Below are 246,796 nucleotides of genomic sequence, written 5' to 3' on the forward strand. Positions count from 1 at the left end.
AGAGTGTCCTGTGAGAGGTCTCCTGTGAGTTCAAGTTGCATTCCTTCATATGTCAATTGATTTTTCTTTTTCCCGTGCACATTTAAGCATGTTTACCTTATGTTCGATTAGGAGAGCTTGATTATCATGTATTGTGGTGAAGATCGCCTTCGGTCAACCCTGTTGCGAGTTCTATGTCCCTCCTGGATGTTGTTTCCCAGTTCTTTCTCTAGATTAGTGCTATTTTCCCATATTATTTCAATGAATACACCTTTAACCCCAGCTTCCCTTTCTGCACCTTCTGGGACTCCCATAACTCTTATATATGGCCTTTTAATAGTGTCTTTCCATTCTTGAATACCTTTTTTTTAGCTTGACCCAGCTCTGCTTCCAGCTTCTTTGTTTCCTCCTGATGACAGGAATATCTTCCAATTCTGAGATTCTTTCTTCCGCTTCATTCACTTTTTTAATGATTTTTTAATTTTTTAAAAGATTTATTTCTTTTTATTGGAAAGTCAGATATACAGAGAGAAGGGGAGACAGAGAGGAAGACCTTCTGTCCAATGGTTCATTTCCCAAGCAGCTGCACAGCTGGAGATAAGCCAATCCAAAGCCAGGAATCAGGAGCTTCTTCTGAGTCTCCCACATGGGTGCAGGATCCCAAGGCTTTGGGCCGTCCTCGACTGCTTTCCTAGGCCACAAGCAGGGAGCTGGATGGTAAGCGGGGTGGCTGGGATTAGAACTAGTGCCCATATGGGACCCTGGTGTGTTCAAGGTCAGGACGTTAGCCGCTAGGCCACCGTGCCTGGCCCCTGCTTCCTTCATTCTATTTTGGAGACTCTCCACTGTACTTTTAATTTGGTGCACTGTATTCTTTTTTTTTTTTTTTTTTTTTTAGATTTATTTATTTTTATTGGAAAGGCAGATATACATAGAGGAGGAGAGAGAGGAAGATCTTCCATCCATTGATTCACTCCCCAAGTAAGCGCAACGGCCAGTGCTGCGCCAATGCGAAGCAGGAGTGTGGAACCTTCTCCAGGTCTCCCATGTGGGTACAGGGTCCCAAGGCTTTGGGCCACCCTTGACTGCTTTCCCAGGCCACAGGCAGGGAGCTGGATGGGAAGTGGAGCTGCTGGGATTATAACCAGCACCCATATGGGATCCCTGTGAATTCAAGGCTAGGCCATCGTGCCAGGTCCTGCTCCACTGTATTCTTTTTTTTTTTTTTTTTTAAAGATTTATTTATTTTTATTACAAAGTCAGATATACAGAGAGGAGGAGAGACAGAGAGGAAGATCTTCTGTCCAATGATTCACTCCCCAAGTGAGCACAACGGCCAGAGCTGCGCCGATCCAAAGCCAGGATCCAGGAACTTCATTCCAGGTCTCCCACATGGGTGCAGGGTCCCAATGCTTTGGGCCGTCCTCGACTGCTTTCCCAGGCCACAGGCAGGGAGCTGGATGGGAAGTGGAGTTGCCAGGATTAGAACCGGCGCCCATATGGGAACCCGGTGCTTCAAGGTGAGGACCTTAACCACTAGACCATGCCGCCGGGCCCTCCACTGTATTCTTAATTTCTGATATATCAGTTTTCATTTGTTTCATTTCCTGTGTGACATATTCCTTTACTTGAACTCCTCTAGTATTATGCTTCTCATTGTTGATAAGAAGCTTTATAACAAGTGTTTTGAATTCTGTATCCCCCATTTTTTTGATGTCTTCCTCAGTAAACTCTGAGGTTGGCAAAGGCTTTTGCTGCTTTGCAGGGAAGTCCTCAGGAATATTCATTGTGCCTTTGTCTCTGTCTCTTCTTTCGCTCTTAGTCATTGTACTTCTGGTTAGCAGATTCTTCTCCTTGGGGCGCGTTTCTGTTGTCACCCACAGATCTACAATTCGATTTTACTTATTGTGGTTGGCATATGGCTCTTTGTTTGCTGTCCTTTGTGCCACTCCCTCCAGTGAGTTCTAGGTCTGGGTTCTTATGTTAGACTTCTACCACGGTCTCTGTAGCCCCAGCTCCTGGCTCACCACCCTCCACCTCCTGTGATTCTGTGCTGAGGTTGTACCGTTTTCTTTTCAACCTTTCTCCCACTTTCAGTTGGAGCAGTTTCCAGGATTAGGGTCCTTTATAGCTAGATTGTTCTTGGTGCTGACCTTGCCAGAACCTTTTAGCTGTTAGGCCTGAGGACCACACAGACCTATTTTGACCCACGTGATGCCAAAGTTGGTATTATTTTCCCTGTGGGACCAGTGTAATGCACAGTGCTCTGTGAATTTGCTCCTAGCTCAGCGCATGTGCAGTTCACTGTTACCCCTGCAGGAAGCCTTTGCCACACTCTACAAAATGGTGCCTGATGTACCACTACTAGAGTTCTTGATATGCTGGCCAACAGGCGAGGGCTACCTTATCTTGGGTGGAACCTGTAGGATGCCATGTTGTTGCAGTTCACTGCGCCACAAATGAGTTCACTCCCAACCCAATGCATTAGCAGCCCTGTCCCATAGCCTTTGAATCTCTATACAAAAGGGCACTTGATTTGGCTCCAGGGGGGCAGACTGGACTAAGAAATCTAACCTGTTCCTGCACTGCCCATATGGGACCTGTTGTTCTGTCTCTGCTCCTGGTCAAATCAAAGAGACCAGCAGGATGGGCAGTTCTTTGTCTGGGTTCACCTCCTGAGCTCCCGGTGAATGCCCCTTCCCACCTGGTTGCTGGAGGATTTCCAGCCTCCGGTGCAGTTCAGATCGCCACTTGCTGAATGCTGCTGGGGTATCTGTCCCTGCAACACCTCACCATTATGTCTGCTGCTTTCCTGTGTCTGTCAGGCACCAGGTGCCCCTCTGCTGTTGTTCTGTCCTCTCCTATTTCCTGGAATGTGCCCTCTGCTTCACACTGGGCAGTTTTTCTGTTAAAACGTGTCCTTACTCTATTCCACCATCTTGATTCCCCCGAAAGCTGCCTTCTTTATACAGAAATCATCACAACCTTTTACACAATTGCCTTACTTCAGGGTCAAGTAGGTGTTTTTAAAGACAATTCTGCAAATCATTCCACCCCCTGTGCCCCTGCAGCCAGGACCTGCTCAGCTGGCAGAGTACCTGAGGCAGCCGTACATTCCTACTATATTTCTTTCACAACTTGTCGTTTGAAAATATCAAAAAGGAAAAATCATAAGATCAGAAATAAAAAAGTTTAAACATAAATTCCCATTACAACCATGTTCACAACCCCTTAATCAGTTTGAAAGCATGTTTCCATGCTGGAGTCCGGGTCTAGCCGAGTTCGGAACTCGAGAAGGGTGTGTGGAGTAGCCGCTGAAAAGAAATGGACCACCTTGATTTCATGGTCATAATGGACAATGCAAGAAAGCTGCCCCTTTATTTACACAGAAGCAGTCACAAGCGCTGGCATAGACTTTTAAAGTCATGGTCAAGTGGGTGTTTCCAGGGATAATTCTGCCCTTTGTTCCACCTTAAAGTGCTCAACACATGGTGCACATCAATCAGTAACACATTCCTGCTACAATCCTCATTCTACAACTTAATCTTGAATCAGTTAAGGGAGGAAATGCATCGCAAAAAAAGGGGGTACCTAAAGACCAAGGATGGTCAAATGGGGGCAGCAGAGACAGCATGAGTCATAAAAGGCCCTTTTGCAATCATCAGGACATTCACCTCCAAGCTCACATTGATAGTAAAATAAAAACCAGTAAACAATCCTGAATGGCTTACAGAATTCTTCCGCAGGTGGTCATGTAGAGAGGTGGAACTGCCTTCAGGTGGTTTGCAGAGACATCCGTGGGGCCCTGCCAGGCAGTGGGAAATTCCTTGCGGACTGCGGACGGAACAGCTTCCCACACGCCGTCCTGTCCTCCAGACCACTGCACGGACCACAGGATTTCTGTTAGTGCAGACATGCTGAGCCCCTCCGGCTGAAGGCCAAGGCAGACGCCCTCTCCACGCTCAAACACGTTAACCCTTCAGGTTACAGCGACCTCGTTCGTCACCATAGCTTCAAGCGCACTCAGGCGCTAAGTGGATTTCTCAACTCCCATCGTAACTTATCAAGCCATTTCTCAGAAGGCACGTTACATCCCTGGGCCAGGTCACACAATAAGGTGTTCAGGAACAATTAAGTTCAGGACTTAGCTGTACTCCTGTGTGCACTGATTCTCATACATTGTAAAGGCTCACTCACCTGTTATTATTGAGATAAGCGCCTAAGCTCACATCAGTTACAGAAACCATCTCATGTCCACGCGAAAGGGTGAGGCTGTGTTGAAGTGGTTGCAGAGACATCCTCCAGGTCTTGCTGCACAGCTGGAAGCCCCTCCCGCCTTGCTGGCAGAGAAGCTGTTCCCTTTACACCCCCAATGCAGGGCTCCTAGTGACTTGCAGTGGCAGCAGCCCATGCTGGAGTGCTGGCTGGAGTCCTGGCTGCTGTTTCCATTTTCCTGCTCAGGCAACTGGAAGGCAGCAGTCAGTCAGAATAGCTGGGCCCCTGCCACCCACAGGGGAGAGCTGGATGGATGGCCTTAGCTTCACCCTGGTCAAGTCTCAGCCACTGTGGCCACTGAGGAAGCGAATCGGTACATGGAAGATCTCTCTGTATCTCTGCCCCTCTGAATTTCAAATAAACACATCTTTCAAGAAAACAAAATTCAAAAAGACCCCAAAATTAACAAAATATTCCCAAAATTGAAAACAGACTTCTGGGCCCAGTGCAGTAGCCTAGTGGTTTAAGTCCTTGCCTTGCACATGCCGGGATCCCATTTGGGTGCCAGTTTGTGTCCAGGCAGCCCCGCTCCCATCCACCCCCCTGCCTGTGGCCTGGGAAGGCAATTGATTACGACCCAAGCCTTGGGACCCTGCACCCACATGGGAGACCCGGAGGAGGCTCCTGGCGTCAGACTGGCATAGCTCCAGCCGTTTAGCTCACTTGGGAAGTGAATCAATGGATGGAAGATCTTCCTCTCTGTCTCTCTTCCTCTGTGTATCTGACTTTCCAATAAAAATAAATCTTAAAAAAAAAAAAAAGGCTGCACAGAGCAGCAATACAGGAGTCTGAGGGAACAGGAAAACACTGCCATCTCCCGGCCATGGGGTCTGGGACACTTCAGGGGACAAAAGGAAGGGTGTGCCTTCAGGTGCTTCTGCTATCTGATGGATGCAGACGGAAACCTGTCTCCAGGACTCTGGTCATGCACTCCCTGTGCCAGCTGACCTTGGGTTCTGGCAGGGCCCAGGCCTCTTCCACGCTGACCTCAGTGCCTGCCAGGGGCTGCTGCAGCTGTCTACATTTAGTCACCAATACCTGAGCGATGCCTCTTGCATTGCTGACTGGTTCCTAGGGAGCTGGGTAACAGCAGATTCCCAGGCCCCTTGTGGCCCTGAACTAGATGCTGTGGGGTGTGGTGCTTGGAGTCTGGCCTTTGGTTTCCTGAGAAATCAATCCACTTTCCCAAAGACAGAGGAGGGCAGCACCCCAGGCCTTAGCCTACTAACTGGCTCCCTGAGTCCCTTTGTTACTAACTCCCCAGTCCCCACCTGGTCCTTTCATGAAAGCGAGACAGGGAGTGACTGGTCTGGACATGGTTCCAAGGGGACTGGGGGCGGGGAGCCCTTGGGGATGCCCGTGTGTCCCTTTAAGAGGCTCATTCCTGGCAACTGATGCTCAGGTGGGGCCCTGGGGAGGCCCTGAGGGAGGGAGGAGGCGAGGACTGGCCAGGATGGCTTGGAGGATTGTTGGACAAAGCCGGGGTCACTGGCAGAAGTTCCAGGCCCCCAGCTGCAGGGATTCTGCCGAGGAAGACCAGATGAGAGGCTGAGTTCGAAGGTCAGTGGCTCCCGCGTCTACTTGCTTCTCCCCCGGGCTGTGTACTTGGCTTGTGAGGTAGACACTGACAGTAGACGGCAGTCATTTCCCTAGGACGGCGCTCAGGTCTTGCTTGCAGTTCTGCTTCCACATGGCCCCTGAAAGCTTCCTGGCTGTCAGGGAGGGTCGCGCAGCAACACATCTCCCTGGAATCTGGGGGCTGTTGATTCACTTTCTTCTACACCTGGGGAGTGTGACCTTTCACAGGTGGGCCGTTCTGGTCCAAGAGTAGCCTCTGTGCAATGGGGTCAACAGTCACATGGACACTCTGGGACTGCCCCATGCCCGGGTAATTTGGGGCAGGTCGCCCTCACCCCGAGTTTATTCCTCATCTATATATGGGACCAGCCTTGCTGGGCTTCTGTGGCTGCAGCAAGGTTAGAGGCGCTGCAGACATCAGGTGTCATGCCGGCTTTTTTTTCCCCTTTCACAAGGATTATTACAAGAGCCTGTTGCATTGTTTGAATAATAAACAAGTCAGGCTACAGGGCGCATGTTCAGAGAGTACATTGGTATGGGGAGTGGAGGTTGTGTTGACTCAGGCCCCTTGGGGACATTTCCTTGGGCAAAGTGGGGATAGGGATGGCCTTCGCCACAGCACTGCCCATCTGGCAGCGTCGGTGGTTCAGCCCTAGGTGTGTGAAAACATGAATTAGTCAGTCCCCTGCCCTGTCAAACTGGGGTGGGGGAGCAGTCACACTCATAGGGGCCTTAAGAGACTACCTGACCCCAACCCAGGAGTGTGGAGAGCAGGATGGGCTTAGCAAGGGCATCTCAGTACTCAATCCCCTCCCCAGTTGGCAGTGTGCTGGGCCAGGCGGGTGGGTCCACTGCATCACCTGGTGTCCACCTTTTTCACTGAGCTTGCCTCTGGCATCAATTGTCATCTCTGGCTTCTTGCTAATGAAGATCCTGGGAGGCAAATGTGATGGCTCAAGCAATGTTGGATGCAATTACTGAATTCCTGCCTGTGGACTTAGGTCCCAAAAGCTGGCACATGTGGGAACATGAGGGTGCACTCAGAGAACTGTCCACCAACCCCGACACTTGTTCAGTGAGGCCATTAGCAAGGTTGGGGAGAGATCCCAGAGCCGGTGTATAGTCAAGCTGGAAGTAGAAGTGAACGTTTCCTGGTGAGATCAGGCAGCCCTTCATGGCCCAGTCCTCCAAGGGACGACCTTAGAATTTGAAGGCACCTGGCCAGGTTGAGTCTTACTTCCATCAGGAACAAGGTGGCACTAGGCAAGTAGCATTCTTTCTGGGCCCTCTCCCTATCTCCACCAACCTATGGTCATCCCTCCTTCCCTGTGGTTGTCACTTCCTAACCAGAGGCTCGGTCTAGCAGAGGTGCAGGTGCAGGTTCGGCGGCAGGCAGGCGGCAAAGCCTGCGTTCATTTGCTTTGATTCAGCAGCACATGGATGCAGCAGGCAGAAATGAGTTTATTGCATTAGAAAAAACATCAAAGAACACCAGCCCACACCTCCATCCCAGACAGTTACTAGTTTGACTTCGAGGGCATCAATGCATTCCAGGTACAAGCTTTGTTTCTGGGAAGGGGTGACGGTCTCATCCCTCCTCCTTCCCTGTCCCTTTTAACCCACGGACCTCTATGGAAGTGTCCACTCTGACACAGAACAGGACTCAGTATCCACTCTGCTCGCCCACGCATGTCCACGTGGAGTTAGCTGGTCACAATGGGCATGCTCCTGAGGTTCTGGGCAAGACAGAGCAGGGTGAAGGCTGGCTGGGAGAGGTCCTAGCCTGAGCCTGGGCTTCTATAGTGACAGGGGGACCTGCCTGCTGGGGTGGGCGGGAGAGCTTGCCTTCCTGCAAAGGTGCCTCCAGCTCCCATAAATCCCAGGGCACAGCACATTGGCACGGACACTGTGGGTGTGAACAGGTGCTGTTCAAGAAAGTGAGTGACTCAAGATTGTCCTGGGGAGTCACTGGAGCTAACTGTTCGGAATGGCACTGTGTCCAAGAGTGAGTGGCTGAGCCTGTGTGTGGGAGAGGAGAACAAAGCCCAGTGTCCTCTGGGGACAGAGAGCCCTGGATGGAGCAGGGTGGGACAGGAGGCTGGGAGAGACGGGCCAGACAAGGCTGGGCATGGTGGGCAGCAGAATGATGGCCTAGATCAACTTTCCTGCCCTCCCAGGAGAAACTCAACCCTGCTACCAGGACCAGCATTAAACAATGACTCCTGCCAGTTCTGCTCTGCTGTCACTGTGTGCACACTGCGAACGAGTGCATCTTGAGAAGAATTAAAACTGCTCATTTGTTTGGCCTCTAGTCTTACAGTTCCAAAACGTCACTGGGGCTCCCGGCTGGACAGGCCCCATCGGGGACAGTGACGCCAAGGCAGAGGGACCTCTCTCCCTTCAGCTGAAGCTCTGATAAGGCCAGCTGATGGCAGGGGAGGGGTCAGAGATGGGCGGCAACTTTTCTGGAAGGAGAAACACAACCCAAGCCTGCAGTGATAGTCACGGCAGGAGGGGCCCGAGGTGGCTGTGGGTGCCTCAGGCTGCCTCAGCCCCTTCCTCACGCTGCCTTCCTCAAGGTCCGAGTTACGGGAGCCTCTTCAGACCAAAGACTGTAAATTGTCAGCAGCAAGTCATCAGGAAAATGCCCAGTCATGCTTCCTTAGAGCCTGGATGATAACAGTGACGGTGTGTGCCTTCAGAACACACTTAGGGCAGGGTCAAAGTGTCTAGTGGAAACAACACTACATTTTCTTGCTACCTTGATTCTGCGTCATTAATTTTTTCTACATCAGAGATTTTTTTAGAGCAGGGCATCACACCCTCCTGGTCCCTAGCTGAGACTGCATACTGGTCTAGATGGGAGGTTTTAGGGACTGCAAATGACTCGCACCATGATTTGCAGGGTAAGGACCGGGTTCTGCCGCTGCAGCCCAGACCTTCATCAGGCGTGCCAGGCATGCCATGCTGAGGAAGTGTGGCCTGAGGGCAGCCATCAGATCCAGTGCAAGGAGAAATGGCTTTATCCTGTATTCTCTGGTCTGATCCTTGCTGTCACTCTTCCAGCCGCTCCAGCTCTGGACCCATAGCCTAATGGGGCCAGGGGAGCGGAGGCAAGATAGGTTGTAGCTAAGAGTTCACTGAGTCGGACTAGTCATTCTGTACCAAATCCTTTGGTTCGTCTACCTGCAGAAGGAAGCTGCTCTTGGGTCATGGATGTGCTTAAACTCCCCTGGGTCCCACAGGGTGACAACCTGGGTCAAAAATGGGTATTCTCTAGAAATAACTTCTAGGCTGGGGCTCCCCCAAATTGTGCCTCTTGCTTTCTACTTAACCAACCTCCCTCCCTTTCTCCAGGGTGGAGGACGCTTAGGAAACAGCGTCAAAAGTGAACTCACAGACAAGACAGCCTTAATAAATTAGTGTAATACTATTGGAAGGGTGGCATTTTGTTCTGTTTCTTAGCAGCATTGTCCTATGTGCAGCCTGGTGATCTCCTTCCCTGGGATATTTAAAAAGCCGTCCCCTGGTTGTTAGCTCTGATGTAAAATTATAAAATAGAAATCTGGTAGGGTTTGTTTTGTTTAAAAAGGAAAAGCCCTGGTGAGGCAGGGCGGTCCCATGTGGTCCTGTTAGCTCTGGCCGTTGGGTCTGCCCACGGAGTTACCCCCAGGAGGCTGGATCTGGATGGAGTCCAGGAGAGGCCGAAGCGCCTGTCCGAAGGGCCTGCGGGGAAACGGAGTCGTGAGCTGGCGTGGCTCTGGAAGGCAGCCTGCCCATGGCTGAGGGAGGTGGCCCCTGGTACTTCATTTTACATCCTCAACTGGCTCCCGCACCATTTTCTCTGGGAACTTGGCGGCCGACTCTGCCTTCTACTCCCAGTGCCTGGCTGCAGTGAGCCCCTCCACCTCCCAACCCAGGAAGCTCTGCTTGGAGCAGGCTGGCTAGACGGGCTAGGCTTTCTGTACTTGAGGCTTGTGTATTTCTAATTCTTATAACCAAGAAGATTAAAAGCAAAATTTAAGTGAGGAATCTGGGACAAAAGGAAAAGGCTCTGGCACACTTCGGGCTTCTGGTTTCCTTCAAGGACTACGTGGTCTATTCAGGAGGAATGACAAATGCCAGGCTGCTGGAGGGTGTTGTGCCACTTTTCCAAAGGGCTCCCAGTTTGCTCTCTTGCTGACTGGACTGGAAAAACCAAAGACACCTTGAATAAGGTTGTCACACAGCTCTTGGGCCCCTGTATTCTCTTTGGTGGATATTTCTGTCTTTGAGGATGAAGGGAATAAAGTGCACCAAAGTGTAAACAGAACCCAAATCACTAACCCAGCTCAAGTCCAGAAGTTCCACCCAGCAGACAACAGCAAGAACATTCCAGCTTCTTGGGTTTGCTCTACGGCCTATAACCTAGATCCTTCAGTGGGGATCTGGGGTTCAACACCCCCCAAGGACCAGGAGGGCAGGGCCAGGGTTAGGAGACTTGGGGCTCCTCAGCAGCTTTAAGTCCTACGTAAATATTTTGTGAGGTGTGGAAAACACCTCACCTCGCCGAGCCTGCTTGACCTGTGGGGATCCCTGTCAGACAGGACTCCAGAAAAAACCAAGTCAGTTAGTCTAAGCAAATGGACACAGTCCTGGAGTAGGCAGAGGCTGCCGGAATGCAGTACATAGCAGCAAAGACAGCTTATAGAGGCAAAGGTGTGTGTCATTGCGGGGAAACTGCCTGCTGCCCTGGCCTACAAGGCCCCTCCAAGACTAAGGCCAAGCTAGGGCAGAAGGGCTGCCAGGAGTCCTTGAGGTAAACACCAGCTGGGGGCTGACCGCGTGCCAGGCGTGAGGTCAGGGAAGGACATGGCCGTAGAGGGACTTGAAAGTGCTCACGGTGCAGTGGGAGAAAGTGAGTCCCAGAGCAGCCACTGCCCGTTGCGCCTCTAACGCTGCGTGGGACATGCGCATCTGAGGAGGGCCACGCTCTGGGCACCATGGGGAAACGAGCCAGGGCTGTGTATAAACAATGAAACTGCTGTCACGTTTGTGGTTCTTGGCCAGGGCAGAGCTGGCCTAACCCTGAGGAGGTGGCAGTCACGTACGTGTGCAGATGGCTGGGGAAGTCTGTCCTAACCAGGACAGGGCCAACACGGACCAGAGATCATGACTGGGGGTTTTCAAAGCTGGCAAAGATGGGCACTGAGATGCAGCTTGACTTACGTAGACAGGACTTCAGAGGGCAGGTCAGTGATGTAAGAAGGAATCTTCCGCCCTGTCAGGAACTGTGCCACTTCGTTGCTGAAGGTGTTACAGTTGTGTTCAAAGAGGTTGTAGGCCTCACCTCTGTGCATCAGGAGAAAGGTTTGGAGAACAGATATGAGAAAGTTGGCAAGCACCCTGTGGAGTGATACCTCAAGCTGCTCCGGTGGGGTAAGCATGCCTGGGTGAGGGCCGTGACCTCCCCTAATATCACAATACCCAGGGCTGGGCCAGCCTGAAGCAGGGAGCCCACAACTCCATATGGGCCTCCTATGTGGACAGCCAGAACCCCGGCACTGAGCCACGGTCTGCTGCCTCCCCAGGCAGTCACAGGGAGCTGCATTGGGACCTGAGTTGAACTCAAACCAGCCAACCACTGTGGGATGCGGGTGTCCCAAGCAGCAGCTTAACCAGTTCTGTCACAGTGCTCATCCCAAAAAGGGATTTCTGAGAGAGGGAGAGATGAAAATAGGTGACTCCTATAGTTTCAGGGGCCTCCTAGTCACAAAAGCAGCACTTTGCGGTTAGGGGGTTAAGCCTCACGGAAATCAACCAAAGCTGTTTAAGAGAAATCACGCTCAAGTCCGTGTTTTCCCCCAGCTCCCTGGGAAGCCTGCCCTCTTCTGACGCTTAGGACCACAGAAGGCCAACAACAGCATCTGCTGTTTCAATCGAAAGGAAGGAGCAGCCTCTTTCTTCTGAAATCTCAGCAGAAAGCATGTGGGGATGGGATGTCCGCCTCGGAACCAGACAAGCTCCCGGTCACTTCCCTCCCTTTACACACACACTCTGCAAAAACTGGGCCAGGTCTGAGCTGAGAATTCTAGGGCATCAGACACAGCGGCTGCCCTCCAGAGACCGAACAGGGGAGGCAGACCCAAGTAACCTGACCCCTGTCCCCACTCACCGGAACAGAGACTCCCCCAGGGAGGACAGGTACTCCAGGAAGATTTCTTCTGTGACTTCAGTGCTCCCCACATCAACCACAGAGTCTGGAGGCCCAAGCAACGTCCCTCCCTAAAAGAGCCAACCCCCAGAAAGTTATTAAGTAGCTGTCTCTATTTTTGACGTGGCTTCCTAGTATAGCCCAGTGTTCTGTTCCAATAGCTTCACGTTTCCCTTGCAGGGCACCCTGGGTGCGTGAAGAGCATGTGGAGTCCTCTGGCTCAGGGCCTCCCAGAGCTGCCCTCCTGCCTGAGCTAAGCAGTCAGCCTCTTGGTTGCCAGCAGGGCCTGGGAGGCTGTTTCTCTTGTAGATCTGACTGCACTTGCCATGGCCACTCTTTCAGTTGGCCAGGAGCCCTTTTGTCCCCAGTGTGCCTGGTCATGGGCACAGACCTGAGGGGTCGCCTCCCAGGGCCCATGTTTGGAAAGACCCAGCCAGGTTTCTTGGGACACATTTGATGTCCCTTGTAGCAATGGGAAAACTGAAGCACCATGGGCTGCCTGGCACCATTTCCAAAAGGGGGTGACAGAAAAGCCTGGACTCTGGAGGAAACCTTTGGCCATGGGACTGACAGACTGCACAGAGTCAGAGGCTGGAGGTGAGGGGCGATGAGCCACAGGGGAAGAGATGGGGACACCGCAGATGACAGACCTGGGAACACGGTGCACTTAGAGCATGGCTCCCTGCAAGACGGCTGACACCTCCCCAGTGGCTGACACTTCAGGTGGCTTCTTGGGGGAAGGTGTGGCGAGCAGCTAGGTAAGCATGGTAGTTGGGTAATCATCTGAGTCGTAAGAGACTCAGTGATCAATGCCTGACCCCTGACCCTTGGCTGTGTCACAGATGTGTGCTGAGGACCCTCTCTATGCTGTGCCTCCCGTGGACAAAACAGCGCAGGTTCTTGCCACAGGGCCTGTCTTCAGCCTATAACCCAGTGTATAATAAAGGGGCTGTGCTGGAGAAAAAGCCCTTGGTGCACACAGCAGCAGACCTTCCCAGGGTGACGGGGAAGAAGTGACACTGAGACAGAGCCTCAAGGATGGGGCGGCACACCCGGGTGAAGGGGCAGGGAGCCAGACTAAGGCTGCACTACAGATGTGCTGTCCAAGGCGTGCTGAGCAACGGGGAGAAAACAGGGCTAGAGATGTGAGCTCAGACGGGCCCTGAGAGGCCTTGGAGGCCAGGCTGAGTGTTCTGGGGAATCGGAGTCCACATAAGGAATGCCACAGTCAGGCATTTGCTCTGAAAAGGAACTGCTTGGTCTCTGCTTGAACACCTGTGACAACCTTGGGCAAGTTCTGACGGGGCTTTCGGACCAGGGCCACTGACCGCCTCCGTGCCCAGGGCACTCACCGTGTGTTCCCCACTGAGAGCCCAGCCTTGGGCAGCCTCAGCTCACGAAGAGCTTACAGACACCTCCCCAATAGTATCCTCAGTGGGACAGGAGAATGCACAGGTGCCAGAGTGGAGGCATCTGGGAGAAGATTTTCTTAAGCCAGTCTTAGAGCAGTCATGAGGAGATGCACCAAGGCCAAAAACCACAGGTACTGGGCCAAGAAAGCTCCTAGTCTGTGGGAAGCCCAGAAATCCGAGACAAAAGGATAGGGGGACACTCACCGGGGGGCAGCTGGAGATCCCACCGCTGCCAAAGAAGAACTCGTCCTTGTGCACGACTATGGAGGTATGCCTGCCAGAGAGACACGTGAGCCAGACCCCGAGCACTTGTAGGCGTCGCCCTGCGCTGAGAATTGTCCCGCCGCAGAGGACGGTGGGCACCAGGGTCATGAAGTCAGCCAGTGGAGTTAGAGGGAGTCAGCCCTTCGTAGCTGGGGAGTGGCTCTAGGACCACCTTCCTCCTAAACTACCAGATCCCTGCCATAAAATGGTCTGGAGTTTGCAAAAAACACACACACGTCCCTCCATGTGCTTTGTCCCTCCAAGGTGACTTGTAACATCCAGGGCAACAGAAATGCCATGTTACGAGAGTTCCAGCATTCCGTCCAGGGAATAATGACAAGAAAAACAAGTCTGTAGAGGCTCGAGGCAGACAACATTTCCCCCAAATATATCTGTGGATGTGGAATTTGCCAGGGGGCAGGGGGAGCTGGCCGTGTCCCAAGCCAGGGTTTCTCAGCCTTGGCATTATGGGCATTTCGGCCGATCACTCTATGTGGTGGGGGCTGCCCTATGTTTCCAAGGATGCGAGCCACCTCCCTGGCCGCCCCCAGATGCTAACAGCAACCACCCCCAAGTTGTGGCAACTAAAAATGGGTGGGGACATGTGAAATCACCCTGCTAGGGAGCGTCTGCTGTGGGGCCTGGACTTAGGGCACTGAGATCTATGATACTTGCAGCCAGAAGGCACACCCGGAACCTGGCATGCAGAGGGTGTGGCTGTGTCAGAAACCCATCCACGTAAGGAGTCCCGCCCTCCCTCCTGACTTACCAGATGCCTTCCAGCTGTTTCCCTGTGGAAAAAAAGATGAGATTTAGCTACTTGGGATCACGCTGAACTGCCCCATCTGTCTGATTCAGTGTATCACGCAAACCTGGAGGAACCAGGTGTTAACTTCCTGGGGAAGCCCGAGCTGGGGACAAGGATGTGTTGCACCAGGGAAGCTGAGAAGTTAGCAGAGCCCTTCATCGGCAGGCAGATGAACACACCACACGCACATACGCCTGGTGGCGTGGCACCTGCTCTTCTCTCAATTTTCCAAGTTCTGTTTCCTCTGCATTGAGACTGTGAGAAAGCAAGAGAAGCGGCTGCTCACTGCCTCACTGAGGTGACACCTGTCAGCAAACAATACACTAAGAACTTTGTAAATGGTGCCCCTTTAGACAGTGGATGTACATCCATTCCATACGCCCACGTGTCAACAACACGTCAAGTGGAGAAACGCAAACAAGAGTAGACCACCACCCGGCACCGGAGGACTACAAAGTGGAAAGGCACACACAGGAGTAGATAATTAACTAAAAAGACACATGGCTGATGCCCTCTATTATAGTGGTAAAAGATGCATTATACAAAAAAGGGAAAACCAAAGAAAACCACCTCCAGGAGTGCCAGTTTGAGCAATAAATGACAAACATGGCAGGGTGGACACCTGGTAACCTCTGTGCAGGTGTACAGCGGGAAGGGAGGAGACTGAGGTCCTGCAGGGGGTGAGAGGCACAGGGGCAGTGATGAGGCAAGATGGGCGGCAGAGCTGCAGCGAGGAAGGCCAGGCCTGGTCGAGGCCGCAGGGTCTGGATCTGCCCCAGGCTCTTCTTTTTTTCAAATTCTCACTTAATATGAAAGGCAAGGACAACTGCTGCCATTCCCGCACCCAGCCGGCCAGTGAGTGTTGGCTTGTGGGGGCCTAAGGATGTGGGCAGGGTGGCACAGGGCATGTGGTGCTCTGGGAGCTCATGTCTAGGCAGGTGCAGCAAAATCAAGGACTTCCTCATGTGCTTGGTGCTGGAAGGGGAGGGGAGGAGAACCCCAGGTCAGCACGCTCCCTGGTGAGCTGGGGGACCAGGTCTGGAGAACTTCAATGGGCCTGATCTTGAGACTCTGGTGAGTGGGCAGAGCTCCGGACCTGCACACCACCCACTGCGCTTCTGAAGGTTGGGCTGGAGAACTCATGCGCTCCTGGGCACAAGGATTGTGGCTTGATTAGGGAAAGGGGCAAGGGGCCACATGGCGGAGGGAGTGTGTTGTAGGTGAAGAGTGACATCTGAGGGACTCCCAAGGACAATGCCACTAAACTTGTAGGTGAGCGAGGGGACTGAGACCTGGTGGTTACGAGGGGAGAAGACAGAGGACCTTTATGGGTCAGACGATGCACCAGCCCACATGGGAGACCTGAGTTGGGCTGATCACCACACAACAGCCTACACGGAAGCTAGGGCTGAGTGTTGGAATATGGAACAGGTTAGGTTAGACCACAACACTAACCAGCACACAAGAGAATCAGGTCCAGTGGCAGATTCTGTGGGAGATATGTGGGCCTAATCCTGTGGAATTACAAGTCCCGTTGGTTAGTTTAAGAGTTGGGGTAGTGGGCCCGGCGCAGAGGCCTAGTGGCTAAAGTCCTCGCCTTGAGCGAGCCAGGGATCGATCCCCTATGGGCGCCAGTACTAATCCTGGCAGCCCCGCTTCCCATCCAGCTCCCTGCTTGTGGCCTGGGAAAGCAGTTGAGGACGGCCCAAAGCCTTGGGACCTGCATCTGCATGGGAGACCCAGAAAAGGCTCCTGGCTCCGGACTGGCTCAGCTCCAGCCATTGCAGTCACTTGGGGAATGAATCATTGGACAGAAGATCCGTTCCTCCTCCTCTCTGAATATCCGACTTTGCAATAAAAAAAAAACAAAAACAAAAAAACCTTATATATTAAAAAAAAAAGAAAAAAAGAGTTGGGGTAGTGATGGGCTGAGCTAGGCCATGACCATGGGACCTGCCAATACTTATGGGTAATGGGGCTAGAGATAGGCTGGGCAGGTCCAGGCTCAGCACCCACATGTGCACCCTAAAACAGGGTGTAGGGTGGGTTGGGGCACTTCACCCACCAGCTCATATAAAGGATGGGATGGAGGGGACAGGCTATGCCGGGCAAGGGCCTAGTATCCGCTGGCATGTGTGAAGATCTAGTTTGGGAGTGGGCCTGGTGGGAGAACTTGGGAAACTCCCGTGGTGGGCCACAGTTCCTGCTGGAGAGCACGTGGTTCAGGCCTGGGCGTTAGGCAGGTCGGGCAGGGTAGCTCCGCCTGTCGGCAAGTGTGTGGGTTGGTTTTGGAAGCGGGCAGACGGGTCAGGATTGAACAAACCTTAGCCAGCTCAATGATAAATACAAGAGCTAGGCTGGAGTGTGGGTCATGCTGGGCTAGGCTATCACATCTATCGGGCTGCATGAGCCAGGGAGGGGAGCAGACTGAGCAGGGCCATGTTGCAGCATCCACCAGCAAGAGCTGGGACTGAAAGCAAAAGACAGGTTAGAGCTGGGTCAGAGCAACCACTGGCATGTGTGAGGTCTGAGGCTGGGATCAGGCCTGGTTGGCGAGCTAAGGGAATGCCCTGGCTGGGTGGTAGATCTCACTGGTGAGTGTGGGGGCAGCAGAGGGAGCTGCGATCTGATCTGGACGAGACTGTAGTGTCCCTTGGCACAGCTGTGGACTGGATCTGGGGTGTGCCAGACTGGGCTAGACCTCTGTTCCTGCTGAGCCATGTGTGAGCTGTGTCTGGGTGTAGATCAGGTTTGGCTGGGCTGTTGTACCCAACAATGAGCCAGAATTGGTGCAGGCTGGTTAGGAAAGGCCACTGTTTCTGCTAGGACAGGAGGTGGTCTAAATTGGGCTGGGCCGTAGACGCAATGGTATGCGTGAAATTTGGCACTGGGAAGGTTGTGATGGAGGAGCTTGGGGAACCCCTCTGTCAGGACGCAATCCCTGCAGGTGGGCGCAAGAACCAAGTCTGGGAGCAGCTTAGACCAGACCAGTTCATATCGCTGGCTGATCTGAGAACCAGAATGGAGCACAGGATAAGCAGGGTTGGGCCACAACACCAGCCAGTTTACAAGAGGGCTGGAACTGGGGGCTCGCTGGGCTGGGCCAGGCTACAGCAGCCAATGGCAAATGCTGAGGTGAGGCAAGCCATGCCAGTTGGGCCATAGTGCACAACCACAAAGCAGTGGACAGCATACGCCAGAGTGGGCGCTGACACTGGGGGCTAAACTGCAGAACCACCTGGAGAGTGCAAGAATCCAGAGTAGGAGTGGGCCCATTAAGGAAACAGTGGGCACCTTCCTCTTGGGTTGCTACTCCCACTGGTGAACATGAGAACTACGACTGGGGGACTGGCATGGCTAGACAGAGTGGCACCCGCCTGCACTAGTGTGGGCTAGATAGTGGGGCTGGTTGGGTTCAACTAGACTTCAATGCCCATTGACATATATAAGAGCTGAAAGGGATGTGGGACAGATGGTCGGCCAGTCTGTTGTACCTACTGGCAAGCACGGGAACCAGGGCAGGGGGCAGGCCTGGTGGGTGTTATTGGGGGGTCACCCAGTCTACGCTGTAACACCCACTGGTTTGCAGACATGGGGCTGGAGACAGAACTGACCAGGCATTTGCTTGACAGAATTCTGTCACCAGTGTGTGTGTAGGCTAATTTGGGCGAAAGATTGCGCCAGGTCCTGTATTGGCAAGCACATACAAGAATCAGGTCTGGGATCACCTCAGATGAAGTTTCTTGGGGGATTTCCCCCCAACTGAATTGCTGGACTCGGAACTCCAACCATGGGGAGGAACTGCAGGTAACATGGTCTGCCCGCGGAGAGCATGAGTCAGAGCTGGGCTTCCTCAGCGGCTTCCACTTGGCTTAGTCAGCCACTGTGGCCAGCTGGGAGTGATCGGCGGGAAGTGCCATCTGTAACTCTACCTTTCAAATCAATCTTTTTTTTTTCTTGGTAAGATTTACTTATTGTTTGAAAGACTTCCCCTTGCGTGTGCCAGGATCCCAAGAGTACTGGTTCCTGTCCAAGCTGCTCCATGATTTGGGGAGTGAACCAGCAAATGGGAAATCTTTCTGTGCCTCCTCTCTGTAAATCTGCCTTTCCAATAACAATAAATAAATCCTAAAAAGAATAGAAAAGAAAAAAGTGAGTTGGATGGGATGCTCATATGTGATGCTAGCGTCACAGGTAGCAGGTTTATCCAATACAGCGCCAACACTGGCCCTTCTCTATTATTTTTTAAAGAATTCTTTCTTTCTTTTTTTTTTTTTTCAAAGTCAGATATACAGGGAGGAGGAGAGTCAGAGAAGATCTTCTATCTGTTGACAACCCCCAAGTGGCCACAATGGCCAACGCTGTGCCGATCCAAAGCCAGGAGCCAGGAACTTCCTCCAGGTCTCCCACACAGGTGCAGGATCCCAAGGCTTTGGGCCGTCCTCCACTGCTTTCCCAGGCCACAAGCAGGGAGCTGGATGGGAAATGGGATGGTTCGGATTAGAACCAGGGCCCATATGAGATCCCGGCATGTTCAAGGTTAAAACTTTAGCTACTAGGCCACCACGCTGGGCCCTTGGCCCACATTCTTGGGCCCATGCACCCTTGCAGAAGACCTGGAAGTTCCCGGCTCACACTGGCTCAACTCTGGGTGTTGCAGCCCATTTGGGAAAGTGAACCAGTAGATAGAAGACTCTCTTTCCTCTCTGTAAAATCTGCATTTCAATATTTTTAAAATGTACTTTTACTTTGATAACCTGCTCGTTCACTCCTGAAATGGCTGTAACAACTGAAGCTGGGTTGATCCAAAGCCAGGAGCTTCTTCCAGGTCTCCCACATGGGTACAGGAGTCCAAGGTTTTGGGCCGTCCCTTACCTCTTTCCTAGGCCACAAGCAGTGAGCTGGATGGGAAGTGGAGTAGCTGGGACTTGATCCAGCATCTATACTGATGCCAGTGCTGCAGGCAGAGGAACTCAATCCAGGTCTCCCGTGTGGGTGGCAGAAACAGTTCTTGGAAGCTGGCTTTAGGAATCAGAGCTGGGTACTGAATCTATGTATTCCCATACATGCTGGGAGCATATTTACCACGCCAAATGCTCCTCTCAAAGATGACATTTCAATCTACGGCCATACCACCCTGAGCGCGCCCGATCTCGTCTGATCTCAGAAAGATGACATTTCAGCAAGAACCTGAGTGGAGCAAGGCAGGACATGCCCAGCTATCTTCTGGACTGAGACACCAGTGTGGCTGGAATGAAGGTGTGAGGAAAGGAACAGGAGATGAGCAGTGGCAGTTGACAGCCAGACCACACAGAGCCTGTGGAGGCTCGGAACGCTGAGCCTGGGCAGCCCAACGCAGTGGCCACTGACCACAGGCGCTCAGTCCTCTGGTTGCACCAATCACATCTGGAGTACTCAATGGTCGCATGTGGCTAGTGACCATTGTCAACTGGACAGTGCTGGGCTAGAACATTCCATCAGTGCACAAAGTTCAACTGGATAACACTGTCTAAGACTTCGATAGTGTTAAGACATTGTCCTGTAACATTTCCAAAACTAACAGAAATGACACAGTGCCTGGCACATGAAACACACCCAGTAAAGACTAAGTCTTATTTCTTCTAGGCTTTATAATGGAAAATTTTACAGTTGCATCCAGTACTGAGATGTTACATCTACTCATGTCTTTCTCCCCACTGGAGCACACCCATGCCAGACTAGGGTGGTACCCCAGCACCCAGACCTGAGAAGCAACAGAAGCATTTGTTGAGATGAACTGCTTTGTTTCATTACTGTTGTTGGCTGACACAGTGCTGCAGGGGCCAAAGTCTTTACCTCCCATTTTGCTACCTTGGCCGGTGCTGTGCTGATCCAAAGCCAGGAGTCAGGAGCTTCCTCCAGGTCTCCCATGTGGGTGCAGGTCCCAAAGCTATGGGGTGTCCTCGACTGCTTTCCCAGGCCACAAGCAGGGAGCTGGATGGGAAACGGGGCTGCCGGGATTAGAACCGGTGCCCAAAGGGGATCCCGGCGCAGACAAGGTGAGGACTTCGGCTGCTAGGCTACCATGCCATGCCCCCTACTTAACTTTCAAGTGTTCAGTCAAGTCTCAGTCACTCCTCTGATCAACTGGTACACACCTGTCCTTGCAGGCCACTGGAGACACAGAGGAACGTCTCCCAGAGCTCGAGCTCCATGCGGAGCCTATCAAGGCCTCTTTCATTCACTCACCAGAGCATCTAATTATCACCCCTTTCATACTGATACCTAAATGCTGTACACACCCATGTGTTATTTTTAGGGAAATAAACTGCTGCTCTATAGAATTAAAAAAGGAACTGGGTATAGAAGAAAATCTCAAATATTTACTGGATTATTTTCTACAAAGAAATATCTACATCCTGCCTATCTTTTTTTGAATAAAAATGTGACACAGGTAAAGCTTCAGGTAAGAAAATAATAAACAATCTGAAGCATCTCCTACACACATTCGCACCAAACTCCCACACCTCTGTGCTTATCTCTGTAGCTGGGCGTGAAAGGAGGTCAGGAATTTTGAAGAGCAGCCGAAATTATTAGGGGGAAGAACAGAAAGACAATTATAATAGCTAATTATCTGCGACAAACAGGGACTACGGGGAAAAAAAGTGCAATCAGGTTGCTGCCCAATTAAAATGGTCAGGATAATTGTGGGACCATTTTTTCTGCCAACGAAGAATTGTGCAACAGGAGAAGGCCTTGGTGGGTGGTGAGCCTAGGGGACGGGAAACAGGACAAGGAAAACTGGAGCCCATGTGGTTCTGAAGGGAGGAGACGTGCTCATCCCGTGCAATCACAGACCATAGCGGAACTGGACGCGGTTCTCTCATAGAGAGCCGGTCCCACTGAGCGGCAGGAGGCCACAGAACTGAGTTTCCCAAATCTAATTCAGGAAATGAAGGGTAAGAATGTAGACTGTTGGCAAAGGGACAGACACACTGAGCTGATTTCTTCTTCATCCCGATCTGAAACACTTGGCTAAGGACAGAATGTTTACAAATGTCACCGAGGCACCTGCTTTACATGTCACTCAAGAGTGACTGCGAACATGAACTCTGCAAGTCACACTGCCTGTGTTTACAACCCCATAACCCAGGCTCGCACCAACTAGGTGTGTGACTTGGGGCAAAGTCCTCAGCTCCTTGGGTCTCAGTTACTTCCAGTGAAAAATGTCATTCATGGACCGCTTTCTTTACAGAACAACAATAACAGCAACAAGATTTATTTGAAAGAGAGGGAGACAGACATCTTTCATCTTCTGGTTCATTCCCCAAATGGCTACAAGTTGGGAGGGTGAGGCAAGGGTGGATGGCGGGAGCCTAAACACTGGGTCCTCTCCTGTCTTTCCAGGGACTCTGGATTAGCAGGAAGCTGAAGCAGCAGCAAAACTGGCACCCTGATGTGGGCAGTCATGCCACAAGGCCAGATGTGGGATCTACCTTACAAGGTGGTGGTGAAGGTTACACAGCATGCACGGACTCAGGAAACAGGGGTCTGGCACCTGGTAAGTTCTCAGTAATCGATGGCTATTAACATACTTCTAGAACTCATGATAATCAGGAAACAAATATTTTTTAAAGATTTAAATACATTTAGCATTGGGAAATCAATGAATGAGACCTAACACAACTGGGGCATACTCAGTCTTAGTAGCATCTAAGCCATGGGCCATGTGCAGGATGGCAATGCCCACTTTCTGGAAGCTTTTTTTCCTAGAAAGTGATGACCATTAGCTTTGCCAACGTTCCCCTTCCCCCCACTCCCTCTTTTAAGGACTATTCATTCTGGCTGGCACTGAGGTGTAGCAGGCTAAGCCTCCACCTGTGGGGCCGATATACCACAAGGATGCTGGCTGAGTCCCACCTGCTCCATTTCTGATCCAGCTTCCTGCGTATGGCCTGGGAAAGCAGCAAAAGAAGGCCTGCACCCTTGGGCCCCTGTACTACACAGGAGACCAGGAAGAAGTCCCAGGTGCTTGGCTCTGGGCCAGCCCAGTTTTGGCTGTTGCAACTATTTGGGGAGTGAACCAGCAGATGGAAAGTCTCTCTCCGTAAACTCTGACTTTCACATAAAAATAAACAAATTAAAAATACTAAAAAGTTTGATGAAAATACTTTAAAAATTACAGAGAGGGATTTTCCATCTGTTGAGTTCATTCCTCAGATAGCCGCCATGCTGAAGCCAGGTGCTGACCTGGGGGTGGCAGGGGCCCAACGATCTCAGCCAGTTTGCCAACCCCTTCTTTACCACTTCTGAAAGGCATCTATCTATACAACATGGGAGACAGAGAATTCAATTTACAGACAAGCTGTCCTCACAGCTGCCACTGCTAACTTAGGTGCCAAACTGGTGAAGTTCTCTTGTTTAGCCAAAGGTTTCTAGACTCCGTAGCTCCTTAAAAGTGCAAGGACGCACCTTCTGGTTCACCTACTCTCTACGAAGGCCTTCCTTCAGGTCAGGCCAGCCCGAGGGCCTGGCAGGTAGATTCCTCTCCTCTCCGGAAGCACTGAAGTCCCTCCCCACCCTCGAGCGCCCTCTTGTATCTCATCTGAAAGCACCAGTTTGAACAGCCCTACCCTGAGCCCTGGTGTGTGGTGTGGCAGGTCTCAGTTCCCTTTCTGCAGGGTAGGGCACACATCTGTGACTGCTTCACTGCCTGAATTATGTTGAAGGCCTCCAGCACTACAGCTCCTTGATGGCGAAGACCACCTGTGTCCATGGCCTCACCTTCCAGTAAGCTCAGCACACTGACAAGCACCTAGGACACACTACCTTTTCAACGAGTGAAACAGGGCTGCCTGCCGTCCCTTTTAGCTGGAAACAATAATCATTAGACCGCAGAAAACTCCGCGACTTGGACTTTGGGAGCCTAGGAAGGCAGTTAAGAACCACATCACTAGAATCAATTAAACAGATGGCTCCATTCCAAGTGCAGCTGGAGTGATGTAACCTGCTCATGACCAGCACCTTCACCAAAAGATTTAAAGCAAAATACCAATTTTGGGAACAAAAGTTCACGAGATTCTGAGTTGGAACTTACAAAACAAGGTTCTCATACATTCAAAACTCCCCTTAGGTGGGACAGCTGGTGAGTATACACAGCACACAATTCAAGGATAAGAAAATGTTTACAACACAGTGACCCTCCATCCTCCCCCACCCCTCCCCTAAGGGGAGCTAGTTCCCCTTTCCAGAAGGTACCACTGCTGTCAAAGGCTTGTGCCTTCTTCCAGATGCCTAGCGAGCACATTTATCCCTCTGGTGTAAAGCGCACTTGTATTTGGAGAACTGTTCCAACCTTGTTTCGTTCTTTTTTCAACCTGCCATATCCTCAGACAACTCCCCCCACCCCTTCTTACTTAGCAATATATGCTGCAAACGAAGGCTCGGGCGTCTGTATTTTTAACAAACACCCTAGACGATTCTAAGGTAACACCAAACAGAAACCCCTCACTGGCCGGGGCTGAGCTGCGGTACATCGGAAACGCGGAGGCTGAAGAGTCGCCCTCAAAATGAGCCTTGCTGTACTTTGCCTTCCTCCCCCACCAAGAGAAAGCAAAATCGTTTCCCGGTGTCTCCACAGACGCCATTCGAACGCATATTGCCAAAAAATTATCTCGATCTTCAATGGTTGGCTCTACCGCCTGCGCACTCTCACCCAAAGTCCCAAACTCCTGGTTACCCCAGGTACTCTGGGACAAGAACGGGGTGTGCTCCCCCCGGCACTCGGGCTGCTCCCTGCTTTAGTAGGTTCACGGCGGGCCCTCAGACCCAGAGCCCAGTCCGCGCCCCCCGACCTCCCCGAGCCCATGCATGGGCGGGCCGTGGCGGAGAGGTGGGCCAGGAGTTTGCTCCAGGCTCCCGCCGGCCTGACCTGACCTCTGCCGGGGGCCACAGAGCGGGTCTGCCCGGCCTCTCCGCAGTGTCCCCTGCACGAGGGCCACCGCGCCGCGGGCATCTCCGCGTGTCCTGCAGCATGGAAGGGCAGCGCGGGGGGCTCCGGCGCCTGCGCGCCCCTCGCCCGGTCCGAGGGGCTCCGCCCGAGCCCCCCGCCCCATCCCAAGCCGTCCATCAACTTCCTCCCCCCTCCCCGCCGACCGGCTGGCCCTCCCGCTCAGGCCCGACTCCCGCCCTCCTTCCTCCCCTCACCCAGCATGATGGGGCTGAGTCGTCGGGCCAGGCCCTTGGACAGGTCGTACACGTAGAGCTTCACCGGATAGAGATTCGGCGGCTCCATCGGGGCCCGTGGCGGCGGCCACCACGGCCCTCGGGCACCCGGCAGCGGCTTGGACCTTCCCGTACCCGACCCGGGCGGGGAGAGGTGGGAGCGGGACCGGGGGGAGGGGGGAACCGAGCCCGGGCCCGGCCTGAGGGGCGGGGGAGAGGCCACCCTACGCTGCTCGCGCCCCCGCGCCCGCTACCGGCAACGACTACTGTGAGGTGACAGAGAGGGGACGGGAAGGGTCTCGGACGGAAGAGGGGGCGGGGGCGGGGACTCCCTTGCGCGCATGTGCGCGCACCGTCTGACGGACGGCGGGGGCGGGGCTTTGCCGAAGGGGGCGGGGCTCTCGAGGCCGCGCTTGGCTTTGGGCCGGAGACGAGTGTGAGAGGAGCCGGCGGCTGGAGTGGGTGTGTCCGCCTACCGCGCAGAGTCGCGCACTGTGCGTGATGACGCACGCGCGACGCTGCGTGCTTCCCAACTCGGGGCGAGTGGCGCTTCCCTGCCCTGGAGAAGGCAGGCTGCTGCCCCTAGTGTGGCTCCTTCCTGCCCCTCTGCTCGTTCGGCGTCAGCCGGAAGTGGGCAGACCTGAGCGGGAAGAGAGACAACCCAGACAACCCCGGGACCCCGCCCCAGTCCGGGAGCCGGCCCGCGCTCGCGCAGCACTTGCTGGGGGCCTGAGGGAGCTTGCTTTTTGAGGGTGGGAGAGCGGGCTCTCCCGGAGCAGGACCCCCTTCCAGGAAAAGGGGTGGCTGCTGCTGCTGCTAGGCCGAGTCCTCTCGACAGACCCCAGAAGTAGGACTTTTCAGTTTAAATTTGCTTATTTCATTTAGTAGTGCAGCAGCACCCACCATGTCTGACTGGGGATCTTACTACAAAACCGAGGGGGATGGCGACGTGGAGGAAGAGGAGGAGAGCCCCGAAGCAGGTGGTGAGTGGCCGGGAGGGACTCCCGTGCCCGTTTCTCTCCCCGGATAATCGGAAGTGCTTTTCTCCTTTGGAACTTCTACAGGGCCACCCGTCTCTGGTTCAGGTCCCTGGGACATTTTCCCACCCATGATTTTTTTTTTTTTTTTTTTTTTTTGCGCACTGGTAGGTTGGCAGCTGTTGAGCCCCCCCACTAAATGACCCTGACCAGAGATCATTTAAAAAGTTTCCGGGGAGATTCTTGCTTTGCCGGAATATGTGGTTTTACGCATCGCGGGACCTCAGTGTTTAAACTCCTTCATGCTGTAGTTGCTGTGACGGCAGCACGTTCCAGGAGAGAGATTCCGTCCCTGTCCCAGGCTTGTGATTGCAGGGGCTGGCAAGGGAGAGGGGAAAAAGCACGTGTGTGATTGGACAGCTCGTGAATCTAACTCCTGGGTAGACATTTGTTTCTTTAAAGATTTATTTACTTGTTTGAAAGGCAGAGTTACAGAGAGGGAGGGAAAGAGAGAAATGGCTAGAAATTCTGGAGTTTTTTTTTCTATATTAAAAGCAGGAAGCATGCTGCAATATATATGCTTGTGAAAAGTACAAGAGAAAATGGGACTGCGGTCTGCATACATGCGTGATGTACCACTGCCAGCATTTTGGCATTTTTCGTATTTTCCTCCTGTATTAGTGACATTTCCTAAGTATGCATAGCTGTTTTTCTTGTATGCGACTTTGTATTGTAATTATGGTGTGTTACATGTTTTCTTTCACTTTAATATATGCAAGTCTTCAAAAAGGGATTTATAAGGTGGGAGACTTGGAAGAGGCTCTGGGCTGTTGACTTCAGATCAGCTCAGCTCAGCACCAGCTGTTGCAACCACCTGGGGAATGAATCAACAGATGGAAGATCTTCCTTTCTGTCTCTCCTCCTCTCTATGTATCTGATTTTCCAATAAAAATAAATCTTTTAAAAAATTGGAAAAATTATTGTTTAAAAGACTTACACAGAAAAAGGAAAAAAAGAACAAAATATTTATTTCTATTGGAAAGACAGAGGAGAGGCTGAGAGATCTGTCAGCTAGCTGCAACAGCTTAAGCTGCGATGAACAGGAGCCAGGAGCTTCTGGGTCTCCCACGTGGGTGCACGGCCCAAGCACTTGACTCGTCTTTCACTGTTTTCCCAAACCATCAGCAGGGAGCTGGGTCTGAAGTGCAGCAGCCAGGACATGAATTGGCACCTGCCTTGGCTGCAGGTGCCACAGGGCAGAGGGTTAGCTTGCTGCTGTCACCATGCTGGGTCTTCAGTTGCTTACTTTAATAAGGATTAGGAAGTAACAGTATCAGAAGGGGAGACAGTCAGGTGTTACATATCTTTTTAAGAAAGACATAAGATATTCACATCAGAAAGAAGAAAGAAAAGCTGAATGTGATTAGGCTGGCTGGGTTCTCAGAAGAGCAGGGGACTACATACACCGAAGGATCTGGCTAGTGAAATCCTGATGGTGGACAGGGTACTTGACAGGGCACCCCGGATTTTCAGTAAGTCACAAGGAAAACGGGGAGGGGTAGCTGTGGATTAAGAAGCTTCAATGACTTATTTTTTTGAAAAGTCAAAACTCATGTTTAAGGATGTACTCATGAGTGAGCAAACTGCTAGACCTGAAGGCAGGAGGCAGCTCTTACAGGCAGGCTAGAAGTTCCTGCTGGCTGAAAGTAGGTGCTGTAACTGGGGAATCTGGGAAGGATTTCAGGGTGGCCGACGAGGCCTCATTTCAGGATTTGGGTGGTGGTTTCAAAGCACGTTATGGTGATTCGTTTGATGACATTTTGACCTTATGGGATATTCTCTGTTTTCTGTGGATGGTAAACGTGGTAAAAATGAATACAAAGGCGAGTGTTTGCTCCCGTCTTTTCCCCTCATAGGAGAATACACGTATTCAGGAAGAGATAGCTTGATTTTTTTGGTTGATGGCTCCAGGGCTATGTTTGAATCGCAGAGTGAAGATGAACTAACTCCTTTTGATATGAGTATCCAGGTAAGACCACCTTTATTTATTACATTTTTTCCTAAAGAAAGTATTTAACACCACTTAAGGATGTCTGGACTCTGGGGTGGGTGTCTGGCCTAGCGGTTAGGATGCTGACATCTGTCGGTGTTGTGTTTGATGCCGGCTCCAGCTTCCTATTGATGGGGACCCTGGGAGGCAGTGATGCTGGCGCAGGTCGTTAACTTCCTGCCAACCCTTTGGATTGAATCCCTGCTTCTGCCTTTGGCCTGGAGAGAGGGAGATAGCACATGGGAGCACTCACTTTCTCTCCCAAAAGAAAGAAAAAATAAAGACTGAGAAGTTGCTTGGTTAGCCTATACTTGTATACAGTGTGCAAAAGTAACAGTAGTTTAGAAGCAACCATGTTGAGTGTCCTTTATTCTTGGTTTGACCTTCAGAGTCTAGGAGAGCAAGGCCCCTACCTGACAGGCTAGCTCTGATAGACAAGTGGGCTCCTCCTGTAGAGACAGGAGCACAGTCTGGCAGTTACAGCGTGAAGCTTCCTGTTGTAACTGACCTGTGGGAGGTCAGTCCTATGTGTGACTGTAAAAGATAACAAAGACACAAACCACTCCAATTGGAACAAGGACCAGAGTAGACATTTCTCCAGAGATGTACGCATGACAAACAAGCACGCGAGGAGATGCTTCAGTCATTAGAAAAATGCAAATGAAAGCCACAGCAAAATAGCACTTCACACCCACCTGCTAACTGTAACATAAAAGCAAGCAAAAAATAGGTGTGGGCTGTGAAACAGTTGGAATCTTCAGGCATCGCAGTTGCTGTGTAAAACAGACAAGTTAAAAACAGAATTACCATAGGATTCTGTAATTCCACTCGTGTGTGCAATAATACAAAATGATTCTGCCACTTACAAACAGCACATGTTAGAACAGTTGTTGAACTGCTTGGAATCTTGTTATGTCATCTGTAAGATGGGGAAGCTAATGCTACGGTCTTTTAAACTTGTTGTGACCGTTAAATATGTTTTGCTCCTTAAAATGAGGTATAGGGACTGGTGTTACGGCATACACGGCTAAGCTGCTGCTTATCTGGGTTCGAATCCCTCCTCCACTGTTTTAAGATTTATTTATTTCATTAAAAGCGGGTCCCAAGGCTTTGGGCTGTCCTTTACTGCTTCCCCAGTCTACAAGCAGGGAGCTGGATGGGAAGTGGAGCAGCCAGGACATGAACCTGTGCCCATATGGGATTCCAGTGCATGTAAGGTGAGGGGGGACTGAAACAGGACAGCTAGGTAGCAAAGGTTAGGGTCACAGGTTGGAAGCCCCCCTGCCCTGCTCTTCATAAATTTCACCAGCCTATGTATCAAACAGATGACCCCTTCCCAGGATGCACTTCCCCTCACCAGAGACCTGGGAGAGAGCATGAAACCACTCCTCTCCCCAAGATCACCTGAACACTGGCAATGCAGAGGGGCCATCTCTTCCCACACACAACAGAAGGCAGAGAGCCCAGAGAGACGGCTCAGTTGACTAATCCTCCACCTTGCAAGTGCCAGGATCCCCTGTGGGCATCGGTTTGTGTCAAGGTTGCTTTACTTCCCATCCAGCCCCCTGCTTATGGCCTCAGAAGACAGCAGAGGACGGCCCAAAGCCTTGGGACTCTGCACCCATGTGGGAGACCAGAAGAAGCTCCTGGCTCTGGATCAGCTCAGCTCTGGCCATTGCGGCCACTTGGGGAGTGAACTAGCAGACAGAGATCTTTCTCTCTGTCTCTCCTTCTCTCTATAAATCTGACTTTCCAATAAAAATAAATAAATAAATTTAAAACAAAAAGAAAGGAAGTGGAACAGGTAGGTCTTGAAATAGCTGCCTTATGGGATGCTGGCATGTGAGAGAGCAGCTTAACTCACCACACTACAGTGTTAGCTTCAGTTGTCTAATTTATTAACATTAGGGACTGCGTATGTTTCTGTTGTATACATATTTCAGTCTATATTTTATTCTAACTTGACATATATATTCTTTTTCTCATTGGTTCGTATCTTAGTGCCGTGCATAAATTCAGCAGGTGCATGTTGAGTGCCTTTTCTGTGCTGGGCACTGAGACCCGAAGCTAAGTGGTAAGTGATCCTAATTGCATTTCTGTGTTTTTCAGTGCATCCGGAGTGTTTACACCAGTAAGATCATAAGCAGTGCTCATGATCTCTTGGCGGTGGTCTTCTATGGTACCGAGAAAGACAAAAATTCAGTGAATTTCAAAAATATTTATGTCTTACAAGATTTGGACACCCCAGGTCAGTGATGCTGTAAGATGATCTTTTCCGTGACGTAGGAATGTCACTGCCCTCTTGTAGGAGCGTGCTTACCTGCCCAGTGGGTCCTCTCGAGGTGCAGGTCTCTCCTTTAAGGGGTCAGCAGCCCTGTGCTGAGAAAGGGATCCTGTGGTGAGGGTAGCCACTCGTGGCCTTCTGGCCTTTCTGTCCATTTAACTCCCTGCCTCTGATCAGGTGCTAAACGCGTGTTGGAGCTTGACCGGCTGAAGGGGCCGGAGGGGAAACAGCATTTCCGAGACTTAATTGGCCACGGATCCGACTACTCGCTAAGCGAAGTGCTGTGGGTCTGTGCCAACCTCTTCAGTGACGTCCAGGTCAAGATGAGCCACAAGAGGATCATGCTCTTCACCAACGAAGACGACCCCCACGGCGATGACAGCGCCAAAGCCAGCCGGGCCCGGACCAAAGCCAGTGATCTCCGAGACACAGGTGCACATCGCCCCTGGCTTTCTAGAGCTGTTGGAAGTTCCTGGTTTATTTTGATTTATTGAAAGGCAGGGAGACACAGAATCTTCCATTCACTGGTTCCCTTCCCAAATGCCTCTTTACAGCCAGGGCTGCGCCGTCTCCGAGTCCTTCTCAATTGGCCTTTCAATCTCTTGCTTGGTTTTTAGCTGATGTCAAGCATTTGCTTCTCACTACTCATAGAGGAAAGAATAAGGTGAAGCCGGGAGAGAAACTGTGTAGCAGTAACACGGAAATGACCATGTTGCTAGCTGTCTCCAGGATCACCTGAGCAAGCTTATTTTCCCCCATGAGATTTCTTTGTTTATTTTAAATTCGGAATTAAAGAGTTGGGGGTGGGTCAGAGGAAAGGGAGAGAGCTTTCGTCTTCCGGTTCACTCCCTACGTGGCTACCATGGTTGGACCTGGGCCATCCGAAGCCAGGAGCTTCTTGATCTCCATGTGGATAAAGGAACTGCAGTACTTGGGCCATCTGCTGCTCTTTCTGCTGCATTAGCAGAGAGATGGTTCAGAAGTGGAGTAGTTGGGATTTGAACCATGGGATGCCGGCCTTACAGGCAGCAGCTTTACGTGCTGTGACACAGTTCCAGCTCCCCCTTCTTTTTGCTTTGATGCTCCCTGGAGTGCTGCTGATTTTTTAGAGTGTCTGGCTTCCTTAGCCACTTTCTCTGAACCCTGCAAATATTAACCATCTAATTTGGGGGGTGGGGAGTATTTAAAAAACATATTTGAGTTTTCCTGAAAAAAAAAAACAGTCATTTGCTCAACATCGCCCTCTCTGCCCTGCAGGTATCTACGTCGACTTGATGCACCTGAGGAAGCCTGGGGGCTTCGACATATCTTTGTTCTACAGAGACATCATCAGTGTCGCGGAGGATGAGGAGCTGGGGGTTCACTTTGAGGAATCGAGCAAGCTACAAGACTTGCTGAGGAAGGTCCGCGCCAAGGAGACCAGGAAGCGTGCGCTCTGCAGGTGTGCACCCAGCCTGAGTGGGCCCTGGGCCTGGAAGGTGGTCCTCCCGAACACTGGCCCTGTTCTGCCGTGGTCCTCCCGAACACTGGCCCTGTCCTGCCGTGGTCCTCCCGAACACTCGCGTTGTGTCAGCTCTTTCTGCAATTTCCTTGTGTCCAAGAAGAGCCTCACCCGTGCTCATGGAGTGCGTTGTTTGTTTTCTACTCTGTAAATTGGCTAAGTGTAACTTATATAAGTTAAAAAAAAAAAAATATATATATATATATATATATACACGCACACACATACACTTTGGAGAGAAAAACAGCAAAGAAACAGCAGCAGCAACGACAACAAAACCCAAAAGTGAGAGCCTGAGATGGGGCAGAGGCGCAGTAAATGTTGTCACTCATCTCCGGGGTTGTTCAGCGGTGTTGGAATAGCGCAAGGTGCAGCCCGGGTGCCATGGGTTAGTTTTTAGGTCTTGTAGTACAGGCTGAGTCCGTGCTTGTCTTTTTCTCTCTCAGGTTAAAGTTTAAGCTCAATCAAGATGTAGCCCTTTCTGTGGGCATTTATAATATGGTCCAAAAGGCAAGCAAGCCTCCACCAGTGAGGCTGTATCGGGAGACAAATGAACCAGTGCGAACCAAGACCCGCACGTTCAGTGTGAACACAGGCAGTTTGCTTCTGCCCAGTGACACCAAGAGATCCCAGGTAGGTGACTTGACCCTTTTCTGTTTCTAAGTAAAGGGTTTTATTAATCAGGACAGAGTGAGTCTGATGGTCTGCTCCCAGGTGGGAAACTGCCCGGGACCACCTGCACGTGGCAGGGTGACCATGTGAGGGAGGTGGCCTGGACCCATGGAAGAGTTAGCAGGGCGAGGAGAGCTTTGGTGCGTCTCATCAGGCTGTCAGGTCACAGTCGTTCCTCGGACTGTGGCATGTGGGCCAGTGCTGTCCTGAGAACGTGATTCAGCAGGGCCAGCGTTCATATGGGCATTTCAGTCCTTGATCACTGAACATATGCTGCCCTGCTCTACATTCTTGCTCAGTTTATATGACAGAAAATGCTTTATAATAACTACGAGACGAGGAGCTAAGATGGTCAGCGCTGTGGTGCACTGCACTAAGCTGCTGTCCGCAATGCTGGCATCGCCTGTGGGCACTGGATTGTGTCCTGACTGCTTCACTTCCAACCCAGCTACGTGCTAATGCCTGGGAAAGCAGTGAAAGATGGCCCAAATTCTTTGGTCCTATACTCATGTAGGAGAGCCCTGGATGGAATCACCGGACCCTGACAGTAGCCCGAGCCATTGTGGACGTTTGGAGAATCATCCAGCAAATGAAATCTCTCTCTGTAACTTCATCTTTCAGATAAATAAATCTTTTTTTTTTTTAAGATTTATTTTATTTTTATTGGAAAGGCGGATATACAGAGAGGAGAGACAGAGAGGAAGATCTTCCTTCCGATGATTCACTCCCCAAGTGAGCGCAACGGCCAGAGCTGTGCTGCTCCAAAGCCAGGATCCAGGAACTTCTTCCAGGTATCCCACGCGGATGCAGGGTCCCAAGGCTTTGGGCCGTCCTCAACTGCTTTCCCAGGCCACAAGCAGGGAGCTGGATGGGAGGTGGAGCTGCTAGGACTAGAACCGGTGTCCATATGGGATCCCAGCGCGTTCAAGTCGAGGACTTTTAGCTGCTAGGCCACGGCGCTGGGCCCTCAGATAAATAAATCATAAAAAGGAAAGAAAAGCAAGCAAGAAAGGTGGTATTAGGTGTAATTTTGTAGGGAATTTTTATTTATTTATTTTTGCTAAGCTGATCAAAACTTGTCTGTGCATTAGATTGTGCAGATCTCCCCTTCTGAAGATGAAAATGCAGAATATCTTCTCACCCTCTCGCCTGTTTATAGGAACATTTGACATAAAAAATGAAAATTGAATGAGTCATCTCTCTTTTTTTTAAAGACTTGAGTTTTCTTTGTTTTAAGATTTATTTTTTAATTTTTATTGGAAAGTCAGATATACAGATAGGAGAGACAGAGAGGAAGATCTTCTGTCCTTTGATTTACTCCCATGGGCTGCAAAGGCTAGAGCTGTGCTGATCTGGAGCCAGGAGCCAGGAACTTCCTCCAGGTCTCCCACACGGGTGCAGGGTCCCAAGGCTTTGGGCTGTCCTTGACTGCTTTCCCAGGCTACAAGCAGGGAGCTGGATGGGAAGCGGCGCCCATCTGGGATCCCAGTGCATGCAAGGTGAAGACTGTAGGGCCCAGCATGGTGGCCTATTGGCTAAAGTCCTTGCCTTGAACACCCCAGGATCCCATATGGACTCCGGTTCTAATCCCGGTGGCTCCACTTCCTTTCCAGCTCCCTGCTCATGGCCTGGGAAAGCAGTCAAGGATGGCCCAAAGCCTTGGGACCCTGCACTCGTGTGGGAGACATGGAGGAAGTTCCTGACTTCTGGCTCCTGGCTTCGGATCAGCACAGCTCTGGCTGTTATGGTCACTTGGGGAGTGAACCTTCGGAAGGAAGATCTTCCTCTCTGTCTCCTCCTTTCTGTGTATCTGACTTTGTAAGAAAAAAAAAAAAACAAGGTGAGGACTTTGGCCACTATGCTACTGTGTCAGGCCCCATGTTTCTTTTTTACTTATGGAAAACATAGGAGAGAATCTGAGATTTTGCATAAGTTTAAGCAGCTATAAAAATGACTTAAATTTAAATATTATTTCATGCAAACCATGAGTTGCAATGCAGTACAGAATGATTTGCCCTACTTTTTGAATTTTTTTATTTGACAAGGAGAGACAGAGAGACAGATCTTATATGTGGTGTTTCCCTCTCAGTGCTGCGGCAGCCAGGCCCGAGCCCGCTGAAGCCAAGGGCCTGCAGCTCAGTTCCCTGCTCCCTCCTGGGCGCCAGGGACCCAGGTCCAGCTCTGCTGCTGCCCAGGGCGCCCCTTAGCAGCCGGCTGGACTGCAAACAGCTGGTGCTGCGTGCTGCATTGGTACGCAGGCGCCCAAGGAGAGCCAGCTACTGGGCCAAATCCTTCCCCTTGTCCTACTTTTTGAACAGGAGATTAAACATTTTTCTCTTTCATTTTAGAACTAGTTTTTCTTGCTCTCTTGTTCATTGAGAGTAGCTTTCTTGGTAACTGGGTTTCTTCTTTCTTGATCAGATAGGATGTCAAACTTTTTTTTTTCTAGTTCATGAATTCAGATTTGACTCTGCTACTAAATTCTGTTATTTTTAAGATCTTAACTTTATTTGAGGGACAGAAAGAGGAAGATTTTCTATCTGCTATTTTATTCCCCGGTATCCAGGACTGGGCCAGGGCAGAGCCAGAGCCAGGAACTTCCACATGGCTGTCAGTCCTTCTCTACTGCCTCGCAGGTCTGTGTTACCAGGAAGCTGGAATTGGAAACAGCCAGGACTCGAACCCAGGCATTCCAGTGTGGGAGAGGTGTTGGCAAAGTGGCACCTTAACCGTAATGACTGGACTAAAGGCCCACTCCTAAGTTGTGTAGTTAATCACCATGTAGGATCAAAGTGCAGCTCCGACATTGGAGGTAGCACTCAGGTGTTTGTGTCTGCCTCTGCACTAACAGCCCTGGCACGGTACTTGCCCGAGGTCTTCTCTCTCAGTTAGTGGACATGGTTCGGGTATGCCAGGAAGGGCTCTGGAAACTTAGGACATGGTAAACAAAAAAGAAAAAAGAAGGAATACCCAAAGGCCGTGAAACTGGGTTCCAGGAAGGAAGGGTTTAAAGCCCACACCAGGAACAAACAACTCAATTTTCAAGACTCATCTGTTAAAATATTAAAAAACAGATTATTAGTAGTCTGGAAAGATGGCTCAATTGTCTAAATCCTCACCAAGTGCCAGGATCCCAGGAGCAGCAGTCCCAGCTGCTCCACTTCCCATCCAGCTCCCTGCCTGTGGCCTGGGAAAGTAGTCAAGGACGGCCCAAAGCCTTGGGACCCTGCACCTGCGTGAGAGACCTGGAAGAGGCTCTGGGCTCCTGTCTTCAGATTGGCTCAGCTCCAGCCACTGCAGTGATTTGGGAGTGATTCAGTGGATGGGGATTTTGTTTTTAAAAGATTTATTTTATTTTTATGGGAAAGTCAGATATGCAGAGAGGAGGAGAGACAGAGAGGAAGATCTTCCATGTGTTGATTCATTTCCCATGTGGCTGCAATGGCTGGAGCTGTGTAGAGATGAAGCCAGGAGCCCAGAGCCTCTTCCAGCTCTCCCACGTGGGTGCAGGATCCCAAGGCTTTAGGGCATCCTCGACTGCTTTCCTAGGTCACAAGCAGGGAGCTGGAAGGGAAGCAGGGCCACTGGGATTAGAACCGGTGCCCATGTGGGATCATTGGGCGTGAGAGGTGAGGACTTTAGCCACTAGGCTACTGCACCAGGCCCAGATGAATTTTTCTGTCTCTCCTTCTGACTATGGATCTGCCTTTCCAATAAAAATAAATAAATATTTAAAAAAAAAAAGTTAAAGGTTTTTAGGGGTTGACATTGTGGCATAGTAGGTGAAGCTGCTGTCTGCAAAGGTAGCCGCCCATATGGGCTCTAGTCGAGTCCTGGCTGCTGCACTTCTGATCCAGCTCCCTGCTTACAGGCTGGGAAAGCAGGTAAAGATGACCCAAATGCTTAGGTTGCTGCCATCCCCATGGGAGACCGGGAAGAAGCTCCTGGCTTTGGTCTGGCCCAGCCCTACCTCACTTAGCTATCTGGGGACTGAACCATCAGATGGAAGGTCTCTGTCTCCATCTATGGCTGTTCAAATAAATACATGTTTTAAGGCCAAACATTTTCCCATCTTTTTCCTACCTAGGGTTGTTCTGGAAGGTACGCTAGATGACAGGTGGAAAGGACCTGGCAGTTACTCAGTGCTTGTTAAGCCTATCCTGTAGGAGGAGCCCTCTTCCTGCCCGTTAGCGGAAAGCCCACTCTGCTAGGTTTATGTCTCTGTGTCGTTTCTGTTTTCGCTCTTTTTGTCCTCCTGTAGATCTATGGGAGTCGTCAGATTGTGTTAGAGAAAGAGGAAACGGAGGAACTGAAACGGTTTGATGAGCCAGGTTTGATTCTCATTGGCTTCAAGCCCTTGGCCATGCTGAAGAAGCACCATTTCTTGAGGCCCTCCCTGTTTGTGTACCCCGAGGAGTCCATGGTGAGCGGTACGTGCCGGGGCAGGGTAGCTGAAAGACTGGCACAAGAGCCAGCTTGTTGGACAGCGCTCTAAAGGGGCGCTGCTTGGGCACTGGACAGACCTGAATGGAGCAGTTTGCAAGTGCCGTACGTTCAAATTCTGGAAGTGTGAAACTAGGCAAAGTTAAAAAGATTTCTCCAGCAGCACGTTGAATATGCTGAGGAGCGTGGTAAGTTTGCAGGAGGAGGTACGGAGGTAGTGTGGCTGGGAGTATTTCCCAGGCATCTGATAGTAACCAAAACACCTCACGGCTTTTCTCTAGTTTTGGAAACTAAAGATGATGTGCTTGTTTTTAGTTATTTACCTTCCTAGATGTATCTTGTTTAAATGAATGCAGAGAGGAGAGAGAGGATGCTGTACCATAGTGCTGGCCCCATGAATCGTGTTTATTCTGTCCAAACCTGTATTCCTCTCTGGCATTGCTCAATAACCGCAGCTCTGATGGTTCTTGTTCTTCCTTAAAAAAAAAAAATTATTTATATTTATTGGAAAGGAAGAGCCACAAAGAGAAGGAAGAGTTATAGAGAAAGATCTTCCCACCTCTGGTTCACTCCCCAGAGGGCTGCAGTGGCCGGAGCTGAGCTGAGCTGAAGGCAGGAGCCAGGCCTCCTGCAGGTCTCCCACGTGGGTGCGGGGGCCTAAGGCTTTAGGTTGTGTTTGCTTGCCCAGGCCATAAGCTGGGAAGTGCAGCAGCTGGGACACAGATGGTGCCTGTGTGGAATCCTGGCGATTGCAAGGCGAGGATTTAGTCAACTGAGCTATTGCGCTAGCCCCTTATTGCTTTTCAGCCATGCCTCGGCTCATGTCCTTCGCCTGCTGTCAGTGCGACTGAACTGGCATTAATAATTCCTCCTCCTAAGGGAGTAGCTGAGGCTTCCGAGCCTTGCATGCCTCTGCTTTTCCTGACAGGATCTGCTGCTCCACCTCCCCTCGGCGCTGGGTCCCTTTTGCTCCCCTGTTGAAGTATTGTAACAAAAAGTGGGAGGGGAATTGTAGGATCACATTAGGGGCTAAGGAGGAGAGCTCTTTGGGCTGGAGGCTACCCGGCCGTCTGCTTTCCAGGCAGCTCGACCCTCTTCAGCGCTCTGCTCACCAAGTGTCTGGCCAAGGAGGTCTTCGCAGTGTGCAGATACACGCCTCGCAAGAACATTCCCCCTTACTTCGTGGCTTTGGTACCACAAGAAGAGGAATTGGATGACCAGAAAGTCCAGCTGACTCCTCCAGGTATGTGGCACAGAGATTTCTACAGCTTCTCAGCCTTGCCCATGCTTTGGATCCTGACTTGAACCTACTGAAGCGTGGTCTCCAGACGCAGGCCCTGGGGATGTGCAGTGTGCAGCGGCATGAGGCAGGTCGCAGCCAGCGCTGAGCTGTGTGCGCAGGGACACCCTGCGGGTCTGAGGGTTCTGGAGGGATCCTCGTCTGCTGGGCCCCGTCGTGAGTGACGGTGACTGTTTGGCACCCGTGTAACATTTAATGTTGGATTTTCCATTTGTAAAGTGCAAAGACTGAAGTTTGAAGTCAAACTTGACTTACTTCACTTTGTTTTAGACCCGGCACTGCCCTTTGTTAGCTGATCAACTTGGGCAAATACTTTAACCTCTGTATTTGTTGTCCATGTCGGTGGGGAATCTGGAACACCTTTCCCTGAAGGAGGTTCTGCATTTGAGTTGCCTGAGTAAACGCACAGGTGCTTAGAACAAAGAGGCTGGCAGTCGGTACTCTTCCTTCTTCTCAAAAATTAACTTTCTAGTCACTCTAGGTGTGCTGTAGTTTTGAACGTTCCGTTGTTGAGCTGTGGTCTCTCAGCTCCTGGTTTTTCCTAGGTGCTCCGTGTTGCCCACTGCCAGGCTGCCAGGCACTGGCACAGCTGGGGTACAGAGACCAGAGGTGCGCTGGGATCTGCTCCCCAAGGGGCGTCTCCTGGCAGCAGCAGCTGGTTACTGAGTCTCAATCTTTCAGTTCTTCTCAAACTTGCCAATCACTGGCCCAAAATCAGCTTTGGGCCTCTGAGCTTTTTCCTTTGGATATGTGGTAGAGGATGGGGGAAGAGGGACGGTGGGAGCCCAGCGGGGGTTTCATGGAGTGGAGCCTTGGCTCCCCAGGGACCCCACCGCACAGGCCACAGGATGCATTTGGAGCCGAGCCACGGCACCTATAACCGCAAGTCCAATCCAGCACAGCCCTGTGCTTCCTCAGGCTTCCAGCTGGTCTTCCTGCCCTACGCTGACGATAAACGCAAGGTGCCCTTTACTGACAGAGTCCTGGCCAACCCGGAGCAGGTGGACAAGATGAAGGCCATTGTTCAGAAGCTCCGCTTCAGATACAGGTGAGACGGCGCCAGCTGCCGGCTGCCCAGAGCGGCTCCGGAGCCGGATGTCAGAGGAGAAGCTGAGATCAGGTGTAGATCAGACAGTACGGCTTTACTTTTCCTCGGTTAACTGACGGGTTATGATGCATTACTGAGTTTTAAAACGCTGTATAGAGTGAGAGCTCTTGTTGTACGGAAGGTGCTAGGATGTGCTGTAGTTGAACAAGTCCAGCAGAGTCCCAGCCCGGAGAAGCTTCTCATTGGTGTTGTCACAGATTGCTAGAGGTTTAAATGAACAATTCTCTAATTCAAGTGATTCCTCTCACAGTAAACCATCTCCCGGAGTCTGCATAATGTGATAAATGATAACAGTTTTTACACACCATTCCATCTTTTTAAATATTTATTGTATGTATTTGCAAGGCAGAGAGTATCGATGTATCCTTTGGTTCACTCCTCCAATGGCTGCCGTGGCTAAGGCTGAGCAAGGGTGACCCAGCTTTATCTGGTCTCCCATATGCGTGGCAGGGCCTGGATATTTGGGACACTTTCTCCTGCTTTCCCCAGGGTTTTAGCAGGAAGCCTGGACTCCGACTCACGCTCATACAGGATGCTGGGGTTCTAGGCAGTGGCTTAACTCGCTGTACAACTCCAGTTCTGACTTTTTACTCTTTATTTTATTGTTATATTGTTATAAGGGTAGTTAACATAAAGCCTGCCCTCTTAACAGATTTTTAAAAGACCTATTTGTTGAGATTTGTTTTTATTGGATGTTATAGAGAAACAGAGAAAGAATTTCCATCTGCTGGTTCATTCCCCAAATGGCTGTAACAGCGAGAGCCAGGATGACCTGAAGCCAGGAGCCAGGAGCTTCTTCTGAGTCTCCCAAGCGGGTGCAGGGTCCCAGGGCTTTGGGCCGTCCTTTACTGCTTTCCCAGGCCACAAGCAGGGAGCTGGATGGGAAGTGACATGAATTGATGGCAATATGGGATCCTAGTGTTTGCAAGGTCTCATTTAGTCACTTAAGACCATCATGCTGGGCCCAGATTTATTTATTTTTAAAGGCTGTTTTTGTTTGTTTGTTTTTGTTTTATAGCGATAGAAGGGCAGACAGAAAGGTCTTTATCCACTGGTTCATTTCTTAAGTGGCTGCGATGGCCAGAGCTGAGTTGATCCAAAGCCAGGAACCTGGCATTTCTTCCCAGTCTTCCTTGTGGGTCCAGGGTCTTAAGGACCTGGGCCATCCTGTGTTGCTTTGGCTATAAGCAGGGAAGTGGGCTGGAGTGAAGCAGCTGGGACGTGAACCGGCACTCGTATAGGATGCTGGCCACATAGGGTGGAGGATTAGCCTGTTGACACTGGCTGAGATTCATACTCAGTTTACTTCTGTGCTGCTGCAACAGTGCATGGGAGGAAAGCTTACTCACGGTTCAGTGTCTTCTCTGAACTTACAGGACCTGACCTCCTGCTTTTGTCTTTATTCTCTTACAGTGAGGTCAGTGGGTAAGTTTGAATTTTAAGCATCAGATAATACATTGAAAATTAGAGAGGCTGGCATTGTGGCATAGCAGACAGGGCTGCTGCTTGCAACACCGTGTCCTGTATGTGCACTGATTCATGTCCAGGCTGCTCTGCTCCTAATCCGGGTCCCTGCCAACGTACCTGGGAGAGCAGCAAGGACAGCTCAGGAACTTGGGCCCCTGCACCCAGGTGGGAGACTCAGATAAAGCTCTTGGCTCGGATCTGGCCGTTGCGGTCACTTGAGGAATGAGGCAGTAGATGCCTGACCTGTTTCTCCTTCTCTGGAGAAAAGAAAGAAGAAGCATTTGAGACCAGACCCTGAGCTGTTCTCTTGGGGTGTTTTCCTCTGCTGACCTTGCACCTGAGCCGTCTTTGCTGGGTTTATTTGTTTCCTTGTCATGCTTTGATATAGTTGTTGTTATCACTGTTTTAACAGAAGTGACAGTTTTGAGAACCCGGTGCTGCAGCAGCATTTCCGGAACCTGGAGGCCTTGGCTTTGGACTTGATGGAGCCTGAACAAGCCGTGGACCTGACCTGTAAGAGGGTGCACACTTGGAGACCTTGCTAGGGCTTCCTGCTGAGCCATCAGGGGCTCCCTGGCACTTGCTGCCGGGCCTTCCCTCTGGGAGAGATTTTCTGGAGCAGCTGAGGCTGCAGGGGAACAGCTGGTTCTGCAGTGATAGGACAAGTGAGCGAGCACCAGCCTCCTGAGCCCTGTCTGAATTAGGTCACCTTGTGCCGCATGCTGCTGAACATTACTGAGTGCTTGCTGTATGCCTGGCACTGTCATTCTGTGTGTCGCCTGATGTAATCCCTGTCACTGTGTGGCAGGGGCTGCAAGTGTCCCTGTTTTATTGGGGTGGGGGAGTGACTTGGTCATGGGCCTGAGTACCTGGTAGGTGGCAGGTGTGGGCGTAGCTCACGGTGAATCCCGCCCCGAGCCTTGGCTCCGCTCTCTGTGCCTGTCGCCTCCCCGGTCTGTTGTGTCCAGAATGCTGCCACTGGACTGCTGTCCCCTTCTTGGCTGTGACAATCACAGGAGGCTGGGTGGTGGATGGAAACACTGGGAAATAGATTGGATTTTGTGAGCATTCTCACAGAGATAAAAAGGTCCAGATAAGAAGTCTGGCCTGTGTAGCTTCCAAGTTATTAATGACCTCTGGCATATGAGACAAAATAGGCCCAGCATTGAAACCAGGGGTCGCTGGATAGTGTCATGGTGACCGACAGAGCAGGGTCTGGCAGACAGCCCTCGAGGCAAGGGAGGTGGTGCGTGGCCTTGTGCCCAGCAAGCTGTCAAGGATACGTGCTGTAGATTCCTCCCTGTTTTCATCTCGCTCTGCTGTAAATCATGACGTCAGGTGGCACTTAGTTGATGAGCTGAGTGCCAGGGAGAGCCAGATTTCTGTCACCCATTGGTTCACTTCCAGGGGCAACTGTGGGACTACCTGGAATTGCATCTGAGTCTCCCACGGGGATGGCAGGGCCCCATGTTTGGACCATCCTCCACCGCTTTCCCAGGTGTTCTCGTGTGGCATGCTAGTGTTGCCAGCTGCAGCCCAGCCCACCATGCCACCCAGCCCACCATGCCACAGCACTGGCCCTCTCTCTTGCCATGGTGACTCCGTGCTTGGGGTCCTCTTGTGCCGATGGCAACCCCAGAACTCCTCACACTCCCCCAGCATGCCACGCGTTACCAGCTGCTTCTCACCTGGTGTCTTCCCCGTGTCTTGCCTTTCCACACTGCCATGCGGTCTTTCCTGGTTCTCCTGCGTCCCAGGGTGCCCTCGACAGGCCCCTTTTGGTGGCTTGGTCAGCACCTCCTGACTCAACACTGCGAGTCTCCTGAGGTTGCACACTCTGGGCTGCATCTCCACAGCCTCAGCTCAGGCGCTGCCCACAAGTCATTTAACTTGTCTGCCTTCCTCCTCTGCGAAGCTGGGAGACATTTACCCTGTAGGCTGTCAGATTCAATAGAAGTGGTTTTAAGTTGAAAAAACTCCTAACAGTGCCTGGCTGAAGTAGGCATTCAGTCAGCATGATCACGGTGAAGGCGCTTGGCGAATGCTCGAAGTTATTGGATGTTTTCATGGCCAAGTCAACTGCCTCTTAGCAGATTCTTCACCTCATCTCCTTTCTAAAACAGAGCCAAGTGTCTCTTTATTTTAAATTCTACTTATTTCTTTGAGATAGAGATTGTCCACCTACTGGTTCACTCCCCAAATGCCTGCAACAACCTCTGGTCCTTGTAGAGTCAGCACCGGATACAACACTGGACTTGAACTCAGGCCACTCTTCTGTGTGTTGATGTTTTAGTGCCGAAGGTTGAAGCGATGAATCAGAGACTGGGCTCCCTGATGGATGAGTTTAAGGAGCTTGTTTACCCGCCGGATTATAATCCTGAAGCTAAAGCTGCTGGGAGGAGATCAGGTGAGGAGCTGGCCTGTACGAAAGCGGGTTTCCTTTCCGGGCTGCCTGCGTGCGTCTATCAGAGGACAGCGTCTCCAGCAGTTCTCGCACAGATCCGCGTGAGGTGCAAGCGGGGTGCCACTTGCCCGCTTTCCAGCCTGCTCTTCTCTAGATGCTGGACCCTCACTGATACCCAGACTCACAGGTCTGCCTCACTTTAAGACAACAGAACCAGGGCCATGAGGTGCTCCTCACGGGAGCTGGGCCTCGCTTGCTCTAAGTAGACCCTGCGGTCGGCCAGGCCGTCCTGAGAGGGGCACACTGCCGGTGTCTGTGTGGGTAGTCGTAGGAGACGCTCTCAGCAGACACTGCTGGGCTAAGTGCTAAGAACTGACTGAATTTAAAGTGAAATACTGACATCCTACCCAAGATGGACTCAGATTTTTCCCAATATTCTCACCAATCCTGGATCTTTAGACTCTTGTCTACATTTTTCAGAAAGATAATAGAAGGGGAAGTCTGTGTGACTTGTACGTCTGCAGCCTTGAGCCGGATGTGTGTGGGGGGCTTTCCCCGCTTCTCGCCCGGGTCGGGACCACCGTGGCACACACAGTTCTCACTGGGACACTCAGGTTTTCCAGGCCACCAGCCTGAGAGCTGTGACCACTGCGAGGGCTCTGGCTTAGACGGTAACCGAGTGGGGCCCTTCTTGCTTGAAACAACCGTGAGGAAGCAGTGCCGTGGGGAGTCAGACTGAGGGCTCTGCAGCTTCTCCCTGTGGCCGAAGGACCCTGGAAGACGGGGCCTGGACCTGCACGTGCTGCCGGTGTCGCTTGGGCTCCACGTTCCCTCACGGAGCAGGGCGCCTGGTTCTTACAGGGTGGCTGCAGGAAGGATGGGCTAGGTGTGACATATTTAACATTGTCTGATGAACCTGCTTTGTCAGGATGCCTGCCTTCCCCATGCTGGCCTCAGTGAACACTGCCACTGCAGCCCAGAGCCTGGGAGGGCCGAGCGCTGCTGCTGGGATGGCGCTGGTAACATTTCCTACCTCTCTCCTGACCCGTTCCGCCAGCTGAGGAAGGTGCTGGAAGCAAAAGGCCCAGGGTGGAGCTGTGTGAAGACGAGCTCAAGGCGCACGTCAGCAAGGGCACGCTGGGCAAGCTGACGGTGCCCGTGCTGAAGGAGGCCTGCAGAGTGCACGGGCTGAAGGCAGGGCCCAAGAAGCAGGAGCTGCTGGACGCACTCACCAGGCACTTCCGGGGCTGACCGGGACCCGAGAGAGTCCGCCTGGGAAACCAGGGGCTTCGGTGTTCCTGAGACAACCCCTGGTCGTGGAGACTGAAACCTTCCAGCTTCCCTGTGCCTTACTCTGCCCCCTGAATAAACAGCCCTGACTCCATACTGGTCGTCGTTCTTGAGTGAGGGGTAACGGTGTAGAGGTCACAGCCGTTGCCATCCCCACCACCATCAAGCACCATCCGTGTTAGCAACGTGTGCGTCTGAGGACACGTGACACACAGGTACTTCAGCCATGACAAGCCTTGTCGGGAGTATGTTCTCCTAGCCTCTGCTCTCACCTGTTTAAAACCTGAAAATCGATTTCAGAAGAAAGCTGGGCTTCTTGAACAGCAAGCTGCTCATGCCGAGTTCCCCTGAACGTCCGTGTTTGTGAACATGTGTCAGCCTTGTGTCACCTGGAGGCTGTGGCTCCAGGACAGCTGAAATGGAGAATGCTCCTCGCTGGGGAGCTGCAGGTCCATGGAGACAGGGGTCCCAGTGTCAGAGGGGAGGGCAGTGCTTTGCTTCTGGGACCTCCCCCATCCCTCTCCTGTCTTCCTTGGCTTTCCTCAGCTTCTGCTTCTGGGTCTAAGGACAACTTGAGGGTCTTTGAGGGCACAACTGAGCAGGGAGCGCACTGCCAGAGGGTGACGCCTGCCCGCTGTGTCCCCAAGCTTGGCCAGCATTGACCAGCTTTGGGAGGTGTACAGACGTAATGTTGCATCGTGCCTCCATTGCCCTTGGACAGCATAGCTGGCACTGCTCACCATTATAAGTTTGAGCAGTTTCCTCACCATTACAACAATGAACAGTTTTGGAAATAAAATGAAAGTATAAACTAATGCTGTGAACATGGCATTCCACCTAGTGTAAGACACAAGTGCTTCCTGGGGACCTGGCACCTGCACAGGCCCAGGCTGGGGAGGCCCTGCTGTGCCACGTCGGACGTGGTGGAATGCCTTGGGTCCAATCCGGCAAACACATAGGTTCCCGTGCTGTGTGCTTCACCTCCCAGCCAGATGCCTGGGGAGTGCCAGGGTGGTACCCAACTGGAGTGACTTCTCGTGAGGATGACAGGTGTCATTAAGAACTTCCTCCCACTCCTCGTTCAGAGCTCCCCAGCCCCACCCTCCTACCACAGCACGACTTTATCCCGTTGCTGTGAAGTGCATGATGGCCAGTGTCCTCCTGTGGTCTCCATCTATCTACTCTGATACCGTGGACCACAGGAGCTATTCGGAGAAGACATCGCCACCCCTTAGTTGCCTGCTGTTACGTAACATGTGCCCCAAAAATTATTTGCTAAAACCTCACATCTGTTCGGGATGGGAAATTGGGGAGCCAATAGGTTCAAGTCAACTGCCAGGTGTGGTCAAGATGTTGGCCGACGTGGCCACTAGCAGGGATGCTGTCTTGGCTGCTTGTGTCCACATCTTATGTTTGCACTTGGACTTTCAGCCCGGCGACCCAGAGCCTGCTGGAGCTCTGCTAAGTCTTGGTCTACTCTGGTGTTCCTTGGCGCTGGCTTCTCCTGCAGTGCTAGGGCGCCCCCACGTGGCTCTGTGTAATATGGCAGGACCACTGGACTGTCCCTGTCGCTCCCTCCGCAATCCCCTCTTAACTGCAATCCCACAAGGACAAAGGAGACCGGCTGGCACCCTGCTGCTTCAGCTGGAGGTCTTGGGACGGCTCCCCAGGCTGTGTTCCCTTAGAGCCGAAGCAGCAGGGCTGAAGGGACCCAGGCATCAGACCACAAGGTCTCAGCAGTCTCGGACCAGCTCTGTGGCCCGAGTCCCTGCCCTTTCCTCACCCCTTCCTCCTACCAGCCTATCCCCAAGCAAATACACTTGGTAATGCCTCTGGCACACACAATAGAACCCAGGTGAGGGAGACTGGCTGAGAAGGCCCTCCCTCCTCCAGCCATCAGTTTGTTCTCCCAACAGGGGTGGTGGGGAAGGACAGGGACAAACACTAGCCAAACATCTGGCTTCTGTGTCCCCAGCAGACATTTGTTACAGCTCCACCACCTGGCGACCACCTTCACTGGAAACAGACACCCAACCGTGCTCCTCCCCACTCGTGTGCCAGGGCAAGGGCAGGGATTACAAAACATCAGACATTATCAAGTTCAAAAACAGGATATGACAGCTTGGGTAAAACAAATGGGTGGTTTTGGATATCTGAAGGAAACCAAGATAAGGAAAAGTCATGCAGTAGAAGGCATCAAGAGACAGCAGTTGCGAGGTTCAGGAACACAGAACCAGATGGAGCCTGTGGGAAGGCAAACCCAGGGCAGTCAGTGGAGGCCCCTGGCAGCCTTGCTGAGGGCCCAGTGGCTAAATCCTCACTTTGCATGTGCTGGTTTGTGTCCTAGCAGTTCCACCTCGGGTCTAACTCCCTGCTTGTGGCCTGGGAAAGCCCAAGGCCTTGGGGCCTTGCACCTGTGTGGCAGACCTGGCGGAAGCTCCTGGTTCTGGATGGCTCAGACCTAGTCATTGTGGCCATTTGGGGAGTGAACCAGTGGATCCTTCTCTCCATAAATCTGCCTTTCCAAGAAAAATTTTTTGATGTTTTAAAAATTTTTCTTGGGAAGTCAGATACACAGAGGAGAGACAGAAGATCCTCCATCTGCTGGTTCACTCCCCAAGTGGCTACAATGGTTGGAGCTGAGCTGACCTGAAGTCAGGAGTCTGGAGTGCTCGCCAAACCCCTGCCCCGTGATCTCCCCTGCGGGTACAGGGTCTCAAAGCCTTGGGCCGACCCTGACCTCTCCCCCAGGCCACAGGCAGGGAGCTGGACGGGAAGTGGAGCCTCTGGGACCAGAACCAGCGCCCATATGGAATCCTGGTGTGTGCAAGTGAGGACTTGCACTAGGCTAGCCACTAGGCTTAGTGTGCTGGACTCTCAAGGAAAATCTTAAAAAACCCTCTTAAGTTTCTCCAAACCCATAATCTTGCCTTTGAGGGGCCTCAAAGCAGCAGTGGAAAGTGAGTGAACACTCCAGGGTTGACTAGCTACCAGGGCTGCAGATTCCACGGAAATCTGTGGTCTGGGAGAGCAGTAGAGGATGGCTAGGCCGTTGGGCCCCTGCACCCACACAGGAGACCCAGAAAAAGCTCCTGTCAGCCCGCCTCTGGCTGTTGGGACCATTTGGTGAATAAACCAGCAGATGGAAGATCTCTCTGTAATTCAAATTCTCAAGTAAAATAAGTGTTTAATAAAACAAAATGGAAAATACTCCAGAATGATAACACTGCAGTGATTTCTCTGTGAATTGGCCTTTTCAATTAAAACAAGTGAGGAGGAGTTTCACATGATGGCCCCACTGGCTGATCCTCCACCTTGCAAGCCCTGAGATCTCCTACGGTAACCAGTTCATGTCCCAGCAGCTCCACTTCCCATCCAGCTCCCTGCCTGTGGCCTGGGAAAGCAATCGAGGACGGCCCAAAGCTTTGCAACCCTGCACCCGTGTAGAGACCCAGAAGAAGCTCCTGGCTTTGGATGAGCTCAGCTTCAGCTGATGTGTCCATCTGAGAAATGAAGCAGTGGATAGATCTTTCTCTGTCCTCTGAAATCTAATAACTCTTTAGGGGAAATAAACAAAAAAACAACCGATGGAGTTTCTTGACTGATTCTGGGCAATTTCTACAGTATTCATGGAGCTGATAGTGGAATTCCGAATGTTATTGTAACCAACTGCAGGCCTAAGGCTTTCAATGTGAATGCTTGGTGTGGCACCGTCCAGTGACAGGGGTCGTCTTGTCATTACAGCGTTTGATATCTATTAGCTCTAAACTGTTCTTTGTAAATCTGCCTTCCCAGTAAAACTAGATAAGGCACTGACAGAGTCCGAATGAGAGGACATTTTGGTTTTTACCTTTTTAAAGATTTAATTTTTTAAATTGGAAAGTCAGATATACAGAGGAGAGACAGAAACAAAGATGATTCACTCCCCAAGTGACTGCAATGGCCGGTGCTGTGCCGATCCAAAACCAGGAGCCAGGAGCTCTTCCAGGTCTCCCACACAGGTGCAGGGTCCCAGGGCTTTGGGCCGTCCTCAGCTGCTTTCCCAGACCACAAGCAGGGAGCTGGATGGGAAGTAGGGCCACTGGGACTAGAACCAGTGCCTATATGGTATCCTGGAGCATTCAAGGTGAGTACTTTAGCTACTAGGCCACAGCAATGGGCCCATGAGGACATTTTAGACTGCCCAATAACCACCTGGGGCTTTTGCAGTCTCTCAGAACATTTTAATAAGCTGTTAGTTATATTGTAGTAATGCTAAACCCTTTTTAATTCAAATATTAGATACCCACTAAGAACCAGGAACTACCACACGTTCTTTAAATCAGAAATATGAATGTTTTTATTAGGATGCTCACAAGAATGAACGAAGCATTAGCACTTTCATGACCCACTGAGGGCCCTCGGAGCCTGCACCAAGTGTCCCCTGCAGACTGCCCCGGGCACCAGGCAGGAAGCTTCCTCGGATTCCCCGGGCTGCACTGTGGCTTCCAGCCAGGGTTCCAAGACAGTCCCAGAATCCTTCATTCTAGTGCCAGCTGACCACCCGTGCCACTTTGAGTCCTTCATGACCCAGGTCAGCTGCCTAGTGTCACTCACCACGCCAGCTGTTGGAACCCCATGTCCGGGTTGGGAATACATCACAGCAAAGCCAGCAGCAGGGGTGCGTCAGTGCACAGTGCTTGGAGGTAAGCCTGCGCTGGCGCCCACTGTACGGGAGGATAAAGGGATGCCAGGGCGGAAGGGTGAAGGGGAGAAACCACCCTGTGAGCAAGACCAAAATACAAAACCCAGAGACCAGATGTAACACTACAATACTTTATAACAAAAAGCAACTGGAAATGCTATACACCAACACGGACACTACGACACAACCTGGGGCGTCGGGGTGGGGGGAGCCTGGGGCTCACACCAGGAGCCTCTCAATGGACTGCTGGATGGACTGGATCTGCTGCTTCAGCTGGGAGCCCTCTTTGATGGTGACGGAACAGGCGATGACGGGTCTGGAGACCCCGCAGGCCCGGCCCAGGGCCTGCTTGGAGCGCACGAACACGTAGGGCACGTTCTTGTCTTCACACAGCAGTGGAAGGTGCAGGATGATCTCCAGGGGCTCGGCGTCCGCTGCCATCACAATGAACTCCGAGATGCCCCTGTTGAGGGTCTTGGTGGCTGCAGGGACAGGGACGGGGTGACCTGGGGCTTGGCACGGCAGTCACAACAGAGCAGTCTCCAGAGAAACAGTAACAGGTTCAAGAAAATCAGGCAAAACACTTAGGCACGAGCAAGCTCTGGAGCAGCTGGGGCTGGCATGAGGGTGCCCTTCCTCACACCTCACCCTCAAGTGCCAGCTGTCTCGGAAACACAACTGGAATCCGCCCACACTTCCTTTCTGTCCTCTGCGACCACGCTGCTCCATGTCTCCAGCCCCTCAGCACCCCACACGGATCCCAGGCAGCACAGCGCACCCCAAGCTCCTGAGACCCAGGACTCACTTCTCTGCTCAGACTCCGCTCTTCCATGGTTCCCCACTCCCCTGGCTCTCTTACATCTGTCCTAGCACTCCTGGGGTGTGAGCCCCGAGCATCCAGGGCCTTGGACCCGAACTCAGAAGGCAGCGATCCGGGCAGCAGAGCTTCTGGAACTGAGCAGGGGACACAGCTTCTCCACTCTGGGATCTGAGGCACCTCGCGGCTGGTGCCCACAGGCCTGCCTGGACAGGCTGACCCAAGCATGGCACGGGAGAGGCCACCCAGGAGAGCGCAGGACCCTTCCCTCTGCCAGGCCCGCAGCTGCTGCAGGGTGAGGGCACATGACAACAGTGGTATAGGGCCTGTCCACATCCCCTGTGGGCAGACGAACTACAACAGGGCAAAACGCCCAAGAGCTCAACGATCGCCTCCAAAGACAACGATGTGTCCACTGCCAATTACTTCGCACCTGTTAAACAAGACTACCCCATGTCTCTTCTGCCATATATGATCATTCTACTGAAAACGTAGCAGGTGCAAAGAACTGTCTCCCCCTCTTTAATTCTTTACTTAAAAAGAAAAAAAAAAAAAAAAAAAAGCACATTCACACAAAAGTAACGCCCCGAGAAGCTCATGAATGCTACTCACAATGGCGGAGGAAGCCACCAAGTTAACACGCGATCTCAACACAGCGCCATTCAAGGGATTCCACAAAAACAAACAAAATGCATTCCTATACAGAGAAAAGACTGAGCCCACTAATCTTCAGCATGAATGCCCAGTGCTGCCCCGAGGTCCCTAACACTGCCCTGTGCTGCCGGGGACTTACCCTCGTTGGCTCCTTTCCGAAGCTGCTTGTAGTTACACGACTGCTGGACCAGGTCCAGGAGCTTCTTGGTGAGGTGGGCATCCGCAAGGGGGTAGGCTTTCGGATTTACATCAGCCTCAGTCTACGGGAGGAAAAAGGAGCCTTAACACTGAACCCGACGTCGCTCAGTTACCAAGCACTAGACCCAGACCCAGCAGCCTGCTGCCCTGTGCACTCCACCCCCCACACACACCAACTTGGAAAAACTGACACATGCTTTGACGGCTAAAATGAAATAACAATATTTACCAATACCATACACCATCCCTCGTGTACTTTCACTTGCTCCCCTTCAGCCTAATGTCTGGATCATAAATAGCCTTTTTTGATTCAATATCCACTGGAGAGACTCATCCGAATTCCCATACCCCCACCCCAAATCCACCTGATCCAAGTTAAGGAATAATCTAACCCAGCACTAACTCCTTTCCTTAGGCACGTCTGTCGTCAGTGGGTGATGAGCTATGTCACCCGCCTGCCCGGGGCCCAGTGCTGGATCCACTGCTGACTCCAGCTCCCTGCTCACGGGCACGCACAGACAGCAGTGACAGCTATGGGGGCTCCCGAGTCGGCTACCTGTCACCCACAGGGAGGACCCTGACTGAGTTCCCAGCTTGCATCCCTGGCCTGGCCTGTCCTGGCTGTTATGGGAATCTGCGAACCTGAACCAGAGAAGGGAAAGCTTTTCTCTGTCTCTCAAAAATAACCATTCTGCCCTCATTTCTTCTACCTCACAGTATTTGGAAATGTTTTCAGAATTGCTATGTCTAACCTTGCTTCTACCAACAAACTCACCAAGGTTCACATTTCTTTTTGCTTTTAGGATGTATTCCATTGTTCTATGCTGAAGTTATTCAAGCAGCCAGCAGTGCAGCACGGTGAGCCCAACTGCCTACTACCCCCAAGGCTGGCACCTTGTACCATAGCAGCATGCCACGGGGTGGGGGAAGGACAGGGAAGTGGCACTCAAATAAATAAACACATTAAATATTATTCACATTAATTTTCTCCTTTTGGCTATCAATGATACATGAGAGTGCTTCTAAAGTTCATGAAAAATAGAATTAAAAAGATAAGCATATTTGGGTGCAAAGAATTTCTGAGATCCATGCGTCTCATAATATGCTTTTTCTTTTTAAAATTATTTTTCAGGAATATACACTCTAATTTTCATTTTCACATTACAAAGGCAGATAGAAGGGAAAAAGAGATGTTTGCTTTGTTATTCTTTCACCAACTGCCTACAACAGCTGGGGCTGGGCTACTAAAGCCAGCAGCCAGAACCCAATCCATGTTGGCGACAGTGGCAGGTGGAGCCAGGACTTGAACCTGGGCATCTGGATGCGACTCAGCCTTAACTGCTGCGTTATCTCCCATTCTACTGCTTTAAGATCTGGGCGGCCCCAAAGCCGGGGGCCAGGAACTCCATTCTGGTCTCCTGCTGGAACAGCAGGAGCTCAAGCCCCGGGCCGCGGCCTCCTCAGGTGCACCCACAGGAGCTGGTCCCAAGTGGAGCTGCTGTGGGGTGGATGCCAGCGCCACACCTAACCTGCTGCGACACAGCCATCCCTCCACGAGCAGCAGGACCCGTGCCCAATTATATAACCAAGAGCATACAAAAGCAACAGACCGCTACACTAAACTGTTAATAACTGCTTCCTTTTATATAAACAGGGCCCTATTAAAACTGAGAAAATGGCATCTTCGTAATTTTATATTGCTTTCTATTTAATTCACTTTTATAACTGGCCAATGTATCAAAAAACTATCTAATTAAAAATCACAAAAACAACAAAAAACCCAAGTGGATCACCCATCCTTTAGCTTCATGTTATACAGAACCTGGAGTTCAAACTGCCCTTTCGTGCTTTCCATGTGTGTCACCGTTCTGTACTTGTGGACGTATTAATTCTGTTATAAGGGGCCAGTGTTCTAGTATAGTGAGTTAAGCCACCAGTGGTGACGCCGGCATTCCCACACAGGCACCGGGTCGAGTCCTGGCTTCTCCACTTCGGATCCAGTTCCCCACTTGCTGTACCAGGAAAAGCTCCAGGAGACGGCCCAGATGCCTGGGCCCTTGCCGCCCACAGGGAGACTTGGACAGAGTTCCTGGCTCCTGGCTGAGGCCTGGCCCAGCCCAGGTAGTTTTAACTACGTTGGAAGTGAACCTGCAGATGGACGACCATTCTCTCTCTCTTCCTAACTCTACCCACTGATAAGTAAAGCTTTGTTTAACCAACTTAACGCCTGAGGGTGAAGACCTGGTGCCGGAGACCACGGAGACCTTGCCCTTCCAGCATCCGTCAACAAAAACCATCCCTCGTTTACAAACATCAACCGCCACTGGCCAGTGTGTACTTAGCCATTTTCCAACATTCTCTACTTAAAATGAATGAAATCACCCTACGGCCAATTCAAACCCCTAGCTTGAGCTGGCCTCCCTGCGAACCACAGAAAAAGCTACCCTTTTTTTTTTCTTTTTTAAAAAAACAACACAGGCATGCCCCATAAACACAGTGGGTCAACGGCCACGGTCCTAAGGCCCCAGGAGCTGCCCAGGCATCCCTGGCCTCTCGCCAGGACTGTCCCCCAAGGCGAGGCACGAGGGCCCAGCAAGGCCCAAAGCGCCCCTCCACCTCGCAGACCTTCCGGAAGAAGGTTCGAGATCACCCTACCTTTCCCACAAACAGGTTTCTAAGCCCTCTTCCTGGGGATCAAAATAAAATAATAAAATAGGATGAGGGAGCCGGACCCCCGTCCCCGTCCAACTCTCCGCCCTCTCCCACGTGGGTCGGCCTTGCCCGTCTCCGGCTCCCGGGAGGCCTCGGGCCGCGCGAGTTCGAGCCCAGGTCTCGGCGCACCCCGGCTGGGACCCTGAGGGTCCTCTGCTTCAGGACCAACGTGGGGCCGGCGCCCGTCTTCGGCTCCCGGGAGGCCTCCTGGGCCGCGCGAGTTCGAGCCCAGGGGCCGGCGCACCCCAGGTGTTGCTCCGCCAGGACGGCGAGCGCCCGGCCCGGCGCCCCTCGACCCCACGCCCGGCTGCCCGGTCTCCGGGTCCCCCGGCCCCGCGCCCTCACTCACCATGGCTGCGTCCCGCCGGCTTCACCACTCACCACCCGCCACCAGCAGCGACTCCGAACTGTGGCGGAGACGCCGGAAGCGGAAGTGGCGTCACAGAGGGGCGGGACTCGCGCTTCCGCCAGGGACTCACTCGGCGAGTGGCCGCGCTTTGGTGCAGGGGAGCTGATCTTGCTGCGTTGACTGGCACCTGCGCATGTGCGTTTTCGGCACTTTGGAGCACGTCGTTGCCCTTCCGCAGTGGTCTTTCTGACCTAGAGGCCAGCGTTTCTGATGGAGAGTGGGTTCAACAGGGAATTAGGAGGAGTTGAGTGTCTGTCGGGCTCGGTTTGGAGTCATTCCTCTACACCTGCCTTCTCCCAGCCCCAGTTGTGGCTCTTTTTTCAGCTCTTTCCCAAATCGACTCCTGCCTCTCCCCGAGGGGGCCTCTGGGATGCTCAGGACCCTCCCAGTCACGATGGGACCATCGGTCTAAGCCAGATGAGGCTATCTGCAGCCAATCCCATTAAATGCCTTGAGAAACTCGAAGTGAACCTTGGCAGGACCCGGAAGTTTTTGATTTCACAGGTGGGGAAAGGGTTTGGAGAAGGGCAGCAGCTCAGGATCCAAATGCTGAGAGAGGTGCGGCTGGAGCCTGAGGAGCTATGGCTGCTGGCTGGACTTACCCTGTCACAGCTGGCTGCTCTTCCTGAAGCCTTATTATTCCAACCTGCATTTACGCACTTATATAAATATATACTTTTTAATGTTATTTACGCAGTTGAATGTACGCCCATGAGATTAGGGTGGTAAAGCTCTGATTAGGGTGGAGAGGATCAGGTATGAAGCAAAGTGGGAAGAAGAAACATTTCAGTCTTTTATTCTATGCCTGCAGGGAAGGATGGGGAGAGGGTCGTTACTTGCAGTCAAACACATCAGCCGAAGATGGAGGAGGTCCTTTCGTGACGCCCTAGGGACCACGACGCGCAGAAGAGTGTTCCAGGGGTGGTTTCCCTATCAGGTCCATTGCCAGACCTGGGTCTTGTGCATGCTGGCAAGTGCTTGGACCCAGCCTGGCATGGCCCACTGGCAGTCTCAGCTCTCGATGGTGGGTGTTATAGCTCAGCTCAGCCTGGCCTGTCCACAAACCCAGCCCACACAAACTGCTGTGTTAGATAACTCCTGCTCAACACCTCTTCAGTAACACCTCTCTCATCCCGGTACATGCCCTGCTGGACACAGCCGCAGACCCCACACCTGCTCTTTGTAGCCCTGTTTTCCCACATACACTGACAGTTCCTGCAGCTGCTTTGGACCTCTTGGTATTGTTGTGGTTTGCCTAGCTATCCCTGCAAACTAAAGACTTCAGGCCCCAGACACTTAGGTTAATGGTGTTGCCAATTACCCGTATTTAAAGATGGGCCCTGTGGGATGTGTTGAGATTGAAATCATGCCACTTGAATAGAATTCCCATGCTTGAATCCGGATGGCCTATAAAGAAAGGGGGAAAAACGCGCAGACATAGAAACAGACACCCACACTCCGTTTCTGGACCCATGATGCTCTGTGTTGCTGTGGGACGATGCCAGGAAGAATGCTAAAGGCTGAACTATTGAACCTTTAGCACATGTGCCAAATGAACCTCTTTTTTTTTTATAAAGTAGGCTGCCTCATGTATTTTGTTAAAATCATGGAAAGCTAGCAGCACAATAGTTATATTCTAGTGCTACACCTGGCCTTAAGGAGATACTTTTGTGTTTAAGCATCTTTTAAAGGTGGCAAAAAAAAAAAAAAAAAAACCCAGAAAGGAATTAGGAGGAAGGCTTTCTGGTGTGACTCAGAGGTTCAAGAGGTTGAGACTAGCCCCATGGTCCGTCTCTCACTCCATTTTCAGTATCCTTTAGCCAAAGCAAGCAGGAACATGCTCAGAGTGCTGTGCCGGGCAACAAGCGGGAACACACACCATAGGACACTACGGGCTTTTCATTAAGATAGTGGGCTTGGCAGAATCAAGATGGCGGCAAAGGGTGTAGACGTGTTTGAGATGACAGAGAATTATTAGGATAAAGAACAGAGAGCAGATTACAGAAAAGGGGGTCAAGAAGTCAACAGGGAGGTTCCTGGAGAACTCCTGGACACAGGGAAGAGGCGACGATGGTGGAGCGGTGTCACAGGGAACAGAAAACCCACCAGCCACTGGCGAGCTGTGATCCGGACTCTAGCGACAACCAGGGATCCAGAGGTAGCCACAGATCAGCCCTTGCGGCAGCCAAGTGGGCGCTCAGGAGGTGAAGCCAGGCTGGGTCTGGTCAACCCTGGCAAATACTTTGGCCCAGCAACAAATGGAAACGGAGCTGCAGACTCCACAGGGCAGACTGGTGGCAGGTTGGAGCTACCAGCACAGGGATCAATCACAGGAGTGGGCACGTTTCCAGCTAGTCATGCCCGGCTGATCCCACAGGGAGGCAGCACCAGCTTCGCATCCTGCAGGATCTGTGTGGTCCCCGGATCTGAAAGCCAACAGCCCGGCTCTCCAGCAGTGCTCCAGTGGGCACCATTTTGTGTGTTTAGACAAGATCAGTGCTGCCAATAAACTAGTTATCTGGGACAGTCGGCATCTTCCTGACCCAGGACACTGATTGAATGTAAAAATTAACTTGTAGACCTGTGGGTAATACATCTTCCTAACTGAGGAAGACACTAAAAAAATGAGGGACACAGAATTCAGAAAACTTATTATAAAGCTTCTGACCAACAATGAGAAGCACATAATACAAGAGTTCAAAGAATTTAAAGAATTTGTTACACAGGAAATGAATCAAATGAAAGCTGACATTTCAGAAGTGAAGAATACAGTGGAGCAAACAAAAAGTACAGTGGGGAGTCTCAAAATAGAATGAATGAAGCAGAAGAAAGAATAGCAGAACTGGAAGATATTTCCTGTCACCAGGGGGAAACAAACAAAAAGCTGGAAGCAGAGCTGGATCAGGTTAAAAAAAGTATCCAGGAATTAAGATACAATTAAAAGGTCCAACCTAAGAATTATGGGAATTCCAGAAAGGCACTGAAAGAGCAACACCGAATAAAGATGTATTCAATGAAATAATAAGGGAAAATAGCCCTAATCTAGAGAAAGAGTTGGGAAACAACATCCAGGGGGGCGTACAGGACTCCCAACATGGTTGACAAAAAGCGACCTTCACCAAGACATATGATAATCAAGCTCTCAGTTGAACACAAGGAAAAAATCCATAAATGTGTATATGAGAAAAATCAAGTGACCTACAGAGGAATCCCAATCAAATTCACAGCTGACCTCTCAGAGGAAACACTGCAGGCCAGGAGAGAATGAGTGACATAGTCCAGACTCTAAAAGGGAAAAATTTTCAGCCCAGAATAACGTATCTGCAAATCTCTCCTTTGTCTTTCAAAATGAAATAAAATAATTCCACAATAAAGAAAAACTCCAAGAATTCGTGTCTTCCCAACCAGCCCTACAGCTAATACTCAAAGATGTTCTAGTGAAAGAAAAGGAATAGCAGCTACCAAAGCCACAGGCAAATGTGGAGAACATCCCACTAAAAGGCCAACGGAAGACTCAACCAAAGAACAACACATTACTAAGATGACAGAACCAAATCACCACCTATTCATATTACCATTGAGTGTAAATGTTTAAATTCATCAGTCAAATGCCATAGATTAGAGGACTGGATCAAAAAACAAAACCCATCTATCTGTTGCTTACACGAGACACATCTCACTAACAAAGATTAGAGGAAACTGAAAGTGAAAGGATGGAAAAAGATATTCCAAGCAAATGGTGTAGCCATTCTTACATCAGATGATATAGACATCGATGTGAAAAACATTAAAAGAGATGAAGAAGGGTACCACATAATGATCAAAAGATCCATTCAGCAAGAAGAGATCACCATAATCAATTATATGTGCCAAATGCCAAGGCACCTAGATACATGAAACAAACATTAATGGACTTAAAGGGAGAAATAAACTCCAATACAATCATAGTGGGTGACCTTAATACCCCTTTAACATCAATGGACAGATCAAAAAACAGAAACTCAGCAAAGAAACAACAGAACTCAGCCAAACTTTGGAGTAAATGGACTTAGTTGATATCTATTGAACCTTTCATCCTACAGATAGAGAATATACTTTTTTTTCATCAGTGCATGGAACCTTCTCCAGAATTGACTATATTATAAGCCACAAAACAAGCCTCAGCAAATTAAAAAAAAATTGAAATTATACCATGCATATTCTCAGACCATTATGGAGTGAAGTTAGAGACCAAGAAGTCAAAATACCCAAGAAGACTTGCAAACACATGGAGACTGAATAAAATGTTACTAAATGAGCAATGGATTAGAGAGGAAATCAAAGGGGAAATTAAAATGTTGCTTAAAATGAATGAAGACATCAACACATCATAGTAAAACTTATGGGACACAATCAAGGCAGTGTTAAGAGGAAAGTTCATCTCAATCAATGCTTACATTAAGAAATTAGAAAGGCATCATGTAAATCAGCTAACCGTACAGTTGAATGAACTAGTAAAACAACAGAAAAGCAATCCCAAGATTAGTAGGAAAAAAGAAATAATCAAAATAACAGAGGAAATAAGCCAAATAGAGACCAAGAGAATGGTACAGGAGATCAATATATCAAAGAGCTCTTTTTTGAGAAAATCAGCAAAATAGACTAATAATAACTAATAATAATTAAAAATAAATAATAATAACTAATAATAATTAAAAAAAATACACATCAATAGCATCAGAGACAAGAAAGGAGATATAACAACAGATACCTCAGAAATACAAAGAATCGTCAGGAGCGATTACAACCAACTATATGCAAACAAATCAGAAGACCTGGAAGAGATGGATAGGTTTTTGGACATATATAATCCACCAAAATTGAATCATGGAGTAATTAACAATCTAAATAGACCAATAACATGCACTGAGATCGAATCAGTAATTAAAGCCCTCTCAACCAAGAAAAGTTCTGGACCAGATGACTTCACTGCTGAATTCTACCAAAATTTCAAGAGGAACTTACCCCAATCCTCTAAAAGCTTTTAAAACAATAGAAAGTGAGGCAATTCTTCCAAACTCTTTCTATGAAGCTAATACCACCTTAATACCAAAGCCAGCTAGAGAAACAACAGAAAAAGAGAACTATAGAATATATCCAATAGAAATGAAATCTGCATATGAGAAGGGAATACATAATCCTATATTTGCAGCAGCACAATCTATAGTAGCAAATACATGGAAACAATCCAGAAGTGCGTCCAAAGAAGAGTGGTTAAAGAAACTGTGGTACATCTACTCCACGGAATATTATTCAGCTATTAAGAAGAATGAAATTATACTATTTACAATTAGGTGGTCCCAACTATAGACCATCATGCTCAGTGAAATGAGCCAATCACAAAAGGACAAATGCCATATGTTCTCTCTCATATAAGTAAACCAGCATGGAAAGTGTAACTTCAATAATCCGATCCATACTGTTTTTTGTTTGTTTAGCTGCATCCCATGTGAGTTGATGTTTTTTATTTCAGTTTTATTTATTCTAAATACTTCCTTTTCTCTTGTTGAATTCTTTGCTGGCTCATGGATTACATGGTGGCATCATTTTCCCCAAGAGACTTTTGTGTTTCCTTTTTGTCACCCATGTGTTGGTTACTCAGAGGCGCGTTTTTTTAATGGAGCTGTAATTTGTTGTGGTTGTCGTTGTTGTTGAGGCTGTTGTTCTAACTCATACCAGTTGTTGACTTTGTCTCATGGCTTCTCAATTATGGAAATGTATAATGATGGAGTATTGGGGTCTACCATATCCAGATGTGGGAGTATAATGCAACTTGCATCCCTGCTTCCAGATGAAAGATGGATTCCCAATGAAACTTTTGGACATGTGTAGACAATGGGATGCTGGACTGTCTGACTTTGTCTATACCAGCAATGTTGGGGTATGCTTAAATAAGAGATTGATGGAATTATGACTCCTTATGAAGGATTATACCACTATAGTAAAGTGGGGAAAATCTGCCAGCTGGGGGTGGGGTGGGGGGAAATCCCAGTCTATATGAAATTGTACCACATAATAATAATAAAAAAAAGATAGTGGGCTTGTGTGAGCAGCTGTGAGTGTGTGTTCAAGAAAGTGGGGTTTGTTCTGCCAAGCTTGAGCACTTCTCTCTTATCTCTTTCTTGAAAAATTTGAGAGAGAAAGATCTTCCGTCTTTGGTTCACTCCCAAAATAATCATAATGGCCAGAGCTGAGCCAATCTGAAGCCAGGAACCAGGAGCTTCCTAAAAGCCTCCCATGCGGGTTCAGGGGCCAGAGCACTTGAGCCATCTTCCACTGCTTTCCCAGGCTCAAAAGCAGGGAGCTGGGTGGCAGGTGGAGTGGCTGGGGTTTGAACTACTGTCCATATGGGATGCTTGCACTGCAGGTGTAAGCTTTCTTCAGTATTGCACAGTGCTGGATCCACACTTGAGTATTTCTATGATTGGATATATTAATAACTTTGTCTGTAAGATAGGAAGAATTGGGGCCAGTGCAATGGCTCACTGGCTAATTCTCCCAACAAAAAGTGGAGAATTTCCATATGGGCACTGGTTTATGTCCCGGTTGTTTCACTTCCCATCCAGCTCTCTGCTTGTGGCCTGGGATGAGCAGAAGATGGCCCAAAGCCTTGGGACCCAGCACCCACATGAGAGACCTGGAAGAAGCTCCTGGCTCCTGGCTTCAAATTGACTCAGCTCTAGCCACTGCAACCATTTGGGAAGTCAACCAGCTGATAAATGATCTTTCTCTCCCTTTCCTTCACTCTGTAAATCTGCTTTTCCAATAAAAATAAACCTTGGGCCTGGCATGATAGCTCAGTGGCTAAATCCTCACCTTGCACATGGTAGGATCTCATGTTGGCACTGGTTCATGTTCCAGCTACCCCATTTCCCATCCAGCTCCCTGCTCATGGCCTGGGAAAGCAGCCAAGGACAGTTCAAAGCCTTGGGACCCAATCTCCTGGCTTCAGATTGGCTCAGCTCCAGTTGTTGCAGCCACTTGGGGAGTGGACCAGCAGACAGATTCATCTCTTGTCTCCCTCTCTGTAAATTTGTTTATCCAATAAAAAATAAAAAATAAAAAATAAATCTTTAAAAAAGATGAGAAGAATTGAGGCCAGTGTTGTGATATGTAGCTGATGAGGCCACTGCCCATAATGTTGGTCTCCCATATAGACATTGGGTTGAATCTTCTGCCTGTCCCAGCTCTGTCTGTTGTGGCCATCTGGGGACTGAATCATAAGATAAGAGATTTCCTCCTTTCTCTTTCTGCTCCTCCTCTCTCTGTAACTCTATCAAACAAATCTTAAAAAACAATGGGTGGAATGAAACAAATTTTATGAAGTTGTAAGGTAATGGAGTCACTCCTGATAGCCAGGCTCAGGGCATGTTTGTTCATTTTTGGGGTTTGGGCAGTGCTCAGACATGCTTAAGGAAAGGCCTTATTTCTGTCTTTGTTATCAGAGTAGCCTTGCTCGATACTGACGTTTTATGAAACTTCTGACGTTTGATTGGTCTCCAAAGCCCAGCTGTGTGGGCAGCGCTTATCAATGCCAAGGTCCTGTTGACGAAGCCTCACCAGTTCCTAGATGCCATCAGGCCACTTTTCCTCACCAGCTTTCAATGATAGTATCTAATAGGAAGAAAGCAAGAAAGCAAACTCCAGGTTATACCACCCCATCCTCTAATCTCTTCACTCCAGAAGTCAAGAAAATTTAAAATAAACTCTTTGGACCTGGCACAGTAGCTAGTGGCTAAAGTCCTTGCCTTGCCTGTGCTGGGATCCCATATGGGCGCTGGTTCATTTCTGGCAGCCCCACTTCCCATCCAGCTAGCCACTTGTGGTCTGGGAAAACAGTGGAGGAGGATGGCCCAAAGCTTGGGTCCCTGCACCTGCTTGGGAGACTTGGAATAAGCTCCCAGCTCCTGGCTTTGGATTGGCCACGTTGGGAGTGAACTAGTGGATGGAAGATCTTTCTTTCCATCTCTGCTTCTCTCTGTAAATCTTACTTTCCAATAAAAAACCAAAAAACCAAACCAAAACAAATTCTTCTTCCTCTTAACTTTTCTGAGCAGTGTTCTGTTGTCTGCCTTGCCATGAGGGTAGGTTGGCCAGCTCTACAGTCAGAGCTGAGGCTGGGACACCAGGCCCCTTTGTGAGGTCTGCTCAATGACAAGGGGGGCTATGCAGTACCCCACCTTGAACTGGCTCAGTCAGTCATGCCAGCCTGTCCTCCAGCACTCTAACACCATCTGCCTGACCCAAGCTTTCCATGTTGCTGCCACTGCTGGGCGCCTGTGCTGTGGTGGGGCCATTTTATGGTCCTGAGTGGGAGCCAGTGCAGGACCTGCTTGCCCACAATCGCAATTGCAAGGACCCTCGGTGCCGTGGCAACCTGCTCATCCTCTGCCTCTTTCTAGTTTGGCAAGTCCAGCGCTGTTGGCACAAGGTCATCAGGACTCGCTCCTGTATGAGAAAGGTCAATAAGGTGAGAGGGTCTGTTTTTTTGCCTAGCATGCCAGAGCTAAATAGAATGCAGCTCAGATGGGTGAGAGAGACCCTTGTCCAGGCGCCAAACCCACATTGAGCAATGGGCCATCACCAGCAACCTTCAAGTGTGCAGTCACAACTGCTTGTTTCTTTGTTTTGTTCTTAAGATTATTTATTTGGTAAGCGGAAAACAGAAGAAAGGAAGGAAGAAGAAAGGGAGAGAGGGAAAGGAAAAGAGAGAGAGAAAAGAGAAAGAATCTTCCATCTTTTAGTTTGTTCACGTCTGGAATGGCCACAGAGACTCGGGCAGGGCCAGTCCAAAGCCAAGAGCCCAGAACTGCACTGGTGCTTCCTACATAGGTAGAAGAGGTCCATTTGCTTAAACTATCTTCTGTTGCTTTCCTGATCAGAAGTAGAGCAACTGTGACTTGACCAAGTTCACTGATATGGAATGCTGGTATTATAATAGCAGCTTACTCTGGTATGCCACAACCACAGCTCCACAATTCTAATTTCTAATATACAATAATTTTGATTGTGGACATCATTTGGTAAGGATTCTTTTGTACCTGGCTTACACTTAACACTATGCTGTTGATGGGAGCTTAATGCTGTGGGTGGTGGGAGCTGTTATCCACTAGTTCAGGCCCTGAATGCTGACAGTGGCTTGGGATGGGGTGGGAGGGAATGATCTGAAGCAAGAAGCTGAGAATTTGATTCAGGTCTCCCATGTAGGTATCAGGAATCCAATGATTTGAGCCATTGTCCTTGCATCCCAGGGTCTATATTGTTAGAAAGCTGAAATTAGAAGCTGGAGGCACGGCCCAGTGTGGTAGCCAGGCAGCTAGGAAGTTCTTGCCTTGAATGTGCTGGGATCCCATATGGGCACCAGTTCTTGGGACTCTGCACCCAGGAAGAGGATCTGGGCTCCTGGCTTCGGATCAGCACAGCTCTGGCTGTTGTGGTCACTTGGGGAGTGAATCATCAGACGGAAGATCTTCCTCTCTCTATATCTGACTTTGCAATAAAAGGAAATAAATCTTAAAACAAAGAAGAAGAAGAAGCTGGAGTTAGATATTGAGCCCTGGGCATCCCAACCATTGGCCCAACCACCAGGCTATATGCCCATCACCATAACCAACTTCCAGAAATAGAGCAGAGCTGGGGCCAGCATTATGGTGCAATGAGTTAACCTACTGCCTGCAACACAAACATCCCATGTGGGCAGAGGTTGAAGTCCTGGCTGCTCTACTTCTGATCTTGTTCCCTGTTACTATGCATGAAAAAGAAGCAAGAGAGGGCTCAAGTCTTAGGCCCTGCCACTCACATAGGAGACCGTTGGGAGGGCGAATCAGCAAACTGAAGAGCTCTCTCTTTCCCTTTCTCTGTAATTCTGCCTTTCAAATAAATGATAGTACTTGGCTTCTCAAAACCTGCAGTGGCTCCTGTGGATACCGTCTATGAAATTCAGAACAACAACCCAAACCCACCCCATAGCTTCAACGCCCACCATGATCAAGGCTCTCCTCTGACCCTATTCCCCACACTCCCCATTCCAGTCTGGACACACGGGCTCCCTGTTGCTCCTGCACACACCACCCACCTAGTTCTTAGGGCCTTTGTATTAATGTCCCCTCTGCCTACAGAAAATATTCCTTCTTCAGATATCATTGTTTTGCCCCTCATGTCATTCAGATCTCCAGCCAAATGTCACCTCCTCCATGGGGCCTTTGCTGGCCAGTCTGTCTAAAGGAGCTAACTCTACCTCTAGTCTGCTTTCATCTCCTTAGGACTTCTTTGAAAGATTCATTTATTTGAAAGATAGAAGTATAGAGGAGGTGGGAAAGAAATAGGGACCTTCTAACTACTTGTTTACTCCCTAAATGATGGTAGCAGCTGAGGGTAGGCCAGGCTGAACTCCATCTGGGTCCCCCACATGGGTACAGAGGCCCAAGTGCTTGAGCCATCTTCCATTGCTTTCCCAGGCATATTAGCAGGGAACTTGATCAGAAGTGGAGCAGCTGAGATTTGAACTATTGTCCATGTGGGAGGCTGGCATGGCAGGTTGCAGCTGCTATCAGCCCCTTCAGTAGAATACTTTTTTTTTTTAATTGGAAAGGCAGATATACAGAGAGGAGAGACAGAGAGGAAGATCTTCCGTCCAATGATTCACTCCCCAAGTGAGCGCAACGGTAGATGCTATGCCGACCCAAAACCAGGAGCCTCTTCCGGGTCTCCCACACCGGTGCAGGGTCCCAAAGCTTTGGGCCATCCTCAACTGCTTTCCTGGGCCACAGACAGGGAGCTGGAAGGGAAGCGGGGCTGCCGGGATAGAACCGGCGCCCATATGGGATCCCGGGCGTGCAAGGCGAGGACCTTAACCACTTGCGCCACCACGCCGGGCCCTAGAATACTTTTAATACGTAACATTTTTGATATTTGGTTATTGTCTTTCTCCTATGTAGGGTTTAGCTCCCATTAAAGACTTTGTCTTATGCATGCTGATATCGCCAGCACCTACAACAGTGCCTGGCTCAACGTAATCCTAATCGTTCTTGAATGGATGAATGCTGATTGCCTAAGGAAAGTGACTCCATTTTGTCTGATCCGTCAGGATCCTGGAGATGGTAATTTCAATCTGTGAGGATTTCAATGGTTTTACTTTTCGGTTCTCATCTCCAGGGGCCACCACAGAAAGGGGGCGTGTCCTCGACAAGATGTGACGCTTTCTTCAGACTGAATCCTGAAACCTTCAGTTTGGGCAACTCCAGGGGCCTGAATGTTCATGTCCAACAGTGGGCACACAAGCAGAGAAGGGGCTCCCGGAGAAGCTTCCAGAAACCAAGGCCCCAGTACCTGCTCTCTCAGCAGGACTCATGTCAGGGTCCACCTTGGGGCGTCCGCTCCCTTTCTGAGCCCACCTTTTGTACCACCTCTTTCTCAAGCACCTGTTTGGTCTCTCAGGCCAGTTCCTGTGATGTATCCTGGCCTTTCAGTGAAGGCGAAACGCATCCTACCTTCGACACTTGCCAAAGGAGGGAGCGGCTATGGGCTCACTCCCAGGAAGGGGTGTTGCCCATGGAGTCTGTCCTCAGCATAACGTCCCATCCACCCTCCATGACCTTAGCCATTTCTCTTCCAAACCTTCCTTCGGCCCAGAGGCTCCAGCTCTACCCCGGAGAATTCCTGCCTGGTCTTTCCCACCGACAACTGGGACTGTCCATTTGGGAGTCCTGGGACTGCTTGCAAGATGCCTGGGCACCAAGGACTAAAATCCAGACAGCGAGCAGAGAGGATGGCAGGGAGGCACAGGCCGCAGGCTGGGCTGACCCGAGAGAGCCCAGGGCGGAGGATGCCGGGGAGCCTCAGGCTCCTGAGGACCAACTCCCAGTAGACTTGGAAATGGAGCGTGTGGAAGAAACAAGGATCCTGGAGTGTGGGAACCAAGGACTGATAACAAATGAAGCGGATGGAGAGAGCCTGACACCAGAGCAGGAAAAGCAGGAGCAGATGAGAGCTGGGAATCAAGGACTGATAACAAATGAAGCGGATGGAGAGAGCCTGACACCAGAGCAGGAAAAGCAGGAGCAGATGAGAGCTGGGAACCAAGGACTGATAACAAATGAAGCGGATGGAGAGAGCCTGACACCAGAGCAGGAAAAGCAGGAGCAGATGAGAGCTGGGAATGGAGCCAAGACTCAGGAGCCAAAGGAAAGAATTCATGTGGATGTTATAGGTAAGAATCTTCGTGCTTCCCAGGCGCATAGTGGAGAGAACCAAGAACAGTTCACATGCCAAGTTGATGCAGAGACCCAAACATCAGAGTGGGATCGGAGTGAAGTAGAGGATGCAATGGAGACCCACGTATTCAAGAGGAATAACAAGAAAGAAGCCAGAAAAGAAGATGGTGAGAGCCAGGTCCAAGGATTGGAGCAGCAGGGCCAAGGTAGAGGTGAGAATGGTGAGGATGCCCCGAAGCCAGAACAGGAGAAGCTAGAGCAGAACAGCCACCCTGGTGCTGAAGTACAGGCAGAAGATAAGAGAAACAGGGACCAGGCTGGAGGTGAGGGTGCCGCACAGACCCAAGCACCCAGGAGGGAGAGCCTGGGAGGAGTCAGACAAACAGATGCTGTGGAGAGCCAGGCCCTGAGGTGGGAGAAGCAGGAATACCACAGATGTGAGAGTCTGACAGAGAGCCAGATGTCAAGTGGGGAGAAGCAGGGACAGGCCGGAAGTGATGAGGCTGGGGAGATTCAAGCCTCTTGGGGAGAGGATTACACCATGTCCAAACCTGAGAGTCGAGTGAGGTGGGGAAACCAACACCTGGGAGGAGGTGAGGATGCAGGGGAGACCCCGATGTCCAACAGGCCGAAGCTCCGGGAGATCAGAGTGGAGGACTGGGTGGTAATCCAGGCTCCGTGGTGGGGCAACCAGAGACTAGTGGCGACCAAAATTGACACAAAATCCAAGGACCTGTGCTGTGGGGCTCAGAAGCAGATCGGAGACGAGCACAGAACAGAAATCCAGGCACCGAGAGAGCAGAAAGTGTGTGCATATGAAAATGGTACAAAGACTCAGACACCCAAAGCTGAGAACCAGGGCCAAATAAGAAGCAAAGCTGCCATGGAGGTCCACGCGGCTGGGCAGAGGAGCCAGGAGCGGTCTGGAGATGAGAACAGGACGGACACTCAGGCACTAGGGAAGAGAAACCCGAAAGGAGTTAAAGGCAAGGATGACCCAGACACCTGGGAATCTGGTGAAGAAAACCAGGGTCTGTTAGGAAATGAATTTAATGCAAACATTGATATACCAGAGTGGAAGATTCAAGAACATGCTGGAAGGAAGGATGGTGCTAATCCCCGTACAAATGAGGTAGACAACTGTGAGGAAGTGACACATAAGATTGATGGAGAAGCCCATGTGGCAGCATGGCATCAAGAGGAGCAGGTGAGAGGTGCGAGTGGCACAGACAGTCAGATCTACGTGAAGAGAGACCCGCACGAAGCTGGAGGAGAGGATGGCGCACAGAGCTGGGCCCCTGCAGTCGGAAACCCGAATCAATTAAGGAGTGACATTGCTAGGAAGACCCACTGGCCAGAGCAGGAGAACCAGGAACAGATGGGAGGTGAGGCTGGGACAGAAATTCAGGTTCCAGAGAAGAGGAAGGGCAGAGAACCTGGAGGCGAGCATGATGGAGAGACTCAGAGGCCTGAGAGAGAGAACCAGCGAGTGCCGGATGGTGGCACTGGAGGGAGCCGTCCAGCAGGGAGGAGGTGGGGGCAGACTGCAGAAGATCAGGCTCCAGAGAGGAGAAAACAGCGAGTGCCTGGAAGAAACACGCAGAGGCCTCGGGGGAAGAACCAGACACTGCTAAGGAGGGAAGTTAAAGGGAAGTCCTGCTTACTAGTGTGCAAGAACCAGGGGTGTGCCGGAGGAGGGAACGGTGCAAAAACTCAAACGCAAGGGAGAAGAAACCTGAAAGAGACAATTGTTCGTGATGGCACCGTGACCCAGGTCCCCGAAGGTGGCGGCCAGGAGCCCTTCAGAAGTGGAACTGATGGGAAGAATCAGACAGAAGGAATCCAGAACCAAAATGGAGATGAGGACATGGCAGACATCCAAGATGCAGGGAGCCAAAGCAAGTACAGAGCTGAGGATGCCGGACAACCTCGAGCCCCCGGGACAGGAAACAGCGACCAAGTCGGAAGAGAGAATCCTACTAGGGCCCATCTCGAGTCTTCTGGGGGAGAGGGGCCCCCACGGGGGAGGCCCAGGCTGGCACGGCCCCTGGACTTCCCTGGCTTTGCATATGCAGCTGTGGAGAAAAAGTGGGCAGAGGCTGTGAACGCTTCGGCTTCTGCTCCCCGAGCTGAAGTGCAGCCTCGCCCCTGGTGGGGTGAGGCCTTCCGGCTGGCTGGTGGGGTAGGGCATCTGGCCAGCCTGGGCCTGGCCCCTGTCGGTGAGCTCAGAGTCGGGGCCAGTCCAACTTCTAGGCACGTCCAGCCTGAACTGCAGAGAAGGAAACAAGGAGACCAAGGGGTGCGTCTGGAGAAGGCCTCCAGCCTGGCAGCTCTCTTGGGTGCCCCCTCTGTCTGCCCGTCTCTCTTGGGTGACTGGTGCTCCCCGGCTACCACAGTTCTGACAGATCTTCCCATGGCCCTCACCGTGCCAACCAAGTGGCCAGTGCTGAAGAAGAGCCAGCGACAGCTCCTGGAGTCGCTCATGCGGCGGAGGATCGCGCACCTGCAGTGGGGCCTCCCCAGGCGGATCCTCGAGTCCTATCTGCTCTTTAGTTTCTTTGGGCCTGCCTCATTGCCTCTGGCTGGGGTGAGGCTCTCCGGATTAGGGACACTTCCGGAACCCCACGGACAGCAAGAAAGACAGCCTGAGGCCCAGAGCTCCAGGATAGCCATTCAGTCCCCAGGGACATCCCAGAGGCTTCAGCCCCTAGAAAGGAAAAGTCCTAAACTTCTTGGCCAGGCCACAGCTTATGAGAAAGAAAGACCAAAGCCAATGTGCGCGCCCATCCCACCCCAAAAGCCAAAAAGATCCAAGCCACCAGGGGGCACCAGAGAACCACAAGCGATCCCGGAAGCGCCTCCTCGGCCTCCACCACCAGCTTCCCGCAACCTCAAACCTGCAGCCGAGGCCAGGAGCTGGTGTGGCCCAGAAAGGATCCCAGAGCCTTGCCGTGAGGATGACAGGGCCAGGAAAACGGTCAGGCTAGAGCTGTCCCAGATGGCAGCAAGGGCTCCCAGGACACGGAGCCCCTCGTCTTTCTGGGCAGGCCATGAGCAGGGCAGCAAGGAGCACACGCCCTGGGGCGCCTCTAAGCTCACACTCTGGAGAAGAGGAAGCCCAGTTCCCGCTGAGGGCAGAGGAGCTGGGCACAAAGCTGCTCTCTCTTCCACAAACGGCTTCAGGGGTGGGTTGCACGCTGTTGCAGCCAGGCTGGGCACCACCCTCCTAGGCAAGATGGCCTGGTCCCCGCGACTGGCTAAGCCCCAGCGCTCGGCTCCCAACCTCAGCCTGAGGGATCCCGACACCACGTCCCCCCTGCTTCCCACAGCTGATGACCCTCCTGCGGGGGACAGCAGCCTCAGAGCTCCCGCTGTTCCAGCTCACTGCTGTGCTGATGATGCACTTTCTAAGCCAAAAGGCCCCTGGGATCAGGGGGCACCCCAGAACCCAAATGGGACCCCATGGAATCCACTGGTCCCCCAGAAGTTAGGCATTACAAAGCATTGGAGAGATTTTCTCTTCCAAAACAGCTTGAAAAAGGAGGCTTGAGGCCCCGAGTCCACAGGACACATCAGAGAAGCAGGAGTGGCCTGTGTATCCCCAGAACCTCGAATAAAGTAGGTTATTTGGGTCCTGTGGAGTTCTCATTTCTTTGGCACCTCTTCTTTTTTGGGGGGGCTGGTTTTGAGGTTTGGGATACTTTGTGTAGAAGCCACTACTGCCCTGAGGGTTCGAAGGTTGAGAGCCAGGATCACCAGCCAAACACTTGCTCTCCCCGGCTGCTGCCACAAGCTTGCTAAGGTTGCCACCGGTGCTGCCTTGCCCCAGTGCCAGGCTAGAGTTGGCAAGATGCTCACGCGGTCCCCGCTGCCTGGAGCAGGGGCAGTGCTCTGCTGGGACAGACTCGGGCTCAATGGGTGTTTTTTGGAGGCAAGCACTCCTTGCCGACTTTCGAATCCTCTAGCTCCCAGCAGGTTCTGGCATGCATATATACATACATATATCTATATGGATAGATAGATATATGTTTTTTTAAGCCAGAATATTACTTGGCTGACATTTAAAAAGAAAATAGAACAATATTTAATAATATGGAAGACACGTCATTTTTTTTCTCTGAAAAAAAGCAGTTCACAAATCTTTGCATATAATTGTTGTGAAAATGTGTAGACTATCAGAACCCCAAATTTTTCCTTCACTGACGGAATGACTACTGTCATGTAAGGAAGGGGTGTTGAATATGTATTTATTTATTTATTGTATTTATACACATCCATGTATATAATTGTGACTTTGGTATACTTAAATTTTTTGTTTTTCAAAATTTTATTTATTTTTATTGGAAAGACAGATATACAGAGAAAAGGAGCGGGAGAAAGATCCTCTGTTTGCTGGTTCACTCTCCAAGTGGCTGCAACGGCCAGAGTTGAACCATCCAAAGGCAGCCAGGAGCCAGGAGCCTCTTCCAGGTCTCCCACACGGGTGCAGGGTCCCAAGGCTTTGGGCCATCCTTGGCTGCTTTCCCAGGCCACAAGCAAGGAGCTGGATGGGAAGTGCAACAGCTGGGATACAGGTGCCCATATGGGATTATGGAGCATGCAAGGCGAGGACTTTAGCTACTAGGCTACCGTGCTGGGCCCTGGAACACTTAATATTTTAAACATGCATTTTTCATGTTCATACCTTCTTTTCTCAAACATTATTTCATAATCTTCCATTGAATACGGGACTTGTTTTCCAAGCTGCTCTACTGTGGAGAGCAGGTCCCACTGACCCGCGGCGTCTGCAGCAGACAGCTCTCGCACTAATCCCCTGCACCACTGCTCTGTTGTGTTGGTGCTGAATAAACCCCTGTGCACTGACGGGCTGCTATTAATATAGATTATGATTTTTTTTGTTCTTCAATATTCCCCGTGTATTCACTATTCCCTCCCGCCAAGATGATCTTAAGCGGTGTGTCTTAGATTCTGAGAAGGGTGTTACATGAATTGAGAATCAGAAAGCGCGTTAGACGAAAATCTCCGAGGCTGATTATGGTTAAGAACTGGCAGAGGGGCCTGCGTTGTGGTGTGGTACATAAAGCCGCCACTTGCACCATCAGCATCGCATATGGGCACTGGTTCAAGTCCTGGTGGTTCCACTTCCCATCCCGCTTCCTGAGACCTGGGAAAGCAGTGGAGGACGGCCCAGTGTTCGGCCCCTGCACCTGTGTGCAAGCCCAGGATCATGCTCCCGGCTCTGGCCATTGCAGCCATCTGAGGAGTGATTTCTTCTTTCAAATCAATCTTAAAAACACCCACAAGCTAATAGAAATTGCTTACTTTCTCATGGCTGTAAGTGCTACTTGACACACGGCTGCAGCCCTTCGCTGTGGCGAGGCGCGAGGCTCCGGCTTCGGGCCCTGGTGGACGCTCTCCACCGAGCGCGCAGGCGCACTGCGCGAACTCTCAAGTGCGCCTGCGCAGTACGTGCGCGGGAAAAGGTGCGGCGGCGGAGAGCGAGCATGGCTGACGGAGCCGCGTTCCGGAAGGACGAAGAGGCGGTGCTGCTCCTCGAGAAGGCCCACTACCGGCACGACCCGCGCTGGTTGCTGCCCGTGTCGCCGCGCCTCTGCCTGGCCTGTGCGCTGGAGCTGCTGCCCGAGCCCGGAGTGGCGGTGCGGACGGAGGCCTTCCCCGGGCGCGTGGACGGAAGCCTTCCCCGGGCGCGTGGGCGCGTGGACGGAGGCCTTCCCCGGGCGCGTGGGCGGAGGCCTTCCCCGGGCGCGTGGGTGGAACCCTTCCCCGGGCGCGTGGACGGCGGCCTTCCCCAGGCGCGTGGGCGCGTGGACGGAGGCCTTCCCCGGGCGCGTGGGCGCGTGGACGGAGGCCTTCCCCGGGCGCGTGGGCGCGTGGACGGAGGCCTTCCCCGGGCGCGTGGACGGCGGCCTTCCCCAGGCCGGCCGGTCCCCCCCACGCAGGACCTCCGTCCCTCGGCTTTCGCGGGCCCGGCGAGGTGGCTGGCCTCTTCCCCGGCCCAGGGTGGCACAGGCGCGGGCAGCCGGCAGCCCCTCTCCGGCCTGGGCCTTCCCGGTGGCTCATCCCCTTGGCCCGCACTCAGCCCGCCCCGGGGACACTGCGGGCGGCAAGGGGCGCACCCGCCTCTGCGGGGTTTGTTGTCTGGGGGGTGTCCAGGAACATTTGGGGAGCTAGTTTTCTCAGAACTGCCTTGGGAGGGCGTTCCTGTCTTGGTTGATGGGGTGGGTTCAGTTCTTTTCATTAGCAGGACGTCTTTACACGTTTACACGCTGTTGAAGATCCCACAGGGCTTTCCTGTGTGTGGGTTACGTCCACCACTATTTACTGGATTAGGGATAAAGGCAGACTTTAAGAACATTCATTCATTTAAAAGTAGTGGTATATGCATTGCACATTGGCTTTTTTTTTTCTATAAAATACAGCGAGTGTACAATGTACTATTCATTTGTTAAAGATTTTTAATGATTTTTACCTAGTTGATTAGGGTGATGAGGGTCAACGGGGAAGAGGGGAACGAGGAGAGAAGCCACACCCAGCCTCCCAGATGCTTCTGCACCCCGGGGTGCAGGGCAGCCACCGATACCACCCCAGGGTTCCCGATGTGGGCATGCTGTGAGTCCTGCTCATGGGTTTTCAGTAGTTCAGCAATTCCGAGTAACTGCCAATCTTGCCACTCCAGCCACAATGAAATCTCTCCAGAATCCACTGATTGACAGAGTCCATCTATAATTTTAAAAAAAAGATTTATCTATTTTCATTGCAAAGTCAGACTTACAGAGAGAAGGAGAGTGAGAGGGAGAGCTTCCGTCCGATGATTGACTCCCCAAGTGACCACAATGGCTGATACTGTGCCAATCCGAAGCCAGGAGCCAGGAACCTCCTCCAGGTCTCACATGGGTGCAGAATCCCAAGGCTTTGGGCCGTCCTGGACTGCTTTCTCAAGGCGCAGGCAGGGACCTGGATGGAAAGTGGGGCTGCTGGGCTCAGAACCGGTGCCCACATGGGATCTGGGAGCACTCAAGGCGAGGACCTTAGCTGCTAGGCCACCACACTGGGCCCGACATAGTCCATTTTGTAAAGATTTGTTTTTATTGGAAAGGCAGATTTACAGAGAGGAAGGGAGACAGGAAGATCTTCTGTCCTTTAATTCAATCCCCAAGCAGCCACAACTGATCGGAGCTTTGCTGATCTGAAGCCAGGAGCCAGGAGCTTCTGGGTGTTTCATGCTGGTGCAGGGTCCCAAGGCTTTGGGCTGTCCTCGACTGCTTTCCCAGGCCACGAGCAGGGAACTGGGTGGGAAGTGGAGCTGCTGAAACATGAACTGGTGTATGGAATCCTAGCTCTTGCAAGGGGGAAGATTAGCAAATTAAGTCATTGCTCCGGCCCATACTATTAATTAAAAAAAAAATTATTGGGGGGTCAGTGCAGTAGCCTAATGGCTAAAGTCCTTGCCTTGTATGCACTGGGATTTCATATAGGTGGCGGTTTGACTCGAACTAATTCCCATATGGAATTCCTGTGTCACAGGCAGATGTTAAGTGTACATGGGCTCCACAATGTACCTTTCAAACTCTTTAAAAACATTTACTTATTTATTGGGGCCCGGCGGTATGGCCTAGCAGCTAAAATCCTTGCCTTGAACGCGCTGAGATCCCATGTGGGTACCAGTTCTAATCCTGGCAGCTCCACTTCCCATCCAGCTCCCTGCTTGTGGCCTGGGAAAGCAGTCAAGGACGGAACAAAGCCTTGGGACCCTGCACCCGTGTGGGAGACCTGGAAGAAGCTCCTGGATCCTGGCTTCGGATCGGCATAGCACTGGCCGTTGTGGTCACTTGGAGAGTGAATCATTGGATGGAAGATCTTTGTCTCTTCTCGCTGTATATCTGACTTTGCAATAAAAATCTTTAAAAAACGAAATTAAAAAAGAAACATTTACTTATTTATTTGAAAGTCAGATAGCGAGAGAGGACTCTTCAATTTCTGTTTCATTTACTAAATGGTTGCAAGCCTTCACTGGGCCGGATCGAAGCCAGGAGCCCAGAGCTCCATCCTGGTTTCCCACATGATGGTTAGGTGCCGAGCACTTGGACCAGGTTTACTGCCTTCCCAGGCACGTTAGCAGGGAGCTGTGTTTGAAGTAGAGTAGCTGGGATTTGAACTGGTGCTCTGAAGTGGGATTCAGAAGCTTAACATGCTGCACCACTATGCTGGTCCCTATTTTAATCCTTTTTAAGTGAACAGATTTGTGGCGTAACAGCAGAAATAACTACTTTCCAAAAACAAAAGATAATAAAAGTTGTTTTGTTTTATGAAATTGCAAGCTGTTTGCTTCAATGTCTGGCTAAAAAAGTAGACAACCAATTTCTCATCTGTTTCTGTATTCAGTCTGTTGTTTGTCACATGTCATGTAATCTGCAGTCCTTCACGGTGCACTGTGAGAGACTAAGAGAAAAGACCATAAAGAGAGTCTAATACTGTATGAAAACATAGTTTACTTTGTGGGCCCTCAGAAAAGAAGCCGGGTGTCTTTGGATCCCCAGACCACATGATGACAATCTCAGAGCTAGTACACACCCTGAGGTTTCACTGATGCTGAAAGTTCTGTGGCTGCTGGTCTCACAGTGAGTCATATAATACGCACAAGTGGGAAGAAGATAGCGCGTATTTGTGGGAATTAGCTAATCCTCCCCTTGCAATTGCTGGGATCCCATTTGGGTGCTGGTTTGTGTCCCATGTTGCTGCGCCTCTCCGCTTCCCATCCTGCTCTCTGTGGCCTGGGAAAGCAATGGAGGACGGCCCGAAACTTTGGGACCCTGCACCCATGTGGGAAGCCTGGAGGAAGCGCCTGGCTTCTAGCTTTGGATCTGCTCAGCTCCGGCTGTTGCAGCACTTGGGGAGTGAACCAGTGAATGAAAGATCTTCCTTTCTGTCTTTCCTTCTCTCTGTAAATCTGCCTTTTCAATAAAAATAAATCAATCTTAAGAAAAAAATGAGAGAGGGAGACTTGCTTATAGCAGCTGCTGTGCAGGATCAGAAGGAAGGGAGGCGTCCAGAGGAGCGAGCATTTGACGGGACCTAAGGCGAACTTAGACGATCCCGAGAGGTGTCAGAGGGATGCTGCAGTCAGTGTTTGAGGAGGAATGGGAAGAAGTGAGATTGGAGAACCAGATTGTGGTCAGTTTCTTGACGAATTTGAATCCACACTAGGGAGCTTCGATTTATCCTGCCAGCTGAAGGAGAGTTACTGAGCCTTTCTGAGTAGGCCATTTCAATGATTAGCTTATCTATTGTTGTAAGACAGCTTGGTGAAGTGATTAGCAGGAAGCTTAAACTGGCACATGTTAGAGACGATAGGAAACATGGCTCCCGCTTTTATTGAATGTGATTTTCTTAACTTCGGCTCGTGGATTGAAGGGTTGGTGTCAGGTGTACCTGTGTTCTGCTGTCCTTGGACTCGGTTCTTTGACCTTTCACCGTGTTGAGTACTTTGTAGGGACACAGGTCCCTGTTCAGGGGCGTGCCTGGAGTATTTGGATTGTGCTGCGTTGAATGGAAAGGTGACAAGTGTCTCCTCTTTGGCCATGGGAATGGGAAGAAGACCTGGTTGAAGACTTAGACATGTGTCAGCACACGGTTCCTTTGTGTAAATGGTGTTCCTTCTCGTATTCCCTTAAGTGGGATGGCCCTCACCTAGTTTGGAAGCTCTTTCTAGTACCATCCTATGGTGTACATTTAGTTCTGTATTGTATATAGTATACAGACATGGTAGTAACAATCGGGAATTACAGTTGTTTGGGTTTGGAATACCTGGGACTTGGTGGGTATTGAATATTTGTCTTTCTTTGCTCCAAGTTGGTACGCAAGAAGCATCTGCTGTCCTGCTTCGGGGATGCCCTGCTGAGACACACCTCCCTGGTCACACAGCTGGTGGCTCAGGACCAGAGAGTCTGCCTCCACTTCATACGCATGCTTTTTGGTGAGATTGAAAAGAAATGTGGCGTGGGTTTTGCATGGGTAGCATGTGCGTGTTTACCTGGGACGAGGGGAGTCTTGGGAAATGGTGTTGGCAAGGTGATTTCAACTTGGTGTATTATAATGGTTTATTAGCAAATTATTTTGTCATAATGTTGCAGAAATGACTCCCCTTCTAAGATGTAGGATGTATTTTATGGTAATAGGCTTTGCTACATCTGAGGTGTGAGTAAAGTTGGGAGGGTGAGTGGGCAGTGCATGGTCCTGCAGAGTCTTCTAAGTGGCTCAGAGTCCTGGAATGGAATTTGCTGACTTTGTTGTGACCTTGATCAAATTACCTCTTCTCTCTCTGCCTTAGTAGCTGGGATATGGTGTAAAATTAGGTGGATTACATATTACCTGAAATTTCTTCTTGTAATATGATTATAATATCTAATGGAATAAGCTCTTTTAAGGAAGAGGGCAGTTGGTGACTGGCATGGTGCCTCAACAGGCTAATCCTTCCCCTACAAGTGCCAGCATACCATATGGGCATCAATTTGTACCCCGGCTGCTCCACTTCCCGTCTACTCCCTACCAAAGGCCTGGGAAGGCAGTGGAGGATGGCCCAAGTCCTTGTGCCTGTGTGGGAGATCTGGAAGCATCTCCTGTCTCCTGGGTTTGGATTGGCTCAGCTCCAGCTATGGTAGCCATTTGGGGAGTGAACCAATGGAATGGAAGATCTTTCTCTGTCTCTTCTCTGGAAATCTGCCTTTTAAGTAAAAATAAAAACAGATCTTGAAAAGAAGGAAGAGGGCAGTTAATTTATACGAGGTGATTTTCTGTGCCTGAAACATTTCAGGCTTTTAGGTGCTGAGACTTCCCTTGGTTCAGGAAAGCCAGAGGTTACAAGTACAGAATGCATCAGACTGCAGAGCACGGGGTTTTCCTGCTGTGCCATGCTGACAGTGCTCTTAATTTATTTGAAAAGCGGAGAGGAAGAGAGAGATGGGGGTCAGCATTGTGGTATAACAGGCTTAGCCACTGCTGTGACACTAGCATCCCATATAGGTGTTGGTCCAAGTCCTGGTTGCTTTACTTATGATCCAGCTCCCTTCTACAGTGCCTGGGGAAGAGAGGCAGAGGACCCGAGTATTTGGGCTTCTGCATTCACAGGAGACCTGGATGAAACCTCTGCCTCCTGCTTTTAGCCTGGCCCAGCCTGGCCTCTTTGACCATTTGGGAAATGAGCAAGTGGATGTAAGATCTCCCTGTGTTTCCTCTTCTTTATAACTCCACCATTCAAATCAATAACTAACTTTTAAAATAATTAAAATGCCTTTAAAAAGACAGATACCTTCCATCTTCTGGTTCATTCTTCAAGGCCAGATCTAAGTTTGGGGCCAGGGGCTCTGTCTGGGTCTCCCACAGGTGTAGCAAGGATCCAAGTCTTAGGGCCATTATTTGCTGGCACGATAACAGGGAGTGGGACTGAGACCCATCTCCAGGCACGTTGGTATAGGCTGTAGTTAAGGCAAGCAGTGTTGTTAACCATGACGCCAAAGGCTTAGCCTGGTGTTGATCTTCTTAAAGGCAAGGTGGGTCATTGAAACTCTAGTTGTTTGGTGCTTGGGGTATGTGTCACTAAGACATTGCTTAAAGCTGCTTTTACTCTTGAGATTTATATGCCTTTATGGATTTGTTTTTCTTAGAAGAGAGCCGTTAACTATCCTTACCTGCCTCTCTTCCAAGGACTGTTATGCAGTGTGGAAGATGGGAGTGCAACAAACCTCTGCATTGAAGGTAAGGTGAAAACAAATGTGTACTTGGCATTTGAAGCTGGGACTATTGGCTTGACTTGAACATTGTTGAATTTGTCCAGTTGGAGACCAACCAGGAGAACTCAGTTGTCAGTGAAGAATTCTGCATTTCTTGCTTGGGTATCTGCTGTGTGCTAGGTGATGTATCAGGAGCTGGAGAGACATAAATAATAGCTGGGTGGGATGTGGTATCTGCCCTCCAAGAGCTAGAGAACAGACTGCAACTGATGAGTATCCCATGGACAGGCACAGAGCTTTAAAGCTGCATTTCCTATTGGCTCATTGAAAGTCTTCTGCATACAGGTGATAGTTAGAGCTATGGAAGTGTGTGAGTTTACCTGTACGGGCTTGTAGAGACGTCCAGAGCACTGGGCTGGGACATCGTCCAGTAGTAACAGTCATCGTTCTTCTGCGCAGTCCTTGTCCAGCTCATGATGCAGCTGAAGTTGGAGCAGACCATCCATTGCCTGCTGACTGAGTGCCACAAAGAGGTCAGTGAGCAACTAGGGTTTCTTGAGGTGCCTCAGAACCAGAGGACACTGTCAGAGGTGGGCTGGCTCTCCTGAAATCCATGGAGAAGAAAGGACTTGTCTGGGGTCACTGATGGTGACCAAGCCGAGCAAGGGACTGAACTCTGACCCTGCTGACTCTTGGCAGTGTCCTCCCTCCACCTTTCAGTTTCCCAAAGGTGACCTCTGGGACAGCACAGCTGTCTCCTGGCTTGCTCTCTGCACCTTCCTAAAGACTATGCAGACGGCCTTGACACGTGTGGAGCGGCTGTGTTCACGAGGGTCTTGGCTTGGTGTGTCTGACTTGGGTTTGAGCTGCATGTGTTGTTTTGTACTGCAGGCATTTGCTATCATCAGCCTCGCCGGCGAGCCTTGAGTGGGTATGCTGAGCCTGCTCTGCTCATTGTAGTCAGAGACTGAAGCAGTAGTGTTTGTATTATGTTTAACATGGAGTAATAATATCAGATTCACTTTTTACTTATTTTGCAGAAGAAAGACAAAAGTCCATCTCAATACCCTTAAGAACAAGACTCAGTTATGAACTGTATTTAAATGATCAGAGCATTATAATTGTTTTGCATGTGATTTGCATATCAGGTTGAATTCACAGCTAGGTAACAGTATTTATCATAATGATGCTACTTAGCACATATTGAACACTTTCTGCATACTATATACGGTGCCAGGCGCTTTATGTGAGGTGTCTCATTCAGTCCCACCAACGGTCCTATGAGGTTGGTCTCTTAGGATTCCCTACCAGAGGAATCAGCAGTGTTGGTAGAGAAGGTAGAGCATCAGGCATGGTGCACAGCAGGAGCTGATGTGCTGATAATGTGCACAGTCCCACAGCAAGAGCTGTGATATCAGGCACGGTGCCTGGCATAGCCAGAGTTCCACTGCAGGAGCTGTGGGGACAGTAGCAGAGTTTCTGGTGCCGGGCCAGTGTTCTGGCTTTATGATGTTCCAGCTTTTACCTTCTGATTTTTGGTTCTATGAGAGGCAAAATCTGCTGATTTCAGTTCAGTTTAGCTGACACTTGTGGGTTATTGGCTCTGACTTTCCCCTGCTGAAGCATCCCCAATAGTGGGGATGTTGGACACGTGGCTGAAGGAGCTGGTTGCTGGGTGGGCGTTTGGTGCTGCAGTGAAGACACAGCTTGGGGTGCCGCATCCCATTTTACAGAGCCTGGGTTTGAGTCCTAGCTCTGCTCTTTCTTTTTAAAGATTTATTTATTTTTTAGTGGAAAGTCAGATATACCGAGAGGAAGAGGGACAAAGAAGATCTTCCATCTGCTGATCCACTCCCCAAGTGGGTACAATGGCTGGAACTGAGCTGATCCAAAGCCAGGAGCCTGGAGCCTCTTCCAGGTCTCCCATGTGGTTGCAGGGTCCCAAGGCTTTGGGCTGTTCTGCACTGCTTTCCCACAAAGCAGGGAGCTGGATGGGAAGTGGGAAGGTCAGCAGCCAGGTTTAGAACCGGCGCCCATATGGGATTACCAGCACATGCAAGGCAAGGACTTTAGACACTAGGCTAAAGTGCCGGGCCTCCAGCTCTGCTCTTGAATCCAGTGTTTTACCAAAGTGCCCCTGAGAGGAAGCAGGCGATAGCTTGAGTGCCCCGGTGCCTGCTTCTCACATGGGACGCTCGGGTTGAGTTCATGGTTGTCGAGTACAAGCTGACTCAGCCCTGATGTGGGCCAGTAGGTGGGGGATCTCTCTCTGTGCTTTTTTAAGTAAATAAATTGAGACTGAGAGCCACGCGTGGTACCAGCATCGCGGTGAGTATGGCACCGTTAGTTTCGATGGGAACTCTGCTCCTGATGGATGTGCTCACTCTTTGTAGCTGTGTAACATGCCCTCCATGCGAGGCAGCCTGGCCACTCTCACCCTTCTTGGCAAGTTGGTGGATGCCATCCCTGCCCTGGCTGACCAGCTGGTAACCGAGCATGGTAAGTGACCCCGGAGGAAGAACTGTCTCTACCCTCAGTCTGCTTTAGTGCTTGAGTCATCCTGCGTGTGGGCGGCCCGTTCACCGCATACCCCTGTAAAGCCACCACCTTCCTGCTTTAGCTTTCTGCGTCCCATCTTTGTCAAAGATGAGAGCTTGTTATGTTGCTCAACTGAAAACAAGGTCAGTTTCTTTACTTTGGCCCTGAACTATTTCCATTCTTTTTTTCCCATCACAGAAGATTTACCCAAAGGCCAATCATCTCCTCTAAGCCTTTGTTTTGCCTTGACTAAGCATCCAGAAAGCATTTGCTATGAGGGAATTTTAAGAATTGTTCTTACTACCTTACCAGGGATGACAGTTTGGCGTTTCCTAGAGTCCTTGGTACTGTGAGATTCCCCTGGCTCCTTGGTCTTTTCCTGGACAGGCAAACTGATGGAGCATCTGTTGAGAGGCCTGGTGTACCCCAACGAGGGAGTGCAGGCTTCCGTGTGCTACCTCTATGGGAAACTCTACTCCTCCCCGCTGGCAGCCGAGCTGCTCTCAGGCCACTTCCGAGAGAAGCTGTGTCCCCTCTTCCTTTCCACCCTGGACGTTGCCCAGACAAAGGAGCTACAGATCAACTGCTTAGGTAAGATGTGGAGCTGGGGACAAGAGGGCAGTGGTGGAGGATCATGCTGCTTTGCAAAGGAGAGGTCCAGGTGTTTCAATGTGGAATGTAGATTTCCACCCCAAGTGGCATCTTAAATGCTGTGTGTGTGTGTGTGTTTAAGATTTATTTTATTTATTTGAAGGCAATGTTACATAGGGAGAGTTCTTTTTTCATCTGCTGACTCACTCCCCAGATGGCCTCAATGGCTAGGGTTGGGTCAGGCCAAAGCCAGGTTTGTCTGGGTGTCCCACGTGGGTGCAGGGGCCCAGACACCTGAGCCATTCTCTGCTGCTCTCCCAGACGTATTAACAGGGAGCTGGACTGGAGTGGAGCAGTGGAGGCTGGAACTGGCATCCATATGGGATGCTGGCTCACAGTTGGTGGTTTGACCTGGCTGTACCACAGTGCTGCCCCATCCCTGGACTTCTTTTTTAAGAGCTCTGACTTTTCCTTTGGTTCCTGGAATGCTCCTTCCTCCATCTGCAATGCTTCCCTCTACTTCCAATTTCTCCTACTTTTCCTTCTAGAGGACACTTGCTTGTGGAAGCTTTTCCTGATCCCTGCATTGGAATAGATCCTCTGTATACATTCCCTCATGTCTAGATGTTTCTTATTTGTAACATTTATTACAGTGATAAGTAAGTATTTTGCATGATTTTTTGGGAGGAGTCTGTTTTCCCTGAATGAGTGGGTGTTCTATTTGCCCATCAAGGGCTCTTTATTGAGAGGTGGGCATTTAGCCTGGTGGTAAGATGTCCAAGGCCCCTGTTATAGTACTGGATTTCCTTTCTTAGCTCCTGACTCCTGCTTCCTGCAAGGCAGAGGCGAAGGCTCAGGTGAGCGGGTTCCTGCCTCTGCTGTGGAAGACCTGAAGTGAGTCTCCACATCCGGGCCTCAGCCCCAGCCTGGCCTGGCCCTGGTTGTTGAGGGTGCTTACGGAGTGAACCAGAGGACTAGTTCTCTCTGCCTGCTTTTCTGTTTCTCTCCCTCTTTCAAATTTATATATATATATATATTGAATTTCTGTCGCATATCAGGAAGTATGTGGGGGAGTAGGTGATGTTGAGATGAAGCTGACATTTTTCTGACCCTCATTTAGGGACCCTGCTGGAAGGGAGCCGGGTTGCAGATTGTGAACTGGTGCTGAAGGAGACGTGAGGAAGTCTCCCTCGAGATGTCTGAGGGGCTGTCATGGGTGTGCTCTGGAGTCTGTGCCCTGCTTACCTCTCTTCCCGACCTTTGGTGTCCTAGGTTTGCTGAGACAGCTGCTGAAGTATGATCTTTTTGTCTCAATTATCATGAACAAGTCTGCATTGGCCGAAAGTGCTGGAAATGAGGGAGGACCACCTGGAGAGACCTCACTGCCCTTGGTGCTCAAGAAGGTACATGCTGTGTGATCTTGGCCGCTAGGTTCAAAGACGGGATGAGGTGCTTCTCGAGCCAGGTCATCATCCACTACTTTCCTAGCTAGGGTTTCCAGAAGTGTTCGCCTACTGGCTTAAACACCATGTCATAAATTCTTGTCCCTGTTTGTCCCCCTTCATATCTGGGCTACCTGAATAGGAAAATACATACACTAAGAGAAACAAAACCACCTCTGCTGCTTTGGGGTGAGCCTATCAATGCTGTGTGTGTGTGTTTAAGATTTATTTTATTTATTTGAAGGCAATGTTACATAGGGAGAGTTTGCTTTGGGGTGAGCCTCTCAACTTGATATAAAACGCTGCCTTTACCTGGCCTGCTCATGCCTTCAGCCTCACTTGCCTTTCAGCCACAGCTTCTCCAGGGTCCCAGTTGTGCTGGGTCATCCTGCCTCTGCCTGAGCAGGTACTCTCTGCCCATGGAACCTCTTTTTCCTGTCTGATTCAGGTTTCAGGTCTGTAGGGCTGCCCTGTCCCCTCCTTCAGGCACACTATGCCCTCTGTCCTAGTGCTTGCCTCCCTCTGTTGTGTTTGACCCACTGGAAGCCTCGTTAGGGAAAGACCTGAGTTAAGCATCTCCTCCTCCCCCTCTGTGTTCAGCACAGGGCTTGGCAGATCTCTACAGCCCTGTGTGCTAGCAGGGGTTGCTGCAAAGAGGAGTGATAGCCTAAGGAAGGAGCTGGCAGGTCGGGGTGGGTGAAAAGCAAAGGCCTTCTTCTGTCCTCTGTTTCACTGATGGCTGTGATGGCCAGGACTAGGCCAAACAGAAGCCAGGAGCCAGATACTTATTCTAGGTCTCCCATGAATAGAAGTCTCCCAGGCACTTGGGTAACACGCTGCTTCATTTTCATGTGCATTAGTAGGGAGCTGAATCGAAAATGGAGCAGACACCCTTATGGGATGCTGGCATTACAGGGGGTGACTTAACCCGAGTACCCCACAACGCTGATCCAAGTTCCCAAACCCGGCTGATTCTTGCAGTGCCGATTCCTGTGTGAGGTGGAACCTTCCCTTGTCGTGTCCCATCAGAACCACGTGAGGGCTTTGAAAGCGGTTTTGTCAGTGAATGAGCACTGCTTGGTAATGTTTTAGTGTTCTTTGGGTGCATTTGCCACTGCTGTTTGCAGACCCATTCCCATAGCACGTATCAGCTTCCCTTGGCACCGTCCCTGTGCCTGAGTCGTGAGCTCAGAAGGGAGCTGAGATGGATTGCCCCTGCCTGGGGGTGCTCAGGCCAGTTCCTCAGTGCTGTGAGTGGTGTTCTTGGGACACTGTGTTCTGTCTGTTTCTCCAGCTGCTCCTGTCTAGAGATGAGACCTTGCAGATAGCCAGTGCCCACTGCATAACCGCTGTGCTGGTCCACTGCCCGGCAAAGTACGCCCTGGCCTTCATCCACGCTGACATCCCAGGTAAAGGAATGCCTTCTCACCTTCTCTCCAGGGTTCTGTTCTGGCTGGAGCCTGGGGTTGTGGGGGCAGTCACAGCAACTGGCAACAACCCTGGAAGAGAACCCTTGATAACATCCTGGGGACATGGGGTGGGGACAGTTCACACCAGACTCTTAAGAAGTAGGTCTTATAAGATGTGAAAGCTGTTGTTACAAACTTCTCCTATGACTGAGCAGTTTGTGGCTGATCTCTGCCTATTATGTAACCATCCCGAAATGAAGACCTAGTGTGGAAGGCCAAGGGGAGCCTTGTGTCTCAGGGAGCTGTGAGGAGCCAGCAGTGTGCCCCAAGCTGCACGTCACCGCTTTGAAATGCCCAGCTTTGTTTGGTTATTGATGAGGAAATTGAGGTTCTAAGAAGTTGAATAACTGGTTGAGACGTACAAGGCGAAGTGGGCTATAAAATCAGTCCTCCCTGGCGTGAACAGTTTTGTTTTCTCCTTTTTGCATCACACTGCTAGAACCAGATCAGGAGAATCAGGAGCTCTAGGTTCCAGGCCCACCTGTACCAGTGGGAGTGCCTACCTCTTGGCCTCAGTTCCCTCTCTGTTAGAAGGAAGAGGTTACTGTCTAACCCTAGGGACACGCTGCAGGATTGCTGGTGACCTGATGATCACATCTCTTGGAGACAGAATGGGCAAGTGAGATGCTGAGTAAGTGGAGGTGGTGTCAGTCCAAAGGCCCAGAGCTCGTGGCTGGCCTTCATTCTTTCTCCTTTCCTTGGCCAGAGTTCCTCTTTGAACATCTTTCCTCTTCCAATGAAGCACTTGTCTGGTCCAGCTGCAGCTGCTTGATCCTCCTGGCTGAAGAACCGCTCTTCTTTTCCAAATGCCACACGGTGTATGGTTGGTACTGTGGGTCCTGTATTTTTGGGGGTTGGGGGCAGGTAGAAACCAAACCAGACTCTGCTTCCCTGCTTGGTAAGCTGCGTGGCCGTCGCTGGCTTCTCAACGGAGGAAGGAGGGGCCAGCCCCATGACCACCTCTTCTGTGGGGCAGTAGAGGAACCACAGAGCCCTGATCCCTGGCCTACATCCTTCCGCGTGAGGTAGGGATTGAGGCAGTGGTGAGAAGCCTGCAGGAAAGCCTGAAGATGAACAACACAGAGTTGCACAAGCAAAGCCTGCTGCTCTTCGCCGAGATCCTGACTCGGTGAGCCTCCGGGGGCCTGGCAGGAGGACAGGGAGCTGGAGGAGTTCACTCACTCACTTCTCATCCACCGCTTTCCAGGCAGCCGGAGGAGATCAAGTTGTTCACAAGCTCAGCCCTCTGCAGAGACGCTGGCCGTGTCCTCCGCGAGGCCGTGAGCAGCCCTGTGCTGGAGGTGGCCGCCGAGGCGGTGAGGGCCACTTGTGCTTTTCTGAGGTGAGGGGCCCAGGCAAGCTGGACTGTCCACCCTTCCATGTGCCAAGAGGCCTGTCCAGGCCAAGACAACTTCCAAGCGACATTTGTTCCTTAGATTGGAGCCGTTTTCTTGAGTTATTCTGCCATTCCGTGTGACCTGTTCTGCCTGGAACTATCATTTACATGTGCAACACCCTAGAATAGTCTTTGAATTTATTTTGTTTCCTGACTCTTTTTCATCTGTTTGTCTTTGTGTACTAACTTAAGGGAAAATTGTTGACTTTTTTTTTGTCCTGGCCCGATTTTATTTCTCAATATTTTAAAAATGTATTAGTTTGAGAAGTAGAGAGACACAGGGTGTGCGGAGAGGCAGGCTGAGCTCTCATCCAGTAGCTCAGTGTCTAGTTGTTTGCGGAGGCTGGGCGGGGCTGAAGCTGGGAGCAGGAACTCAGTCTAGGTCACGTGTAGTTGGCAGGATCTGGTTAGCTGAGTCGTCACCACTGCCTCCTGGGGAGCAGGAATCAGGAGCCATGGCCGGGTCTGCTGAAGGCAGACTTCGTCAGCACTCACTACCTGTTTTTCAACTCTTTTAATGACTACTCTGTTTTTACTTTTACATATTTTAATAAGATTTATATATGCATATACATAGAAGCACTTGGGTCATCCTGTGTTGCTCTCCTAGGCACATAAACAGGGAGCTGGATTGGAAGTGGCACAGCCAGGACTGGAATCAGTGCCTATCCTGGATGCTGGTACTGCAGGTGGAGGCCTGACCTGTTACACCACAAAGCCAGCTCCTCTTTTAAAACAAAGTTGTGAATGTTTTTTGCTGCTCTAGTCTAGACTGTGCTCTGATTCCCAAATGTATTTTGTGCCCCTAACCCCTAATTTCTCTGCCATTCTGGAGGGGAATTCCTGGAGCAAATGAGGTCCCTTCATTGTTGGCTTATGACTCTGTTTTCACAAATCTGTTTTCATAGGGGGCTTGTGCTCTGGTGAACTGTGAGACCAGACCCTGTGTTCTGGTACATGCAGGCCCTCAGAGCCTGCTGTGTGCATGCGGGGGAGAGGCAGTGGTCCTCAGAGTCCCCTCACCTAGCTCTGAACCTGCTCTTGTCTCTGAATACAGGAAGGATCACCAAAGCGCTCCACCCGTGCAGTATAGGGAGCTGCAGGCCCTGCTGCAAGCCATGCTGAGCCGGTGTGTGGAATTCTCCCAGGTCTCACTCAACAGAAAGCCCCTGGTCAGTGCACTGCTGTCTGCTTCTTGTGCAGTTCCTGCCATGATGTATTTTGAGAAAGAAAAATTAGGGCATCACTTTGCTTCTGTATGTCATTTTTAGCTTTTTCTTCATATGTACATGCCTACATTGAGGTGTTTTATTTTGGCTTTTTTAGGCATAAGGTTAAGGATTACTTTCCCTGATTTTATAGATGAGAAAACGGAAACCACAGAGGTTAAGTAGTTTATCCCCAAGATCCAAAATGAGCAGGTACTTGGGCCTGGCTAGTCCATTCCAAGGTGTTTGTTACTTATTTTGTCTGTTTATGTCATTCAAGCAGGCATGATCAATGTGCTCACACACTTAATGAGGCTGATTCAATGTAACCAGTGTGCCATGGTGTGCTGTGGTTGGCTTGGAGTGTTCTTGGGTTTAGGATACCAGGAAAGATGCTGTCAGTGGGAACACTGTGTCTTCAGGGCTCCACACGCCTGAGGAAGTGGGGGATTTCCTCATGTGGCACAGTGTCTAATACAGACATTACAACCTGCCAGCTGCTGTGACAACTTCCTGCGTGCTAGCCCATGAGCCAGTTCTGTGGTTCATAAGGACACAGGTAGTCAAGCTTCCCCCCTTTACCATTTTATATTTTTTTTTTCAAAAACATTTATTTATTTTTATTGGAAATTCAAGTTTACAGAATGGAGGAGAGACAGAGAGCAAGGTTTTGTATCTGCTGATCCACTCCCCAAGTAGACACAACGGCTGGAGCTGAGCTGATCCAAAGCCACAAGCCAGCAGCTTCTTCTGTGTCTCCCATGCGGGTGCAAGATCCCAAGGCTTTGGGCTGTCCTTGACTGCCCTCCCAGGCCACAAGCAGGGAGCTGGGATGGAAAACGGGGCTGCCCATATGGGATCCTGGTGTGTACAAGAGGCTATTGTGCCAGGCCCTTTATATTTCATTCTTAAAGGATTTGTTCATTTATTTGAAAGAGTTACAGAGAAAGAAGGCAAGACAGAAAGATCTTCCATCTGCTGGTTCACCCACCCAGGGCTGGGCCAGGGTAATGAAGCAGTCACTACATCAGGGCCTCCCACTGAGTGGCAGGAGTCCAGGTACTTCTGCCATCTTCCACTGCTTTTCCAGGCACAATAGCAAAGAGCTGGAGCAGAAGTGGAGCAGCCAGTTTTCACACTGTTGCTCATATAGGATGCCAGTGTTATAGATGGCAACTTAACATGCTGTGCCACCTCAATGCTGTGCCAACACTGAGCTTAGAAGGTGTTACTACATTTGCAAGTGTGGACGCAAGAGCTCGTGGAAAGTTGGGTATCTGGGCACATCAGGAGCAGTGTAAGTGGAGGAGGCCTGCACTTTGAGCACAGAGCAGGCTAATGGGTTCTTCACTCTTCTTCCTGCCTCAGGGCCACGCTTACAGTCGCGATTCTGAGAAGGCCATTTTCCGAAGGGGGACATTCATCCTGAGCACTCTGGAGGGCTTTAGAAGTGCCTGCAGGTAAGGGCCCTCCCTGTGCTCAGTCACTGCACAGGGCGGGGCTGCTGCGGGAGATTCATAGTGAGGACGGCCTTCGGGAAGCACTGCTTCATTTCTGATGCTCTGCTCCATAGAGGCTTGCGGCTGGGTGGGGACTGAGTGTGTGAAGGAAGCTTAAGGACAGGCCACTGGGGTAGGATATTTTTTTGTTGTTGTTTTGTAAGAGAATTTTTGTTTGATTTGAAAGAGTTACAGAGGGAAAAGGAGAGACAGAGAGAGCTCTTCCATCTGCTGGTTCGCTCATCCAATGGCCAGAGTGGCCAGTATTGGATCAGGAGCCAGGAGCTTCTTCTAGATCTCCTATTTGTATGCAGGAGAGCCAACATTTGGACCCACTTCTGGTTTTCCCAGGCCCTTAGCAGGGTGCTAAGTCAAAAGTGGAAGAGCAGAACATGAGCCAGCACTCATATGGGATGCCGGCATCACAGGCGTCCATGCCTCACTTGCTGTGCCACAGGAACGCAACCCCCACCTCCAGCCAGGCTGTCTACAGATTCCTCCTGGTGGGGTCTGCCACTGTGTGGAAGTCACCCCAAAACCTAGCACTGTAGCTATTCACTGGGCAGCATTACAGCTTTGTTATCGTGTCTTCTGTGCTCGACAGAAGCAGTAGGAGATGAAGAGGGAGCCTCTCCTCATAGCCTCATGGAAGAGGCAGCTGTGCATGTGTGTGGAGTTTGCATTCTGGGGAAGGAGCTCCAGGTGAAGAGCAGCATGTGGAAGGGGATGTGAAACAGCAGCTAGCATGGAGTGCTCAGGGAGGCCCATGGGCAAGGGGAGGGCTTGCAGGAGACTGGAGAGGTAGCCAGGGACCTCTGTGCTCCTCAGGCAGGCCCATGGGCATGGGGAGGGCTTGCAGGAGAGAAGGTAGCCAGAGACCACTCTGCTCCTCAGGGAGGCCCTTGAATTCTCTGTGGATCTGACAGCGAAGATGATTCCCCCTGGATCTTCAACTCAGGGATCTCACTAAGAGGTTGAGTCATCCTTCTGTCTCCCTCTTTTCTTCTCTTTCTCTACTCTCTTCCCCACCCTCTCTTTGTTAAAGTTTTTGTTTGAAAGGCAGAGAGTGAATGCTCGCATCTGCTGGCCACTCTCCAGATGCCTGCAGTGGCTGAGACTGAGCCAGGATAAAGCTGAGAATCGAGAACTCAACCGAGTCTCCCTGTGGGTGATAGGAGCCCGGTCGGTGGAGCCATCACGTCTGCCTCCCAAGGTCTGTGTTGGCAGCAAGCTGGAGTCAGGAGCCCAGGTGGACGTGGCTCTGAGGTCTTTTTTTTTTTTTTTTTTTTAAAGATTTATTTTTATTATTTTTTCATTGGAAAGGCGGATATACAGAGAGGAGAGACAGAGAGGAAGATCTTCCGTCCGATGATTCACTCCCCAAGTGAGCGCAACGGGCCGATACTATGCCGATCCGAAGCCAGGAGCCTCTTCCGGGTCTCCCACGCGGGTGCAGGGTCCCAAAGCTTTGGGCCGTCCTCGACTGCTTTCCCAGGCCACAGGCAGGGAGCTGGAAGGGAAGCGGGGCTGCCGGGATTAGAACCGGCGCCCATATGGGATCCCGAGCGTGCTAGGCGAGGACTTAGCCACTTGCGCCACCGCGCCGGGCCCAGGCTCTGAGGTCTTCCAGCGTGGGATGCAGGCACCCTAACTGGCATCTTAATTGTGAGGCCAGACACTGTGCCTAGAAGGTTGCTTCTAGCCTGTGTTGTCTGGCTGGTAGTGGACATGCTCATGTGTTGGTCTTCTAGGTTGGCTGTGGAATTTCAGAGTGAGCCTTTGGCCCAGGAGAATCCATTCACAGCCCCAAGCGCCGAGAAAGAAGACACCCTGGCGGCCTTCTCAGAATTTCTTCTCAGCTCCTGTGACTCTCTCTGTATCCCCATGGTGCTGGTGGGTCCCCCTGAGTCGTGGTCAGCTGCAGCTTTGGGGAGAGAAGAATGCGAGGGTGATCTGGGCTCAGAGGCATAGGCAGTGACTGACTGCTCAGCTGGCCTGGCTGAAGCCTTCCCGATGTCATTCTTGCAGCGACTTCTTTGGTTTTGAAACTAAAGTATAAAGTTTCACTAAAGTATATAGTTTCACTATACTAAGCATATACGTATATATGCTTCTGAAGAAAAAGTAGAAAGCAGGAATAATAAAAGAATATGTGGGTGATGTTTGTGGAGTGCAAGCACCTTATCTTTGTTGCTTTGTGAAATCCTGCCAGCGACCCTGGGAGATGGGTGCTGTGAGTTTCCCTGATTTATGGATGAGCTTGTCATAGTGCAGTGGTTCTGAAACAAGGAGGTCAATGAGCAGTGGTGGATATCTCTGTGACTTAAACTACAATAAGGAACACATATGTGCGTTCCCTCAAATGAGTAGGCAGCTCTGAATAAAGACCTCGCCCTGCAGAGCTGTTTCAAGCTGAGGGTGAGATGGGAGGAAGAGTGGGGTGCAGAGCTGTTGACCATCCGGGTAACCGTGGGTGAGTCCTCTCCTGCGAGTCCTGAGGGTCAGGGAAGGGTACGGGGAGGGTCCCCTGCTCTGTGAGAGATGGCCTCTTTCCCTCCAAGAAGTTGGTGAGTCAGCCTTGCACCAGCTGGTTGTGGACAGGAGCTCAGCACAGGCTCCCCTGACTGAGGCTCAGGCATCTCACATTGGTTTCCTCATCTGCTCTGCCTTCCTTAGAGCTCAGTCTAGAAGTAAATAATAGCATCAGTGTGTTATTCCTGCTTTCCACTTTTCTGTATTTTATACATTTTCTTTAGTGAACCTATCTTAATTTATAGTTAAAAACAACAACCTTGATTTATAAGCCAAAGGGGTGGTATCTTACAAGCACACTGCCTCTGAGGCCCCAGCTGTTGAGAGGTGACTGACCCCGGGGTCTGCGGTGGTGGCTGGGTGTAGACCTGGAACCGGAACCCACATTTTCTTCCCCATAACCAGGAGCTGTGCTATCCTACATTGGGCTGTAGGATCACCAATATCCGTGAACTCACCTTGTAAACTGTATTGTTTTTGCTGCTACTGCTGTGGCGCGTACGTGACCTCATGGGTTTTTTGGTGTTGTTCTCAGGGAGGTGAGAGATTTGCACACTCTGAAGTGGCAGACCTAAGGCTCAGATGTAGCCTTGTGGCATTTGGCTCCTCTTCCAGGGGGAGAGACTAGCTCACCGTGGCCGGCTTGACGCTGGCCTTTACTGATGCTCGTCGTGCTTCTGAGGCTCAGGCCTACTGGCCGTGTTTCCTCCTGTTTTTATAGAGACACCTGGAGCAGGCCGCTCAGCCGGCCCTGGTGGAAGTCTTCTTCTCCATTCTGCACAGCCTGTTTGTCATCGTTCCCCACATGAAGGAGAAGTTTTCTGAGAAACTCGGTAAGCAGCAGGCACGTGGGAGTGGGGAAGGAGGGCAGGCATCACGCGGCTGCTTGGAGGACTCAAAGAGAGCGTCGCGGTAGGGTGGACCTTTGTGTCCTCGTGAGTCTGTATCCTCTCTGTGTCCAGTGTTGGGTGGAAGAAGCTGAAACACACTCCCTTCCCCGTTCCTTCCATGCTCCACGGCCCCCGGGCTTCACAGGACGGGAAGCTTCTCCGGCTGCTGAGCACGAAATGCTGCTGTGACAACTGAACAATGTCCCCATGTACCTCCCAGTCCCTTCCAGTAGAAGTGTCCCACTGTACTCTGAGGGCCGTTTCTAAAGCCAGGCCCACATGGCTTCCGGGTCCTTCTCCAGTGCCTCTGGGATCTCGCTCTTCCCTTGCCATCTGTTCTCTCTTCAGTGTAAACTTTCCTTTCTCAGTCAGCAGAATAATTCCAGCAGCAGAATCAGCCTCCTTTGTCTTCCTAAGACAGGAGCAGCAGTGGAGAGACGGGAAGGGGGACAATGCTGGCAGTAAGCACTACCTGGTTAGTGACAGCAGATAGCGTCACGTCCTTGTGTGCAAGCAGGTGTTTACATGCACTGGTTGCAGTATTCTTCAAAGAAATCTCTACATTCTTTAAAGGGTTATTTATTGGAAAGTCAGATATACAGAGAGAAGGAGAGACAGAGAGAAAGATCTTCCATCTGATGATTCACTGCCCAAGTGACCGCAGTGGCTAGAGCTGAGCCGATCTGAAGCCAGGAGCCAGGAACCTCTCCCAGTTCTCCCACATGGGTGCAGGGTCCCAAGGCTTTGGTCCGTCCTCGACTCCTTTCCCAGGTCACAAGCAGGGAGCTGGATGGGAAGCACAGCAGCCAGGATACAAAGAGGTGCCCGCGTGGGATCCATGCAAGGCCAGGACTTTACCCACTAGGCTGCTACACTGGCCCCCAACCTCCGATTTTTGTGTTATGATTGTCCTCATTTTCCTGATGAGCAAACTGAATATCAGAGTCACCCAGGATTCAAACCTAGAGATCTGGTTTAAAATCTTTTAAAATCTTTCTTTGCTGCTTCTTCTTCTTTTTAAAAGATTTGTTTACTGGGGCCAGTGCTGTGACGTAGCGTGTTAAGCCACTGCCTATAATGTTGGCGTCTCCTATGAGCACTGGGTTGAGCTCCAACTGCTCCATTTCCAGTTCGGCAACTTGCTAATGCGCCTGGCGAAGCAGCCAAGGATGACCCAAGCTTGGGATTTCATACCATCATGGAGACCTGGAAGAAGCTCCTGGCTGCTGTCTGCTGATCTGCCAGCTCAGGCATTGCAGCCATTTGGAGAATGAACCAGTGGATGGGAGATCTGTCTCTGTCTCTCCCACAGAGACAGGTCTTCCACCCACTCTTTCACTTCCAGGTAGCCATGGTGGCCAAGGGCTGACCCATACTAAAGCTAGCAGTCTGGAGTTTCTTCCAGATTGCCCACATGGGTGCAAGGACCCAAGGAGCTGGGCCATCCTCCACTACTTTCCCGGGTCATCAACAGGGAGCAATCTTCCTGAAATCACAAGTGGTAGCCTTACCCTCTATGTTACTGTGCAGCCCCTAGGAGTCACTTTCTTTTAAAAAAAGATTTATTTTATCAGAAAGGCAGATTTACAGAGAAGGAGAGACAGAAAGATCTTCCATCTGCTGATTCACTCCCCAAGTGGCAGCAACAGCAGGAGCTGAGACAGTTCGTTTCCAGGAATCAGGAGCCTCCTCCTGGTCTCCCACGCGGGTGCAGGGTCCCAAGGCTTTGGGCTGTCCTCACCTGCTTTCCCAGGTCACAGGCAGGGAGCTGGATGGGAAGCAGGGCTGCTGGAATTAGAACCTGTGACCATACGGGATTCCGGTGCGTGCAAGGCGAGGACTTTAGCCACTATGGGGGGAGGGTTAGACCCCCTTCAAGGGTGAGGTGTGTACAATGAGATGATGAAAGGGGCCAGATAAAACCATGGGCAACATCCAATGTCAGGAGGAGCAGCTTGGGAAGAAGAAAGAAACCCAGAAAAGTATAGCAAGTGAAGTGTGGAGGCTTGTGGATTCTGGACCGGCCAGTGGTGTCCAGTGCTTCCCAGAAGTCCTGAGGTTACAGATGACCGTTGGCCTTCCAGGAGCTGCTGGCTCCCTTGGCCTGAACTGTTTCTGTCAGGTGCTTGGGAGGGAGGCAGACTGCAGTTGAGGTGAGGTACTGAGACAGGTTAGAAAGCTCTGGTGATTCTGTGTGGGGGGAAGAGGGGAGGATTGGAAGTCAGCAAGGAGCCAGAAGGAATGTTTCTAACCCTCAGGCTGGAAAACCCTGATGCTCTAGAGCAGCAACAACAGTAGGGATTTTTTGCTTGTTTGTTGTTGTTGTTTGCCCATATGAGTTGGATTCTTGCCTTATTCCTTGAGTTTTATTTATTTTATTGTTTTGGGGTTTTTTTTGTTTATTTTAAAATTTTAAAATTTGTTTCTCCCAGGTGTTCTGACAGCTTCAGTTTTAAATGAGATTATGTATGTGGATTTTCCCGATGACTGCACTTCCAAGCTGTTGTGACAGTTGGCTGACATATCTTCCCTACTCCTATCCTTCTTCCTGCCTTCATATTTCAGGCAACACCCGGGGTCCTGAAGATGGCTCAGATTTGGGGTGCTGGATAGAATGTAGAAGTGTGGATCTCTGGGGAGCTGGAAAGTAGAAAAAGGCTGTGAGCTCCGCAGAGAGACTTGTGCAGTGTGGAGCCAGGAAAAACAAGATCAGAGGCCCAACCTGCAAGGCGCGGGAGGGCAGCAGGCACCCCTGGGAGGGGCACAGAGACCAGAGTAGGAACTCTGCATCCCTGAGCTATCAGCCAGGAAGAACCCTTTCCAGAAGTCAGGGAGGAGGGTTGTGGGTTAAATGTGGCCCCAGGGGGGTGCTGTGAAATCCTGAGGGGTCCGTTAGCTTCCCTGGAGCAGTGTTGGGGCTGGCCAGTGTCGCTAGCTAATGCAGAAACTGATGCCCTACCCCTGAGAAAAACCAGTCACTCCTGGAGCAGTGCAGAGACAAGGAGGAGCAGACGACCTGTGCTGGACCTGGAACTGGATTCTCTTGTCCAAAACGGGAGAAGGAATCGAAGCAATGTGTGTGTCCTTCTGTCCTTCCCAGGGCCTTAGTAGACATTGCACATTCGGAAGACGAATACTCATCCCACACTTATCTGACCCGAGGACCCGTTAGATGATTCACTTACATTTATTAATCTGACCTGATACTTTGACAAAAGCCCGTGAGGTGCAGATGTCAAAACCGAGTCTCAGGAGTGTAAGGCGTTTTCCCCTGTCGTGTTACTTGATGGTGACACAGCATACCCCGAGCCAGGATTATGAGGCTAAGCTCTTTGATACCACTCAGGCTTGGGAATCTCTGTGACATTACTGGTTTAAACTGCTCTGTGCTTTCCTCCCACTTCTCTGAAGCCGCCTCCTCTTTCATACAACTGACCCTGGAGCTGAAAGCCATGTTCTGCAGCGGCCCGAGGTATGTATGGCCCGTGCAGAACTGAGTGGCCAGAGGGCTGGCTAGCATCTTTGTTGACTGGACAAACAGAAATTTCTGGCTGGGTGTGTTTTGGGTATGGGACCATGGTGGGGCTGACATAATGTCAGCATTATTCACAGACAGTGGTATGAACCAGACTTCCAGATGATAATTAATCTGTTCTGATAGATTTTTCTCATTCCAGGTAAGGGGTGGGTACCTACACATGAAGATTAGCAGGGCTCTCAGAAATCATCTGTCTAACCTCTCATTAACATGAGGAAACGAGGCCCTCAGAGGGCAAGGGAGTGCCTGGAGGACAGTGTCCGTGAGGTTTTAGTTGGTGAAGTTTAGCAGTTCCAGAGGTCTCCACAGTGGCCTTCTCTACCTCCTCACTCATGATTTGGGTTGGCTTTTCATCCCTGTTCCAATACCTGAGAGAAGCTGCTTAGGGAGGAAGAGGGCTCCTCTGAGCTCAGGTGGTCTGATCAGGGCAGTAGAAGGGTGAGTAGCATCCAGAGGAAGACACACGGCGTGCCAGGAGGCAGTGAGACAGGACACACGCTCCCATTGTATGGCCATGCATCTCTTGTAAGGCCACCGCGATTGAATCCTGCCACTTTAATTCAGTATAATCACCTTCACACACCACAACACCACAACTGGATGCTGTCTCCATTGTTAACCCCTGGACCACTGTAGAAGACTTCAGGGACCAGATCCCTAGCACGTGGGGCTGCTGTGCGGATCCTGCACCAGCTGTCTCATGTTTACTAGGTAGCTCATTAGTTACAGTCTCTGAGCCTACAAGGTGGCTATGAGGTGGGCTCCAGCTCTTTTGCATGTCTCTCAGTAGAAAACTCAGCATTCAGGACATAACAGGGAATCTCTGGACTCAAAGTCCAAATTTGGGAAGCTGGGGATTTGTGGCGCCCTGTTAGTGTCCACATCATGGGTTCCACAGCATCCTCTTGTGTCTGAATTTCTAGAATGGTCAGGGGCATTTTTGGTTCGTACGTTTTCTTTAATTGCAGCTCATTAGCCCTCTTTGACTTATTTTTAATACATTTTCAGTAGTTCTCTACACAGCCCAAGTGTCTGTGGGCACTTGTCATCCCCAGCCTGGGGCCTCTCTACCATGGCCATGGGTGAGAGTTTACCAGGCCCTGACAAAGCACTTGTGTCCAGACCATGACCAGGGTCACACCCCCTGAGTGGGGATATCATCTCTTTTATTCTCTTTGTCTTCTCCCTCTAAGCTACTCAGCCCTGAACCAGGTGTGTTCCAGCTTCCTCTACTACATGTGCCTCAACCTTCTGTCGGCTCCAAAGAAGACAGAACCGCCTTCCCGGGAAGGTAAGACACTGTGGCTGGACCACTAATGAGGTCTGCCGTGGTCTTCGGAGCCTGCATGTCTAATGGATTTGATGGAGAGTGGGGTTGGTACAGGACTCTCTTTGCTTAAAATGTTGTGGGCTAAGGAGTTGATTAGTGCTCATTGGGCTGGGCAGGAACAGGAACCGGGCTTGTGGCTAAAAACACCTAGACTAATTGGACTCATCTGTACCCAATATCCTGGCTAAATTAGGATTTAGAGGGAAGAGTATATAAGGAGAGGTGAAGGAGCAATAAAGGGAGACTTCCAGAGACTTCCACCATCGCTGGTCTCCTGTCGGTGCTTCATCCCCAGACCCTCCCTCTGTCCACGCTACTGGCTCTGCTGCTCGGAGCACTTAAAAAGGTGTAGGTTGGTGGAACTGCTGGTTTATTTTTAGGGACATGAAATATAATCAGAAAGTACTGGAATTTAAGACTCCAAGAGCTGGGAAGGACCTAGAGGCCTACCCAGTCTCATTCTTTCCTCCAGGCATTTCCTCGGCAATACTCCCATCGCAGGAACCTCGCTGTTTGACGTTCCCTGGAAAATCCAGTGCTCACCATAGCCTGAATAGCCTGTTCTGTTTCTTCATTCAGACGTTTATTCTTTGAATACCAGATGTAATTCCAGGCACTGTGAAAAGCCTGTGGAGACAAGTCTTGCTCTCCTGGAGTAAGAGAGAGGCAGGCAGAACAGAAATAGAATATCAGGGATGGCCAGGTGGCATGAAGGAAGGATGATGGAGGAAGCAGGTGCCTCCCTGAGGACGTGGTATCTGAGCAGGTGTGTGAACCAAGTACGGCAGAGTTGGACAGAACACAGGCAGGAGGACCAGCAGGGCTGAGGGCTGCCCAATTTCCCCTTCATGAGATGTCCATGGATCCTCTGCCATATGCCAGCGGAGGCCTGGGAACTGCCGTGGACACAGGGATGAGTGCAGTTATGTTCTCTGCCCCGGGGAGTTCCTCTGTTGGAGAATCCATGTCTGGTATAAACTGACATAATCATTGTCTTATTCATTCAATAAATATTACACCTTCTTTATGGTAAGACCTAGTGCTAGCTGTAATTCCTCTTCTCACATTTGTAAGCACACTGTTGTCTTCCCCTGGCTCCCCTACCTCCCCGTTTCTCATTGGCTGGTCTCAGACACTGCTGAAAAGCAGAAGCCCAGGCGAGCATTTCCGTAATCAGGACTCAGCTCGACTGCTGCTCGGTGTGGCAGGCACTCCTCCACATGCGGTCTGTAATCTGCCTGTTGAGGCGTGGTCTCTCCTGCAGAGAAAAGAGCCCGAGACAGTTGGCAGCCTCAGCGTGGAGGCCTCTTGGGATCACAGATGCCAGCGTGAGTGCTGCCAGCAGCTCCTGTGCCCGTCAGAATAGGCAGGATTTCACACAGCTGCCTCTGTGAAGGTGCTGGGACCTGCTGCTCAGGAAAAGCTACACTTCGTTCACATGTGCACGACCCTCTTTTATACATCAGAACAAAGGGCACATGAAGGTCTTAGGACTAAGGGTACCTTTCTTCCTTTCTTCCTTTTTCTTTTTGTTATTATTGTATTGAACCAAGTGTGTCTTCAGTGGAATTGCAATCCGGAGACTTGCTCTGGCTCTGATAGCAATTGCTCTGGGATGTCTCGCACCCTCAGGCCTTGCTGGTCTACTGCCTTTGCAGGGCAGACTTTTCCAGTTAACCTCCCTCCTGGGTCCCTACTTTCAGTCTCTCATCCTGCAGCAAGTCTCACCCCCTGCTAGAAGGGTCTGTCTGAAAACGAATCTTCACATGCCATGCCCTCCAACCTTCAACACCAGGCCGTTAAGCAGAGTCAGACAGTGGGGAGATGTGGCAAACCGGGTGAGTTGGCTTGATTCAAGTGTTGAGCTCTGAGGGTCTTTTTTCTCCCTATTTTGGTATGAAAGCACCCCTTTTATGGAGTAGAGGTTTCATAAGAAACCTAGGAATCTCTGCCCTCAGGATAAAAACCACATTTCCTAAGCCACATTCAAGGTCTGTAGCAACCTACGAATTATATCCTACGGTTCTGCGGCTCCTGACACCCACATCTCTTCACTGACTGCTCATGCTGAACTGAAACATGATGGCGTGTCCTCTCATGACTCTGCGCCTGGAACGCTCTGATTACCTGTCCCTCAGTGAGAGTCCCCTCCTCTTCCCCGCCTCAGACGCTCCCTCCACACCCTCCGGCACTGGCTGCATGTCCTGCAGATTGCCTGTCTGTCCACCAGCACCAGGAGGCAGAATCTGGGCATCGTACAGCCTGGCCTAGGGCAGCCACACATCAACAGAGGTCACCTGGAAGTGTTTTTTGAGACATGTCCCCGTCCTTCTTGACAGTGAAAGCTGCCCCAAGGAAGAAAGGCATCTGCTGCCCTGCCTGGCTGCCCCAAGCAGGTGTCCCCTTGTCGTCGGTACTGGTGAGCTGGCTGTGTGTGTGACTTCTCCCCTGCCTGCTCCTTTCCAGAACTCTCTGCGGTATCTGAGCTCCTGCAGCACAGGCTGCCCCAGATAAGCAGCAGGAGCCTGGAGAGCCTGGCCTTCCTGTCCGAGCGCCAGTACGTGGAGGGAGCTGCTCGCCAGAAACAGTACTGCATCCTGCTCCTCTTCTACCTGGCCCATGTCCATGAGGACAGGTCAGTGCTCGGAGCCAGCGGCTGCGGGTGGGGCCTGCAGTTCTCACCTGTAGCCTGGGTGGTTCAGTTACAATGCACACTGAGGCATCGTCCAAGCTGGTGTGTGGACACTGGGGACCGGAGCTCAGTGAGAAATGGGTTGCATTCTGGAGGCCTAGCTGTATCTCCCAGGGAGTTCAGATGATTGGTAAGCACAGTGCTGAGATACAGAGGCCTGGAGTAGTGGTCAGTGTTTGATATGCTGGACGGTGTTATTTGTATACAGAAAAAAAAGCTTCAGGGAACGAGCATTAGATGTGCCACTTGGGACTTCCACATGCCATGTTGGAGTGCCTTCATTTGAGTCCTGGTTTCCCCAAGTTCTGATCCAGCTCCCTGCTCATGTGCACCCTGAGAGATAGCAGGTGAAGGCTTAGGCACTTGGATCCCTGTTACCCACCGTGAAGGCCCCAGTGGAGCTGCTGGCTCCAGACTTTGACCTGGCCCAGCCCTGGCTGTTAAGGGCATTAGGGAAGCAGACCAGCAGATAGAAGATCTCTCTTTGCGTTTGTCACCGTCGTTTAGTCTATCAAATAAAAGCATCTTTTTTTTTTTTTTTAAAGATTTATGTGTTTTGCTTGAAAGTCAAGAGAGAGGGCCCGGCTCGGTGGCCTGGCGTCTGTGCACCGGGATCCCATATGGTTGCCAGAAACTTCTTCTGGGTCTCCCATGTACATGCAGGGGCCCAAGGACTTGGACCATCCTGCACTGCTTCCTTCCCTGACTCATTTTTAAGGAGCTGGATTGGAAGTGGAGCAGCCGGGACTTGAACTGGTGCCCATGTGAGCTGCCAGCACCACAGGCAGAGGATTAGCCAGTTATATCACCATGCTGGCTCCAATAAAACATTTTAATTCTGTGTTTTGCTTTAGTTTTAAGAATTAACAGCATAAATTATTAATTTTTAAAAATCAACTTTGTTTACTTAAGCTTAAAAATAACTTACTGCAGTAAGATTCACGCCACAGAGAGTTAAGTATTTCAAAGTGAATTATTTAATAGCATTTAGTACATTTGCAGTGTTCAGCAACCCCCACCTCCATCTAAATTTTCTTTACACCAAAATAAAACCCCTTCCTCATTAAAGAGTCATCCCGTTATCCCTCCCTTGCCCTTCCAGTTCCTGGCCACCGTGTCTGCTCTGTTTCTGAGATTAGTCTCTTCTGAATGTCCCATGTAGATGGCATCACGACTTTTATGCTTGCTTTCTTCTGCTTAGCCTGCTTTCAAGATTCTTCTGGTTAGCTTCATGTTTACAAGATATGTTAGTGTTTCATTGCTTTTTCTGGCTAAGTGATAAATCATTGCACGTGTATACCACAGGCGATCCATTGCCGGACATCTTTGGACATTGGTCCTTTTGTGAATAGGATTGCTGTGAACGTGTGTGTATATGTTTGTTTATTGTTTTCTATTTGTTTCTCATGTGTACCCGTGAGTAGCCTGCAGGGATCATGGCTCTGGGCCGTCCCCCTTTGCTCCCCAGATAAGCAGATACAGACCATGTGGGATACTGGTTTCATAGGCAGAGACTTACTTAATTTGATATGCCACAACACAGGCCCAAAATAATTTTTTTAAATCAACATTGTTAAGTTATTGTTAAACAAACTTTATTTAGATTTTGCCATTTTCCTCTCCTGTCCCTTTTCTGTTCCGAGTCACAGTCCAGGATATCACACTGCATTTAATATTATCCATATTGAAATGCACATTTCATTTTTTTTCCTATTCTGATCTGTATTGGTCAGACACATCCATGACCAAAAAAATTCAAAGGTATGGAAGTGCATACAGTGAGAAACAATCCTGCCCCCATTTCCCTTGGGTTTACAAGCACAGACTACACACTGTCACCACCACAGAAAACAGCCAGTTGAACGGTCACTGTTAGGTAACAGACCGCGGGTGGCGGACTGGGAGCCAGAGCAGGGCCTCAGAGCCCCCAGAGCAGCTCTCTTCTGTGTGGTGCTGGGCAGCTGGCCGGTGCCCCGTGTCCTAGGTGCATGGAGAGTGCTGTAACAGCACAGGACGTAACAGCATGTGATGTGGATGTGTTACGGTTCTTTGAGAGTATATACAGCACACTGTACCTGGTCCTGTTAGGCTGAGGGCATGCCAAGGCAGGACAGCAGGCTGAGGGAGGGTGTGGCTAGGCTGGACTGCAGAGGCCACTGGCCTACCAGTCCCTCATGCTCACTCTGGCCCTCCTTGGTCCACAGGTTTGTCTCAGAGGCGGAGCTGTCTGCGGCCGTGCAGAGCTTCCTCCTGTCCCTGCAGGACCAGGGGGAGTGCCCTCCGCTGACTGTCCTCAAAGCCTCCATCTACCTGCTTGCGGTCTGCCAGGTCCAGGACAGCATGCTGGATGAGGTATGGACGGCAGTGACCGGGGCTCCTGAACTCCTGTGACTCTGTGAATGCTCCCTGGGAGTCCGTGATGATATATGTGATAATGTAATGGACAAGACAGGGGAAGGTGAAAGACAGGAGGAGGTGTCAGAACAGCAGAGAGGAGTTGGATGGGGGCGTACGGAGCCTGTGCAATCAGCAGTTCTGGGAGGCAGAGATTATTTCAGTGTTCTAGATAAGCAAGTGGAACCTGAAGTTGAAGTAACTTTTTTGTAGGTCACACAGTGCATTAGTGGGGGGTCAGGATTCCAGCTCAGGCTTGACTGATGCCTGGGGTCCTTTCCTTGGCACCTCCTGTGATCTGTTCAGCGGGAGAGTCATGACCATCTCCTTCTGGTAGCGGTTTAGCAAAAGTGGATTTCTGGGGCCCAGATCATTATTAATTAGGTTGTTTTTGGCTATTTAAAGAAAATGTTTTAGTAGATTTATTTTCATTTAGTTGGAAATGGAGAGAAAGATCTGCTATCCTCTGGTTCACTCCCACACTGAAGCCAGGGACCCAGAATTCAATCCAGAATCCAAGGTTCGAGTCCTGGCTGCTCTGCTTCTGATCCAGCTCCCTTCTGTGTATCTGGGAAAGTAGTAGAAGATGGCTCAAATCTTTGGGCTTCTGCTTTCATGTGGGAGACCTGGAGGAAGCCCCTGGCTCCCAGTTTTTGACTGGAACAGTTGTGGCCACTGTGGCCATTTGTGAAGTGAACCAGCAAATGGAAGATATCTCTCTCTCTCTCTCTCTCTCTCTCTCTGTTTCTCTCTGTCTCTACCTCTCTCTGTAACGCGTTCAAAAAAAAAATAAGTCTTTAGGAAATGAAATCAAGAAAGCCATCCATTTGCAGTGGCATCAAGAAAATAGTTGGAATGAATTTAACAACAAAAAAAAGGATAGTGTTTTAGAAAGTAAATCTCAAAAACAACTCTTACTTTCCTTAGTTCTTAAAAAAAAATTAAAGAAGACCTAGATACACCTTTATGTTCATGAATTATAAGATAATGGTGTTTGAGATGACAGTAATTTCCAAATTGTTTTATACATCCACTGCCGTCCCTGTCTGAATGCAGGCTGTCACCTTTTGATAGAAATGGATAAACTGGTCCTAAAATTCATATCGCAATGAAGGTGACCTAAGTATCCAGAATAACCGTGAAAAGAACAGAGTTGGATAACCCACTCTGTTTTATTTCAAAGCTTGTCAGAAAGCTACAACACACAAGATAGTTTGGTCGGAGCCAGCATAGTGGCATAGCACATTAAGCCTCTGCCTGCAAAGCTGGCATCCATCCCATAAGGGTGCTGATTCAAATCCCAGCTGTCGGGCCCGGCGCGGTGGCGCAAGTGGTTAAGTCCTCGCCTTGCACGCCCGGGATCCCATATGGGCGCCGGTTCTAATCCCGGCAGCCCCTCTTCCCTTCCAGCTCCCTGCCTGTGGCCCGGGAAAGCAGTCGAGGACAGCCCAAGGCTTTGGGACCCTGCACCCGCGTGGGAGACCCGGAAGAGGCTCCTGGCTTCGGATCGGCATAGTATCGGCCCGTTGCGCTCACTTGGGGAGTGAATCATCGGACGGAAGATCTTCCTCTCTGTCTCTCCTCTCTGTATATCCGCCTTTCCAATAAAAAATAATAAAAATAAATCTTTAAAAAAAAAAACAAATCCCAGCTGTCTCTGCCTCTGATCCAGCTCACTGGAATGCATCTGGGAAGTCAGCAGAAGATGGCCTAAGAGCTCAGACACTTGCACCCACATGGGAGACTTGGAGGAAGCTCCAGGCTCTTAGTTCTAGCCAGCACCAACCATTACAGCCATTAGGGGAGCAGATCAGCAGATAGAGCAGTCTCCGTCTCTCCTCCCTCCCACCCTCTTTTTGTCTTCCCCTTCCTCCTCTCTATAATTCTACTTTTCAAATAAATAAAAACAAATCTTTATAAAGGGGAGCTTGGTCAGTTGGATTTTACCTTTTCTGTGTGTATTTCTTTAACATCAGAGAGAGAGAGAGAGAATATATTTTATCCAATATTTCACCCCCCAAGTGCCTGCGACAGCCGGGAGCCCGGGTGCTTGAGTCACTACCTGCTGCCTCCCAGGGTATGCGTAAACAGGAAACTGGAATCAGAGCACAGCCAAAACTCAAACCCAGGCAGTCCGATGTGCCAAGACAATGCCAAGACAAAGCAACAGAGAAGAATAATCTTTTGGGTAATTTTGTAAGGACAACTAGATATCCAGATGAAAAAAATAAAGTTGGTCTCCTAAAAATATTCTTTGTTTGAAAGGAAGAGAAATACAGAGGGAGAGATGGAAAGAATTTCCATCCAGTGCTTCACTTTCCAAATGGCCACAACAACCAGTGCAGGGGCAGAGTGACGCCAGGAGCCAGAAACTCCATCCTCGTCTTCCCCGTGGACGGCCAGCATCCAGGTGCTTGGACTGTCCTCTGCTGCTTTCCCATGCATGTTAGCAAGGAGTTGGATCTGGGGCTTGGCAAGGTAGCCTAGTAGCTAATGTTTTTGCCTTGCATGTGCTGGGATCCCATATGGGCGCCAGTTCTAATCCCAGCAGCCTTACTTCCTGTCCAGCTCCCTGCTTGTGGCCTGGGAAGGCATTCGAGGACGGCCCAAAGCCTTGGGACCCTGCAGCCGAGTGGGAGACCTGGAAGAGGCTTCTGGCTCCTGCCTTTGGATCAGCTCAGCTCCAGCCATTGCAGCCACTTGGGGAGTGAATCAGCAGATGGAAGATCTTCCTCTCTATCTCTCCTCTCCCTATATATCTGACTTTACAATAAATCTTTAATGAAATAAATCTTTAAAAAAAGAGAGAGATGGATCTAAAGTGGTATAGCTGGGACTCAACCCAGCACCCCTGTATATGATGTGAGTCACAGTATGTGGCTCGCTTGCTGTGTCACAGCTCTGGCCTCTGAGTTGGGCTCTTACATAGTAATTTATTTATTTATTTATTTATTTATTTTTTTAAAGATTTTTTTTTTTATTACTTTTTTCATTGGAAAGGCGGAAATACAGAGAGGAGAGACAGAGAGGAAGATCTTCCGTCTGATGATTCACTCCCCAAGTGAGCGCAACGGCCCGATACTATGCCGATCCGAAGCCAGGAGCCTCTTCCAGGTCTCCCACGCGGGTGCAGGGTCCCAAAGCTTGGGGCCATCCTCGACTGCCTTCCCGGGCCACAAGCAGGGAGCTGGAAGGGAAGCGGGGCTGCCGGGATTAGAACCGGCGCCCATATGGGATCCCGGGTGTACAAGGCGAGGACCTTTAACCACTTGCGCCACCACGCCGGGCCCTTACATAGTAATTTAAATTAGATAAAAAGTCTAACCGAAGCTGTAAAGTCTGTGAAACTTCTTGGAAGAGCATACTAAGGAATTTGAACATTGCTCTATCTATGTGCAATGGAAAAGGTACGTTTTTCTGAGTTAATACATGATTCAGCACATTTCCACTTCACACCCTTCTGTGTCAGGCCCAATGTCAGACACACAGAAAAATCGGGTGGCTTTCAGTCTCATGCATAGGTGGACACACTACTACCACCACCACCACCACCTCCACGACTTCTACCACCACCACCACCACCACCACCACCTCTACCACCTCCACTACTACCACCTCCACCTCCACTACCATCATATCCACCTCCACCACCACACGGTTAAGTATCCTGGCAGAGCTGGGTTTCTCGACTCTGGCACCATCGACATTTTCTTTCCTGAGGAAAAAAACAAACACCTTGTGCATTGTGAGATAGTTAGCAGTGGTCCCTGCTGACTGCCGTCCGATGCCAGCAGCATTCCTGCAAGAAGATCACATATGTCTCTGTTCTTTGGAAACTACCCCCCAGCTGAGGCTTATCTCATCAGTGTGCCACACAAGGAGCCTGTGAGGATGTCCTGGGGCACCTGGCATGAAAGCACATCCCCCCCACTCACACCTCAGCTGCGTCAGGGTCTCTTGAGCCCTCTCTCCTCTCTTGTGCTTCCAGGTGGTGGTCAGCGCAATCCGGAAGTTCCTGGAAGGCCTTTCAGACCTGCGCCTAGTATACACCCACCACCTGCTCTCGCTCAGCTTCTTCCTGTCCTATCCGGAGCTGATGAGCAGGTTTGGGCAGCGTGTCCTGGAACTTTGGTTCTCCTGGGAGGAGAGCTGCTGTGAGGAACTGGATGAACTCCCAACGGGGCCAGAGCCCACCCTGCCTGCCAGCTTAGTCGCTCTGTTCCAGATACTCCGAAGTAGCCCCAGCATCCTGCTCATTCTGCTTGTAGGTGGGATCCACCTGTTCATTTTCACACGCAGAGGCAGTGAGCCTCTCTCTGCCAGTCCCTTTGTCTTTCCCCTTCCTTGTCCTCCACCTCTCCCCCGGTAGCCAGCTGCTTCTGCCCTGGACCTATCCCTGTCTCCGTGTGACTGAGAGGTCCTTCCTGCTTATAGGTGTCTCAGTTGCTACAATCCCTTGCCTTTCCTAAGTCGATGGATGTCTTCCCACTCACTGAGAGGCTGGCACCTCTCACTCTCCAGGGCACGTAACTATAATGTGTGGAACTCAAATCGTAGCATTCCTGCTCACCTCCTTGTCCTCTTCACGTGGATTCTGCTAATAAGGTTGGAATGTTCAAGGATACCCCTGGGGTGCAGGTGGAGATCTGACTTTGGAGGGACTAGGTCTTTCTTCCATGAATAACACATGCAGCATACTCCCTGTGGCGCACCTGGAACTGCCAGGAACCCCAGGACTTTTTTTCCCTTTTACTAAGTAAGCATTGCTGTAATTCCGATAAGGTGCGTCTGTTAGATAAAGTAGACTGCTTGTTGTCTGCAGTTTCCAACATGTTGAGTTTCATGCCACTGTTCTTTCCCCTTCCACTCAGAAAAGCACGTTAAAAAACGGATTAGTGAGAGTGACGTTTTTTATAGAGGTAACTGCTGTAACTCATACGTATTTTCAGAAGGAAAATATGTGCACATTTGACATTTTATATTTAGTGGGAGATCACTGGCTACACTTCCCAAACTTATTAACACACCTCAGTGAGGAGATCCTTGCTTTAGATCAGAGCCGGTTACCTCCTGAGCACCCCCAGGGCAGGGAGAATGGCCATTCAAGGAGAGTCCAGATCCTTTGATGCCCTTAATATCAACAAACACTGGCTTTATTGGATGACTGTGGTGGCTGTAACACCTGCATGTTATTGTTCCATGTTTTAGATATCTATATCTAGCCACATTCACACACACACACACACCCACACACACACACACACACACACCACCCACTCAGACTTGAATCTTCTTTTTCCCCTGGCTTCTGGTGTCCTGTGAAGTCACATATGCTGGTTTGAGATGGACCATGTCTGTTTCAGCTCAGATTCTTTCTTGGAGGAGGAATAAAGCGAAAGGAATGGGTTGGGAGGAGGGGAGGAAGGCAAGGGTGGCAGGGGTCAAGAATTAAGATAATCGGGCTTCTTTCTTTTTTTTTAAGATTTATTTTTATTATTTTTTCATTGGAAAGGCGGATATACAGAGAGGAGAGACAGAGAGGAAGATCTTCCATCCGATGATTCACTCCCCAAGTGAGCGCAACGGGCCGATACCATGCCGATCCGAAGCCAGGAGCCTCTTCCGGGTCTCCCACGCGGGTGCAGGTTCCCAAAGCCTTGGGCTGTCCTCGACTGCTTTCCCAGGCCACAGGCAGGGAGCTGGAAGGGAAGCGGGGCTGCCGGGATTAGAACCGGCGAATCGGGCTTCTTTCTACAGTTGAAGGATTCAGGGCCAGTTCCCCACACATAGTAGTTACTTTGAAATAGTTTTATTGACATTGGGTTCTAGGGTTGGTGCCACGTCCTTTATCCTGGCTAATTGAATTCCTCAAGGTCATACAGCCAGTAAGAGTCATGGCCGTGACTGGAGTTCCAAGTTGATGAGTTTTTCACTCAGTGGGATCCTAGAAACACCAGTAGTTAAAAAAAGAAAGAAAAACAAAAAAACAAGGAACATGTTTGTTGTCTGTTCGAATATATAATTCCTGCCATTTTCTTATCAGCTTCCAGCCCCAGGAGGACAGAGGAGTCTAAAAATATGTGGTGGCACCAATTTTTGGTTTTGATGTGGGTAATTAACAGCAGAAAACAAAGCAGCTTATTGTCGCTCCTGTCCACGGGCGGTCTGGTAGGCTGTGCAGATGTGAAAAGCAGTGATGTTCCACGGGCTCTGTTGATTCCCTGTGTGGTCCAGTCCCTGAGAATTCGAGGTTGCTCTGGGCGGCAGACTGCAGAGCCTTCACGCTATTCTGCGTGGTGGAGTGCACACTTCCCCAGGCCGCCAGAAGCTGAGTAGCCCCTTCCTTTCCTTTTGGACTTTTTTTTTTTAAGATTTATTTATTTTTATTGGAAAGGAAGATTACAGAGAGGAGGAGATACAGAGAGGAAGATCTTCTGTCTGCTGATTACTTCCCAAGGGACTGCAACAGCCAGAATGGAGCCTGTCTGAAGCCAGGAGCCTCTTCCAGGTCTCCCACATGGATGCAGGGTCCGAAGGCTTTGGGTTGTCCTCGACTGCTTTCCCAGGCCACAAACAGGGAACTGGGTGGGAAGCAGGACCGCCAGGATTAGAACTGGTGCCCATATGGGATCCTGGCATGTAGAAAGCAAGGACTTTTTAGCCACTAGGCTACCATACCAGGCCCCCTTTTGGACCTTTAAAAGTCATGACTTTGTTGGTGCCTGACACAATGGCTCATTAGGCTAAATATCAGCCTGCAGTATCAGCATCGGGTATGGTTGCCAGTTTGAGTCCTAGTTGTTCCACTTCAAATCTAGCTCCCTGCGCACAGCCTGGGAAAGCGGTAGGGAAGACCCAAGGCCTTGAACCCCTGTACCCACATGGGAGACCCAGAGGAAGCTCCTGGCTTTGGTCTGGCCCAGTCCTAGCCATTGTGGCAATTTAAGCAGTGAACCAATGGATGGGAGATTCTCTCTTCTCTCTGTAATTCAAATAAACAACAACAAAAGCATTTTTTAAAAGTTAATGAGCTGGGCCCGGCGCGGTGGCGCAAGTGGTTAAAGGTCCTCGCCTTGCACGCCCGGGATCCCATATGGGCGCCGGTTCTAATCCCGGCAGCCCCGCTTCCCTTCCAGCTCCCTGCCTGTGGCCTGGGAAAGCAGTCGAGGACGGCCCAAAGCTTTGGGACCCTGCACCCGCGTGGGAGACCCAGAAGAGGCTCCTGGCTTCGGATCGGCATAGTATCGGCCCGTTGCGCTCACTTGGGGAGTGAATCATCGGACGGAAGATCTTCCTCTCTGTCTCTCCTCTCTGTATATCCGCCTTTCCAATGAAAAAATAATAAAAATAAATCTTTAAAAAAAAAAAGATATGGGTTTACCAATCTTTAGAAAAAAAAAAAAAAAAAAAAAAGTTAATGAGCTTAGGGATGGGTGTTGGACAGGTGCGTTGCTTGAGCTCTGGCTCCTGACTCTACCTTCCTGGAAATGCAGACCCTGAAGAGCCCTGGTAGGTCACATGGTTAGATTCCTGTCCCCTATGTGGGAGACCTGGGTGACGCTGCTGCCTCCTGGCCCAGTCCAGCCCGCTGGCTGTTGCAGACAGACGGGAGTGTGCTTCTCTTCCCATCCCCCTTCCTGCTTTTATGATTTTTACAAAATTCCACCAACTCCCTTTTCTGAAGAACTAGGTCTGTGGCAGAAGGCCAGGGATGTACTAGTGGAGGAAGGAGACCAGGAAAGGGGTCAGGGCTGCGGCCTCAGGACTTGGCTAGCTCACTTCCTCCTCTGGCTCAGGCCTCCTGCTCTGTGAAGGACGTGGGTGGGATGCACTGATCTAGACTCTCGAGCCTCCTCTTCTGTGATCCTACCCTTCCAGAGGTGTTTTATAAGCCCATACAAGGGAACAAAGGTAGAACAGGCTTAATCCCTGACTTTCATTAACTCACATTCGAATCTCTATTCTTTTCTTGATGAATCAGCACCCGTTTCTTCATTTGAAAAACTGGGATGGCACCTAACTCAAAGTTATTGTGAAGATAGACATGGTATACACACAGACATGCAGCTACAGTGTGATCCTGACATTACCAGATAGGCATAGCGCACACACACACACACTCACACATGCAGCTGCCATGTGAGCACCGTGGATCCCCTGACATTACCAGATAGGCATAGCGCACACACGCACACACTCACATGTGCAGCTGCCATGTGAGAACTGTGGATCCCCTGACATTACCAGATAGGCATAGCGCACACACACACACACTCACATGTGCAGCTGCCATGTGAGAACTGTGGATCCCCTGACATTACCAGGCCCTCGCTGAGCGGTGGCAGTTGTTGCTGTGGTGGTTTTCCCATAGCCAGGGGAACTTGTACAGATACTCCCTGTCTTCATCCTCCCCTGCCTGCCCTGTGGTCAGCATATCAGGGCCTCTCTGGCCACATGCCCTGTGAGAGCGAGGGAATCAGCATGACCTTGAGTTCACTGCACCAGTTCTAACTGGCTGGCCGTGTTAGCCTGTCCAAAGGAATTGGCTAGTTTGAGCTGGTAGGTGCCAAGAGTGATCAGTGGGGTAGCAGCTGGTGAAGCTTTGGACTAATTTTGCCTTTGACATATGCTCAAAAAAAAAATTAAAAACCATGTCCTTTCCCGTTTTCTGAACCCTAAGCCTTTACAGCTTGTGGCAGAAGGAGGCAGCTACTGAAGAAATAACAAGCGGGGAAGGGGCCTGACCTGGTCCTCACTTCCTTCTGAATCTGCCCTAGTGTGTCCTCTCTCTACCCAATGTCATCTCATTTCCTCTCTCTTCTTTAAGAAGAGAGCGCACTGAAAAGCACATTGTTTGACCCTAATACTTGGATCTGGAAGAGGGAGGCCTCCTGGGATGTGGAAGGAGCTCAGGGTTTGGCGTGAGGAGACCTGCGCTCCAGTCCTGTCTGTGCCACTTACTGACCTCTGTGACTGACCTCTGGCAAGATGTGCAGTTTCCCTGCGTATATGGTTCCCATCTGGGATGGACTATTGTGCAGGCTGATTGTGAGGGGCCAGTGCCTCCAGCAGAACCTTTGGCACACCTGTCCCCAAAGGTGAGCTCTGGCTCTCCTTGTCTCCTGCTCAGGACCTCATCTATTCCAGCCCAGTGGACACAGCTCGCAAGGTGCTGGTTGTCCTGAGGACCTTCCTGCGGAGGAACGAGGATGTCCAAGTGGGGGGTCTCATCCGAGGCCACTTTCTGCTCATCCTGCAGCACCTGCTGGTGGAGCACGGGGCCTCCCCCTCAGGAGGTCAGTACGTAGGGGCCGGGAGGACGTTGTCAGCCGAGAGTGAGCTGACCTCTGCCCTGCTCAGACCTGCTCTAGCAGAGCATCAGGGATTCTCTGCAGAAGGAAAGGCAGATGCCTGTGGCATCAGGCTACACAATCGTCCCCTCCTTGCTCTCTCTGGAGAGTGGGCACACAAAATACTTATTTTGCTGTGTGTTTCATCCCACATGCGTGGGTGTGCTTAGGATGTGCATGTGTATCCTCACCCTGCACGGCATGTGCCCAGAGCTGTTTGTCACTGGAATGGAGCCCCCAGTGGGAAGAAGAAAGTGGGAACTCTGGGAGAGCTTTGGGTGGGCAGCAACAGCCAGCAGGGCCCATGGAGGGGGTGGACCTGTGTTGTGTTGGAAGCTCCTAGGGAAAGCTGGGATGGTGGCTTCCAAATCTGTGATGGGATTCCCTGGGGTCAAGGAAGCTGAGGTTTGGTCTGGTAGGGAGAGAGTAAGAGTTAGGATTGGTGTGACTTTATCTGAACGAGTTAAATGTCTAGGAGAGAGTGGTAAGAGATCCGTGGATCCCTTGGTTCCAGTCCTGACTGACCCCTGGAGGTGGATTCAAGGGTGTCTGAAGGAGTGGAGTTCTTCCTTTGCAAAAGATTTTTGGAAACCCATAAGGCGCATGGAAACACAGTGGAAAGGCTGTGGGCATTGGATTCAGATCTAGGCCCAAGTCTCTTGACTGTCTCTTGGACTCTTCAGGATGTTAGAATGGAGTATCATAGATTGTCTGATAAGCAGCAAAGATCTGGGGCTGAGAAAACCCTACATCACGGTACCAGCCAACGTGGTGTCTCATGAGAACCTGCCTCCCAGCTTATAGATGGCCACCTGGCTGTGTCCTCGTGGCAGAAGGGTGAGGAGGCAGCTTCCCAGGGTCTCTTGCAAAAGGGCACCAACAACATTCACAAAGGTATCACCCTCATGACCCAGTCAGCCACATCCCAATCCTAGCACACTGAGGGTTAGGATTTCAACACATGAGTTCTGAGGGGACATAAACATTTACCTACTGCCTGCAAGACCCTGGAGATACCACTCAGCTTCTCTAAGCCTCAGCTGCTTAACTAAATCCCCTGATTCACAATGTTTTTGATGGGATCAAGTGAAAGAATGAATTCTTAGTGTCTTCCTAGCATTGGCATCCAGAGGCCCAGTTACCTCAGTCCCCAGTGGGGAAGGGAGAATTCAGGAATAGGGAGGAATAGGGGTGGATGCCACAGGGAGCCAGCTGTTTCTCATTCCGGCTCCTTGCCCAGTACCCCCTGTTCTTCACAGCCTCAGGGAACCTGCCGTTGCTGCTGAGCCTCCTCTCCTTGGTGCAGCTGAGGAGCAAGGCCGAGCAAGAGCTGGACAGCATGGCCATGAAGCTACTTCACCAAGGTGCGTTGGCTGCTCGGGACAGTGCCCGAGGGCCCAGGGTAGGCATGCAATGGGGGTGCCTCGGTGCCAGTGTGCTTTGCATCCCTTTGTAGGAAGCTAGTAGGCTTGTCTGGTCCTGGGGGCTCCTTGCTAAGGAGCATGTTGGAACATTCTTAGAGTGTTTTATGGTCATATTTGGGAGGTTGGGGTTGGATCTCAGCTCAGTCACTTGCTGTATGACATCGGGTGGTCACCTCACTTCACCTCACCTCGTGGACATTAGATTCTTCCTGAGTGAAACCAAAGTACTTCCCTCATTGAGCTGGGAGCACCCAGCCTGGTTCACACAGAGAGAGACGTTGAGCTGGGAGCACCCAGCCTGGTTCACACAGAGAGAGACGTTGAGCTGGGAGCACCCAGCCTGGTTCACACAGAGAGAGACGTTGAGCTGGGAGCACCCAGCCTGGTTCACACAGAGAGAGACACGTTGAGCTGGGAGCACCCAGCCTGGTTCACACAGAGAGCCACATTGAGCTGGGAGCACCCAGCCTGGTTCACACAGAGAGAAACACGTTGAGCTGGGAGCACCCAGCCTGGTTCACACAGAGAGAAACACGTTGAGCTGGGAGCACCCAGCCTGGTTCACACAGAGAGACACGTTGAGCTGGGAGCACCCAGCCTGGTTCACAGAGAGAGACACGTTGAGCTGGGAGCACCCAGCCTGGTTCACACAGAGAGACACATGACGTCCTCTCCGCACAGCAGAGCTTTGGCAGACGCAGCCCGGCCTCACCCCACAGTTGATCAAGCCTGTTGATCTACCTTCAGATCTTTAGGCTCGCCTACCTCCCCATCCCAAGCCTCCCTGAGACTGCATGGCTACAGTGTCTACTTTTGGGCAATTATCAAAGAAAGCTGTGCTGAGGGAAGGTTGAAAAATAGGAAAGGATTCATCTCAGGGTCTGCAGGTGTTCACAATGTGGAGGCCAGTCCTCGTGGTGCGCAGGCCCAGCCTCAGCGTGGTGCTCGTCAGGTCAAGCTGGGAGGGAGATGACAGGGACGCATAGCAGACCTCAGTCTCCGTGTGACACAGATAAGCCATCTTTGAGTGATTCCGTCAGAGCAGCACGGGGTGCTAACCTAGGCAGTGAGTGGGGCTGCTCACCAGGCTGACACTAGCCTGATGAGAAGTCAGGGTGTGATGTGGCATACAAAACATGGATGGAGATTTAGGTTTTAGGTGTGGGGAGATGGGGTGGGAGTGGCAGTTTCCAGGAGAGGGAAGCGTTCTCTGGCTGCCCTTCGTGGTAGTAACTGCTCGGAGGACGAGGGCTGGGGAGATGCAGACGAGGCATCCAGTCTTGCCTTGAGAGTCTAGGAAGGCCGCACAGGAAGGTGAACTTGAAAGCGAAATCCTGATTGCTGACATGAAGTGAACAGATGGAGGTGATGTGGGAAAGCTCATGGCAAGCACAAGGAACCATACATCCACTGTGAGAGTGTTCCTGGGATGGAATACCACATTGCCGGAGCGAGTGAGGGCTGGATGGTGTCCAAGAGCAAGGACCTGTTAAAGGGGCTTGTTGACCTGAATGGTCTGTGCTAACATCCTTAACCTCCTCAGTGCACACAGTCCATTGTGGTTGGCCTGCAGCTGCTGACCTGTGGCCATGGCTGCTTACCTGGCCTTTACCCAGAGGGAAGACGTGTGAGCATGCCCTCAGCTACGTCCCGTTGGCTGAAATGTCAGGGACACCGAGTTTGTACATCTGAAGTGAGCCAGTCTCAGGCCATCACCTGTGAGAAGAATGCTGGTGTGTGCTGAAAGCCATGGGATGTGGCGCCTAGCTACCTGGACATTCTCATCTCTTACAGTGAGCAAGCTGTGTGGGAAGTGCAGCCCCACAGACGTGGACATCCTCCAGCCCTCCTTCAACTTCCTGTATTGGAGCCTTCAGCAGACTACGCCCAGCAGTCAGAAAAGAGGTGTGGGACTCGCTGGGATGAGGAGAAGAATGCTGGCCAGTGTCTGTGGTCCTTGCTGCCCTCAATCTTTCCGTCTTTAAAAAAATATGTTTAAAGATGTATTTATGTGTTTGAAAGGTAGAGAAAGAGCCTCCACTTACTGATTCGTTACCCAAGTGGCCACAATTTCTGGGAACGGACCAGGCTGAAGCAAGGAGCCTAGAACTCCATGTGGGTCTCCTGCATGGGTAGCAGCAGTCCCAGTCCTTGGCACATCTTCCACTGCCCAGGCTGATTAGTTGGAAGCTGGATTGGAAGTGGGGCAGCCCAGACTCAAACTGATGCTTGTATGGAATGCTGGCATTCCTGGCTGGTATCTTAATCTGCTGTGCCCCAATTTTTCTATCTTAAAAAAAATAATAACTAGAGGGGGGTGTGTGTATGTGTGTGTGTGTGTTACTGGTGGCCCTAAGGTCCTTTCTGCTTCTAATAACCTCTGGTTCTGGAATGCAGCTGGGACCCTCAGAGCCACAAGCCGATCCTTTGCTTTTGTGTTGTACGAGTGGAGCACTCAGCTAGGACTCCTGTGTCACTCACGCGGCCTCTGCTCTGCCCGCCCCCTGCAGCGGCTGCCGTGTTCCTGAGCAGTACAGCCCTCATGGAGCTTCTGGAGAAGATGCTGGCCCTCACCTGGGAGGAGACGGACAGGCCCATGACCACGCTGCTCTGCTCTGCCTGGCTGCTCACCGCCTCCTTCTCTGCCCAGCAGCACGAGGGCAGTTTGCAGGTTAGTGGGTGACTCCTGTGGCTTCGTGGCATGAGGTGGCACTCAAAGGCATAATGAAGGTCCCTGATGTGTGGTCCCAGTTCTGTGGCTTATTGGCTTTGTGAGACCTCGATAAACTGTTTAACCCTCTCTGAGCTTCACCTTTCTTACCTATGACGAAGCGAGAAAAAAATCCAGGGTCATTGTGAGGTTAATTCAAAATGGCCTATTTAATGCCCAGGGATCCCCTATATGGGAGGCTGGATTCTTGGCAGAGAGGAATACAAAAAGGACACTGTGAGTACCCTACCCTTTAGGAGCTTGCAGCCTTTAAGCAGTGCCTTGAAAGCTAAGTGCAGTTGTACTCGGCAAAGACCGAAGGCATTCAGACTGGGAGAACAACACAAGCAAAGGCTCGCGTGAGTGTAGGATGTGGTATACCCATCTGGAGTGGGCAGAGGCTCAGTGAGTCTAGAATAGGTCAGACTGGTCAGGGAGCCAGGAGCCAGGAGCCAGCCTGGGACCCTGACGTGCCATACGTGGTGTGCTGCTGTCATTGCTGTTTGGAGGAACCAGGCCACATTCCCAGATCAGTCCCCATGCCCTCAGCCTCACTACAGGCCCTTCCTGGCACCATCATAGTACCCTGTGTGACAAGTCTGGGGACTGTTGCCCAGCCAGGTGTCTGCCCAGGGTGGCAGCAAGCTGAGGTGGGTTGCTTTCCCTGCTTTTCTATGAAGTCTGCCCACGCCTCTCCCAGAGGTGGGGTCCACACTTACACCTCAGGACTCTGCCCTGGCCCCTTAGCCCATACGTGCTCAGTTAACTTCCTGACACCCACTCCCTAATTCAGGCCTGCTGGTTGGCCTTACCACAGAGTCTCTGGAAGCTCTCCCAGCCTCCAGACTCCTCCCTGCTTGCATGTTCCATTGCTGCAGCCACAGTCTCCCCAGATTCCTGCCATGGCCTTTTTGTCTTCCTCTTAGCCCAGCCCTCTGTGGCCTTCCTGCCTGCCATTTCCTCCACCCTTCCCTGTCCTCTCTTTTAACTGTGTCCCTTCCCATCCCCATACCTTTGTTTGCTTGCTTGTTTTATTACGAGCAGACTTTATTTTGGGGACAGTTCCAGCTTTCTAGAAAAAGCCAAACAGGAGTACAGTTCACATATCATGCTGCACTCAGATTCAGATGTCTTCTACATGTTAGTTCTGTTTGAATGCCTTGCCCTCATCAGCCAGCGTTGGCCTTGAGGGCCCTTGCTAGAGCCAGGTGGAGTGGACGGGTTCCTGCCTTGGGCATATCTCTGGACAAGCAGAGCAGACCTGCAGCCGTGAGCCTGCCACCTCAGTTAGCACGCCATCCGGACGAGGCTGGACACAACGTGAAGGCACATTTTCTGCCCACTGTTCTCTGCTGAGTTCTGGCGGGAGTGAAGGCAGGTGGTGTGATCACCAGTGAAGGAAGCCTAGGCAGGTGCAGTGTCCTCTAGCTGACACGCTACGCCCAGAGTCTGAACCACAGAGGAGCCTGCCGAAGGCTCCCAGAGGGAGGCCACTGAGGCTGTGAGATCAGGAAAAGAACTCTCTAGGAATGCGCTTGGTTCTCCTCCCCACAATCTGAAGCCAGGACTGCCCAGGCTTGGGGACTCTGCGGGCCTCTTTGGCACCCTGGGACCAGCAGGTATGTGGTGGGAAACTAGAAAAGATTGCTAGGGCCAGCCATTTTTTACCCAAGCTCCAAGAAATGGATGATCAGCCCTTTACTCCTTGGCAGGTTCACCAGACGTTATCTGTGGAACTGGACCAAGTCCTGAAGGCCCTCAGCTTTCCAAAGAAAACAGGTGCACTGCTCTCAGGTATGGCCCACACCTCTAAATTCTGAGATAGGGTGAGCCAGGCCAGCTCAAGGCTGTCCTATAACGATCTCATCAGCATGGTCTCCCCCTCCTGTGACACGGCGGGGTGGGAGGTGGGCAGGGGACCAGGAACGAGGTGTAAGGAGTCTCCTCCCCTCAGCCGCCATCTTATGCTTCCTGCGCACGGCCTTGCAGCAAAGCTTCTCCTCCCGCCTGGTGGCCCTGGTGCCCTCAGAGACCCGGCCACCACCCACCCCTGGGGACACCGTCCTGGCTCCTCTGGGAACGTCCCAAGTGCTGTCCTTGCTCATTGGGCTGCAGAACCTCCTGGCGAAGGTAAGGTCCTTGCAGAGTGGGTCCTGGCCACGGGACCTGCTTCTCCAGGACAATGGCAGGAAAGGGTGGCTGCCTGTTAGGGCCCATATTCCCACCAGGGTCTGCAGAATGGCTGAGGCTTTTAAAGCTACAGTGACAAAAGTGAAACTCGGGCTGGCTCCTGTGAGGTCCCGGGGTCAGTCCTGGCTTCAGGCAAAGGTGGGCCCAGACGTTCAGAGGATGTCATCAGAACCTTGCTTTTTCTCTTGCTGCAGCCTCACTCTTAGCCCCTCCGGCAGGAAGAAAGTCTCTGTAGTTTCAGGAAGTGAGTGCATTAGCCTATTGTGAGTCATACCCAAAACACCATGGCCAAAGCCTGGGGTGCTCTGGTGGACCAGGCCTGGGCCATCGCCTTCTCTTTTAGGTGGAGGAATACAGTCATTCTTCTTTTAAAATGTATCAGTTTAGTTCAAAAAGTAGGGTGACAGGAGAGATGGGGAAAGACAGAGAGACAGAGATCTATCTGCTTGTCCACTCCTCAGATGGCTGAGTGGGTGAGCCAGGGTGGCAGCCTGAGGACTCCCACATGAGTGGCAGGGCCCAAGCATTCGGGCTGTCTTCCACAGCTTTCCCAGGTAGGGAGCTGGCTTGGAAGCAGAGCAGCCCAACTGGGACTCAGAGTGTCAGCGTTGCAGGCAGTGGCTTCACCTGACAACCCCCATGTAGTCAGATTTTCACAGCACGTGGATTAAACCCAAGAGAGGGGTGTTGTCAGGAGCACATATCTGGAGTGGTTGAGCCAGTGCTAGGCTGAAGGCTGCTGGATCTTTTTTTTTTTTTTTAAGGTTTATGTATTTATTTTGGAAAGGCAAATTTACAGAGAGAAGGAAAGACAGAAAGATCTTCTGTCTACTGGTTCACTCCCCAAGTAGCCACAACAGCTGGGGCTGAGCTGATCCAAAGACAGGAGCCTGGAGCCCCTTCCAGTTCTCCCATGTGGGTGCAGGGTGCCAAGGCTTTGGGCCGTCCTTGACTGCTTTCCTAGGCTACAAGCAGGGAGCTTGGATGGGAAGTGGAGCATCTGGGACTCGAACCAGCATCCATATGGGATCCTGGTGGATGTAAGGCGAGGACTTTAGCCACTAGGCTACTGCGCCGGGCCCAGCAAATCACTTCTTAACTAGTCAGCACTAAGCAACGTGGCCCTCTAAGAACAGCTTCTGTGTATCCAGGAGTGAGGTCCACTACAGAAAAGAGTTAGTGGAAATGTGGATGTAACAGGTGTTAGGGGGCATCATGCTGGATCACAGGGCATCCAGGAGAAAAAGGACTGTGGGCACCCCCGTGGCCAGCGTTGTCTGATGGTGGAGGGGCCACTCTGGCAGGAAGGGAGAAGAGTGTCTTGAGGCTGGGTGCTTCTGAGTGGAAATCAGGTGTGGCCCTCCAGCCCCTTTAAGAACTCTATGAGTCTGGGTGACCTGTGCTGTGCCTCCTAACCCCGGGATTCCATCAGGGGAGGGAGTGCTCAGGAGACAGAGGCCCAAGATTACTCTGTAGGATGGCAGGCCCAGGGCACCCAAGAGGAGACTGGGCGTTGAACTGAAAGCAGCACTGGCAGGGCAGGCATTTGGAGTTCCTGGGTTCTAGTCCCAGCTCTGCTTCTGGTCCAGCTCCATGCTGACATACACCCTGGGAGGCAGCTGCTGATGGCCCAAGGCTGGTCCCCGTTTCCTACGCAGGAGACCCACCTGCACATCTGGCTTCTCTTGACTACATCCTGGCCTCGCTCTAGTGATTGCAGGCTTCTGGGGAGTGAGCCAGCCCATGGAGGATCTCTGCCTCACTATGGCTCCCAAGCAAAGAACTGTAGCATTTAAATGATAATCTTATTTTTAAAGGAATGTGCACGGAGTCTGCACATTTCACCTTCCGACTCCCTCTCATCCTTGGACTCTCCTGTCATACAGCTCTGCTACAGGACCACAGAGCTTGTAAGGTGACTTAGGGCTACAAATGGGGAGTGGCTAGGAAGAGCAGAACAAGAAAGTTCCTCTCTGGGGCAACCCGGGGGCTGGTTCCTTTGGGTGGGGGGCAGCCCTGGGGGTAGAATGGGGGTCGGCATCCTACTGGCAGCAACACCGAGAAGCATGCATGGGTCGACGGAAACGCTGTGGGCATGTTTGTGTCTGTCTTGCAGAAGGACCCTGTATTGTCCCAGGCCTGTGTTGGCTGTCTGGAGTCCTTGCTTGACTACCTACACGCCCGGAGCCCAGACATGGGTAGGAAACCCCCTGTACCCCTTTCTTCCATGTTTTCATGGGAGAGTGGAGGGAGCCAGCCCTGCCACCCTCCCGCCCCAGGCTGCCACTCGCCGTTGTGTGATTCATACTCACATTGTTTAATTCTCTGAATAATACCGCAAGGACACTGAGGTCCAGAGAGGTCATAGGCTGTGCCCAGTTGAGGTTGTGATGCCCTCACACGGCACAAGCCTCTGCATGTCTGTCTGCTACAACCCCAGGGTGTACAGTCTCACCACACCAGGCAACAGATTGGGCAGGAGCCCTGGGAGAGGGAGACTTCCTGAGGTCAGCCTGCCCCACTGCGCTCGGCCTGCAGCTGAGCAGCCCCTTCTGAGGGTCACAGGGAAGGCCCTCCTTGGCAGTGTCCCAGGGTCTTTGGAAAAGCAGCACTAACGCCCCTGGGGTGACGTGTCTCCTGCAGCCCTGCACGTGGCCTCCCAGCCCTGGCACCGATTTCTGCTGGTTACCCTCCTGGATTCTGGAGAGAATGCCTTCCTGCAGCCTGAGGTCTTGAGACTCATGACCCTGGTAAGAGCAGAGGGGAGGGTCTACTGCCCTGAGGAGCGTCACGAGCCGGGTGGCGCAGGAGGGGCCGGGGACTCTCAGGGGAGGCAGGAGGCTAGGTGCGCCGTTCCCCTGCAGGAGGCTTGGTCCGAGATGTCTACAGCCGTGGGTCCCCTGGCAGCCTTTCTATTGCATATCTCATGCACATGCCAGGCCTGCTAGGCACGGGGTGTAGATCTTCTGCCTCGGGGGACCTCTCGGTCTAGAGAAGGAATTAGATGAGTAAGCCAAGGACTGACTGGCTGAGGAGGGGCCCAGCAGGGGAGATGCCACCAAGTGCCCGTTGACTGAACAACATAGCTGCGAGCCTGCGCACAACGTGGATCAGCATCGGTGGTTGGCGTGGGAGCAGACAAGACGAATCGCTGCTCAGCAGTGAGTGTGCATCTTAGCCGAGGTTTGAAGGATGTCGCAGGCGGAGAGAAGATGCCTCACCACTGTGCCAGGGTAGCTGCAGACGGCTCGTTCTGGCTTGACCCTGAGAGTGCCACATGAGCCTAGAGGGAAGGAAGCCCGGACCCAGGGCCTGAGTAGCACCAGCTGTGCCCAGTCAGCCACTCCCGTGTCACAGCCACACCCTGCCCCGGCTCTGAGGCAGGTGCCGAGGGCTTCAGAATGGCCACGCAGGGCGTGTCTGTGAATGAAGTGGTCTGGGGCTTCTCTCTCGGGGCCAGTTTGTGCGATACCGGAGCAGCAGTGTCCTGTCTTGCGAGGAGGTGGGTCTCATTCTGCAAGGCGCGGCTGTGGCTGACCCGTCCACCCTGTCCAGCAGCACGCTCCAGGCCCTGCGTGTCTTCTTCCTGCAGGTGGGTGGGAAGACAGCAGCAGGTGTCCACCACGAGGCTAGACCCTCAGGGCCATCTTACTTGTGGAGGGTGGGTGTTCTGAGTGGCGGGAGGCCAGGAGTGCGAGGGTGGGGGAGCTTAGCAGGGTCTGTATGGAGTGGGCACTGAGAGGCCTGCCTCCCCTGCCCCTCTTCTGCCTCCAGGTCCAGAATACGGGCCTCCTGACTGACCACAGCACAGCCAAGACACTGCAGGCCCTTCTGGAGGGCCTTTCTCCTGCTGCCTCCTCTGCCCAGCCACCCCCGCCGGACATGCTGTATCCTTTCTTACATTGGGCAGGGTCCCCAGGCCATGGGAGGCTGTCTTTCCTTAGCCCCGTCCCCTAAAGCAAGTAGGGTCTGCAAGGATAATTCATAATCGACAGGGACAGCAGGCCAGGCACATCACTTGCTGGGTATTTAATCCTCCCAGCAGCGAGGCATGTGAAGGTAGCTGCTGCACCTGCTTCCTGTGGTTGGCACGAGGCTTTGGGCAGTTACAGGGTGTAAAGCTGAGGACAGCACCTGGCTTAGGGGACAGCCATGTCAGCGTCTGCTGGGAGGACTCCTGCTGCCCTTCCAGGAAAGGCCACAGACGATCCTGCAGCCAGTGAGACCATCAGACTGGACCTCACATTTGCCCATCTCCAAAGTCAGGACAGACTGTCCTGGTCCAAATGAGGATCCTCCTCAGCCCGGGCCTGCCGGTGCTGGGTGGTCACAGACCCCAGAGAAAGCCTGGGGGGCTCTGGCAGGGTCAGGCTGCGTCCAGGGTTGTCTGAGCGGTGTGGTGGTGCTCCTGCTTGGAGGGGGACTTGGGGAGGAGGGTGTTTTCTCCCCACCTCTGCCAGCTGCCTCCCCAGCCCTCGTCCTTCTCTGTGCCGTGTGATAGGTCCCTGTTTGTCTCACATCTCAGAATCCATCCCAGCGTCCCCCAGAGCACCCCTGTTCTCGAATGGCCGTCCCTGCCCGTGTGATCCCTGTGGGTCCTCCACTCTCTGCCATTTCCTCTCATCTGCCGCTGCCAGCTGCCAGGGAGGGGTGGCCAAATCGCTGCCCCACATCAGAGACCGAGCCGGGGAGGTGGGGTGGAGCGGACACTGAGAGAACTCAGACCTGAAAGTAAGAGTAAAGGCAAACAAACAAACTTGAGCAGCACTGGACCCATTTGTTGCACCTCTGACATGGAATCGCAATAAAATTATAGACCCACACGTGGCCTCAGGGGCACGCTGGACTTGAGGCCCATCCTGCCTCCTGCGGTAGGCCTCAGCCAGCTGGAGGGGAGAGGGGGCGGCTGTGTCCTGCGAGCAGCATGTGGCAGGGTCCTCAGAGGACACGGGTCAGGCCACACCCATGAGGTGGAGGGAAATGCCCCTCGCCTTGGGCCTCAGCTCTCCTGGGGTCCCTGTTCCCAGACCCCAGGTCCCTCACAGCTTGGCTGAGCAGCTGAGCTCTGCATATGGGGACCCCACCCGGAACTGGTACCAGCAACCAACCTGGCACCCTCTTCCTACGAACTTGGGGTGGGGCGGCCCAACTCTGCACTGCAGGCGCCACTAGTTTCTTTTATAAAGAAAATCTGAAAAAGTGTATGTCACCACCTGCTCCGTTGATCCTGAGAGCTGAAATCTCGCTGCACACACGATCCCCCAAAAAAGAGTTTGGCGCGAGCACGTGGAAGCTCAGCGCCCCAGGCTCCACCTGCCGGCTGCACCCCTCGCCCGAGGCCGCGCCCCCGGGCCATCCGCGGGACGGAGGACCGGGGACCGCACCGGCTGGCAGCGCGGGGAGGAGCCGGAAGTGAGGTCCGCAGAGCGCGGCGGTCGCGGCCCGCGCTCGTTGGCCCGGGCGGGCGCGGAGGCGGTCCCCGAAGTGCGGCTCGCGGCTGCACCGAGTCGGGCGTCTGTGCTGTTGGCTGGGGGGACCCTGGAGCTGAGTGCCCGCCCGCCTGCCCATCCCGTCCCTGCCCGCCGGATCTGGTAGGTGCTGGCGGAGGGGAGTGCGGGAACCGAGGGCCCCGGAGCTGGCAGCAGTGTGCGGGAAGGAGGTCTCCGCGGACCCGAGTCCCGCATCTGCGGGCGGGTAGTTCCTTGTGTGACCCCTGCGACCTCTTGCTCACTGCACCCCGGTATCGCCCTGGGACAGCTGTCGCCTGAGGGTAGCCCCTGTTGTTTGAGAAAGTTAGGGGAGGCAGCCGGGGCACCGGAGTTAGGGTAGAACAGACTCCTGTGAGTTGCCGGCCGAGCCCCCGCCACTGTTGGCTTCCGCAGGAGTGAAACAGGGCAGCTGAGGCCGAGGGTGAGACTGCACCTGACCGTCTCCCTTCCATCACTGTGTGTTCCAGGAAGCAGAGATTACTGTCTGCTGCATATAGCGACCTGTTCTCCCCCTCCCAACAGCCAGCCCTCTCTCCCTGGGGCCGCCCTGCCTCCGTTCTCGCCCTCACAACAACAACGAAACTCAGGCCCCAGAAGTTCCACTTGCCTCTCTGGCTGCCTGGTCCTCAGCTGGCTGTTTCCTGGGAGGAGGAATTGAACGGTAATGCCCTTGATGGGTCCCACCTTCCCCAGGGAACAATGCTTCACCTTGGCCCCCTACAGGCCCATTTCACAGACAAGGACTAGAGAGGTCAAGCCATTTGCCCAGAGCCCCCGGCTCAGGCAGGGCAGGACTCTCACTCAGGGCTCCAGATGCTCACCTGTGCTGAGCACATTTACTGCCCCGCCTTCCTGCCTCCTGCCATCGCTTGGGCCTGTATGGTGCTCCTGCTGGTCACAGGCCCTGGCCAGAGGCTGGAGTTCAGGGCTTCCTGTCACTGGCTTCTCCCATCTGAGGCTGTGCCCTGTCAGGACTGACCTCTGCTTCTTCCTGGCATTCCCTTCTAGCTCCAGGACCTTGGCTATGGACCCTCCTCGCTCCCTCGCCTGCCTTGTTCTGCTGCTGTCTGTGGTGAGAGCCACAGGCCCTGGGGGGACCTCCCGGGACCCAGGCCTGGAGATCTGTATCCTTTGGGGCTGGAAAACCTGCTTACTGAGCTGTGTCTGAGGGGGTCTGCAACGTAGGATTTCACTACCCCCACGTTGCCTTGGAGGACTCCAGAGATGAACAAGGAGTCTGGCGAGCTCTTGAGCAAGCCGGTTCTCTTCTCAGCCCCCAGTTTCCACACTTGGTAAAGAGAGAAGGCAAGGGACACTGCTGAGAGCCTCAGCAGGAGTGACGAATGTGCATGGTACCTTGTAGGTGAGGCCTTGGGCACAAATTCAGGAATTCTGACCCATCTTGAGCCTCAGGGACCTGGCTGTGCTTGGGGATACAAAGAAGCATCAGGTTGGTCCCTTGCTTTGAGGCATCCCCGGGCCTGGGGCGGGGGGAGAAGTATTAAAATACACAATCATAGTACCCTGTGATCAGGGGCATAGGACAGGTCATGGAGAAATATAGGTCCTGAGAGAGGGGAGACCCCTGGAGAGGATGGGGCACCCCACACAGAGTCCGTGAGAGTTGGAGGTAGGGGTTCTGGACCCGTTGTGGTGGTGAGAGATGGGGGGCCGGGCAGAGGGAGGGGAAGGCAGGAGCGGATGGGGTTGGGTTTCTGGGATGCAGTCTTGTGTGAACTGGGTAAGTGATGTGTTGTAGCACTTACACACTTGGTTGTTTTATCCCTGGATTTCCATGGCCCTTGCCTGCTGGTCAGGAGCCCTGGTCCAGGCAGGGCCATCAGCCCCTTAACCTAATGCTGCCCAGACAAGAAGATGTTTGAGGTGAAGCGGCGGGAGCAGCTGTCGGCCCTGAAGAACCTGGCACAGCTGGATGATGTCCACCAGCAGTACAAGATCCTGGACGTCATGCTCAAGGGGCTCTTTAAGGTGTGTGGTGGGGTGGGGGGCAGCTCCCGGGGTGGTCTGTGAAGGGCCAGGTCGCTCAGCCCAGGTGGCGTACCTGCAGGTGCTGGAGGACTCGCGGGCCCTGCTCATTGCTGCCGGGGTGCTTCCCGAAGGGCCCTTTCCCCAGGACGAGAAGCTGAAGGACGGTAAGCTCTCCCCTCTGGACCACCCTGGCTTCTCCCTCCCTTCTCTTCTTGCCACTGAGTTGTCTTCCCAAGAGGCCCCCCAGGCAGCTGTGTTCTCTGTGATTCTCCAGGCATTTCTCCAGTTTCAAAGCTGATTGTGATGCCCCTGCCCTGCCCACAGTTTCTCCAGGACCTGGGCCGGGGCCAGTGGGTTAGCACTTTCTGGTAGGAGAGGCAGGAGTTATTCTTGTTTATTTGTCTTACTTTTTATTAACTTTTAGAAGATTGCTTTATTTGATTGGAAAGGCAGAGTGATAAGGAAAGAGAGAGAGAAAGAGATCTTTTACTTCCTGGTTCGCTCCCCAAGTGGTTCCAACAGCTACAGCCCACAGCACCAGCCCCTGCCTGTGGCACCTCAGGAAACCTCTAGGCTGCCCTGTAGCTGCGGGGAAGCTGCCGCTCCTGTTTGCCAGGTGAAGGGACGAGTCATTTTCCCCAGCTCCTCCCTCTGAACTGAGTTGATCCGGAGTTCTCTGGGGTTCAGGGTCATTCTGAAGCCTGGGGTATCCCCGTCCCTCAGGCCTTAGCCCCTTGGTGGCTTGCTTGTCTCCATGGGGAACCTGGCCAGTGCTGCAGTGGGCTGCAAGGCCCTGACTACAGGACTGGCTCCAGACATTGGTGTGGGTTGGCTCTGTGAGGTTGCCCCCGTGTTGACACACTAACTCAACTCATTTGACCCCGACCTGTTGAGCACGAGAGGAAGGACATTAGAAAGTTGATGAAATTCAAATAAGATGTTCATGCTTGATAATACTGTACTGCTGTTTCCTGGTTTAGATCGTACAGTGGTTACATAGGATATTAGAGAAGGTTGAGTAAAGGAGTTTTATTTCATGTAACCCTGAACTTATTTGGGGAAAAAGAAAAAGCATGTAAAATAAGATAAAATTGAGCTGATGTTGTAGCACTGTGGGTTAAGCCCCTGCCTGGGAGGTCAGCAACCCTTAGGCACCAGTGTGGGTTCCAGCTGTTCCACTTCCAGTCTTGCTCCCTGCTAATGTGCCTGGGAAGGCAGCAGAGGAAGGACCGAGTGCTTGAACCTCTGCCGCTCATGTGGGAGATTCGGATGGAGTTCTAGGCTTTGGTCTAGTCCAGCCCCAAATGTTGTGGCCATTTGGGGAATGAAATAGGAGGTGGATATCTATTGCTCTTTCCTGCCTTTCCCTCTGTCATTCTGCCTTTTAAAACACTTCAAGCTAAGATAAGATGTAGAGAATATTGAATAAAGTCAGAGAGCCCTGCGCGGTTCCTGGCCATGCCGGCAGACCGGTCCTTCTCAGATACTGTAGTTATGTTAACACCAGGACTGACTCGACATGGGGATACATTTAATGAGCTGTGTCAGCCTCGGGTGCAATGTCACACCCACCTCTCGGGTCTCCAGAAGCAAAGGAGCCAGGAGCAGTCTGGGTTTGCAGGTCAGTTTGCCACTCACCAGCTGCGGAGCCTGTTTCCAGGCTGCACCATGGGGATGGCACTTTCCAAAGCTGTCGCTGAGGGGCTGGTGAGCGGGTGGACATACGGCCCTCAACAGTCATGCAGTCAGCAGCCTGTGGTCTGAGGCCACGCTTCCCGTCCCTCCCCGCCCCTGTTCTCTGGAGGATGCCTGGGGCCAGCCCGGTGGGCGGTTGGCAGGTGTGTGGCCCTGCTCCTCACCGAGTCCTCCCCCAGCTTTCTCCCACGTGGTGGAGAACACGGCTTTCTTCGGGGATGTGGTGCTGCGCTTCCCGAAGATTGTGCACCACTACTTCGACCCCAACTCCAACTGGAACCTGCTCATCCGCTGGGGCATCAGCTTCTGCAACCAGACGGGCGTCTTCGACCAGGGGCCTCACTCGCCCATCCTGAGGCTGGTAAGGAGCCCACTGGCTGGTGGTTCGCCCAGCTACCAGCCCACATCTGTCCAAGCAGGCAGCACCGGGTCCCAGGCTGGAGGGACTGACCGTCCGTATGTGTCAGGCCAGAGGCAGAGGCTAACCGACGGTCCTTTACCTGCAGATGGCCCAGGAGCTGGGGATCAGTGAGAAAGACTCCGACTTCCAGAACCCGTTTAAAGTTGACCGCTCAGAGGTGAGCTGCAGGCTGTGGCTCGGGCTGGGTGTCCAGGCGGGGATTATGGAGTGAGGACTCTGACTTTGGAGCCAGACCTGTGGCTCTGGGTCCAGAAACTGTCCCTTACTGTCCCTCACCATCCCTTGCCATCGCTCACTGTCCCTCACTGTTGAAGCCTTTGGACAAGTCACTGCTGCCAGAGTGACTTACAAACGTAGTAGCCAGACTTGGCCTGGTCATGTCAGTTCCCCTTGTTGCCCAGATTCCATGGAAGTGAGGCAGAGGAGCCCAGGTGGGTGCTGGGCGTGAGGTTGGTTAGACGAGGACCACTGAGCTTGGGAAATTTGCCATTTATGTGCAGAGTGGAAGCAGAACTACTCTTTGTAGGGACACATTACTTCATCCTTTAAGATTGCTCTCCTCAGATGCAATCCTGAGAAGTGGTCCAGGTAGAGTGGGCAGGACTGGATATTCTTGGTGTTTGCAGCAAAAAAATGCAGGGATGCTGGGGCCCCACACCCAGCACTCTGTGGGGTGGGACCAGATCCATTCAGCCTGTCTCATCCAGGGAAGGCTGCTCTAACCTTACTGGAAATAGCAGGGCGGGGTCAACCTGCAGAATTAGCCTCAACTGTCCTCCAGAGCTCCAGGTGTCGTGCGAAAGTCCCCAGGGGCGTCACTGAACAACCAGGGCGTAGACCCATCTCTTGTTCGTCACTGTTCACCCAAGTTGAGATCGACCTGCTCATCTTTGATGTCATTGCCATTTATTGCATGGGGCAATAGATGGACCCCAAAGCAGTCTCCCCTCTGCCCTACCCCAGTATTGTATTGTGGGCCCAGTCTGTCCCACGTGTGACACTTTGGTCACCTGTATGTTGTTTGTCCTTCGAGCTCCAGCCTTCATTGCCCCATGAGGTGTAACCCAGCACTGCGGAGGCATTGCAAGCAGATGAGTTTGTCACATCGGATGGCAAGTGAGGGTGCTGGCTTGTGTGACTGCGTAGGATCTGTGTCCCCTTTGAGGATATCAGGCACAGCAGGGCAGTTCGGCACTGTGTCTGCGTGAATTTTCCCTTCTCGGGAACAGGAGTGACAGCTGGCCACACGGTCAGTCCCCAGGGTTTATTTGCATGTGATAGTGCTGGACTGAGGCCACAAAGAGCATTTAATGTTCCCTGTACTCTCCAAGATTGAGGCCTTTCCTACGCACGTGTCAGGATCGTTGCTACAGAAGCTGTGCACCCCGTCCTGGTTCCTGTGATCTTATTGTTCCTTCAGTCATGTCCCCCTCACCTAGACCTTTCTGTTGGGAAGGGTCTGGTGTGGGTGGGACATGAGCACTTAGAGAGACGCATTAGATTTCGGATCTTTGCCCACACGGGCTACTGCAGGGGACTCAGCCAGCGGTCCACTTAGCTAAGGGACCATAACCCTGGTGCTCTCAGGCCATACCGATCCCCCCAGAGACGGAGGCAGACCAACTAGGAGTGGAGTCCTCCCCTTGCTGACCTGTGGTGGTGTTGCTGCGTTCCAGCGTAGCGGTGCATGTGGTGGCGAAGGAGGAGATGTGCACGCTGTGGTTTGGCCAGCAGTGTGCTGTCTGTTCTGTCAGAACAACTGTCTAGTATGTGGCCACCGTCTGTTTCCACAGTCAGAGCTGTCTGTTCTGTCAGAGCGTAGGCCTGCTGTGGGCATCTAGATGAAAGTCTTGTACTGTCTAGTATGTGGCCACCGTCTGTTTCCACAGTCAGGTTCAGAGCAGAGTGGGCGCCTTCGACCTTGCGTCTGTCATCTTCGCGGTGGCAGACCAGGGAACAGCATTGGTCAGTGGCAATACTTGGATAGCGTACATGCTTGTTGGGCGTGTCCACCAGTCATTGTGCAATTGGTGTTGCAGCGCCAGGGCCAAGTGTCCAGCCTTTGTGGCTATCTGGGGAGTGAACCAGCACATGGAAGATCTCTCTTTCTCTAACGTTATCTTCCAAATAGAAGTAAATTTAAAAAAAAAAAAAAAGGACTTATTTGAAAGGCAAAGTTACATTTATTGGTTTACTCCCAAATGGCCTCAAGAGACAGCGCTGGGCCAGGCTGAAGCCAGGAGCCGGCAGCTTCATCCAGGCCTTCCCAAGGGGGCGGGGGCCCAAGCACTTGGATGATTTTCACTATTTTCCTGTACACATTCTCAGGGGGCCGAGAAGCATCTAGAACTCCAACTAGCGCCCATTTGGGATGCTAACAGCTTAAAGTGCTGTACCATAGTCCCTCGACACTGTTCAGTGTACAGTGTGGACCTGCTTCGAGCAGCAGCCCAGCTTTGCTCAGCCCCTTCATCCCTGCCCCTCGGGCTGGTCAGTGAGTGTCCCACGAGTCCTGTCCCTCATCTCGTGCATTCACAGGAGCCCACTTGTCTCAGGCTGGCCTTGGTTCTCCTCCCAGATACTCACAGGCGTAGCCCAGTGTGGGGAGAGAAGCCTGGTGAGCGTGGGACCTCAGATGGGCCAGACACAGCCTCGGACGACCAGGAGTTGCTGAGTGGACCAGTGGTGGGAGGGCCTTGCAACCACAGCGTGTGTGGAAGCTCAGAGGCACAGCATGCTTGCTCATGTGTTCCATGTGAGTGAGCATTGCATCCGTCTGCTGGCGAGGCAGAACGGCCTTTCTTTCCAGGGAGTAACCTCTCAGGGAAGTGGGTGTTTAGTAAAAAATACGTAGCATTGTAGGTGGTGACAGGAACTATGGAGAAAAAGCAGGAGAGGCGAAGGAGAGCTGGGCGTAATGTGGGGGTGCAGTCTTACTGGCAGGATCTGGAAGAACATTCCAGGCTGAAAGGGACTAGGTGCGAGAGTGGGGAGTCACAAGGAATTGGGGCAGAGGGGTGTGTGTGAGGAGTTGAGGTTGTAGCGAGAGCCCTGGACCAGGTTCTTCACTGGGGGCTCTGACATTTGCGCCGAGGGCCAGAGTATTGATATGCTGTTCTAGAAGTCACCCCAACTGCTCTGTGTACAGCCTGGGACGGAAGCACATACAGGTGTGGCTGCTGCACTTAGCCATTTAGAAGGTGAGCCAGGGTTGGGACAGTGGAGCTGGTGAGGAAGGCCAGGTTCCACATCTCTTGGGAAGCAAAGCCAATAGGACGTGCTGAGGAAGCAGGTGTGTGGGAGGAGGGCGGTTGAACGTGCTGCTGGCCTGGGGTCAGGAAGCCTGCAGAGAGGAGAGTGCCTGCTGGGCAGCACGTTTCAAGGAGGCCATTGGGTATGCCAGGTGCAGTGGAGCGTCCTGCAGGCCCAGGAGGTACCAGCCTAGGCGGTAGTCGGGGACAGGGGACTGGGACTGTGCTGCCGTTAGAGGCTGGAGAATGAGGAGGAACCAGCAGACCCCAGAAGGAGCAGTCGGCTTGATGGGGGCAGATGTGACAGTGCTTCCTGGAGGGCCTGTGTGTGAGAGAGACACAGATGCACAGATGGCTTACCAGCACCACCAGGACTGAGCAATGACTGCTGAAGGTAGCCCCGGGGGAGGAGGTCTTGAAAGAACCAGTTAGATTCAGAGAATGAGTACAGGTTCTGCTCTCAGGGAGCATAGAGCAATGGTACAGGAGCAGGCGGGAGCAGTTAGTGGGAAAGCTTGGGTTTATGTGCCGATGGGACCAACCCTTAGGAGAGTGCAGCCTTGGCTGGAGGTGAGGAGGGCTGGAATAGGGCGCTGGGGGAAGGTCAGACCCTTAGCCCAGGCACAGTGAAGGCATAGAAGTAGTGGTGGGGGGAGTTTGTGGGGGAATCCCTCCCGGCTGCTTCCAGTCTGCCTGCAGGACAGGACAGAGGGTGTAGCATCAGAGTGAGGGGGCGTGCGGGAGGCTTGGGGCAAAAGTGGGTGTAGGAGAGCAGGAGCCCTGGATCACTGCCCTCCCGCTGGGGTTCACACCGGGAAGTTGAGACGGGACCTGTCTGGCCACCCGCTGAAGGACTGCTGGAGTGAGCAGGAGGCTGGGTGTGTGCTGACTGCGGCCCGGTGATGGGTGCGGCAGGGCAAGACGGGCACTGAGGTTGGATAGAGCATTGGTCTTCACCACAGTGGAGCCCAGCTTCGCAATTTGTGACAGGGAAGTGAGCCTGGGAATGGGCCAAGGGCAGTGACGTGGTAGAAACAGGGCAGTGGGTTCTGGTGGAATCAGAGAAATGGAGGGTTAAGGCGTCAGGGAAGATAGGAGGCAGTGACCAGAGTGGAGCTCTTGAGGCCATCACGCAGTTAGCAGCAGCAGAGAGGGCCTCAGTTGCCAGTTGGGAGAACCAGCTGAGGAATGTGGAGGATGGAGACCGGGCTGTGTCCCAGAACCAGGTGTGTTTCCAGGCAGGAGGGGTGAGCTTGGCGCAGAGGGGCGACACACCGGTTACAAGGCCAAGTGCTTGAGACTGCAGCCAGCAGGTGCTGACCAGGAGTGCCCTACAGGCGGTCGGGCCCCTGCAGCAGGCAGCTCAGCTGGGTGTGAAGGCTGCACAGGTGTGGCTCAGCCTGAGCAGAGAAGGGAGTCAGTGGGCAGGGGGGCAGACTGCTTCTGTCCTGAGCCAGCTAGGTTGGGGCTGGAGAGGCTGGGATCTCTGGACCCATGGGTCCCCTGTGGCCTGAGCGGGTCTCCCAACTTCCCTGATGAAGATGAGGATAAACTGGGACAGGAGCAGAGTGTTATGGGGGATGCTCTGAGAGGTGAGCCCCGCGGAGGAATCTCCGGAGGATTTGTGCCAGCTGGGCCCTCTACTTGCTGTGGATACTTGAGTCCCCCGGTTGCCCTCCATGTGCTTCGGGCAGTGATTTCCCAGCGGCCTGGGCAGTGACCGGCTCCAGCTGACCTGGTGGGCGTCTCACACCACAAGGTGGAGCTCTTACTCTGATTTTGATATCCTCCTTGATCACACGTTTGTCAGATTTGTCCTAAAAACAAAAGGGGTGTATTTCGTAACATAGCTGCCTGAGTTGTGGGTGCTGCTGTGTTTCCTATTCTGGCATGCTCATTCGTTGGTTTAGAAAACATGCACTGGGCATGGCTGAGCCCCCCAGTGGTGAGCCGCCTCCAGCACTCCCCTCCTTTTCTGTAATGCAGTGTGCAGGGGGCAGCAGGCACGAGGAGGGGGCCAGCCCAAGGAAGATGTGCCCAGAAGGAATCTGCTTAGAGTCAAAAGGGAGCCTGCCACAGAGGAGGCGGGAGGAAGCGCTGTGACGTGGCATCAGGGCAGGTACCAAGGGCCTGAACAACCAAGCCGAAACTAACGTGGCAAAGGGGGCAGGCCTGGGAAGAGCACTCTAGGCCCCAGCCCGTCCACGGGGAAGGCCAGGGGACCAGGAGTGGCTCTGGAAGGCAGGAATGCAAGGTTGGCAGGTTGGGCCTGCGGGTGCACTGCTTGGCAGTGTGGTGGCCGGAGTATGCCGTGGCTGGAGTGTGCCGTGGCCAGTGTGTTGTGGCCAGTTCTGCCTTTGCAAAGGTCCAGCTGCGGCAAGGAGCATAGCTGGGGGTTGGGAAGGCCAGGAGAGGTGAGGAGGTTCCTGGAGTCATCCCGAAGTAGAGGTGGTAGAAATGGAGAGAGACCCTTAGGATTTGAAGGGAGATAGGCAGGGATAGGCTTTTAACCTAGTGGTCACACACCTCTGCCCCACTGAGTCCGAGTCCTGGCTGTAGCTCCTGGCACAGGCTTCCTGCCAGTACAGACCTGAAAAGCAGCAGTGATGGCTGGAGCGACTGGGTCTCTGCCACCCACGTGGAAGGCCTGGCTTCAGCTCCAGCAGGTACAAGCATTTGGGGAATGAATTAGATAGGAGCTATCTCTTTGTGCCTATTTCTCTTTGTCTCTCTGCCTCTCAGATAAATGACTTTTTAAAAAATTAAAAACAGGCCTTGCAGAGGGCCTCGGCACAGAAGAGGTGGCGGGATGCTTTAGCCCAGTTTGCCTGGATTGGAGTATGAAGCACACTGATCATCCTGACTTTGGGGAGCTGGGGCGACACCGAGTGTGACGGCTCAGTGGAGGTGTCTGAGATGCAGTTTGACTCGGCATGAGGCCTGGAGGCAGGCCGGGGAGTGGGGGGCAGGGCTGCAGAGAGCATGTTGGATCTTGGCCACAGGGAATCCAGGAGTCCCCTCGGGAGGCAGGGAGTGTGAGGCACACCAGACAGGCGAGCAGGTGCTTAGATGTTAGGAGAGCCACCCTGGAGACCACGGAAGGAGACGAGCTGGTGGCTGGGGTGCCAGGGCATCCTCACCCATGTGCCCGTCCCTTCTTGCTGCACCACCTGCTCAGGGTCCACAGTTGGACAGCTGGGCCCTCTCCTGCACCCAGACGCCGCAGCTGATTGTAGCAGCCGTCCTGTGCAGTCTGTGCCACTCTGCCCCTCTCTCCCCTGCTGCCCCCAGGAGTCTGTTTCTCAGCTGCCCCGTATGGGCAGGTTCACACTGCAGCTGGCTGTCCCCTCACTCGTTTCCCCTATAAACTCCTGCCTAGGTCTCAAGCCCTGTGCAGTTGTTCTTTCCAAGCACGTTTACCTGTCTCATGCCTGGGCTTCTAAGGACGGGGCCTGGGTCCTGTCCACCTTCCTACCCCATGCCTGGCCAGCGGCGGCCTAGCCCAGCATTGAGTCTTTGGGCTGACTGACGGAATCAGACACTCTTACTTTTCCGTACAGTTCATCTCCAGCACCGACCCCTTCCAGAAGGCCCTGCGAGAAGAAGAGAAACGCCGGAAAAAGGAGGAGAAGCGGAAAGAAATTCGAAAAGGCCCGAGGATCTCGCGGTCCCAGTCTGAGTTATAGCTGCACAGCAGCTCAGGGCTTGAGGAGACGAGGTGGGAGGCAGCTGTGTGGTCGCGGCCATGTAGCTGCACCGACCCTGGGGCTGAGCCCTGGCCCCTTCCAGATGGGGAGGCCACTTTCACTCAGCGCCCCAGTTTGAGCCTTGGCTGGAGATTGACTGGGCCTCATGGGACTGCGTTTCCTCCTTGAGGCCTCCCTGGGGGGAAGTCCTAAGGCCTTCAGAGGACACTGCAGTGGGCAGAACCCTATGGAGAGTCCTGGCTGCCCCCTGTTGTGGGGAAGCAGTAGAGCCATGCCTCCCAGCCACAAGTGGAGCTGCCACGCCTGCCACCAGTCCCCATCCCTGGGCCACAACATGGGTCCCTGTGCCTCCACAGACCCAATTAAAGCCAACAGATTGAACCAGTGGAGGTTCATAAGGGGACCGTGAGGGGACCAGCGTCCTTCAGAGATGTTGAGGCTTCTTGGAGGATGGTCCTGGCTAACCAGAAGCCACGTGCCCTAGCACGGTGGGCTTGGGCCAAGCCTGCTGTTCCTGCCTCGGGGTCAGTGTCGGGAAGCAGGCTGCAGGTGTTCTGGCTGTGGGGACGGTCACTGCGTGTCTGCCACGTTGGCAGCAGGTGCAGGGAGGAGTCAGTGTGTCCTTTTTGACCACACTGGGAGATCCATGACCTATAGGGGGCAGGGCTGCCGTGACCTGTGGCCAAGGCCTGGGAAGCTGTAGGAGCTAGGACCTGAGTGTATAGCCTGATTGAGTTGGAGCTGGGTGGCCGCAAACCTTCCAACCTGCCTCTTCCAAGTGGAGGGGGTGGGGCTTCCCTGGGAATTCTGGGTCTGTCTCTTTGACCTTGCCAGGTTAGGGGCTGCCTCTTAAAGGGACACAGCCCGTGACTCCCTGCACTGGTCCTGGGCTCCTACCCCTGACCTAGGAGAGACTTGGGTCTCCGCCCAGCAGACCTGCTGGCTGAGCCAGGTGTGCCCCTGCCCTTCGCTGTGTGTGGTTTCACTGGTAATGTGAGTTTGTTGCTTCCTGGACCCCTGATCCAGTGCTCACCTGCTCTGAGGCTGGCCTTGCTCTGACAGAGCCACAGGGGGAAATGAAGCCTTGGGGAGGCCTCCTAGGAGGGCCTGGGACATTCTGTACCCCTATCAACCACTCAGGGAAAGATAAGGGGACAGGAGGACCGGGTTGGAGGAAAGCTGGAGAACTTTCTCCATCAGCCAACAGGTCACCCTCCCTGGGCAGAGCAAGGAGATCCATCCCAGCCCTGTCCTGGGCAGTGTGACCCCAGTCCCAGTCCTGTGAGGGTGGACATGGGAGTGTGCACTCGAGGGCGGGACCAGGAGACAGGATCAGATCCGCTGTGGGCTGCCGAACCTGTCCTGGTGCCAGCAAGTGAGTCGAGGGCCTGGCAGGCGCAAGGCCCTTCCTGCCTGTCTTCTGTGTAGTTAAGTGGCTCAACTGCCAGCTCAGCAAGGAGTATGTAGCTTCCCCCTGAACTGTGGGGACGAGCTTTTCAAGAACCAGGCCTACTCAGTGCAGACAAGGGGGTTAAAAGATGTCCCAGGACTGGATAGAGGTCATTGAGCTAGCCTGGGACTCTCGGGGCACCGCCACCATCAGAACCAGAACCCCCTCACTTAGATCTCTGAACCCTGTCTCAGAATGCCCAGTGGAGAGAGAGGAGTGTTGGAAGGGTGAGAGCCTGTGTCAGAGGACTTTGGATTCAGGAGGCCAACAGCTAGGGTTAAAGTGACTTCTCAGTGACAGGTACCCATGTGGTACTGCTTTGTCGATCCCGTAGATGTGCCCAGCACCTGCTGTCTGCAGAGCCCAGGAGGGGGCCGCTCCAAGCTCTCGCACTGCCACCTGCAGCCTCTTCATCCTGGGGAGGGTGCAGGGCTTCCGTAGTGACACCTTCAGAGCAGGGGGGTTCAGCTGTAGCAGCAGTGATGTTGTTAGTGTAGTCTGGATGTTGCTTGTCTGCTGGGCTTCGGGGCCCCTGGCCTGGCATCCTTCAAGGTGAGATTTCTAACCCCAGTGGGGCCACCCCTGGTAGTGTGGGCCAGATCCTTCTTTATTGTGTGTGTCAGGTGAGCTGTCCTGGGTCTCGTAGGATATTTAGCGGCATGCTGGCCTCTGCCCTCTGGATGCCAGTAGCACCAAAAGTGTTTCCAGACATTGCCACCCATCCCTTGAGGACCACATCCTCCCTGGTCCACAGCCCTTCTCCCTCCCTCTCCCACCACCTTCAGTGAGATTGTTGGTTGGTTGGTCTGTTGGCTGGTTTCTCCCTGTTCTTTTCTTCCTGGGCGGGGTGGCCTCTGACGACCCCAAGCTCCTGGCTCCTGCCTTGTCCCTGCCTGATCACCTCGTTGGGTCCATTTCAGTTTCTCCGAAGCCAGGCTGCCTTCTCATCTCACTAACCATCCGTGTCCAACTGCAAAGCTTCCTGGAGGAAGTGGTGGCTGAGCTGAGTGCTGACGGGTTGTGTGGGGACAGGGGAAGCCAAAGAGGGGGATGGGTCCTGCAAGCAGAGGGGAGGGGTCTCCCTACAGGATCCACAGGATAAGGAACCGGATCCTGAGGGGTGACTAATCCAGGGCCACTCCTCCCCACCTCTGTGCGCCCAGCCAGAGCAAGTGACCACCCCGAAGAGGTGTGCAGTTAGGTGGGACCCAGGGCCAGAGGAGTGAGGTGTGGACCCCATGCAGCTACTTCACTCACTGTTCCTGCAGAGGTTTCAGTACCACCAAAGGCCACCCGCTCAGGTAGCATGGCCCCTGGTCAGGTCCAGCAGGTGCCACGGGAGCTGCTGCCGAGTGGGAAGAGGAGCCCAGCCTCCCGGCCCACTACACACTACAGCCCTCCACGGGAATGCCTCAAGCCCGGGGGTGGAGGCCCTGGACCTTAGGGAATTGCATGGAGGTTGTTGCAGCCTGCCAGGCCAGCAGACCCCAGAGCCTCCTGGGTGCCATTTCTGTACTCAGTTCTAATGTAGACAATACGGAAACGCCAACAAGCAAGGAAATTCACCCCAGATCCCACCGCGCCCACAGCCTGTTGTGGGGCCATCCTGTTGTCACTGTCAGTACCACCTTGTGTGGACATTCAGTGTGTACCAGCAGTTGTGCCAGGTGCTGGCTCGCCAGCTTCTCCCGACTCCGGGTTCCCAGGGCCATCCGAGGTCGTTCTCGTCCGACGCGTCCCTTGTTACACCACATCCACTACTTTTCCTTGCTCACTTGCAGCCCAGTGTCTGTTTGTTTTGTTGTGTGTGTGTGTGTGTGTGTGTGTGTGTGTGTTTCATCTCTTTAAAAAAAAAGAGCGGGAGGATCATTTGTTTGAAAGGCAGAGTTATAGAAAGGTCACGCACCTGCTGGTTCCTCCCCCACATGGTCATGACAACAGACTGGAGCAGGGAGCTTCGTCCAGGTCTCCCACGTGGGTAGCAGGGAGCTGCACCAGAAATGGAGCCAGTGGGACTGGAACCAGTGCCCATGTGGGATACTGCTGTAACAGGCCATGGCGTATGCCACAGTGCCGCCCCTAATGTCACATTTCCTCCCTCACTGGACTGGACGCTCTCAGAGACCACAGTTTATTTTCCTGGCACGGTGATGTTCAGTAAATATTGTCAGTATGTGAATGAGTTCACTTAAATTTAGTAGCTATGAAGGACATCATTGTCCCCCTTTTAGAATAACTCCTTGACCAGGTGGTCCTCGTCTCGGTTCCCACCCAGTCTGTACAGTCATCTGGATCACTAAACAACAACTGGTTGTCACCAGCTCGCCAGAAACCCACCTGTCCTGTTCACCAGTAAACCGTGAAAGCCTTTTCAATAAATATGCATTTATGCGTGTTGGTGTTTTTGTTGTTAACTTGCGAGGTTTTACATCCCCTGGTTCACCCCCACACACACATGGGTGTGGGCTCAAGCGGGATTCAGGAACTCAATCCGAGCCTCCCACGTGAGCGCAGGAACCCAGCTGCTGAGGCCTCGCTGCCTGCTCAGGTGGATCAGGAACCCGGGACTGGTACCCAGGCACTCCACTGGGCATCGTCACCAGTCAGGCCTGGGCGTCGCTTGCAACACGGCATGGCATGGCATGGCATCCCTTCTCTGTTTTTCGTTAGATAGGATCCTGCGGTGGACATCTCTGGACACACTAGTGCTTCTTGGTGCACTGGTGCTTTTTACGCTTAGGAGGTGCTTGTGGGCGTGGGAAGCCGACGGGTGGGCTGTACGTCAGCCCTCCAGACCCTTCCCCGGGGTGCCCGAGCTCGGTGCTGAAGGGCTGCAGGGCTTTGGAGGTGCCTGGGAGCAAGGACCCTCGGCGTCAGCGCGCGCTCGCCGCAGGTGCCATCGGCGACTTCCACTTTGGGGAGAAGGTCGGCGCGGCGCTCCGCATCCGGCCGTGCTGGGGGGCCAGGTCTGCCCTTTCCCAGCTCCCGGGCGGAGCCTCTGGGAGCATGACATAATGCGCTCTGTAGGGGGTGCGGGTGGGAGTGGGTGGGGGCGGCTGGCGGTAGGAGGGTGGGTCGTTAACTCTGCCTTCCCAGGCGTGTGCGCGGCGTCGCGGGCCAAGCAGATCCCGCGGTAAAGGGATCGGCTCCTTTAAACCAGGAGGAGAGGGCTGGGCTGAGGACCGGGCCGCCGCAGCTCGCATTCGCTCCAAGGCCGAGAGGGGACGGGCCCGGCCATGCAAATCCGAGCTGCTGATCGCTGACGCGCCATCACCCCACGCGCCGCTGCGCCCGCCGATTGGCGGAGTCGGGCCTGGTCCCATTGACAACAAACAAGGGGGCGCGCGGGGAATCCCGGCCCGCCCCTTCCGCGCGCCGCCGGGGCGCAGCGCAAACATGGCGGCGGCTGGCACTGGCCGGTGAGGCGGTCCCGGGCGGGTGCTGTCGGGTGTCATGGGCGGTGGCGACGGCACCGCCCCCGCGTCTCCCTGAACGGGAGGGCAGGGGTATCTCTGCGCCGAGCCGGGCGATGGACGAGAGCGGCGATCTGGGCGGTCTGGAGACCATGGAGACGCTCACGGAGCTGGGCGACGAGCTGACCCTGGGGGACATCGACGGTGAGGGGCTCGCTGGGCGGGAGGTCTGGCGGAGGGTGGGGTGGGGGCGCGCGCGGGGAGGAAGGGGTTACGGCGGCGTGCGCGGCGGCGCGCGCCCACCACCACCACCACCCTCAGCCCCTGTAAGCGCGAGACGCGCGCGCGGTCGCCCCGGCGATCCCTGACTCTCGGGGCCATGGCGAGTGTGTGAGCCCGAGATCCCGGCCGCCCAGCCTCGGGTGGCCCCATGGGGTTGCGGGAGTCGCGGGCCTGGGGGACGCGGGTTGGGGTTGGGGCGGCGTCGCTGGGAACTGCCCGAGAGCGCGCGATTGTGCGCCCACATGCTCTGCCTCTCGCTGGCGCTGGCGCCGCACCTGTCACTCCCCGCCCGACCATGTGTCCGGCTCTAGGAAATATCCTGGGACCGCGCTGCCAGACCTGGCCTTGCAGCGCGGCGCTCAGCGAAACTTGGGGCAGCAGCCTCAGAAGCACGCTGCCGAGCGAGCGGTGGCGGCGGAGGCGGGCTTGCAGAGCAAGCCTGCAGAGTTTGGAGTTGTGGCTTACTGGTATGGGTTGGGAGCAAGTGACCTTTGCCCCGGAGGTCCTCACAGTGCAATGCAAGAGCTGGTGGGAGCGCAGCGGTCCAATGTCCGAATGCCTTCTTTTTGGGGATCATAGGAACCGAGGGTTTGGAGGGGAGTCGGCGAGGTGTCTGAGAACCGAGGTCTCCCACGGCCTGGCTCAGTGCTCGTCTCTTCCTGGCACACCCTTGGGAGTCCCGCGAATGGCCTGGCGATCTTACTGATAGTTCCCGGGAGTCGGAGTTTTCCTGTTACTGATGATGATTACACTTGTGCCTTACGACACTCCTATGAGAAAGGTGTTTTTATCACCTCTTATTTTAAAGGAGAATAAACGCTGGAGATGTCCAGTGGTCCAGAATCACACAGCCTCAGGCAGCCCCTCTCACAGCCTGGTGGGGGCTGCACCCCCTGTGCAGGAGACAGGCAGAGGCAGCAGAGTGCTGAGTCTCTCTGCCACTTTCCCATTCCACTTTTGTAACCGACAGCGCCTTGGCTGGTTCTTGCTTCCCACCTTGGTCATGAGAAGGCTCCTGAGTGGGGTGGGCATGCATGTGCCAGCACCTGTGCGCCACTGCTTCCTTCCATCCACACAGCTGCCCTGCCAGGTCCAGGCACCCACCACGCCACAGGTCCTGGAGCTCCTTTTCCTGGCCACAGAGAGGTGTGTCCTTGGCCACTGCCGGCAGACACACACACGCACACACACAGGTGTGCTCTGCATTCCCGCTTCATCATCAGGCCTGTCAGTCTTGGTTTGTCACATGCTAAGTGGTCCCAGTGGTTAATGTTAACTTCATCCTCGTAGATTGCGGAATACAATGTACCCTCTGGAAGCCACCACACTGGTTTGGTGGCCCAGCAGGTCCCCGTGCCAGGTTGGGGAAAGAACCTTTCCCTGCACAGTGAGCCCTCAGGTGCTGGCTGTGGTTTCCTGGCTCTAAGAAGCGTGGAGGACAGGAGTGGTGGAATTTTACAGCCTCACCGAGCTCGAGATGAGTAAGAAGGCCGTGGTGCTGAGGTCAGAGCAGCTTACAGTGGCGCAAGGCCACGGTTGGGGAGCCTGGCGAAGGCTGGCACACCAGGAAAACCACAGCACAGAAGCAGTCCGTGACCAGGGCCTTGGAAGACGAGAAGCGTTGGGCAGGTGGAAGCCCGTGGCCAGCAGATACGAGTGTCTGTTGCTCATTATTCCTCTTTACTATCCTCTGCTAGCTCCAGGGGGCCAGGACTTGGGGGGCTGGCTTTACACCTACAATAATCTCGGGCCAGGGGAGAGTGCCCACTCAAAACCAGGGACCTGGGGTCAGGCAGAACAGGAACTTGGTACTGGATCCATCTTTACAGAGGGATTAGATCAGGAATGGCCGGCTAGGGACAGGGTAGGCGTCCAACGACAGCGCTGGCTGGGCCAGGCTGGAGCCAGGAGCCAGAAACGCAGTCCAGTGGTAAGGATTCAAGTTCTTGAGCTGTTGTCGATGCCAAGCAGAGCCGGGACTGGAACCCAGAAACTTCGATGTAGAATGGAGTGCCCCAGGCGGCATCTTAGCTGCTGCTATGCCAGGTCCTGTCCATTCAGACTTCTTTCTGTAGGCATGTAGGTAGGAATTCAGAGTATGTGTGTGGACCTCCCAGGGAGGGGTGGGGATGTGTGGCCCTTGGACCCATGGAAGGCCCATGCAGTCACTTGTTTTGTCCTGCCAAGGCAGTCATGAACAAAACTCAAAAGATTCAGCCCATCTATGGCAGGCTAATTTTTATGTTGATGATCCCAGGTGACCTGCTAATGATGTTATAAGTTTCCAAATGACCCTGGGCAGAAAAAGGGTTCTTGTTCTGCTGCTGGATGGTCTGTTGCCCAGGCTCCCAATCTTTTGTGATAGAATAACGACCCCCACTTCCCTTTGTGGTAGGAGCCTGTTGTCCCAGAGACTAGAAAGTTCCTTGGGCACTGCTACTAGCCACATCTTCCAGGAGGGCTGAGGGGTAAGATCCTTGTCCCCTGGGATTGGAAAGAACAGCAGGAGCCGGGGGGGAGGGCCTGCAGTCCTGGACCGTGTGTGGCAGGAGAAAGGACGGAGCTGCTTTAGAAGTGAAAGACCAGGGGCCTGCACGGTGGCACAGCACGCTCATCCTCTGTTCTGTGGCGCCAGTATCCCTATGGATGCTGCATGGTGTCCCGGCAGCTCCTCTCCCCATCCAGCTCCCTGCTTACGGCCTGGGAAAGCAGTGAGGATGACCCAAAGCCTTGGAACTCTGCACCTGCAAGTGGCACCCGGAGGCGGCTCCTGGCTGGCTCCTGGCTTTGGGTTGGCTCAGTGCTGGCCGTTGCAGCCACTTGGGGAGTGAAACAGTGGACAGAAAATCTTTCTTTCTATAGCCCCTTTTTCTCTGTAGATCTGCCTTCCCAATAAAGATGGATATATCTTTCAAAAATAAATAAGTAAAAGCAGCAACATTTCTTGGACTATGAGAAGTATGTCAGGAGACAGTGGGTAAGGTCTGAGAGGTGCTTGGCAGCCAGCTTGTGCTCCAGTCGAACCCAGGGAGAACAACAGTAATTACAGGGTTTTGGTTTTTTGGGTTTTTTTAAGATTTTTTTTTTTTTATTGGAAAAGCAGGTATACAGAGAGGAGGAAAGATAGAGAAGAGCTTGTGTCTGCTGGTTCACTCCCCAAGTGGCTGCAGCAGCCAGAGCTGAGCCAATCCGAAGCCAGGAGTCAGGAGCTTCCTCCAGGTCTCCCACGTGGGTGCAGGGTCCCAAGGCTTTGGGCCGTCCTTGACTGCTTTCCCAGGCCACAAGCAGGGAGCTGGATGGGAAGTGAGGCCGCTGGGATTAGAACTGGTGCACATATAGGATCCCAGTGTGTGCAAAGCAAGGACTTTAGCTGATAGGCCACTGTGCCAGGCCCATTAATTACAGATTGCCCATTAATGATGGCAATTTGGGCCATCGCTAGGCAGGAAAGCACCGAGCAGGAGCACCAGTGAGGACGACATGGTAGCCATGCAGCTGTAGGACAAGGATACGGGGGAGCTGGGGTAGGAAGTGAATGCTGGGCCAGAAGGAGGAGTGGCTGGGGGCAGAGAGGAACTCTGAGCTGCCACACAAGCAGGCACTGGAGAGGGTGAAGCTGCTCGGGGGGATGGTGGACCACTGCCTTTTCCAGGCTGGAATCACTAGGCCTGGGGGTCACCTCCTCCGGGAGCAGCTACTAGTAGAGGTTGAGGGAAGTGTAATAAACAGATGAGCATGGACAGGGCTGTCGGGGACAGCCAAGGTGACGAGGTGGGATGTTAGGGGACTTGTAGCAGGAGCAGGGAGAGCCAGCAGGGCCAGGTGGAGGCTGCTGGGCTTTCAGAGCTGGTGGCCAAGGCTTTTCTGCAAGCCAATCCTCTTCTGTCTGGGGGGTGGGGGTTGGGGAGATTTACCTGTTGGGAAATTTCCTGAGGTTCGGCACACCAGTGCTGGGCGGGATGCTCAGGGCCTGCAGCTTGTAACGGGCCCTTGTCAGGGGTCGGGCATTGGGTTGTTTGGCTATTACGAATGAATTACAGCTTCTGTATGGGCGTACGCATTGATTTCTTGTCGGTAGATCTTCTGCATTTTCTTTTGTTTTGCTTTTATATTTTCCAGGAAAAGAGAAAGAAAACTGTGTGTATCTTCCATCTGATAGTTCACTCCACATAGAGCTGAAACGCCAGGGCTGGGCAAAACCGAGAGCCTGGAGCTCCGCCTGGGTGTCGAGCTGTGGCCCAACTGGCCAATCCTCACTGCTAGTGCCAGCATCCCATGTGGGCGCCAGTTTGTGTCCTGGATGCTCCATTTCCAATCCAGCTCCCTGTTTATGGCGTGGGAAAGTGGCGGAGTACAGCCCGAGTCCGTAGGCCCTTGTACTCACATGGGAGACCCAGAAGTTCTGGGCTCTTGGCTTCAGATCAGCTCAGCTCTGGCATTTGTGGGCGTTTTGGGAGTGAGCCAGTGGATGGAAATTTCTCTCCGTCTCTCCTTCCCTCTGTGTGAATCTGCTTTTGAAATTAAGATAAGATTTAAAAAATTTTTTTTTTCAGGTTGGATATAACTTTTATATCAATTTTTTTTAGTATCAAAATTTCGAAGGTGCTAGTCCCCTATTGTCTTTTAGCTTCTATAGTCGAGAAATCTGATAGCACTTGGTGTGTGACCAGCTTTCTTCCCCAGAAGCTGTTGGGATCCTGTCTTTATCGCTGGCGCTGTGAATTCCATGGCAGCGTGTCCTGGTGAGGCCGAGCTGTCAGTTGCTGTCCCCAGTGGGTGGGGTCCCGGGGAGCTGTGTCTGCCGCCTGCGTGTACAATCACTTCTCCCACCGTCCCTGCTGGGCCCTGATGCTGAACAGGTGCTCTGTTGAGGGTGTGTCTCGGAGGGAGGGAAAGCACTTAAGTTCAGGGTGTTGGCTGGGCCCCCAGCCTGCCTGGCCACGTCATGGAGAAGTTTAGAGTGGCCAGCTGGACGAGCCCAGAGTGACGGGAGGGTGTGGTTGGCACACCGCTGGAGGGGGGTGAGGGGAGGAGTTGGCGTATTGCCAGTGAGTGATGCTGTGGCGTGAGCCTTCCGACCCGTGTGTGTTTGGGAGGCTTGTCAGGATTGCTAATGTCCAGATAGAGAAAGCTACTGTTGTCCATGGCTTCTTGACAGCTAGCCCCTCAAGGTGCTCAGCCCACCACACCAGAGCGCCCTTGGCCTCCTCACTCCTCCTTGACCCCTCCGTGTTCACACCCAGGCCTGTGGCTTAATGTGTTTGACCATTGCTTCCAAGGTCTTATACTCGGCTCAAATCTTGACATTTAGAAATATATATTATATGTATTCACTAACCACCCACAACAGTCAGGGCTGAAGGGCTAGGCTGGGTTGGAAACACGAGCTGGAACTTATTATGGGTCTGCCACACAGGTGTGGGGGACCTAGGAACCTGAGCTGTCCCCTTCCATCCCCCTCCTGGGGCTAGGCATTCACAGCAAGCCGGTTCCAGACAGGCGGGACCAGAACCGAGGCACTCCGAGCAGCAGTTTAGGTCCAGTCTTAGTTCTCTGTCACCCTTAAGCCTTGTTGTGGACGCACCAACGCTCGTGGGGAACACAGCCACACACTGCTCTTGGCTGTCTGCCGCTGGCGTTTCTCCTTGGCCTCCTTCACTCTCTCTGCCGACAGCTGAGCCTGTTCTGCAGCCTCTTGCTTTGTGTTGGGCATGTGGGTAACAAGACGCTGGATCTGGGGGCATGCCCCCAAGTGCCCTACCTTCTCTGAGGGCTTTCTCGGGACCTACTGGCCAACTTCATCTCTGCAGAGCCTGGAAAGGTCATGAATCCCGCTGGCTCTTTCAGGACTTTTCCCTTTTGTTTAAAGACAATAGTCAATTTGTGAACACTCAGATTGGCATTAACAATGCAAATCACACACCCCCCACCCGATTTCTGTATTTCTGTCTGTAACAGGCACACCCCTTACTCAGCAGGAAGTGAACCTGGCCTTGGGTCCAGGCACTTGCTCTGTGGAAAAGCCTTGTTTGTCACTTCCACCCTGTTTCAGACCCCACAGCCCTTCTGAGCGGACATGCTTCACCCAGGGCGTCGCTGGCAACCTCTGTGTCCACATGTGACTCACGGAAGGCCCTGGGGAGCTCACGTGGCCAGGCAGGAGATGTTGAGCTCCATTTTGAAGCAGCCAATCACCTCTGAGATGCCACAGAAAAGGGCTCCAGTCATGACGGTCACCCCCAACCCCACCCCAGAAGCACTGTCCTGTACCTTGCCATGGAGCGCTTTCCCGACCTCCCACAGCTGCAGGGTTTCCGCTGTAGTGATCTGTTCAGTCCCGTGAGATGCGCCTGAGGGAGTTTTGAGATCCTAGGTGGGTGTGGTGGTATCAGGAGTTGGGCCTCCGGCATCCTGCATTGCAAGGCCCGGGTTGGAGTCCTGGTTCTTCTGATGCCCACCCTGGGAGGACTGAGTTTTGGACTCCTGGCTTTGCCCTGGTCCAGCCCTGACTGTGGGCATTTGGAGGAATGACCCCAGCACAATGGAAACCTCTGTCTCTGCCATTTTCAAATCTATAAAAATAAATAGGATTTGATTTTTAAAAGAGACAGAAACTCGCCTCCTGGCTCTGTGCACGGTGGCTTTAGGTTAGGTCGCCCACAACATGGGCGCTGATGTCCACGCCCACTGCTGGTTGGGGCAGCGCCTGTCCCCACAGGTTCCTGGTCCAGTCCGAGCTTGAGACGCCTCAGTTCTCCCACCTGTCCTTAAGGCTTCTGCCTCCCTGGACCTCACCGTCACAGACTCCACTACATCCCAAACCTCTGCTTGCCAGCTCTGGCTTCTTCCCCAACATCTCCACACCCTGACCGCTGCTCCTCCCCTCCACTGACACTGCAGTCTCCTCCGCGTCCAGCCTGGCTTCTCCCGGCCTCTGTGCCTGCTCCCGGATGGCTCCCCTGCTTGCCTACAGCCGCGGTGGCAGGGACCGGGCTCTGCGTGGGTGGCTTGTCTCTTGGGGCAGTCTTGCTGGTTTGCCTGCTCTGTGCTCACACCCGCCCCTGTGGTAGCACGGCTCCTTTTCAGCCCTCTTGCTCTGGGGCACTTGGAGCCCTGCTCTGCCCGAGCTCTCTCCCATGCGCTCCAGGGAGCATCCCTCACCGCCCGGACACTGCAGGGCGTCCTCATGTACAAACTCTTGGGCTTTTCATCGCTATAGATGGCGTTTCTAGAAACTGCCTCCTTTCACTGTAGTTCTCTTAAGGTCTTTTTTTTTTTTTTTTTAACCAAACTGCAAGTATTTTAGGAAATGGCCAAACTATTTTTTTTTTTTTTTGCAGTCATCTTTTAAAAATGTTACCTGTTTACTTTGATTTACTTGAAAAACAAGGAAGGTATCGAGAGGGACAGCTTTCCTCTGTTGGCAGACTCCCCCAAACGCCTCCAAATGCTGGGGAATCCAGGAATGCATCCTGGTCCTCCATGTGGGGGACCTGCCGCCTTCCCAGGCATGTGAGCAGGGTGCGGGAGTGCCACTCTGACAGCAGATGCAGGTGGCCCTGCTATGCTACAGCGCCAGCCCTGGATCTTTTTTTTATAAAAATGTATTTATTGAAAAGGCAGACTGACAGAGGAAAAGATTTTTTTACTCTTTTTTTTTTTTTTAAGATTTATTTTTGTTATTTTTTATTGGAAAGCTGGATATACAGAGAGGAGAGACAGAGAGGAAGACCCGTCCGATGATTCACTCCCCAAGTGAGCGCAACGGCCGATGCTATGCCGTTCCGAAGCCAGGAAACTCTTCCTGGTCTCCCACGCGGGTGCAGGGTCCCAAAGCTTTGGGCTGCCTTCCTGGGCCACAGGCAGGGAGCTGGAAGGGAAGCGGGGCTGCCGGGATTAGAACCGGCGCCCATATGGGATCCCAGGCGTGCAAGGCGAGGACCTTAACCACTGCGCCACCGCGCCGGGCCCAGGAAGAGAGTTTTGTCCCCACTGGTTCACTGCCCAGATCTTCCCAGTAGCCTGGCCTGGATCAGGCAGGGGTCAGGCAGCATCCAGGAGCTCACCCGTGCTGGCCTCACACATGGTGGCCAGGACCCGAGCGCTCAGGCCGTCTCTGCTGCCCGCCCCCGGGGTGTGCACTGACAGAAGCAGCAGCCGGCTGTCCAGTGTAGGGCACAAATGTCGCCGGTAGCGGTTTAGTCCCTGCACCCCCATGCTTGTGCTCTCGGTCCATCCTTTTTGGCAGCTTCTGGGACGAGGCTGGACCCCCGCCTTGCGATGGGCATTCTCCGCTGTGTTTAATTCTTTAGTGGGATGGATTATGAACCATTGTGCCTTGCTCCTCCTGGGGCACATTCTCTCTGTGAACAGCACCTTATTCTTCGTGAGTTAACTGGCCGCCTGTGTGGTCATCTCTACTTCACAGTCACGTGACGAGCACCCACTCCGTGTCCCTCACTGGCGTGCAGACCTTCCTCCAGGGCTCCTGTACCCCGAGAGCACGCGTAGCTGCATGCCCTTAACCCACGTCGTCTTGTAATATGCTTGGCTTCCAACCCTGTTTCCACCTCTGTAGCTTCCCGGGGATGAGGAGGCAGTCCACGTCACTCAGCTCGCACAGGGTGGGACGGTGGCCTCAATCCAGACTTTGCGCTGCAGAACCCACGGAGCCTTCCTGTGCCCCATGCCACATCCTTCTCTGAAGTGAGCCAGTGTCCAAGTTGCAAATGCAGGGTGGTGTCTGGGAGAGAGCCCGGAGCCTCCACGCCTGCCTCGGGCATCTTCCCCTGGGTCCCAGGGCTCTTGGCTGAGCCATGGGTTCCCCTGAGAGGTGGGGCCGGCGCTGACCATACCAGGTGTTGCAAGAACTCAGCCAGGGACCCGAGTGAACTCAACACTGAAGACCTTACTTTGAGAAGACAGCTTTGGAAGGTTCATGTTTTTGCTTTTCAGAGGGCTTGTCTAGGTGTGGTGGGTGGGACACAGGAGCAGTCAGAGTGTGGAGTAAATTGTTCCAGTCCCTGGCCACAAGACTCCAGCGTTGAACTTGGTCAACGTGGTGGAATTTTTTCAAGAGGAGCACGAGCCCAGCGCCAGGGCCTCGAGGTCAGGGCCCTTCGGGAAGCCCTCCCCAGAAGCTGGTCCTCAACTGTAGAGGGCCTGAGCCCTAGAAAACAGCTCCTGCAGCCTTGCTCAGGCCTGGGCCACTGCTCACGAAGGGTGCCGCAAGGCCTTGACAGTGCCACGCCTCCCTCTGGGCCTGCTGAACAGGTCTGCTGGGCTCAGGGTCTAGTAGGCACCTTGAAGAAGCCCCAAGCTGCAGAGCCAGACAAGATGCCGCCTCGTTACTGGGTATGCCCAGCCCAGGCCGCCACCCTGCAGTGGCTAGGGGGAGAAATGCGTTTTCCCAGGAGCCAGCCTCCTGGGGCCAGCACTCCCGGGGTCTGGCACTCCCAGGGGCCCAGCACCCCCAGGGGCCCAGCCCTCCTGAGGACTAGCACTCCCGGGGTCCAGCACTCCCAGGGGTCAGCGTTCTTGAGGTCCTGCACTCCCAGCGGCTTTGCACTGCACACAGGTCCTCCTATCACATCCTGGGAGGGCACAGCTGCATGGTCACACCCACACCCATTTCCCTGGGTAGAAATGAAGGCACTGAGAGAAAACAATGGGCCTGAGATGGGCTGACAGGAAGTAGAGTGGACCCTGGGTCCACTGAGGTGGGGTCCCACCCTCCCCTGCCCAGTGGGAGGGAGGTGGGAAATGTGTGATGTCCGGAAGCACTAGCGGTTTCTAACTTGGCTGTCTGAGCCCACTTGAGCTTCACGGGCCTATGCTGGGCACTGCAGGATTCATGTGATTAAGAGTCCTCCTTGCAGGGAGCTGACAGGTGAGCAGCGCAGTGGGACACAGCTGGGGCATTTGCGCCAAATCCTTGGAGCACCAAAGAAGGGAAACGGAAGATCTTAGTTGAGACTTTGGCATATAGGTTGTGTTGTGACGGAATTTTGGAAGATGGAGGCAGGGGACCACATTTGGTAGTAGTTTGATAAATTGTCGGAGCCGGATTCAACGTGGCCAGAATACAGTGTAGGTCAGAGGTTCTCAAACTTGAATGCACCTGTGAACCCCCAGAGTACAGCCCCAAACACCTGACTCTAAGAGTGGAGGTGTCATATAGCAGAGCCAGGCTCAGATAAAGCTGTTGGGGTGGCCAGAGCTGGGGCAAAGGATGCAGGCGTGGAGGGAGATGAGGCCGAGGGTGAAGGGTTGGGGAGAGGAGGTGCTTGGGAGGACTCAGCCGATGCTGGTGGCCTGCAGACCACCATGGTGACTGCCTTGCCTTCCCCGGCTGTCCCTCACTTCATCGTGCCTCTCAGGGTTAGGATTCTCAGTGATAAGCCAGAAACTGCCGATGGCTGCAACTGAAGAGGCGTTTTTTTTGGAAAGGTGGCGCATGGGCTGACCTAAGCTGGCCAGCTGGTCCAGCCCGAGGGAAGCCAGCAGCCCACAGCAGAGCCAGGGTGCAGGAGGAGGGGCGGGAGCGCCCACTGAACTCCCTGCCGTGATGATGGGTGTACTGTGCCACCTCCTGGGGCATTCCCTCATGGGAGCTGGCACTCAGCCCGAGCTGGCTGACGGAAAGCCTTGCCCACTGCCAAGAATGCCCAGGGGGAATCTGTAGAGCAGGACAGATCTGTAAGGGGCTTGCATCCGCTGCTGGCTCTGGGCTTCTCCCTTGGTCAACTCCATCCCTGCAGGACCGCAGGACGTGTCCTGTTGGCATGGTGCGGCCCACACACTTCTCCACTCCCTCACTCATCAAGCACTCTGGTCCTTCCTGGCGTGGTGTCCGCTGTCTGCTAGCAGAGAATGAGTGGTCTGTGTGGGGCCTCTGCCTGTTCTCAGCTCACCCCGTCACAGCTCAAGGCACTGGCTGTGTTTTTCTGGACATGGGGACACGGGGAGAACCTCAGCACCTCTTACAACCTGCTCTGTGCTGGTCGCGTGCTGGCCTCCAGGATCCTCCAGCCCGTGGCACACAGCACACGCCAGACACAGGCTGAGGGGGTGTTTCCGGCATGATGTAACAGCCTGCTTTGCAAGTGTTTTTCCCTTTTGGTCTCAGGGAGGTGTGGGGCGTGGGCATGAGTGCAAGCGTGGGCAGCAGGGTGGGTTGCTGCGCATGGTTGGGTTTTGCCCACTGGAAAGGTCGCCCCTTCACCCCCAGGAAGGGCTGGGGGCTCGTGCCTGGAATGGTTGGCTCACCTGTGCTATGGAAGGTCAGTACGTGCAGGGTTGGAGCCTCAGCACCTTAGCTCTGTGTTGCTCAACTGTCTAGTCTCCTTGAGGTGAAGCAAAGAACGCAGGATGCTGGAGGAGGAGGTGGGGGTACCTGCTGGGCTCCCCCTCCCTGCTGCCCAAGGTGGGGGCTCAGAGCCTGACTTCAAATCCGAGCTCCGACACCACCCGATTGTGACGGCGGACACATGACTGAAACCCTGTGCCTCGTTTTCCCTCTTTGCCAAGGGAAGGTGGCAGGGAGACCTCAAAGTGTTTTAGACGTGAAATGAGGAAATTGATGTGAAGTGTTTCCTGTAATTGCTGGCACATAGGAAGATCTTGATAAACGTAAGCAATTAATATAGTATTTTTATTGTTGCTTCTACTAATTGGCTTGAATTTTCCTTCCTTATTGCTGTTTTCAGGGGCTGGTCTCGACCTCCTTCCAAGAGCCAGCGTTTTAAAGTAGCGCATGGGGAAAGATGGCCAGGTACCGCTAGTGGGCTGCCTGGTCTGAGTGGTGGGTGGGGAGCACCGTGGGGGCTTGGCGACCTCTGGAGAGGTCAGCTCTTCCCTCCTCAGCCGCCCCTCTCTGCACGCTGCTCAGCGTGCCTCAGCTGCCCTCGGCTCACTGCCCCTGGTGCTTCACACTATTAACTCACTGGGAGGTGCCCTGCCCAGAAAGCAGTCACAAGAAGTAAAACAAAGAACCCAAAAGTATTCGAACTTTGTCACATAGTCACATGTAAACAAGAGACAAAGAGGGACAACCAGAGCACGCAGCAGCTTTTAGGTGACAGGTGCCAGCCAGCGCCTTTTGCCCGTGCACAGGTGCCTCCTTCCAAAGGCAGAGTGACACAGAGGGAGAAATGCCTTGCATCCACTGGCTCACTCCCCAGATGGTCCTGACAGCTAGGGCTGGGCCAGACCAAAGCCAGGAGCCTAGCACTCCTTCCACATCTCCCACATGGGTGACAGGGACCCGGGCCTTGAACTGCTGCCTTCCTGGGCGCATCCGCGGGCAGCTGGATCAGAAGCAGGGCAGGTGGGACTCAAGCCAGCACACAGATACTGGTACCTGCAGTCTCAAGCGGCAGCCTAACCCACTGGAGGAGTCCTACATCGAAGGCGAGTGAAGCTGCGTCTCCCGGCAGGATCTCAGCTTCTGCTTGCTGAACACACATGTGACCTATTTGGAAAATATTCATTTGGATAGGAAGGATATTTGCAAAATAGGGTGAGCCAGCTAAAAGTATCTCTTCCCCATCCCCTCAAGGGGTGGCTGTACACATGCCCACCTCCTGCCACTGGCCTGGGAATTAATGAGATGCCCCTCCACACGCAACCCAGAGTCTCTAATGTCACCCCAGGTCTATCTTCCAACTTTGTCCCAAGCTGTAATCAGCATAAATGTAACACTGAAGAGATGTTTGTTTTGTAGAGGAAAAGAGTAGAAGACGAGTTACAGGTCAGCCACGTGGGAGTGTGTCAGAGGGACTTGAGCCAGTTCCCTGAGCCCTGGTGCCACGCTTGGCCAAGTCCAGTGCTAAGTCCCAGGGTGGTCACTGTGTGGCCCACACCGTCTTACCAGGACCACTTCTGCGCACTTGAGATCAGCTTTGTCACTGAGTCAGTGTGCTTGCTTTTCAGTATCAGTGAGGTGGGTATTTGTCACAGCAGCCGGGGCACAGCCACGCCCTAGGTCAGAGTGCCTGGGTGGAGTGCCAGCTCCTCTGGGTTCCAGTGACCTGCCTGAGAGCAGCAGGTGGTGGCCACCCACGTGGGACGGAGACTTGGATGGAATTCCTGGCTCCTGGCCCAGCCCTGGCTGCTACAGAGGCTTGGGGAATGAAGCAGTAACTGAGAGATCTCTCTGCCTTTCTAATACATGAACGAATTCACGAGAGGAGTTACTTAAATAGGTAACTGCGGTGTGTGAACAGTGGCTTCATTCAGTGTGTCCATCGAATCACACCTGCAGACTTTCTCTTTTCAAGTTGGTGTTACAGGATCCTGCGGCTTTGTCAGGTGCGATGCTGGGAGTCCTCAGGTGCGGGGAGGGGCTGTCTGGATTCACGGCCAGTCCGGCGTGGCTCTGCGGTGACGCGGGCTTCCTGCTCTTCTTCCTACATGCGATTCCTTGTTCTCTGGTCCCCTGGTCCCTGGTCCCTGACGTGTTTGTCCCTGTGGGGCCTCTTTAGAACTCCTTTTGGCCAGTGTTCAAGACTTGCTTTTGCCGCTGGATGAGTTTGGTTCCTGTCTCAGGTCACAATCTTTAGTTGTTGCTCAGGATGCGTCCCTAGCAGGACAGACTGGACATTCAGGGCAGCTTGGGCTGCCTTCATTTTCAGCAAGGAGAACGCCCGAGTTTGCTGCCGTGAGCCCAGCAGCCCCGGTGAGGTTCGCTGGCCACCAGTGCACCTTGCTGCCAGCCCAGCCCAGGAGCTGCCCTGCCTCCTGTGGTCCTTGGTGTCGCCATGTTCCCTGTCTGCTCCAACAGGTCCCGCCGACGGCACAGTGACACCACTCCCTGCTTGAGGTTACAGGACTGGTTTCTTAGCTCGGTGGCTGTGAACGCCCTGCGTGTCCCAACCTCAGAGCCCTTTTATATTTACACACTGACTCCAGGATGGAAACTTTGAAGACGTTGCAAAGATCTGTCCAGATTTTCCAAAATAATCAGCATTTTAAAAACATCTTGTTCTATTGTGAGGCAGTGATGTCTCTGCCAGTTCCTGGTTCAAAAAAATACGATCACCAATTTAAAAAAAAAAGATCTGGGTTTTTTTTCATATTAGAAAGGCAGATTTACAGAGAGGAGAGACCAGAGCTGTCTTCCATCTGCTGGTTCACTCGACCCGTGGCAACGGGCAGAGCTGAGCCAGTCGGGTCTCCTCCATGGGTACAGGGGCCCAGGGATTTGAGCCATCCTCCTCTGCTCTCACCATCTGTAAGCAGGAAGCTGAATGGGAAGTAGAGCAGCCAGGACATGAACCGGCCCCATGATCATCAATTTTTTTTTTTTTTGAAATATTTGTTTGAAAGGCAGAGACAGGAGAAGGGACGGCAAGGTGGGAGACAGAGGGAGAGCTCTTCCGTCCACTAGCGGCTCTCTCCCCAAATGCCCACAGCAGCCAGGGCTGGGCCAGGCTGAAGCCAGGAGCCTGGAGTCCATCCTACCCCTCCGTGTGGACGGCAGATACGCAAGCCCTTGGGCCACCTTCTGCAGAAGCAGAACAGCCAGAACTCAAATAGGCACCCAGTGTGGGGTGCCAGCCAACCCCTCAAACAGTACTTAACAATGCCATTGAGACTCATGCTACTGTCAGGAGCAGATATACAAATATCATAATGTTAATGTTATAATACTAGTAAGTCCATGGAAGAGAATGTGAGAGAGGCCAGTTCTGTGATGCATCGAGTGAAAATTTCCACCCGGGACATGGGGTCGCATCTCAGAGCACCGGTCTGAGTCCGAGCTGCTTGGCTTCCTGCGCAGCCGACCGGCCTGGGAAGCAGTGTGTGATGGCTCAAGAACTTGACCTCCTGGCTTCTGCCTGGCCCAGCCCTGGCTGTAGTTGTGGTTTACTGGAGAGTAAACCAGTGGACGGAAAAGTGATCTCTCATTCTGCCTTAAGTAAATGCTTTAAGGAAGAGAATGCAAGACCCTGGCATTTATAAAAGGAAAATGCAGTAACAGGGTTGCACATGTGGTGGTGCCAAGCTGGTTAACACCGTGCGGGGCACTGAAAACAAAGTTTTAGAAGGTATCTTTTTTTTCTTCTTACCAAACAAATCATTTGTGACTTAACCAGTTTCTACAAGTTGGTGTCTGCCTTAACCACCTTAATCAGCAGTGGACAGAAAGCCGAACAAGCTCGTTTCCAGATGACCTGTCACGGCCACTCCGGCTTGAAGGGCGCACAGGGACCCGGAACTTGGGCTCATGTACCTGTTTTTGCCTCATTTCAGTTTGTCGGGAGACATATCTTTGTAGAATCACCCCCCGGCATCTGAGTGATGGCTGGATCTGAGATGACAGGAGTGCTCTGGCCAAGGGCATGGGGTTGGTTTTGAAGGAGAATTGTGGGAGTTCACAGGAAGGAAGAGGGTGGCCCTAGCAGAGGCCACCCCACCCCAGGCGTGTGCGGAAAAGGGCGAGGCTGTTTTTCTGGGGCAGATGAGGAACTCAGGTGAGTGGGAAGTGAAAGCGTTTGTGAGAGTGCGTGGTGGGGAGCCCAGGAGCGGCGGTCACGGAGCTGGAAGCGCTGTGAAATGAAAGGGTGTTGGGCAGACATGATCCTCAGGGTCGGAGGCTGCGCTTGGAACCCTGGCAGAGCGTGCCCGTGGAGTAGGGGCGATTCTGAAGGAGCACCCCTCGACCGCAGAGCTCACGTGCCACAGAGGAAAGGCAGCGGTCGAAGGGGCTGCCCAGGACGGCTCCTGGGCTCAAAGGGGTCTGTGTTTCCAGCTGTCTCTTCTGTGTAGCCTGTGCAAGGACACGTTTGCGAATGTTACGCAATGTGCTTTCGAGAAGCCCTGTCTCCCTACCTGTTTTTTTCTTTGTGACCTGTTTGCTGGTAGTTGAGATAAAGGGTGCCTGAGTCACCACTTGGCCCTCCTAGGTGATCAAGCATCCCCAGTCTCTGGTACATACACACACACAGCTGTGTCCCCTGGATTTGTGGGACTCCAGACGGCAGCTGGCCAGCCTGCCCCTCCCCATTCTCGGTCCTGCTTGTGTCCCTGGGCGTGTGATGGGGAGAAAGACATGGTGCTCACAGAGCAGAATGGTTACTATACACGTGACCCTCCCATCTGATGTCGGCCTGTTAATTTTTTATTCCCCAGTTTAAAAAGAAAAATTTGGGCCTGGTACGGTAGCCTAATGGCTGAAGCCCTCACCTTGCATTCGCCAGGATCCCATATGGGCGCCGGTTCTAATCCCAGCAGCTCCACTTCCCATCCAGCTCCCTGCTTGTGGCCTGGGAAAGCAATCGAGGACGGCCCAAAGCCTTCAGACCCTGCACCCGAGTGGGGAACCCGGAAGAGGCTCCTGGCTCCCAGCTTCAGATTGGCTCAGCTCCAGCCATTGCAGCCACTTGGGGAGTAAATCATCAAATGGAAGATCTTCCTCTTTGTCTCTCCTCCTATCTGTTTATCTGCTTTTCCAATACAAAATAATAAATATTTTTTAAAAAACAAACAAGATTTATTTATTTGAAAGCTAGAGTGAAAGAGGCAGGGGGGTGGGGTGGAGATCTTCCATCTACTGGTTCACATCCGAAATGGCTTAAAGCCCCAGGGCTAGGCCAGGCCGAACCAGGAGCTTCCTCCAGGTCCCTGGGGTGTGGGTGGCAGGTCCCTGACCAATGCTTTGTCTCCTGTATCCCAGGCTAGTTAGCAGGGAGCTAGATTGGAAGTGGAGTAGCTGGGACCCCAACTGGCTCTCCGAGACGGGATGCTCATGTTCCAAGTGGTGGCTTAACCAGAGGTACTGAGACGTAGCCCCAGTTTCAGGGCACCTTTAAGACAGGGCATTCTAGGAGAGACCCCTCAGCGTGGAGTGCACCCATTGTTCCCTACCCCTCTCTGCCGTCTGTGTGTGGCCCATCTCATGCCCAGCAGGTCACGTGTGCCACCAAGCCCCTTGTTGTCACCCTGCGCTCTGAGCAGCTCCAATACAAAAAAGGTAAAACAAAGAAAAAACAAAAGAGAGATAGGAGCACAGTAAAATAGTATCAGAGTTGTACAGATGAGTGGCCAAGAAAGACTTAAATACCACAGTGAGCAAGGTGCCTGGCCTTGGAAGGACAGAGGCTGGCTCGTGGCGGTGGCTGCTCCGGGTTGCAGCTGCTGGTGGGAGGAGAATGGCTGGGTTCCAGGGGAAGATCTGACACCAGTGTGGGGGAGCACGGCTGGGCGCTGTGGGAGGGGGTCTCTGGGTGCCGCATGCACTCTGCTCCAGCTGGGCGTGGCTTCCCACATGTGCAAACATGCGATTCCTGTCGTGTTCAGACGCTTCCCTGGTGGCATCGGAGGCATCGGGGCAGATTTGTGGTTTCATAACAAAGAATGAGGCAAAGCTGTCAAAACACTGTGACTAGTATGTGTAATGTAGTATGCGCCAGGCATTGGGCGCCTCTCCCCCTCTTTCTCTCCCTCTCTGTTTCTCTCTCTCTCCCTGCCTCCCTCTCTCTCTGTACTATTCAGCAGGACAGGGCTTGCACCAGGTCACCTGCCAGGCCCTGGTGATTCCTAATCACAGGAGCTTCTCTTTTCCTGAAAAGATTAAATCAAAAAGAACAAAGGATGGGATATACTCGCAAATAAGTAATATCCATAATGTGGGAAACTTTTTTAAGAAAAGGAGACGCATAGACTCAATAGGAGAGGGGGGAAACCAGACAGTTTTGCAAGGGGAAGAAAGCCAATCATAAATAAAACTGGAATGAAAAAAGGCTTTCAGGTGTGCTTTGTGTCCAGCCGTGCAAGTCCAGTGCCACGCTGGCCTGCTTCCACTGTGCCAGCATCTGTTTCTACAGACGCCGAGAAGCACTGACTGCGCGCACTCCTCTGTCCCTGACTCGGCTATCCAACTTCGAGGAAATTTTTCTAAAGAAAGCAATAGCTAGGGATGACATGGGGCACAACTGTGTGGCATTCCAGTTCCCCTTTCAGTCCCAGCTTCCTGCCCATGCCCGCCCTGGCAGGCAGCAGAGAATGAACGGCTCAAGAGGTTGGGTCCTGCCACCCTCCAGCGAGTCCCAGACCTGGGTTCCAGGCTCCTGGCCTTGGCCTCTGCCAGCCTCTGCTGTTGTAGACATCTGGGGAGTAAATTAGCAGGTAGAAGATCTGTCTGTCTCCGTGCCTCCCCTTTTCAGTAAGAAGAAAAATAGATTGTAAATGGTGGATTTGTCTGACTGAAACAGGAACCAGAGATGGAGAGACGGAGTGCTTGGGTGCAGGTGGCAAGGAGGCTGATGGGCGGCAGAGGAGCCAGGGCAGGGAGCAGCCAGTCCCCTGGGATGGAGCTGCCCAGGAAATGCCCAAGTGCCCACCCCTAAATAATAATTTAGAAAGAAAATCAGGGATATGGGACAAGAATTTTGTGTAAGGTGGTTGTGTCACCAATAACACAGTCATCCGTTATTACAAAGCAGCTAAACAAATTCTAGAGCACCAGTACACTGTAATACACAGTCATTCCAAAATTCATGGTCAGAGTGGAAATAAAAGCCGGATTTTGATTTTTTTACATTGATACACATTTCCATGAGCTTCTGAAAACCTTCATTAGCAGAGTTTAAAAATTTTAGCTCTAAAATAAGCATTAAAAAATTTTTTTTTGTTTTATTTGTTTGAAAAGAAGAATTAGAGAGCAAGAGAAATCTTCTGTCTGCCGGTTCACTCCCCGAGTGGCCTCGTGGCCGTGGCTGTGCTGGGAGCTTCTGGGTCTTCCGTATGGGTGCAGAGACCCAGATACTTGGGCTATCCTCTGCTGCGTTCCCCAGGTGCACTGACAAGGAGCTGGATGGGAGCTGGAGCAGCCTGGACACGAACCCGTGCCTCTATGCAGTGCTGAGATTGCCTGGCCCCACTAAATCTGAAATACTCTTGCACAATATGGTGCAATACCTTGGGAGTCTGCAATGCATGTTTGTTTACAGATTTTGCAAGGCAGAGAAACCGAAGCAGACAGATGAATCTCCCTGAATCACTGAACTGCCAGGCTGGGCCAGGTCAAAGCTGCGAGGCAGGAGCCCAGTCTGCATGAGAAGCAGAGATCCAGTTCCTGGAACCATTACTGCTGCTTAGTGGGGTCCTGGTGCCCTAGCCCAATCTCTCTGACATGGGTTGAGCTGTCTAAAGTGGCGTGTTAATTGCTTTACCAAGTGCCTCTTTTTTGATTTATTTATTTGAAAGAGTTACAGAGAGGAGAGGCTTCCACCTGCTGGTTCATTTCGCAGATGGTCACAAGCACATCTGGGCCAGGCAGAAGCCAGGGGCCGGGAGCTGTCCCCAAGGTCTCCCATGGAGGTGGCAGGGCCCAGCACTTGGGCCATCTTTTGCTGCGTCTCCTGGGCCATTAGCAGGGAGCTGGATCAAAACTGGGGCAGCCTTCCCTGAGCCAGTGTAATGCTCAAATGAGTGGAAAACAGAAGTGGGGCGACCGAAGTAGAAGCCAGTGCCCTACGCGATCCCATCATTGCAGGCAGCAGCTTGGTCCATACGACCTCGATGCTGCCCCTCCTGTAGGACTTTGGAAAAACAAGACCTATGGGGTCGACGTGGCTTTTGTTAACAGGTATGATCTGTTCCCTGCGGTGCCAGCGTCCCATAAGAACACTGGTTCAAGTCCTGGTTGCTCCACCTCCAATCCAGCTCCCTGCTAATGGCCTAGGAAAAATAACAGATGGTGGCCCGAGTGCTTGGGCCCCCGGCACCCACACGGGAAACCTGGAGGAAGCTCCCGGCTTCGGCTCTGGCTTTGCAGCCATCTGGGGGAGTGAACCAGTGGCTGGGAGAAATTGCTGTCTTTTTCAAAATAATAAGTAACTAAATATTTTGAGAAAAAGAGGGTTTGTGTGTGTGTGTTTGTATGTTTGTTTTACTAAGCAAAGGGAGCGCAGTTGCCACCCAATCAGTGTGAGCCCAGCCTTGTAGAACCATTTGCACGAACATAGAAATGTGCCCTAGGAAGAAATCTGGCTTGGCACATGGGCAGTGTCACCCCGGGGGTGTAGGGGGCACCTGACTGGCTGGCTGACTTTGTTTGCTGTCTTCATTTAACCATTTCCTGGACATTTTCTGTACTGAATGTTACTTTTATGATCCACCCCCCCCCCCCAAAGTATTTTAAAGTCTTGCCTAACACAAAGTGAAACAAAATGTCAGTGTAAGGATCTTTGTGAACTCTTCTCCCTGTCCCCAAAGGGTGGGAGTTGCTGGTTCACAGAGATGTGGTCACCCCAGGGGGCCCTTGCAAAGTCTGAGCACACTTCCCCACACTTCTCTCTCCCCGGGGCAGAGGGAGGCTTCAGACACGTGGACACGAGGTCGGAGACTCCAATTTGGGAGACTTGTTTTTGGAATTTCCCACACAGCCAGCTGGGCAGTTGCTTTGGAAGAGGGCAGAGCTGTGTTTCCTGGAGCCCTGCTGGTTTTGTTAAGCAGGTTAGCCCTGCGTGGAAGCAGTCGCCTGGCAGGGAGCGCCCGGCTCCTGGGAGTGTGTGGGCTGCGGCTGGAAGCAGAGGATCATTTTCCGAGCTCCATAAAACCCTGTGCCTTCTCCCAGGCCAGCCTTATTCTGGGCTTCACAAGTCTCTGCAGAACTGAGAGCCCGCATCCTGGCAGAGCACGTGTTCAGAGGAGACGTTAGGGCACCCGGGGAGGGGCGGCTCCCTGTTAGAGACTGCAGCTGCTGCCCAGTTCCTCCCACGGGAGGGCCAGGATGCTCCCGTTCACCAGCGCTGGTCTTCGCAGGCGCCTCCACCATGCCACACAGCCGGAGCCTGGCTATGTGGCCCGCCGGACATGGCTCTCTTGGAGCCTTCTGAGGGAGGGGTAATCAGCTCACAGGTTCCTAACCTGCCCCGTGACCTTTGTGCCCCTGCTTGACTTTTGCACACCAGCCCATGGAGAGGGTTTTGAGGGCAGATAAGCAGGTGGAGGAGTGTCTGTGTCATGGGCGCTCAGAGGTCACCAGACAGTCTGTATAAATAATTTTACTAATCCTCAGAGGCCAAGTGTGTGTCTTCCAAGCAGCCTCTGGGTGGCAGGGTCAGGTTCAGCCAGCCTGTTTGTAAATGTTGCTTTTATATACTTGAAAGGCAGAGTTGCAAAGACAAAGAGATCTTGCATCCACTGGATCAATCCCCAAATGGCCTCTAGGGTTGAGCTGGGCCAGGGCCAGGAGCCAGGTCCTCCATCCCAGTCCCCCACGTGGGTGCAAGGACCCGAGCACCTGGTCCGCCCTCCCCTCCCTTCCCAGGTGAATTAGCAGGGGGCTGGGTGGGAAGTGTCACAGCACTGCAGACAGGATCGTGGGCAGCTTGCCCCGTACCATGCCAGGCCCTGAGCCGGCCTCTGAAGACCCGCACAGGCTCACCAGCCAGCACACCCTCATCTTCTGCCCTCCTTGATGTCCCATGGGATTCTGGAAGGCTCAGCACGTGATTCCTTCAACGTTGGTTGTAACAGTATGTTGCACTTGCAGTGTGTTAGCTCTGACCTGGGTTTCTTTGACACTCCTGCATTTGAGGGTGTTTCTTATTTTCATCCCTTGTAAGGAGTTGCAGTGGTTGGGCCGGGCTGCAGCCCCTGTGGCCATCAGCACGTCTCCCTCCCACACACCACAGGTGGAGTGAGGGTGGCAATGTCCAAGTGCTAGCAGTTCAACCCTGTGCGGGGCTTCTGCCCTGCCTAGCAGCTGGAAACGGAATGAGCCTGGGAAATGCCCAGATGCTGAGCTCCAGCTGTCCCGTGTGGAGACCCCTGGAGACTCCAGCAGGCCTCTACTCTGGATGCTTCAGCCCCTTACTCGTACACACACACCCTCAGGCTCCGAGACCCGCATGCGACTTGCTGAGGGCCGGCCAGAGATGGGCTCTGTTGCGTGCAGTGGCTTTTTGATACTGATGTCAACAAATCAGGGCCTTGGGTGGCCTTGAGGATCTGGACCAGAAGGCCCACCATCCGCAAATGGATGGAGGAGTGGGGAGGAATGTTGGAAACTGAAGGTCAGTAGGTTGTGGGCTGCAAGGTCCGGGCTGCCCAAGAGTGGCCCTGGGGAGAGAGCTCAGCGGGACCTGGGAGAGGCCTGTGAGAACTCGGAGGGCCCCAGCATCGGAAGCGTAGTCCACAGGAGGAGCAGAGTCTCCAGGTAGATACAGCCCCTGTGGGCATATCCATCTTGGGACTCCTCACCTGGTGGTCAGGGGCACAGCCCAGGGAGTGCCACAGTGGGCCCGTAAGCCCAGAGCCCAGTGCCAGCTTGCTGTGCCATGGTGCCATGGAGCTGAGCTGCCAGGACTGGTGCTGGTTTTGGCTGTGCCTGCCGGGCCGTGTGGCCGTATGGGCTTCCCGCATGATGGGTTAGGGAGACCAGAGCCGTGTCATCTGCTGGGCTCCGGAGCCCTGGCCAGTGACTGTGCCCTGTGGCCGTGTCATCTGCTGGGCTCCGGAGCCCTGGCCAGTGTCTGTGCCCTGTGCTTGCCTATCTCCAGCTGCGTTATGAGGTCCCACACTGGCACCCCCACACTGGCACCCCCACACTGGCACCCCCACACTGGCAGCCCCTGATAGCAATCTGGAAACTGGGTAGAGGAGGTCCAGCAGGCCAAGGCCCGTGTGGCCCCCAGGCCGAGCAGAGGGGACCGCAGGGGATTTCCTAACCCACATCTGCCCTGGCCTCGCACAGTTTTAGAAAAAGGAAAACCTTGTACATCTGTAAAGGACATGTCCCTGTAAAACAAAAAGGCTAATTTTGCTGAATGTTTTAAGAAGTTATTTTGTGGGTGTTGTATGCATGAAGTGCATTTGGATGAGGTAGAAGGAATTCGTGGGGTTTTTTTTTTTTTTTTTTCATTTTTATTCAAAAGATTTACTGATAAGAGAGAGAAAGATTGTCCATCTGCTGGTTCACTCCCCAGATGGCCGCAGTGGCCAGAGCTGAGCTGATCTGAAGCCAGGAGCCAAGGCTTTCTTCTGGATCTCTCACATGGGTGCAGATGTCCCAAGGCCTTGGCCCATCCTCCAGTGCTGTCCATTAACAGGGAGCTGATCAGGAGTGGGGCAGCTGGGACTTGAACCAGTGCCCAAATGGGATGCTGGCACTACAGGTGAAGAAAAGCCATTAGATATTTTGTGCCACTATTCTGAAGCAAGTTTGGAAGTCAGCACTTGGACGACCATAAAATGGCTCCTTTTCCTTTGCCCACAGAGATGCTGCAGTTTGTCAGCAATCAGGTGGGAGAGTTTCCGGACCTGTTCTCGGAGCAGCTGTGCACCAGTTTCTCAGGCAGCAGCAATGGTGGCAGCAGCGGCAGCAGCAGCAGCAGTGGCAGCAGCGGCCGGGGCAGCAGTGCTGGCGCCGTGGACCCCTCCGTGCCCCCGCGCTCCTTCAGCCAGGCCCCCTTACCTTCCTTCTCTACGGCGGCCACCTCCTCCCAGGCCCCTGCTCTGCAAGTGAAGGTCCCGGCCAGCACGGTTCCCACGCCTCCCAGGGCGGCGCCCGTCCTCCAGCCCCGCCCCCAGCCCGCGCCCCCAGCCCCTGCTCCCCTGCAGCAGACGGTCATGATCGCCCCGACCACGTTCAGCACCGCCCAGCAGACGCGGATCCTCCAGCAGCCCCTGATCTACCAGAACGCAGCCACCAGCTTCCAAGGTGAGGCCCCTGCAGCGCGGGTGACCGCAGTGGGAGGAGACAGGCGCGTCCAGAGGCCTTGGTGGCCATCGTGTCTGTTCACGGTACCGCATCACTCTGAACGTAGGGTGCTCAGGCCAGCCTGGTCAACAGCCCCACAGGCGGCCGGGGTCCCGGCCCCCACACTCACAGGGCACATGTTGCCCGAGCCAGAGACAAGTGTGGTTTTTCAAAGTTCTAAAATTGGTTTTATTTCTTTGAAAGTCAGAGAAAGAGAGAGACAGGATCTGACTGGGCAGAAGCCAGGAACCCAGCACTCACTCCGGCTCTCCCGATGGGAGCGCCGGGAACCCAAGTGTGGGAGCCCTCACTTCGAATTCGCCCTTGGTTCCCACTTGCGGCACATGCTGGGTGTCCTTGTGACTGGGCTTTCTCCTCTCCCAAGTCCTCCAGCCTCAAGTCCAAAGCCTGGTGACATCCTCTCAAGTCCAGCCGGTCACCATCCAGCAGCAGGTGCAGACGGTACAGGCTCAGCGGGTACTGACCCAGACCGCCAACGGAACGCTGCAGACGCTCGCCCCCGCCACTGTGCAGACGGTGGGCACCCCCCAGGTGCAGCAGGTCCCGGTAGGCGCTGGTGAAGATCGAGGGGAGAGGGGCCGGGGTGAGGAATGGAGAGGAGGGGTGGGCGCTGGGCCTCAGGATGCCCTGGGAGCTGGCTGAGAGCCTGCAGACACATGGGCATCCACGTGCCCTCAGGAGAGAGGGCGTGCTCTCATTTAGACACGCAGCCAGCATGAAACGGGAACAATACCCAGCAAGCTGGTCCCTCTCACGTAACATTCTATTTTTATGATTTTCTGTTCTCCCTGTTTTTCTATACTTGATGCTGAGCACGTTTTACTTTTTTGGGGGAGCAGCATGTAGTATTTTTATAATCAGAACAAATGTTGTGCCATGTGTCACAGTATGCATTTTCCTACTAGCAGTCATTTGTCTTTAAAAAAGTCTGCGGCCGGAGCTGAAGCCACTGCCTGCAACGCTGGGATCCCATATGGACACCAGTTTGAGTCCTGGCTGCCCCTCTTCCTTTCCAGCTCCCTACTGATGTGCCTGGGAAAGAAACGGAAGAGGGGAGACCTGGAAGAGGCTCCTGGCTTCAGCCACTGTAGCCATTTGGGGAATGAATCCATGGATGGAAAACTCTATTTTGTTTCTCTCCTTCTCTATAACTCTTTTTCAAATAAATAGAGTTTGTTTGTATGTGTTTTTTTTTTTAATCCAGTGAGGCTGACGGAGTCTGGGCCTCTCTCTCCAGCCTGGGCCAGCTCTGTCTCAGGAACTTTGGGGGTGAGCTAGTGGCTGGGAGAGCTTTTCTGTCTGTCCCACTGTCTTTCCTATACATTTGTTTTAAATACAGGTTTATCTCCCCCTGCGCCCCTTACACAGGCTGTCCGCAGTGGCCAGCTTCTGAAACGGCTGCTGTAATTTGCCCTGGGAATGTTTTTTATTCTCAGTTTGATGAAAGTTCTCTTTTCTTGTACCCTCCATGCAGTCGGAAACAAACCCCCAGGTCGGAAAGCGAAGCAACCTTGCTTTTCACTACTCCCTACCTCCCCCATCCAGGTGCTGGTCCAGCCTCAGATCATCAAGACCGATTCCCTCGTCCTGACGACCCTCAAGACAGATGGCAGCCCCGTCATGGCCGCCGTCCAGAACCCGGCCCTCACCGCCCTCACCGCCCCGATCCAGACGGCCGCCCTGCAAGTCCCGGTAAGAGTCGCCTGCCCTCCACCGCCTTCCTGGGGGCTCCAAGTCTGCACAGTGTGGAGGGAGTGGGGCTCTAGGGGACGGCTCGGTCAAATCTAAGTGCTCCCCGTCCTTCCTTTCGTTTTCCCCGGATGCAGTGCCCGGTGCGTGCCATGGGAGGGCCTGGGTCTGCCACGCAAGGGCTAGCTCAGGGGCTCCGAGCCTTCCTGCTGATGGCGCTGGGGTCTGAGCAGGGATGTGGAGGGTACCGCGTCCTTGAGCTGTAGGTGAGAGCAGCTGCCCCTGGCAGGAGCAGTCTGGTCAGATGAGACGTGGGCACAGGAGCCTCACTCTGCCCACAGCAGGGGATAAACACATTGTGGAGTTTGCGTCTGGTGAAGCTGTGCCCAGCGTGAACCTGAAGAGCTGTGCCAGGGAGCGTGTTGAGCCCGAGAAGCCTGTCCCAGCGGAGCTGCTGCTGAGGACTGCATTTGCATGGGGGCATGAGGAGACAGCGTAGCTGTGCGGGCAGAAATGGGCCGGAACAGGAGGGAATTCTCAGGGCAGAAGTCCGTGAACGGGTTGCGCTGGCATTGTCGATGGCGGTGCTGGAAGAGCAGGCACAGGTGACCTGCTGAGGCTTCCGAGGGCCCGGCTGAGCCCAGGTGGGCTTGCAGACTGCAGGAAGCACCGCCCGGGGGTGCCATGTGGCCAGGGACACATAGTTTGTGCAGACTGACGAAGGGGCGGTTCTGCCTGTTTATGTACTTCTCCTAGACCCTGGTGGGCAGCAACGGGACCATTCTGACCACAATGCCCGTGATGATGGGGCAGGACAAAGTGCCCATTAAGCAGGTGCCCGGGGGCGTCAAGCAGCTGGAGCCCCCCAAGGAAGGAGAGCGGCGGACAACACACAACATCATTGAGAAGCGCTACCGCTCCTCCATCAACGACAAGATCATCGAGCTCAAGGACCTGGTCATGGGCACAGATGCCAAGGTGTGTGCTGGGCAGGATGCCTCCAGGCACCTCCCCACCTGCCCTGGGGTCAGGGCAGTCCTGGGCCCAGGCTGAGTGATGGCAAGACGAATGCCTCTGTCAAGAAGATAAAATCTTGGGCAGCCTGACGGGGGTGGCTGAGGGTGGGAAAGGCAGACCTCGTCCACGCCCTGGAGCGCTCCCGGGCCCCAGCGTCCAGCTGGGGGAAACCACCTGCCAGTCACAGGGCTGAGCACTCCCTGGAGTCAGCCCGAGCCATCACTGGCCTAGTTTTAGCCATGTTCAGGAGTGACCAACTGTGGTTTTGCCTTTGAGGGACGATAGGAAAGGTGACGGCTGGGTGTTTGCCCAGTAGCAGGCAGGACGCTGGTGCTCAGCAGGGGGAGAGCGGTTACCTCCGTCCGTTCGCCTTGGCCACTGTTTGGACAGCAGTCCTCCTTGGGGTCTGTACCTGCGGACGGTGTCGACCTTGAATCGACATGACAACTGTCCAGCAAGGCTTGGTGCTTTGTCATTCCTTTTCCTTAAAATGCGTTTTTGCCGCCAGGATTATCACAGCCAGTGGCAGCAATGTTAGTGTCTGTTGTCGGCCGAGTGGCCCTCAGTGCACGCCTCTCTGTCAGTAGGGGAGGCTCAGAGATGCGGAGGGACTTGTTGCAGGTGGCACAGCTGTGGGCAGGTGAGCCATGGCTCTGCCCTTCCCCGCCGTGGCCTCACCGCGCTGTCCCGTGTCTTCCTTCTCAGATGCACAAGTCCGGCGTGCTGAGGAAAGCCATCGACTACATCAAATACCTGCAGCAGGTCAACCACAAGCTGCGTCAGGAGAACATGGTGCTGAAGCTGGCGAACCAGAAAAACAGTGAGTGCGCACGGCAGGCAGGCCCCTGCTGGCTGCACGCCCAGCCCAGGAGGCCTCGGACAGCCGAGTGCGACAGAGTTGCAGGAAGAGGGAGAGGAGGGGAAAGAGGAAGGACACTTGGACGTGCTGGTTCCCTCCCCAAAGCAGTTGCAGGGCCGAAGTCGAGGGCCTGGAACCCGTCTGGGTCTCCCTCTGGGTGGCAGCGACCCAGGCACTTGAGCCAGGTGCACTCACAGGGAGCTGAAAGCAGAGCGGCCAGACCTGGAACCTGTGCTCCCAACTGAGGGGCAGGCGCACCGTAACCCGCCACGCCACGGTGCTGGTCCCAAAGGTTGATTTGAAAGGCAGAGTGACAGAGACAAGGAGAAGCAGAGATGTCCCCCACATGGCTGCAACATCCAAGGCGGGGCCAGGGCAGCGTTCCACCCAGGCTTGAGCTGTCGCCGCCTCCAGGGGGTGTCAGCAGGAGCCGGATGGAGAGCAGGGCCAGGCCAGGCCCAGCGTTCCACCCAGGCTTGAGCTGTCGCTGCCTCCAGGGGGTGTCAGCAGGAGCCGGATGGAGAGCAGGGCCAGGCCAGGGCCCAGCGTTCCACCCAGGCTTGAGCTGTCGCTGCCTCCAGGGGGTGTCAGCAGGAGCCGGATGGAGAGCAGGGCAGCCAGGGCCCACACTGACACAGCGGGATGGAGGCAGGTGCCCCAGGGCAGCGGCCTAGGCCCCTGCGCCCCAATGCCTGCCTCTCAGTGGGGTTTTCTTTGCAGAGCTCCTGAAGGGCATCGACCTAGGCAGTCTGGTGGACAGTGATGTGGACCTGAAGATGGACGACTTTAACCAGAATGTCCTTCTGATGTCCCCTCCGGCCTCCGACTCGGGCTCCCAAGCTGGTTTCTCCCCCTACTCCATCGACTCTGAGCCTGGAAGCCCCCTGTTGGATGATGCAAAGGTAAGACCTGGCCCAGGCAGCCTCGTCCACCGGGGTGGGAGTGTGAAACCAGCCAGCTCCTAGCCAATAAAGTAAGCCCCCTGCAGTGTAACCGGTCCGCTGAGAGGCCCTTTTGGGAAGGAGCGAGTGCCGAGCCCAAAACCGAGCCTGGAGCTGCTTGCTGGCGGCGCCTCATTGCCCCCGTGGGCCCAGGATGAGCCTGGCAGGACCGCTCTGAGAGGCGCGTCTCTTGGCTGAGGACAAGGCTGCCTCTTTCTGGAAATGATTTCAATTTGCAGTGTAACAGATCACATTGCAACCAAGGGCTTTTAATCCTCAAAGAAAGCCCCTGGCGACTGCAACTTAATGGAATTAGTTAAAAGAAGTTCCGAGCCTAATGAGCATCCGGGAAGCCGGCGGAGACCCCTGGGTTCTGCACCGCATTTTGACGTTGACGGTTTCTGGCAGCAAAAGCACAAAGTTGCCTTCTGGTGTGCGTTTATGACAAAGCTGTGCATCGTAGCATGTATTCAGGGTCACCAAGGAGGCACTGTCTTCCATGTAGTTCACAGATGTGACTGTTGGGTAACAACAGGCCGTGTGGCCCGAGAGGGGAATTAACCAAGGTTTCTGGCTCATCAGAGGACACGTTCAGATGGCTGCCCTGACATTGTTGCAGTGTGCGCCCTCGGGGCTCGAGGTGGGGGAATCAGAGCCAGCCTCTCCTGGCTCCAGGTCGGGGCCCCTGCCTCTCTCCCTCTGCTCCTGCCCACAGAAAAGAATGGGCTGTGGTCGGGTTAGGGGGGTGGGGCATGATGTGATAAAGCACGCCCACTGTAGACGCACAGCCCAGCGGTTTTCACAAATGTACGCGCCCACGTGACCTCAGCACAAAGCACAGGCCGGCCCTTCTAAAGCCCCCTCCTGCAGGCTGTGCAGGCGGGCGGCTCACACAGCCCTCTCGGCCTCAGACACCTGCCCATCCCCTCTCGGCCCCTCGGGACTGGGGGCGGCAGTTCTCCACTGAGCTCGAGCTCTCCGCTAAGGAAAGTCACCGTCCACTCCCCTTGTCCTGGGAAATATGTCCTCGGCCGGCCAGGCAGCCTGCGCCCCGGGGATCGTGGACTGCCCCATTCCCTCCCGGCTCGTTCCTGTCTCCCTCAGCAATCTGTGTGAACAGAAGTGGCTGTCCGAGCCCTGTGGGGCGCATACCAACCTCCAGGCTGTTCGTAGGTCAAAGACGAGCCCGACTCGCCGCCCGTGGCACTGGGCATGGTGGACCGCTCTCGCATCCTGCTGTGCTTCCTCACCTTCCTCTGCCTCTCCTTCAACCCCCTGACTTCCCTGCTGCAGTGGAGAGGGACCCACGACACCAGCCAGCACACCTCCCCAGGTTCCAGCCGCACCATGCTCTCCTTGGAGTCAGGTAGGCAGCTGGGCAGCCGGGGCGGGAGAGGTCACAGGGGCCCGTGTGGGGCATGCCTGTCCGCGTCACACCGGGCTCACCCCCAGATCCTGTGAGCTGGCTGGACTGGGTGATGCCAACGCTGCTCCTGTGGCTGGTGAACGGCGTGGTCATCCTCAGCGTCTTCGTGAAGCTGCTGGTCCACGGAGAACCGGTGATCCGGCCACACTCACGCTCCTCTGTCACCTTCTGGAGGCACCGGCGACAGGCAGACTTGGACCTGGCCAGGGTGAGCTCTGCTGCCCACCCCGCACCTTCCTCCCCAGGCCCAGCCGAGAGCTCAGCAGCTCATGTCACGACCTGGGGTGAGGGACCCTGCTCCTGAACAGCACCAGGGCAGCGGAGGGCTCGTGCTTGCATGGTGGGTGATCCGTCAGCCAGGGTGTGACATGAGAACAAGCAAGTGGCGGGCGGCGGGGGGCAGCAGGGCCTCCGCCCATGGCCTGGAGCCTGTTTTATGTTGAGGGCCGTTTGGGTGCTGTATAGAATCATTAGCAGAAAAGTCAGCCTGTTGTAGGTTTACAGCGTTTGCAGTCCCACCTGTGCTTGCCTCGGCAGAGCCGGCCCTGTGATGTTCTGGCCGTCTCTGGCCCTCCGCAGGTGCTCCCCGCCTGTAGCCCAGCGGAGCTGTGTGATGCAGTGGATGTGTCTGAGTGTGAGTTAGAGCAGCTGCTGAGGGCCCCATGCTGGAGGGGGATTGGGCCAGTAACCAACTGAGGCCTTTATCCACAGTCCTGAGAACCAGTGAAGGTTGATGTGCTGGGAGTCAGCTCAGGGGAATGTACTGGAACATTCCAGCCCAGCTCAGAGCACTGAAGGAGGAGTTTAGCCATTCATGCCTCGAGGAACAAGAGCCAGCACTTGGCTGCCGTCAGCTACAGCCAAGGCCGTGGGTCCAAGGTTGTGAGTGGGAATGTGTCCTGGAGAGCAGCATCCGAGGCAGGTGCAAGGTGTGTGTTTCAGGAGTGGTGTTCTCGTGGCTGTGTGACAGTGTTGTGGCAGGGAGGACTCACGTGCACAGAGCTGGGTTAGTTGCCCTTGAAACATGCCAGGTGAGAATTGACAGGTGAGAGGGCCTGGAGTTTGCAGGGAGATGTGCCCTGGAGAGAGATGCGAGACCCAAGGTGGAAAGGAGGTGATGACACTGAGACAGACACTACCGGAAGCCTCGGTGGGCCGGCCGCCTGGCGTGCCAGGGCTCCGCAAAGGAGCAGGAGGCAGACAGCAGGCCGTGAGGGGCGAGCAGGGATGGGAGCAGAGCGTGGGGAAGCTGCGTGCTTCTGTCATCCTTGAGATGGTCGTGCTGGGGACGGGCACCTTCAGCCACTTCCCCCTCATCACCCTGCGTTCCCCAGAGCCGTGTGACTGGTCTGAGCTGGTGGGGCCTGCGGGAGGGGCCCCCAGTGCAGTGCCATGGACTGCCCCTGGGAGCCCATCAGGCTGTGAGGATTGGCTCTGGCTTTGTCTGAAACCCTGGTTCTCCAAACTACCAGAGCTGAACCCTAAGGCTCTGAATGAGGCCCAAGGGTTTGTGTTCGGACTCACTCCCCAGGCGTGTGCCTGAGACCCTCCAGGACCCACAGGAGTGTGCAGAGCATGGTACACCCAACTAGGCAGTAGGGCTGGGAGGAAGACACCCTTCCCTCCAATTGCCTTTATAAATTATGTATTCCCCTACCCCTGAAGGAGAGGAGAGGAAAAAATCCAGCCCAGCCACCCTCACATGCCACCCTCTTGCCGCCCTGCAGGGGGATTTCGCAGCTGCCGCCACCAACCTGCAGACATGCCTGTCCGTTTTGGGCCGGGCACTGCCCGCCTCCCGCCTGGACCTGGCCTGCAGCCTGTCCTGGAACGTGATCCGCTACAGCCTGCAGAAGCTGCGCCTGGTGCGCTGGCTGCTCAAGAAGGTGTGCCAGCGCCGGCGGGCACCTGCCACCGCAGCCGGCTTCGAGGACGAAGCCAAGGCCAGCGCCCGGGACGCGGCCCTGGCCTACCACAGGCTGCACCAGCTGCACATCACAGGTAGGCCGCCTGCCCTCCCCGGCCCTGACGCCGTGCGCAAAGAAGGGCTCGTCCTGTGGTTTGCGGGTTATGCGCATTCTTATGTCTGCACACGGAGGATGTGTCTGTGAGATTAGCTGGTGGCTTTCCCTTTGTGAAACTTAAAGTAACGGGGGAAGACCTAAGACTGATGGCATTTTAGATGCCATGAACTGTAATCATTCAGCTCACCGGCGGACAGGCAGAGTGGCTGGCGAGGGACGCCATGTGTTAGGCCTGGCATGGGAGCTGGTGGCCCCGGAGGAGGAAGCGCGCACTGTTCAGGAGACGTGCTTGCCAGGCACACAGGGCCTGGCCCAGAGGGGGAGCCCCTAGGACACCCCACCCTCAGGCCTCAGGGAAGGGTGGCAGAAAGATGACCTGTGTTAGGGTGTCTGGAGCTTACACAGCTCCCTCTGACGTCAGTTGGAAAATGGACCCACGAGGCTCAGGGCAAAATCAGGGAGTCCAAACGGGCCGATGCGGAGCAAAGATCAGAGAGGCCGAAAGGACAGCTGGGGAGGGACGGTGAGAGGGTGGAGCTCACTGGGCTTGTGGCCTTGTCGGCTGCAACTGGCGAGGAAGGGGACCGGCTGACACTGTCCCTGGTTTCTGCTTGGCACTTTGGGGTGGGGACTGCACTGCTGACAATAGGTGAGGACGCAGGAGGCAGAGCAGCTCCTGGGGAAGAGGCACGGAGCTTCAGTCTGAGCCGCCCCTGAGACACGAGGGGACGCGGGCAGTGGGCAGCGGCAGCCGGCTACCCCAAGACATGCGGGCAGTGGGCAGCGGCAGCAGGCACCCTGAGACACGGGCAGTGGGCAGCGGGCTGCAGCAACCCGCTCCCCTGAGACCCAAGGGCACGTGGGCAGCAGGTGCGAGTGACAGCTATGGGGGACACTCCCTGACCCCAGCTTGCCAAAGGTGGAGCTGCCTGAGGGGCACTTAGAGAAGTCTGAGAAGATGCTTGGGGTGGGAGGAGCAGGGCGCTTGCTGCTGAAGTGTCTGAGCAGATGAGGGCCAGGAGATAACCCTGAACATGACCCCAGAGAGGCATCGGCAGTGTCCACCAATGGCCATGAGTTTCAGCCAACATGGAGTCGAGGCTGGTGGAGTGGTGATGGAGCTGGCAGTGGACCTGGCTGTGCAGCTGGGCCCCAGGCACTCTGACAGAGCTTTGGCAGGCCATCTAGCTGCTTGGAACCTTGGTGTGGCCGTGGACCCCACACCAGGTCACCTGCCTCTGTCATGCTGGGCAGCCGTGCAGCTCTCAGCACCCCCTGGTCCAGGCCCTGTGCAAGGCGCTGGGGACCAAGGGGCGTGAATGAGGATCCTCACTGTGGCCTGCTTCTCCATCCCTCCTGGAGGAGACACACCGGCCAGCCAGTAGGAACGAAGCCAGATACCGAGGCCTCCCTCTGAGTGGATGGAGCCTTCTGAGCGATGGCAGGAGACCTGGGCTTGCCATTACTGGACCTGGCACGGGCCCTCAGGAGGCTGCCGGCCTGCACCACCTCCGTGCCAGCAACAGCATGATGCCCCAGGAGTGCTGGGGTGGGCCCTTGGGCCTGTGCGAGGATGCTTTGTCTGTGGGCTGGAGGGTCACCTGAGATGAGCCCTGCGCAACTCTGGAGGCAAGGATATAGTGGACGCGCCCCGGCTGTCACCTGCTGGCCCTCTGCCCAGCTCTCCTTGCTCAATTTTACTTCACTAAATGCACACAAATTCAAATTGGGATTTTCCTTTGCTACCCCTGTTGAGTATGTTTGGTGTCACAGATGCAGACGGTGTGAGCCAACTGTGGCCCCAGCTGGTGGTGTTGCTTGTTGCACCCGTGGGGCCTGTGCCATGACCGGGGAGGGAGGCAGGTGCACAGGGCCAGAGGTGTAGGGCGCATCGCAGTGCTCTCCCCCCTCTGGTAAAGCTGCGCCTCCAGCTGCAGAGAGAATGTGGGTGATTAGCCTGAAAGGCCTGTTGACACTGGCTCTGCTTGGCCTGCCCTAGGGAAGCTCCCGGCCGGCTCTGCCTGCTCGGCCGTCCACATGGCCCTGTGTGCCGTGAACCTGGCCGAGTGCGCCGAGGAGAAGATCCCGCCCAGCACTCTGGTTGAGATCCACCTGACAGCTGCCGTGGGGCTCAAGACCCGGTGCGGAGGCAAACTGGGCTTCCTGGCCGTGAGTACCATCCTGTGCCCGTCAGCAAGGCCCCTGCCACCACGCCCAGCTGAGAGCTCAGGTGGCAAAATCGGGATGAGTGGGCATCTGTGGGCACCCAGAGAAGAGTGAGGGTTGGAGTCGACGGGGTGAGCGGGGAAGAACCCCACTGTGCTGGAGCCGGAGCCTCCAGAGTGGGACGTGGCAGCTTCGTGTTTTTTGTTGTTTTTTCTTGAGATTTATTCGTTTATTTAAAAGTCATAGTTACAGGAAGAGAGGGGAAGTCAAAACTTCTGCCGGTTCATTCCCCGAACGGCTGCAATAGGCAGAGCCGAGCTGATCTGAAACCTCGTGTCTCATTCAGGGTTTCTCATGTGGGTATAGGGGCTCACATCCCTAGACATGCTTTGCTGTTTTTCTGGGTCACCAGCAGGGAGCTAGATCAGTGTGGTCCTCCACGGGAGTGGCAAGGACCCAGATCCTTAAACAGAGGAGGAGGAGGCAGAGCTGGGGCTCAAGCCCTCCTGCGTTGCGTGGGTCATCCAGACACACACAGCCCAGGTGCCACTCAGCCCTTGTACCTGTTACCACAACCCTGCCCTTCCCTCTCCTGACAGGAACTATGCTAAACTCTTTCCAATTAAAACGGAAGGAAAAAAAAGTCCCCGGATCCTGGGCCAGTGTGCCAGGCTGCCAAGCCTTCACCACCCCCAGTGCAGGGTGCCAACTGGTGGGGTTAGGCAGACCTGCAGGACAGGATGCAGCAAGGGCTTGTGGGTGCCCCGTGCCTGCCCCCTCACCTGCTGCCAGGCCTGGCCTGGCCTAGCCTACTGACTGTCCCCCAAGCTACTCGCCCTCATGGCAAAGGACTACCTTCCACCCGGTCCCTGTCCGTGCTCACCGTGGGCTTCGGCTAGCCTGCTGCCACATGGGTGTCACCCAGTCCTGTCCCTCCACAGAGCTACTTCCTCAGTCGAGCCCAGAGCCTTTGTGGCCCCGAGCACAGTGCGGTGCCCGACTCCCTACGCTGGCTCTGCCACCCACTGGGCCAGAAATTTTTCATGGAGCGGAGCTGGTCGGTGAAGTCTGCCGCCAAGGAGAGTCTATACTGCGCCCAAAGGAACCCAGGTGAGTGTGCATGGCGCGGCCGTGCCGGGCGGGAGGGGGCCGCGGGGTGCCACACACCCGTCTAGGTCTCTTGCAGTCTGTGTGTTTGTGAGAAGCGAGGCTGAGCCCTCGAGGCCTGGCTGGCTCTGCTGGCTCGGCGGCTCTCTAGAGCTGCCCTCCTCAGTGGTCACAGATGGCGAAGGAGTGCCCTGTCCTTAGCCCTGTTCCGGGTGATCTGCAGACACTGGAGGTGGCAGGGGCTCTCCGAGCAGTGACAGGGACAGGGCTGCAGGCACCGGGAGGAGTACAGCTCTCCGTGCCCAGCACTTGATGGTGATCGGAGTGGACTCACCTGGCCTCGCAGCACTGGGGCTGGTCAGTCAGCGTGGATGCCCACTCGGTGCTTGGCGGCTCTCCCCAGCCGGCACCGCTTTCCCACAAGCCCTGCAGGGCGTCAGACGTGGCGGGCACTGCCCTGTCTCCGACTTCAGTGCTGTTAGGATCCACGGAAGCATGTGGAGGTGTCCACGGCCGACTCCCGCTGCCCCGGCTTCTGTGCCTCGTGCCCAGAAGGTGTGCCTAGCTGTCCCTCATCCTGCTTGTTACACTGAGGCCTCTGTGTCTGCCCCATGGGAGGGAGGCTTACAGCAGCCAGCTCTGGTTAGGGCCTGCCAGAGGAGAGCAGAGCTCTGATTCATCCAGCTCGGTCCTCATTGGCTCCGGGTCCCAGGGCGAGGCTCTGGACAAGCGCAGGGCTGACTGGTTTTCCATCGCGCTGAGCACAGCAGCCGTCCCCACTGCGTGGCCCTGAGACGGGGTAGCTGCCAGCCTTCCCTGGTGAGGCCTGCGGCTGCTGCTGCCCCACATGACCTTCATGTATGCTATGAGCGCTGAGTCAAGAGGCAGGTCCTGCTCGGCCCATGGTGGCCGCGGCGGAGTGGGGCACTTCTGGAATTTCCAGGGCATCGCCTTTCCTTGGGTTCTCCTCCACATCCTGTTTTTGCTGTAGAGACACAATGAGCTCCTGGGTGACATGGGTGCTTCTTGCTTCTTCCTCAGCTGACCCCATTGCCCAGGTCCACCAGGCCTTTTGCAAGAACCTGCTGGAACAAGCCGTAGAGGCCCTGGTGAAGCCACAGGCCAAGAGGAAGCCGGGAGACCAGGAGGAAGACAGCTGGTAATGGTCCCAGGCTGTACCCCCCTGAAGCATGGTCGGAACTCATGCGGCACTGGACATGAGGTCCTCACAGTGAGAGCCCGTGGGACACACTGCCTGCCCGTTGCTTTGGGCTCTGAGTTCATACCTTGCTTGCCCGTGCATGAGGCAGGTCACAAAGCTCACGAGTGTATTCTTGTTGAGCTGAGGAGTGGGGGTGGTGAGTGTGTCAGAGGCAGATCCCATCCCACACCGGGGTGTCACGGTGCCTGGCTCCTCCCTGTGCTCCTGCACAATGCCCACTATGTGGCCTAAGTCGTGGAGGGAGGACGAGAGTGGCTGAGCCTGGGAGGGAGGGCACTGGGCTGAGGAAACGGAGGGCACTGGGCTGAGGAGACGGAGGGCACTGGGCTGAAGGGACGGAGGGCACTGGGCTGAGTGAGGGGAGGGACTCGGTGATAGATCGGTGGTCCTTCCTTCTCTTGTAGTGAGTTCTCCAGCGCTCTGGAGTACCTGCGGTTGCTGCACTCCCTCCTGGACTCAGTGGGGCCAACGACCCCACCTTTCTCCAGCAGCTCAGTACTGCAGTCAGCCCTGGGTGAGCGCCCCAGGCGGCCATGTGGTCTTCGGGTGGTCCCCATGCAGCGCTCCAACCCCTCTGTCCCCAGGGTCCGGGGTGGTCACAGGCAGATCCCCATGCTCGATGCCCCCTAGGCTGCTGAAGAGGCTTCCAGCTGGGCACCTGCACTTCTGGGCCCATCCCCTGCCTCCCTCTGTGCCCGTCCCTGGGAGGAAGACCCCAGCCTGCAGCGTCCTCACAGAAGCCCAAGGGGCCAGCATGCCTCTGGGAGCCAGCACGCATTCACTGGCAGCAGTGTCTTCAAGCCACTGGACTGCTGCAGTGGGCTATGCATGGCAGGGCGGGGCTGCAGTCTGCACTGTTCCACCCAGGCCCTGACCTCGTCTGCCGGTGGTGGGCAACCGCTGTCACCATGGCCATCAGCTGGCTCCAGGGAGACGATGCAGCTGTGCGTTCCCACTTCACCCAACTGGAGCGCATTCCCAAGGCCCTGGAAGTGACCGAGTACGTAAGCGTCATGGCCTTGTGGGTTGGGTCAGTAGTGGGTCAGTGCAGCCATGCCAGGGGGATGAGTCAGGACTGCCTGGTCGGTGGGAGCTGGGAGTTGAGGGCAGAGGGTACCCCCTTCCCTCGTGTGAACCAGGAGCTCATGGGGCCTCCAAGACCACCAGGCACCTCGGAGAGTGCAGAAGGGATGGGTTCTCATGTGTCTGATGTCCCAGGTCCATTGTCACTGCGCTGACCGGTACATACCTTCCATACCAGCGGGGTCTCCAGGGCTGACTCCTCCCAGCCTGGGCGAAGGAGGTGCTGTGGGGTGGGGAGCCGGTCAGCCATGCATCACAGTGGCATGGGGGTGACAGTCCCCGGCTCCGCTGGCTCCAGCTGCTCTGACCTGCCTGTCCTTGCCACGATTGCAGGAGCCCCCTGGTGAAGGCCGTGTCCCACGCCTGCAGAGCCCTGCATGCTTCGCTCCCGGGGAAGGCCGACGGGCAGCAAACCTCCTTCTGCCACTGCGAGCGGGCCAGTGGCCACCTGTGGAACAGCCTCAATGTCAGTGGGGCCGCCCCCGAGCCAGGCCTCAGCCACGTGAGTGGGCTCAGCTGACCCCTCGGGGAGGGCCCTGGTGCAGCCCTTCTCTCAGAAAGTGGACGAGATGGGCACAAGTCTTTCTCCAGAACCTTCCCCCAGCTAACCAGGGCTCCGTCTCTACTCCAGACAGCGTTTTGTTTTGTTTGCTTTAACATTTACTTTATTCACTTGGAAGGCAGATTTACAGAGTTAGAGAGAGAGCTCTTCCGTCTGCTGGTTCACTCCCCAAATGGCTGCAGTGGTTGACTCTGAGCTGATCCCAAGCCAGGAGCTTCTCCCCTGTAGGGTCAGGAGCCCTGGGATTTGGGCCATCCTCTGCTGCCTTCCCAAGTGCTTTAGCAGGGAGCTAAATGGGAAATGAAGTAGCTGGGACAGGATGCTGCACCCCAAGCAGCTTGCCTTGCCTCCTGGGTTCTGCAGACCTCCAAGTGGGCCCCTTATACCCCCAGACCTGTCACAGCCTGAGCCGGCCCGGCACCCGCGTGGCTAGTGCCCCCTCCTGGCGGGCAGCTGCGGTGCATTGTAGTTGCATTGCATGTTCTGGCGGTAACCATGCAATGTTTCCACAGTGCATCCCAGAGGCCTGTCTGGCCCTCGGACAGCCGCCCCAGTGCATCCCAGAGGCCTGTCTGGGCCTCAGACACCCGCCCCAGTGCATCCCAGAGGCCTGTCTGGCCCTCGGACACCCGCCCCAGTGCATCCCAGAGGCCTGTCTGGGCCTCGGACAGCCGCCCCAGTGCATCCCAGAGGCCTGTCTGGGCCTCAGACAGCCACCCCAGTGCATCCCAGAGGCCTGTCTGGGCCTCGGACAGCCGTCCCAGACGCTGACCCAGGACCCTCGCCCTGGGTGGGCATCCTGGTTAGAGGGCACTGTTGCCACTATTGGGTCCCCAGGGCCAGCCAGACCGGAGGGCAGCGACAGGGGTAGGAGTAAGCATTGTCCGCTCTGCTGAGCTCCAGATAAGAAGGACAAGGAGTGACCCAGAGTACCAGGCTCTGAGAGCCCGGGTCTGGGCACAAAGGCTGAGTGGGCCTGGATGGTGTGGAGGGCCCAGGGTGTGCCAGTCTGACAGTGGGCGTGTCGGGCCAAGCAGAGGCTGGTAGGTGTCCTTGTGGCCTTCCCCAGCAAGTCTCCCAGAGATAACCCCATCACCTGTGTCCAGGGAGCACGGAGTTGAGAGCTGGCCTGCAGCTGTTGTGCTCATAAGCAGCCAGAAGCCAGCATGGCAGAGGGGTGGCAAAGCTTCCTCCATGGGCCACTGCCTTGAGGCGAGGCCAGGAAGGACTGAGGTGGCGAGCTGGGAGCTCCTGTCTCCTCCCTACTTGGCCTGTGCATGGGGGGCAAGTGGGCAGCCTGACGCAGTTGCTGAATCCTGTCCCACTTACACGCGGATCCATCGTGTGGATAAGGAAACCGGCTCAGGGGACAGGCTGCATGCCAGGGTTCCACACCTACTGCTGTGCCCACTGCAGAGCAGGACCAGGACAGAGTTCAGGTCACCGTCAGCCCCGCAGCCGAGCACCGCGCCACATGCGCCTCTACCATCCCATGCCTCTGCTCCTCACAAGGGAGGCTACGGGTTCTCTGGTGTCTCTGCCTCGGGCCTGGGAGGCCTCCCAGGAAGTGGGGAACCCGGCCTTCAGAGCGCATGATCGGCCCCATTCCCACCCTGCCGAGCTGGCCATGCTGCCATTGCCTGGTGCCTGCTCCCTGGCAGGCATTTCCCAGGCTCCAGGCTCCAGGCCCCTGCCTTCCTCCTAGGGCTGCCACGCGTGGGCTGGGGCGGGCCTGCCAGGACTGGGACCCTTTTCCTAGGGCCAGCTCATCACCTGTCCCCATCCTATGACTTGCCCAGGTGTTCCAGCTGCTCACCTGCGACCTGCTACTGTCACTGCGGACGACCCTCTGGCAGAAGCAGGCCAGTGCTAGCCAGGCCCTGGGTGAGACCTACCATGCATCAGGCACCGAACTGGCAGGCTTCCAGCGGGACCTGGGCAGCCTGCGCCGGCTGGCACACAACTTCCGGCCAGCCTACCGCAAGGTGAGGCCCAGAGCCCAGCAGGTGCTCATGGACTTGGCCCATCAGGAACCTAGTTTAGGCCTGCCACTGCAGCATGACATGGCCAGGCTCTGGGTTGTCTCGGGTACAGTGGGGACTGGCATCCAGCACAGAGCAAGGCAGGGAGCTCAGGGAATGCTCACTGGGGCGTGGGGAGGGAGGACCTGGGACTGGACTGCGTCCTCCTGTGCTGCCCCAGGTGTTTCTGCATGAAGCCACTGTGCGCCTGATGGCTGGGGCCAGCCCTACCCGCACGCACCAGCTGCTGGAGCACAGCCTGCGACGCCGCAGTCCCCAGGGCACCAAGCACGGTGAGTGTACCTGGTCATCCTGGTGGGAGTCGAGCACCAACAAACATTAGTGGAGAGGCTGGTGGTGCCATACAGGAGCAGGCACCACAGAACAGCCAGCAGCTACGGCTAGGTTCACCTTCCATGGTACCCACCATGGGATGGGTGTGGAGAGTCAGTGAGCCCACAGGAAGCCCTGGGCATGACCCACCTCCTGCCAGCTCTCCTCCACTCATGCCCACGTCTTCACTCCTGTAGGAGACGTGGATACCTGGCCAGGCCAACGAGAACGGGCCACCGCCATCCTGCTGGCCTGCCGTCACCTGCCCCTCTCCTTCCTCTCCTCCCCGGGCCAGCGGGCAGTACTATTGGCTGAGGCTGCCCGCACCCTGGAAAAAGTGGGCGACCGACGCTCCTACACCGACTGCCAGCAAATGATTGTCAAGCTGGGCGGGGGCACTGCCATCGCCGCCTCCTGACCGCCCGGCCCGGCTACCACCCTCCATCTCCATGTCCACCCCTCCCGAGTGCCCCACCTGTCCCTGTTCCCCCCCCCCCCATGCCGAGGGCTGCAGGGACGGGCCTCCCACTTGGAGCCGTCAGCACCCAAGGCCTTCGGGTCATGTCAGGCCAGTGTGCCCCGGGCATTGCTGCTGTCCACAACTTCCCACGAGGTAGGAACTGGGCATCCTATGGGGAAGCAGGTAGTGGCCCAGACTGCCTCAGAAAACCCATCCCCTGTCGCTCCCTGCGATGGAGGGCAGGGGTCTCCATGCCCGCCATGCCCCTCCCCATTTTATATAAAGGTTTTTATATCTAGTGCGTGCTTGGGCAAAGTGGCTGCAATGGCTCATTTCTCCAACACACATGCACCTGGGTGCGCCATGCCTTGTCCTCTCAGTCTCATGGACGGCAGGCAAGCTGGGGGAGACGGGGCAGGCCCGAGGATGGATGAAATTGTGTTGGCATTATTTTTTAATTTTTTTAATAAACGGTATATTATTTAATTGTCCTGTTCCTTCCCATGTCCCCTCCCACCCTTGGGCTATTGGCCCCAGCTCAGGGTGGGCTCGGGCGAGGAAGGGGGAAGCCACCGCTGGGACAGGAGCCTCCAGACTGCCCCCAGCGCCTACCTCCATGGGTGTGTCAGACCTGAAAGCTAGCCAGTGTGGCCGGGACCAGTGCCTCCTTGAGGTGGGCCCTGGGCAGTGACCTGCAGCTCCCCTGGGACAGGAGGCCCAGGGCAGACTGGGGGTGCACGACTCAGAGGCCCCTGTGATGGGGCATGCAGACCGGGCTACCCTCATCCCACAATTTTTTTTTTTTTTTTTTTTGCTCCTGTGCCTGTCCCCTGCGGGGCCGTGTTGTGTGTGTGTGAGTGTACTTGCCTTTTCTCGCTATTGTATGGGGGTGGGGGCGGGTTTTTCACAGAAACAGGCTACACCTGTGGCTTCCTCAATGTCACCTCACCATGTCCCAGACAGGTTTCTCAATAAACAGATTGCAACCACCCAGCACACGGTGTGTGTGAGGGTCTGTATTGTGACTGCTGTGGGGACAGACCAGGTATGGGGGGCAGTTCCCACTCCCGGGGCCTGCAGAGAGGCCCCCCTCCCTTAGTGCCTGCCATGTGCATGTAGCCAGGCAAGGGGCTGGGACGAAAGGGCAGCAGGCGGCCAAGGCCCCGGCATGGTGCTGGCTGCATGCTTTGGGACGTGGGCTGTAGACCCCTAAGTGGATACTGCCCAGCTGGGTCACCCTTCAGCCTCTCCTTCCTCATGTGCAGAAGGGGGTTGCTGGTGCCTGTCTTGAACTAAACAGGTGGCCGTTGACAGCAGGTGCACTTGGAGAGGCTGGCAGGAGGCTTTGCTCCAGAAGCTAGGGGGCGTGGCCACAAGTCAGGAGGCGGAGACCCAGGCCTGGTCAGAGGCAGAGTAAGCAGTGAGCCTGGACCCCCATCCTTCCCACCTGGCCACCTTCACTGCAGTTGGACCTGTCCAATCATGGCAGCATCTCTTGTGATGGCCACAATACATGACCCAGCTTGGCTCAAGTGAGACAGAGGCCGAGGGCTCTTGGGCCCAAGGACCAAGAGAGGGGTCATGCCCATCTGCTGCACACCCATAGAGGGCCTGCGTCATCAGGGCAGGTGGGTGTGGGTGGCCTGTGTGCCCAGGAGCCTGATGCTTTGTCTCAGCAGGCTCTGTGACTCAGCACCCACCCCCCTCCCCCGGCTCTCCACAGCTGTAGGAAAGGGCCAGGGTCCCCACCCCCACCTCCCTGCCAGGTCCTGGTTCCTCAGTAGCCTTCAAGAAGAGGTGGGGGTTGGGGAGGGGGAATCCAACAGGTGAGAATTTGGGGGGTGCCCAAGGCAGCCAGGCCATCAGTAGGGGACAGAACCTGGTGACAGGGACCCTCCTGAGAAGACACACCCCCACAGGGCTATGAGCAGAGACAGCTGTAACCAGCACACAGAAGGGAGCCAGGCACCCTGAGCAAGGTCATGCTGCCACCCCCAGGTGCCTGGGCAGGGTCACACACAGCCCCATGCAGTACCTGGCTGAGGGGAGCCTGTGGGAGCCTGTGGAAGACGCACACAGGTGGCTAGCCTGGGCTGCCATCAGATGCCGAGGGTCCTAGCAGGATGTGTGGCTGCGAGGGGCACCACCAGGGCCTGTGCTCCATCTCCCCACATTGCCTTTCACCCCAGGAACATCTCCTGGGTGCTCCCCTACTCCTGAGCACCAGATGTCTGCAGGACCCACACTCCTGGGTGGAGAGGCTGGGCAAGCAGCCTGCAGGCCCGGCGCCAGGCCATGGCCAACCTGTCCCTGGGATCTTGCCAGGTTCCACTGACTGCCGACGGGCTGGGGCACGGGCCCCCCCACAGGGCCTTGGACCAACAGCCCTGACCCTCCCGAGCCTCGCCTCACTGCTCCCTGCCGAGGCCCCCACCGGTGTGGGCACCAGCCTCTTCTGGCTCCTATTCCTGGCCTCCAGCCCGGGAGAGTCCTCCACTCCCGGCATGCTGTGCCTCTGCCTGCATGACCGTCTGTCCACCCGGTGACCAAGCCGCCACCAGGGTCTCTTCCAAGCCAAGCCGAGGCTCCTTTATTTAAGGGGCGGGAACTTTGTCCCAGGGTTTATTTACACGAGGTGCCGGGCCTGGCAGCTCCACAGCCACAGCCACGGGCGTGTCCGTTCCCGGCCTTGCAGACTCCAAGGCCCCCGGTCCAGTACGGGCAGACGGCGGGGCCGGCCAGCCCCGGACCAGGCGCATGCCGGCTCGGGCGACACCTCCCGAGGACATCCAGAGGCCCTTCACACGGTGACCTCAGATTTGCTGTTGGTGCTCAGGTGCCTCGGGCCGCGGCTCACACCTCTGTAAAGGCCAGGAGGCTCCGGGCCCAAGGCTTCGGGCAGCTTCTCCACGCTGAAGTGGCGCCGAGGAGCATGGCCCGGCCGCCGGGCCGCGGAGGACGCCTGCACCGCCAGGTGGCTGCGCGGACAGGGCCGGGCACGGCCCGCGGTCCAGGCCACGTAGGGACCCGAGGGAGCCGGGACGACAGGGGGCGCGTAGCCCGGTGGTGCCCAGGGGCAGGCGTCCAGCCGAGCGGGCAGGTCCTCGGGTGGCCGCGGAGCCCGCACGGGAAGCGTCCGCGGAGCCTGCTCCGGTGCGGGAAAACGCTGGGAGAAGTCCTGCGAGGTGGTCTCTGTGGGGACAGCACCAGGGGGGTCAGCAAGCAGGCAGCGGGGAAGTCAAGGGGCCGGGTCAGGCTATATAATCCGAGCTCGGATTAGCCAGGCCTCGTGGGAAGGGGGAACTTGCTTGTCCCTCCCTCCGCCCCCGTAAGCACCGGCCAGACCACCCACCTGCGACCTTGGCATATTTGGCGTAGTCCAGCTGCAGCCGGGGGCCGCGTGGGGGCCCCGGGGTAGTGGACCCCAGGGGTGCGTTGTTGAGGCGGTTCTTGTCTGCAGGATGAGGAGGGGCGGTGGTGAGAGGAGCCTGGCCTTGCACAGTCCCCTCCCCAGCTGCGGGGAGGGAGCTGGGCTCTCCTGGCCAGACTGAGCTCGGTCCACCTTCAGAAGTCCCAGCACCCGGCACAAACCCTGTGGCCCATAACAGCCAGCTCCGAGGGGTGCCGCGGAGCCTGCCTGCGTGCACCAGGGCCACCAGGACCATTCCCCACAGGGGTGGGAGCAGTGGCTCCCACCCGAACTCAGATCCCAGAGAAAGGCGGCTGCAAACCCTGCCCCGGCAACCCAGTGGGCTCAGCGACCCCGGGAATGTCCCCAAAGGGGTCCATGTCAAAGGAGCAACCAGCTGGCTGCTCACTACCACCCACACCTACAGGGGCAGGCGCTGCAGAGCCTCAGCAGCAGAGGGGCCAACTCCTACCCTCATGGTGCCCCTCCCGCCTCTGCGGCAGATCAGCAGGTGCCCACCTGTGCTGTCGTGGGCAGAACTCCGGGGAAGGCTGTCCGCCATCTGCACCTGGACACAGCTCCCCAGAGGCGGGCCCAGGGGTGGAGGCAGTGGCTCCTGGGGACCCGGCTGCTTCAGTAGTTCTGTCAGTGTCCTGTGGGGACAGAGTGGCGAGGGCAGCCCGCTCCAGCTCTCTGTGGACCTTTGGAAAGCGCCTGGGTGACCCACCTCACCCCTGCCCCATTAGCCTCACTCGCCTGCACCCCACACCAGCCATGTGCCAGGGCTGGGCAGGGCTGAGGGTCCCTTTTCTCGCCTTCCCAGAGCCCTGGTCCACAAGCCTCTGACCAGGTGAGTCTCTTGTGTCTGCTCCGCCCTTTTCCTCCGCCTTCTCCCAGGAAACTCCTACTTTGAAGCCCCTCCTCCTCCAGGAAGCCCCTTTACCTGGCCTCCCCGCGGGTGGAGGGTGAGGTGGCATGACTGTCTGCACAGGCATGGAGGGCGGACAGATGACAGAGGGGAGCCCACCCAAAAGGCTGTGTGACCTTGGGTTCCGGACACCCAGCCCCCACCCAGCTGTGACTGTCAGCGTGAGCTTTACCACACAGCAGCCCCAGCCCTCAACCCAGCTGCCTGCAGCTCCCGGAACCCATGATTTTTCTGACTCGGCCTGACCCTCCCCTCCGGGGGGCTGGGGCCATCAAAGGCTGATTCACTGATTCCGCTGGCCTGAGAGAGAGGAAGCTGGGGAGGCTGAGGTGCAGCTGGGGGTTCTCCTCTCTAGGCAAGGGTTGCCCACCCCACTCTCCCACATGACTGACAGCATGCCACTGGGCCTTGGCATAAGCTTTCTCCAAGGGTCGACCCTGGCACCCCCTTTCCCCAAGCCTTCTGAGATGGCCATTGGCCATCAGCACATACGTGGCAGAGTTGAAGGTGAGACTTGGGGGGTGGGGGCGGGCAGGGGCTCAGAACACACCACACATGAGCCTGAGCCCTCCCAAGCCCCAAGCCGGGACAAGGGGGTCAGGGCACACGGGCCCGGGGAGCCCAGGCAGGGCAGCACTGGTGCTGGCCCAGGCCACATGGAATTGCGGTCAGCACTTCCCCAAGAAACCAACCCTCCAGGGAAACCAGCCCTCAAGCACTATGGCCCCTCCTAGCCATTCTGTTCCCTACAACCTTCACCCAACAGAAGGGCCCCAAATTCAGGAGTCCACACCCCTGCGGCTTGCAGCAGCCAGGCTAAGAGACCCATCACGAAGGCGCCCTGTGCTGAGTGGCGTGGAGCTCTAGGGGTGCCTGAGTGCCACCCAAGGCCTTGGCCACTGTGTCACGGAGGCTTCTTCTGGTCATTTCTCACGGGGTCAGCAGCCTGCATACCCCATGTCTCCCCCCCATGAATGAAGGGGCACATGGCTGCTGCGGGCACCTGAGGGGAGTGCCAGGACCAGAACATGGACACATCCTCCCCCGCAAAGGCCTGGTCCAGCCCCCAGCTCAGAACTCAGCTGGCACCTGGCCTGGTCTCAGCCACCGTGAGGCCATTAAAGGCTTGGGGGTTGCAAGTGTGGGAGATTAGAAACCCCAGGGAAGGGAGGGCAGGCCTGAGTCACAGCCTGGGGGTTGGGGGCAGACAGATCAGAGCTGATGGGAGGGAAGGTAGAGGAGGGGAGGGAGCCAGGACAACCAAGGGCCTGAGGGCCGGTCCCCTTTCCAGTCCCAAGATGCCCAGCGTGCCTGTGGCCAGTGAGGCTCGCTCCTCTGGGTCTCAAGCTTATGCCCTTGGTACAGCCAGCCAGCCCCTCGGGGCTCTGCGGAGGAGGCCACGGGACCGGGAGGGCCGCCCTGTCCCCAGATAGGCCGGAAGGTCAAGGGGAGACAGCATCGTATCAGGTGTCTGCGGGGTAGGGGGTGGGAGACAGAGGAACAGCCCGGAGGGGATAACGCTTCCTTCCAGAAACGGCCAGGAGGAGGGGGGCACTCCGCGGACCGTGGGGGGCTGTCGGGTCGCCGCGGGTAAGGTCCCCGGCCGGGGCGCGCTCACCTAGTCACCGTGCGCCGGGCGCGCGGGCTGTGCGCCCGTTCCAGGCCCAGGCGCACTCCGATGCCGACCAGCACGAGCAGCGCAGCGACGCCGCAAACTGCGTAGACGGCGGTGTGGCTGCGCTCGCGGGCCGGGTCCCGGGGCGCGGCGGTGTCGCGGGCGCGGGCAGGCGGCCGGCCCGTCTGCACCCAGGCGGGCGTGTCGTAGTTGGAGCAGCGGCTCTGGTCCAGGCGCCGCGGCCCGTCGTGGCAGCAGAAGCGGTAGCCGCACGTGCCGCAGCAGAAGCTGTAGGCGCCCGAGCTGCAGTTGAAGGGCGGGTCCCACTGGCCCATCACGTCGTAGTAGCCGCGGCAGCGGTCTCCCCCAACCGGGGCCGCTGTGCCGGGCGCCGCGGGCTCCGGCGCCTCGGGGGCTCCCGCGCGGCCCGACGGCGGCCGCGCCAGCAGCAGCGGCAGCGCCAGCCCGAGCGCAAGCCGGAGCCGCGGCGTCCCTGCCCGCTCCATCGAGCCCGCGCCTCCTCTACTGCGCCCCGCGCATGGTCCAGCGCGGCGGCTCCCTCCAGTCCGGCTCCTCCGTACCCTCAGGGACCGCACCGGCCCCGCTGCCGAGGCGCTACGTCCCAGCGGACGCGGTCCTTGGCCGTTATCTCCGTCTTCTGGCGGACCCCAGCCCCAGGGACCCCAAGTCCGGTGGGCGCGTCGCCCGCAGGGGGCTCACCTCGGACCCAAGCCGGCCAGTCCGCGCGCCGAGACTTGCCCGAGCCGGGCGGCAGTTCCTTGCCCGCGCGCGCGGTCCTGACTTCTGGCCCAGGAGCGTGTGCGAGTCCCCAGCCCGGGGGTCGGGGGCTCACGGGACGCCGCTCCTTGCCGCTGCCCGCTCCGTGCTGCCCGCGCTCCGGCTCCGGCGCGGGCTCGGGCGGGCGGGGGCGGGAGCGCGGGAAGAGGGCGGGCGGCGGGAGGCAGAGCCGGGGGCGGAGCGCAGCCGCCGCGAGGGGCGGGAGGGGCGCGGCGGGGCCACAGGCCCCACTGGGGACCTTCTCCCTCTACACCCTCCAGAAAAAAACAGCCCCAGGATCGGGGCGCTCGGTGGCTTCCGCCGAAGGCTTAGAAGAATGCGACCTGGGGTCTGGAGCCCACGACCCGCATCCCTCGTTTTACAGGTGCAGCGGGCTCCGCCCGGAGAGTCAAAGCCGTTTTCTGCTTCCCGTCGCCCGAAGGACCCTTCCTCTCTGCGCCTCCGTTTTCCCGCCAGTCAAATAGGAGGGAAACCTCCGGCCAGCCGCTGCAGAGGTCGGAATCTGGGTCTCCTAGGCGCGGCCTGGCGCAGGGTGACCCCTAGGGTGCACGCCTGGGTTTCAGATCCTTCTGGACTTCGAACTCGGGTCCCTAGGATGACCCCCTCTACTGCCCGGGGTGATGTCCGCGGCCTGGTCAGTGCCTTCAAACGACCTGCTGCCCTCCCAGCTGTGGCCAGGCCGAGAAGAGGAAGGCAGACCTGTCCTTCCAAGCCCCCTCGTCGTCCCCTAGGACTCCCGACCTGGCCGCCCTAGTCACCACGGTGCTTACTGGATCAGACAGCCAGAGGGCCCACCCTCCTTGCTCTGGGTTCTCTAAGATCAAGAACTGGGCTCCACTCAGCACCCTCCCGCCTCCAAGCCAGATCTGCTTCCCAGTGGAGGATTTGCATGCCAAGCAGGCTCACGCCTCCCACAGCCTGTCAGGAGGGTGGCAGGCCAGTTCACGTGTCTGTGACCCAGGCAGGGACCCCAACGATGTCCTGTGCCTGCGGTAGCCCTTTGGGGATCCCAATGACTATGAAACAGCCTGTTCCCCAGATCCTTCTAGTTCAGAGACCCCAGCCTACCAAAATACTTCCAGTGGTTCCAGAGACACAGCCAGCTGAGGCGATTGCTTTAATCCGGTCACCAGAGCCAGCTCTGACACCTGACATCGCCCCAGAGCTGGGTTCTTCGGCAACTCCCCTTGCAGCTGTCCTTCCAGCCTTCACACTGTTATTCTGCTCAGAATGGGTGCCAGCTCCAAGCATCCTCTCCTGCTGCCCCCCAGGGCTCCCCTGGGGGTGGGGCAGGGGTCCTGGAAACCGGACACAGCCTGGTCTTCTGGATGTGGGGCCTGTTGCACTCGGGGGTTGCTAGAGTTACTTGCCCTGTGCCCCCCATTGCTGGCTTAGAGACCTCATCCCTGTCCCCTCAGAACTGTGGCCTTTTCCTGGGTAGGGTCACTCTACTGGGTCTGGAAGTAGACCTGTGCCCCCTCTTGACCCCACTGTCCTGGCAGGCACGGGGCCTCGTGTTGGCTCCCTGCAAATGTCTGTGCATCGTGGTGGCCATCTGTCCAGCGATGGAGTTGAATTCCAGCCCTTCTCTTCTACCCCCACCTCCAGCTTCCGGTTTCATCTCAGTCCAATTCAGTGGCCAGCCAGCAACCACAGGTGCCCACATCCCCTGGGCCTCAGCCGAGCACTAGCTGCCCTCTCCATATGGCCACTTGGTCTTCAGGGAGTGGAGCAGGCAGGCCAGCCGTACAGACAGGAGTTCGAGCGATTGGCCAAGTCCCTCCACTAGGCCCTTGGTGCCTGGCCGTGTGCTGGGTGAGGGGAGCTAGGATGTAGCCAGCAGGAGAGGGACCACTCTGCCTGGGACAGCCAGGCTCCAGTGCACCTGCCTCTTGTGTCTTTTGCCCGTCCCCCGCCGGGCCTGTATCACTGAAAATCACCCATCGATCCAGGCTTAAAATAACCCCTGGCATCTGCAGCAAGCCCAGCGGGGCGGGCAGAGGAGATGAGCTGTGCCTGAAGGGCACCACCCCGCCTCCAGCTCTGGGTGCTAGCAGTCCTCCCGTGCGGTTCTATGGACACGCGTGTCTATGTGTGTCTGTGTGGTTGTGAACACAAGCCCTTGCTGGAACCTGGCTCCAGCTGTGGAAGGCTAGGTGTCCTCCTGGGGCCTCCTAGGCACTGGGGAGACAGCCTGGGCTGGACCAGTCCACCAGCTTTGGCAGATCCAGAACAGTGCTTCCTACCCCAGAGGGAGTGCCCACACCTGACCTGGGCAGCCCTGACCCCCACGTGGGCTGGGAACAGGACCACTGTGGGTGTTAGTGCCAGCCCAGGCTCACTGAAGGACCCTCCCTTTGTGTGGAGGGGGATCACCCTAGAAGCAGGGGTGGGAGGACCCAGGACTCCCTGGAGAGCCAGTGCCTCCAGCCCCAGGAGGGGGTATGTGGAGTGGCCCCCCTGCTGCCTTTGTCTCCTGACTGTGAAGGTGACAGGCCCCAGCTGCCTCTGGGAAGGAGGGGACCCCTGGGCTCCTGAGGTCACATGGGGAGTGCGGGGACAGGGAGCAGAGGTTCAGGCTTCAGAAAAGTGCCAACCCCAAGCACCCTCCCTGTAAATGCATGCTCCTCGGCCTGAATAACACCTCTCATTCCCGACCCTGACACCACATACATCCGGGTTGGGGGGACACCAAGGTCAAGACCTTGCGTGAGGGTCCATCGGCGACCAAGGATGCTCCCGCCTTTTCTGGCCCACCACGCCCCCAGCCTCACCCTTCCACCCCTAGATGGGGTCTTTCAGCCCTGTCCCCCAAGGCACGCACAGCGCCGTGTGTTAACTGCACAGGGAGCCGTCCGGGATGGGAGGCGGGAGCAAGCAGATTCTCAGCAGCTTGGAGGCTGTGGGAGACCGGGCCTGGAACCACTTGCTTGCCCAGCAAAAGGCCCAGACCACCTCTCTCTCCTCGGGGTCGCGAGAGGGGGATGGCTAGGGAAAGGGCCAGGACCCCTCTTTCTCCTCAGGGCTCCGCCCTAGCTTTCTGGCCACCTCGGACACTTGTCCTCTTGTCCCTTGGGCACGGCCAGGCAGATCTGCTGCCTCCCTCCCAGCCATCCTTGGAGAATCCCCCCTGGTCCCACCTGTCATTGCGCCCCAGGTGCTCCCACGGGCCTGGAGGTGCTGCTGGCTTCCCAGGGCTGGGTGGTGTGGGTTCTCTGGGTAGCCGCAGACACCAGACACCGTGGGAGGTGAGGGGTCAGGCCTGCCTCCCCTCTCCCTCGCTGAGCACCGGTGCCCAGGCGGCAGGAAGTGAAAGGGGCCTGCCGGAAGCCCCAGGGGGAACCGAGACTTAAGGCGCCCCGCCCCCACCTGCCAGGTTGAGAGTGGGGGTGGGGCGGGGACATTGTGGATAGAGGGACCTAAGCCAGGGTGACAGGTGCCAGGCTCCCAGGGGACAAGTAGTTCTTGGCATCACTGCCTGAAGGGGGCAGGGGAAGAGTGCCCTAGTGCTGGGTAGGCAAAATGAAGGGCAGGAGCTGGGCTGGCCCAGCACCACCACCACTGCCCTGGGTACCCTGAGCCAGGTCCCTGTACCAAGCTGGGCTTCTCTTTGCTCCTCTGCAGCTCACAATGGCAACAGAGCTCTGGCTTGGGGAGGCCTGGCACAGCGACGCCTGGCATCAGTGATGCCCACCAGGGCTCATGCTGGCAGGGGTACTCGCTGGATGGGGAAACAGCCAGAGGCTCAGAGGACACATGTTGGAGCCTCCCTGGGAAGTGCTGGGGAGAGCGACATGCCACCTGGGCCCGGGCAGGTGCGGACAGAGTGCCCGCGGTGACGGGGCCATCAGCTGCCCTGGCACACCGTCCTTCCTGCCCTGGGGGCCTGCCAGGATTGCTGTCCTCTTCACTGTCTACAAGATGCACTTCTTGGTTTGTAAAACACAACACTGTTTTCTTGAAGCAGACACACACACCCACAGCAGGAGACTTCCCACGTTTTGGGTGCCCTGATGCAGGGCAGGTGAGGCGTCCAGGCTACGGCTTCTGAGGGAGCCACACCTAGGACACGGGAGGTCCTCCACCCCTTCCTGCTGTACCCCTCCTCACCCACCCCTCCACTGCTCTCTCCTGGTTCTTCCTCCCCACCCCCAAGGAACGGCTCTGTATTTGCTGGGTCTCAGTTTTCTCATCTGTGGAATGGATGTGTGAGGGAGACAGCGTTTCCCACAGTTCCTTCCAGTCCTCCTGCGGGGGCCACAGGCTGGAAGGAGAATCTTGCATCCTACTCCTTCCCAGGTTTCCAGATGCTAAGACTAGAAGGAAAGCAGCACCCACCAGGGCCTCAGCCGGGACAGTAAGGTGCCTGAGGTTTGCATGTCTGGGTCCTGGAGGGGTTTCCCCAACCCTTTTCATCTTCAGGCCTAGGTCCTGGCTGAGATGGGGAGGACCAGGGCAGAGCCCTGGGGCAGAAAGACTTCTGGCTCTTACCACTGCTTCTGGCTGGCTGCTGCAGAGCCCACTCTGGTCACCTGCTCCTGGGGCAGGGGCAGCTGAAAGAGGGACCAGCTGGACTTGGGACTTGGATGGGAATGGCCGCTTCTGGGCTTGGAGGGAAAGACAGAGGGGCGGGGGATGGCTACCAGGCAGCACTGGTGGGCAGCTCAGGGAGAGGATGTGGCCGGAAGGAGGAGACAGTCCCTGGGGATGGGGGGCTAGGCTGTGGCCATTTCCCCAGAAGCATCTGGGACAGAGTCTGGGGTGGGAGCTGTGACCCCACGTCTGAGGCTAGCGGGCAGGGTGCAGGTTGGTCCAGAACTGGGGCGAGGCCAGGCTGAGCCCCTGCAGCACCCCTGGGAAAAAGGCGGCTCCCCTGGAACCAAGGGGGAGCTCAGTGCTGGCCCCCAGGCCAGCGTGCACGAGGGGCCTTGCGTTACGCCTGGGCTGACGCACGGCCCAGCACAGCCTTTCATTTTGTTGTTCCCGGGTATTTCTTAAAATAAGCTTGTACTCAATCCCAGAGCGAAACCATCAGCCGGTTACTCATTGCTGCCACTCGCATCCGCGTACTAAAGAAGCACAACACCCGCTCCGAATTCAGCATCCTCCCACTCGGCCTTTCTTTTTTCCCCCAGGTTCGTTTTAGCTTAGCAGTGCCTTGAAGACTCTAGAAGGAAACCCTCGTAATTGGAGTATCCCGAACCGTGCAAAGCGACTCACACCCAAGCCGGCTTACCACCCATCCCCAGGCCGGCCAAGCCTAGTCCACCCTGGGCTCCGGGCAGCAGGGACCTGGGGGCGTGAAGGAAGGGCTGGGGTCCGCTTGCAGGGGCCCTCCAGGTGCTACTGCTGTTCTGGACCGGCCGTTTTGGTGGTCACCAGCTCTGTGGAGCCCAGCTCTGTGGCAGGCACTGGGATGCTGTGGCCAGGGGGCACAGGGCCTGGTTTCTCTCCGGGTCCAAGTGAGTTGGCAGCTGTGGCATCTGGGGCTTCAGGGGTGGGGATGATGACATCATCCAGGGGCTCTGGGGGTGAGGGTAGGGAGGGGTATCGGGTGAGGCTTAGTATTGGGTCCCGCCCTTCCCAAGCCTTGCTCTGGAAGTTTCTACTGGTGTTTTGTATCCCAGTGAGGGGGGGGAGGGGTTGGTGAGGGTGCACATGGACTACCCCTGGGACCGGAAATGCCTGGCCAGAGGCCTGGCAAGGTGGGGTGCTAAAGGCCAGGGACCAGGAGAGCAGCATCCTGTCACTGGGAACAGAGCTTCCGGCAGGACCCTGTATTTTCCTGTTCATCTGGCCATGAAGGAGCAACATCGCCATCTGCACTGAGGCCTGATCCCCTGTCCAGACCTCCCTTCACTGGCACCCTGGCTCATCCTTCTGCACCAAGCCTCCCCTTGGGGGGGGCTCTCCCTGACTCACCGTCCGGGGCTGGGTTCTGGACCTTGAGGAAGGGCGCTCCTGGCCGCCGCCGCCGCCGCCGCTTCCAGGTCACCAGGGCCACCAGGGCCAGTGCCAGCACCAGGCTCAGCAGCACAGGGGCACCAAAGAGCAGCCCGGGCAGGGGCAGTGCCCCCTCGGGGATGCCCACGCCCACTGACTCCTGTGGCTGCAATGCTGTCCCGGGCGCCAAGCTGCTGCCTCCCGCTGCAGGTGCAGGGGACAGGGAGAGAGGGCATGAGGTCGAGAGAAAGGATGGCCTGAGGCCAGAAGGGTCAGATGAGGCTGGGCAGGAAAGTGGGGGAGGAGAGGCGGTGGTGAGGGTCCCTCAGGTGCCCACCCAGGCCCTGTCCACAAGGCTCCCATGAGTCTGTTGTCCGCATGAGTTCTGGGCAAGTCGGGGCTCCACCAGGCAGAACTCCAAGGGCCTCTCTTACCGTGCCTGGGTTCTGGTGTACGGAGGAGGCTGCAGGCCACACAGTGGCGGATCAGCGGGTCGAAGCACTGGGCCTGGATGCAGGATGTTGGGGCTGGGCCGTCCCGGCCCCGCGGGTGCCGTGGGCTCTGCCTCATGGTGCTGAAGGAACTCCAACCAGCTGGGGCTGAGTTCTGAGCTTGCCTCTCTGCCCTGGGGAAGAAACTGGGAGGGCCCTGCCCTCTCGCCGCCCCGCCCCTGCCTGCAGGGTGGGACCCTGAGCCATCACTGGGAGCTCATGTCTTCCACCTGTGGTTCCTCTGTTCAGCCACTCAACCATTACCTTCAGACGCCAGCTGGGTGGGCCCCGAGAGCTTGCCGCACTGGGACCCAGCCGCAGCCAGACCAGAGCCCGCTCCCAGGCAGCCGAGGGGGTGGACATTTCTGAGGGTCCTCCTTGAGCTGACCCTGGCTGCAGACCCTTCCCCCAGGCATCTTCTTTCAGCCCCACAAACCTCCTTGCCTCCCCTCCCTCCCCTTCATCCCCTCCCTCTTCCCTCTCCAGCCAGGGCTATCTCAAGGCATGACTCCTGCTGAGGGATGTCACGCAGGAGGGGTGTCTCCCAGCACTGGGACCCCCCCCCCATCCCTACTCCCTGGCTGGGTTCAGGATCTCCCAGCTGTCTCAAGCACACACAAGTTCCTATCACATGGGGGGTGGGCCAGTGGAGGGTACAGAGGGAGGCGAGGGCTGATGCCTCCTGGGGGACCACAGACTCTAATCGGCTCCCAGAGGGGTCGCCGCCCAGGGGCTGAGGAGGGGTCTGGCTGGATGTTCAGTGTTGGTGAGAGAGAACCAGCTGGAGTGGCCTGAGGAGAAGGCGTGCGTGTTGGGCATCCTGGGAGGGAGGGGCCCTGGTCCCCCTGTGAGGGACGCTTGGGCACAGACGGGCAGAAGGAACAGGCTGTGGTGCACATGGGTGCTGACCGTGGGTCAGTTAACGCACAGACGCTGGCAGACAGGAGCTGCTGGGCTCTCCACAGGGATGAAGGCATGCTAAGGCCAGCTGCTGGCTCCTTGGATTATGTGGGCCGTGCTCTAGTATCTCACCAATAGGGGTTGACAGTAGGGGCGGGGCATAGTGACTAAAGCTGTCGCCTATGATGTTGATATCTCACAAGGGGCATGGGTTCGAGTCCTGGATGCTCCACTTTCGATCCGGCTCCCTGCTTGTGGCCTGGGAAAGCAGCAGAGGATGATGGCCCAAGGGCTCGGGGCCCTGTACCTGCGTGGGAGACCTGGAAGAGGCTCCTGGCTTTGGCTTAGCTCAACCTTAGTCATTGCTGCCATCTGTGGAGTGAACCAGCAGATGGAAGATCTGGCTGTATCTCTGCAACTCTTTCAAATAAAGAAACTAAAAAAAAAAAAAAAATCACTGCTATCCACCCCCCACGCACAAGTAACACATTACGTAAAAAAAAAAAAAAAATCTAAAGTAAAATTGAAAAATTGCATTTTCCCCTATTTATTTGGAAGGCAGACAGAACAAAAATAAAGAGATCTTTGATCTGCTGGTTCACTTTCCACGTGCCCGCAACAGTCAGGGCTGTGCCAGGTCAAAGTCAGGAAGCCAGAACCCCGTCTGGCTCTTCCACGTGGGTGACTGGGACCCAAATCCTCAAGCCATCCCCTGCTTCCCAGCAAGGAAGCTGACACGGACACCAGGCACTCCAACATGGAGGCAAGCCACCACACGTCTTTCCGTGGCATCCCCCATTGCCACGGAAAGAAGGCTGTCTCTCTCTAGCTGCCCTGGAATCAGAGTGCGGCCAGGGAAAACAGCAAGAAGGCTGGTGCAGCAGCTAGCCGCAAGACCGGCCTCCAGGTCTTTGGTTCAGGATACCCTCCTAGTGAACCAGGCTTGGGGGGACCTGGCCCATTGCTTCCCCACCCCCTGCCCACGGGCCAGCAACTCCACAGCAGGAAGGCGTAGGCGGCAGGGCAGCTGCAAGGAGTGGGTGTGGGGTGGCAGGTGTGGGCGTGAGGGGGGAGCTGGGAGTCCGGAGCAGCGCCAGGGCAATGGGGGTCTCTCACTGGCCAGGGGATGGCTGCAGCCCCCTCCCCTGCAGTATCATCTCTGTCCTGAGGCTTGTGGGAACCCAGGGGTCGGGAGATTTTTGTGCCCAGGAGAGAGTGGCTCCGTGGGCCCGGAGCTGAGGGTGCAAACCTGAGGGCCACAGCTCACAGCAGGCATGAGACCCGACGTAGCCCCAGATGCGAGATGTGGCAGTTTGAGGTGTCTCAGGTGGGCCAGACGCGGTAGCCTAATGACTAAAGTCCTCACCTTGCATGTGCTGGGATCCCATATAGGGGCTGGTTCTAATCCTGGTGGCCCTGTTTCCGATTCAGCTCCCTGCTTCTGGCCTGGGAAAGCAGTAGAGGACGGCTCAAGGCCTTGGGACCCTGCACCCATGTGACAGACCCGGAAGAGCTCTTGGCTCCTGCTTTGGATCGCTCAGCTCCGGCCATTGTGGCCACCTGGGGAATGAATCAACGGATGGAAGATTTTCCTCTCTGTATATCTGCCTTTGCAATACAAATAAATAAATGTTTAAAAAAGTCTCAGTTAGGGGAGTCCTTGACATTGGCTGGGGGGCGGGGGTAGTGGCAGCTGCTCACTGGGTGCTCCCACGCGTCTGTGTTGAGCCAGAGCTCGGGACAGAGCCTGGACCCGCAGGGAGCCTGGGGTATTCATGTCTGTGGTGTGTGCAGGTGCCTGACCTCAGACAGAACTTTTCACTCCGGCCTCCCAAAAGGGCTTGCGGCCAGCCTCGCGCCGGGGCTTGGGTGACTTGGTGGTTAAGAGAAATTTCACCCACGCCAGTGAAATTAGCTTACTCCTCGATGTATGCTTTTTTTTTTTTTTTACAGCTCAAACCAAGTTTACAAATTTCTTTATTCAAATCTTTTACATTTATCTAAAAAAATCTTGTTCAAATAAGTTACTGGAGCGTCACAGACAGCACCTTCGTCCACCGGGTCACCACAGGGTCTGCAATGCGCTGAGTGGCTTCGGATCCTGGGACCAGCTCAACCCGGGTCTCCCCTGGACGTGGCAGGGACCCACCTGGTGAGCTGGTGCCACCGCTGCCACCTCCCAGGGCCCGAAGCCAGAGCTGGGGCTCCTGGTGTCTCACCCCATGGTTTATACCAGGATACTGTAACAGATACAGCTCAGGAACCGCCAGCAGCTAGACGTCCTGGGCGAGGAATGTGTGGAGGGGCATGGAGCCCCCGGTGCCCCCGGGCAGGCCCACCGCCCTGTGGTACCTACTCCCCAAACACTTGTATATGGCATTTTGACAATGAGCTATGATTGACAGATAAAGGTTAATCAACTTTTTTTTTGCAAATTTCCCTTTTTACTTTAAATAAGTTATGACCTCAACATATTCCTAAATGGGAAATGAGGGACTTTGTTGCTGAAAATCCCTTCTCACCAAATCTGCCTAATCTGCTCATTTGAGATGTCTCAGCAGGGGGTCTTCCCTTGACTCCATCCCCCAAACTCCAAGAAGGACGATGAGCCAGCAGGTACAGGGGCCTGTGCCCACCTGACTGTGAAGCGTGGCCTGTACCCTTGGTGCTTCCGGCCTGGCTGCAGGAAGTGAGGACACAGGGCACCTATGGGACAAACGCGCTGTCGTGGCAGTCCCTTGGGGCGAGAGGCCCAGTTTCCCCAGAGCTAGATGTGAGAGTGTGCTGGGCCAAGGATGCACTCTGAACTCCCACTCTGCCCGCAGTATCTAAGCATGCTCACAGAAGGCCTTGGCCGGAACCGAGTCTCCAGGTAGGGGGACTGCTTCCTCCTTGAGCCCTCTGTGTCTGGGGCTGCTGCGTGCCAGCTCTCAGCTCCCCGCTTTGGTAGCATCCCCGAGACCCCTTGTCACAGCCTCCTGTGTCCTCATGTTCTCGGTTCTGGACGCTGGAGGACTACAGCAGCCAGACACTGGGTCCTCCCAGTCCCAGCATGCTTATTGAGCAGCCCCTCTCCGGGCACCCGTTCACGCACATGCCTGTCCACCTTCTGGCACTCCGCGGGGTTCTTGGTCAGGGCACTGCTTTCCCAGTGTGGGCCTGGGGTTCCCTAGTGAGGTGAGGCCTCCTCCTGGGGGGCGGGTGGCAGACAACAGGGGTGTCAGGTGGGAGGGGTCTTTCATACCCCCCAGCAGGAACAAGGAGTCCCTGGCCCGACACCTCTGCTGGATGAGCAAATGCCAACACCACCCAGGCCGCGCCAGGTCCTGGTGTAGGTTCCGGGAGGCGGCTGGGAAGCACGGAGACAAAACCCGAGCAGGGAAAGCCCGCTATAAACTGTGAGCCAGGGCATGAGAAGTGCAGGCAGAAAACCCAGAGGGGCGGGCCCAGGGAGTTAAGGGTTCCAAATAGCGGGTCAGAGAAGGCCTGAGAGGAAGAGGGGTCCCTGAGTCGAGGGGCTGGCAAATGGGCTGGGCCCCGGGCAGGACCCTGAGCCCACTCCTCTTTGTGGGAAGGTGGCAGGGCCATTCCTGCCAAGGACAGCGTGTCGCATGGGGAAGACAGGCTGGGCCAGTCCCTGGGCCCTTCACTCTGCACACCAGCTGTGGACAGTGACAGGGAGTTGGAGGGGTCAGATCTGGCCCCTTGGCCTGGGCACCCCTCTTGTGCTGGCCCCAGGTACAAGGGGGTCTCTTGTGGAAGGCCATCTCAGCCCAGGTCAGGGGTGGGGGGCTGCCCCCATACTTCCCTCGTCACCCTGCGGCAGAACTCAAATCTGTGCAGGCCCTGGCAGCACCCTCCTGCCCAGGTCTCTGTGTGTAGGGTCCTTCCACAAGGATTCTCTGCCTGCACTCCCCAGTCCCCAGGAGATGGGAGGGCAGCAGAGTGGGGCACGAGGGTGGCAAGCCAGCAAGGCCTTCTGGGAAAGGTCCCTTGGCCAGAGCCGCGTTTCGTCTGTCGGGGAGGGAGGGAGCCCATGGGCCGTCGGGAGAGCTAGAGGCCAGCATCGGCTCTCCCGTTTTCCTTGGGGCCCCTAGAGGTGATGGGGGCATAGCTGGGGTCCTTTCCCACCATACCACTTCCCCTGTGTGGCTGTCCCTAGGGAGCCCCACCCTCACTGGGAGCACCCTGCGTCCTGGCCAGGGAGATGGCTGCGAAGGGAACAGATGAACCTGCAACAAGGCCTGCCCTTCCAGGTACTGCACATACCCACGCAGCTGGCAGTGACCTTGAGCTGCCCTGCTCCTCAGATCTGCAGCCACCATCAGGAGTGTCCTCCCGTGTGACCACGGCTGCCCACAGTCTCTCTGCCAGCTGGGCAGAGGGCATCAGGGAGCCTGGCCCCATTTTGCAGATAAGGGGATTGAGGCTTACTGAGGGCAGGTCGCCTCCTGCGGCTAGGCCAATAGGAAGCGGACACACCCAACCTTCGGCCTCCACAGCATCACTAAGCACCAAAACCTACAAGCCATGGCACAATGCCACTCCTGCACTATGGCACTGGCCTCTGGTCACTGTGGTGGTGAGCACATTCCCCAGGCACCCACCTCCAGCCTGCTGGGGAGGGGCCCAGGAAGGTACCCGGCTGCCATGTAAGCTTGGCTCGGCTCTGCAGCAGGCAGGGGCGGGTGGCCTCTTGGTGCCAGAACTGCCGAGTGCGCTGGGGACTGGCAGCCAGGAGAGCAGTGTGTTTTGCCACAGTTTGGAAGGCTCCCAGGGCCTCAGCTGCAGAATGCAATGCCACTTGTTAAATGGCACCAGGTGGCAAAGAAAACGTGGCGTGGAGGCCTGAGAGGTGCTCCTGCTGGCAGGGGGTGGGCAGGGCTGAGGAAGGCCTCTTGTGAGGCTCTGAGGTGGCACATGTGCCCGCTGCCTTCCCCACCCCCGGCCCTCCTTTGCAGCCCAGGATCCTCAAGGTGGGTGCCATGCTGGCTCCTGGGAGCCCTGGGCCCTCTGAGGCCAGTTTTGGGGACCACATCTGTACCTCCAGCTTCCACAGGAGTTCCCCACCTTCTCCAGCAAACACCTGGCTCTCGGGGAATCCCCTGCACTAGCCTCGCCTGCTCAAGTCCCAAAGCAGTGTGGTCCTCTCTGCGTGTGCCCAGTGTCCTAGCTGTCTTGACCCGGGGCTTGGAGACAGCCCTGCCGACTGCAGTGGGGACGCCCCCAGACACCCAGGCAAACAAGCCAGGGTACAGGCAGAAGGCCGAGGTGGTTCAGCGGCTGGAGCTAGGCAGAAATCATACCACCGACGTCAGAAGCCTGCAAGCAGATGGAGGTGGGCAGCACAGGGTGGTGCCATGGCCTGGCTTGCCCTCTCCCAGAGCCGTGGAACTCGGTGGAATTGCTGCATTGGACTCAAACCCCAGCAGCAAGATCAAGGTTCCTATTGGGCCCTAGAGTGGCAGCTCGGCACCTGGGAGCCAGGGGCCAAGGGGTTCCCATAGGAGGTGCCACCCAGAGCCCAGAGCCCAGGACCCAACACTGCTCACCGAAGGTTTGCAGGCTCCTGGTCAGACATGCCATGCCTGCTGACCAGGCGATGGTCCCCATTTCAAGGTCAGGAGGCTGCGTCCAGTGTTTGAACCCAGATTTATGCAGTTTTACACACCAGCACCTGTCTGCTGAGGGCCCTGCTGTCGCTAACACAGTGTGTTACGAATCACATTGTCAAGTGAGGGAGGCAATCGTAAGCTCTCAGGTTGCATTCTGTCTTCCCAGGTGGGCAGGAGCTGCTCAGATTAGAGGTTCAAACGCTGGTTCAGGGTCTCCGTACCCGGGGTCCTGGGGTCCGACACCTGGCTCCGACTTCACCCGCATGGATCGCGTTCTCGGCTGACTTGGTCCAGCCTCCATGCCATGGTGGGCATTCGAGAAATGGACCACCTCTGCTCTCTGTCTCTCAAAACTAATCCAAAATTATCCCCAGTTTGATACCTCCATTCACACCTGGGGAATCCGAGGTTCCCAGAGGCAGCAAGCAGGCGCTGTACCAGCAGGGCCGGGATGTGGGGTGCACGTGCCCCTTACCCCACAACTTATTGCTCTGTCCTCTCCTGCAGAGTCACAGTGGTGGATGACTGCGATTTTTCCAAATGTTTTTAGCCATGAACCCTTGGTTTAAATAACTTCTGGGAAGCCATGTCACGTGGAGGAGACCGGGTTCTGTGGGGGAGTGTGGGAGTGCGGCCTGCACACAGGGGCCAGAGGCCCTCACAGGTCCTCCAGGAAGGGGCTCTCGGAGCTCCTCAGCAGGGACAGCAGGCTCATGGCCGAGACACCGGGCACGTGGCCAGCGCAGATCTGCAGCATGCGGACCAGGCGCTGCGCCATGGTGGCACGGAAGTCCTCCACCTGCGGGCAAGAGTAGAAAAGGGTGTGAGACAGCACGGGGCAGCCGCCCCGGTTGCACGGCCGCCAGGGGTGCAGCTGGGGGGCAGGCCTCAGTGCTAGCATCATGGCCACACCCCCTCGCACATGCCCCACCTTACAAATGCGTCCCTGTCCTTGGCCTGCCCTTTCTTCCAACAGCCTCCTCCACATGGGGACCACCCCCGGCAGGAGGAGACTGAGGTTTAACAAGCAAGGTTGGTAAACTTCTAGAAGAAACCTCCAGACTGACCCTGGTCTCCAACTGTGCTGCCTAGGATCACAGTCTTGGCTGTGACCCACAGGGCCCAGTCCCTGACTTGTCTCTCAGTGCCTTGCCTTTGGCTTGTTGAGCTCAGCCCTGCGGGCCTGACTGCTGCCCCTGGCACACTCAGGCGAGCTCCCTGGCTGGCCCTGCCTGGGCGGCTTCTCCTGCCAAGTGCAGTCCTGCTTGTGGCGAGGACGTCTGGTCCCCCTGTCTGAATCTCATCCCTGACACGTCACGGTCCCCTCTCGGAGCTGTGATGCACCTGTTTCCTTAACCAGAACAGAAGGGGAACGTTCTCTGGTTCTGGTTATCTGGGCTCCCTGACGCCTGGAAGGCTGTTCGGCAGACCCTCAGGGACTTACAAAGTGTCTGTCCAGGGAATCCTCTCATCCGGGTCCTGTGGCTCAAGTCCAGCCCCCGCTGCCTAGGCTCCATGGCTACCTCCCGGCTCTGGCCAGGCCCCTGCCTCTCACCCTTCACGCTCCGGAGCTAGAAAGCCATGGCTTTGCTGGCCACATCCAGGAAGGCCTGCCAGCTTCCCAAAGCCACTGCACATCCCTGCTGCATCTGTCCAGTTCATTCTATTTTTTTTTTAAAGTATTGATTTGAAAGTCAGAGACGGAGAGAGAGAACTTTTATCAGGTGGTTCATGCCCCAAAATGCTGCCACAGCTGGAGCTGAGTCTCGGGGAGCCATGAGCCTAGAGCTCCATCCGGGTTGCCCACATGGGTGACAGGGACCAAGGACAGAAGCCACGACTGCGGCCGCCTGGGTGTGTTAGCAGGACTGGAAGTGAAGCAGCTGGCCCTCGGATCGGCACCCCGACATGTGTGTGCCCCGTGTGGTCACAGCGCCTGGCTGCATCCCCCTGGGTCCCGAGACGGCAGTGCTGGTCCTGCTTCATCTGTGCTCCTAGGGGCCAGCGTGGGGCTCCAGCAGCCGACCCAGGTGGCTGCTTCCCTGAGAAGATGACTTCCTGACGTGTGAGCTGGGCCTGACAACTCCGCCACACGGAGGTCTCCAGACACAGCGAGGCTCCACGGGAGGGCCACAGGCTGATGGAGACAGAAATGGGGGTTTCGTGGGAGGGCCACAGGCCCATGTTCTGACCAGGAGCTTCTGCAGTTCCTGCTGCCCTGCACCAGCGTGGCCTCCAGCAGCTGGCCGCACCCCTTTCCTTCCTACAGAAACCCTCAGGTTACAAGAGAACCAGGGGGGCCGGCGTTGTTGTGTAGCCAATAAACTGTGGCTCGAATCCCACGTGGCCGCTGCTAATGCACCCAGGAAAAGTCCTGGAATGTGGGTGCAGGCACCCACATAAAAATCCAAGAAGAGGCTCCTGGGTTTGCCTGGCCCAGCCCCAGCTCTTGGGACCACTTGAAGAGTAAATCAGCAGATGGAAGATCTCTTTTTTTGCCCTCAGTAACTGCCTTTCAAAAAAAAAAAAAAAAAAAAACAGGCCCAGGACCTGGAGTGGCCTGCCATCTAATGGCCACACAGAGAACTGCACCGCCTGAACTCTGCCATAAAGGTCAGGATTCTCAGGCCGGACCGACTCAGTGCCTGAAGTCCTCGCTTTGCATGTGCCGGGATCCCATTGGGGCGCTGACTCATGTCCTGGCTGCTCCACTTCCCATCCAGCCTCCTGCTTGTGGCCTGGGAAAGCAGTGGAGGACGGCCCAAAGCCTTGGGACCCTGCACCCGCGTGGGAGACCTGGAAGAAGCTCCTGGCTTCGGATTGGCTCAGCTCTGGCCACTGCAGCCAGTTGGGGAGTGACTAGAGGATGGAAGATATTTCTGTCTCTCCTTTTCTCTGTAAATCTGACTTTCCAAGATTTTAAAAAAGATTTATTTATTTTTATTGGAAAGTCAGATATACATAGAGGAAGAGAGACAGAAAGGAAGATCTTCCGTCTGATGATTCACTCCCCAGGTGACCGCAACGGCTGGTCCTGTGCTGTTCCGAAGCTAGAACCAGGAACCTCCTCCAGGTCTCCCACGCAGGTGCAGGGTCCCAAGGCTTTGGGCCACCCTTGACTGCTTTCCCAGGCCACAAGCAGGGAGCTGGATGGGAAGTGGAGCTGCCGGGATTAGAACCGGCGCCCATATGGGATCCCGGCGCATTTAGGGCAAGGACTTTAGCCACTAGGCCACGCTGCTGGGCCCCAGAAAAAATAAATCTTAAAAAAAAAATCAAGATTCTGCTTCAAACAAAACTGGGGATGAGTTGGAGCCTTGTTAGAAGCCACAGACAGCAGGTTGCTATGGGAGACAGCTACACTCCAGCCAGGGGCTGTGTGCTGGCTAGCTGCAAGCCTGGGAGTGAGACACCCCTGCTGGGCCAGGTGCCAGGCCTCAGGCTCCCGTCTGCAAGGGGCCACGTCTTGGGCCAGTCGGGGATGCTCAAAAGAGTCATTACACAAACCAGGTCAGCGTGAGACCGAGCAGCCGGGGCACCTTGAGCTAAGGGTCGGCTGGGTGCAGGTCCGGGGGCACCTTGGGCTAAGGGTCCACTGGGTGCAAGTCTGGGGGTACCTTGAGCTAAGGCTCTGCTGGGTGCAGGTCCAGGGGCACCCCAGGCTAAGGGTCCGCTGGGTGCAGGTCCGGGGGCACCTTGGGCTAAGGGTCCACTGGGTGCAAGTCTGGGGGTACCTTGAGCTAAGGCTCTGCTGGGTGCAGGTCCAGGGGCACCCCAGGATAAGGGTCAGCTGGGTGCAGGTCCAGGGGCACCCCAGGCTAAGGGTCAGCTGGGTGCAGGTACAGGGGCACCCCAGGCTAAGGGTCCGCTGGTGCAGGTGTCCCAGGCCCCATCCTAACCAGACATGCAGACACACCCCCTGCCTACATTCACGATGCTCAGCTTCCCTGGGAAGTTACTAGAAAACAGAAGTGATTATTGCCATCTCCTCTGGATTCAGTCCACAGCCCTCCAAGGAGGGAGTGCTGGTCCAGACAGTGGGGGGACGCCCCCACACAGCTGACTGCATCCAGTGCTTGCCTTTGGGGATAGGTGCCAGCCCCAGCACAGAGGTGTCAGTGTCCAACATGAACCTTGACATCAACAAGCAGGTGTCCAAGGCGACAGCAGAGGTCTGGGCCCAGGAGGGGGCAGCTCAGGCCCTGAGCCCTCGGCCGATCTCTGCCTGTCTGTATGTCTATCTGAAAGGCAGAGAGAAAGACAGAGAAGGTTCCCCCATCCCATCCTCTGGTTTCTCTCCTTACAAGCCCAGCTCTGGCTGGGCCAGGCCAGATTCAGGAGTCAGGAGCTCCAGCTGGTCTCCCAAGTGGGCAGTAAAGCTCCAAGTGCCTGGGCCACCGCACACTCCCCATGAGCCCATGTGTGAGCAGGAAGCAGAAACGGCAAGCAGAGCCAGCACCCCAAACCTGGCACCCTGACGAGACCCAAGGGCCTTGGGCAGCAGCCTGACCTGGCAGCAAATGCCTCAACAGGTACCGTCAACGTGCCTGCTGAGTTCCAAAGGCCCACTGGCCTTACACCCCCTGTCACGGGCAATGTGCTTACCTCCAAGTCACATAGGAGCAGGGGGCTTCGGTAGGTGTGGGCCAGCCGGGCGACAGTGTTCTGGTGGACGCTGCAGTGGCTCTCCCGCCCAGCTGCAAGGAAGTGAGAGAGAGCTTCAGGCTGCAGCCCCACGCTTAGGGAGCTATGTGCTGACAGCTTGTCATTTATGGATCTACAGACTGCTTGGTCCATACTTAGGGCTGGGATGCAAGAAGCCCTGGCCACTAGTTCACTTCCCACCGAACCCCGGGTCTCAGTGACAGTTCTGTGTCACCTTTTCCAGGTACGCAGGAAGGCCAAAGGTGTTCAGGGTGCTTGGTGCGTGCTGCGATCTCCTCTTCTACAAAATGAGGGGAGACAGGGCTGCCGCCCACTGAGCTCCCCGAGTGGATGAAGTAACGTTTCCGTGCTTACTGAGAGTGGTCTGTGTGCAGCCGTCCCCAGCTGGCCACACATCCCCAGAGCTGGGGACACTGAGTTCTGAGGTACAAGTGGGGGAGAGGAGGACTTAAAGAGGAAAAAAGGACTGAGAGAAGCCACGTGGGCTCAGCAGCGGCCGGGTCCTGGAGCTGCTGGCCATGTGGGGCTCGGTCCTGGAGCTGGCGGCCATGTAGGGCTCAGCAGGGGCCGGGTCCTGGAGCTGGTGGCCATGTGGGGCTCGGTCCTGGAGCTGGCGGCCACATGGGGCTCAGCAAGGGCCGGGTCCTGGAGCTTGCGGCCATGTGGGGCTCAGCAAGGGCCGGGTCCTGGAGCTGGCGGCCACATGGGGCTCAGCAGCGGCCAGGTCCTGGAGCTGGCGGCCATGTAGGGCTCAGCAAGGGCCGGGTCCTGGAGCTGGTGGCCACGTGGGGCTCAGCAGGGGCCGGGTCTTGGAGCTGGCAGCCAAGTGTGCAGCCAGGTGTGGGGGCCGTGGACAAGTCACTCAAGCTCAGCTGTGACGTGTGACTCTCAGCTCAGAGATGAATGTTAAACACCAGGCAACTACTGCTAGTGCCTGGCACCCGGGAGAGCGAGGTGAAGGTTAGCCTGGGTCATCGCCACGGTTACAAAGTCTCCCCAACCATGTCAGAGGTGACCCAAAGAATGAGTAAGAGGAAGTGAGAGTAGACAAGAAGGCGGAGGCCAGACTGCTTAAAGTACCGCATTTCTTCCGAGGAGTCTGGATCTTAAGCATGGGGAGTCACGCAGGGACCCCTGGACGCTGGAGATGGTCCCCAGCCACGGCGCTCCCCCACCCCCCGGCTGGGTGGACGACAGTCAATCAGGGTTGCACTTACCGCCGGTGGCAAGGAAGCACACCTTCCCCAGGAAGTAGCTGGCGTCCACGTGGCACAGGGACTTCTCCACGTTCTGGAGGCTGGGGCAAGAACAGGCACCGGAGGACATCACGTCACCTCTCAAGCACTAGCCGCCCTCCTCCGACCCCATGGGGGACCGAGAGCGAGGGCGGGGACGCAGCACACAGCCCCTGGTCCTGTCAACTACCTCGAATTACAAAGTGAGTCACACTTGCAAAAGAATCGGACGATGAACGTGGATGCAAATAGGGAAGGCACGAGTGCCCCTCGCAGCACCCCCGGAGCTGCCCGCAGTTTGGGGTGCAATGCTGGGATTTTTAAATTTTATTTGCAAATAGGCAGTGGTATGTGTGGCTTCCACGCGTGCATCCATACGCCTTTGGACCAGAACACATCAATCGGCCACACCCTGCAGGGCGCCCACGCAATCTGCCACAGGTGTGGTCCCAAGGGACAGGTGTATAATGATCTCCCATTCTCACTGTCACAAAAGGACACATCCGTGTCCAACCAAGTGTCAGGACAGATCCTGGAAGTGGGTCTGCTGGGTCAACAGTGCACGTTGCAACTTGCATTCCTCGTTATTTACAGCAGTTTATCAATTGCAGGAAATGCTCCTTCCCGTCCGGGCAAGGCTCTCATTTCCGCTGGGGCCCAGGCACTCCCCAGATCTGCCCCAGCACCCAGGACGACTTGCCTGAGGACCTGCTGGCCTGCGGGCTCCTGTGGCTCCCAGCCCTAGCTCCTGCACGTGCCTGTGTGGCTGCTCTGGGCTCTCGCTGGCCCTGTGGCTTGCCTGCCTCAGTGGGCTGTCCCCACCTTCTCATCTCCGAGGCCTTGAGTTACACGTGACCTTCACCACAAAGCTGACCCAGTCCTGGCCATCAGAGGTCTTGGGTTGGTCTGGCAGGGTCTGCCGGCCCGTAACCCCGGCCTCCAGCTCTCACCTGTATTTGCTGTGAAGGTTAATCACAAACACGACCAGGTCAATCCGGGGCCGACTCAGACTGGAGGGCAGAGGGAGGGACATGGCCAGGTGGCTGGAACACAGACAAATCACGGGACTGAAGACACAGAGACCTCCCTCACAGGCGCGGGCTCGCTGGCCTGCACAGAGGAACAGGTGGCTCGGACTTCTCTGCTCTCACCTGCCTCTCCTGTGGGTGGAGCCAGGCCTGGCCAGAACACTCCTGATGCCTCTGCCCACCAGGGTGTGCTGGGGTCCGTGCAGTAGGTATGGATGACACGAAGGTGTGAAGAGAACAGCTCCCTGCTTGGCAGGGCCTGGGGAGCTTCCAGCAGTTTGGCAGGGCCCGGCGATTTCTCTCTGACCACCTTGATGCAATCTCACCCCGTTTGCATGGACACTCAAGTATCCCACTAAGAATTCTGTACTCTATTGAGGCATTGTTTGCCCCTGTGAGATGGCTTTGGCAACTACTGTGAGCTTAAGAGTTAATGTTATTGATGTCTTGGTGAGTGGGCCTTTAACTGCGCACAGGAGTACAATTAAACCTACAATTAAACCCATGCCATTTCTGGACACCTTATTGTGTGCCTACCCATTGCCCTGAAATCGGGCCCAGACATATAGCATGCCTTCTGGGAAACGGCTTAACAAGAATCTTACAAACTAATGGAAGTGATGGGAGTATGAGCTGAAACTGCTATGGCAAAAATATAGTTGCTGTGACCTTAAAGGTTAACCTGTCCTTACAACTCTTTAGAGCATAGAAAATGTAGCTGCTTTAGCCGCTTTCATAATCTTTTAACTAGAGGAAATATAGGATGATTCTATTAACATCACAGAGATATACTTTTGATTATTGTTTGATTGCTTATGAGGCGGTAGAGCCTGCAGTCGTAGGGGGATTTAATGTTTGAAACTTTTTGTCTTAGACCCTTATATTTTTTCTCTTTTGATGTATTTCTCCCATTATGTGATAGATAAAGTTGTGAAAATAAAATGCAGCAGGAATGTTTTACTGATTAGTAGGCAACCATCTGTGCCTTGGCCTTGGAGTTCTGGCTGTCACCTAGTGGCCACTTCTGAAGAATGAATAACAGCTTGCTTTAAAGAAACTGATTATAGTAACTTACAGAATTATCTTTAAGAGCACCTGGTTGACCATGAAGTAAAAATTAATTGAACATCTGTGCATGCTGTCTTAGTTCTAAAGTAAAAGATAAAAAATCAAATGTTTGTGCAGAGGTTTGTGATGTGTCTAAGAAAATAAAAAGAACAGCTTCTTCTTGAAAAAGAGGCAAGCAAGAAGCAAGGAGGCAGCAAAAACGCAACAAGTGTCTGTGTCTTTTCTTTATCGCCGACTCCACGCACCCTTCCCGAGCTCCGAACTCAGCTGGAGCTGGACTCTGGCAAGGGTGCAAGCTCAGTGACCACCTTGGAGGGTGGGCATCTGGGGAAGGAGCTGGCCCAGAGCTGCCCAGCTACAGGGACTGGAGGAAGAGGGGTGTGTGTCTGTGATACCCTGGAGCTTTATGGGTGTGTGTGTGTTATCCTGGAGCCATATGGAGGGAAACCCGCCTCACAGGTTCAAATCCCAGTTTTAGGGCCTGGCAGCGTGGCCTAGCAGCTAAAGTCCTCGCCCTGAACGCGCCGGGATCCCATATGGGCGCCGGTTCTAGTCCTGGCAGCCCCGCTTTTCATCCAGCTCCCTGCTTGTGGCCTAGGAAAGCAGTCAAGGACAGCCCAAAGCTTTGGGACCCTGCACCCATGTAGGAGACCTGGAAGAAGCTCCTGGTTCCAGACTTTGGATCGGCGCAGGACCGGCCGTTGCGCTCACTTGGGGAGTGAGTCAACAGATGGCAGATCTTCCTCTCTCTCCTCCTCTCTGTACATCTGACTTTGTAATAAAAAATAAAATAAATCTTAAAAAAAAAAAAAGAAAAAAAAAAAACCCAACCAGGGCCCGGCGCGGTGGCGCAGTGGTTAAAGTCCTTGCCTTGCATGCCCGGGATCCCATATGGGCGCCGGTTCCAATCCTGGCAGCCCCGCTTCCCATCCAGCTCCCTGCCTAAGGTCCAGGAAAGCAGTGGAGGACGGCCCAAAGCTTTGGGACCCTGCACCTGCGTGGGAGACCTGGAAGAAGCTCCTGGCTTCAGATTGGCTCAGCTCCAGCCGTTGAGGCCGCCTGGGGAGTGAATCATCGGACGGAAGATCTTCCTCTCTGTCTCTCCTCTCTGTATATCCGCCTTTCCAATAAAAATAAAATAAATCTTTACCCACACAGTCACCTAAAGTTTAGAATACTTTTCCCACGTAGCAATGCCTTAAGAAAAAAAAAATTTTTTTTTTTTTAATTGGAAAGTCAGATACAGAGAAAGACAGAATGGAAGATCTTCTATCTGCTGATTCGCTCCCCAAGCAGCTACAATGGCTGGAGTTGAGCCGATCCGAAGTCAGTAGCCAGGAGCTTCTTCTGGGTCTCCCACACGGGTGCAGGGTCCCAAGGCTTTGGATTGCTCTACTGCTTTCCCAGGCCACAAGAAGGGATCTGGATGGGAAGTGGGGCTGCTGGGATTAGAACCAATGCCCATATGGGATCCCGGTGCATGTAAGGTGAAGACTTTAGCTGCTAGGCTACTGCACTGGGCCTGCCCTTTTTTTTTTTTTAAGTTTAAGGTTTATTCTATTGATTTGCAAGGCAGAGTTAGTGAAAGCTGGCGGGAGGAGACAGAGGCGGAGCGAGATCTTCCATCCGCTGGTTCATTCCCCAAATGGACATGATGGCGAAATGGGCTGGTTGGAAGGCAGGAGCCTCCTCCAGATCTACCCGCAGGGACCCGGGCACTGTGGGGGGTCATTTCTTTTGAAAGATAAAGAGCCAGAGAGCCCTCCCACCAGGTTCACTTCCCAAATGTCCCTAATTGGCTGGGCCTGGTCACAGCCAGGAGCCCGAGCACTGGAGCCAGCAGCACCTGCTGCCTGTCAGGGTGCGGGCGAGCTGGCATCCCAGGCTGTCCGCCGCTGTGCACAGCCTCCCGCGGCCATGGACGGGCACGCCCGGAGCAGGCAGCTGCCCCTCGCCGCCCACTCCTCCCCGGCTACTTACACCCTCAGCTCGGAGGTGCAGTTCTTCTGCAGCATCGAGTCCGCCAGCTGCTGCAGCACAGCGTCGTCCGTGCCCACCAGCTGCCCGGGGAGAGAAGGCGCCCAGCTGAGGCCCGGCCCCTGCGGCCTCGGCGCTCCTCGGGGGGATCCGACCGCACGTCGTCCCAGGCGGCTCGGGCAGCGCCATGTCCCGTGAGGAGGCCCGGGCTGGGCACCCGAGGTGGGCACACCTGCGGACCCCCTCTCCCGCCAAGGACAAAAGGGCCGCACTATTGGTGGGTGCGTCCGCCCGTCTCACACGGCCGCTGTTCCGATTGGCTCAGAGCGCGGCTTGCCCGCCCCCCGTGGAAGGGTTCCCTCCCGGCACCTCAGAGCCCGGCGATCGGGGCGCCTGAGGCGCGGGCCCGGAAGCAAGGCAGGCTGGGAACTCGGGGCAGCCCGCACCTACCAAGACGGTGGCCGTGTTCAGGCCCGGCAGCTTGTCCAGCGGCCTTAACACCGACATCGCAGCCGCCGCCCTAGCGCCGGGCGCCCGGCATTCAAACTGCCTCGAGTCCCGCTCCTCTGGGACGTCAGACGGCACGTGCGTCGGTGTGGGCGGGGCTTCGAAGGCGGGGCGCGACCCTCTTAAAGGGACCGCTTTCTCCCAGGTGGGCGCGTCCTGCGCTGGTTCCAGGCCCCCAGCGTGCTGGACAGTGGGCAGCTGCGGTGATGGAGTCCCTCACGCTCGTCCGTTCGTGCTCGGTCCCTTTCAGACCTGCCCCATTTCAGCTCCATCCCTGCAGCTGCTCAGAACACACTGTTGGGGTCAGGGGCCAGCGCTGTGGAGTCTGGCGGCATGCTTGGGAAACCAGGGGATGGCAAGGGTGCTTTGGTCCTGCGCCCATGTGGGAGACCCTGAAGAAGCCCCTGGCTGCGGACCAATCCAGCTCTGCCCATCTGGCCGTCTGTGGAGTGAAACAGCGGTTGAAGATCTCTATCTTTCCAGCTCTAACTCAGCCTTGCAAATTATATATATATATATATAATATTTAAGACCCTGTTGCTTTTTGTTATTGTTTGTTTTAAATATTTTTTTAAATTGGAAAGTCAGATATACAGAGAGGAGACACAGAGAGGAAGATCTTCTATCCGATGATTAACTCCCCAGGTGACCAAGTTGAGCCAATCCGAAGCCAAGAGCCAGGAGCCTCTTCTGGGTCTCCCACACGGGTCCAGGGTCCCAAGGCTTTGGGCCGTCCTCAACTGCTTTCCCAGGCCATAAGTTGGCCTACCTCTTGCAGCACCACAGCCAGGACCAAGCCACCATCCTCTGGCACTGTTCCAGCCCCTTCTAACTGGTGGCAGCTGCGGCCAGACACCAACTGGAGTGGAAATCAGAGCCGGCCACATGCACCTCTCACCCAACTTGCTGGCAGTTTGCCACACTCAGCGGCCACTGACTGCTCCCACAGTGCCCCCAGTGTCCTCTGGCCTTGGGACCTGAGCAGGTGCTGTCCCCTCTCGTTTACAGCCCCATGTGGCCTGGCCAAAGGGCCTTTCTGTTTTTATCTGAGAGAGGGTTTTCATCTAGCAGACTCAGCCAGGGCTGGATTGGGACATGTGTGTTCAACCCAAGTCTCCCCCGTGGGTGACGGGAACTCCGTGGCTTCGGCTGGCACCGTCTCCCAGGGTTTGCAGTGGTGGGAAGCTGGAGGCAGGGCGCAGAGCTGGGTGTCCAACCCCTGGCACAGCCAGAGTGGCCGTTCCTAATGACCCTGTCAGGTAGCAAGCTGTTCCCCACGCCCCAGTGAACCCTCTGTGTTCCTGGTCTGTTTGCCGCATGGCACTGCTCTCCCAGTGTGCGGTGTCACAGGCCTGGCATGTGGCTAAGCAACCGTGCCTGTGGTGCCTGCATCCCATACTGTCACTGGTTCAAGTCCCAGCTGCCCCACTTCTGATCCAGCTCCCTGCGAACACACTGGGGATGGCAGGGGAAGGTGGCATAGGGGCTCGGGCCCTGGATGCACGTGGGAGTCGTGGAAGAAGCTCCTGGCTTTTATCCGGCCCCACCCTGGCCATATGGCCACCTGGGGAGAGAACCAGTGGATGAAAGATTCTCTCTATCTCCACCTCTTACTTAATCCTTTTCTTTTTTTTTTTTTTTTAAGAAACTGTACTGTACCTGAGACTTTTATTCCACTTACCAACTAACAAATAACAGGCTTCTATTGTTTTGTGGAAGTTTTGTGTCAGAAGACATAAAACTAAGAAACAAAGGGCTTTTGTGATTAACCATATATAGATAGGCTTCATGTGCGCATCGGTTCCCCTGGGACTCTGGAATTCCACCGAAGGCCCCTCATGGATGCCAGCTCACAGAGCAGGTGGCACTGCAGGAGAGAAACTCCAAGACACCATCTTGCTCCATGAATGTTCACCAGTGGCAGGGCCTGCAGGGCCCGCTGGGTCGGTGTTGTTTCAGACGGGCTCCGTGGGACGTGAGGGAGTGGGGCCGGAAGCTGCCATTAGTGGAAACCACGTGGCATTGTGACTGTTATACATGACGCCTGCCCACAGCGTTTAAACGATGCCACAGGCATAGCAGATGTGCCAGGGGCTGAGGCACACACTTTTCTACAGCAAGTTTCGTCCCGCGCCTTAGGGATCCCGCCCCAGCTGCTCTGTGCCCCCCCTGCATCCAACCACAGCCTAGAGGTGGGGTCTCCGGGGAGCCCTCTGCTGAATCTACTGGCTTTATGAGAAGAGGGAGGGGCAGCAGACAGACGCAGGGTCCGTGTGTCTTACTGCGGAATGCCTAGTGCCACTTGGTCTCTGGCAGCAGGCAGACTCCTGTCGCTCCACCTTGCAAACCCAGAACCACAAGTCAAAAGAAACCTCTCCGTTCTTAACCACCTAGCCTGCCTCGGGAAGCTCGTGTTAGCAGCAAACTGAGTTTTGCTCATGATTGTCTCACACTGCAAACAGCCCAGATGCCCTTCAGTGGTGACCACCACGGCCATGTGGATCCACGGGACAGCGTGCCTGAGTGTCGGAGGCATCACAGGAGGGCACCATCTACACGGGATGGCTTGCGAGCACAGGCTGGTGATTGGATTCAGACGAGCTGGTGCCCGTGGGGAGAGAGTACTGACTGATAAAAGGCACTAAGGAACTCTGCAGGGAGATGGAAAGATTCTATACCATGGATCCCGGCTGCTCCACTTCCCATCCAGCTCCCTGCTTGTGGCCTGGGAAGGGAGGGGAGGAGGCCCAAAGCCTGGGAGACCTGGAAGAAGCTCCTGGCTCCTGGCTTAGACTCAGTTCAGCTCTAGTTGTTGCAACCACTTGGGGAGTGGACCAGTAAATGGAAGATCTTTCTCTCTCTCTCTCTCCTTCTCACTGTTGACCTGACTTTCCAACAGAAATAATAAATCTTTTTTAAAAATCCTATACTTCGATCTGGACAGTGCACGCACAGCCCCAAATTCACCACTTACATTTATGCACCTTAATTAAAAACAAAACTCCCCCTGTGAACGCAGACTCGTCCCTGGACTGTGCAGGCATGGACAGGACCCCAACGCTCGCAGGCCCCCCCTGTGGTTGCACAGCCTGCAGGGAGGAGGGCTGAGAGCCCCAGCACCGCCTAGCCCAGAGCCGTTTGCACCTGCCTGTCATCAGGTATCTGTGTGAACTTCCTGTGGAGCTGGTTCCTGCCGGTCTCCCCTGCCACAGCCCAGGTGGGCCCCCAATCCTGGACCAGCCCGGAGGGCCTCACGAGGTGCTGTGTGGCATCATGCGTGTTGGGAGCCATGACTACTGGGGCCCTTCCCCAGCCAGGGGAGCCACAAGGCTGGTACATCAGGAGGATTGGTTCTTTGGGAGCCCAAGGGCCAGGCTGGAGCTGCAAGCTGGTCTTGTTGCTTTCCTGCTGTGTGACCTGAGATGAGCCCTATTAGTGAGATGCTGAGAACAGTGTCTGGTGCTGACTAAAGGCTCCTTGGAGCCAGTGCCTCTAGACTCTCAGAGCTGCCCACTGCTGCTGGGTCTCCCCCACTTGCCAGGGACCCCACTCTGCCTGCTCCCGGTTAGTAGCCAGTATTCTCTTCTCTCTGGACCCGCCAGCCTCAGACTCTGGGGAGTTGGCCCAGCTGACTCTCATCCTGCCCTCTCTGTCATCTGCTGTACCACGTGCACAGGGGGAGGGATCCAGAAGAGAAGGCTGGTTGCCAGGGCAACGGAAGAGCAAGCGTTTGCTCTCTTAGGCTGCTGATTGGTTGAGACAGGTTCCACCCCCTGTCATCCTGCCGGGGTCGCGGGTGGGTGGGGGCGGTAGAGGGAAGGGTCTCCTTTGGGTAGGGAGAGGTACCAGGGTGCTGAGCGGTCCAGCACTGCCCCCTCCTGGTCTATTCTGGGCTCCGGGGCCTGAGATGCTCCGTCGCCCGTGGAGGGCATTGGCGTCACCCTGTCTTGGCTTCCAGCACCCAAGGTGGCTGCAGATGGCCGTGTCTCTGGGGACAGCAGCTGCGGCTGAGTCCAGAGGCTGCCGGGGAGCTGCTCAGGCGTCTGCCAGGGTGTAAGGTGGGTCTGCGGGAAATAGGGGGGGTGGTCACAAGTGGTGCCAACAACTTGGGCAGCTTCAAGCTCTATGCTGTCCCAGACAGACCTGGGCCGAGACGGCTGGGAGAGGCCTCCTGACCATCTGCAGGCTCTCATGCTGCCCTGGCGCTATGCAGCGTGGACCCTGAGCCCGGGGAGGGTGCCTGGCCCCCCGGCTGGCGCATGTTTTGTTGTCTATGCTGCACTCCCGGGAAGCCAGAAGGACGCCTGGTGGGTGCTCGGTCAGCCCAGGATGCCTGAAATGTGTTCACGGGGCTGTGGGGGTGGGGACCTCCTGAACTTCACTCCTCAGGGCAGTGTTGCAGGCGACATGGCTTCTGTGGTGCCCCAGCCCCTGCTCTCACATATAAGCAAGGATAGCGGGGTCCTGAAGGGGCCGGGTGGCTTGGCGGGGGCACACATCCCTTGTGTTTCAGTCATGCCAAGTCGGATCAGACTTCCGGCCTGCGGAGGCCCTCGTTGCCACTGCAACTTCCCCAGTGTCTCTTAGGCTCTGGGAAGGGCAGGTGGGTAGGAGGGTGCAGGCTCCCCCACCCCTTCTGTGTGCGACCATGACTTTGGACGCTCAGTGTACTCCGCGTCTGTCTTGCTGTGTGAGGAGGGCACCTTGGTATGTTGTCTGGGCTCCACAGAAACCAGTGGGCGGGCAGGGAAACAGCCTCCTCCTGCTACGGTCACAGTCCACCAGGGGGTAGGCGGACAAGAGCAGTGGGGCTTGCAGGCTGAGGTCACACTGCTGGGGACTTCTCTCCCAGAGCCCAAGGCCAGCTTCCGCTCATTTCTTCTCACTCACCTTCCCCTGCTTGCCCTGCAGAATTCAGGTCGCTTCCTGGGGTGGTTAGGGGGACTGGGGAGCAGCTGGGGCACCCAGGACATGTTGGTGGTCCTGCCTGGGTCTCCGTTTCTCAGCCATGAAGTGTGTGCAGTGATGCTGACCCCTGGCAACCTGCCGCGAGGCTTCTGACAGAGCTGTGCAGGCAGAGGTGCGTCCCTCTCCCCTCCTGATTCTTACATGTAGGGATGCTTTGTGGTAGATCATGTTGGCCTGGCATCACCCTGTCTCTGAGATGATCTGTAATCTGGCTTTAGAGTGACTAGGAGTCTGTTAAGTGAGCGAGAATAGAAAACAGTCTGGGAAAATGTGTGTGAAGAGAGAACATGTGTCAACAGGCAGGTGCACGCAGGTGGCTGGCAGGTGGGTGTGCACAGTGACTGACAGGTGGGTGTGCACAGTGGCTGACAGGTGGGTGTGCGCAGTGGCTGACAGGTGGGTGTGCGCAGTGACTGACAGGTGGGTGTGCGCAGTGGCTGACAGGTGGGTGTGCGCAGTGGCTGACAGGTGGGTGTGCGCAGTGGCTGACAGGTGGGTGTGCACAGTGGCTGACAGGGCAGGCTGTTCTAAGAGTCTCAGGGTGACAAGCATCTTGTCGCTGTCCCCTGCCGCTCTCCTGCCAGACGCTGGCCCCACTGGCCACACAGAAGCTGGTGTTTACTGAGAGCCGATCCTGTGCGGTGTCTTGTTACACACCCACAGCTCCCTGAGGACGGGATGCTCCTCTCCCCACGTTACAGGTGAGGGAAAAGAGGTGAAGAGGCCGAGAACAGATGGACCACGTGGCATTCGTCACGTGCAGGCACTGGTCGGAGCATTTTACACACACACACTCATTAGGAGATCACGAAAGCCCATGATCTAGGTACCGTGCGATTTCTACGTCACAGACGCAGAGACCAAGGCCCTGAGAATCGGGCCTGCTGCCGACATCCCCGCCCTCTTAATGATAAAACTGAACGCGTGCACTCTGAGGATACCAAGCAGGTCCCCGGGGTGGGGGTTTGTTCAGCATCTCCATCAGGAGACACCTGGGCAGGTGCACAGGTGGCTGGGGCTCCTCGGACCTGTGGATGGGGGATGGGGACCAGAGGGAGACTGGCAAGCGGCAGCCACAGCAGCTGGGCAGCCACAGCTGGGCCCAGCTGTTCAGGCGTGCAGGGACACTGGAGGAGGGGTCTTCCCAGTGTTCCTCATTGGGTGGCCCGAATCCAGAGATGGAAGCTCCTTAGGACCCCACGTGGAGGCTGAATCAGTTTCTTCTTCCACAGGGCAGGAAGCTGACCTCTGCAGAGGCTGGGAAGTTTAGCCAAGGGCACACGTGCTGGAGAGGTAAGCCTGGGCAACAGCTGGCTGTAAGTCTCCTCACTGGGTACTCAGCCTGCAGGAGCTGCCAGTGTCCACGTGGCTGGGACACGTGCGTGTGGCCAGAAGGCCTGGGCTGCTGAGTTTCACCAGTGGTGTTCTTCAGGCACGGCCTGTTCCCTCCGAACACCCCTCCATGGCCTCTGACTCCCTGTGTGAATGTGGATGCCCTGGGCCAGCTGCTGGGGAACAAGGCCTCTGGTCTGCGTCTGGCAGGGAGGGCACAAGGGCCACCTCCGCTGGTCCTCACCCCCGTGTCTCCGCAGCCAGGGCCGCTGCCATGCCGCACTTCCTGGACTGGTTCGTGCCCGTCTACCTGGTCATCTCCGTCCTCATCCTCGTGGGCTTCGGAGCTTGCATCTACTACTTCGAGCCGGGCCTGCAGGAGGCGCACAAGTGGCGCATGCAGCGCCCCCTGGTGGACCGTGACCTCCGCAAGACACTGATGGTTCGGGACAACCTGGCCTTCGGGGGCCCGGAGGTCTGAGCCGCCAGCACCCTGCCGCAGCACCCCGGACACAGGGAGGCCACCCCGCTGCGGCCCGGGGTCCTCCCAGCAGCGCTGTTGGCGCCCTGCCACCCAGTAGGTCACCCACATCCCACATTCAGTTCCCGGCTTCCCTTAATCGACTCCTGCATCTTGCAAGCTGCAGGTGACAGCCGGGTCCAGCCCTGCTGGGAGTCTCGGATGCAGACTTGTAACTGGGCAGAGGGTGAGAGCCTAGGAAGAGATGGGAAGGGGAGGGGAGGGAAGAGAAGGAGAAGGAAGCAGGAGGAAGGGAAGAGAAGGAGGGGGGAGGTGAACTCTGAGGTGGACCTGGCCTCAGCAGGTCCCAGGCACCTCCCTCAGCTAGGTGCTTTTCCTTCCTCAGGGCTTAGGCAGGAGTCCCACCCTCTCTCCCTGTCCTGGGCCACATTTCCAGGGCCACACCAGCCCCTCCCACTCAGCCTGGCTCCCCCTAAACCCTGAAGCCCACTCCCTGATCCCCAGCCCCTCCTGGGTGACACCTCTTCTGCCTCGGTCAGGGTCCACAGTCCACGTTACATAAGCAGATCGTTCTGTCTCAGAGGAGCAGGTGTCACCAAGATTTTGGGCCCCATCACTCTTGGTTGTGGGGCACTGTGTCCTGCATGATGCTTGCCATGCCACGTTTCTGCCCATTGGTCCCCTCCTCTGCCACGCGATCACACCGTGAGCTGCCATTCCTGGACACAAATTGAAGCACCGAGAAGCAAAGCCTAGGGGCCGCCAGCCAGCGGTTCCTCTCTCCCATGGGACAGCGTCCTACGGATGGCCGCACACCCACGTGGGAAGTCCTCCTCGAAGGTGCTGGTTGGGACACCCGTGTCCTACCTGAGTTCATGAGCAGGTTCTGGCTCAGGCAGGTCCTGGGACACAGTGGGGGCTGCAGGAACTGGGCCGCCCCCTCCAGAGGGGGACCTCCATTCCTTCTCCTGGCTTCAGCCTGGCCCAGTCCAGGCTGTGTGTCGGCGTTCGGATGGGGGTGCACTCTGCTTCTCGATCAAGGAATAAATAAATAAACCAGTTGTTTAAAAGCCCACTTCCTTGAAAGGGGGAGAACGCATGGTGACAGCTACTGTTTAATGTGGGTGAGGATTTGCCTGAAGGGATGAGGTGATGGGCTAAGACTTGTGGGGGGTGTCTGCTGACCCAGACCTGGGCCTGGGCCTTGCTTGGGCTGTCCAGAAGGGACAAAGCTCCTTGCCCTGACGCCCTGTGACTCTGCTTCCAAGACGAGTCTCGTAGGGTCTGTTTTAGGGCCAGAGGCACCTCAGGGTCATGTCAGGCACCTCCATGATCATGCGGTCCTGGGCACTCCTCTGGCCTCGCATCCTAAGCTCTGGCCCAGCAAGGCGCTGTGGACTTTCCCACGCCTCTGTCCGTGCCAGGAGACCGCCGCCAGAATCATCTTCACTCCCTGGAGCCCAGACGAGGAGCAGCTGGAATGCCTCGGCGGTCCTCCCCTTGTGTCAGGTGGACTTCCTCCACGGGGCACTCGGGGCCTCAGCATGACCTAGGCTGACACAGCAGTCACTGCCTCCCTTGTGGGGAAGCTCAGGGAGTGGACTCCTGTTGGTCGCAGAAGGGGGCACCCCAGCCGGCCACACAGCTCTTGGACCCACCCCTGGAGCCAGGAGATGGAGTCAGGTCTGTGGATGATGTGGTGGGAGAGGGGCCTGGAAAGCTTAAAGCCAAAGATGCTGGGTTTTGAAAAAAGCAAAAGCAGAACCAAACAATAATTGAAGATTGCTGTTTTTCAGAGAAGTGGTCCCCCCCGGGCACGTGTTGAGGGGACAAACGATTAAGAAGGCGACCTACATAGGGCTCCCTTGGGGATGGAGACAGCCTGTGTTTGGGACTGGATGTTGGGGTGGGTGAGTAGCCAGGAGCGCCCCAAGTTTGCTGAGCTGTGAGTAGGGGCACCAAGGAGGGCTGCCAGGCACGCAGCAGGTGGGTGGGCTCTCTTGGGGAGGGGGCAACCTTCCAGTGCTTTTCACATCATCCCCACGCAAGCATCTGCACCACTGTCGGTCCCCGGGGTCTGTGGGGCGCCCTTCACCCGGGGAGCAAGCCCTCCCAGCCATGGCTCAGGATTCGGGGAGTTCTTTTTCAACAGTTTTCTCTTGGAGAGAAGACACTTGGTTTGAGGCCCAGCCTGGAAGCTGCCCCTGCTTGTCGCAGAACTGTCTCCCCCAGCAGGGTCGGGGGCAAAGCTGGGACTTCTCAGGCAGCCAGGGGTACTGAGTGAGAAGGGAGGCCGAGCCCCAAGTCTCCGCAGAAGTTACAGAAGCACTGACTCTGGGGTTCAGGTGGTGAGAGCCAGGCAAGCAGCAAGAACCCTGGAGGGCTCCTCCTTCTGCCGCTTAAAAATTACTTATGTGTATTTCCATTTTGTTTAGAGACAAAGGGACAGAGAGATTTAGCAAGGTCTTTTTAACCTGTTGGTTCACTCACCAAATTGCGCACAGCAGGCAGGGCTGGTTGAAGCTGAAACCCATGAGGGTGGCAGGGGTCCAAGCACCGGGCGGTCCCCTCTGCCTCCCAGGTGATGCCTCTGCAGGAGGCTGGACCCAAACCCAAACCCTCTGACACAGGATGTGGGCATTCCAAATGGCTTCTTTCCCGTGGGCACAGCGAGCGGCCAGCCGCACTGCTCCCGTGCTTGCCCTGAGCATCTTCTGATCAGCTACCTCCCTCTCAGTCACCTGTTCGGCCTCGAGCTTTGATGCCTTGGGAGGGGCACTCAGTGTCTGTTGGAAACTCATCACCAAGGCTGTGTACCGCCCCTGGGGTCAGGGCCCGTCTGGACTGATCCACGGAACCTGGCTTGGGGCACCTCAGCGTGTCATGGAGGGAAGGCAGGTTCCAGCAGAAGCGATTGCATTTCCCCCACTCCTGCCTCAGCCACACTGATCAGGCCCTTTGACTCACGGAGCTGGGGAGGGCCCTGGACACAGCCTACCTGCAGATTTGACTGGTCCTACCCAGTGTTTGAAAAACGCAATTTCATATTACAACCTCCTCTTCCACTTCCTCTTAACTAAGAGCACATGGGGCCTGAAGTGTGACCGTGTCCTGATTGTGACTGTCAGCCTAGACGGGAGGGCGCTGGCTGTGGTCCTGGAGTGGCCAGTGGAAGCACCGACTTTGCCCAAGGCCGCAGCGGGGCATTCTGCCCCTGCGCACAGGGAGCCCGGCCCAGAGGGGTGAGGGAGCCCCTGCAGCCTTCCGCCCTCGGCTGGATGCATTCCCTGGCTTTTCCCTGGGGCTTGTCACGTGTCTGTTCACACCTGCTGGTCCCGGAAAGGGCAGAGCAGGCTGCTGCAGCTGCAGGAGCCACGCAGCTGCAGGAGCCACACAGCTGCGGGGAGAACGAGACCCAGGTGGTGCCTGCTTTATGGTTTTCTGACTTTGTGACAGTGTTCAAGCAGTACACATTCAGTGGAAACTGTACTCGGAATTTTGAGTTCTGAGATCTTTTCCCAGACTGCCTTGCGCATGGGTTCTCCACTTGGGTGCTGGGCAGTGGAGGCAGTCCTGACTCCTGGGCAGCCCCATGGTCACGTGCAGCTGAGGTAGGCTGCTCTGGGCTAGGAGTCTGCAGCCCATTTTTTTTTCCCTACAAGAAATCTAAGACTTGACTGATTTTTAAATAAAAGACTTTTTTTCTTTTTTATGGGAAAGTTATATTTACAGAGAAGGAAAGACAGAAAGATCTTCCGTCTGCTGGTTCATTCTCCATGTGGCTGCGACAGCTGGAGCTGAGCTGATCCAAAGCCAGGAGCCAGGAGCTTTTTCTAAGTCTCCCACATGGGTGCAGGGTCCCAAGGCTTTGGGCCGTCCTTGACTGCGTTCCCAGGTCACAAGCAGGGAGCTGGATGGAAAACAGGGCTGCCAGGACATGAATCAGGGCCCATATGAGATCCTGGCAGTTGCTAGGTCAGGACTTTAGCCACTAGGCTATCGTGCCGGGCCCCAACACTTGATAGATTTTTTTTTTAAAAAAAAATATTATTATCATTATTTTGGAAGACAGTTACAGAAACGTGGGAGAGAAAGAAAGCTTCCGTCCACCGATTCACTCTCTAAATGGTTACAATGGCTAGGGCTGGTCCACAGCCAGGTGGCCAGAGCTTCATTCGGGTCTCCCAGTGGGTGCAGGGATCCAAACACTTGGACTATCTTCTGCTACTTTCTGAAGCACGAGCTGGATTGGAAGTGGAGCAGCTGGGATTTGAACCTGTGCTCATGTGGATGCTGGCTGGCATCATGGGCAGCAGCCTAACTTGCTGCACCACCACGCTGGCCTCGATGGGGTTCGGTGGTAAGTCACAGCATCTGGACCACAGTTCGGCCTCCTGCCATAACCCTGTTGCGCCGCGTTCTGAGCTTCCTGCCAGGCAGAGGGAAATGCCAGCAGATCACTGTATTGTTACGTTTGAGTTCACGAAGGACACATTTTATGATTCTAAATGCTAAGTGGCTGGAGGAGGTGTGTAAGCTAGTAGTCTGCATGTCCACATTTTAGGGCTGTCGTGCATCAGGCGGGCTGTCACCTGTCATGCCAGCATCTCGCATCCGAGTGATGCCGGAGTCCTGCCTGTTATGCTTCCAAACCAGCTCCCGCCTAATGTGCCTGGGAGAGCGGTAGAGGATGGCCCAGTGTTAGGGCTCCTGCACCCAAGGGTGGACCGGGATGAAGCTCTGAGCTCCTGGACTTGAAGCAGTGATGAATGCAGTCCTCTGGGCGTGAGCCAGAGCATGGAAGATCTTTCTTTTCTCCCCTCCAGGTAACTAAACCGCAGTGGCATGCTGGCTTTGATTTTTGGCTCCAGCCCCTCGCTCCGGCTTCCCAGCTAAGGTGCAAAGGACTGTCCCCCATGTGGGAGGCCTGGATCGCACTGCAGCTCCTGGCTCTCAGCAGCGCAGCCACGGCCGCTGTGTGCAGCCGGGGACAGGGCAAGTGGGTGACAGCTTTCTCTTTCTTTCTCAAAGAAATTAAAAACAACAACAACAACAAAAACCCAAGTAAAACCTCACGTGGGATTTTCAGACTCAAAGGTAGTTTCAGTATTTAAAAAAAGATTTATTTTTATTGGAAAGTCAGATATACAGAGAAGAGGAGAAACAGAGAGGAAGATCTTTCTCCCATTGATTCACTCACCAAGTGGCTGCAACAGCCGGAGCTGAGTCAATCCGAAGCCAGGAACCAGGAGTCTCTTCCGGGTCTCCCATGCAGCTGCAGGGTCCCAAGGCTTTGGGCTGTCATTGACTGCTTTCCCAGGCCACAGGCAGGAAGTGGGATGGGAAGTGGGGCTGCCGCTAGAATTAGAATTGATGCCCATATGGGATCCTGGTGCGTGTAAGATGAGGACTTTAGCCACTAGGCTACTGCGCAAGGCCCAGTCTTAGCACTTCTTACAGGGGGTGAGGGGAGCTTTGCCCCAGGTGTTTCCATAAATTTTTGGAAACATGCAGTGGCTCATGGAGCAGGCCAGAGGTAGGACTGGCAGCAGCTTCAGGTCAGTGCTGGACACTGCCGACTTCGGCTGCTTTGGGAGGGCGGTTTCCCGAGCTCAGGGCGCATGTGTGTGACGCAACCACGGCGAGCCACAGGCGATGGCAACCTGAAGTCAGTTTCTGCCTCTCCTACTGCTTCCGCATTGCCAGTCTCGCTGTGGGCATGGCAGGTGTGCAAGCTGACCGGGGTGGCAGGTGAGGTTGCAGAGTGGGTGAGGGGAGATGCGGGGAGAAGGAACCATGTGAGCAACCGCGCAGCTGCACTGCAGGCCCAGCGCACCCCGGCCTTCAGCCTGGCACCCAGGATGCAAAGATGACGAGGACGTGGTTGTCCTTGCATCAAGGGAGCTCAAAACCGGAAGGGCAAACCCGGAACCCCGTTACAGGCTTTGGCTTGTCTTCTGCCTCCACCCACTGGTTCACTCCCCAAGTGCCTGAGGCGGCCAGAGCTGAGCTCCTCTGCAGCCAGGAGCCAGGAGCTTCTTCCAGGTCTCCCACGTAGATGAAGGATGTCAAGGCCTTGGGTCATCCTCTGCTGCTTTCCCAGGTGATAAACAGGGAGCGGGATGGAAAATGGAGTAGCTGGGACACGAACTGGCACTCATATGGGCTGCCCATGCTGCAGAGAACTAGCCTGTAGGTCTCCCTGGTCATCTGGCTTTTGGCACCTGGTGGAATCAAACTTCTTCCTCTGCCTGAATGGGGCACACGGCCAGTTCTGGCCCGGAGGCTGTCTTAGGAGTGAGTTGAGGCCGGTGCTTCCATGAGCTGCACACCATGGTGCACAGGTGGCGTGGGTCAGAAGCCCGGCCTCTGTCGTCTGCCATTGGGATCTACGGACCGTCTGTTGTGACATAACCTCTCCTGGCCCACACAGTTCCCTTTAAGGAAGCTCTCCAGAGAATCACTCCTTTTAGGGGCTTGTCGGCGACAGAGCCAGACTGGCAGATTCTGAACATGTGCCATTCGTCTGCGAGACCACCGCCATGTTCCTGAACTTGACTGGAGGTCTCTGTCCTCCAAGGCCACTTCCAGGCTTGTCCATCTTGGGTGGGAACAAATAGGACGCTTGGATGGAAGAGGGTCATTGTCACTCTAGACCACTAGAGGGCAGTCGAACCAAGTCTTGTAGTAATGGGCAGGCAGTGTGCTTGAGTCTGCAGGAGAGAGCAGGTGCAGGCAGGTGGGCAGGAAGGAGGGCCTTGCTCTGGTGCCTGGCAGGAAGCAAGACTGTCAGCTGCGAGACACCAGTGAGGTCCTGGTTCCTTCTGGGCGGTTGCTGAGGCCGAGGAGGGTGAGGGAGCAGGCAGAGGCTGCTCAGTGAGCTGTTAGCTTAAGCAGGCAGAGACCCAAGGGTTTCCGGCTTGAGTTCAGGACCCCACATCTCACAGGGACAGTGTCACACAGTGGCCATGGGCTCAGCAACGTCCAGTCTGTGTAGGGACGATCACAGTCCCGTCTCCTCCCGCCAAGTCACCCTGGAGCTGGGGTGGGGGTGGGGGGCTTCTGCCATAGGAAAGGAGGGAGGAGCTCCAGACAACTGCCCCACCCCACCTGTGGGGACTTTCAGCAGTTGCCGTGGTAACCAGAACACAGCTGAGTTCAGAAACGTAAAGCTGGGAAGAGGGGGAGAATGGTTAGGAGGTGGGGGAGACCCAGGCCCTCATTCGTTTCACTCACTCACTCATCCAATGTCTTAGAAATATCGAGGCTGGCTCAGGGACTAAATCCTCACCTTGCACGCCCCAGGATCCCATATGGTTGCCAGTTCGTGTCCTGGCTGCTCCACTTCCCATCCAGCTCCCTGCTTGTGACCTGGAAAAGCAGTGGACGATGGCCCAAAGCCTTGGGACCCTGCACCCACATGGGAGACCAGGAAGAGGCTCCTGACTCTTAGCTTTAGATTGGTTTAGCTCCGGCCTTTGTGACCATTTAAGGAGTGAATCAATGGACAGGAGATCTTTCTCTCTGTAAATCTACTTTTCCAATAAAAATAAATAACAAATCTTAAGCAAAAATTAGGACTAGAATGTCCTATTAAAGAAATACTTCTCAGAGTAGTCCTGTCCAGGAGAGTAGCTGTAAGTGAAGATGCAAAAAGAGAAAAAGTCCAGCGCTTCGGTCGCTTGGCGGTCATGTGTCCAGTGCCCTGCAGGTGGCTGTGGCTGCTATAGTGGGCCCACGTATTAGAACATTTCCATTATCGCCGAAAGTTCTATTGGGCAGCACGGCTCCGAATGCTCACTCACCGCCGAGCGACACCCAGGGAAACAGACAGATGCCACGCGATGCCCTCATCAGCAAAAAGCAGGTGACAGGGCAAAGCTAAAAGCAGATGCCCCACGGAGGCTTAGCCTGGCTCCAGGCTCTGGGTGTGTTCCCAAGGCGAGCGGGGCTGTGACGACTGGCTCACACGGCTGTCTTCCCAATGACCAGCACACAGTAAGTGACCAGTAAGTGGTGGCTGGTGTCGCCACTGCCACTGGTAAGACCGTTGCTGGGACAGAGGCTCTTGGGGCTGGGGGACACAGCTAGGATCTCTGTCCCAGGCCAAGGGCTGGGGTCTGCCCGGAGCATTGCCAGGGCAAGGCTGGATGTGGGTCCCTTCGAGGACAGCCCTGGCTTGGGTCAGCGCAGTGTCCAGCTGCAGTGAGCTGGGGCCCAGGACAGGACTGTTCAAGTGAACAGGCCCGTTCTAGGAACATCTGGCTGGGCCAGAAGGCCTGGACTCACAATAGGGCATGGGAGCTTTGAGGGGAGGTACGGGGTAAGACTGGTCCTGGGACCCTCCGAGGGATTCTTTGCATGGAAAGCCCTGATTCTTACTGGAGGTTTTTCCCAGGGTCGCTTTTGGAGAGACGGGGTGAGCAGGCAGCTGGGTGCCCCTCCTGCAGTGGCCCTGACCAGGGCGGTTCTGCCTGGTCCTTCTCGGCCTCCTGGGGCTCTTGGGATTCCAGAGACTCAGAGCAGCCTTTCATTGCCGCCCACTCCCTGTGGGCCAGTCCCTCCCGGCCTTGGAGCCTGGCCTCGCCCTGTTGCTGGCTGGGATGGAGCCAGTGGGATGGGTCAGGAGAACGGCTGGACCCTGCGTCCAAGGACCGTGGTCTGGGGGTCAGCTGGGAGCCCAGGAGGAGACCTGAGTGGTTCAGGCCCCGAGTCTGTTGCCATGGTCAGATTCAGGGTGCAGAGGAGGTGAGGAGCCTGGATTTGGCCATCTTCCCAGGCCCTGGACTGAGGGCTGAAGCCCCAAGGGACCTTACTATTCTCGGACCAAGGTAAGTGGTGCCCAGGTGTGTGTCCAGGCGTTTGTGGCTTTAGGGCTGCCTAGGGGTGTGCTGAGCAGGGAGAGAACAGAGGCCTAAAGGATCTTGGGTACAGATCCTTGGTGGAGAGAGCTGGGTGGGCAGGCATGTGCCACTGGGAGGGGAGATGAAGACACCCCTCCCCCATTTTCACCTCCTTTTTCCTGCTGCACAACAGCCTTTGGGACTCACTCCCTCCCTGCCACCAGCCTGACATGCAGAACTAGCCCCTCCTCGCAGATCTGGCCCAGTCCCTCAGGCAGCACATGCCTGCTGCGCCCAGGGCAAGGAAACAACTCCACTGCAGAGTATGGAATTGAGTCCACAGTGGGCACCAGCTGGCCATCTGGGGCCTCCCTCAAGCCCAGACACAGCTGAGGAGCCCCACCCTGGATTCTCAGCAAAGGCTCATCATCTCCGGAGTGGCCTCCTTCCTTAGACACGGGGCCCTGACCTGGGGCTCACCCCAAGGCCCTCCTTGCCTACCCTGGCACCTGAGCTGGCGCTCACCCCAAGGCCCTCCTTGCCCATCCTGGCACCTGAGCTGGCACTCACCCCAAGGCCCTCCTTGCCCACCCTGGCACCTGAGCTGGCGCTCACCCCAAGGCCCTCCTTGCCCACCCTGGCACCTGAGCTGGCGCTCACCCCAAGGCCCTCCTTGCCCACCCTGGCACCTGAGCTGGTGCTCACCCCAAGGCCCACCTTGCCCACCCCTGGCACCTGAGGGCAGCGACCGAGACTGCTCCCGTTTCTTTCCCTCTCTGGACCTGTCTTCTCCAGGGCTCTCTGTGGCTTGGATTTGCAGCCCCGGCCCAGCCCACAGCTCCTTCTTCATTCAGGGCAGGAACCCAGAATCAGACTCTGCTCTCAGGTCAAGGTAGCCATCCCTCAGCTTCTGACCTGATGCCTGAAGCCCCGAGGTTTCTGGATGCTTCTGGAAGAGAGGCAGATCAGTGCCCAGTAGTCCCTGCCACCCTCTGGGCTCCCTGACGGTGGAGAGGGGCCGCACTCAGGCCCAGAGGCAGAGAGGTGAACCCCGGCCCCGACACGGCTCATGTGAGAGGGAGCGGCCCCGTGGCCTGTGGCCCCTTGGGTGGCAGCCGGATGCTGCTGTTCTGTGTGGGGTGCATACGGGGCTGTAGCACGGAGGAACTATAGGAAGATAAGAAAGCACTCAGAATCTTGGAGAAAGTGGAATGAAAAATGAGTTTGTTTGGGTGCCAGACAATTTTGCAACCCACGCATGGTTTTGTGTGGCCTGCTGTGGTTAAGAGGGTGAGGGCTGTGCCTTCTAGGCCCCAGTGCCTCACCCCATCCTGGCCTTCCTCCCAGGGCAAGATCAGCAGCCTGCATGGATCGCAGCTTCGCTCCCACTCCTCCCGAGACACAGCCACAGGGAGCCGCCTTCTCCCACAGCCACGTGCTGGGGCACCCTGCCCGCTCCTCCAGGCTCTCCGGGGGTGTTTCCCCGCTCCTTCCAGTCCACAGGAAGACCATCCATCTGGACGCCTTTCCCAAAAGCCACATCCCCCAGACCTCTGGCCGCCCCGGCCCCGCAGTCAGGGCCTGGAGCATGCCACTGCAGGAGACTTGCAGTGTGCCAACGACCTCCACCCTGACTGCCAACAGCGTCGCGCCCAGGAAGCTGAGCTCCATTTCCCTGAAGATCTCTCAGAGCAGTCACTCCAGCCCCCTCCTTTCTCACTGCGAGGAGTTGCCCACCCTGGGCAAGGAGGCTGCCACGCAGGCGGGAGGCAGGTTGTTGGCTCTGGCCGACTCACCACCTGTGAATCTGCCGTCAGGGGGCGCAGTGCACTCGGAGGGGCCTGGGAACCCAGAGCTGGTCAAGCCCAGCAGGATGCCCACTGTGCCCAGCAGGATGCCCGCTGTGAGAAAGCCACTAGTGTGCTCCTGCCTGGCCTTGCCTTTCCAGAGCCAGTTGACCCAAAGTTCGCCAGGCTTTGTCGGGCTGGGCCGGGAGGGGCCGGGGCACACCAGGACTTCCCCGGGGAGAGGGAAATCCCGCTCCAGGGGTCTCCCCAGACCACAGAGAGGTGCCCAAAGGGCCAATGCTGTGATGAGCTTGTCTTCCCAGGACACAACCAAGGCAGATGTATCCAGACAGTTAGCGGCCATGGGCAGAACCAGGCCTACCTTGAGCATCAGCTTGGCTGCCCAAAACACATCCAGACGGGACACAGGCACGGAGTTCCCTGCTCTGGATACCACTTTGGGCAAAGCCATGAACTTGGCCTCAGCGGGTAAAGCCAAGTCAGGCATCGGCCTGAATCTGATCACAGTACAGACCACCAAGCCGAGCAAGATCGTGGACTTGAGGATGGCAGCCCCAGACAAGCTGGGCAGAGGCATGGCAACCGCAGCCACGGCCAAGCCAGACCTGGCCACAAGGGACATATCCGTGGATTTGGACACACCAGATCTAAACAAGCTGGCACCAAGCACAGCGATGGGGGATATAGCCAGGTTGGGGACACCTATGGCTTTGGCCAGAGCAAATACAGCCAAGGTGGACCTAGCTCGAGAATCCCCCACTTGGAACACAAGCAAGCACAGCCCAGCCATGAGCTCTGTCGTCCCGGGGTCCCCAGAGCCAGCCTGCGGGGACACCACACTGGATGATGCTGATCACCTGTCCCCATGGGACATGGCTACCTGCCCACCAACAGCAAGAAGCAGCATGACCCCGGAACATGGCACAGTGGCATTTGCCACACAGGAACTGGCCAGAGCATACAAAGGTAACAGAAGGGTTGGCTGGGGAGGACTGGGCAGCAGGGTGGGGTGGTGGTGGGAGGTGGGCAAGCCTCAGGATGGTTGTGCTTGCCTAGGAGAGGAGAATGTTAAAGGCAGAGATGAGTGCGTAGGGAGGAAGGGGCTCTCCGCCGGACAGTTCATGGGAGTCGCTCGTGGGTCCTCAGGTTTGGTAGCATTTTCCATGATGGTTTCTTGGCTGTCTGCATTGCTGGCATTGTGCAGCAATCCCCAGGCGAGCCCTGCTTTAAAAGTAGGCCTCCTTCATATGACAGCCCAGAGCTTCCGTATGTGGTCATGAGCCCAGCAGTGGCGGTCACTGTGGCATCTCTGCATGCGTGGGAATGACCTTGTCCGACAGTAGAATTCCTTCATATTCAGCCATTTAGGAAAGTACTGGGGTCTAGAAGGGACCTCATGTGGAAGTCTCTTGCTGGACCCCCAGCCCTGGCTCTTGACCACTGGGAGGTATCGGAGATCTGTCCACTAGGAGTCGTGGCAGAGCATTCGCAGTGGTCCTGGGCCGGATGTGCCCTGGGCCTTGGGAGCCTCCGCCCAAGCTGGTGTGAGCGGGGTCCTTCCCCGAGGCGAAAGCTCTGAGAGTTAGAGCCCTCCTCATCCCGCGTGGCACGCTCCACGCAGGGACCTTGTCTGGGGCCTCAGCTCTCCCTGCGCCCTCAGCCCAGCCGCTGCCTCCTGCCCACAGAGTGGGCAGCTGGTGGTCTGAAGGACTTGCTGCCTAGACATTCCTGGACATGACCTCGCTGAGCCACAGGTACTGCCCCCTCCTGTGCCCTAACGTGGAGCTTGGCACCTCCCCATCCTCTTCTTTCTCTCTCCTCCATCCCACCCAGCCTCTGGTCAATGTTGATATTTGCTCCTCAGTCCTTGGCCACCAGGCTCGCCATCTCTGGACTCCTGAGAGGTCACCACCCCTCTACCCCGGCTCTTCCCACCACTCTGCTGCCTCGGAGCCCTGGGCAACGGTTGGCCGTTAGTTGGGGAACCTGGCTTCCGAGTCTGGGGCTTTTCCAGCCCCTTAGCCCTTTGTCCCCATCTGGAACTTGCTTTGCTTTAACTACCTCATGGGGGGCTCTGGCTTGTCCACTGGCACCACCACACAGCTGCCACCTTGCCATCCTCACTGCCACTGCCCCATCCATCTCCCAAGATGTCTGTCCAACTCCTCCCACCGCCATTTGCATATCTTGTCCGTGGATCTCCTCCCAGAAGTCTTCCAGGATGCCCACCTGTGAGCACCTACCTTACCTGTGCAAACTCCATGCCCCTAATGCAGACACGGTTCATTTTGTTTCTCCCATTAAGTCCTCGCCCCTGCACACCTGGGGCTTGGCAGCGCATCCAGGAACCGTGCCCGGAGGCACGAAAGCTTTCTCTAATGGTTGGAGGGAGAAGCTCCCGGCCAGCCCAAGGTTACAGGGGTTTATCCTTCGGTCTAACTCAGGGCCTGACAAGCACCCCCGCGGCATCCAGCCACCGCGTGACTCTGCGCGCACACGGCTGCGCGCTGTCACCGGCCCTTTGTGCTCCCTTCAGCGCCCCTCGCACTGCCCAGCCGCGAAGGCGAGGGGCCAGGAGCGGGCACCTTCTCTGGCTGGGCGCCGCGGGAAGGGGAGGGGCCCTCGGCGGGGCTGACGGGCGCGCGGGTCACGTGGTGAGGGTGGCAGCGGCGGCGGCATCGGTGCGCACGGGCAGGAGCGGCGCGGCGCGGCGCCGAGGGAGCCAGCGAGGTCCGGGGGCGGTGCGGCGGCCCAGGGCGCAGGGGCAGCGGGGCCGGGCGGGTGGGCGGAGAGCGCGGAGGGGCGAGGCCCGGCTGCAAGGGGCCGCTCGGCCCAGGGGAAGCCCGCGCCCCGCGCAGCCTCGTAGCCCCGCGCCCTGAGCATCTCCCGCGAGGAGCTGAGACAAAGGAGGATTCATGTCCAAAGGTAGGGTGGCCACCGCGGCTGGAGTGCCACGGGGGGCGTGGGAGGGGCGAGGCTGGCTGCGCCTAGAGAAGCCCACGCACGGTGACAGATGCGCGGACACACGCACACACCCCGAGAATGACAGTCTCCAGACAGGCACCCGCGGGGCGATGCGGAGACCCATGGACACGCTAGTGGGCATCCACATACGCCCAGAAAACCCCCACGCGGGGAGCTCAAGACCCACAGCACAGACAGTCTAGGCACAGGTACCGCCAGCCAGCCCAGTGCGGTGACACGGGGATCCCCTCCCCCACCGGCTTCCACTGACACCAGCTGGTGGTCTCCAAGGAAACCCCTGGGCCTCCTGAGGACTGCAATGGGAGGAAGAGGGGTGGGTCCCAGGGTCCTGTGCCTCCGTGAAGGAGGGAGAACGGGCCAGGCTCTCGGGTGATTCCTTTCAGAATCCAGGGCTGAATCCCTGGGTGGGCTGTGATTGCCCTTAGGAGTGGGGGTGGGGCTTTGAAGGATGCTGAGGGTGGGTTGGGGGCTGGGGCCTGGGGAAGACCCCCAGCTGCGCTCAGGGGAAGACCCTCAGCTGGCAGAGGAGGCAGATGCTGTTGTCCAGGGGTCCTCTTTCTACTGCTACCTTTGCAGCAGAGAGGTGGGGTCCCCTGGCCAGACAAAGACACAACCTGTCACATGCCTGTAGAAGGAGGCTCCGCTCCTTGCCTGGCCTGGGAAAGGAACCGAGTCCCACTGCCAACTCAATGGAGCCCTGGCGGAGCAGGTGGCTCCTGGCAGGGGATGCGGCAGGCAGATCCCTTCCTCTCCAGGGCCTCGGGGGTGGCCGGGAGCTTAGGAGGGGCCTTGAGGACCAGCTCTTGCCCAGCTCACAGCTCCAGCTGGGGCCCCAGCTGAGCTGTCCTGTCTTCTCCCAACGCTGGTTGCTGAGGAAGCCAGAGGTGGCTCACTCCTAACAGGTCCAGCTGGCTTGACCTCAGCTCACACCAGCGAGGCGTCAGCTGGGCTGCACAGGGAACCGTGTCTGAGGCAAGGGAAAGAACCTTCCATCCATTCATCCATCATTTGTTCCCTCAGGCTGAGTGCCTTGTGGGGTGCACAGTGCTGGGGGAGCCGGGGCGCCTGCCGTGGGAACCACCACGTGCTTGGGGTCAGGTCATTTTCCCCTCACAGTTCTGTAATCTTCACAGCTCTCTCCCCGTTTTTCCAAGGAGTTGCCCAGGCGGTCTTACAGGACCCCCTTACAGGGGTCACCCAGGCGGGATTTGAATCTGGGTCAGCTGCCGGGCTGAGCATGGCCTGCTGGGTCCCTAGGAGCCATTGGTGAAGTTCCAGAGCCTGGTTCCAGAACAGCCTCGTCTGTGGTCTGGAGGCCTCGGGGCGCTGGGTGGGCACCCTCACTGGACAGGGCCTCTGTGGGCACAGCAGTATCTGACAGATGGCTGAGGACTTGGCTAGAGCAGGTCCTCAGTGGACATGCTGTGAGGTGGCCCCAAGGGGATGGAATGGATGGATGATTGAATGGATATGGCGAGGACAGGACTCAGCCACGGGGGCGCTGAGGCTGCGTGGAAGTGGAGCGTGTCAGACAGGAAAGCAGAAAGTAAGAGTTGGCCAGGGACTGGAGGGGGCCCAGGGTCTGCCAGCGGGACGTGTTGTGGTGTGGTGAGTTTACTTACCGGTGGCTGGCCAGAGGGTGACCGTTACTAGTGGCAGGTAACCGCCGACTTGCGGGCAGGTGCACTTTACAGGGCACGGTGAGTGCTGTTGGAGGAGACTTCAAAGGCTGCCTTCTGCCTGGGCCTGTGATCGGGCCTCGTGTCAGCCCTGGGAGTGACCTGGGCATCCTTAGGCCACCCCGTGCACTGGGGGATCTGTTTCGGGATTCTGTGGTTGACAGGCCAGAGTGAGCCCTCTCCCCCCACCAACAGTACCAGACTCCCCTTTCCAGCTCTATAGAGCCAGGTAGGGGGGATAGCATCTCCCTTGCTTCCTAGGTGGGCTTGGCTGTGGAGCCGCAGTGGGCATCGGGAGGGGCCAGCCTGTGAGTGAGCAGAGATGGAGCAGCTGCACCCCCGCCCCCGCCATGCAGGTGTGCTGTGCGGGAGCCGTAGATCACATGCAGGAGTAGAGGAGCTGGGGCAGGCTGCTGAGGGTCAGCTGCTGCTGAGCTGAGCCAATCTGGCCGCCGCCTGGAGCCGCCTGGCTGGCAACAGCTTCCTGGGAGGCAGGAGGGAGGTCCCAGTGCTTTGTCCGATTTGGCTGTGCCAGCGTGAGATGGGGGAGAGGATGGAGAGACAGATCTCGCCAGTGTCGGCTGAAGGAGCAGGTGGTACGGGGAGGGAGGGCATGCTGTCCCCTCTGCCCATCTGCTGCTTCATCCTGTAAAGCTGGGGCTCTGCAGGGTGGTGACTGCGAGCCCTCGGACTCTAGAATGGCAAGGCTGGGAGTCCGGGGAGTCCACGGCGCCCGCATACACACTGCTCCATTCCCCCTCCAGGCAAGTCCCTGGGCCCGGGAGGGGCAGGAACAAGAGGGCTGGGGACTCAGGGGTTTGTAGCCTCAACTCCTGTTGTACACAGGAGGCTGTGTGGTGGTGGGGAGGGGGGCTTGGGCACAGGCAGGTGGACCACAAAGTGGGCAAGTAGCAGAGTCAGGCTCTTTTTTTTTTTTCTTTTCTTTTTCTCTTCTTTCCTTTTTTGAGAGAGAAGCAAGTAGAGAGTGCTGTAATTTACCAGTTTTTTCCTCAAACGCCTGGCGTGACGCGGGCAGAACTGGAACCTTGCTGCAGGTCTCTGAGATGTGTGGCAGGAGCTCAGCCATGGGAACCCTCACCCGCTGCCTCTTAGTCTCTGCGTTAGCAGGAAGCTAGGATGGGGAGCTGGGATGGGCATGGAATCTAGGCATTCCGCTAGAGGATGTAGGCATCTTGACTGCCAGCCCAGACAGCTGGCCAGGCTCCGTCGTCTATACCTCGTTTTGTGGCTGTGCAAGTGGAGTGATATGTCCTGGTGGGCTGTGTGTGGTCCCTTCCAGTCCTGACTGTGTGATTCTGCAAAATGTGGCTACCCCGTGACCTCTGCTCTCCCCCCACATCTCCCCTCAACCCTGGTTTCACAGGGCTCCCCGAGACCAGGACGGACGCAGCCATGTCAGAGCTGGTGCCCGAGCCCAGGCCTAAGCCGGCAGTGCCCATGAAGCCTGTCAGCATCAACTCCAACCTGCTGGGTTACATCGGCATCGACTCCATCATCGAGCAGATGCGCAAGAAGACCATGAAGACCGGTTTTGACTTCAACATCATGGTCGTGGGTACGGGAGGCCAGGGGGTCGCTGGCGGGCCTGACACCGGGGGGGATACAGGATCCCATTTCCTTTTACCCTGACTTCCAGAGGATGAGGTCTTTGCAGGGAGGTGCATCTTTGAAAGTCAGAGTTACATTGAGAGAGGGATAGACAGGGAGAGGGAGCTCTTCCATCCACTGGTTCACTCCCCAAATGGCTGTAATGGCCAGAGCTGGAGGGTCTCCTCACGTGGGTACAGGGGCCCAAGCACTTCAGTCCTCCTCTGCGGCTTACCCAGACCATAAGCAGGAAGCTGGATCAAAAGTGAAGCAGCCAGAACTTGAAGTGGTACCCATATGGGATGCTGTGGGCAGTGGCTTGCTGTGCCACTGCGCTGACCCCACAGAAGGAGGCTGCCCCCGGCCCTTGGGGCTGGCTCAGACAGGTGGGGAGCTTTGGGAGGTTGGTCTGCCAGGGTCCATTTCCAGCTGGGTGTCCGCAGGCAGCCCCTTGCCTCTCTGAACCTGCTGCCAGGTTTGGAACCTGCGAGGATGACAAGGGTCCTCTCTTACTCCAGGAGCTGGTGGGAGGACTGGCTGAGGATGATCTGGTTTCTGATTTTTGTAGCACTTTACGGCTTTGAGAATATCCAAGGATTTGGTCCTGAGTCACACCACCAGCTTAGGAAGGGGCCTTTTCCCAGCGGATGTTCAGCTTTCAAGTTCTGCCAACGTCTGAGTCCATCTCCTCCCCCGGCCCCTTCCCTCCTGCCTCAGCATCTCCCTACACTGAGTCAGGTCTTGCACCTGTTTTGCCACGGTCTCCTGACTTGCCGTTGACCACTCTGAGATAAGGAGCTAGGACTGCAGTGTAAATCACTCAGAATGTCTTGGAACAGAAAATGCTGGCTGGTCTAAACTTTGGGCTCCATGACATAGTCAGTTTACCACCAGGACAAACGTATCACAAGGCTAATAGCGAATGGTTTTTGGACCTGGCAGTGGGCCAAGGGCCACACTTGAAGTGGCACCAACTGCCCTCCTCCTTCTTTGTCTCCTTTCTCCTCTTGTCCATTGTCCATCAATGAGCGCATTGGAAAACTCAAGTCACCCACCCTGTTCACAGTCTACCAATAACTCTCTTAGGATAAGGTCAGACTCCTTGTGTGATATGGGTCTTCCTTTCCTACCCATCTCCCTTTTTACTTTTTAATGTTTTTAAAATAATTTTTATTTGAAAGCTATGCAGAAAGAGAGACAGCAAAAATATCTTCCATTTGCCACTTCTCTCCAAATGGCTGCAGTGGCTGGAGCTGGACAAGGCAGAGGCCAAGAGCCAGGAGCTTCAGTTAGGTCTCCCACGTGGGTGCAGGGGCCCAAGCACTTGGGCCATTTGCAGCTGCTTGCCCAGGCACATTAGCAGGAAGCTCGATTGGAAGTGGAGTAGCTGGAACACAAACATTCGTATGGGATGCCAGTGTCACAGGTGATAGCCTAACCCACCATGCTTCCCTTTCGTAATAAGAAACAATTTGTTTATTTGAGAGACAGACAGAGCACTTTCATCTGCTGTCCAGATGCCTGCAGTGGCTGGGGCTGGGCCCAGCTGATGCTGGCAGACAGAACTCAGTTTGGATCTCTTCCACGCGTGACAGGGTCCCAGTTCCTCGAGCCTTCGTTGTTGCTTGCTGGGGTCTGCATTAGTGGGAGCCGGGCCAGGATTTGGGTTCCAGAAGGCTGGTCCCCTGGCCCTGTCTCTCAGGCATCACTAGTCTCTAGTGGACTTCTCTGTCCGTGTGGCTCTTCTGGAAGGCCAGTTACACTGCAGATGCTGGACATTGCTCTGGCTGGGGCTTTGTAAGTCTCAGAGCTGTGCGAGGTGCTCGTCTGGGACAGGCTTTGCTTGTGGCTCTTGTGGGTTTTTTTAAAGATTTATTTATTTTTATTGGAAAGGCAAATATATATATATATATAGGAGGAGGGACAGAGAGGAAGATCTTCTGTCTGATGATTCACTCCTCAAGTGACCACAATGGCCGGTGCTGCACTGACCCGAAGCCAGGAGCCAGGAACTTCCTCCAGGTCTCCCATGTGGGTGCAGAGTCCCAAGGCTTTGGGTCATCCTTGACTGCTTTCCTAGGCCACAAGCAGGGAGCATGATGGGAAGTGGAGCATCCAGGACATGAACCAGTGCCCATATGGGATCCTGGCATGTACAAGGCAAGAACTTTAGCAACTAGGCCATTGCGCCGTGCCCAGCTCTCATGTTTGTTCAGGTGTGAAAAGCACTTATGGCATTTTAGCAGCAAGCCCTTGGGTGAGTTCCTTTGCAGGACTGCACGCATCACACAGGGGGTGCAGGAGTCAGAAGAAGGAAGGAAGGGAAGGGGCGGTCTCGTCTTGGGTGACGTGCTTCCCTTCCCACGCTGGCCCCTCCGGCAGGTATGAGACAGCCAAGTGGGGGACCACCCGGTAGTGCAGCAGGTCAAGCTATGGCCTAAGACAAGGGCATCCCCTATGAGAGCACTGGTTCGAGTCCCGGCTGCTCTGCTTCCCATCCAGCTTCCTGCTAGTGCACCTAGGAACACATCATTGAGTACTTGGGTCCCTGTCAGCCATGTGGGAGGCCCGCGTGGAGTTCTGAGTTCCTGGTTTTGGCCTGGACCAGCCCTGGCCCCGGTGACCATGTGGAAAGTGAACTGGTGGATGGAAGGTCTTTATCTCTCCCTCTCTCTAGCACCATGTCTTTCAAAAATAAATACTTTTAAAATAAATGCTTAGGTAATGGAACTAAGGGTAAAGATTTTGATGGAAATAACTAAAAAAAAAAAAAAAAGATTTTATTTACTTTTATTGGAAAGTCAGAGAGACAGAGTTAAAGATCTTCCATCTGCTGGTTCACTCTCCAAGTGATCACAGTGTCCAGAGCTGAACCGATCCAAAGCCAGGAGCCTGGAGCTTCTTCTCGGTCTCCCACACGGGTGCAGGGTCCCAAGGCCTTGGGCCGTCCTCTACTGCTTTCCCAGGCCACAAGAAAGGAGCTGGATGGGAAGTGGGACAGGAGGGATATGAATTGGCACCCATATGGGATTCTGGTGCATGCAAGGTGGGGACTTTAACCACTAGGCTACTGTACCAGGCCTGCAAAAAAATTTGTTTTAAAAATCCTTGCATATAAGAGTCTTCAAAAAGACCCTTTCTTCATGGAAATACATATTATGAAAAAAAAAAGCATGGGTTTCCCAGTTTTTTTTTTCACACCAGCATACTTCCCATATCATTTTCCTGCATATGCTTTGAGGTACCCCAGTGTCTCCACAGGATACCAGGGCTTCTGAGTGCACCGTCTAGAACCCAGTGCACTGGAATCAAGAGTGGCTGCAGTGGCAGGAGGTCCCTGGGTGCAGGTGCGCGGTTGTGCACTGGCAGTTGTGTTGCCTTGCACACATCTCGTGTTGGAAGAGGATTAATCTCTCTGGGCCTGTTCAGCTGTGGACAAAGACAGCTTCGCTGCACACGCACAGGGCTGACACAAAGACGAATCCCACTGACAGATGGAGAAGTACATCACCCACTCTGAGGCAGCGTTAGAAGGCCAGGCAGTGCTAGTCTCACTTTGAATATTATGAAAAATGAGAAACTTAAGCCCAACAAAACACCAGACCATCCAGGGCCAGAGTCCATGCTGGACAGATAAAGAGCTTATCTCCTTTTCCAGGGGTCCTGGAGACCCAGTTGGGGGGGGGTGGGAGGAAGGGTGCTTCTGTCTAACCCCTCCCTCCTCTTCCGGGTCCCTGCAGCAAGCAGCCAGCCTGTCCCTGCCTGCCCCCCTTCCTCCCTGGGGAGAGGCCTAACAGTCACACACAGCCAGAGCTCTGTGAGCCTGTGGGAGAGCCCTGAGGCTCCAGAGGTGGACATGGAGTCCCCCTGGCTTCTTGTCCCCTTTCTTGCTGCAGGCCAGAGCGGACTTGGCAAGTCGACGCTGGTCAACACGCTCTTCAAGTCTCAAGTGAGCCGCAAGGCCTCCAGTTGGAGCCGGGAGGAGAAGATCCCCAAGACGGTGGAGATCAAAGCCGTCGGGCATGGTGAGGACCAGGCAAGGCCCCCGGGGAGCTTATGGTCACGTGAAGGGGGCCTCATGACAGCAGAATCAAGCACTGAAAGTTGGAAGCAAAGTCCCCAGACTGTCCGCGGGGGGCGGGGAGGCTGTGGCTGGAGAGGAACATGGGAGCAGGTGGGGATGTTGCGGCACAGGGGTGCTGCACTCTGAACCCCTGAGGCCCCTGGGATGAGGGGGCCTTTTCCCTGCACTCCCCAGTGATAGAGGAAGGCGGGGTCAAGATGAAGCTGACGGTCATAGACACCCCGGGCTTTGGAGACCAAATCAACAATGAGAACTGGTATGTGTCTTCCGCGAGGCTTCGGCCGCACGCTGAGACCTGTCTGTACCCTCCCTGCTCCGTAGCTTCCATGTCAGGCACTTCTGGAAAGCTGTCCATGGGGTGGGGAGGCAGGTGGGCGGGGCCCCCGGGGAGGTGGGAGACGGGATGGTGCTCTGACTGTGGTCCTGGCTCACTGTTGCATCCCACTGTTCCCTGCACCCTCAGCTGGGAACCTATTGAGAAGTACATCAACGAGCAGTACGAGAAGTTTCTGAAGGAGGAGGTCAACATCGCCAGGAAGAAGCGCATCCCCGACACTCGTGTCCACTGCTGCCTCTACTTCATCTCGCCCACGGGACACTCGTACGTGCTGGCCCTGTCCCCCTCCAAGACCTGCATCTGGCTTGCATCATGGGTGTCCACTCAAGGCTGGACAAGCAATGCCTTGACCTGGCTTGGGAGGGCCGAGGAGAGAGGCTAGCCACAGTATCACAGCTTTGGGATTCTCCCAGCCTGGCCATAGCTTTCTTGCTGGAGGGTCAGTGACAGACACTACACTGCCCACAGGTGTCCTTGCACCACAACTTGACTGCCCCAGCAGACAGAGCTTGGGATACGTGAGTGCAGGCTTTTTGTTTATTCAACAACTAGCAGCCTTCCGTGGACAAGGCGCTGGGTGGGGGTGGGGTGACAGGGTGAACTGGGAAGGGGCGGGGCTCTGGTCTGGAATGGGTGCTCTATTGGAGGTGGAGCCAGCTATGGGTATTTGGAAGGTGGCCTGCCCTGGTTGCGAAGCAGGGTCTCCTGGCATGAAGGTGACCATAAACAGAGCATTTGAGAACTCTGAGTGTGAGTAGCAGGTGCACCCCATGATAGCAAGGGCAGGAACGGGCTGAGGATGGAGAGCCCCAACAGCCCTCCTGTGGAGATGCAGTGTGTGTCAGGAACCTCTTAGTGTGCCCACATGCTGGGCAAGATGGCACTAGCAGGGAGGCCCTAAGTGTGGGAGGAGACATGAACTCAGCAGGTCCAGCAATGGGGAGGAGAAAAATGCCACAAGAACTTGGTCTAGGCCCAGGATCTCAGCACAAGATGGGCTTCGTACCTTCCCAGTCCTTGACTCACGCTCACAGGAAACCAGCACCTGTCAGCTGGAATCAGGGAAGGGGGTACATGGCCCTCGGAATGGGAGGAGGCCTGGCAAGAAATGCTGACCCCCAGGCAGAATGGGACACACTCATGGCACAGGGCGCAGGTAGGGACGATGGCCCACAAGTCAGAAAAGCTATGGTGCGGGAGCAGCCCAAGGGCACAAAAGACAGCCAGACTTTGGAGAGGACTTGGAGAAAAAGAGGAGGAGCAATGCAGGGTTGGGGTACCCTAAGGCAGTGAGGCAGTGGGCGTGTGTCCGCCTCTCTCCCTGCCCGTCTCCATCCTCCCCACCCAGGGATTGCTGCGGGGCGGTGGCTGTGGCTGAGGGGGTACGGGCAAGGTGACTGTCACATGTGTGCTTTTCTGGGCCCCAGCCTGCGACCTCTGGACCTGGAGTTCATGAAGCACCTCAGCAAGGTGGTGAACATCGTCCCAGTGATCGCCAAGGCCGACACCATGACGCTGGACGAGAAGTCCGAGTTCAAGCAAAGGGTGGGGCTCCCTTTCCCGTCTTTGTCCCTTCTGGCCCCTGCCCTGTGTCCAAGTCATCTGCTGACCTTCGTGGGTCCTCCTTTACTCCCCCGACCTCAGGCTGCACTTCCCACTTCAGCTCCCACCCAAACACACCGGCTGGGGCCAGAGGTCTCTGCGGGTCCCCCAGAGGTGATGCCACAGTTTTGGCCACCGGTGCTGGTGCTGGAAGCCCACTGGACCCAGGCTTCTCTGTAACTGTGAGGGGCCACGCCTCACATGCTTGGTTCCCCCACGTCCCTCTAGTCCCTACTGGCATCTTCTGTAAACTCAGCCCCCACTCCCTTCTGGACCTGGGGAGGTGAGGATTGAGGGAGATTGTGCCTGAAGCTCACAATTCAATAAGGGCCTGAAGAGGTCCTGGATGGCGCCCTGGAGATGGGGTTAAGCTGAGCCTGCAAGGAGCCAACAGATAGGCTGGGAGTGGGCGATGGGCTCACCTCCCCGCCTGCAGACGGGGCTGCAGTGCCTCCCGCTGGGACCTGCCTGCTTGCCTGTGGGCAGCCGGCACCCCCTAGGCTGCGGTGACTGTGGGTGTGGGGCTAGTGTTCACCCAGGCTCCTCCCGTCGCCCACGGAAGGCTCAGGATTGAGACCTGTGTGCCTGCGCCGAGCCTGAGCTGCGGCTGCTTTTGTCGCCCCTCTGTTTCTGTAGGTCCGTAAGGAGCTCGAAGTCCACGGCATCGAATTCTACCCCCAGAAGGAGTTTGATGAGGACCTGGAGGACAAGACGGAGAATGACAAAATCCGGGTGCGTGCCTCTGAGGTCTTCCCACAGCTCCTGCCCCACCTTGGCCGGAGAGGAGGACTTGGGCCAGGCAGGACCCGGGGCCACGGAGGGGCTCGCTGCTCAGAGAGCTGGTGTTTCCTCCCCTCCCCAGCCCAAGCAGGGTGTGGCAAAGCTGGTTCGTGGAGTGGTAGAGGAGCCTTGGGTGGGAGACCTTAGGGGGGATCTGTGGGCTAGTCAGGCTCTGCCTTGATTTCCCTGCTTATGAAGTGCTGGGTTAGCCCAGGTGAGTGGTTTATGGGGCTCCTGTTAGGACAGTCCTTTCCCAAACATCTTCAGGATGCAGTGCATGCTAGCAGCTGCCTTGGCCAGGCGGCGCCAGCAATTTACTTTTGTCAGGTCTTTCCAGAACATTCCAGGATATTCAGAAAAATAACTCCCTTAATTTATCTAATGCAGTCATGATCTGAAGCTGCTTTGGTCATTGAAGGACCCTCTGGGTCCTGCCTTGCTGCCATTGCTGCTGCCTTGCGATGTGCTAGCCATCTTAATTTATATACTCACTGTGACACTGGTACACACCAACTTGTCCCCATTGTGAAATGATGTGTGGCTGTATCTAATTACAACATGAAGTGTGTATGGGGAAGACAGATCTGGGAGCACACAGCTGGCGTGTGGTTCACACACAACACGCCCCCCGTTCAGCCGAGGGATGAGGACGGAGTGGACACAGGGTGAGGCCTGGGTGAGTCCGGTTGGCCACTCAGGTGTCTTAGCTCACAGAGTTCTTCCCCAACAAAATGTGGGCTGCAGCGAAACAGAAGCTATAGAGTGCTCTGTGGCTGAAGACGGCCAGATTCACAGAGGTTAACTGGCCGACAGTCCAGCGCTCTTTCTGAAGGTCAGAGCCTTGTCCTGGTTATCAGAATGTGCAGGCTCGAGGGCCAGGACCCTTTGTGCCTGCCCTTGCACGCCCAGGTCGTAGGAGGGTGAGTGTGCATGTGTGTCCTACTTGTGTCTCTGTCCTGTCCAGCAGGAGAGCATGCCTTTCGCCGTGGTGGGGAGTGACAAGGAGTACCAAGTGAATGGCAAGAGGGTCCTCGGCAGGAAAACCCCCTGGGGGATCATCGAAGGTAATTCGGGGAATCTCCTGGAAGAACTGGCCGTGGTCAGTGAGCCAGCAGTCAGACACCTGCAGGTCAGGGTACGCAGACACGGTTGACTTGCAGGCAGATTCTGCCTGTGAGGAGCTTACGGTCTGATGGAGAGAGGACACGCACAGGCAGTAAGCGTTGAGGGGCTGGTTTAGCACCTGACCAGGCAGCACCGCCAGGAGAGTTCAGAACAGAGACAGGTCAGGACTGGAAAAGCCAGGGAGAGGCTCCCCAGGCAAAGGCTGTGCGCTCTGATGCAGGGCTGAAGGGTGTTCAGGACTGCTGTCTTAACTGTGGACGGTGTGACCTCGAGCAGCAGGTCGATGGTTCTGCAAGGTTTCCAGGTTTCTTCAAGGAGCTCATTCCATATGAGAGCCCTACGAGGGGTTACACGAGGGCAGGTGTTCCCGGTCTCAGAATGCGAGCGCTCAGCAAACAGTTCATGGAAAACGCTTGCCATGGAAAAGCTGTGTGAAGTCCAACGTGGTGTGTGCGCGCCCGAAGAAACATCAGGTCCCATTCCCCGTGAGCTCTATTTATTTGAAAGGCAGGGTGATAGAAAGTGTCCAGCCTGCTGGTTCACTCCCCAAATGCCTGCAACAGTTGTATGCCGACCCAGAATCAGGAACTCCACATGGACGCCTGTAACACAAGTCCGTGGCCAACACCTGCTGCTTTTTCAGGTGCAGTGCAGGAAGCTGGAGTGGAAGTGCAGAGAAGCCAGGACTCTGCTGTGGGGTGCAGGGTCCTAAATGGTGGCTCAGCCTGATGTGCTACCATTTTTGAAGTGCCTCCTGTAAGATGTGCCTTGCCCAAGCCCACTTAAACTTGCTAGTGGTGGAACTTGGATTTCAGAATTGGGTATTTTTTTTAAAGAGTTATTTATTTTTATTGAAATGGCAGATACACAGAGAGGAGAGACAGATAAGATCCTCCAGCTGATGGTTCACTCCCCAAGTGACCGCAACAGCCGGAGCTGAGCCGATCCGAAGCCAGGAGCTCTTCTGGGTCTCCCACGTGGGTGCAGGGTCCCAAGGCTTTGGGCCGTCCTCGACTGCTTTCCCAGGCTACAAGCAGGGAGCTGGAAGGGAAGCGGGGCTGCCGGGATTAGAACTGGCGCCCATATGGGATCCTGGGGCGTTCAAGCTAAGGACTTTAGCCATTAGGCTACTGTGCCGGGCCCCTAGAGTTGGGTATTTTGATTCTAGAAATCAAAGCTTACCCTGCTGTTGTCCCTCTGCTGTGCTCTTTAGTTGGGATTTTTCTAAAAACAGCATTTTACCATCTGCTTTGAATTGGAATTCTTTGTGAGAATGTATGCCTCGTGCACTGGACTGTGTGGCCAGAGGATACAGGCCTTTGCTCAGACAGCCCTTGGTGAGTGACTTGGCAACTAGCAGCTCCTCTGGGTTGGGCTGGGTTCATCACGCACAGTGTGACCTTTAAGATGGTTCAGTTGAGATTCAGGGGAAAAAAAAGGTTCAACTGGTATTTTCTGTGCATTACCTTCTTCCAATCAGATGATAAGCTCCTTAAAGATAAAAATTGTGTCTTCAGCCTTGACAAGTTTCCTGGACGCCTGTGTGTTGGTTTTGGGGGACACAGTAGGTGCTCAGAGCTATCATTCCAGAGCGTCTGGAACAATATTGCGCCCATTGTACCTGGTTCCTAAATGTTTGCTTGGCGGATGGCATCCACTGCCTCCAGGAGGATCACAGGGAATCGTGTCTCTCTCCTGCGTACTTCCATGGCCCCAGCAGAGGCTCCCCTCTGGGATGCTGCTGCTGCAGGAATGAAATGAGCCCTTGCTGTGTTTTGTCCACAGTGGAAAACCTGCACCACTGTGAGTTTGCCCTGCTCCGAGACTTTGTCATCAGGTAAGCTGTCCCCTCCCTCCCTGTCCAGGTGGAAGGTCTTGCCCCTCGGGACTCCTGAGTGTGTCTGAAGACTCCAGCCCCTGTCTCAAAGCAGGAGGGGCTGTCGGCATGTCTGGCTCTGGGGCGGGCCCCGTGTGTGGAAGTGATGTATTGACCATGCCTCCTCTCCCATCTCGCCCATGGTCCTCCAGGACTCACCTCCAGGACCTCAAGGAAGTGACGCACAACATCCACTATGAGACTTACAGGGCCAAGCGGCTCAATGACAATGGAGGCCTCCCCCCGGTGAGCGCGGACACAGAGGAAAGCCGTGACAGTAACCCATGACGACCCCTTCTGTGTCCTCACGCATACCCACCTCTCCACACACACGCATCCCAAACACCACTGCCAGCCACCAACCACCTCCTTCCTTTTGACTGCGTCCCACAGGCTTGTCTGATTTGTGGAGCATCTTGTCTGTGTTTGCGTGTGTGTGTGAGAGAGACAGAGCGAGTGAGAGCCTGTGTGTGTGTGCGTGTGTGCAGGGGTGAGGTATTTTCATTGCTTTCCCTGGAAAAATCCCCTGGAAGTTTGGTTCCTTCATAACTGTCCATTATCTGTCTCCTTTCCTTGTGTCCCAGAACAAAGCTGTGTGCCTCACTCGAGAGGTTTTGGGGACGGTTTCATTGAAATATGACGGGAGCACAGATGAACCCCCGGCAACTCTCCCATCTTTGAATACTGCTCCTCTCCACACCGTATGGGGGGACAGCAGAGAGTCCCCCAGGACAGGTGGCCCCCAGCAAAGACCTGGGGAGAGTGGGGAGTTCAGGACTGTGCTCCCAGTAAGTTGTGAGTGGTCTAGGCTAAGTGTAGGACTTCCAGGAGAAGGAAGAGTCAGTCCACCTGAAGCAGGTTCCTGTGGTTGCCATCTGCGCCCAGAGGTGGGGCTCCATTCCTTGGACGCAGTCACTGTCAGCATTGCAGACTTCCACACTCATCTGGCCTCTGCCTCTTCTTCCTCCCCTCTCTCCCACCCCCTGCCTGGCTCTGACCTCTTCCACTGCCTTTCAAACTAAACCACTTCTTCATTTTCACAGTTAGAACTGATGTCCCATTTACTTCTAGATGGGACTTTAGGCAACCTTCAATTTCCAACTGAAGGCATGGGGCAGTTGAGACAGATCCCAGAGCAGAGATCAGAGCCATGGCGAGAAGCGGGTGCTGAGATAGAAGAGCCTTGAGCTTCTGAGTCGTCAAGGCCCAGGGGAAGACAGCGAGGCGATGGCTGCTGGGGCCAGGAGGGAGGAAGCACACGTGCTGGGCATCTGAGGCAGACTTGGGGCAGGAGGTGTAGGTTCTAGAAGATCTAGACAGACAGCAGACTTGATGGTGCTTGTCTCTCTGTGGTTTGTCTGCAGGGACACACCTCCCTTCTGCCCTCAGCCTTCTCTCTCAGGTGGGCGGGCTCCCCTTCTGCTTGCTGTGTCTTTCATGTCATTGGCCCCTCCTGGATTCCTCTGTGGTTCTCCCTTCCTTCCATGCTGCAGCTAAACTGCACTGTGTCTTTTTCTGCTTTTCCGTCTCTTTCCTCCTGACTGCTACCCGACATTGCCAGGGACACCTGCACACTGGCATTTAGCCTTTTCTTGCGCTTTCTCACAAGACCCATATTTATTGGTGCATTTATGCCCCCTCTTTGTGACCCAAATAAGTGCCCCTTTTGCTTTCATCACAAGGTTACTGACGTTTGGGGCTGGGGAAACAATGTGGCCTCCGGAAAGGGAAAGCACCAGGTGATTCTGTCACCGCGAGGTCCTCTCACAGCCACCCACCCTAGATCCTGCCCTCCACTAATGCCAGCACTTCTGAGCCCACTTAAGACTCAAGAGTCAGAGAGCCAGGAGAAAGCGGTGGGCAGATCACCAGGGTGGTCTCAGTCTCTCCTGAAGGACCCTTTCCAACCCAGCCCTGGTCCTTCTTCATCTACTACGGTGGGTCAGCAGCAGCATTACAACCCAGAGAGTGGTCCTGTATGGGACAGGGGAAGATGGAGGGGTGAGGGTGGGGGTTTTGGAGCAGCTGTGTAGGAGTGCGGTGCGTGGCACCCCTACACCATGACCCCCAGACAAGCCGTTGTTATGTGTCTGTGGCTAGCTGCTGGTCTCTCCACCCCATCAACCGTTCTCAACTCCCCTGCAGGGAGAAGGCCTCCTGGGCACTGTCCTTCCACCTGTGCCAGCCACCCCCTGCCCCACTGCTGAATGAAGGCCATTTCAAGCGCTGCTTCTCCCTCCATTCATCCCAGCTGTAATTGCTGCAGGCCCTCTTTAGTGCTTGTCCCACCCACCCCCACGCCCACTCCCACGCCCCTCAGCCCTCAGCAGGCACCAGGGGCCTACGGCTTCCAGGTCAGTCGCTTCCTCTGTTTAGCCAAATGGAGTTGTCACCAGCACTGCCCTGCTCCATCATCCCCGACAGCCAACCCAGCCCCTCCGCGGGGTGAAGGGGTCATCCCAGCTGCTCATGCCAGTCTCCCCGGGAACGGTCCTGTCCTGCCCGTCCATCTGCATGAGCCATTCTTGGCGTCTCTTTAGAGGGTCAAGAAAGTGAACCTGCTGCTTGTTAGATCACGGGGGCAAAGGGTGCGCTCCAGTGGGAGGCCAGGGCCTTCCCTGCATTGCTTTAAGGTGAGGGTGGGTCACGGCCGATGAGGGGGGGCAGGGGCCAGCCTGTAGTGGCTGCCCGAGGGTGCTTACACACCCTCCCCACCTCACTAACGCAGCCACTCAGAGTGGGTTTCCCAGAGATGGTGCTGGAGTTGACTTCCTTAGCCCCAGATCCAGAACTAGACCCAACAAAGCTTCAGAAGTCTGCAAGATGTTCTCAGTAGGAAAGCACCCTTCTGTTCACTTTAGCAATAAGAGGAATCTCTTCCCACTTCCCCAGACTGCTCCTAGCCCCCATCCCTTTAGTGTGAGTAATGCATTAGCCTGACCACAGGTGGTCACTGCCGGCTAATGGAAAATACCCCACGGAGGGCCAGGCCCCCCTCAGATGCATGAATGATTGTGAATGTCGGCTGCCACTACCCCACACACTTAGAGCCCCCCTTCTGGCCCACCCACTCACCCCAATCTCCACCTGGATACAACTTGCTCAAAGGCTGGTGACTTACGGGTCATCCATCTACGACCAAGTCCATGCCTAGGGGATGCAAGAAGGACGCATTTCCTAAGCGTGACCAGTCCCAGCCAATCTGGTGATAACATTCGGTTCGATTTCCCGGCTGAAAACCAGGCAACATGGCACTCAGAGTGGTCGTGTAAGCGTCGCTAGACTTTCCGTGTTGTGCAACTAAACATTGCTGTTTGAACAGTAACTGCCTGGTCTGTGTCTTCTTTCTGCTTCTTGCTCCCTGAACAAATCAGCCATGACATCATCTGTGTGTGGAAGGTGAGCCAGGGACCGCTTTGCTAAGAAGTGGCCACAAATCGGGGCCAGTGTGGTGGCATGGTAGGTGAAGCTGCCACGTGCAGCACCAGCATCAGTATGGGGGCACCAGTTTAAGTCCTGGCTGCTGTACTTCCAATCCAGCTCCCTGCTAATGCACCTGTGAAGGCAGCGAGAGATGGCCCAAGGGCTTGGGCCCCTGCCTGTTTGCTGTGCCGGGAACGGGAGCTGATAATCATACATGTGGACTACTGCTGATGGTCAATAGCCAGAGTTTATTCGTAGCAGATTTTAAAGACCGAGGGTTGTGTCGGCGTAAGGAGGGAGGGTCTGCAACAGGATATGATCCTGTACAAGCAAGGGAGGTCAGCCAGCAGATGGCGTGTTTTTCTAGCAGGCCACGAATGGTTAAACAGTACAGGCAAGAAACTAGGAAAAGCACCTCTCTTTGATCTCTGCCAAGGACTGGGCGGTATTCAAGGTTCCCCATTGTCCTAATCAG

The 246,796-nt window shown here is 54.9% G+C and overlaps 10 protein-coding genes and 1 long non-coding RNA gene across 22 annotated transcripts; 5 read left to right on the plus strand and 6 right to left on the minus strand.

Annotated features, from left to right (window-relative positions):
• Positions 1-7,273: 7,273 nt before the first annotated feature.
• DESI1 (desumoylating isopeptidase 1) lies at positions 7,274-25,017 on the minus strand. 2 transcript variants are annotated; one of them, XM_040986793.1, is made up of 7 exons: positions 24,695-25,017; positions 14,471-14,492; positions 11,987-12,096; positions 11,832-11,844; positions 11,720-11,741; positions 11,041-11,231; positions 7,274-9,558 (listed from the first exon to the last, which is right to left on the minus strand). In XM_040986793.1, the coding sequence occupies exons 1-7, from the start codon at positions 24,780-24,782 to the stop codon at positions 9,465-9,467; spliced, it is 540 nt and encodes a 179-aa protein (XP_040842727.1). In that variant the 5' UTR covers positions 24,783-25,017; the 3' UTR covers positions 7,274-9,464. The 2 variants fall into 2 exon arrangements, with proteins under 2 accessions (XP_040842727.1, XP_040842722.1); XM_040986788.1 differs by lacking the exons at positions 11,720-11,741; positions 11,832-11,844 and adding an exon at positions 13,642-13,711 and having other exon boundaries at positions 11,041-11,163; positions 24,695-25,010.
• Positions 25,018-25,419: 402 nt separating this feature from the next.
• On the plus strand, positions 25,420-65,535 carry XRCC6 (X-ray repair cross complementing 6). 2 transcript variants are annotated; one of them, XM_040986816.1, is made up of 14 exons: positions 25,420-25,695; positions 27,606-27,718; positions 29,849-29,987; positions 30,201-30,455; positions 31,281-31,464; positions 31,971-32,157; positions 36,458-36,626; positions 37,721-37,882; positions 38,858-38,987; positions 40,927-41,027; positions 42,808-42,921; positions 43,976-44,178; positions 54,628-54,642; positions 65,519-65,535. In XM_040986816.1, the coding sequence occupies exons 1-12, from the start codon at positions 25,617-25,619 to the stop codon at positions 44,167-44,169; spliced, it is 1,827 nt and encodes a 608-aa protein (XP_040842750.1). In that variant the 5' UTR covers positions 25,420-25,616; the 3' UTR covers positions 44,170-44,178; positions 54,628-54,642; positions 65,519-65,535. The 2 variants fall into 2 exon arrangements, with proteins under 2 accessions (XP_040842750.1, XP_040842740.1); XM_040986806.1 differs by lacking the exons at positions 54,628-54,642; positions 65,519-65,535 and having other exon boundaries at positions 43,976-44,302.
• Positions 49,010-53,704, minus strand: SNU13 (small nuclear ribonucleoprotein 13). The gene is made up of 3 exons (XM_040986827.1): positions 53,623-53,704; positions 50,503-50,623; positions 49,010-49,374 (listed from the first exon to the last, which is right to left on the minus strand). Exons 1-3 carry the CDS (start codon positions 53,623-53,625, stop codon positions 49,112-49,114), a joined length of 387 nt encoding a protein of 128 aa, XP_040842761.1. The 5' UTR covers positions 53,626-53,704; the 3' UTR covers positions 49,010-49,111.
• Positions 65,536-84,148: 18,613 nt separating the features above from the next.
• Positions 84,149-121,745, plus strand: MEI1 (meiotic double-stranded break formation protein 1). The gene is made up of 22 exons (XM_040986840.1): positions 84,149-84,849; positions 84,928-85,062; positions 86,174-86,288; positions 87,693-87,784; positions 89,575-89,716; positions 91,077-91,188; positions 94,657-94,717; positions 95,977-96,074; positions 98,580-98,748; positions 101,010-101,157; positions 105,188-105,463; positions 110,330-110,495; positions 111,815-111,913; positions 113,768-113,878; positions 114,484-114,644; positions 116,396-116,477; positions 116,638-116,813; positions 118,990-119,071; positions 119,517-119,623; positions 120,334-120,465; positions 120,648-120,760; positions 121,511-121,745. Exons 1-22 carry the CDS (start codon positions 84,791-84,793, stop codon positions 121,584-121,586), a joined length of 2,712 nt encoding a protein of 903 aa, XP_040842774.1. The 5' UTR covers positions 84,149-84,790; the 3' UTR covers positions 121,587-121,745.
• Positions 121,746-123,310: 1,565 nt separating this feature from the next.
• CCDC134 (coiled-coil domain containing 134) lies at positions 123,311-136,846 on the plus strand. 2 transcript variants are annotated; one of them, XM_040986850.1, is made up of 6 exons: positions 123,311-123,486; positions 124,230-124,351; positions 124,431-124,515; positions 126,226-126,407; positions 126,553-126,624; positions 133,279-136,842. In XM_040986850.1, the coding sequence occupies exons 1-6, from the start codon at positions 123,387-123,389 to the stop codon at positions 133,402-133,404; spliced, it is 687 nt and encodes a 228-aa protein (XP_040842784.1). In that variant the 5' UTR covers positions 123,311-123,386; the 3' UTR covers positions 133,405-136,842. The 2 variants fall into 2 exon arrangements, with proteins under 2 accessions (XP_040842784.1, XP_040842791.1); XM_040986857.1 differs by lacking the exons at positions 124,431-124,515; positions 126,226-126,407; positions 126,553-126,624 and having other exon boundaries at positions 133,279-136,846.
• A 1,398-nt stretch (positions 136,847-138,244) lies between these two features.
• Positions 138,245-180,207, plus strand: SREBF2 (sterol regulatory element binding transcription factor 2). The gene is made up of 19 exons (XM_040986868.1): positions 138,245-138,492; positions 161,798-162,241; positions 162,666-162,847; positions 163,847-163,993; positions 164,747-164,968; positions 165,713-165,827; positions 166,587-166,768; positions 167,981-168,173; positions 168,260-168,441; positions 169,961-170,234; positions 172,257-172,426; positions 173,365-173,533; positions 174,572-174,689; positions 175,157-175,266; positions 175,620-175,752; positions 176,169-176,337; positions 178,197-178,382; positions 178,600-178,711; positions 178,949-180,207. The coding sequence occupies exons 1-19, from the start codon at positions 138,405-138,407 to the stop codon at positions 179,167-179,169; spliced, it is 3,417 nt and encodes a 1,138-aa protein (XP_040842802.1). The 5' UTR covers positions 138,245-138,404; the 3' UTR covers positions 179,170-180,207.
• Positions 152,084-153,960, minus strand: LOC121160818. The gene is made up of 2 exons (XR_005884580.1): positions 153,806-153,960; positions 152,084-152,588 (listed from the first exon to the last, which is right to left on the minus strand). It is a non-coding gene; the product is annotated as an uncharacterized LOC121160818 (long non-coding RNA).
• A 1,598-nt stretch (positions 180,208-181,805) lies between the features above and the next one.
• SHISA8 (shisa family member 8) lies at positions 181,806-185,669 on the minus strand. The gene is made up of 4 exons (XM_040988292.1): positions 185,167-185,669; positions 183,140-183,273; positions 182,564-182,665; positions 181,806-182,403 (listed from the first exon to the last, which is right to left on the minus strand). The coding sequence occupies exons 1-4, from the start codon at positions 185,667-185,669 to the stop codon at positions 182,012-182,014; spliced, it is 1,131 nt and encodes a 376-aa protein (XP_040844226.1). The 3' UTR covers positions 181,806-182,011.
• A 3,006-nt stretch (positions 185,670-188,675) lies between these two features.
• Positions 188,676-192,527, minus strand: TNFRSF13C (TNF receptor superfamily member 13C). Its single transcript, XM_040986879.1, has 3 exons — positions 192,339-192,527; positions 191,884-192,108; positions 188,676-191,486 (listed from the first exon to the last, which is right to left on the minus strand). The coding sequence occupies exons 1-3, from the start codon at positions 192,472-192,474 to the stop codon at positions 191,305-191,307; spliced, it is 543 nt and encodes a 180-aa protein (XP_040842813.1). The 5' UTR covers positions 192,475-192,527; the 3' UTR covers positions 188,676-191,304.
• Positions 192,528-198,786: 6,259 nt separating this feature from the next.
• CENPM (centromere protein M) lies at positions 198,787-209,424 on the minus strand. 2 transcript variants are annotated; one of them, XM_040986908.1, is made up of 6 exons: positions 209,334-209,424; positions 208,887-208,966; positions 205,761-205,853; positions 204,793-204,872; positions 203,516-203,607; positions 199,495-199,709 (listed from the first exon to the last, which is right to left on the minus strand). In XM_040986908.1, exons 1-6 carry the CDS (start codon positions 209,388-209,390, stop codon positions 199,569-199,571), a joined length of 543 nt encoding a protein of 180 aa, XP_040842842.1. In that variant the 5' UTR covers positions 209,391-209,424; the 3' UTR covers positions 199,495-199,568. The 2 variants fall into 2 exon arrangements, with proteins under 2 accessions (XP_040842831.1, XP_040842842.1); XM_040986897.1 differs by lacking the exon at positions 203,516-203,607 and having other exon boundaries at positions 198,787-199,709.
• A 16,956-nt stretch (positions 209,425-226,380) lies between these two features.
• SEPTIN3 (septin 3) lies at positions 226,381-245,225 on the plus strand. 8 transcript variants are annotated; one of them, XM_040991305.1, is made up of 11 exons: positions 226,381-227,788; positions 232,871-233,062; positions 236,991-237,119; positions 237,353-237,434; positions 237,642-237,779; positions 238,943-239,060; positions 239,754-239,849; positions 240,862-240,961; positions 242,808-242,859; positions 243,051-243,144; positions 245,044-245,109. In XM_040991305.1, exons 1-11 carry the CDS (start codon positions 226,381-226,383, stop codon positions 245,107-245,109), a joined length of 2,475 nt encoding a protein of 824 aa, XP_040847239.1. The 8 variants fall into 8 exon arrangements, with proteins under 8 accessions (XP_040847239.1, XP_040847249.1, XP_040847258.1 ...); XM_040991342.1 differs by lacking the exon at positions 226,381-227,788 and adding an exon at positions 229,663-229,747 and having other exon boundaries at positions 245,044-245,225; XM_040991350.1 differs by lacking the exon at positions 226,381-227,788 and adding an exon at positions 229,663-229,747 and having other exon boundaries at positions 240,865-240,961.
• Positions 245,226-246,796: the final 1,571 nt, after the last annotated feature.

Source organism: Ochotona curzoniae, unplaced genomic scaffold (genome assembly GCF_017591425.1).
Source record: "Ochotona curzoniae isolate NIBS_2020 unplaced genomic scaffold, NIBS_Ocur_1.0 contig_1014, whole genome shotgun sequence".
Lineage (NCBI taxonomy): Eukaryota > Metazoa > Chordata > Mammalia > Lagomorpha > Ochotonidae > Ochotona > Ochotona curzoniae.

Bases quoted from the DNA above. Each gene is read 5' to 3' on its own strand.
- DESI1 (XM_040986793.1), bottom strand. From the start codon at position 24,782: ATGGAGCCGCCGAATCTCTATCCGGTGAAGCTCTACGTGTACGACCTG. The intron at 14,493-24,694 runs GTGAGGGGAGGA...TTTTTTCCACAG, and splicing joins ACTCAGCCCCATCATGCTGG to GGAAACAGCTGGAAGGCATC. The intron at 11,232-11,719 runs GTGGTCCTAAGC...GAGCAGCTTGAG, and splicing joins GATGCTGTTGTTGGCCTTCT to GTATCACTCCACAGGGTGCT.
- XRCC6 (XM_040986816.1), top strand. From the start codon at position 25,617: ATGTCTGACTGGGGATCTTACTACAAAACCGAGGGGGATGGCGACGTG. The intron at 29,988-30,200 runs GTCAGTGATGCT...GCCTCTGATCAG, and splicing joins ACAAGATTTGGACACCCCAG to GTGCTAAACGCGTGTTGGAG. The intron at 42,922-43,975 runs GTGAGGAGCTGG...CCGTTCCGCCAG, and splicing joins AGCTGCTGGGAGGAGATCAG to CTGAGGAAGGTGCTGGAAGC.
- SNU13 (XM_040986827.1), bottom strand. The intron at 49,375-50,502 runs GTAAGTCCCCGG...CTGTCCCTGCAG, and splicing joins TCGGAAAGGAGCCAACGAGG to CCACCAAGACCCTCAACAGG.
- MEI1 (XM_040986840.1), top strand. From the start codon at position 84,791: ATGAACAACACAGAGTTGCACAAGCAAAGCCTGCTGCTCTTCGCCGAG. The intron at 98,749-101,009 runs GTCAGTGCTCGG...CTTGGTCCACAG, and splicing joins GCCCATGTCCATGAGGACAG to GTTTGTCTCAGAGGCGGAGC. The intron at 116,814-118,989 runs GTAAGGTCCTTG...TCTGTCTTGCAG, and splicing joins TGCAGAACCTCCTGGCGAAG to AAGGACCCTGTATTGTCCCA.
- CCDC134 (XM_040986850.1), top strand. From the start codon at position 123,387: ATGGACCCTCCTCGCTCCCTCGCCTGCCTTGTTCTGCTGCTGTCTGTG. The intron at 124,352-124,430 runs GTGTGTGGTGGG...GCGTACCTGCAG, and splicing joins TGCTCAAGGGGCTCTTTAAG to GTGCTGGAGGACTCGCGGGC. The intron at 124,516-126,225 runs GTAAGCTCTCCC...GTCCTCCCCCAG, and splicing joins GGACGAGAAGCTGAAGGACG to CTTTCTCCCACGTGGTGGAG.
- SREBF2 (XM_040986868.1), top strand. From the start codon at position 138,405: ATGGACGAGAGCGGCGATCTGGGCGGTCTGGAGACCATGGAGACGCTC. The intron at 162,848-163,846 runs GTAGGCGCTGGT...TCCCCCATCCAG, and splicing joins CCCAGGTGCAGCAGGTCCCG to GTGCTGGTCCAGCCTCAGAT. The intron at 175,267-175,619 runs GTGAGCGCCCCA...TGTTCCACCCAG, and splicing joins AGTACTGCAGTCAGCCCTGG to GCCCTGACCTCGTCTGCCGG.
- SHISA8 (XM_040988292.1), bottom strand. From the start codon at position 185,669: ATGGAGCGGGCAGGGACGCCGCGGCTCCGGCTTGCGCTCGGGCTGGCG. The intron at 182,666-183,139 runs GTGGGCACCTGC...CTCATCCTGCAG, and splicing joins TTCTGCCCACGACAGCACAG to ACAAGAACCGCCTCAACAAC. The intron at 182,404-182,563 runs GTGGGTGGTCTG...CTGTCCCCACAG, and splicing joins CAAATATGCCAAGGTCGCAG to AGACCACCTCGCAGGACTTC.
- TNFRSF13C (XM_040986879.1), bottom strand. From the start codon at position 192,474: ATGAGGCAGAGCCCACGGCACCCGCGGGGCCGGGACGGCCCAGCCCCA. The intron at 192,109-192,338 runs GTAAGAGAGGCC...CTGCACCTGCAG, and splicing joins TACACCAGAACCCAGGCACG to CGGGAGGCAGCAGCTTGGCG. The intron at 191,487-191,883 runs GTGAGTCAGGGA...CCTCACCCCCAG, and splicing joins CCAGAACCCAGCCCCGGACG to AGCCCCTGGATGATGTCATC.
- CENPM (XM_040986897.1), bottom strand. From the start codon at position 209,390: ATGTCGGTGTTAAGGCCGCTGGACAAGCTGCCGGGCCTGAACACGGCC. The intron at 208,967-209,333 runs GTAGGTGCGGGC...CTCCCCGGGCAG, and splicing joins TGAACACGGCCACCGTCTTG to CTGGTGGGCACGGACGACGC. The intron at 199,710-204,792 runs GTAAGTGCAACC...TCTTGCCCGCAG, and splicing joins GTGCTTCCTTGCCACCGGCG to GTGGAGGACTTCCGTGCCAC.
- SEPTIN3 (XM_040991305.1), top strand. From the start codon at position 226,381: ATGGATCGCAGCTTCGCTCCCACTCCTCCCGAGACACAGCCACAGGGA. The intron at 237,435-237,641 runs GTATGTGTCTTC...CTGCACCCTCAG, and splicing joins CAAATCAACAATGAGAACTG to CTGGGAACCTATTGAGAAGT. The intron at 239,850-240,861 runs GTGCGTGCCTCT...TGTCCTGTCCAG, and splicing joins CGGAGAATGACAAAATCCGG to CAGGAGAGCATGCCTTTCGC.